Source organism: Esox lucius, chromosome 7 (genome assembly GCF_011004845.1).
Source record: "Esox lucius isolate fEsoLuc1 chromosome 7, fEsoLuc1.pri, whole genome shotgun sequence".
Lineage (NCBI taxonomy): Eukaryota > Metazoa > Chordata > Actinopteri > Esociformes > Esocidae > Esox > Esox lucius.
In genome coordinates, this window is record NC_047575.1 from 19921172 (window position 1) to 20168212 (window position 247041).

The 247041-nt window shown below is 41.4% G+C and overlaps 14 protein-coding genes across 26 annotated transcripts; 6 read left to right on the plus strand and 8 right to left on the minus strand.

The window, feature by feature from the left end:
- The first annotated feature begins 12137 nt into the window (after window positions 1–12137).
- On the plus strand, window positions 12138–13289 carry LOC105026009 (prolactin-releasing peptide receptor-like). Its single transcript, XM_010897146.2, has one exon. It carries the CDS (start codon window positions 12138–12140, stop codon window positions 13287–13289), a length of 1152 nt encoding a protein of 383 aa, XP_010895448.2.
- Window positions 13290–25408: 12119 nt separating this feature from the next.
- On the minus strand, window positions 25409–41577 carry arhgap35b (Rho GTPase activating protein 35b). Its single transcript, XM_034293265.1, has 7 exons — window positions 40950–41577; window positions 35125–39052; window positions 34657–34798; window positions 31183–31260; window positions 30710–30841; window positions 30339–30444; window positions 25409–30220 (listed from the first exon to the last, which is right to left on the minus strand). The coding sequence occupies exons 2-7, from the start codon at window positions 38845–38847 to the stop codon at window positions 29821–29823; spliced, it is 4581 nt and encodes a 1526-aa protein (XP_034149156.1). The 5' UTR covers window positions 38848–39052; window positions 40950–41577; the 3' UTR covers window positions 25409–29820.
- A 668-nt stretch (window positions 41578–42245) lies between these two features.
- myo1ca (myosin Ic, paralog a) lies at window positions 42246–74821 on the plus strand. 3 transcript variants are annotated; one of them, XM_020048534.3, is made up of 31 exons: window positions 42246–42543; window positions 57043–57201; window positions 57331–57446; window positions 57629–57827; window positions 58214–58294; window positions 59391–59570; window positions 59663–59761; window positions 59873–59986; window positions 60904–60975; window positions 61282–61401; window positions 63523–63608; window positions 63764–63869; window positions 63967–64047; window positions 64173–64264; window positions 64395–64489; window positions 64582–64628; window positions 64801–64881; window positions 64970–65075; window positions 65159–65276; window positions 66346–66459; window positions 66560–66636; window positions 66740–66808; window positions 67002–67246; window positions 67381–67464; window positions 67879–67972; window positions 68064–68119; window positions 69058–69193; window positions 69280–69350; window positions 69446–69543; window positions 71215–71314; window positions 74470–74821. In XM_020048534.3, exons 2-31 carry the CDS (start codon window positions 57076–57078, stop codon window positions 74494–74496), a joined length of 3090 nt encoding a protein of 1029 aa, XP_019904093.2. In that variant the 5' UTR covers window positions 42246–42543; window positions 57043–57075; the 3' UTR covers window positions 74497–74821. The 3 variants fall into 3 exon arrangements, with proteins under 3 accessions (XP_019904093.2, XP_012989964.2, XP_012989965.2); XM_013134510.4 differs by lacking the exon at window positions 42246–42543 and adding an exon at window positions 50868–51516; XM_013134511.4 differs by lacking the exon at window positions 42246–42543 and adding an exon at window positions 53989–54073.
- A 359-nt stretch (window positions 74822–75180) lies between these two features.
- LOC109615981 lies at window positions 75181–77132 on the minus strand. The gene is made up of 5 exons (XM_020048535.3): window positions 77103–77132; window positions 76523–76693; window positions 76295–76396; window positions 75988–76191; window positions 75181–75795 (listed from the first exon to the last, which is right to left on the minus strand). Exons 1-5 carry the CDS (start codon window positions 77130–77132, stop codon window positions 75562–75564), a joined length of 741 nt encoding a protein of 246 aa, XP_019904094.2. The 3' UTR covers window positions 75181–75561.
- A 12311-nt stretch (window positions 77133–89443) lies between these two features.
- On the plus strand, window positions 89444–91962 carry epd (ependymin). The gene is given in 6 exon segments (NM_001311009.1): window positions 89444–89617; window positions 89782–89813; window positions 90047–90187; window positions 90350–90536; window positions 90678–90762; window positions 91478–91962. Coding segments are annotated over 6 exon segments (654 nt in total). The 5' UTR covers window positions 89444–89529; the 3' UTR covers window positions 91599–91962.
- Window positions 91963–95559: 3597 nt separating this feature from the next.
- panx1b (pannexin 1b) lies at window positions 95560–102329 on the plus strand. The gene is made up of 6 exons (XM_010897121.3): window positions 95560–95967; window positions 98111–98250; window positions 98742–98944; window positions 99876–100377; window positions 100900–101077; window positions 101172–102329. The coding sequence occupies exons 1-6, from the start codon at window positions 95787–95789 to the stop codon at window positions 101264–101266; spliced, it is 1299 nt and encodes a 432-aa protein (XP_010895423.2). The 5' UTR covers window positions 95560–95786; the 3' UTR covers window positions 101267–102329.
- Window positions 102330–103723: 1394 nt separating this feature from the next.
- Window positions 103724–108922, minus strand: cwc15 (CWC15 spliceosome associated protein homolog). Of its 3 annotated transcripts, none has more exons than XM_010897118.5 (7): window positions 108706–108821; window positions 107498–107639; window positions 107248–107360; window positions 106996–107093; window positions 106800–106913; window positions 104433–104575; window positions 103724–104207 (listed from the first exon to the last, which is right to left on the minus strand). In XM_010897118.5, the coding sequence occupies exons 2-7, from the start codon at window positions 107626–107628 to the stop codon at window positions 104078–104080; spliced, it is 729 nt and encodes a 242-aa protein (XP_010895420.1). In that variant the 5' UTR covers window positions 107629–107639; window positions 108706–108821; the 3' UTR covers window positions 103724–104077. The 3 variants fall into 3 exon arrangements, with proteins under 3 accessions (XP_010895420.1, XP_010895422.1, XP_010895419.1); XM_010897120.5 differs by lacking the exon at window positions 108706–108821 and adding an exon at window positions 108412–108432; XM_010897117.5 differs by lacking the exon at window positions 108706–108821 and adding an exon at window positions 108859–108922 and having other exon boundaries at window positions 103725–104207.
- A 1291-nt stretch (window positions 108923–110213) lies between these two features.
- Window positions 110214–126606, minus strand: sesn3 (sestrin 3). Its single transcript, XM_013134516.4, has 10 exons — window positions 126288–126606; window positions 121057–121122; window positions 118462–118662; window positions 115366–115548; window positions 114186–114425; window positions 113898–114045; window positions 113470–113588; window positions 113180–113370; window positions 112938–113082; window positions 110214–112233 (listed from the first exon to the last, which is right to left on the minus strand). The coding sequence occupies exons 1-10, from the start codon at window positions 126360–126362 to the stop codon at window positions 112147–112149; spliced, it is 1455 nt and encodes a 484-aa protein (XP_012989970.1). The 5' UTR covers window positions 126363–126606; the 3' UTR covers window positions 110214–112146.
- An 18699-nt stretch (window positions 126607–145305) lies between these two features.
- fam76b (family with sequence similarity 76 member B) lies at window positions 145306–151998 on the minus strand. Of its 3 annotated transcripts, none has more exons than XM_020047813.3 (10): window positions 151533–151998; window positions 150674–150738; window positions 150507–150561; window positions 150204–150359; window positions 149924–150111; window positions 147980–148030; window positions 147739–147843; window positions 147421–147553; window positions 147194–147295; window positions 145306–147078 (listed from the first exon to the last, which is right to left on the minus strand). In XM_020047813.3, the coding sequence occupies exons 1-10, from the start codon at window positions 151617–151619 to the stop codon at window positions 146989–146991; spliced, it is 1032 nt and encodes a 343-aa protein (XP_019903372.1). In that variant the 5' UTR covers window positions 151620–151998; the 3' UTR covers window positions 145306–146988. The 3 variants fall into 3 exon arrangements, with proteins under 3 accessions (XP_019903372.1, XP_010895417.1, XP_010895416.1); XM_010897115.5 differs by having other exon boundaries at window positions 147766–147843; window positions 151533–151997; XM_010897114.5 differs by having other exon boundaries at window positions 147421–147556; window positions 147766–147843; window positions 151533–151996.
- Window positions 151999–152189: 191 nt separating this feature from the next.
- Window positions 152190–159951, minus strand: mtmr2 (myotubularin related protein 2). Its single transcript, XM_010897113.4, has 16 exons — window positions 159668–159951; window positions 158435–158540; window positions 158301–158324; window positions 158130–158193; window positions 157944–158038; window positions 157749–157853; window positions 157452–157556; window positions 157255–157338; window positions 157004–157153; window positions 156442–156630; window positions 155966–156151; window positions 155614–155820; window positions 155279–155371; window positions 155022–155135; window positions 154647–154823; window positions 152190–154526 (listed from the first exon to the last, which is right to left on the minus strand). The coding sequence occupies exons 1-16, from the start codon at window positions 159745–159747 to the stop codon at window positions 154368–154370; spliced, it is 1938 nt and encodes a 645-aa protein (XP_010895415.1). The 5' UTR covers window positions 159748–159951; the 3' UTR covers window positions 152190–154367.
- A 264-nt stretch (window positions 159952–160215) lies between these two features.
- Window positions 160216–182342, minus strand: LOC105025987 (cGMP-dependent 3',5'-cyclic phosphodiesterase). The gene is made up of 30 exons (XM_010897111.4): window positions 182215–182342; window positions 178958–179021; window positions 172171–172260; window positions 171898–171989; window positions 171497–171606; window positions 170355–170410; window positions 167469–167528; window positions 167233–167344; window positions 166684–166736; window positions 166516–166590; window positions 166356–166397; window positions 165238–165306; window positions 164994–165124; window positions 164765–164876; window positions 164591–164630; window positions 164448–164511; window positions 164281–164362; window positions 163633–163807; window positions 163398–163510; window positions 163153–163230; window positions 162784–162906; window positions 162500–162693; window positions 162313–162400; window positions 162175–162222; window positions 161956–162030; window positions 161762–161861; window positions 161538–161650; window positions 161364–161402; window positions 161124–161230; window positions 160216–161004 (listed from the first exon to the last, which is right to left on the minus strand). The coding sequence occupies exons 1-30, from the start codon at window positions 182283–182285 to the stop codon at window positions 160794–160796; spliced, it is 2787 nt and encodes a 928-aa protein (XP_010895413.2). The 5' UTR covers window positions 182286–182342; the 3' UTR covers window positions 160216–160793.
- Window positions 182343–184786: 2444 nt separating this feature from the next.
- On the minus strand, window positions 184787–205761 carry arap1a (ArfGAP with RhoGAP domain, ankyrin repeat and PH domain 1a). Its single transcript, XM_010897110.4, has 29 exons — window positions 205706–205761; window positions 204717–204787; window positions 204454–204548; window positions 201310–201435; window positions 200889–200958; window positions 200669–200789; window positions 200372–200586; window positions 199409–199515; window positions 199135–199334; window positions 198856–198941; window positions 198492–198674; window positions 197529–197703; window positions 194476–194601; window positions 194228–194363; window positions 194022–194124; window positions 193743–193938; window positions 192448–192657; window positions 192039–192254; window positions 191370–191472; window positions 189210–189357; window positions 189013–189090; window positions 187393–187458; window positions 187191–187308; window positions 186859–186972; window positions 186567–186700; window positions 186143–186225; window positions 185982–186032; window positions 185801–185864; window positions 184787–185709 (listed from the first exon to the last, which is right to left on the minus strand). The coding sequence occupies exons 2-29, from the start codon at window positions 204741–204743 to the stop codon at window positions 185665–185667; spliced, it is 3396 nt and encodes a 1131-aa protein (XP_010895412.1). The 5' UTR covers window positions 204744–204787; window positions 205706–205761; the 3' UTR covers window positions 184787–185664.
- Window positions 205762–207073: 1312 nt separating this feature from the next.
- ercc6l (excision repair cross-complementation group 6-like) lies at window positions 207074–222043 on the plus strand. Its single transcript, XM_010897109.2, has 3 exons — window positions 207074–207250; window positions 210312–210353; window positions 217770–222043. The coding sequence occupies exons 1-3, from the start codon at window positions 207231–207233 to the stop codon at window positions 221614–221616; spliced, it is 3909 nt and encodes a 1302-aa protein (XP_010895411.1). The 5' UTR covers window positions 207074–207230; the 3' UTR covers window positions 221617–222043.
- A 720-nt stretch (window positions 222044–222763) lies between these two features.
- Window positions 222764–244362, plus strand: acsl4b (acyl-CoA synthetase long chain family member 4b). 7 transcript variants are annotated; one of them, XR_004575977.1, is made up of 16 exons: window positions 222770–222842; window positions 227867–228406; window positions 228661–228838; window positions 228943–229052; window positions 229203–229341; window positions 229630–229780; window positions 231609–231732; window positions 231817–231888; window positions 231973–232112; window positions 234230–234402; window positions 236397–236471; window positions 237050–237238; window positions 240454–240568; window positions 240727–240884; window positions 241002–241871; window positions 241966–244362. XR_004575977.1 is itself a non-coding variant. In XM_010897105.5 (15 exons), the coding sequence occupies exons 2-15, from the start codon at window positions 228179–228181 to the stop codon at window positions 241157–241159; spliced, it is 2010 nt and encodes a 669-aa protein (XP_010895407.1). In that variant the 5' UTR covers window positions 222764–222842; window positions 228170–228178; the 3' UTR covers window positions 241160–244362. The 7 variants fall into 7 exon arrangements, 5 of the variants coding, with proteins under 5 accessions (XP_010895407.1, XP_019904073.1, XP_010895408.1 ...); XR_004575976.1 differs by having other exon boundaries at window positions 241002–241612; window positions 241707–244362; XM_010897105.5 differs by having other exon boundaries at window positions 222764–222842; window positions 228170–228406; window positions 241002–244362.
- The last annotated feature ends 2679 nt before the right edge of the window (window positions 244363–247041 follow it).

Genomic DNA, 247041 nt, shown 5'->3' on the forward strand with positions numbered 1-247041 from the left:
TGTTTATCGATTTTTTGATGAATGTAGTCATCTTGGAAGGGCAGCCCAGACTTAAGTCATCAATATAACACACATAAATAAGCATGTATCTTCATAGATTATGTTTGAATAGTGAAGTCAGATCATTTTATGATTTGTTTTTTAAAACATCCACTTCCTGTTGACACTTCCTGATGTTCCCGTTCTTACACTATTTATGCTCAAATCTGTGTTGGGTCAAAGAATTATAAAAAGGGCAGAGGGACCTCCTCTTTTGTTGTGGCTGAACAAATACAAAGGCATTTTTCAGAGAGCAAGATGACCACTGACTGTCAGCATGCATACATGGCATTCAACTTGTACGGCACTCCAATGACTGAAGACTTTACAAAATGAACAGTAATGAGATGATAGTTGGAGCTGTGTTGTTTCTGATGTGACTGAACTTAAAATATCTTGTTTTTAATTTTTTTTGTATTTTAATCTAAATTTACTTATTGAAAAAACTTGGTTGTGATGGGATTAGATCAGCTGCCATTAAATTATTTCTGATCCAATATAACTTAGAAATGGTTCTTTAATGGAAGCGTTTCTAATGACTCCTACATGGAGATATACATAAAGGCTGGAGTCCTACATGGAGATATACATAAAGGCTGGAGACCTACATGGAGATATACATAAAGGCTGGAATCCTGCATGGAGATATACATAAAGGCTGTAATCCTGCATGGAGATATACATAAAGGCTGGAATCCTGCATGGAGATATACATAAAGGCTAATGTTCTTCATGGAGATATACAGTTAGGTCCGGAAATATTTGGACACTGACATCATTTTCATAATTTTGGCTCTGTATGCCACCACAATGGATTTGAAATGAAACTACTGAGATGCAATTGAAGTGCAGACTTCAAGCTTCAATTCAAGGGTTTAAACAAAAATATTGTTTGAAACGTTTAGGAATTGCAACCATTTTCATACACAGTCCCCTTTTTTCAGGGGCTCAAATGTAATTGGACAAATTAACACAATCATGAATAAAATTTTAATTTTTAATACTTTGTAGAGAATCCTTTGCAGGAAATGTCTGCTTGAAGTCTGGAACACATGGACATCAGGAAACGTTGGGTTTCCTCCTTTGTGATGCTTTGCCAGGCCTTTACTGCAGCTGACTTAAGTTGTTGTTTGTTTGTGGGTCTTTCTGCCTTACGTTTTGTCTTCAGCTATTGAAATGCGTGCTTGATCGGGTTGAGATCAGGTGACAGACTCGGCCATTGCAGAATATTCCACTTCTTTGCCTTAAAAACTACTGGGTTGATTTACCAGTATGTTTTAGGTCTATCTGTAAAGTGAAGTGCCATCCAATCAACTTCGCTTAATTTGGGGGAATCTTAGCAGACAATATATCCCTATACTTCAGAATTCATCTGGCTGCTTCTGGCACATTATCAATAAACACTAGAGACCTAGTGCCATTGGAAGCCATGCCTGCTCATGCCATTACACTGCCTCCAGAGTTTTACAGGAGATATGGTATGCTTCAGTTCATGAGCCGTTCCAAGCCTTCTCCATAGTTTTTTCTTCCCATCATTCTGGTAAAGGTTGATCTTAGTTTCATCTGTCCAAAGAAGGCTGTTCCAGAACTGGCTGGGTTTTTTAGATGTTTTTGGCAAAGTCTAATCCGGCCTTTCTATTCTTGAGGCTTATGAATGATTTGCACCTTGTGGTGAACCCTCTGTATTTGCTCTTGTGAAGTATTTTCTTTATGGTTGACTTGGATAATGATATGCCTACCTCCTGGAGTGTTCTTCACTTGGCTGGATGTTGTGAAGGGGTTTTTCTTTACCATAGAAAGGATCCTATGATCATCAACCACTGTTGTCTTTCATGGACGTTCAGGCCTTTTTTTGTTGCAGAGCTCACCAGTGTGTTCTTTTTTTCTCAGAATGTACCAAACTGTTGATTTGGCCACTCCTAATGTTCCTGCTACAGTGGGGAGAACAAGTATTTGATGCACTGCCGATTTTGCAGGTTTTCCCACTTACAAAGCATGTGGAAGTATGTCATTTTTATCATAGGTACACTTCAACTGTGAGTGACGGATACTAAAACAAAAATCCAGAAAATCACATTGTATGGTTTTTAAGTAATTAATTTGCATTTTATTGCATGACATGAGTATTTGACTGGCTAGGCCACTCCAGGACCTTGAGATGCTTCTTACGGAGCCACTCCTTTGTTGCCCTGGCTGTGTGTTTTGGGTCGTGCTGGAAGATTCAGCCACGACCCGTCTTCAATGCTCTTACTGAGAGAAGGAGGTTGTTGGCCAAGATCTCACGATACATGGCCCCATCCATCCTCCCCTCAATACAGTGCAGTTGTCCTGTCCCCTTGGCAGAAAAGCACCCCCAAAGAATAATGTTTCCACCTCCATGCTTCACGGTTGGGATTGTGTTCTTGGGGTTGTACTCATCCTTCTTCTTCCTCCAAAGTGGAGTTTAGACCAAAAAGCTCTATTTTTGTCTCATCAGACCGCATTACCTTCTCCCATTCCTCCTCTGGATCATCCAGATGGTCATTGACAAACTTCAGACGGGCCTGGACATGCGCTGGCTTGAGCAGGGGGACATTGCGTGCGCTGCAGGATTTTAATCCATGACAGCGTAGTGTGTTACAAATTTTTTTTCTTTGAGACTGTGGTCCCAGCTCTCTTCAGGTCATTGACCAGGTCCTGCCATTTAGTTCTGGTCTGATCCCCTACCTTCCTCATGATAATTGATGCCCCACGAGGTGAGATCTTGCATGGAGCCCCAGTCTGAGGAAGATTGACGTCATCTTGAATCTCTTCCATTTTCTAATAATTGTGCCAACTGTTGTTGCCTTCTCAACAAGTTGCTTGCCTATTATCTTGTAGCCCATCCCAGCCTTCTGCAAGTCTACAATTATATCCCTGATTTCCTTACACAGCTCTCTGGTCTTGGCTATTGTGGAGAGGTTGGAGTCTGTTTGATTGAGTCTGTGGACAGGTGTCTTTTATACAGGTAACAAGTTCAAACAGGTGCAGTTATTACAGGTAATGAGCGGAGAACAGGAGGGCATCTTAAAGAAGAACTAACAGGTCTGTGAGAGCCAGAATCCTTACTGGTTGGTAGGTGATCAAATACTTATGTCATGCAATAAAATGCAAATTAATTATTTAAAAATGTGATTTTCTGGATTTTTGTCTCTCACAGTTGAAGTGTACCTATGATAAAAATTACAGACCTCTACATGCTTTGTAAGTAGGAAAACCTGCAAAATCGGCAGGGTATCAAATACTTGTTCTCCCCACTGTATATTTCTTGTGAAATAACAAGCCTTTCCATACATTCTAATAGGTACATCTACCCCAAAATATGTTTCCTTCTATGTTACCTTACCAACTATATAATCAGGGGCGGCTTTAGGCATAAGCAACCTAAGCGGTCACTTAGGACCACTAGGGGGCCCCGACAGCTAGAAAGACCCTGACTGCTATGAGAAGGGGCCCAAAATAAACATTTTCTTAGGGCCCTCAAAAGGCTAGAGTCAGCATTGCATATCATATTGTTTTTGATTTACTTTATTAATATATTGGATATTTAAACAATGTGTTTTACTGTAGTGTTACTTGTATGAGGCAATAACAACAAACAGGAGTCTGTGCGCTAAATGAGGGTGAGTGATTGTCGTTATTCCAATTGACAAGTTGAGACTTTATGTAAATTGCGCTTTTTCCTACATCTGACCATCATTTTTCTGCCAACTTATTTTAGCCTTACTGAAATCTATATTACTATTTCATCATTGTAGATCTATGTATTTATGTGTTTTGAACTGTGAGTTGGATTGTCTATTCAATCTCACATACTGACAGCCCTCCAGCAAAATAATTCTTAGCACCGCCCACTGGCGAAGTTCAGGTCACACGTCACTCTTGAGCCTATAATTCTGCAGTTTACCACCAGAGGGAGCCAAAACTATGCTTATTCAACAAAAAAGCTTCTGCTCTATCTGGTCCTCTGCACTTGTCAGCTAAACTACACACATTAAAATTGTGCATGTTTCTCTTAAACAGTAGCATACAAAGCCATGATCTTATGAAACTCATTTTCATTCTCAGTTACTCTTGCAAACAGCAAAATGTACCGTTAAAAGACAAATAAAACATGGCACTGTGAAGATAATAACATTATTTAACCAACACCCAGGCACTGACAAAAACCTCACAAATGTATTTGTTTGTATTGTTCCATTTTAATTTTGTGAGACCATTCAGGTCCGCAAATGTGTGGGGATTCAAATAAACAGTCATTAAACATAGCACTCTCGCTCAACAGAAGGTTTTACTGTGGCATGATGGGTCGTTAGGTTTTGCCAGAGAATTTATCTTTGATTGTATCTATCTCTAAAAGAAAAGCCTACATATAGAGAAGGGCAGTAGTGGGAGCAGTAGGGACTTCACCAAATTGTTCCTTCTTTTTTTGAGTTTAAAAGGGTAAAATATGTCTTGGCTATTGTGAATTGTGATCCATGTGAATGCATAGGAGTGTGTTCATGTGTGTGTGTTTGAAGAGAGGGTGCACTGAGGAAGATAGACAGAGAGAATGGTAGAGGGAGGGACCTCAGTTTACACCCACTCAGACTGGAAGGATGCTGCTGCTCCAAGATCGAGAACACTGTGCAGAACAGACCAAAGTATGAGAGAGTGATGAAGGAACAGGTTATATGGGCAGACACACACACAGAGACAGACACAGAGGAAGAATCAACGAGAGAGCTGTGAGATAAAAGAGAACTACCTGATCATCACCTCAGCACTGGTACAGTACACAATCTTCTTTTATGCAATATCTATAGAACTTCCTTCTTTTGTTTGTACATGAATACATCTTCCTGACGTGTTTTTGCTTGTTTCTGTATTCAGTGATGAAGATAATAATAATAATAATAATAATAAATGCAGCCATATGGAAAATAATTCCAGTCACACTAATGGAAACAGCCCACAATGGATCTATTTCCATGAATTATCTATCAAAATATAATCCTCTGAAATAGTTTGTTGAAAGTTCCTGTACCTGAATGTGTATAATCCCCAAAATACCAGCAGTGCTTTAGGTTTCATTGGACAAAACTGTTGCTCAACTTGTGATAATCAACAGAAATTCAAATTATGTATGTTATAAAGTATGAAGGATTATTGTGCCATAATATGAAATAAAAAATGTAATATATAAATAATAAAATAAATAATTAAATACTTAAATATATAAATAAATAAATAAATAAATAGACATTAATAAATAAATAAATAGACATTTCATTTGGATGGTGTGAAGTTGTGCGTCATCCAAATGCAATGAGGCGGGACCTCACCCATTTGATAGACCTGTCCACATTGGACTGTGAGTTTTATGCTTGGAACACTGTGATTGGACACTTGAGAAGAAACCATCAGATGAGGCTGTCAATCATGTAGCACGCGAACAAGTTTCAGTGCGCCCTTGTCATTATGGATACAGAAATGGGTCGCTTTGAGAACTATTTACCCAGAGAATTTATATTGTTAGTATGTGGACTGTTTTCAGTTAGGCTACTTTCATTGTGACAAGTGCGTAATCAGGTGGAGTTCTGGTAAAGTGGGTGTGCCATGTTTGTGCCAGGCTGCCAGCACTGATCTATAGCTCAATAGTAGGTTTAAGCCTTCAGAAGGTATGAAAATGACAGATTTCACATAGCAATGTTTTTCAGTTGCCGATAGAATAAATAGTAGCATGTTATTAAACATAGGGACCAGGTCCGGGCAGGCTGGGCAAAACAGACACAACTTAAGTCATGTTTTCCACTTCCCTGTTATGATCGGATTTAACAATCATAACAAAACGTTACTCCCAAAACCCATTCAAAAACTGAAAAGGCCTGAATGTAGACTACGCATAGACATAAGCACTCTTGCATGCCTTATTCAGAGCTGCCCTGATGAGATACTGAAATCACTTTTTCCTTTCTATTCTCCGTGAGTAGGCCTACTGGTATGTTCTGTTTGTTTCACCATTTATGCAGGGAACAGAAGCATGCAGGGTTGCCAAAATAAGTGCGACATGCAACTGAAAGTTCGTTAACATCGATTCCCTGGTTGCTACTGTTGGTCAGTGGTCAAAGTTGTCTTTCTCTAATTGTGTGGCCTCCTAGAAACTATACATTTGAATGGACTTAATACTGCAAATGTTTTTTTTCAAATACCAAAACTAGTCCAATTTAGAACATTCATTTGTTTAGCAAAAGAGCATGATGTGCTTTGTGATTTTGGAAAACTGCTTTGCACTTTTTACTGAGAACTTAATATCAATCAAATGGATTATGGCATAATATCGAGTAGGATGTAATTGAACAGTATTTAATATACATATAATATATAATTACATCATTAAAAATATAAATAATTATATACACATTGAATTTGCATTGTGTACACTTGTGCATCATCCAAATAACCCAAACATTTCATTTGGATGGTTTGAATTTAGACATCGTCCAAATGCACAGGGGCGACTGGTCATTAGGGGCAGGCACAGCCTCACCTGTTGTGAACAGAAAGAACTGCAGCAACATTTTTATTTCTTGAAGATTACTTCCTATAATTTATTATCTATGAATATAGCATCTTCCTAAATTGCATATCATTTGGGTTAGGATTTTATTTCATGCTCATTGGTCCCTGCCTTGCTGCTTCAGACTGCGTTCTGTCGATTCAAGTTCACAATAGTAGGCCATAGGCTAAGCATGAATAGGCTAAGCGTGAAAATATTAACACGCATGCTCAGAATATTAGTGTGATCAATGTAGATCACACGAATATGATGCCAAGTGGGGCTGACATCCAGTAGCCCCACTACAGCGTCATTTCGTAATTCAGACCTGATTGGCCGCCTGTCTGTCTGGCGCCAACATTAGTCGGCAAGAAGAGCAAGGAGGGTAGATTGTCTTAGCTAGCTTGTTAGCTTCACAAACGCCAGATAACTTGAGAAAATGAATAAAGTGGATTTCGAGCACCAGTTTGAAACTCTTCATTTGGAGGAGAAACTTGAAGTAAACCCATCAGCCACGGGATATTGTCATCACTCAAACTGCTGGTAAAAGTAACCGTAGGTTTAATGTTAGGTTTGAAACGTCTTTCTGAGAGGATTGCAAAACATGAGAGCAGCGAGAGTCATCTGGGCAATACTGTGTAGTTGGGCTTACTTGGAAGGGTAAATGTCGCAGCCCAAGTTGACAATGCATACAGGCGCTCCATTGAGCAGCATAACAAACAGGTGGAGGAAAACAGGTATGTTCTCAGTCGGATCATAACATGTATTAAACTGTGTGGAAAATGTGAAACCGCACTGCGGAGGCACGACGAGTTGGTGGACACCCTGAATCCTGGAATATTCAGATGCATTTTCGAGACTATGTGTGAGGGCGATTCGAGACAACACAGGGACATATTCCAAGGCCACCCGCTGTACGATGGAACTTTAAAAGTAGAACTGTCAATGCAGTTTGGGAAAACCGCGCTGCGCTGCTTCTGTGTATGGAGGACATACACACACAACCAGGATGGGATGAGGCCACCATAAGTGAGGCATACAGCCTGTCAAAGAAACTCTGGGACCGAGCCTCTCTGCAGCTGCTGGATTTTATTTTCTTCCTTATGCCAGAAATTGATGTTTTATACAACACTCTGCAAAAACCGAGCATTGATGCATCTGGGATTAGCAGTGCGCTCACCCGTTTCAAGGAGAATGTCTAGAATATGCGGAAAGCAAACTGATGAATGGGCTGCCACCGTTCACGATGAAACAGACGAGCCAGGCTGACGAGTAACCAACACAGTGCGGGTAATGAAGGAGGCATGCGACATAGTCATCTCCCAGGTGGAGCAGAGGTTTTCACAAAGTGACCACCTGATCGCTGCCAAGATGGTTGACAGCTCGCTCTTCCCACAATTTGTCCTGTCATTCCCTACATCTGAGCTTGACTGTCCAGTGAAACTAGTCTCCTGCTCCTCCGCCGGCTCTCCCACAGGCTCCTGACCCTCCGCCGGCTCCCCCGGCTCCTGCTCCTCCGCCGGCTCCTGCTCCTCCGCCGACTGTTGACCCTCCGCAGGCTCCCCCGGCTCCTGCTCCTCCCCCGGCTCCTGCTCCTCCGCCGGCTCCTGCTCCTCCGCCGGAACTGCTTCTCTGCTGAACTGCCGCCGGCTCTCCCGCCGGCTCTTGTCCCTCCGCCGGCTCTCCCGTCTCCTGGCCCTCCGCCTCCCCGATTTGTTCCGGCAGCTCCGGGCGCTGAGCCTCCGCCTATCCGGATATTGTCGTCCCGGTCTTGCGGTCGGGAGCCCGCGCCTTTGGGGGAGGGGTACTGTCACGTCCTGGCTGTACCCCTAGCCATCTCTGCGCTGGGCTCGGGGCATAGCCAGGACAGGACAGGAGGTGCTATCTAGCCACCTCTAATCCTTTTTGGTCTCCCCAATTGGAGGCAGGTGTTGGTCATTGCCTCCAATTGGGGACCCTATTTAAATTCATTGAGTTGGCCATGCTGATGTGGTTCATTTTGGTTTTGCCTGAGTTTCAGTAAGACCCATGTCACTGGTTGCTGCTTTTTGTTTGTTTGAGACTTTCTTTTATTAAAACATGAATTATTGGAACAACATCGACTCTGCGCCTGTGTCCTACCACAACCTCGTACGTGACACACACCCACTTTACCAGAACTCCACCTGATTACGCACTTGTCAAAATGAAAGTAGCCTAACTGAAAACAGTCCACATGCTAAAAATATAAATTCTCTGGGTAAATAGTTCTCAAAGCGACCCAATTCAGTATCCATAATGACAAGGGCGCACTGAAACCGGTTTGTGTGCTACATGATTGAAAGCCTCATCTGATGGTTTCTTCTCAAGTGTCCAATCACAGTGTTCCAAGCATAAAACTCACAGTCCAATGTGGACAGGTCTATCAAATGGGTGAGGTCCCGCCTCATTGCATTTGGATGACGCACAACTTCACACCATCCAAATGAAATGTATATTTCATTTGGACCATGCATAAATGTACACAATGCAAATGCAATGTGTTTTTATTTATTTATATATTCAAGTATTTCATTATTTATATCATTATTTCATATTATAGCACATTTAGTCCTCCATAGTAAAATACCATCAGAACACACAATATATTTGCTGACTACAAAAAACAACAACTTAACATTCTAATCTTATCTAAAGTATTAAAATAATTTGCAGGTAAAAAGATGCAGAAAGATATGTCTTCACCCCATATATTATTTAATTTCATGATCGGGCAAGCAATTAGTCTACAGCAAAATGTTGTTTGGCAAAAGGCATGATCCTGAACACAGACCCTCTAAATGCCTAGACAGGTCTTAACCACATCAAATGTTACAGCAATATGTCATTCAATGACATCACTGATGATATGGCACATAACCACTGGTTGATGCATACCGTACATTATCTGAGAATGGAAAGCCACCTGTCACTTGCAATTCTCCATGAGGAGGCAACTGCTGTTGATAATGCTGGTGGGTGGTAACATTTCAATATAACCAAGCCCCAAAATCAAACATTCACACTCTCATAGGAAAAGACATCTTCCATCTTCCTGGCAAAGTCAGAAGTTACAATGGTACTTTGAGTAAGATTATGACAAATTGGTACAAATTGCTTTGCAAAAAATAGTACCTGAAGAAATATCTTTAAAAAAATGCTAACGAGCAAGTAATTAAACACTACTGTTGTTTGCTCCTTGGGGTTTGAGGCCGGGTGTCTCTGTAAAGCACTTTGTGACAACTGCTGTTGTAAAAAGGGCTTTATAAATACATTTTATTGATTGATTGAAGGTCCCTCAACTCATTGGACTTCAAGGACAATTTCTACAATATGGTCCTTTATTATATAAATGCCATGTTATAAAAGGACAAAAACAAGTTTAAAAAGTGCCCTACATTGTCTTCCTCTGCATTGTTCTGGAGATCCAAAGTAAAACACACAAAAAGCTCCAAAAACACTGCAATGTGTCCTTTTACATGCATAAAAGCGTAGGCTATTATACTACAGGTCTGTAGATGTTGTAGAAACAAAATTGGGTCTTTCAGAACGTTATCTGCAACCTAAAACATTATCAGCAATATAAATATATCCTTTGCCTCCAAATTCTAACATGTCCTGCTTGTATTTCTAGTCAGATATGTTGTTAACACTTATGTATTATAAAATTATACACTGCTCAAAAAAGTGTGATCATGACAGAATAACACCAAGTCAGTTAAACCTCAGGGATATCAATCTGTCCAGTTAGAAAGCATAAGTGATTGTGAATCAATGTCACCTGTTTTGGTGCAAATGAAAGTGACAACAGGTATTTTATTTTATTATAATATCTTTTATTTTATTATAATATCTTTTGTCTGGCTATATTTTTGCCTATATATTATTTTTCTTAACCCTCACTACATAGTTGTCTGGTGCCATGTCACAAGAGTTTCATTGTGCAGGATGACCCTGTGTTGTTTGGTGCATTTGACAAATCAACCTTGAAACTTGAAAATGCACTCAAGAGGCAACAACAGGACAACCCCCAAAAAGGGAGTGGTTTTGCCGGTGGTCACGGACAACTGCTCTCTTTATCCTTCCTGACGGAAGTTTTGCGTTTTCCTAGTGTCCTTGTCACTACTGGTAGCATGAGGCGGTATCTGCAGCCTTTTTCAGGTTGCACAGGCAGTCCAGCTCCTCCAGGATGGCACATCCATACATGCCATCGCAAAAAGGTTTGCTGTGTCTTCCAGTACAGTCTCAAGAGCATTGATGAAATAACACGAGACAGCCTGTTACACGAGGAGAGCTGGACAGGGCAGTAGAAGGGCATCAACCCAGCAGCAGGATTGGTATTTACTCCTTTGTGCGAGGAGGAACAGGAGAAGCACTGGCAGAGCCATTCAAAATTTCCTCCAGTGGGCTACTGGTGTGCATGTTTCTGCAACATCATCCAACATGACCGGTTTGGAGGTAGGTCAGTGATGGTCTTTTAGAGGCATATACTTGGAGGGTTACACATACCTCCACGTGTTAGCCAACGGTACCCTGACTGCTGTTAGGTACCGGGATGAAATCCTGAGACCCAACATCAGACCTTAAGCTGGTGCTGTGGACCCTGGGCTCCTCCTGGTGCAGGACAATGCCCGGCCTCATGTGGCCAGAGTGTGTAGGCAGTTCCTGGAGTGAGAAGGCATTGATGCTATTAATTGGCCCTCACGTTCCCCAGACATGAATCCAATTCATAATGTCCTCTGGGACATTATGAATTGGTGCATCAGACGCCACCAAGTAGCGCCAGAGATTGTACAGGAGCTCACTGATGCCCTGATCCAGGTCTGGGAGGAGATCCCCCTGGACACTATCCGCCGTCTCATCCGGAGCATGCCCAGACGTTGTCGGCACGTGGGGGACATACACACTACTGAGTGACATTATGAGTTGCGATTGTTGTGATTTCAATTGTTTTACTTAGATTTTTAGTGTGAGTTTGAATCCAGCCCTCAATTGGTTAGTGGTTTGGGTTTCCATTGCCCATTGATATGTCATTTTGTTTTCAAAGAATTACACAATTGTACAAAAATATTTTGATCTTTAATATATTTAGTTCATCGAGACCTGATATACTCATATACTCAGTAGTAAGAGAAAGGAAGTTTGCGCCAATGCAGGAAAATATTTTGTTTTGAAAATATGTTGCAGATTGTGGTCCGAAGTAGCGAAACTGTCCTCTAAAGTAATTCTTTAAAATACATGAGTCTTTTCTCACAAGTATCAAAGTTGCCTGAAGAATCCCCAGGGTCTGCCATGACAGACTTTCTGGCGTTCACCTCTTCAAGAGCACATTAGAACAAGTTGATTTAATAAACATCCAGGTGGATCTGCTCTAGCACCGCCATTTCTGAACATCCAATATGTTTTAAAAATAATTTCAAAAAGCAAAACACACTTTAATTTTTTTGTACTCCAAAAAAACAATCTGCGATTGGCTTACAACGTTTTGTATATCTCTTCACATTCCAGCAGTTGGTGGTTAGAGATGGACCCTGTGTTGGCGAGGTCTGTGCATGCCTCCTCCAATGCCAGTCTAGACAGATCTCTTCTGAACCACAGTGACCCAGTGGAGTACTTCTCAGGTCTTCAGCTACTGTTGAGCTACCGCTCTTTGTTCATCCCTCTTTACTGCCTCCTGGTAGCCGTGGCTTGCGTGGGCAATGCCCTCCTACTAGCCTGCATCCTGATGGACCGGAAGCTCCACAACGCCACCAACTTCTTCATAGGGAACCTGGCCACAGGCGACCTGCTCATGTGTCTGTGCTGTGTCCCACTGACGGCCTCCTATGCCTTTGAGCCCCAGGGCTGGCTGTTCGGACAACCACTCTGCTCCCTGGTCCCCCTGCTGCAGACGGCCACAGTCTTCGTCTCTGTGCTGTCTCTCACAGCCATCGCTGTGGACCGCTACGTGGTGGTGGTTCACCCTGTACGGAAGAGGATCTCCCTGAGGGGTTGTGGCACCCTGGCAGTTGGGGGGTGGCTGCTGTCCCTGTTGCTGGCCACTCCGCCATCCCTCCACACGCAGTACGTGGACCTGCGTCTCAGCGGCGTGGAGCTGGTCGTGTGCGAGGAGTTTTGGCCAGACTCAGACCGCCTGCGGCTGCTGTACTCCTGCTTCGTTCTGCTCACCTCCTACCTGCTGCCCCTGCTGTCAGTCAGCGTGGCCTACTGCTGCATCACGGTCCAGCTCCGCCAGCGTTGTCTCCCGGGGGCTCCCTCCCACAGCCGGCAGCGCTGGAACAGGAAGAAGAAGAAGACCTTCTCCCTTCTGGTGCTGTCGGTGCTCTCCTTCGCTCTTTGCTGGCTGCCCTTGCAGGTGCTTAACCTGCTGTTAGACCTGGACCAGGAATTCCTGCTGGTGGACAAGCGCTACATCAACCTGCTACAGGTGTGCTGCCACCTGCTGGCCATGAGTTCCACCTGCTACAACCCCTTCATCTACGCTTCGCTCCACAGCAAGGTGCGTTTGCGCCTGCGGAACTACCTGAGGCCCCTTACTGGGCGGGGCCACCAGAGCAGTTTGCTCTACCAGCAGGCATTACAGCACAAAACTACCACCTGTCTCAGTATGGTGTCTGAGAAGCCGGTCAGAGAGGAGCAGGATGGGCCCCAGACCAGCGCTGACAACTCCTTCTGATTGATGAGATAACAGTCTACTCATAGGCATGTCACTAGAGATTAAAGTTGGTACTGCTGTTGCTTGACTTTGTGTTTTTCCATCTAATGTTCCTTTCCCTGGCTCTCTGCCTTGTTCTTCTTTTTAGGTCATCTCTTGACGAAACTGAACAACTGTCTTCACTTCTCAGTAATCCACATAGCTACTTTAGGAGTTCTGTGAAGTTGATAGGATCATGGCACTTAAAGTCCTACCTGAGGCCAGTGTTCTATTGAGGCTCCTTATAATTTCTTCCAGCTACCCTGAGGGCAAACACTGGCCTGGCTGACGCCGGATCTCTGTGTCCTATTGACTAGAGCTCTGCGCTCTGTAGTGGGTCGTATCAGTCAGGCTAGGCACACAACCAATGATCCCTCAAATCAGATTAGTGGATGAAGGAGAGGTCACGGAGGTCCTTCTGAACACCTCTCTGTTTCTATCTCTTTTGGTCACAGTCTCTTTAGATCTAGGACCTGTAGTTTTAACTATACTGTGTCGTTGCAAGAGTGAGCCAATACTCTTGCTAGGGCCTCCCAAAGGCATAATTGTCATTTGCGTAAAAGGGTGGTTCATATTCTCCCAGCACCTCCTGGAGTGTGGGCTGGGGGGCGGATGGCAGGAGTCTCCCAGACTCATAACCCTCCAGTGCCTCCTCACGCCTGCCAGCATAAATGGGATCATTAGATGACGAGATGTTTCCTTCCATGCGCTGATTTCAAAAACATCCTGCTTTGGCGAGCACTGTGAAAACAATGCTTGGCCGAGTGGTGCCTGGAATGGTAAACAGGCCGACAACTTAATAGAAAATAAAATACAATTTAATAACATCACAGAAAAAAGGGGTTAAAGGGGGAGGAAAATACATATACAACTTTGTGTAAAACAAGACACTAGCCCCCACCCATGTAACTGAAAGAAATATTCTTTAAAAATGTATTTAACCAAAATCCTATACCATTTTGATTACCAAACAACCTCTTTGTCCAATGGCATCTACACCCAATTCATCATAGAATTTGTTGTGAACACTGTCAAGTGTTGTGCCCTGACGCATTGGTGGTTTGGAATGAATATACTTATGGCCTGCTTTGAAGCATTTTGGGTTTGGCTCTTCTTTTATTCATGTGATTTAAAATCTGCAATCAGCCTTGCTCATGTTTTCACAGCCCACTTGACTTCTCGGTTGTATAGGTTGCAAAGGTGTTTAATATTCTATGTTATCCTTAGTTCTATTTGCCTTGTCTATCTTGTCTATAACTATGTCCGGAGGTTTGTTCTAATGTGCTGTTGATAATGTCTTAACAGATCATTCTAACTCTATGTTATAGTAACTGTGTAATGCCCTTAATATATTTTAAGATTTTCCCCTTTGATATATTTATGGTTGAATGAAGTAGAGGTTTTGTACATTACAAAAGTTCCGGTAATTTATCAAACAATCAGATAAAAGACAGACAACAAAAACAGCATGAAGAAACATACACAAAGGGAGGTCTTCCCTCTTCTGCCCCATGCAGCAACCCCTCCTCAAACGTTCTATACCTACTCCTCCAGGGACTCCACCCAGTGATTCATATTCACACTCTTCCCATTTTACATCCCTTTAAATATGTGCAGGAATAGCATATGAAGAAAGCAACAAATTCATGATTGTCAACCCTCCTGAGCTTTCTTGAATTTCCTGCAATAAAGCTAAGACATACGTGCGTGCATAAGTTCCCAAATAAAAAAAAAACGGGTTCAACATTCAACCAAATATCTCTCTCTATATATATATATTCAGTGGGGACAACAAGTATTTGATACACTGCCGATTTTGCCGGTTTTCCCACTTACAAAGCATGTAGAGGTCTGTCATTTTTATCATAGTTACACTTCAACTGTGAGAGACAGAATCAAAAATCCAGAAAATCACATTGTATGATTTTTTTATAATTAATTTGCATTTTATTGCATGACATAAGTATTTGATCACCTACCAACCAGTAAAAATTCCGGCTCTCACAGACCTGAAAGACACTCCATTCGCCGTGTTTGGATGAAGAAGAAGGATGAGTACAACCCCAAGAACACCATCTCAACCGTGAAGCATGGAGGTGGAAACATCATTATTTGGGAATGCTTTTCTACAAAGGGGACAGGACAACTCCACCGTATTGAGGGGAGGATGGATGGGGACATGTATCGCAACATCTTGGCCAACAACATCCTTCCCTCAGTAAGAGCATTGAAGATGGTTCGTGGCTGGGTCCTCCAGCATGACAAAGACCCGAAACACACAGCCAGGGCAACTAAGGAGTGGCTCCGTAAGAAGCATCTCAAGGTCCTGGAGTGGCCTAGCCAGTCTCCAGACCTGAACCCAATAGAAAATCTTTGGAGGGAGCCGAAAGTCCGTATTACCCAGCGACAGCCCCAAAACCTGAAGGATCTGGAGAAGGTCTGTATGGAGGAGTGGGCCAAAATCCCTGCTGCAGTGTGTGCAAACTTGGTCAAGAACAACAGGAAACGTATGATCTCTGTAATTGCAAACAAATGTTTCTGTACCAAATATTAAGTTCTGCTTTACTGCTTTATCAAATACTTATGTCATGCAATAAAATGCTAATTAATTACTTAAAAATCATACAATGTGATTTTCTGGATTTTTGTTTTAGATTTCGTCACTCACAGTTGAAGAGTACCTATGATAAAAATTACTTCAACAGGCTTTGTAAGTAGGAAAACCTGCAAAATCAGCAGTGTATCAATTACTTGTTCTCCCCACTGTATATATATATATATATATATATATATATATATATATATACTATATACTACCATTCAAAAGTTTGGGTCACTTAGAAATGTCCTTTTCCATGATAACATTGGGCCATTGTCCTATTGGAGGAAATTGGCTTCAATCAAACGCCATCCACAGGGTATGGTGTGGCGTTGGAAAATGGAGTGATAGCCTTCCTTCTTCAAGATTTACACTCCCTTTTACGCTGTACAAAGCACCCCCAAACCATCACATTGCCTCCACCATGCTTGACAGATGCTCTGGCATCTTTTCATTTGGTCTGCATTTCACGTTCTTACTGATCCGAATACGGATAGATTTATCTTTATATAACACTTCTTTCCAATCTTCTTCTGTCCAGTGTCTGTGTTTTTTTGCCCATCTTAATCTGTGATGTGTCTTTTTATTTCAACTCTGCCTAGAAGGCCAGCATACTGGAGTCGCCTCTGTAATGTTGATGTTGAGGCTGGTGTTTTGCAGTTGCTATTTAATGAAGCTGCTAGTTAAGGACTTGATGCGTCTGTTTCTCAGACTAGACACTCTAATGTATTTGTCCTCTGTGCACTGGGGCCTCCAAATCCTCTTTCTATTCTGGTTAGAGACAGTTTGCACTGTTCTGTGAGGGGAGTAGTACACAGAGTTATATGAGATCTTCAGTTTCTTGGGAATTTTCACACATAGAATAGCTCTGTATGCCTATTTAGATCTAGTCTTTAGTCTATTACAATTCAGCTGTTTCCAGCTGCAGTAGTCATTTACTACATTAACAATGTCTGCACTGTATTTCTGATCAATTTGATGTTGTTTTAATGGGAAAAATTTAAAAAGTGTGTGTGTGTGTGTGTGTATGAGTGTGTGTCAAAACATTGGCCATACCTACTTATTCCAGGCTACTTCTTTTCTTTTTTCCATGTGGTACACAGAGTGGTGTGGTAACCAAAAAAGTATTTCATATTCTTTAAAGTAGCCATACTTGCCTTGCCATGCACTGCTGGGCAGGATTCACAGACAAAGAAGTGATGACAAAAAAAATATTCACAGCAGGAATGCCTACACTCCATTGATATATTGTAAAATAAATATTAGCTGTAGCTAGTTGTCATACCAGCGGGTTTTACTAAACATATTTAACAATGTTGTGCATTACTGTGTGTCTCTAAGATTTTCACTACAGATTTGTCATGAATATGTGGTGATTTAGGTGGATGAGCTCGACATATGAAAATATGAATTAGAGTGAGGTGTTGTGCATCATGCCTGTACTGTCAACGTCAACACAATCATTTAAAGAACTTTGTTTGCAGTACTGCGTTAAGTTCAGGATTTCAGACACACTAAAACAAAACCACAGTCTCAGTTGAGTAATGGATTGCAATGTTCACAGAACTATGGGTTTCAAGTAAAACATGGAATTTATTACCATATTAACTGTGATTGTCTCTGCACTGAACTTGTCAATTAATATATGGTCATTTTAAATGTTGTGGTATTTATTAAAGTTGTTTTATTGTCTTTTTAGAGATAATATTTTGTCTATTAATGTATTGTCATTTTTATTCTACATAGTTCTGTCTTTGCACTGTACTTGTATGTTGTTGTTCTACTGTGTATTGTCATGTTTTATGTTTTGTGGACCCAGAAAGAGTAGCAGCTGCTTTTGGTAGTAGCTTATGTGGATCCTAATAAAATCCTATATCTGAGAGATATATATATATATATATTCTTTTCATATTTCCCACTTTACTTCTGATCCTTAGATTAACTTTCAATGGATTCTGATACTTTGATCCATAATCCATTGGATTCTTAGCAATAACATCTTTAAAAAAACACTTTGTCCATCTGCAGGAAAGTGTTGTTGTTTCCTCAGAATACAAACTACCATGTTTTTGATTCAGTCAATACAGGATTTCTTAGCGTAGCTACATTTTTATAACACATTGTTATATAATACCTGGCATTTAAATTTAATAAGTTAAATTAAACTTGTTCTTATACAAGAAATATTTTCTGCCCTATTTGCTATTAAGTTGTGAACATAATGTATGTATGCTGCCTTACCTATAAATGCGTGTATACTAATTTACAGAGTTGTGTTTTTCAATGTTATTCCACATCATCATATATCATTTGCAATTACATTTCCACTAGCTGTCACAAACGATTACATCAGGTAACATTCGTGTTAACTGAATAGTGTTTATCACAGCATATAGTTTTATCTCATACAGTACACCTGGAAGAATATTTGGAAAAGGGAGGTAATAGCAATCATTTGTTCAAACTTAGCTTCAAATCTCAACACTGTGAATAAAAATATTTCCTACCCAATAATCTGGATTCTTCCTGTTCCAGTGTATCTGGCCCGGGCAGAGACGCCTGAGTGGGTAGCAGAGACACCTGAGTGGGTAGAACTCTAGCCAGGGTTCTGAGTGTGTAGAACTCAATCCAGGGTTCTGAGTGGGTAGAACTCTAGCCTGGGTTCTGAGTGTGTAGAACTCTAGCCTGGGTTCTGAGTGTGTAGAACTCTAGCCAGGGTTCTGAGTGGGTAGAACTCTAGCCAGGGTTCTGTGGTAGTCTTTGTCCCTTTGAGGAACAGGTGAGCGAAGCGTGGCTGAGGGGTGCAAGAGGCCTTAAAAAGCCACTTTGTGTGATGTTGAGCACTAATGGTGCCAGGATCTTTTGATTGGGGGAGCTAAGACAGGACTAGGTCAAGGCCAAGGTGTGCTGATAATCGACAAGCGGTCACTTGACGCGTGGCCGTTGGCGCTAATGACGTGCGTCGATGTGTTCCTGAATCATTCCTGGGGGTACTAATGGGGTGCCAGGCTTATTCTTGCTTGGGCTTTAGCCCGTCTCACCCTGGCCCTGAAGCCATCGATGATATTTACTTAGCACCTGGATAACACTGGTGTTAAGATGTCTCTGATCTCTCTTCTAATGGTGCTGTCCTTCACCATACACCCGCACTGCAGGGTCATTTTATGCCTTCACTCGCTCAGAGTGGCACACCTTAGATTACCCATGCATCTTTATATCCGTAAGCCCTGTTTCCAGACTGGTATCAGTCTGTCTGTCCATTTTGCTGTATTCTCTTGCGATACTGTAGAAGGTTCTGATAGGGTCGTTGGTGTGCTCACCTCTGCATTCAGTAATCATCAGCGCTAACATCCCGCGGTCATGGCCCAGACTAACGGTGTGAACTTGTTACGTGACATGCCATATTCTCCCAGTTGTTTCTTTCTGAATTAAGCCTGACAGGGCCGCCTAATGCACCAGTCTCCCCTCAGAGTGGTGAGAAAAGGCCCTCTAAAGAGCATTCTCATGTCAGAAGCTGTGAAATATTCTCAAAGACCTACAGGTCACGGCATGACCAAAGCCACAGCAAAGGTACATATTCTGTAATGCTCTCTACTCCCTGTTGTAAGGCTCCTACTGCCAACTACCAGAGCAACTTAGAGCATCGTTATCATTAACGGATTACTGACAGGCTTGAATATGGAAACATGTACACAAATACATACTTAGTTTTTGGCTACCCCACATGTCTTTTATCAACTCACACCTATCATATTTTGCATGTCTTCCACAGACATATGTGGGGTAGCCAAAAACTAAGTATGTATTTGTGCACATGTTTCCATTGCTGTGGATGATATTTTGGGGGAATTTGGTTGCATTTTTCATGACTGTGATACTGAGACATTAACTATAAAGCACCACCAGGGATTTGTTTAATGACGCCCTCTGTCAGCATGAAATATATATGTAACTTACACACTTTAAGATCTATTCTGTACAAATTAAATACTAATAATCGATAAATTAATTTGCCTCTTCGGCATGTCATGAATTAATTCATTACTATTCATAAGAAACGTCCAGGACACAGACGTTAATAAAAAAAAAAAGTTTTTAATATCTACGAGGAGTGGAGTTTTACATGGATAATGACACAATTTGAACATAGAGGTGATTGATTTATCAGATAACTCTTTGAATCAAAGACAGTCAGTTACAAAGGCAGACTTCTGGACTTTCATAAGAAATACTGTAAACAAGATCTCTCACATCAGTGTTTCTCACATCTAAACCACAGAGATGAGTTGTGGTATAAACATTGATTCATCGGGCCTATATACTGACTGGTCAAGCTTGTTGGATATATACCTTGACTGATACACAATGAGACATGGGTAATGTTTTCATGCTTCACCTTTCTTACCCCCCTTTCTGGAAGTACGCCGATATTACATCTATTCATTTTTGTGAAAGGGTTAGCGTTGACATTTCATGCCTTTTCTTAACACATTCCTCATTAAACTGATTTGAACACACATACAACGTGTCTGTATATCACTGTAAGCATATATAAAGGAAACTCTTTTCTTTAATGTCATTCCTGCTTGTCTGTGTCACTTACAGTACAACAAGACCTCTTTTGTTTCTTTACTGTTAAAAAAATCCGGATAGACTGCCAGACCTAGGCTGTGTTTTCTATCCTTTACGCTGTTTTATCAATCTTTAAGTTCCTCCAGCCTTTAGACATAATCACCCATCCAGGGTGGTCCGTTGGACATCTCTGTGTTGCTGGAACGACTGTGCTGTTTCTCCTCAGGTGGACACCACAGTGTTGTAGGAGTCCCCACTGAGAGGCTCACTGTGCCAGAGTTGCTGTGCCGGGGTTAGGCTTGGTCCTTTCCCTGTCCTCTCGTTGAAGGGAATTGAGATCCAGCCATTCTGGTCTGAGTTTTGACTTTGCTTACAGGTAAGGGTGTCCTTATATTTTTCCCCATCAAAACCTGAGGTGGAGAGGATCCCTGAGCCAAGACAGTGACTGCCATTAGCGCTTTCATTTTTCTCTGTGCTCGATCTGCCTGTCCATTACTTTGGGGGTCGCACAGGCTGCTCGTCACATACAGAAGGTAGGGGTCCTTTGCAAAGTCAGCGAACAGTTTTAACAACTGACGTTGTTTGTAATGTTGTGGAAATTTCTATGCACAATGTATTCTCTCTGAGTAAAGGACTGAGTCCCACTGTTAAGATAGGTACAGGAATGTGTGGGACCTGGTATTTGCATAGGGGACATCTATTGTCTGTCCAGATGCAGATCAATGGGTTTTAGGACAGGATAGGAGAAGATACAGCAAGGGGGCAGTAAGGCCAGTTGGCCCCTTTGGGTAAACATTATTGCAGGAAGGATAAGGTGGGGGAAGATAGCATTTGACGTGTGTGATAGAACAAAGGGAAAGGTGTTTGATTGACATGAAACAGATGGCAGCATCTTACCACACCCCTTCTTCCTATGTAATAAATACTGTCGAAATGATGTTTTTATTTAGAAACTATCCACCGTTACTTTGTAACCTGTATACTTTCTCCTTGCAAGCAAGATTAAAACCGTTTATTGCGCAATTGATTTCTCCTGTCTTACCTACCATTTTCATAGAACTTTGGAATTTAGAAATTGCCATCACAGTAACTAATGTGCTCTCTAAAGACTGGCTTCAGTTTCTCCATGACCCCAGTCGTAGTGCTTTGTGGTCTGTGTGGCTTCTTCAATGTAGCATGAAAAGTAGGCCACTACCACTATGTACATGCCCTTGAACCACTTAAATAGGCCTGCTGTAACCTGTTGCCAGAGCCGTTACCATTGAGCTGGTAATCAGAGGCCCTGGAACATTGTTTCTTTCATTAGCACAGATCTCATAATGGCTCTCTAATGTTTTTATATTTCCTCCTTTCCTCTATTGTCAGTGCTAAACTGCAGACAGCATCGTCAGCCCTACGCTGGAGATCACTCTTTACACTTATGACCTTTCTGTAAGGCCAGCTGCCGTATGACAACTTTCAAATTTGCAAATCCAATCAAAGTTCTCAGAGGGGTTGATTAAAATAATAAAAAGAAAATCTAATTTTTGCTGGTGAAATGTGAATTTCACCTGGGTTAGCTAGGCTCCAAACGTTATCCCGTCTCATGCTCCCCTGCTCTGATGCAGGCTGCGTGTGAGTTGCCTAGCACTAGCCCTCTCAAAGCTAAGCTAATGTCTCATCCTCAACTGACAATTAGCTAGCCAACGTTTTGATCATGATAGACCTTATTACATCAACATTTCAAGATTATATTAATGTTCTCAGTCGACTCTGACAGTTATCCAATATCATTTAAGACGGGATTTGTGTTCTTCTGAGACCATGTTATTACTTAGGTTAAGGTATAGCGACAACGAGGGTCAAGTGTTTAACGTTTAACTCATGCTTTACTTTCCCGACCCCCCAACCCCTAGAAGTACACCTGTATTACAGTAAATCTCTTTAAAATCACTGACACCAGATCTGAAGTCTGCCTTGGCAGGATCTATCTCAAGAACAGTTAAAAATCTCATGTAATATGTTCAAGTTCAAAAGGTTTATTTGTCATTTACAACAAGTTACGGCAATGAAATGCTTTGTTTTCCTACTCCCGACAGTGCAGTTAAAAGTTAAAAAGTAAGAGTAATTATAATTAAAAAAAAATAAGAACACAATCAATCAGTATTAACACTGTACAAAAACACACATCAACAATAATAACTATACAACTGTAGTGGAATGTAAAAGTGAAAGGTGTACATGGACTATGGATGGAAGGGAAGAGGGGTTCCCGAGTTGAGCAGCTTTACAGCCTGTGGAAAGAAGCTGTCCCGTAGCCTGTTTGTTTCGGAGGGTATACTCCTGTTCCTTCTCCCTGACGGCAGCTTGGTAAACAGTCTGTGGCATGGGTGGCTGGGATCTGTAATGATCCGTTTGCTCCTCCTCCTACACCTCTCTGTGTAGAGATCTTGCAGGGATGGCAGGTCAGACCTTGTGATGGGCTCTGCTGTTTTGCGGTCCAGGGTGATGCAGCTGCCATACCAGGCGGTGACACAGCCGGTCAGGATACTCTCGATAGTGCATCTGTAGAAGTTGGAGAGTATCCTGGAATCCATGCCAAATCTCCTTAATTGGCATAAGAAGAAGAGCCGTTTCCTGACTGCCTTCACCACAACGTTAGAGTGATGAGACCAGGTCAAGTCAACACTGATGTTTCTTGTGATCAACAATCATCTCCTTCGTTTTGCTGATATTGAGCTGGAGGTTGTTATCCTGACACCACAAAGTCAGTGACCTTACTTCATTTCTATAGGCTGACTCGTCGTTGTCAGAGATCAGGCTTATGATGGTGGTGTCGTCAGCAATCTTAACGATGGTGTTGGAAACTTGAGTTGCCAGGCAGTCCTGGGTGGCATTGCCAATCCGCACCACCTGTGGTCTGTCCGTCAGAATGTTCAGGATCCATCTGCATATAGTGGGGTCCAGACCCAGATCCCTGGTCTTAACTGTCAGCTTGTGGGGTACAATGGTGTTGAAGGCTTAGCTGTAGTCAATGAACAAAATTCTCACGTGTTCCTTTTGTCCAGATGAGAGAGTGCAGAGTGGAGGGTCAGAGTGATGGCGTCCTTTGTGGATCTGTTTTGTCTGTAGGCAAACTGCAGCGGGTCAAGTGTTGCATGCATGGAGTCTGATAGACAGGCTGATGGACAGGAACGAAATCCAGATATCTTTGTGTGAGAATAAAGAATGGTACTGCAATTCAGTGCAAACACTTCTTTCTCATGCCAAGTGCATGGCTCCATCTGTAATGAGTAATTAGCAGGGAAGGAAAAAGCAACAAGAGGATGCAGAAAAACAGAGACAGTTCCTCTAAATCACTTCAACCTCATCTCACCATAGAGGAGAACCAGACTCATCAGACCTTAAGGATCCCTTAAGTGCCAGGGCAATGGCAAACACATAAACAGTGGTGTCTATGCACAAGTACACATTGCACATCCATCGCTGCAACAGACACACTCCGTGTGTACACACGTATATGGTCCCTTGGCAAAAGTGGAAATGTGCATGACATTCTGATCAGGGCCTTAGGTCTTGGCTAAAGTGGAAATGTGCATGACATTCTGATCAGGGCCTTATGTCTTGGCTAAAGTGGAAATGTGCATGACATTCTGATCAGGGCCTTAGGTCTGGACTGAGGACCTTTTTAGTTGATAATGCATGTGGTTAACATGCACAAGCCATCCCTTCTATCAGCAATCATCACACACCATTCCAGTTAGAGACAGGATCCATTATATGTCTGGAACTCATTTTAAATAATACAACTTGATGTAGCAGTTATAATTGTTTGTAAAATGTATTTGCATAATCCTACAGTTGCCAATTATACAGCCAACAGCAGAAGACCCCACCGGGTACCACTCATCTCCACTACAAATAGGAAAAAGAGGCTACAATTTGCACGAGCTCACCAAAATTGGACAGTTGAAGACTGGAAGAATGTTGCCTGGTCTGATGAGTCTCGATTTCTGTTGAGACATTCAGATGGTAGAGTCAGAATTTGGCATAAACAGAATGAGAACATGGATCCATCGTGCCTTGTTACCACTGTGCAGGCTGGTGGTGGTGGTGTAATGGTGTGGGGGATGTTTTCTTGGCACACTTTAGGCCCCTTAGTGCCCATTGGGCATCGTTTAAATGCCACGGCCTACTTGTTTCTGACCATGTCCATCCCTTTATGACCACCATGTACCCATCCTCTGATGGCTACTTCCAGCAAGATAATGCATCATGTCACAAAGCTTGAATCATTTCAAATTGGTTTCTTGAACATGACAATGAGTTCACTGTACTGAAATGGCCCCCACAGTCACCAGATCTCAACCCAATAGAGCATCTTTGGGATGTGGTGGAACGGGAGCTTCGTGCCCTGGATGTGCACCCCACAAATCTCCATCAACTGCAAGATGCTATCCTATCAATATGGGCCAACATTTCTAAAGAATGCTTTCAGCACCTTGTTGAATCAATGCCACGTAGAATTAAGGCAGTTCTGAAGGCGAAAGGGGGTCAAACACAGTATTAGTGTGGTGTTCCTAATAATCCTTTAGGTGAGTGTATTTCTGCAGTCTGAGTTTTAGTCACCAAAGTTAGAGTCATATTTCCAGTCACTATATTTCTACAGCCATAGTTTGAGTCAGTATAGTTCTAATTCCAGTAGTTTCACATCCACCAGGGGGCACATGATTCCATTAGCAATCAGTGAAACTTGATGAGAGTAGTAGTTCCTCACAGCAGTCATGCCTGACAGGTTGAATAAGTAGACCATAAATGTTTTATGTATTTAAATAGATCCTAATTAGTTAACCCAAACATTCAGTGCGGGCAAAGTTGGTCACCTCACCTTAGTAACTGACACGGTGCTGATCAGTGCTGATCACTAAACAAAAACACAGAGTAAGGCTGATGCATTTCATGAGTGTTTACACATATATACTTAACAAAAAGAGGATTACAACAATTTTAAATACAATTTACATTAGGAAAACTGTCAATTAAAAGAAATAAGGCCTTAATCACTGAATTTCACATGACAGGGAACCCATATGTGCATCTGTTGGTCATGGATACCTTACAAAAAGGTGGTAAAAAGGCCAAAGGTATATTGTGTGACCACCATATGCCTCAAGCTGTGCTACACATCTTTTTCAAAGAGCACTGATCATGCAAAAAACATCTTCAACATGAAGTTTTTGGATGTTGGCAGAACTGAAACATGTTGCTGTACATGTTGATCCAGAGCATCTCAAACATGTTCAAAGAAAGACATGGTGAGTATGCAGGCCATGAAAGAACTGAAACATTTTTAGCATCCAGGAATAGTATAGAGATCCATGTGACAATACCTTGTTGGAACGGCAGGTGATGGCCGAAGATGAATGACATGGCAATGGAACTCAGAATACAGTCTTGTCTCTGTTCATTCAAATTGTCATAGATAAATGTGTCCATTGTTCATAGCTTATGCCCATACTCACTGCCACCAGGGGACACTGTTCACAACATTGACTTCAGCAAACCACCCATCCCAAATGACACTACGTATAGTCTGATATCCGCTTGGTACAGTGGAATGACAACAAACTAGTCAGGTCAAGACCGTGGTGAGGACAACATGCACAAAGATGGGTTTCCATGACATGGTTTCTGATAGTTCGTGCAAAAATGTCTTCTGTTGTGCAAACGCAGAGTTTCAGCAGCACTCAAGGTGGCTGGTCTCGGACAATCCGCAGGTGAAACAGCCAGATGTGGGCTGGTGTGGTTACATGGCCTGTGGTTTTTCTGACAGATCCAGATAAATTAAGTTGTAGGTAACTTACTGTAGAGAGATTTGTACTAACTTCTCCGACTACCGGTCTGGTGGACATTTCTGCTGTCAGCAGGCCAACTGGATATTCTCTCAAAACAAGGTCCACCTGTGTAACGATCACACCATTTAATCCACGTTTTGATATGCTACACCTGTCAGGTGGACGGATTACCTTGGCAATGGAGAAATGCTCAATAACAGGATTTAAACGCATCAGTGCACACATGTTGAAATTAGCTTCCTGGGCATAAAGAGAAAAGATGTATGTATCAGCACATCAATAGTACAGCAAGCTGCTAATGTTGATGCCACTGCACGGTAAAAGACAGGAGTGTCACCAAAGCACACAGGGAATCACAGGAGGTCACTGGACAATTTTACAAGATTTAATTTATTAACTATGATACAGATCACATAAGGCCTTCATCTTCATACACCATTTTCAGTCAGACAAATTCCACGGTTTGCTGTTGATGCACAGTACTTCATCTTTCACTTGTTTTAAGCTATTTTACTTTTGTATTGTTTTGTTCTCACACTAATTTCATGTTTTAAAAAAAAAAAAAGAGAGTGGCTGAACCTTCTCCCCTGGTGTGTTCTTAAATCATGCACTAAACTGAAGTGGCCTTAAACCATTCACAAAATCGTAAAAATGTACTTTCAAATCATTGAAATACACACTAAAAATGTTTTCTACCATTGACTAAAGGGCAAAGTGTTAGACCCCCTAACATACAAATAAACAACTATTTTTAGTATAGGTTGCGCTCACTTTTTCCACCACTGAAGAGCAGATCTGTCCAAGTTCGCAGCGTTTTCACAGGCAACCCAATTCTGATCTGGTTATTGGGCTACCTGTGAAAAGGCAGTCCGTGTCAGAAATGAAGGGAAGCAACCACAAGTTCTTTAAGTCAAAGTCCCATTCTCCCGTCTTATGGGTTTAGTGCGGTAATACTGTTCCGGACTGGACGAGTCACTGTAGCATTAGTCTACTGATCATAGACGACTGCCTTCCACAGACGGAGAGGAAAATCCCAAAGATAAGTACCAGTGAGTGATCCCAAGTAATGCATAGAGCTGACCTTCAATACAACAGTATGAGAAACATCTAACAGGGTGGACATCGAGTACAGCCATGCATCCTGGCCAGTCCCCAGAACATGCCTGTGGCACTCTTACCGAGAAAGGCTTTCACCTTAAATTGAGACGAATACCGGACATACTAGGAGTATAGAGAGACAAAAGATTTCTTGCCACTAATTGCTCTTTTGACCAATGATATCAACTCTTTTGCCAATAACTGGGCACAGGAACAGAATTGGTCTGCCCGTGTAAAAGCAGCCGTCGACATTCCTGAGCATGAATCCCTTCAGGGGCTCCTTCTCAGTCAGACATACCATACACTTATTACTGTACTGGGGTTTGCAGTGGAAGGGTTTTCTGTATGCACAACCTGGCTCAGTTTAAGGTCCTTAATATTAGATGAGTACAAAGAGCTCAATTGGCTGAAACCCCACAGCAACATATCGGGGCAACGTATCAATTTGCATTAGGACAGTGGTTTCCATGGCCACCAGATAGCACAGAGGAAGAGTGTACACGGTAGAAGTCTCCATCAGGCCTACACACATTTCCCTCATCAATCTTCAACGTGGCTAATTCAGTCATAGACCATAACTGGAGGAGTGGCTCTGAGCATTCCTCTCCTGGACCTTAAAATGTCTGATTAACTGACCCTGGTTAAAACTCCAATTGCTACAAAAAACACCTCCCCCATCCAGCCAAACTCATATTCAAAACAGAATGGTAACGTCGGGCTATTCAAACCTGCACACCCTGAACAAACCATTTCTGACACGGCGAAGATAAAGGTAAACTAGAACCAGTATTACGACTGGGTACTCCATTGGGGTTGTCAAGTGAGACCGGAATCCTCTAAAAATGTTTACAAGTTTCTGTCTACTACTGTCTACTGTCACCAGGCCATTAAAACAAGTTACAAGTCAATTGATCAAGGTTGCATTTCATGGAACTTAACACTAGAATTCAAAAGTGCTTCAGATAAGTACATGTATACAAAATCAAGGGTTTGGATGTAAACGTATTGATCTGCCAAGGCCTTCACTGGGACCATGGGTATGGCTGCTGGAGCTGTGAACTCAACACACTAAAACATTCTGGTCAACAACCCCCTTTCAAAAACAAACAAACAAAAAAAAAGTTAACCAAAACATTCTGACCATTAAAGTGCATCCCTGGATGTCCCCTGCTCTCCCATAATGCCTTGCCCCTCCTGCATCAAAACCCCATAGCAGGGGGCCTCCAGGCAGACAGGGAGTCTCCCAACTTGGCTGTGTGGTACAGTACTGACCACGGCCCTGAGAGGGGCGAAGTCCTTACATCCAGTGGCTACCTTCATTAACAAATAAATGCACAGAAAACTATTATACTCAAATTAACAAGGTGATGGGCACAAACCACATCTTTCAGCTAGACATGGAGGCTTGGACCTTTTTTTCATAGAGTATCACTAAAGTAAAAACAGTTGGTTAGCAGAGATGCTTACTGTAACATGGAAACCCATTCTGTTCTAGCTCATCGCCTTTCAGTGGGTGAGGCCCAGAGTCAAAGTCCCAGGTTGTCTGGGGTTACAGGGGTGGAGGGGAATAGGCTGTCAGGGGTTACAGGGGTGGTGGGGAACAGGTTGTCAGGGGTTACAGGGTTGTGGGGAACAGGTTGTCAGGGGTTACTGGAGTAGAAGGGAACAGGCTGTCAGGGGTTACAGGGGTGGTGGGGAACAGGCTGTCAGGGGTTACAGGGGTGGTGGGGAACAGGCTGTCAGGGGTTACAGGGGTGGTGGGGAACAGGTTGTCAGGCGTTACTGGAGTAGAAGGGAACAGGCTGTCAGGGGTTACTGGAGTAGAAGGGAACAGGTTGTCAGGGGTTACAGGGGTGGTGGGGAACAGGTTGTCAGGGGTTACAGGGGTGGAGGGGAACAGGTTGTCCGGGGTTACAGGGCAACAGGCTGTCAGGGGTTACAGGGGAACAAGTTGTCAGGGGTTACAGGGTTCGGGGGGGGGGGGGGCAGGTTGTCAGGAGTTACAGGGGTCAGGGGAACAGGTTGTCAGGGGTTACGGGGGGAAACAGGCTGTCAGGGGTTACAGGGTTCGGGGGGGGGGGGGCAGGTTGTCAGGGGTTACAGGGGTCAGGGGAACAGGTTGTCAGGGGTTACGGGGGTCGGGGGGAACAGTCAACATGATCTGCATTGGCACACGTGTGGCTGGGCCCGGGCAGCGAGACGCTGGTCACAAGTGGTAAGTTTATATGTCAAACGCTCCACATTTCTTCTCTGTATTTACCCATGTTATTATCAATGACCTAACAATGTAGTGTCAGTGTGTGTGTGTGTGTGTGTGTGTGTGTGTGTGTGTGTGTGTGTGTGTATGTGTGTGTGCGCGCACGCCTAAAGGTCCAGCATCATCAGATCAGGGATGCAGCGTGTGGTCCTCTCACAGTGTCTCTTGCTCGGGTGGGGCATGGTGGGGGTGGAGGGGGGGCAGGAGGGACTGCAGGGGTGACTGTGGGGTGGTGGGGGGTGACTGCTGCAGGGGGCTGAAGTGCGCAGCACCGGGGGGAGGGGAGGAGCGGTAGCAGGAGTAGGCAGAGCCCCCGGTCAGGGTGGTGGTGGGGGAGGAGGGCAGACCCGCCAGGCCAGTGGGGGAGTCCAGCAGGGGCTGGTGGTAGAAGAAGAAAGCACACTGGTGGATGAACGTCTCAATGATTGTCTGGTAGGTGCGCGTGGCCGTCAGGGCGTCCATGGTGGTGAAGTCGGGCCGCATCAGCGTGGGCCAGAAACAGATGGACAGGTTCTCACTGGTCATCAGGTTCTGCCGGCTCAGCTGGCTCACCCTGGGACAACAGCATATCAGACACGTTGTCAGTACAAAATGACTACCAGCGGAATAACAGCAACACCGGTAAAGGAGCTGCTGGTCACTATACATCTCCAGGGCTGATCGGCACTCACTTGTGTAAGTGGCTCATGACAAATCTGAAGACGTCATAGTTCTCCCTGGGGAACTTCCTCAGCACATCCTTCATGGTGTACAGCCTCTGTTCCCGGTCGTTGATCTCTGTGTACACAGAGTGAGGGAGGGGATGACACTTGCCTCCATTAAATAAAGTTCACGTGCAGCACTTACAGAAGTCCATTAAGTTAATCCATGTTACAGTTACAGAATAGTAACATGTGAATGTATCCAGAACAAAATCCCAGGAATATACAGACGGACATACAGGACCCTCAGCCTGACACCTGATACTGTTATATTGACAAGCATACATCCATGAACATACTCCAGAACCCCCCGGTACCCCCGCCTAGAACCCCAGCCTTACTGAAAGCCTCAAGCAGCTCCACCTGCAGGACGCAGGGCACTAGAGGCTCCGGCAATTCAGAGAAGAAGGCCTTCAGTGCCCCAGCCACGGTGTTAATGGCAAAGTCCTTCTCCACCAGGTCTAGCCCATGGTCTAAATGGAATGGAACGGGAAGAGATGGGTAAAGAAAAAGAGGAGAGGAAAAGCGCAGGGTGAGATCAAGGAACAAAACGAGGAGCACAAAGAGGGAGGTGAGGAATGGATGAAGATAAAGTGAAACAGGAAAGGGTGTCAGAGGCAGGTTTAGCACTTTTCAAACTAGCTATTGTTGACATCATCATTTACACAGCAGATCAAGTGTCAATATTGTATACTGAAAAGCCACAAAGTTAATGACGTTTGGTCCAGGCAGTGGGGAATATTACATTGAAACCCTCAAAAGATCTGATACATTGGTTTACAGAAGACAGACAGGACTATGTATAGTACCACACCCTGGTCAAACTGCTTCTGCATGCTCTCCATCTCACACTTGTTCCCACTGACCCTGTACAGCCCCTCTGTGTTGAGACCTGCAAAGAGACAGAGATGGAAACCAGGAAACACGCTTCATTAGCTCAGTTCCATCTGTATCAAGTTATCATCAATTTCCTGACTAATCAATGAAGACCGTGCAGCAGAACAGCATTTGACTCTACACTCGCTGTATTATCATTAGTTGGAAATAGTACTATGGTTTATTTATATTATAGTTTAGGAATAAAAATAATTCACAATACATGTTATTCAAGTTATTCAGCAGGTGCCCTCATCCAGAATAATTCACACTAAGCACTTAGAATAAACAGTGCAACAATAACATGTGTTATTGGTTCATACCTTAGAAACATCAATTAACCTAGGCACAAATTACAATTCTACATTTTCTGTGATTTGATCCTGTGATTTTAGAACTATTAGATGTTCCAAACATATTGCAAGAGGCGGTCACTTCTGAAAATCTGGCAACTTAGATTGTAATTTACCCAAGGTACTACTCATAAGAAACGACTCAAATCAAATATATATTAAAAAAAAAAAGCTCTCTCTGGAGTACTAGTAACAAATGTAGTTTGGTCATTTTGTATACCTTTCGGTAAAGTGTCACAAAAAAAATACAAGAATAAAAATTTTATTCTTGTGCAATGATTCCACTTCAAAATGTGCATATAAGAACACTCACATAATTTTGGTGTACAGTACTATTCTTGGAAAGAGGAACACTCCCATAAGTAGGGAAAACAGTAGTACTCCCATTACTATTAAAGTGACCAGACCAGAAAGTCTGTTGTCAATATGTACACTAGCTAAGTTTCCATTGATGATAACATTTTACATTTTAGTTCACAGTACCCGGCCCGCCTGTCAAACTTCCCGGCTGTCACAGCCTAGGTCCACTACCGCTCCGCTGTATGCTGCCCTCCTAGTTAGGTCGAAAAAATGCTGATCACCAAATGAGTGAATCAAGCTAGTGTGCATTAAATGGACTTTCGTACATACTATCCAAAAGCAGCATACTGAACTATTAACGGTAGTAACCGCAAACACGTTTACAACATGGTCTCCTGCAGGAAAGAAGCAATACAGTTCCATAAACACAGCCAAGAAAAAGAACTGTGTCTGCTCCCCTTGAAGTGCATCCAATCCTTTGGATCCCTTACAGACTCAGATGCTTCAATGTGCCATGGTTCACAGTGCAGTGACAGCACTGGGACGAGTAAGACACAGCCAACCAAAATCAACTCGATTAATCCTAATAGTATATACACAACTATTTTATGTAACAGAAACACATTATAACAGGGTAAAATGTTACTTCCTTCAGAAATAACTTGAGTAACAGTACACTTCTCAAAAAAACTAAGGGAACACATTATTATCACAGTATAACACAAAGTCAATTAAACTTCAAGGATATCAATCTGTCCAGTTAGGAAGCATAAGCGATTGTGAATCAATGTCACATGTTTTGGAGCAAATGCAAGTGACAGCAGGTGCACTGTAGAGGCAACAGCAAGATGAACCCCAAAAAGGGAATGGTTTTGCAGGTGGTGGCCACAGACAATTGCTCTCTTTATCCTTCCTGACTGATTCTTCTCTAGTTTTTACTAGTGTCCTTGTCACTACTGGTAGTATCAGGCGGTACCTGCAGTCCATTCAGGTTGCACAGCTTGTCCAGCTCCTCCAGGATGACACATCCATATTTGCCATTGCAAAAATAATTGCTATGTCTCCCTGCACAGGCTCAAGAGCATGGAGGAGATACCAGGAGACGGGCCATTACACAAGGAGAGCTGGACAGGGCCATAGAAGGGCATCAACCCAGCAGCAGGACCGGTATCTGCTCTGTGCGAAGAGGAACAGGAGGAACACTGCCAGCGTCCAACAAAATGACCTCCAACAGGCTACTGGTGTACATGTTTCTGACCATACAGTTTCTAACCAAAGTGTCAGAAACAGATTCCATGAGGGTGGCATGAGGGCCCAACGTCCTCTAGTGGGACCTGAGCACACAGCCCAGCACTGTGCAACTCGATTGGCATTCACCAAATAACACCAGAATTGGCAGGTCCGCCATTGGCGCCCTGTTCTCTTCACAGATGAGAGCAGGTTCACACTAAGCACATGTGACAGACGTGAAAGAGTCTGGAGACACAGTGTTGAACATTATGATGCCTGCAACATCATCCAGCATGACCAGTTTGGCGGTGGGTCAGTGATGGTCTGGGGAGGCATATACTTGGAAGGGCACACAGACCTCCACATGCTAGCCAACAGCTAGCCTGACTGCTGTTAGGTACCGGGATGAAATCCTGAGACCAATCATCAGACCTTACGCTGGTGCAGTGGGCCCTCCTGGTGCAGGACAATGCCCAGTATTGATGCCATTGAGTAGCCCTCACGTTCCCCAGACCTGAATACAATTGAGAACCCCCGGGGGACATTATGGATCAGTGCATCTGACGCCACAGACTGTCCAGGAGCTCACCGATGCCCTGATGCAGGTCTGGGAGGAGATCCCCCAGGACATCATCCACTGTGTCATCAGGAACATGCCCAGGCGTTGTTGGGAGTGCATACAGGCACATGGGCCACACACTACTGAGTCACATTATGAGTTGCCTTGGTGAAGTTCACGCAAGGTGGAACGTGATTTCAGTTATTTACTTAGATTTTCAGTGAGTGTTTGAATCCAGCGGTGGAATCAATCGGGTGATGATTTGGGTTTCCATTGACCAATGTAACGTCATTTTGTTCTCAACGAATTACACAATGAATAGTAAAGATTTTGATCTTCATTGAGATGTGTGATTTAAGTGTTCCCTTAATTTTTTGTGCAGTGTATTAGATCCTCCAAAACTGTACTTCAAGCACATTACTATATTACTTGTAGCACGTTACTACTCAGCCCTGCATATTGAGAGCAATAAAAAGCAAGGATCAGAACAAATAGGCTCTCTTTTAAAAAAAATTAAATAAAATAAAAGACTGAGAACAAGCTATGAAGGCAAAATATTATTAATATACTGTCAAACAGAATATCATTATATGAAATTGTATTGCTTTTCTTTTCGCAATCATGATTCAGTTTCGAAGACTGAATTCAGTGAACATATGTCAGCATTTTTTTCGTAGTTCTGTGTGTTACACCACAAACAACAAGTCAAATAGCATCGTTAACCATACAGCTCCGGAAAAAATTAAGAGACCACTGCAACATTTTCTTTCCTTTCCAAAAAAGTCGAAAAGGAAGGTTTTGAGTGAGGAACAGAAGGGTTAAAATTAAGAGACCACTGCAAACTGAACGCTTCTGTTCCAAACTCACAACTTTCCTTTTCAACATTTTCGGAAAGGAAAGAAAATTATGCAGTGGTCTCTTAATTTTTTTCCGGAGCTGTACATGAGAAGAGGATGAAATAGTGACCTACCTGTGGTCTCAATAAAGCGGACACACTTGTCAATGAAGAGTGGGATAGGTCTGTCCGGGGACACCACATTGATCAGGGGCACCCCAAAGTAGCTGCTTTCCAGGGGCTTGGGAATAGAAGGCCGAGGCTTTGTTCGGGTTTTCTGCAAAGAAACAAGTGTTGACATGGTTTATATTTGATTTCTGTTCATATGTCAACAATAATGTTACATTCAGCACCAACAGTAAATTGGCAAACTACATTTGTCTTTGTATACAGTGTATTATTAAGGAATATTGAGTAAAACGTAATAAAGCCCATAATAAAGCTCCCATAAAACAGTATAGAGATTACATGAAAAATCAGGTTGTCATTAAATTAACCACATTTATCCCATCAAAGCTTTCCATCTATCTACGTAAAACTGAAAGAATATTCTTTCAACCCTGAAAATAATGGCGTTTACTCAATAACTACATCTATGCCTACCTTGGCAGTTCGCCGTAGGCTCTTCAAAATGTTCCTCTTTTTGGGGTCTTCTCCCTCCTCGTTGATTATGTCTCCTTTCAGGGTTCCAAACTCATCATCCTTGGTTTTTGGCAGAGCCCCCAACTCGTCGTCACTACCGATAAAGCTGGTTCGAAAGCTGCTGAACTTGCCCAGGCGCTTGGAGCGGTCGCGGTACAACCGCGGTTTTACCCCCGCAGCGGAGAACTTCCTGCGACGTTCCAGGGAGCTGCTGTCCGCTTCACTGTCGGACCCATTGCCATTTGAGTGCATTCGGTTGGCGTTTCGGATTGTTATAATCTTGCCCTGTGTGCTGTCATGAGGCACAGAATAGATTATCTCCTCATTGCTGGGCCGGGGCTTGGACACCGCGTCCATAGGTTCAGCATAGTCTGAGGGGTCGTAACCGCCATCTCCACCGGGCACCCATGTCACAGCAGAGGGCAGGGAGCGACGATGGCCTGTGGTGTCAGCGTTGTAGGGGTTGCGGCCCACCTTCCGGAAGTCAAAGCTCACTGTAGGCTTGGGCCTCACTTGAGGAGGGACCTTGCTGTTGAGTTTGTTCTCAAAAGAGCCGATGTCAGAGATGAGGGAGATATCGCTGGAGTCCAGGTCAGGCAGGCTGAAGCCCCCGCCGTGCGACGAGAGGGTGCCATCGTAGTAGGGTGGGGAGGGATCCACGTCATCCACGTCAGAGTCCAGGAACATGGTGCCAGGGCTGGGAGAGCTACAGCGAGGGGAGTAGGCCGTCTCGTTGGTGCAGGCCTCAGCCACGTTATCGTACATGTGAGTGGCCTCCACAATGTTGCGTTTCTCCACCACTTCCATGAGGAAAGACTGAAACATCTCGATCCTGTGCAGGCCACCCACCACCCCTCCCGACCCACACACCACGCTGTTGAACCTACCCTCGATCTCCTGAGCAAGCTCCTCTCCTTGGATCAGCTGCTCTCGCGCAGACTCACTCTCAGCGAGCTCTATCTGGCTCTCCCCTACGGCCAGCAGCTGAACTGGGATGATGTCCTGGACCTCGCACAGGAAGGCACACAGGGTCTCCAGGGAGGCCTTGCGGCGGGCTGAGTACACAGCGATGTATCCGTGCACTAATCTGCTCTTCCTCAGGGAGAAGGAGGCATGGTAGGAGAGCAGGGAGAGCTCAATCACCTGTTTGTGAGGACCCACCATCTGCTCCAGTATCACTGAGGTCCCACTGTTGGATGTCGGCCTGCAATGCTGAGGCAGTAGAAAGGGAGAGAGGAGCTGTTCCACGTCATAGTTGTCCCCACACATCAAGCACATGACAATGCGGATATCAGCCTCTGGGCTGGGCTGGTGAGAGGAGTCTTTGGGACCAGGAGGTTGAGGGGGAAGAGGCGGGGAGCTGCTACTGAAAGATGAACTCCGTCTAGAATCTAGAAGACCCCTCAACACTTGGTTGATCTGACTCTCATTAACATTGTGCCCATAGCCTACACCGGGAGAGGCTGGGTCTAGGAAGCTACACTGCAGCCTCCTTGCTACTTGCTGTCCCTGCGTTATTAGGCCTAAAGCAGTTTCTCCCCCAATATCTGCATACGTTCCAACACCCCTTTTAGTAACCAAGAGCAGAGAAGTTAAAAGCTGAGCTATATGGCTGTCCCGTCTACCGATTGTTGACTCCCGCAACCTCTCAATGCTTTCTATGATGTAGGTTAGTGACTCTTTTGAGTTGTACAAACACAGACAACCATGGGGTGTGAAGGTGGGAGTGTGGAAGGAGTTTACAGGGAGTCGTACATTTCCCTCGATTGGCCGCAGGGTCAGTTCATACATCTTCCCATCCAGCACATATCGGTCATCATTGGTACAAAGAGCTCTGATCTCATTGGCAAACTCCCTAGCCAGTCCATCTTTGCCCAATATCACAAGGTTGATTCGGTCAGCTTTAATATCCCCAAAATGAGATTTCACATCAAAGAAGGGGTAGCATGTTGGGAAGCGTGAGGCCAGGAGCTGCTCAATCTTGAAGTCTACACACTGTGGACTGCTGGGGCAGGTTTCCTTGGTGGGGTGGTAGACAAAGTGAATATGCTTCAACACTAATGCATCTCTTTCAGCTGGAAGCTTCTGTAGGACTTTAAACCTCTGTTCCTCCCCTAAAACCTCTTGGATGGCCCCCATTTTTTCCTTACTGGGCTTAGCATCCACCTCTAGCTCATAAAAGAGCTCAGAGTACTCCAACAGCAACTCCTGGAAGTCCTCTTTAGCACGATCAATTATCTCCTTCTGGTGGCGGTTGTAGAGGTCTAGGTACTCTGATTCCTCCAACCACTGATAGAAGTCTTCATTCATGATGAAACTGCGGGCCTCTTCCCAGGGCTTGCCAGGCGTGACGAAGGGAGAACAGGCCAGTTTGTGCTTAAACTCCTGCCTCATCTCAGCCCGCTTACACTCATTCCTCAGGTGCTCCAAATGGGCATCAAAAATGTTCTGGGCCGGGGTGGTTTCTAGCAAGTCTGAAGGGATACGCTCATCCTCCATGTTGTCTATGTGAGATGTGTCCTCCCAAGGAGAATCTTCCAAAACCACAAACCAGTGGGCAAAGTGCTGCTTGGACTCTAGGACCTTCTGAACCCCAGACCAGCTCAGCTGGTCGATCTCATCTAGGTCAGGCACCAAGGAGCTAAGTGCTAGAGGAAGAGTGCTCAGGTAGATTTTACGACGCCTCTCAATGTGCTCCTGTTTCAAACGGTACACATGCTGCTGGAAGAGTTTTTTGCATTTGGCTGTGCCCTCCAGAAAGACATATTCCTTGAACTCCGAAGAGGTGTGCATGCGTCGACTGGTGTTAAGCCAAGTCTCGTTGTGGTTCTTCACAATGCGGTTAACCAGCCATTCATATCGATCTTTGGCCAGAGCTATTTGTTGACTCTGGAGCTTGAGAGCCTCAAAGTAAGGAATAATCTTGGGCTTGCCCCTGCTCTTATCAATGAGTTGCACCAAAGTAAGGAAGGCTAGGTCAACATTGATATTAGAGCGCGCAGACGTCTCCACCACTGGAAGACTCTTTTTAGTGATGGCAAAGGTGTGAGAATCTTTGATGTAGCGTTCAACTCCCTCATCGCATTTGGTTAAGACCAGCACAATGGGCTTTTTTGTTTTGCTCAGCTGACCATAAAGGTTGGTGACAAACTTCAATTGGTCATCAAAGTTGCGATTCATCCCCCTACTGACATCCACACAGAGCATAAACCCATCAGCCTGTATCTTGCCCTCGGGCATCTGCTTCTGCTCAAAGTCCTGCTCCAGCCCCAGCTGGTCCGTGCAGAAGTACATAAGCTTCTCTGCCGAGGCCAGCTTGGTGGAGGCCGCCCTCTTGATGTAAGGCTGCATGGCAGTGCTGCGGTGTGGCTGAAATGTCTGGTCATCAATGAACTCCGTCTGCTCCACCACATGCATCCTGCACTCTGGCCCCTCCTCCACCACCCGCCCCACCTCACCCCAAAACAGGAAGTGGTCATTGTTAACCACTCTGCCCCCAAAGTCACTGGTGCTCAACACTGACGTGTGGTCCAGATGGAAGTCATCGGCACTTGGGCGCACAAAGCGGTTGCACAGGCAGGACTTGCCCACCCCACACTGGCCCTTCTCTTTCTCAGTCCCTGACAAACCCACCACAATAAGATTGTACGTGGGCGACTTAGCATCTTGCTTCTTCGCCATCATTATCGTATGCTGACACTCATCCTGCCATAATCAGGAACTCGGTAGGAGACTACACCCGGATGTGTGTCCATAAAGTGGCAGATGTATTGTGGAGGTGAAGTTTAGCTGGCGTTTCCTCTAGTATGCTCCATGGTTTATCAACGGCATTGTGGGAGTGTAACAAATGCAGTGGCTTCGCTCAGTCATTCCTAATGTAGATATAGCCCTGTCAGAATAAAAAAAATTAAAAAAGAGCATAAATCAAATAGTTAGCATAACAACATTTTTACTTATATTTAAACGGAATTTTCAGCCAAGATAACCTAATTTCTGTTCTTATTAAGTAGGGGTAAAGATGGCCAATCCTTTGTCAATCTGGGCTGGCCTGTTAGTAGAATATCATGTCATATCCAAAGACAAACTGAAGATAGTGAGTTCAATGTATATGCTTTCCTCATGAGACGATCAACCCTGAACAGAGCCAGATATAGTTTGTATATAAGTTTGGTCATGATTCTGACCTTTTACTTATCAGCTAACGGTACTTTCTGCCATTGGCCTACAATGACAAGCTTATCGCATTATTGAGAAGCCCCAAAAAAGATCACACCAACTGCAGTTCATCTTGTGACATGTAAAGTGGATCAATCATGGATATAATCACACCAAATCCAACCTGTGGTCAGACCATTAACTTGTTAGTTAGGTTCCCTAGCCACAAAGCTGCACTGTAATTCTGCCCAATGCCATCTTCATTAAGGCTCTTTTTTTCCTACCCATGACTTGGCAGGTTTTGTAGAGTGAACAGGGAGTGTAGTGGAGAGGAAGAAGAGGGGACATACTCTTCACACTAATTGGAATCCTGTCCTACCTATCGCTAGCCAAGAGCATTGAGGTGATGGATTGTATCTGTGTCTCATAACTATGCAAGATACATCCTCCATCAAGGCTGGCCAGTGACCTCTTCACACAAAGGGCTGTGCAGTGATCTTGGTTTCCTTGCCAACTAGGACTTTTAATGTTACTATTAAAAATCTATGACCTCAAATATAATCATCATTGTGAATATCATGATTATGGATGAAAAACTACAAATTTAGGTAGACATTGACTTCAGAATAAAATATCCAAAAGCAGCCAGATAACTTAACTTCTCCCATTGTAACTGTCACCCCCTTCCTGTGTTTCTAATGCTGAAAATACATACAACCAAAGTTCTGTCCATCATACTATCACTAATGGGCAAACCAAGGCTACCTCATGACAGGCAACTACATAGCACATTATTATCAGGTATAAAGGTTTGATGTACTCTTGTATGTCAAGTTGCCAAGAAGTATATTTAACCATGCTGTAGATGCTTCACTGCCAATAGATAAATAGAACAAGTCAAGTATGACAAAAGGATTATCAAGGGATCATATATATATATATATATATACACACACACATACATACATACATACATACATACATATATCTATAAAACAATAATTGAGGTATTGTTTCAATATTCAAATTAAAATGTGGATACAAATATATACTCCCACATTTCAGTTAAATTAACACTGTTTACAGAATAAGACATCTCATATTCTAAAATAAATGCTAAAATTAAAAACATCTAAATATCCCTGAAAGGCACCGTAGGCAAACTACTGCGCTCAGCTGAGCTAGGCCTGACAGACAACCAGATAGAACAGGCAAGATCTTTGGAAATGAAAACAAGCAAGTCACTATGCTACCCTCTGATTGTATAGCAATATCGCTTCAGACATTTAGAAGGATAAACATAATTACGCGAAATTATCCCAAATCTATTTAAACAATAGCAGGTTACGACTAATCATGCTGTATGGATTAACAAAGGCTTTGGAGAGAATTTTCATGGAAATAACTGGCCACGCCAGGCCTCTTGTTCATAGAATGGAATTGCCGTCCCTTAACTAAACCGATTTCCCTCATATTTCTAAATCCACTTGAACCCTGCCTTTTCCCTCAAAGATACATTCGTAACAGACAACACATTCCTTCTGTGAGGAATCTGATCATGGGAATATCTAGTTGGACCAATGGTTTCGGCTCGTGTTTCAGATTAAAATGGGGAGAAAGTGAATACATACCATCGCATTCTGGTTGCATCTGTCAGGCCAGCGCTTGCCGCCGCACTGGGTTGCCTGATATGCATGGGCATACGTTTGAAACAAAATAATGTGGCTCTGTTGATTCTCATCCAACTGCGTAGGTTATTGTTAGCTTGACATCAATTATAAGTCTATATCCGCATTTCGATGGGTTTCGGTTCGATTTATCTGTTCGTTTTCTTTGTGATAATAGAACTACAAAAGCTGATAATGGGGATCTTCCAGTTTCCCTTTTCCCTCCTCGTGAAAAAATAAAGGCGTATAAAAACTTGTTTCAGCGTCTTCTTGCTTCACCACGTTGCTTTTCACCAAATATTATGTCCATTGTTTGTGCCAACATTATGCTGGATCGATCATGCACCCGACACCGGTCGAGTATAATGCACTTGCCGTAGGCCTAAAATGTTTCTTCTAAACATGACTAATGCAACAAATTGCAAACGTCCTTATCAATTTAACAAGAGATTGGTTGTGTGAAAGAGGTTTTTTTCCCTGCTTCCCAATAATGGCGTCGGCCCTCCTCCCGGAGCTAATTCTCCTCTCCTTTTCTCTGTAAAAACCGGAGCTACGGAGACAGACGCGGCGGAGACTCGCCCAGCGGCGCACACACACAACTGCAGCACGTATTTATAAAAGCGAGACGCTGCTGTCATGCCGACAGGCGCAGTCACCATCACTGCAACAAAAACGACTTTAGCCAGCGCATGTCAAGATCGCATTAATAATAGCCTACTGTATTTGTCTGTGATATATATCTGTGTCGGGAGGACCATAACCATCTACACTAAATAGATTTTTGTGTTTTATATTTTAGAATTTGCTATATGTGTCGAAAAAATGACATCATGCTTTAAGGCGCCTAGTCTTTTTCTTATTCTATATTACTATAGTGGCCTGCTCCCAATTCATCCAATTCAACATCATCATGTTTTTCAAGAAGGCTCATTCCTTACTTGGATCATATAAAAGCACTATATTTTCTGTAAAGAGATTACAATAGGCCTACATTCAATTCAAAGTGACACGAATAGGCACCCTACATTTTAACATTGTCTAAAAAATAATTCCTGTGTAAATTAAATTGTTCGGTTAATGTAGGCCAATTTTCAACAATACATCTCACAATGATGTACATTGTAGCTTTGTTATCGCTCAGTGGGAGCTTTATTTAATGAAATTGTAAAGACTATTTACGCCCCCTGGTGTGTCATATGCCTACTGTCGCGTTTGTGTACCCTACTCGTAATGAGAAAATTACATTTTACACGTCCATGCATGGGTCCAGTGCTAGGCTATAACGTTATCGCGTCGGGCAGAACAAAACCGTTAACCTGTGAATTATTATAAAGACAGTGTACTGCACTAGCTACTGTGACATAGTCGCTAATTATATTGGATAACTGATTACTTCCCAAAAATGCGCGCGAGGAAAGCCAAATAGAATCATTGGGAACTTAACCAACGGGACACCATGGTGACCGTTTCTCGGAAACTTTTTAATGCGGTTGAGCGAAAGAATTACGGAGCTCGACTGTAGGTCTATTAAGATAGTTGCTCTTTAAACAACATTAAGGTAAGCTTTAATTCCAACATTTAATTATTGTTTTATTGCATCATTGCACCAACTAGCTTAAATATGACATTTTGTTAAATGTGAATAGGTTTATAAAATTAGCAACTCGTTAGGCGTTGTATAGCTGTACTGTAGCCCAAGTGTCATGACAGCTGACAGAGTATTTCAGAAAATATTTATAGCAGTTTTCACTAATTCCGTTTTCTAAACATCCATGAGAAAAAACAGTTGCAGTCCATGACCAAATAAATCCAGTCAGAGCGAAACAGTAGCTACTGCCATTGCGCAAACGTTCTGTTATTTCCATGTTATTTCCTATCGCATAAGAACATAAACTGAATACAAACGATTATCGTAAATTACTGTGCATAGTTTAACATCTAATGGCAATGTAATTTTTGTAATACTGTAAAAAAAATCAACAAAAATCTCAGTTTAAAGTTCACCTACTGTAAATTTTGTTAATACAATTTTAGACAAAAAGCACACAAGAACAATTCAAAGCACACTCTTTAAGGCACACCTTTTATTATGCTTTGTTTGTGTCCGTGCTGCTAAATATTATACGGGGAAAGCCACAAAATATGAACTACATATGAACTACATAGCCTATTTGGAGGCCCCTTGTGGAAATGTGTCAAACTGCAACTGCTCTTGAATGACTTCACCCTGAATTCAAACTACTTTCCACAAATGATTGCTGTCATTTTGTACTGTTGTCTATGGTGTAAAATGCTATAAGCTATAGATTACCCCTGTCCTCTGTAGATGATCTACCATTTACACCCAACATTGAAAGTATGTAACAACACCTTTGTAACCCCGCCCCCAGGCATTATGAACATGGAGGAGGTATGTGTAACCAGCTGGGTGTAGACTGTCCTTAGTCTCCTCTGCTAGATCAGCTTGACCTCATAAGAATGCTCCTTCCTCAGTGGAGGTGATATGGTGTTTTTTTTGTGCATGCATAAGGGAGAACATCATTATCTGACCTATTTCAGTCAGTTGCGGAATGTCACCAAAAATTCAACTATAATGCCAGGGTAAAGTTCCCAACTGAATGATGCTTTTTCTTATTGACTTGTTCAGTGTGACCATGCCCTCTCTTGTGTAAATTAAGTTACTAAACTGCAGTTCAAGTATGCAAGGTCGCTCAGTTGCTTGTTTAATGTGGGTATTCATTGTATCTGTTGTATTGTTTGCTGCTTGTGTTTGCATGACCAATTTCCTATTTTTAGGCATGCGACACTATCCTGCATTTACACAGGGAGCCCAATTCTGATCTTTCTTTCACTAATTGGTCTTTTGACTAATCCGATCTGTATTGAAAAATATCAGCAAATTAACTGTTATATCAAAAGGTCAGAACTGGACAGCCGTAGTAGTGTCTGAACTCACAACTGCTCCTGTGTTTGCCACTTTCTGTTTTCAGGGAAACCATGACAGTTTCCTGAAACCACAACTTGACATTGTCTGTCCATGAGTGGGCACTGTGCATGGTTATGCTAAGTTTCTACATATGCTGGATGAAGGCACACATCAAGTGTTGGCCTGCTAGGATTTCTTTTAATGTTGATGAGTTATGATGATTTTGTCATGAAAAATGTGAGCATATTGATCAGCTGTAAAGGGCAGCTGCAGATGAGGACTGTGCATTTGAGGTAAGAAGAGAACCATTCACACACCTAAAGCATGGACCTGCCAGTACATTTGATGGCTGTGTGAAAGTGTAAAAATTGTAGTCTTGAAAAAGAGAAGTCTTCATACCGTACTAGTCAAAAGTTTAGACACACCTACTCATTTAAGGTTATTTCTTGATTTTTACTATTTTCCACATTGTAGAAAAGTGAAGACATCAAAACTGTGAAATAATGAGTATGAAATTATGTAGTAACCAAAAAGGTGTTAAGTGATCATATTTTAAATTCTTCAAAGTAGCCAACCATTCTCTCAACCAGCTTCATGAGGTAGTCACCTGGAATGCATTTCAATTAACAGGTGTGCCTTGTTTAAAGTTAATTTGTGGAATTTCTTCCCTTCTTACTGTGTTTGAGCCCATCAGTTTTGTTGTGACAAGTTAGGGTTGGGGCACAGAAGACCATTATTTTTTCTGTTTTGCAGTAGTCCATATTATGGCAAGAACAGCTCAAATAAGCAAAGAAAGAGTACATCATTACTTTAAGACATGAAGGTCAGTTAATCCAGAACATTTCAAGAATATTGAAAGTTTCTTTAAGTTCAGTCGCAAAAACCATCATGCGCTATAATGAAACTGTCTCTCTTGAGGACTGCCGCAGGAAAGGAAGACTCAGAGTTGCCTCTGCTGTAGAGCATAAATTCACTAAAGTGATCAGCCTCAGATATTGGCAATTAACTGCACCTCAGATTGCGAACCAAATAAATTCTTCACAAATAACAAACACATCTCAACAACAACTCTTCAGACAGGTCTTCGTGAATCAGGCCTTCATGGTCAAATTGCTGCAAAGAAACCACTACTGAAGGACACCAATAAGAAGAAGAGACTTGCTTGGGTCAAGACACACAAGAAATAGTCATTAGAAAGCTGGTAAAATGTCTCCTTTGTTCTGAAGACTCAAGATTATTTTTTAAACCGCCGTGTCGTTGTTATATGTTGAGTTTGTGAACAGATGATCTCTGCATGTCTGGTTCCCATTGTGGAGCATGGAGCAGATGAGGTGTGATGGCGTTGGAGTGCTTTGCTCCTGACACTGTCTGTGATTTATTTAGAATTCAAGGCATATTCAATCAGAATTCCTACCACAGCATTTTGCAGTGATACGTCATCCCATCCAATTTGTGCTTAGAGGAAGTATTATTGGTTTTTCAACAGGGCAATGACCTAAAAGAGGCTGTATAAGTGCTATTTGACCAGGAACAAGGGTGCTGGAGGGCTGTACGTGATGACCTGACCTCGACAATCACCCAACCTCAACCCAGTCGAGATGGTTTGGGATGAGTTGGACCCCAGAGTGAAGGAAAAGAAGCCAACAAGTACTCAGCATGTATGGGAAATCCTTAAAGACAGTTGGAAAATCATACAGGTGTCTACCTCATGAAGCTGGTTGAGAGAATGCCAAGGGTGTGCAAAGCAGGCAAAGGGAGGCTACTTTGCAGAATCTAAAATATAAATATATTTTGATTTGTTTAACACTTTTAACTTTTGGTTACTACATGATGACATAGATGTTATTCCATAGTTTGTTGTATTCCCTATTATTCCACAATGTGGACAATAGTAAAAATAAAGGTATACCCTTGAATGAGTAGGTGTCCACATTTTTGACTGGTACTGTATATAAGTTCAGCCTTCAATTTAATTCAGTAGAAACTATTCCCATTTGTCGGTGACAAATACATGTGTTTTAAGAAAATTGACAGAGGAAGACATTGGCACAGATTGCCAGTTCCCATAGGGTTTGGCTGTATTTGTGGGGTGCGGTCTACGGGCACTGTAATGTTGTCTGGTGTGTGAAGGGACTATAAAAATCAACCACAAATGAACAGAGTGGTGCGTTATACTGGGTTATACAGTTCACTTAAAGACTAGATAGAGACACAGACATAGCAACACGAGCCAAGGTTTTTTGCTGTTTACACAACTTCACAGTGACCTCCATTCTAGTGATAGAACTTAAAAGCCTTTCTGAACAAAGCATTTCTCTCACAGAACACTCTGTGTCACTGCTGTTTAGTAACTGCCTGGGTGAAAGGGAGCTGGAGTGGCAGCATGAAGAGGGTGGGGAATGGGAGAGTGAGAGAAAGAGAAAGAGATGTCTTGCAAGAGCTGGCATGAAGATGAGCTTACTGCTCAGTGCCAGGGATTATACCTGACACTGATTAGTCTGCCTGTGTGTGTGGCTGTTACTGATGTAGCACTGACATCCGTCTGGTCTTCCTATGAATATTTGATCTTGTGTGTGTGTCTTTGCGTGTGTATGTTTATGTGTTTGCATGTATATGTGCAGTGGGTCTCAAAGGTATTCACCCCCTTGGTCTTTTCCCACATTTTATTGTGTTACAACAATAAAAATTTAACCACTGAAGTGAAAAATAAAATATATATAGAAAGATGTTCTATATTAATTATAAATATAAATGTGAAAATAATTGATTGCTTAAGTATTCACGCCTTTATTATGACGCACTTTAATGAGCTGTGGTGCAACCAACTGTCCTTTAAGCCAAAGATGATTAAGCCAATTCCTGTAGCGCCAGGAAATTCTGAACTTATTGGCTAATGATGGCCAATCCTTGTGCACAGTACCAGCAGACCTTCCACAAATTAGGGTGATGTCTTGGAATTAGTTCACCATTTCACATTGGTCGTGCGCTTGTGTGTGTGTGTGCACTTGTGAACGTCCATGTGTTTGAATGACATCTAGTGTGGTAATCCACCCTGGCCTCGCTCAGTCTTCCCCATCCCAAAATGTTCATTATCATTCCAACATGATTCATTGGTGTGGTAATGGAAAACATGCCAGTGAGAACACAATGAGGGGAAAGAGCATGTCCTGCTTATTGGCCGTTGTTGTATTTAACATGCTGTTAGCCTAGACCACTCTTGCATTTAGCTTGAACTTTTATCAAATATGCAGGATCATGCATAATGTTGCTGTTGGATTGGTAATACATCTGTCATTTCATAACCTAGAGTGAAGTTATCTGTAGTTCATACTGCCTGAGGACTGAACATGATATGGAGGAGAGTGCTAAGTTATGATAATGAAGTTAGGCTATATTCCTTTAAAGATGCTTATCAAAACTGAATTAAATGCAATTGCAAAACACATATAAAAACGTAGTATTTTTGTTACTAAGTGAAAAGAGTGTAGCATGCACTGTGAGTCCCTTTTCTGGGCCTGGGTGGAGAGATATAACTGTTCCTCACATCGCCTTCACATAACCCTGTTCAGAGGGGAAGGGAGAGGCTCCGTCTGGAATACATTATTTAAATTCCAAGGTATATCTGATTATAGGAGTGTGGGGAGCATGAGTTGGATGCAAACTGACCAAAACCATAGACAGTGCCTTCAGAAAGTGGGATACTGTTTTTTTATTATAGACCTTATTTAGAATTGATGAAATAAATAAATGAATGCCGTCAGTCTACACACAATACCCCATAACAACAAAGTAAACACTTTTAGAAATGTTTCCAAAAATGTGGGCTAATTTATTGAAAGATAAACCCAGAAAAATGTACATATATATTCAGACCCTTTATGAAGTACTTTATAGAAGTGCCTTTGGCAGGGGTGACAGCGTGAAGTTGTCTTGGGTATGTTTCAATCAGCTTTGCAAAGCTGGATTCGGGCAGTTTCTGCCTTTCTTCCTGGTAGAAACTTTTAGGCTCTGTCAGATTGGATGTAGAGCGTCGGTGAACTGCATTCTTCAGGTCTCCCCACAGATTTTCAAAGTGGCTTAAGTCCAGGGTTTGGCTAGGACAGTTAATGACATTCCAAGTCTTTGGCATATTTGCTCTGGATCAGGTTTTCTTCAAGGACATCAGGTATTATCTCCCAGTTCCTGGCTCTGAGAAATCTATTCGTATAGCATGATGCTCCCACCACCATGCTTCACCCAACAAAAGTTTGGGGTCATATGCCTTTTAGTCAGAAGTGGCTTCTATCTAGGCCTGATTGAAGAGGTGATGCCAAGATGGTTATCCTTCGGGTAGGTTCTTGCATCTGCACAGAATCTTTAAAGCTCTGTTCGAGTGGCCATTAGGTCCAAGGGTCACATCCTTGACCAAGGCCTGTCTTGAATATTACTTAGTTTGGTCTAACAAGATTCTTGGTAGTTCCAGAAGTCTTCCATTCCACAATGATGGTGCCCATTATGGTCCTGGGAACTTTCAATGACTTCAAAAACGATGTACAACCTTCCCCAGATCTATGTCTCAACACAATCTCTGTAGTCTGACGAGAGTTCCTTGGACATCATGGGTGTTTTCTTTCACTGTTGCAAAATTATCAATTTCTTTGCAGTATTTGTGGCTGAAGCGACAGTGTAGCATGTAACTTCTTAGACCAGGTCATGCTGCGCTAAACCTGGTGGAATTCCATTTATTAAATTTTTTTAAAGAGTGGAACCCTATCAGTAACGTCTCGTACCCAACCCAATCAAATGTGCTGCCTGGACAGAGCAACACCAAAAGATTCATATGTTACACCATCACCGCCCCCATTCCTCTGAACACGCTGATGATAGCGTCGTTATCATTGCCCCACAAAAACCACAGCTCTTGGAAAACAAACTAATGTCTCAGAATGTGCGTAAAACTGCCTAGCGATTTCATTCCGACTACACACAGTATATTAAAACATAATAAATATAGCTAGCTAAACAAAACATGACCCATAAATCCACGACCACATTTACATCCTTTTTACATCAACATATTTACTTCCATTGTCTGCAGTGTTTACAATAGAAACTGTTGGAATGGTAGCCCGCACTCCATTTAAACCTTTTTTTGAAATAAAAAACTCAAAGGACGAGATATTTACTTATGGCCTCATTATTGTACAGGAGACTGCGATTGCCACTCCAGAACCTTCATCTTTTTCTGCTGTAAACACTGGAGTGTCAACTTGGCCTTGTGCTTAGGGTCATTGTCGTACTGGAAAGTCCAAGAGCGTCCCATGCGCAGCTTTCGTGCTGAAGAATGCAAATTGTCTGCCAGTATTTTCTGATAACATGCTGCATTCATCTTGCCATACATTTTCGCGAGACTCCCCTGCCTTTAGAGCTCACATCCCCCCAAAACATCAGTGAGCCACCACAATGCTTCACAGTGGGGATGGTATTCTGTTCACTATAGGCCTTTTTGACCAATCTCTAAACATACTGTAGCGCTTATGGTTGTGCCCATTTAGCTCTATTTTGGTCTCGTCACTCCAAATTACAGTGTGCCAAAAGCTGTGAGGTGTGTCAAGTTTGTAGGGCATATTGTAACCCGGCTTTTTTGTGGCATTGGCGCAGTAAAGGCTTCTTTCTGGCTACTCGACCATGCAGCTAATTTTTGTTCAAGTATCGTTGTATTGTGCTCCTTGAAACAACCACACTATCTTTTTCCAGAGCAGCCTGTATTTCTACTGAGGTTACCTGTGGGTTTTTCTTTGTGTCCCAAACAATTCTTCTGGCAGTTTTGGCTGAAATCTTTCTTGGTCTACCTTACCCTGGCTTGGTATCAAGAGATCTCTGAATTTTCCACTTCCACTTAACTATTTATACACAGACACTAATTGCAATTTAAAAAGCAAAAGTGTGGGAAATTCACCTTTAATTGCAATTTCAACCTATATGTGTCACCTTTTGTGTCTGTAACAAGGCCAAACATTCAAGGGTATCATCATTATGATTTAGTATATGTTTTAATATATTAAATATTAATATGTGATTTAATATGATTTAATAATTGGCTTCATATGATATCACACTATCACTTTTTTTATTTTGCTTGATCAGTCATATTTTCAAAATCAATGCCAAAATTTCACAGTTTCTGCCAGGGTATGCACACTTTTGAGCACAACTGTACTAACAGTCTGGAATCAAATCCAGTCAGATGAAGTTTTTGTTGAAATCACTGTATCTATTGTTCACATGACAGGAGGCAAGAATAGGAAGCAAACATTCATACGGATGGAGACAGATCCATACTCCCCTCTCAGATATCATTGTCCAGGCCAATCAGAAAACTACTGGATTCTGATCTCAATCTAAAACCAGTAACCTTGGCAGAGAAACTGATATATCCAACTCCTTCATTTGTTCCTGTTGGGTTGGGGCTGTTCTTATCCACTTATTGGCCCTGCCCTGCGAAGTGTTTGCCCCAGAGTGAGACATCTCACTGGCACATGTTTTCTGGCCCGGATCGGGTGGGAATAGTGGACAGGGGATAATCAGTAGAGGCCAGTCAGCTGTTCCCTCTCTAGCATGAGCATGATAGAAATTATGTAGTAACCAGGACCTCATGGGAGAATGTATGTATTACATACTGTACTGTAGAAAGAGGTTGTATAATTGTATAATCCTGAATCATATGTCAGTTCTGGAGTTGTTCTAAGAGAGTGAAGGACCCTGTTTGATGGACTGTTGGGTAAGGGAAGAGAGCTGAGAAGTTTGACCCTCACCTCGTTGGTGCGACAGTTCTATTGATATCAGCTGTATCTGTCTCAGCTTGTGGGAGAAGAAATGACGAAAAGGAGGGATGGAACAAGAGAGCAAGCAAGGGAGGGGGGGAGGGAAAGAATGCGCTGAGGCTTCGTCATGTGATTTTTTTGTTTTGATATATTTTAATAGTTTCAGAGCGATTAAATTCCCTTAACGTCCATGCAATGTTAACAGATTTTTCCAAACCTTTTGAACTTTTCTCTTCTCTTTCCCTTTTTTTCTTTGGTCCGTCTCTGCCAGCATACTTTTCCTCATCTTTTTTTTTCTCTGTTTCTTTTTCCTTTTTTTCAAACCTGCTCCGGTCTAAATGTGGGACGCGTGAGTAGAGTTACAGTCTGTGTTTCCCAGCGGTGATTTAAGGACTTAAGGACTAATGTCAAAGAGGAAGTTTATTTGTCCTGTCAATTGTAGCATGGGACTGACCGAAGGTGTAAACAAGTTGAACTACTGGTAGTAAGGCTTGAGGCTGTTTTTCTTTGCAGGGTGGCAGGACGGACAGAGAGAGACCAGAGACAGAGGGTTTGTGCATGTTTGTTTGGAAGAAAAGAACCGACCAACTAAAACAGAGGTGGTATGTAGTATGTGTGAGAGAGAAAAGGAGAAAAGTGGCACTGTATGCTGGGTCTATTGAAAATGGACAGAGAGATGAGCTACTAGAACACGTACGAGTCTTCCTGAGGTGGAGGGTGGACGAGTGATTCCAGAAGCACCAAGGACCAGAGAGGGAGATCAACAACACTGAGCTAGAACAGGATGAGGTACAGAGGCAGGGTAAGATTCTTATCTCCTCCTTACTTGTTGCTTGTCATAGGCGTTTGTGTGTCTGTGTGTCTGTCCGTACATTTTGCAGAACACAAAGCAAGCAGATGTTAGCGTACATACAGAACATACTTGTGGAACTAAATCTGAAAAATAAGGTTGTCTAAAGTCGTGTTGGTTCAGACTTTTGAACTATAACAGATAATGTGCTCAGCACTGTGTATGAGTCAGTTCTCCCACCATCTCATTATGAGTCATCTACATTGCCTGAGACTAGAGCTCTCCATGGACATATTGTAGCTCTGGTGGCTGGTGTTTTTCCACATTGTCCAGTGGTAGCACATCTATGGTGGGAAGCCATTTGAAGAGCTGGGGTGTGTGTAGGTTTGACTGGCGACTGAGCAGAGGGGCACCTTATAAGGAAAACACTGAGGGGAATCAACCCAGCAGAGCTGACTTAAGGGGCCCAGAGCCAAGTTGCACTGAAACCTCCCAGCTAGATCATCCACAACCATAAGGAATACTACACCCCCCAGCCCATCTTACCCTCTGCTCTATTCAACTACTGAGATTCCCTCACTTCTCAACAAGCATTAAGTCATAAACCTAAAGGCTGTTAAGTTTAGGAAATAATTCAGGTTTGTGCATTTCTGTATATGTGTCAATCTACAGCATTCATGTCATTTTCTAAGGTCCACATCACTACTTAAGAATGCACTGAAGAACGTTCACAAAGGCAGAAGAAGGGTGGGACAGACTTTTCATAGCCGAGTCCGAAATGTTGCTTGTATGTGAAATAAAGTAAAAAAAAAATGCTGGGAGCGCATTGTTTGGAATTCTCCCGGAGAATCTGGTGCATCTAGTCTGGCCTTGCTGGTTCAACATCCTGATTAAACATGCTCAACACGAACCATTCACTTGTGTGTTTACAACACATGGTCAAGATATGGGAAAACATGTTCTGCTGCGCACCACTAACTAACCCGAACCCTCTCACCAACTGCTGTTTATACGTCAGAATGTTGAAATAGCTGAAAGTATGTTTCAAACTATTTCAGTGTTGTCTGTATATGTACAGATGGGGTGGGAGATAGGCCTGTTGGTGGTGTGTATACAGCTCCGGAAAAAATTAAGAGACCACTGTACCTTTTTCTTTCCTTTCCAAAAAAGTTGAAAAGGAAAGTTTTGAGTGAGGGACAGAAGCGTTCAATTTGCAGTGGTCTCTTCATTTTAACCCTTTTATTACTCACTCAAAAACCTTCCTTTTCGACATTTTTGGAAAGAAAAGAAAAAGGTGCAGTGGTCTCTTAATTTTTTACGGAGCTGTATTAGGTTATAATTTTTTTTGCTAAAAGTGAATGTAGACAACCAACTGTACTATAGAGACCAATTTAAAACACAGAAATAAAAATAAATCTGCCTAAAGGTTACCGTGTTAGTGTATACATTTATACAGTGTTTGAATTTGTCAATTCGTACAGTTTCGTACAGTGTGCCTATACCCTGGCTACTCCTCACTTTCATTAGATTCATTAGAGGCTGCTTTGAAGCAGAAAGGCATGTTTCAAACCATTACATATAGTGTTGGCTGTTGAGTAGCATCCGATGTGTGTGCAGAATCAGGCAATTATAAAGGGCTGAGGTCAACCAAAAATCTCATATAGACATTTGAAAATGTCCTATCTACCAGCCCTGCCCATATATTCTCATGCTGTCAGGACCATATTGGAATGACAGAAAGTGCTAGTTGGGTCATGGGGTAAGGGTGGCGGCTTGGTGACGAGTTCTAGAGCTGTTAGAGCTGAATCTGATGACTGTCTGCACAGTATAATACATCTGCCTTAGGCAAAGCATTTCAGAGACATTTTACAGAGACAGGAGAACAGGCCAAACATTTTGGAGTGAAAAACAAAAAGCCACACACACACACAAAAGCCACATTCAGTGGAGTTCCTTGATGATAAGACCAAGCCTGCCTGTTTCTGTGTATGTGCATGTGTGTGTGTGTGTGTGTGTGTGTTTAGGGATTCCTCTATGTGTTATACTGGTTGCAGGAAGGCCACCTGCTGAAGTGAGTGGGAGAACAATACTCTGAGGTAGAGTGGAAGTGTCTCCTCGCTTTCCTCTGCTCACAGTACTTGGCTTCAGTCCACTGTTGTCCGTATGTTGTTTTAAGGATTTTCCACCATTACGTTTTCAGAGATAACGAACAGTTAATGACATTAACCAGGCTCTAACAACACCCCTGAGAGGGCTGTGTTCCCTAAGCCCATGGACCCATTGTTGCTTTCTCCAGTGTTGTGTGTGTGTGTGTGTGTGTGTGTACAATTACAACCATTTGGCTCTAGGTAACAACCTCAGTCTTTCACATTGTGGTCTTGAGGAGAAAAAATAATACAGTGTAAGTTCTGTTCTTCAGTGTTCCCCTGTAAACATTCAGAAACGGAAATCCCATCAAAGGCTCTCTTTCCATTTCCCCTTGCAGTGGGAGGGTTGTAGAAGGTAGCTTTGACATTTATTTTCTGCACTGGTGGATAATAGCTGTAGCTGGTGCACACACCAATTCCCAGTAAGTCTATTTTATTTGTGTGTCTGTTTTATTAGATTTGTAGGGAGAAACATGTTTGTGAACCTCTCCTGTCTGTTTTCTGTTGTCGACCTGGGTGTATATGTAGAACGTACTTTGTAGCAGATTGTCACTATGATCTGTATTTACAGTATAGCAATGTACTGATTTTGTGTATATGCTATATACACTACTGTTCAAATGTTTGGGGACACTTAGAAATGTCCTTTTGTTTTGTCCATTAAAATAACATCAAATTAATCAGAAATACAATGTAGACATTGTTCATGTTGTAAATGACTATTGTAGCTGGAAACAGCAGATTTTTTATGGAATATCTATATTGTATCTATACATGCGTACAGAGGCCCATTATCAGCAGCCATCAGTCCTGTGTTCCAATAGCACCTTGTGTTTGCTGATCCAAGGTAATCATTTTTAAAGGCTACGTGATCATTATAAATTATGTTAAATTATGTTGCAATTATGTTAGCACAGCTGAAAAGAAACTGAAGATCTTGTACAACATTGTTTACTACTCCCTCCACAGAACAGAGCAAACTGGCTCTAACCCGAATAAAAAGAATAGTGGGAGTCCCCAATGCACAGCTGAACAAGAGGACAAATATATTAGAGCGTCTTGTTTGAACAGATTTCACAGGTCCTCAACGCGCAGCTTCATTAAATAGTACCTGCACAGCATTAGTCTCAATGTCAACAGTCAAGAGGCAACTCCAGGATGCTGGCCTTTTTTCCAATCTTTCTCTGTCCAGTGTCTGTGTTCTTATGCCCATCTTAATTGTTTCTTATTTTTTTGTACAACAACTGCTTTTTTTTGTACAACTCTGCCTAGAAGGCCAGCATCCCATAGTCATTTTGAGCCTGTAACCAAATCCACAATTGCTGATACTTCAGATACTCAACTAGTCTAAATAAGGTCAGATTTATTGCTTTGTTAATCAGCACAACAGTGTTATGTTGAAACATAATCGTAAAAGGGATTGGTAATTATCACATAGCCTTTTAAAATGATAAACTTGGATTAGCAAACACAACGTGCCCATGGAACACTGGACTGATGGCTGCTGATAATGGGGCACTGTATGCCCAGGTACAACCCCATTTCCAAAAGGTTGGGATGCTGGGTAAAATGTAAATAAAAACAGAATCCAATGATTTAAACCCTATATTCAATAGAGAATTGTACACAGAACACATATCAAATGTTAAAACTGAGACTTTTTATTGTTTCTTGAAAAATATTTGCTCACTTATAATTTGATGCCTTTAACACGTTTCAGAAAATTTGGGACAGAGGTAACAAAAGACTGGAAAAGTTGGGTAATGCTAAAAAAAAAAACGAAACCAGGTAAAATATCACACAGCTAATTAGGTCAATTGGCAACAGGTTACAGTAACATGATTGGGTATAAAAAGAGCATTCCAGAGAGGAAGTGTCTGTCCGAAGTGAGGACGGGGAGGGGTTCATCAATCTATGAATGACTGCATGGTCAAATAATGAAACAATTTAAGAATTACGTTTTTCAACAAAAAATTGCTAAGAGTTTGGAGATTTCATCTTCTATGGTACATTATATCATTGAAAGATTCAGAGAATCTGGAAAATCTCTGTATGCAAGGGACAAGGCCGAAAACCAATAATGGATGGCCGTGATCTTTGGGCCCTCAGGCAGCACTGTCTGTATCAAAAACAGACAAAACTATGTAGTGAAAATCACTGCATGGGCTCAGGAACACTTCCGAAAACCATTGTATATGAACACAGTAAATCGCTGCATCCACAAATGCAAGTTAAAACTGTACCATGCAAAGAAGAATCCATATTTAAACAAGATCCAGAAACTCTGTTGCCTTCTCTGCACCCAAGCTCATTTAAGATGGACTGAGGTGAAGTGGAAAACAGTCCTGTGGTCTGACAAATCAAAATGTGAAATCTACGTCCTCCAGAGTAAAGAGGAGAGGGACCATACAGCTTCTAATCAGCACACAATTCAAAGGCCAGCATCCATGATGGTATGGGGGTGCATTAGTGCACATCTGTGAAGGCACCATTAATGCTGAAAAATATATACCGGTTTCGGAGAAACATATGCTGCCGTCCAGATGGCATCTTTTTCAGGGAAGGCCTTGCTTTTTTCAGCAAGACTGAGTAGTAAGAGTCTGGGTGCTAAACTGGCCTGCCTGCAGTCCAGACCTGTCATCCACTGAAACCCACTTTCACCCACAGCAATTGGTCTCCTTAGTTCTCAAATGCTTACAGAGTATTGTTAAAGAAGAGGTGATACAACAGTGTATAACATGCCCCTGTCAAAACTTTTTTTTAACTGTATCGCTGGCATCAAATTCTAAATGTATTTTTCCAAAAACTATACCATTTCTCAGTATCAACATTTGATATGTGGTCTTTGTACTATTTTCAATTAAAAATATATTTGTTTTGGACATAATTGCATTCTGTTTTTATCTGCATTTTTACATTCCATAAAAAATCTAAATCATAAAAATAATAGTAATTTACAACATGAACAATGTCTACACTGTACTTCTGATCAATTTAATGTTATCTTATTGGACAGAAAATGTGCTTTTCCTTCGAAAACAAGAACATTTCTACGTGACCCCAAACCTTTGAACAGTAGTGTATAGTATACATCCATTCAACACAGTACAGGAGCTGACAGGGATTTGTGTTCTACGTGTCTGAACGTCTTCTCTGGATCAGTGTGGTTCTCCTTGATGAGAGTCTGGTGGAGATGTTTATTTGCAGTACTGTGGTGTTGTCAGTATACGCCCAATCCCAACAATCTCCAGCCCTACCCTCCATGCCTCAGTGTAGATATATGTAAGCCATATGAGGGAAATTCCTCTCAGCCCATCAGGGAACAACATGAAGCTATTTAAATGCCAATTTGGGATTATACTGTATGTGTGAAATCTCTCTCCCTCTCTAGGAAGTGGGAGGTGAGGGCCGAGCTCATCTAGTCATGGAGGGTACTCTGACGGCGCGGGACAGGGTGGGGGTGCAAGACTTCGTTCTGCTGGAGAACTACACCAGCGAGGCGGCCTTCATTGAGAACCTGCGCCGACGCTTTAAAGAGAACCTAATCTATGTAAAGAATTGTATCATATGGCTATTTGGACATTTTGATCCTGTATAAATGATAGTTCCTGGCTTTATCACAAAATTCGTTGAAGGTTTGCTATTCATTTAAGAGGTTGGTCTTATCTCCCATTGGCAGACCTACATAGGGTCTGTGTTGGTGTCAGTGAACCCCTACAAGGAACTGGAGATCTACTCCAAGGCTCACATGGAGCGCTATCGAGGGGTCAGCTTCTATGAGATATCACCCCACATGTGAGTCACCTTCTGAGCCCTTTTCCTTTCTGTGACTCAACAGTAGTTTGTGCATGTGCACTGGGTACATGATCTTCAGAGTGCGTCATATGTGTTTGCCAAATGATGGTGATAAATATGTAACTGATCCATGAAGAACACCAACTGACACCATGTCTGTATCCTAACCGACTGTCCTGTAGCTACGCGGTGTCAGACAACACCTACCGGGCCCTGCGCACTGAGAGGAAGGACCAGTGTATCCTGATCTCAGGGGAGAGTGGAGCAGGGAAGACAGAGGCCTCCAAGAAGATCCTTCAGTACTACTCAGCTACCTGCCCCATCTCTGATAATATGAGCACGCTACGTGACCGGCTGCTGCAGTCCACCCCTGTTCTGGAGGCATGTTTGCTACAAACCTCGTCCGCGTTTCCCTTCCTACGATCTATCTTCCTGTGAGCGCCTCTGCAGGCTCAGGAGGAGTTCCATGCCTAGCTGCAGTACTGAGACTGGTGTCACATCAGTGAGAGTAATCGTGTTGATACTTGATACGTTGCCTATTTTGACACCATTTTCTGGCAAAGCCATTCCAATGGATGTGTGCTGCTGTGAACTTGCTGTTGCTGAACGTTTTGTGCTTGATATCTATCAGATCTTATCCCTCTGTTTTTTTCCTAAACACTGAGTCCAGCCCTGGGTATGTGTAGAATTACTTGGCAGATGAAGTGTTTTTTAATTCTGATTCTCATTAACATCCTGTCTCTGCTCTCCTGGCTGCCTCTTTACAGGCCTTTGGTAATGCCAAAACGTTGAGAAATGATAATTCCAGCCGCTTTGGAAAATACATGGATGTCCAGTTTGACTTTAGGGTAAGCCTATTGCTTTTTCTGGCCCCTGTGTCAAGGGATTGTGCAGGACAAATGCAAGTGTAATCCAGGGCTTAACATTTAGCATGCCCTACTACACATCAAAACATGTTTAACCCATACAAGTCTATCATCCCTCGGGCGTGATTACATTTGGTCATGTCATTATGTGTCGCCTGATTTCTCATGTTTGTGCTAGCCATACCATTTGTCCTTTACTGTTTTTAGCAGAATCTTCCAAACCAGATGATTTAAGCCATTACAGTAAATGTATTACCAAAATGCATAATTTGCAGTCTTTCTGCAGAGGCGCCCCAACAAGACAGACATCACTAATACATCTGTAAATACCAAACCATTTGAGACAGAAATGTGTGATATACATCAATCAAAAAGAGAAAACAAGTGGAATGCGCTGTTAATTTTCTGCTCAGACACACAGAGCCTTAGATATAGCCAAGTCCTTCTGGAGGTGGATGTTTGTCACATAGACAATCGCCATGTCCGAATGGTTGGAGTTACTCCATTTGAATCAGGAGAGTCTCTGGACGTGTTTAGTTTTGTTGTAAGATGCCCACAATCCATATGTTCAACCAAAAACTAAGCAAAGGAGTCAGTGGAAAATCACCCTCATCAGGTGCATTTACAAATACATTCCTTAAAAATGACCAGTTCAAGCTAAAGAAAATAATAAAAGTATTATCTACATTCAGTAGAATCTCTGGAACAAGGAGGTGCTTTTGGTTTTGCTTTAGGTCACCCACAGACTGATTTACAAAGGTAAGGGATAGCAGAGTACACTGTCTGTAAATGGACAATAGACCAAATTGTTTTTCCGGAACGTTATAAAAAAATAAAATAAAAAGGATACATTTTATGGAAAACTTGGTAAATTCGTTAGAATCTCTTTTTATGCACAATGACACAATGTGCAATAGCACTTTTCATCATATTAAATCACTTTCCATACTTTTTTTGGGGGATAGCTACATAGGTTGTACAACTCCATGTCGAAATACCAAACCATCCACACTAAATTCATCTTAAAACAATTGCAAATGTTAACCTTTCAGCCCTGCCTGTCCCTAACCGTCCCCAGGGGGCGCCAATAGGAGGCCACATTCTCAACTACCTGCTGGAGAACACCCGTGTTGTGCACCAGAATCATGGAGAGAGGAACTTCCACATCTTCTACCAGCTACTGGAGGGAGGAGATCAGGACCTGCTCAGCAAGCTGGGCCTGGAGAGAAATGCTCTGAAATACCACTACCTGGTCAAGGTGTGTGTTTGTGCGTGTGTGTATGTGTGCCGGCGCGTTGGTGTGTGTGTGCCGGCGCAGTGTGATGTGAACAGTCACGTCCTCTTCTTCAGGGTTGCTGTCCCAGGGTGAGCTCCATCAATGACAAGAATGACTGGAGAACGGTGACGAAAGCCCTAGCTGTCATTGGCTTCCGTGATGAGGAGGTGGAGGTCAGAAACACTTCAGTGTACTGTATGATAATGCAAATGCCCACCCAAAGTTTCACTGTGAAAAAATAGGTCATTTTCACTTCTCTCTCACTTCACTTCTCTCTCCGCTAGGATCTGTTTAATATAATTGCCAGTGTCCTCCATCTTGGAAACATTCAGTTTGGAGAAGGGCAAGATGAGCAAACAGAAATAACAACTGAGACCCAGCATAATTATCTGTCCAAGGTTAGAATGACAACCCCTCCCACACAAATATCTGTTTAACATTAGAACTACAACCCGTCCCCCACACATACCTGTCCAAGGCTAGAAATATAACCCTTCCCCAACACATACCTGTCCAAGGTTAGAAATATAACCCTTCCCCAACACATACCTGTCCAAGGCTAGAAATATAACCCATCCCCCACACATACCTGTCCAAGGTTAGAAATATAACCCTTCCCCAACACATACCTGTCCAAGGTTAGAAATATAACCCATCCCCAACACATACCTGTCCAAGGTTAGAAATATAACCCATCCCTCACACATACCTGTCCAAGGTTAGAAATATAACCCATCCCCCACACATACCTGTCCAAGGTTAGAAATATAACCCATCCCCCACACATACCTGTCCAAGGTTAGAAATATAACCCATCCCCCACACATACCTGTCCAAGGTTAGAAATATAACCCATCCCCCACACATACCTGTCCAAGGTTAGAAATATAACCCATCCCTCACACATACCTGTCCAAGGTTAGAAATATAACCCATCCCCCACACATACCTGTCCAAGGTTAGAAATATAACCCATCCCTCACACATACCTGTCCAAGGCTAGAAATATAACCCTTCCCCAACACATACCTGTCCAAGGTTAGAAATATAACCCATCCCCCACACATACCTGTCCAAGGCTAGAAATATAACCCATCCCCCACACATACCTGTCCAAGGTTAGAAATATAACCCTTACCCCACGAATAACTGTCCCAAGTTAGAACTACAACGCCTCCCCAACAAATGCATGTCCAAAGTTAGAACTACAACCCCTCTGCCACAAAATACAGTAAAAGGTTTGTACTATAACCCCTCACAACACACACATATTCCTGAACTCCCCATTCTAAAGGCAGATGTTGATGTTCCACAGCTGCTGGGTGTGGATGGGGTGGCTCTGAAAGACGCTCTCACTCATAAGAAACTCACTGCCAAAGGGGAGGAGGTGAGTGTCTTATACAGAACGATGCCTTCAGCCTGCTAATATAATTTTAAATAATGTAATTTATCATCCCACATACCAACAAGTAAAACAGTATGTGTGAGGTTTTTAAGGCATGCACATTTTGATGAATTTGATTAGATGTTTTTTTTTGGGGGTGGGGTTAAATGAGAGGAGTACGAGAAGTTCAGCTGAGTCCAGAAGATAACACATGGAAGTACTTTGCGTCTCTTATTTCCAATGTGTGTTTGTATGCATGCATGCGTGTGTGCATTTGTGTGTATTTGTATGTGCGTGTGAGTGTTTTAGATGATCAGCCCGTTGAGTTTCGAACAGGCTGTGGCAGCACGTGATGCCTTGGCCAAAGCAGTGTACGGCCGTACCTTCACCTGGCTGGTGGCACAGATCAACAAGTCCCTGGCTTTCAAGGTCTCTCACTCACATACTTATAACAGTTAGCCAGCAACAACATTGACCTACAGTGCCCTCCACATGTATTGACACCCCTAGAAAAGATGAGTGAAAAAGGGTTATAAACAAGAAACCAGGCAAGCCTAGTTCAGCCGGCCCGCAACGGAAAGTATTGCCCGGGTCGCCCACGTGAAAGGCTGCGTCGCTAACCACTACACCAAAGAGCTCTACGTTCAAGGGGCCTCTTGTATCTATCCTGAACAAATCCTCTTTGACCATTGGCCGTTTTAACAGCTAATTGGACATTCGTGAATGATATTGATACAGTTAAACTGACTAACATTTCTTAATAAGTTTACCTCCACCACAAATAGCATCTATGAACTGTTAGCTTTTGGCACTGGCCATTTGAACAGCGTATTAGCCAGTAATAAGCTTCACCAGTATCTACTAACTTACTGGACTAGTCTCAGGAATTGAGCAATTGCTAGCGAGTCTGCCAAAGCAATTTCATTTAATGGCATAAGAACGTTTTTTTTTTCTTTCATTCGTGAATGACATTGATACAATAACTATCAATAAAGGCGACGATAACTAACTTTTTAATCAAGTGAAACGATGAGAATCGTGGAAATAAAATAAATAAATGTTGTTGTTCATGTCAGTATGTCACTGTTGTTAATGTCACACTGAAAAAATTAGAAACATCCGACCTTTAATTTAGGTACATTTATTCAAAGAAAAAAAAAATCTGTCATCAAGAAATGATTTTTTCTAACAAAACCATTTGTGCCACAATTATTGGCACCCCTGCATTTATACTTTGTACACCCTCCCTTTGCCAATAAAACAGCACTGAGTCTTCTGTTACATCTAATAAGGTTGGAGAATAAAGAGCTAGGAATCTGAGACCATTCCACTTTACAGAGTCTCTCCAGATCATCCACGGTCCTTGGTCCTCTCTTATGCACTCTCCTTCCTGGCAGAACCAGCCAGATTCAGATTAAAAACCTAGTATTTCATGGAGTTCATGGTGCCATGTACCCTAACAAGGTTCCCAGGGCCTTTGGAGGAAAAACAACCCCACAACATCACAGAAGCTCCACCATACTTAACAGTGGGGATCAGATTATTTCCGGTATAGCCATCCTTCTGTTTACATCAAACCCACCTTGAGTACTTGTTGTCAAAAAGCTAAATTTTTGTTTAATCTGACCATAGCACTTGGTTCCAGTTAAAGTTCCAGTAGAGTTTAGCATACTCAGGCGCTTATGTTTGTGGTGTAATGACAGGAACAGCTTTTTTCTGACATGCCTTCCAAATTTTTTTGGTGTGCAGTAGGGTCTTTTGGTAGTTTTGGAGACTTCATGACATCAAGTTGCTCTTCTGTAAATCTCCATCAGTGATCTTTGGGGATTTTTTGCCTCTCTTACCATCCCCCTCACTGTGTGTGGGGGCAAAATAAACTTGGGTGCTTTTCTATGCAAGTTTGTAACAGTTCCAGTTGCTTTGATCTTGTTTAGTATTGCCCTAACGGTAGATATGGGCATTTTCAGATGACTAGCTATTTTGTATAGCCATTCCATGACTTATGAAGCTCAACACACTTTTCCCCTCATTCTGATTCACGTATTTTTCGAATCTTTCCCATGTTGATGTTTGAATAAGGGAATATAGCCTCTGTGTCACCTCGTAGTTATACCCCAGTGAAAAAGGAAGTCATGGATTACTGCTTGACAGTTCCTGAACACTATGATCAACTTCAATATGATCAAGTACAGTCTAAATGGAAAAAATCCTTCAGTAAAATTTTGTTCATAAGAATTTCTAGGAGTGACAATAATTGTAGCACACATGGTTTTGTTACAAATAATAATTTCTTGATAGCAGATTATTTTTTCTCCTAATACATTTACTTCAATTAAAGGTTGGATGATTCTCATGTTTTCAGTGTGACATTAAGGTAATTCACCAAAAGGTGAATTTTTTATAACCCTTTTATACTCATCTTTAGTAGGGGTGCCAATAATTGTGGAGGGCACTGTATTTACTTTTATCCTCTGCTGCTTCTTATGCCAACTCCCGTAATGCTGCTCGCCATTTCCACAACAGAGTGTCTTGTCTGCTATCTCTCTGCAGGATGATGTGTACAACAGCAGCAAGGGCTCATCATCAGTCATAGGGCTGCTGGATATCTATGGCTTTGAGGTCTTCCAACACAACAGGTACCTGAATGCATCCTAGCTGTTCATTTACTGTGGACGTGTGTGCGTGTGTGTATGTGTTTGTGTGTGTATGTGTTTGATAGCTAAGTGTTTGTACAGTATGTCACCGGTTGTAGCACAGTTGCTTCTTATTAACCCTAATTATCTCCCTGTAGTTTTGAACAGTTCTGCATCAATTACTGCAATGAGAAACTGCAGCAGCTGTTCATCGAGCTCACCCTCAAGTCTGAGCAGGAGGACTACGAGGCAGAGGGCATCTCGGTGAGTCAAACAGACCAATCAAGAATAATTGCAGAATGATAAAGACAGATTTGTCATGTAGCAATAATGGTGTTGCTAATAATACTGTGTATTTCAGTGGGAGCCTGTGAAGTACTTTGACAACAAGATCATCTGCGACCTGGTGGAGGAAAAACACAAAGGCTTTATCGCCATCCTGGTGGGAATGTCTTAATCACTTGAGTTTAGTTGTTCTTCTGACTGTCTTTTTTTCCATTTTCTCTGTGCATCTATCCTTTCTTAGTCTCTAATTTAATGTTTATTAATAAATGTGACGTGTTTAAGGATGAGGAGTGTTTGAGACCAGGGGAATCCAATGATATCTCCTTCCTGGAGAAGCTTGAGGACACTTTGGGAGGCCATGCCCATTTTGTAACGTCAGTTCAGTCTTTCTCTTACACAATGCATGCATTTAGTTTGTTTTGTATTTTCACAATTAACCAAATATGAATTGTCTGTCTATTCACAATTCTGTATCTATATATTTTGTCCCTCGATGTCTGATAGTCACAAATTGGCAAATGGAAAGACACGCAAAACAGTGGGAAGGGAGGAGTTCAGACTCATTCACTATGCAGGAGAGGTCAACTATTCAGTCAGTGGTAAGCTAGATAATAAGTCAACATTATGGTAACTACAGGACATATTTAAACGATTTCATCCTAGCATGATGTCTATTTCTTGTTTTTCTCAGGGTTTCTGGACAAAAACAATGACCTGCTCTATAGAAACCTCAAAGAGGTGAGATCAGAGCAACAATAGAGAAATGAAAACACAGACCACACTCTCACATTTACCATATTGCTATTCCAGGTTCTTTCATAACTCCCACACACACGTAAGTACCCAAACACAGTGTATGGATGTGTTGTGGAGTGTGGTGTTCATGGGGTTATGTGATTTCTCTGTACAGGTTTTATGCCAGTCAGACAGCCAGATCCTGAGGGAGTGCTTCCAGAGAGAGGAGGTGACTGACCAAAAACGTCCAGAGACGGTGAGATACACTCACACATAACACAAGCACATGTTTACACACACACACACACAAACACACACTCTTACCTCTCTGCTGCCCTCTGTAGGCTGCCACTCAGTTTAAGAACAGCCTGGCAAAATTAATGGAGATCCTGATGTGTAAGGAGCCCTCCTATGTTCGCTGCATCAAACCCAACGATGCCAAGCAGCCAGGTAAACATACATCTCATTGATTTAATGACTGTGAAATCAAGAAATTAATGACACAGATGGTTAAACATTGGATCTCTCTCCAGGGAGATTTGATGAAGCTCTGGTCCGACACCAGGTCAAGTATCTGGGTCTGATGGAGAACCTGAGGGTCAGGAGAGCTGGCTTTGCTTATCGTCGACACTACCAAGCATTCCTGCAGAGGTCTGTCTGTATCTATGCCACCGTTCAAATGTTTGGGGTCACACAGAAGTTTCCATGTTTACAATTTTTTGGTCCATTGAAATAATATAAAATTGTTCAGAAATACAGTGTAGACATTGTTAATGCTGTAAATGACTATTGTATCTGTAAATGGCAGATTTTTTATGGAATATCAACATATGTGTACAGAGGCCCATTGTCATCAACTATCACATAGTTCAGTATCTTCAGCATCCATGTTTGTGGGTTTGATTACAGACTCAAAATAGCCAGAACCAAAAAACCTTCTTCTGAAACTTGTCAGCCTACACTGTTGACGTTGAGACTGATGTTCAAGACTGGTGTCCAAAGCTGCCAGTTGAGGACCTGTGAGGCATCTGTTTCTCAAACTAGACACTCTAATGTATTTGTCCTCTTGCTCTGTTGTGCACTGGGGCCTCCCACTTCTCTTTCTATTCTGGTTAGAACCAGTTTCTGCAAAGAGTCACACATTGGTGTACAAATTCTTCAGTTTTGTCGCAATTTCTTCACTTCGAAGAAAAATTATAGACTGACCAATTTCAGAAGAAACAACTTCTTTGTTTCTGGCCATTTTAAGCCTGTAATCAAACCCACAACCGCTGATGATGAAGATACTGAACAAGTCTAAAGAAGGCACGTTTTACTGCTTCTTTAATAAGCACAACAGTTTTCAGTGGTGCTAACATAATCGCAAAAGGGTTTACTATTAAAATTATACATTTGAATTAGCAAAAGCAGGGTGCCATTGGAACACAGGTGTGATGGTTGCTGACAATGGGCCTCTGTATGCCTATGCAGATAATCTATAAAAAAATCAGTCGTTTCTAGATACAATAATAATTTACAGAATTAACGTCTACAGTGCATTTCTAATCAATTAGATTTGTTTGACAAAAAATGTGCTTCTCTTTCAAAAGACAAAGACATTTCTAAGTAACCACATACTTTTGAATGGTGGTGTAGATTATATTTCTATTTTATTAATATTATACTTCTATTATCCTATCCACAGTTTGCATATTAAGATCTGAAATATGTTTCTTCCTAGGTACAAGTGTCTGTGTCCAGGGACATGGCCTAATTGGCATGGGAAACTTGCAGATGGAGTTGCCACTCTTGTCCAACACCTGGGGTACAAACCAGAGGAGTACAAACTGGGCAAGTAGGTAGTTCACAGAAACACAGAGAGAGGGGACTTCCATTAAGACGTTATAAGCAAAAACCTGAGAAACCATATTGTTGATCAACAATTTGCTTTTCAGGACCAAAATCTTCATCCGCTTTCCGAAGACTCTGTTCACCACTGAGGATGCTCTAGATGCCAGGAGGCCCTCGATCGGTGAGATGACACAGAATGCTTATGTTAATGAGGCTGTATAGTTTGCCCCAAATAAAAGTAATTTGGCAAATTCAACAGATGATGATTTTTGGCTCTGTTGTAGCTCTCAGCCTTCAGACCTCATGGAGGGGCTACAGGGAGAGAAGCAAATACCAGCGCATCAGAAACGCAGGTAACGACATGGCTCAAACAACTCACACTTCCTCTGCTTTTCTGTTGCTTCCACAAGCTGTTACTTTTTCTGCCGAATCTTTGAATGCCCAGAATATTAGTTTGCATGGTCGGTTGTTGTGACCTCAGCAGCTTCCGTTTGTATCTGGTTGAGGTGTTTCTGTGACCTGTGGTTCCCACTCTCTGCTGCACAGTTCTTGTGATCCAGTCTGCGTGGAGAGGAATGAAATCCCGCCGTAGGGCGAGGTGTCGCAGACACGCTGCCAACGTCGTACGCAAATTCATCAAGGGCTTCATCTACCGCCACTATGAACGATGCCCAGAGAACGAGTACTTCCTAGACCATCAGCGTTTCTCCTTCTTGATGACGTTGGTTAGGAACATGCCCAAGACTGTCCTGGACAAGAGCTGGCCAGTCCCTCCACCTAGCCTCATAGAGGTACTGCTGACAGCCTGACAGTAAACTCATACACACGGTACACACACACAATGTAATGATGTAATGATGGTATACAATAGCCTGTTGTAAATTCAGCGAGTCCGTGTTTATTTTCTGTTTTCATGTCTGCATAGGCCTCAGAACATCTGCGCAGGATGTGTATGCAGAACTTGATGCGGGCCTACTGCAGGAGGATCCAGCCAGAGTGGAAGAAACAGGTAGAGACTGTCACTTACCTGATGGGAACACCTAAAAAACATATTTCTGCCCTATTTCTATTGATTTATTTCACCATCTTTACACACACACACACACATGCACAGACACATGTACAATTGCAACCTACCCCTTAGACCAAATTATGAAAGTATTGTATCTACAGTAGCAGCTTGCATCTCATGCTTAAAATACCCACCTTAACCTTAACATTCAAGTAACAGTAACACATTATTTATGTTGCTATAACTGTTATTTGTGGTTGTTTATATTTACATATTTACTTTCTCTGTTCCTTCTCTTTGTCTCTGTCTGCCCCATTCCTATTCTCTGTCTGTCTGTCCCCATTTCTTCTCCTCTGTCCTCTTTCTATGATTCTCCAACTGGACACTATCTGTAATGTCCTCTGTCTGTAGATGGAGCAGAAGGTGGTAGCCAGTCACATCTTCAAGGACCAGAAGGAAAGCTACCCCCACAGTGTCCCTAGGCTGTTTGTGGCCTCCAGACTAAGTAGGTCACAAACTCACAGACCTGATACACACTTCCCAGACCTTCACTGACCTCAAACACACCACTAACAGATGCTTTCTCCTGGGTTTAGACAGTGAGGACTTTAACCTCAAAGTGATACAGACTCTGGGCAATGACAAAGTCAAGGTGAGTCATTTGATATTGTAGTACTATAATTTTCCACTTTCCAATCCTCATATAGTGTGTATCACTTTGGACTGGAGTGTGCGACAACCCCAGTCTCCCTGTTGTCTCTCTGCTGTCTCCCTATTGTCTCCCTCCTGTCTCCCTATTGTCTCTCTGTTGTCTTGCTGTTGTCTCCCTGCTGTCTCCCTGTTGTCTCCCTGCTGTCTCCCTATTGTCTCCCTGTTGTCTCCCTGGTGTCTCCCTGTTGTCTCTCTGCTGTCTCGCTGTTGTCTCCCTATTGTCTCCCTGTTGTCTCCCTATTGTCTCCCTGTTGTCTCTCTGCTGTCTCCCTATTTGCTTGTAGCAATAATTTTGCTACAAGCAAAACTTGAACCCTGTAACTACGTAGCTGAAGTGAAAGAACAACATGTAGCTACTGTAGATAGATAGTTGCCAGTTTTAGAAATAACTGCTAACAAGATACTTTGAGAACTAACAGTGTTGCTAACTTCCAAAAGTCAGCAAACTTGATAGCTGGATAACTATCCATTTGAATAATGACATTATCAATAACGAAAATGTATACAAACATGTGCTTTGCTTTTATTTATTGTTACTAGTTTTCAGTTACTGTTTAATAAAACACAAGAAGGAGAGCTGTTTTAGCCAGCTGTTGTTTTTAAGAGGTGGTTTTAGTGAGAGCTTTGTCTGAAGGGCAAATACAGTCAGTTTTCGGTATTGCTTGTGGTCAATTTGCATTGGTCAAATTGCTGTAAATTGTCCCGTGGCTGAATCTAAATGTACTGGCCTGCCCCTTCTTTGTATCTTTAGAAATCAAATGTCTAGCTTGAATCAGTATCAACAGTTTGTGTTGAACAAACACTCTCCGTAACAAGCCTTTCTTAACTGTCTGTCTGTGTTTGTGTCTCTCTCCATCCCCCTTTTCTTCCTTGAGACAGTACGGAGTTCCAGTCACTAAGTATGATAGGAGGGGTTACAAGGCACGGCCTCGCCAGCTGCTCCTCACCTCCTCCTTCGCCGTGCTGGTGGCCGAGGCCAAGCTGAAGCAGAGAATTGACTATACAGCTCTGAGAAGTGAGTTACAGCCGGGCCCTAGTGGCTGTGTGAGGGTGTAGGGTATGTGTGAACTGTATAACAGTGTTACGTGCCTCTATTTCCAGGCATCTCTGTGAGTTCTCTCAGTGATGGGTTCATGGTTCTGCATGTGCCCAGTGAGGACAACAAACAGAAGGTAAAGGATGACCTCATCCTGGTTATTTTATCTAGCAGTGGTCATGGTGTCACAAATTACAGTTGTTCACATGTTGTCCCTGGTCTGTCCTTTAGAGTGATGTGGTTCTCCAGTGTGACCATGTGATTGAGGCGGTGACCAAGCTGGCCTGCATGGCTGAAAAGATTAACATGGTCAATGTCAGCCAAGAGAGGTGAGTCTGGCTGCCTGGTCACCTGGTCCCAGTTTTCAAAAGTTATTTAACTGGATTTTTTTAATCGGAATGGATGAAATGTTAAAATAAATCATTCACTTCACTGGGCTCTCCCTTTGTTTGGCTTCCATTTGTATGCATTTAAATCATGTCCAACAACCACCATCCTGAAAACTGGGCAACCGATAGCTTTGTTGCCTTTTTCAGAGTATCTTTGAAAGCTTGCTGACATTTTGTCTATTCCTGAGGTCATACATTGTACACCACTAATGTTGACACCATTGGTAAATATGAGCAAAACTGGCTGGATTTTTTTTTTTATCCTCTTGGTCTTTCATTCAAAAAAATTATTTTATGTTAAACAATTTAAATGAAAAAAAAATTCATGAAACAAATATATATGAAGGGATGCCACAATTATTGGCACGCCTTCATTTAATCTCCCTTTGCCAAGATAACAGCTTCTCCTATAATGCATAATGAGGTTGGACAACACATGGAAAGGGATCTGATACCATTCTATCATACAGAATCTCTGCACATCCTTCAGATTCCGAGGTCCACGGTTGTGGACTCTCCTATTAAGCTCATCCCACAGGTGAGCTTAATAGGAGAGGTTTAGGTCAGGGGACTATGGGGTTTAGGTCAGGGGACTGGGATGGCCATGGCAAAACCTTGATTATGTGGTCAGTGAACCATTTTTATGTTGATTTTGAGGTGTGCTTTGGATCATTGTCCTACTGGAATATCCAACTACATCCCAGTTTAGGCTTTAAGCAGTCAGGTTTTTATTTAATATATACTGGTACTTGATGGAGTCCATGGTATCATGTCTCCAAACAAGTTGTCCAGGGCCTTTGGAAGAAAAACAGTTCCAAAACATAAAATATCCACCAGTGGGGATGAGGTACTTTTCTGCATGGTTTCTGTCTGGTGTTTGTTTCCAAAAGGGCTCTATTTTGGTCTTATCTGACCACAGAACCCGGTACCATTTCAATAATGTTTGGCAAACTTTAGGCAATTGAGTTTGATGACGGTGATGGATGACTATGAGAATTTGGCCTGCGTGTCACCTCATATTTATACCCCAGTGAAACAGTTCACATACAAGCCATGGTTTACCATTTAAGTGTTCCTTCTCACTCAAGTGAACTTATAAACTTAAAATATGAATGGGAATATCCTTCAGTTAAATTCTACTCAGAATATTTCTAGGGGTGCCAATAATTGTGGCACGCATGTTTTCTTTTATTAAAAGAAAATATTTTCAATTAAAAGGTTAGATTTTTCTGAATACTTTGAATGAAATACCAAGAAGGATAAGCAGCAGAATTCTTTTCACAGTATGTTTTGCTCATTAGTGGAGGGCTCTGTATGTGCTGACACCTTTTTTTGTTTTTTATCTCCTTCAATCATTCATTGTGTCTCACCCCACTCCTCTTCACATTCATCAATGTTCACCCCTTCAATCATTCATTGTGTCTCACCCCACTCCTCTTCACATTCATCAATGTTCACCCCTTCAATCATTCATTGTGTCTCACCCCACTCCTCTTCACATTCATCAATGTTCACCCCTTCAATCATTCATTGTGTCTCACCCCTACTCCTCTTCTCATTCATGCTTTCTCACCCCTTTCTGCCACACATTCATCATGTTCATGGGTGCAGTATCAGGTTTGCTGTGGCTCGAGGGAAGGAGGGCGTCATTGATTTCACCAGTGGACAAGAGCTGAAGGTGTCCAAAGGCAAGAAAGGACACCTGCTGGTGGTGAGTCAAAGGATGGACAAAGAAGAACCAGTGTTATGAAGACAGTATGAATACGGAAGAGAAAGGGTTATGGGCACTGTATGGTGTAGGAGGAGACAGTATGAATGAGGAATAGGCAGTATCATGAGAAATAGATGTCTGTAGAAGGGACAGTATTTTGAGGACAGTATGAACGAGGAATAGGCAGTTTCATGAGGAACATATGTCTGTTGTTTTTAACCCTTTGACGCATACGATCCCACTGATCAGACTAGAGTGGTCCCTGAAGCGTAGGATCACTGATCAGGCTAGAGTGGTCCCTGAAGCGTAGGATCACTGATCAGACTAGAGTGGTCCCTGAAGCGTAGGATCACTGATCAGACTAGAGTGGTCCCTGAAGCGTAGGATCACTGATCAGGCTAGAGTGGTCCCTGAAGCGTAAGATCACTGATCAGGCTAGAGTGGTCCCTGAAGCGTAAGATCACTGATCAGACTAGAGTGGTCCCTGAAGCGTAGGATCACTGATCAGACTAGAGTGGTCCTTGAAGCGTAGGATCACTGATCAGGCTAGAGTGGTCCCTGAAGCGTAGGATCACTGATCAGACTAGAGTGGTCCCTGAAGCGTAAGATCACTGATCAGGCTAGAGTGGTCCCTGAAGCGTAAGATTACTGATCAGGCTAGAGTGGTCCCTGAAGCGTAAGATCACTGATCAGGCTAGAGTGGTCCCTGAAGCGTACGATCACTGATCAGGCTAGAGTGGTCCCTGAAGCGTAAGATCACTGATCAGGCTAGAGTGGTCCCTGAAGCGTACGATCACTGATCAGGCTAGAGTGGTCCCTGAAGCGTACGATCACTGATCAGGCTAGAGTGGTCCCTGAAGCGTACGATCACTGATCAGGCTAGAGTGGTCCCTGAAGCGTACGATCACTGATCAGGCTAGAGTGGTCCCTGAAGCGTACGATCACTGATCAGGCTAGAGTGGTCCCTGAAGCGTACGATCACTGGTCAAACTTTAAGTGATATTTAAGTGATATTTGAAACTTAAGCATGAAATGGTTAAAACTTAAACTAGAAAATACAACTGAGGGGCTAAAAGCCCCCTCTTGCCCCCTCATGGCGCCAGGCCTGATTGGCACCCCTGGAAGATATTATGATCATAACCAAATTGATGTATATACTGATTAAGATTTGACTTTTAGTTGATCTTTGTTATCTCTGAAGTGGCCATCCATGACATCATGTTTCACTTGTGTACAAATATTAGGTGACACAGGCTAAATTACCTTAGTCATCCATTAACATGGGTTAGGGCACGCAAATCCACTGAGACAATAGCTATAAAAAAAACATATCAGGCAATGGCTATAAAAACATAGTTAAATGGTTGAAAATACCAATCTCCACTACTAGGGCAATAAGTCAGAAATGTAAAATAACTGGAGCTGTGATGAACCTGTTTGGAAGAGGACACTTGTGTTTCACCCACTCGCCAAGTCTCCAAAACAACGATTAGACGTCGAAGGGTTGGCAAAAGAAAGTCTCTACTGTCATCAAACTGATTGGAAACAGACTACTATTTAGCTTTTTGGCAACAAACAGCTGCGGTTGGTTTGGCTTAAAAAAGCTATGGTCATATAGAAACTAACCAAATCCCCACTGTGAATTATGGTGGTGGATGTGTGATGTTGTGGGGATGTTTAACTTCCAAAGGTCAAGGGATCCTTGTTAGGATACATGGCATCATGGACTCCATAAAGTACCAGGAGATTTTAGGCCAGAATCAGCCTTCCTTCTGCCATTAGGCTAAAACTGGGTCATCACTTGATCCTTCAGCAGGCCCCCAATAGTTCACTGACCATAGAATCAAGCTTTGGTTTCCAATGACCGTTGTTACATCATTTTGTTTGCAAGGAATTACACAATGTACAGTAAAGATTTTGACCTTCAATATATTTTGTTAATCAAAATCCGATGTATGTATGTATGACTGCAGAATGAGGACTTTAAGATGGAGGACAGGGAGGACTATTAAATGCAGTGGGATTCAAAGATAGTTTAGTAATTTACAGTGTCTCTCAAAGGTATGTATTCCCCTTTGACTTTTCCTAATTTTATTGTGTTTATTGTGTCAAAATTGATTTTATTTGGAAATTAATCATAGTGTCAAAGTGAAAAATATAAAACTATGGAGCTTTAAGGCCTCAATGCTAAACATTATGTTTGGCACGAGAGTGGAAAAGGATTTATGTTTCAGCAATTGACTGCAAACATACTGCCAATGCCTCACTGGAGTGTGTCACAGCTTCGGGGGGTGGAACAAGGAGGAGCAGGAGAACGGCGTGATCGTTGTATGTTTTTTAATGCTACAACGTATAAAGTATATATATGTGTCGACACGAAGCGTACACAGCTCTTTCGTCTATACAGAGACAATTACACACAAAGACAGGGGGAGCAGAGGGAACATATATACTGGGGGGAATGATGAGGATGAGGAACAGGTGCGCTAAACAAGACACAGGTGAAATGCATGATGAGATGGACGGTGGTGTCAGAAGGCCGGTGACGTCGAACGCTGGAGCCCGTCCGCTGCAGGGGGAGGTGAAGCAGCAGAGGGCGCAGTTATCACAGAGTGGCCTAACAACAAAAAGGACAATGTCCTGGAGTGGCCTAGACAAAGCCCAGACCTCAATTCATTTGAGAATATGTGAAAAGACTTGAAATTTCATTTTCACCAAAGGTCCCCATGCACCTTGACTGAGCTTATGCAATTCTGCAAAGCAGAATGGAGAAAATATTTTGTATATAGAAATGCTTAGTTGGTAGCGTTTTATCCAAATCCAGCTGTAATTGCTGCCAAAGGTGCCACTACCAAATATTGCCTAAAGGGGGTGAATAAGTATGCAATCATTACTTTCTGTTTTGTATTTGGTATAAATTCAGAACATATTGTGAATTCCATTTTTCACTTTGACTTTCACTTTATTAACCTTTTTGTTTTGATCAGAGGCATTAACTCTTAATTTAAAAATTTGATTTTATGTTGTAACACAATATGATCTGGAAGAGTCCAAGATGGAATACTTTTCAGATCCACTGTTTATCTATATGTGTAGGGGAGGGTATTTCTAATAATCCACTTTAGAGAATAACAACGTAGTTTTTTTTTTTGCAGATGGCCCCTCATCTCAATCCAAGATGACGACGGAAAGTAATGACAGCCTTGGTATAATCCATAGCAAACTAATTATTCCACAGGATCATTTCCTAATTCAGACAGCCAACCAGATTAAAGCCACAAATAAGTAATTTCACTGCTTTAAATTTGAGATCATAGCAATGCACTACCTAAAATATAAGGATTATTTTAACACCATTGCACTTGTTAATCTTCATTTACATAGTTATTGATAAAAATGGCACATTATCTTACGATGGATAATACATGTGTAGAAATGCATAATACTTTGCTATCTATTAACTATAATCGTATTAAATGAAACAACACATTTTGAATGTTATGTTTGATATTTATTTTTTACTTCATTATAATGTTTTTGCTATGTATAAAAAATAAATAATTGTATTTCCTTAATTTACATTTAAAAATAAATATTAATAAATAAGCAAATAAATAGACAAATAGGCATCTTTGGAAAGTACAGTGAAGTGAGAGCTGGAAAAAGAGGATGTTGGGTAGTGTTTCTCAACACTCTTCCAGCTCTTGGCTGTTAGAGTCAGAGAGAGTGAGAGATAATACAGAAACTCAGGGAGAAACCCAGGTTTCAGTTTGTATAAGTCAACAAAGTCACTGAAACCCATGAAAAACTATTATATTGGGATAATGTGCAAATTGAAACCCCAAGCTGGGCTGGTAGAGGTTGCAGACAAGGTTCAAATCCTGGTCCTGCTCTTGTAAATGACTCTATATTAGTTTCCTAAAATGTAATGTAAATGTCACAAATTCAATTGAAAAATGAGGTATTGACATTTCTTTTTCCATAGTAATACTGAATAAAATGTTTCTTAGTTATCTCCTACTAATACTTATTATCATTATTATTATATTCTTCATAAAAATACTAATATCATTATTAGTTTGTTTTACAGCTCAAATAAACTGTGTATTGGCAATATGAAATACTGTTGGATGATTTAACATTTCCATTCATTATACTATACATTCTCACACCCACAATTGCCTCCTGTCCATGAAATAAGTTGAAGCCACTTTGGCCAAAGAGGTGCAAATCTGAATTATTGCACACTATCTGCCCCTGTGTGGGGTTCCTGGAGGGAGGCTGTGTCTGGTCCTTAGGAGGGTGAAGTCTCTTGTCAGCTTGCTGAGGTAGCTCTCCAGGTCCCTGAGGATGATGTAACCCTCCAGGCGGCTGGCCCACAGGGATGTGGATTTGGCCCAGCTGCTGGTGGAAAGGCCAACCTGCCAGGTCATCGTATTGGGAGAGGTGGGACTCACACTAGAGCTATTCATACTCTTCAACTGCAAAGACAACATCACAGAAAGGTTGATCAGAATACTCCTAGTGGATATATGTTACCTACTGATTTAGCACCTATATGAACACCTCATTTATTATAAAACAAAATACATTCACTGAATGTGTGAACCGTTTAAATGTGTGTGTGCGTGTTTATGTATTAATCTACTGAATTTGCTACACATTGTCTGCACCTGAAAGTTGACTTTAGTCATGAGATCCCGCAGGTCTTTCTGAATACACTGAATACTCTCAGGTATGCTGAGTTTAGCCTTCCTCCTGTTGCTCATCCCCTGGGATGCCCTATCTCCCTCCTCCTCCATCTCCCTTCTCTTCCTGTCCAGATGAGCCCAGAAGGTGTGCAGGTCATGAGAGGCAGTACTCAGTCGCTCCCAGTCCTGTACAGGACAGATAAGAATATTATTCACTCTGTCACTCCTACTCCATGATACCTTTATTGTAGAAATAATGAACAGGCACACAATCAGGTGTCACACATACCTTCATCTGAAGCCACTGGTTGAAGTCCGTAGAGAGGGAAGGTAGTGTCTTTAACTCCAGATTCCTGTCCTCAAACTGCACGTCATCCAACTGTTCCTCCTTCTAACAAGACAAATCCATGTAATATAACAGCCTCTGCCATGTGGGAGGATAGCTTTAAGCTTCAGGCATAAAGAGGAAGTAAAAGACCAGCCCCTTATAACAGGACTAACAGAGGTATCAACTTACATATCTCCTGAGAAGCTGCTTCACCCGGGCGTGGGTACATCTCGTGGATTTCAGGGAGTATGAGAAGGCCTTGCTAAGGCCTCCAGGGTGAGCACAACTTGGAGACATGCAGCTCAGGTGGAACATGAACAGAGAAAATAGCCACCAAACTGCCATCTGAAAGACACAGAGACACCATCACTGACTGCTACTAAATCAAGTCAGTATTAATCAACGAATGACAGGTTGAATGCAGAAAGATTTTTGCCAGCCTATATGAATGATAACAGATGTAGATCTGTGACAGCAGCCTACTATTGAAAGCTGGATAACTGATCAAGCACCACAACTTGGCTTTCAGTGTTACATTATCTTCAAATTGTAAAGGCAACATTTCCATGTGAGTGGTTACAGAATTCATGGTAAACACTACATAATTTGGCCCAAACAGAAAACACTTACACATACAGATCTAATCTTTCTCCTATCACAACAGCACAGATGTACCAGTATACATAGATATATACAGCAGGTGGTCCAGCCTGAAAAAAACTCTTGACTATCTCAGAAAATCAGATAGATCAAGACAGAGCAGACTTACCTTGTAGAGATAAAGATCTGTGATTGACATGCTCTTAGGGACATCTTAGATATTTATATCAACAGCAGTTTCTGTTGTGGTTTGGAGTTTTTTTGGCATTTTGTCTGTTCATGCATGATGATTCATCTCTTTTTCATCTAATAAGTTCTCTGTTGTTTAATAACAACATTATTACATGCATATATTTACTTATTAATCAAATGTTTTTTTTACTACATTTTCACCTTTTTTGTCAAACTGTAACTGTTTCTTACAGTGTAATTTAACCAAATAAGTCATTACGTATGATATTCTGCTGAATTTAGTAAGAAAACAACATCAGTCATTATATACAGTATAATATACTGCTGACTTACCAAACAAGTATCAAAACAATTTGGCTGACTACTTGGGTGAAGTTTATAGAGGGGCAATAAAATGTATTTTTCTCTTAGCTGGGTACCAGATACTGGTATATAAACTTACCATAGTTGTAGAAAAATAGCAAACACACAAATGTTTACCATTATATTACAACTTATTTATTACTTATATATAACAACAATCAACTCTCACTATTTACCTAAGTTTATAGAGTTAACGTTTTTCTTTTTGATGATGGATGCCAATGATTTAGGGGAATGCTTATCGGAAAAGGAATGAATGCACATTATCTGGATCACTGTATTTTGTTCCAGAAATAGAGAAATGCTGCCCTAAAAATATCCTGTAAATGAAAGCATTATTCATTTAAAAATAAAGCAATCTTTTTTTTTTACAGTATCTTTGTTTCATGACATTCTTGGTGGTGTTCTGGGGGAAGTACTTGTGAAATCCTTGTGAAATCTTCCACACATTTTCAATTTTCATTCCTTATTTTTTTAGATTGCGTATTTCTTAAAGTGAAAGACTGCAAGCTTATTTGTTATTGCACTACCCAGACAGTATCTACTTGTTAACCACAAATGAGGGAGAAATATTTAAATTTTTGGTTTAGAAAAGTAATTACGGAAGTCCTCTTCTCATGAAGGATGCTGTGAGTCATTGCATTGTCACTGCAAGGAGGTCTTGATACAGCCGTTTACCGTACATGACTTAAAACCAAGTCAGACTGTATGATGTTGTTTCTTATTAAACTGGCTGACTCTGGGTTTTGCTGACTGCTATTAAAATAATATTAAATTCATCATAAATACCCATTAACAGAAACCTGTGTTCCAATGGCACATTGTGTTTGCTAATCCAAATGTATAATTTTAAAAGGCTAATTGATCATTACATTTTTATGTTAGCACCGCTAAAAACTGTTGTGCGGATTTAAGGAGCAACAAAACTGTTCTTCTTTAGACTTGTTCAGTATCTTCAGCATCATCGTTTGTGGGTTCGATTACAGGCTCAAAATGGCCAGAAACAAAAAACTGAAACTCGTCAACCTATTCTTCTTCTGAGAAATGAAGGCTATTACATGTAAGAAATTGCCAAGAAAGACATCATACAATGATGTGTACTACTCCCTTCACAGAACTGTGCAAACTGTCTCTAACTAGAATAGAAAGAGGAGTGGGAGGCCCCAGTGAACAGTTGGGCAAGAGGACAAATACATTAGACATTGAAGTGTCTCATTTGAAAAACAGACACCTCACAAGAGGTAGTTTCATTAAATAGTACCCCGGCAAAATACCAGTCTCAACAACAACAGTGAAGAGGCAACTCCAGGATGCTGGCCTTCTAGACAGAGTTCTTCCTCGGTCCAGTGTCTGTGTTCTTTTGCCCATCTTAATCTTTTATTTTTATTGGCCAGTCTGAGATATGGCTTCTTCTTTACAACTCCAGCAAACACAGCGTGCCATTGGAACAGGACTGATGGTTGCTGATAATGGACCTCTGTACACCTATATTGATATTCCATAAAAAATCTGCCGTTTCCAGCTGCAATTGTCATTTACAACATGAACAATGTCTACACTCTATTTCTGATCAATTTCATGTTATTTTAATGGACAAGAAGTTGACTTCTTTCCAAATCAAGGCCAATTCTAAATGTCCACAAACATATTAGCTGTAGTGTGTGTTACTTCAATTGCTGAATGGTTGTCAATTCAACCAAGCAAGCACTTTTCTTTGCAAAAAAACTCATAGACACAAATGAGTTTAAGTTTTTAAAGTAATTTAATGATTATCAAAGGGAATATAATATAAAAAATACCAGATACAGAGGATAATAAAGTATTGAACTTTACAGAATGGAAAAGGAAACACATTGGCTCTTCATAGTGGTGTAATTACAATAGCACACTGCAGTATTTTCTTTGGCCCTTTACTATATTAGTTTGTGGTAACATAAAATTATCTGAGATAGATTGCGTGAAGCCATAGCTGTGGGAAAGCTTACATTTCCATTGCTCTTCATAGAAGAAATCAAAATAGAACTTGTAATCAATATAACTTAGCTTTCTAAATGTAGTTGTCTGTTCATTTGGAGAAGGCTGAGAGCTGTGTTTGCTCTGTCCAAGTCCACTCAATCCCAAAGAAGAATTTCCAGGATAACATGATTTTACATTGTGTCTTCAATTATTTTGCTTGAGTGCCCGGTGACACCTTTATGACTGAGAATGGCTTGCTACTGGCGCCACCCAGTTAATCCCCCATCTATTGTCTCTCTCACTCTTTCTTGCCACAACTTGAGATAAAAGGCTGATGCAGACAATGCAGATGATAGTTCAAGCATCTCCACCATAGTTCTTGATGTTGTCCTTCTTAATGGACATACACTCTACCGTACCATGCTACTAGTGACTAGCTGTCCTGGGTCATTTGCGCAGGGAAACTTCATTGTTGTTCATTTGTTTCTTCATATGGGTTTTTGAGGTTTGACAAGAGTGCGAAATGTCAGTATTAGTCACAGGAATTTCATTCTATAGCAACACATGGCTAGAGTAGTTGTAGCTTTAGGATGTGGTTGTACACATTAAGCAGTTGTCTATCTTGGAGATTTGTCTTATTTCCTTCTTTGCTGGGTACATATTATGTGAGACAATATGAAGCAAAGTACATAATGCAATAAATACAACCAGAAAAACATACAGATCTTTGGTGTAAGTACAATCCGGGGTACTCTAGGGTACCAAAGAATCTACAGTAGAGTCATTATTAAGGGGGCTTGTCTGTCCCTTTTTAACATGGGTGAGAGTACCCTTTATTTTGGTTACTATTGACTCACTTGAATGTTGGGTTTTGCCTTTTGGGGAGGTTTGGGTTACCTTAACTGGATGTTACAAGGATAAGGGACAACATTGTTTTGCCATATAAGTGTCGGATGTATTTTTTACACCGCTGTTGTTAGGCTTATCATGGTCATGGGCTAAAACTTTCATTTTGAAGAGTGCGTCACAACGATCAATGTTGTCATCATGCAGTGTAAAAGCACAGGATTGATAGAAGGATTGACAAAGTTATTATTTATTTATTTATTACTTCTTCTCTGAGGCCTGTACTGTCAACCACGCACACAAAGCCGGAAGTCTGGACCTGTCTGCTCTTTGTAGCTCAGCCATGTGTTGAATGGCTGCATGAGGTCTGGGCGTTTGCCCTGTCCTGTAGTTTAACTCTATATGAGTTTTATTTAGGAATGATTCTTTAAGGCTTTCGCCTAAAGGAGCTTGCTCTTCAGTACCTTTTAGAAACATGCTAAGCTTTTCAATGTTGTTCTCTTTACTTACTTGATAAATGATAACAAACATTCAATAGCAGCTTCATCTGCCCAAGTAATAGTTTATTGAATCTATGGGGAACACATCAAATCAGATTCTAGAACAATCCTTCTGGGATAATAGGCTTTTTAGAAGGATGTGAGAAATACCATCCTTCAATTATTCAGATAAGCTTATGTTTTTAACATCATATCAAATCCTTCAGTGTCACTTTGAAAAGAAAAGCAGATTTAGAAGCACAAAGTTTGCTAAAAGGCATCAATCCTTATATCCAATGTACTGAGAAAAACACATACCACAAGGCCCTGAAATGGATGGATAAATTGATTAACAACTTAATAGACAAGCACTTTTCTAGGTGTACTCTTTTACATTAGTTGCTGTAGGTGATGCAGTTCTTTGCAAATTGAAACACTTTGGAGTATTTTAACCCTTCAATGCCAGTTGGTGTGTTTAAAGTTTCCCGACTTGGAGAGCAATCTAGACAGGTCCCTGCATATTGTACATTGCACTTTGCTGCTGTTCCTTTTTCCTTAGGCCATATTAGTTTGTGGTAGGCCGAAGTGTTTCTTCTGTTGGATTGTGTTTAAATGGAGGAAATAAAAATGTGATTAACATAACTCCCCACTGGGTGTCATCTCTTTTGGTCTTGGTAGAGGTTGAGATAATGGGCCCAGGACCCTGATAGTTTCAACATAAGTCATATTAGGGGTCTGCCTGGTAAAATTCCCAATAACGGTTGTCAACTCATGTCAAGGTGCTGGATGAAATGAAAGAGGGGAAATTTTTGTATAAATCAGGGGCATATGTAATTAATTTACCATTTGCAGTGTTTATAGGGAAACAAAACTCAGGTTTTTGTTTCCCCATAAAGATTCTATCTGGATGGCTATGTTCCTTTTTGCCCCCCCCCCCACCACACCCCCGTGGAACCAGGCCTTTGTCAACTTCCAGATATTTTCCCAAAATAAAACCAAATAACCAGGTGAGAACATAGCAAGCAAGTTTATTTATATAGCACAATTCATACATCAAAGCAATTCAATGTGCTTTACAAAGAAAAATTATAAAATATATAAAAATACAATAACATAAAAACAAATGAAAACATGAAAACAAATGAAAACATCATAATAAGAAAAATATAATAAATAAACTTATAAAGATTAAAAATGGGATAAAAGCATAGGAAGCTATAAGGTTAAACAGTGTGGTTAAGTATAAGTGCTCAGTCATAGGCATGTGAGAAGAGAAGTGTTTTTAACCTGGCCTTCAAAATTGATACGTTTGGGCCACGTCTAAGATCTTCTGGTAGTTTATTCCAGTTGTGTACAGCATAAGTGATAAACGCAGCTTCTCCATGTTTAGTTTGGATTCTGGTAATAGTAAATAGTAATTCATCTTCATAGTTTGTAGCTGCTGAAATAAAAGCTAATGACTGGAAACGTCCACGCAATAATAGTGAAATCATAGATGATACTGCCTTCCCCAAGTGATTTTAGTATGCACAATTATACAATACTATAATAACACAGGTGCAAATCTGAAGTAAGCAACAGAAAGCTATACAGAAACTAATGAAGGACACAACTGTAAAAACTGAGGGAAGAATTTAAAACAACAGTGTTCTTTGTGTAGTCACTTTGACTAAAACACACAGCCACACCAAAACATCCACCTTGAGACTCTTGGTTTGAAAAACTCCTTAAATATTAACATCTATTTTTATTTACATTACATCATGTGTCTTTATCTGACATGACATGAAAGAAAACCACAGATTTTATTTGCACACAAAGACTGTTTTTGTATTGTTTGACAAATAATCCAACCCCAAGTATAACAGTTTACAGTATACAGTATATGCTTTCATGCTGTTATCATAATAACATACTTTGGTTAACCAGAGAAAATGTCTCATTCCATAGGTGTGTAATATGATGCCAATCTACAATAAACCTACCCTGCGCTTAACTCACAATTCACATTCACAATAAAAGTCCCTGAGAAATACAGAGCTAAAGGGATCTGTCACCCTTTTACTCACTTTTTTGTTGAAGCAACCTTGGCAGCAATTGCATCCTCGTCTTCTTGGGTAGGACGTTACAAGCCAGGCACACCTCTGTTGGGCTGTTTCTCCCATTATTCTCTGCAGATCCTGTCATGCTCTGTTAGGTTGTGGAACAGCACTGCATAGACATTTTCAGGTCCCTACAGAGATGTTCAGTCCTGGGTCTGGCTGGGCCATTCAATGATATTAACAAACTTGTCCCATAGCCGCTCCTGTGTTGTCTTAGCTATCTGCTGATGCTAGCACCACCAAACTTCTTTGTAAGGATGATATTGGTCAGGTGATGAGCTAGTTTCCTTCAGAAGTGACATCTGGCTGTCATGAGCTTTTTACTGATGAGAGGCTTCTGTCTGGCCACTCTACCATAAAAGGGTTATGGGTGGGGTGCTGCAGAGATGGTTGTCCTTCCGGGAGGTTCTCCCATCTCCACACATGAACTCTGGAGCTCTGTCAGAGTGACCATTGGGTTCTTGGTAATCTCCTTGACCAAGGCCCTTCTCCCTCAAATTTGGTTGGACGCCCAGCTCTAGGAAGAGTGTTGGTGGTTCCAAACTTCCAAACAACACAATCTTGTTTTTGATTCCTATGACCTCAAGGCTTGGTTTGTGCTCTGACATGACCTATCAACTGTTGGACCTCATATAGGCAGGTGTGTGCCTTTCCAAATTGTGTCCAATCAATTGAATTTACCGTAGATTGATTCCAACCAAGTTGTAGAAACATCTCAAGGAAGATCAATGGAAACAGGATGCACCTGAGCACAATTTCTGGTATCCTAGCAAAGGGTATGTACATGTGAGTATTTATGAGTTATTTATACATTGATAAAATCTGCAATGGTGCTGTGTGTTTATGTGGTATTATAAGGGTGTGTAGACTGTGAAGGGGAATCTATGTGGCCTTAAGGTATCACCACACTTTAGGTTTTACTTTGTTTCTCGTATTCCTTAAAGAAGCATTCAGGAAGAGTTATTGTGTTTTAGGGAGGGGCGATTATGCACATCTAGAAGTTTATTTCATTATTAAGTGTCTGCTTTAGATATGTATATAAGGATTCAAAAAACATATAGAATGTCCTTACAAGTGTCATGTTTTGGTTTATAGGACACCAGGCGCAGAGTTAATGAACAACAAAAAGGGTTTAATAAGGAAAGTGAGGCAGGAAAAAAAATAAGAAAATGGCAGGAACCCAGGAACAAGGCAGGCAGGCAAAAACAGAGACTGATGGAAAAGCAAGACATACACAAAAAGACTCAAAGGGCTGACAGAACTATGCAAACTAATGAATAGGGTGCTAGCGAGGGCTGATAAGAAACTGGTGATAACAATCAGAATAAAAAGACGTGTTTAGGAATAAAGGGGAAAAAAACAGAACCAGCTACATTCAAGAACAAACGTAAACCCAAAACCGGTTTTGACTGGCTGGATGACATGCATTCTACTTAGGATGACAAGTCTGTCTATAAATATTCAATCCAAAAATATTCCTTTGAATTAATCAATAAACACAACAGCTGCCCTTTTAATTAGGCCTATAGTTGAATAGGGCAGAAATATACAATGCAACGTATAAAACGTGTATAAAACAAGCTCAACCTGAGATGGATTAAAGTTTTTCTTTTAGGAATATTCACTGGCCCAGGAGTTGTTTTCGCCAAACCACTGGGACACGGGTTGCCAGCTCTGACAAGAAGCGAAATATTAATTGGTATATTGGTGGGTAATTACCGTGTTCTTGCCCAGGTATTTCTGTCTTATTTCACTTTTGATTCCTGTAATTTTCCAGTCTTTAGCTTTTAAATTCAACTACTAACTACTAGTTATTGCCATATCTTACCTGATTGTGAACAGACTATGTTGCAGTTGTTCTCTGAAATTCTCCATGAAGTTGTCTTCATTTAAGGTTATTATATTTCAGCCAACCTGTTTCTGCGGAGTCTGAGATGATGAATCACAATGAAGGATTTCACATATAGAGCCAGCATTATTGCACGCACCCAGACAGTTTAACACACCATGATGCCTATAATGACCTTTGCACCATATAAATGAGGTACAGTAGGTCCAACAAAGTCCATCTTTTCATTTTACTATTCTGTTCTTTTAGGAAAAAATGCATAGCCTAATAAAATGCAAACTAGTAAAGGTTTACATTTCCATGGAAAATGTTGCAAAATATGAAATGAATTATAATCCATAGATTTATTAAAATGTCTGTGGCTGCAGAATTATTTTCTAGTCGTATGAAAATGGAGATGCATGAGTAGATCTGCAGGTAACTGATGGTAATTAGGAATCAAGGGTCTTTAATAAACATCTCTTTTTTTTATGAATGTAGGTTTTTTGATTATGGCGTCATTCTGTTTGAGTAATAGTGGTTTCTTGTCTTTCTTACTCTCTGTTTCTTTTCTCACGATTACGAGCAGGCGGGGGAAAGGGCTGAGTCATTTTCTGGATTGCGGAAGCAGGTTGTTTCATTACAGTCTTGTGTAGCGAGGGGGCAGGGGGCTGGCACTTTCACACATTTCACCATGAAGAAAGAGCAGAGAGAGGAGTTTCTTTCGTGCCAATCTCCCGGTGATCCCCCTAAAAGAAGTCAGGCCCCTGGGAATATCTCAGAAAGCTTCACTATCTCATCTTGATCATCATGACTATCCACTCGATGAGATATTATGTGGAATTCCACCTTTACCCCACAGCTATTATCGAGCTTCAAATTAGAGGCAACAGATACAATTGAGATAACAACAGGGAGAGCAATCCAAACCAGCTAGGTAGAATACGAGTACTGCCTCTGTGGTTCATAGCAGCCAAGTGTGGATCTGTTCTCTAAGTGTTGTGGCCTCACTGGCCTGACCTGGAGAGAGGAAGTGGTAGTGAACTACAGGTCACTGGCCAAAACAGAAATGCTAATGGGGAGATATTGTATTTCCTCTCAGTGGAGTGTTTATTTGGAGTGTCAGGGTGTTTTTCTGCATCTTGTGGGGGAGCACTGTAAAAACCACACATACGACTTTCGAGAAGGGCTTCCCTCACTCCCGTGACCATCCTACTTCCGACTCTGAGAGATTCTCCCTCTGTCATTTTAGTTTCATTATCTTTCTTCTCAGCTTTGGTAAATAAGAGAGTGCTGAATACGTTGGGGAGAACAAGTATTTGATACACTGCCGATTTTGCAGGTTTTCCCACTTACAAAGCATGTAGAAGTCTGTAATTTTTATCATAGGTACTCTTCAACTGTGAGTGACAGAATCTAAAACAAAAATCCAGAAAATCACATTGTATGATTTTTAAGTAATTAAATCATACAATGTGATTTTCTGGATTTTTATTTTTGATTCCGTCACTCACAGTTGAAGAGTACCTATGATAAAAATTACAGACTTCTACATGCTTTGTAAGTGGGAAAACCTGCAAAATCGGCAGTGTATCAAATACTTGTTCTCCCCACTGTACAGGATGGAACACTGAAATGTTTGCTCTGCTCAGCTCACACTACTGAAGTGTGTTTTTAATTGTTTGTTTTTTACTTTGAAATAAGTGGTACATAATAGTACACAGATTAAATGAATTTTCAGTATTTTTTATATGACAGAAATAGATATATATATACACAATCATTTGTTTTTTTCTCAGAGTACATATTGTGTAATTATTTCTAAATGTAAGGGTGTTTGCAAATTTGCTGAGTCATAGATTTAGTTGAGTCTCCTTCTTCTGACACATTGTTCTATTTGCCAAAATGAAAGTTAATAAATTAGATGTTGTTTGGCCTTCTGCCCAGAGTAGCTTAGAATATTCAACCTCCCAGAGGGTTCCAGAGCCGCATAGACTGCTAAAATAATGAATGTCCCAGAGGATCCCAGAGGTGCACTGCCAGCAGCAGTGGTATCAGGGATGAGCCTATGCAGCCCAGGTCTTTGGGAAGTCCAGTCTTTGTAACATTTTCCATTTCATAAGACGATGCCTGGAGGTGATTAAGCAGGTAGGAATGTTCTCCAAGCTACTAGATCTTTCTGGTCAGGTCCGGTCATGTCAGCGTCCAGACTTTCCTCCTATTTCACTGGCTCTCGGGTTCGCAGGCGGAAAGGAGTCATACATACCAGATGTATTTGACATATACTGATGCCCTTGTCAAACAAGAAAGGCATTCCCCAAACCTAACAGCCTGTCATTTGTAGGTATCAATGGAGCTTCCCCTCAGTTGATCGAAGAAGGCAGAAGTCCCTGCTATGTATTAATTGTCTATGGTGTGGCTCCCCAACTCTCAGTCAAAGTCATTGTAAAGCTTGACAGGTACCAAGGATGGGTTGGTAGCAGGAATGACATCAGCCTATGGCCAGGGTGAATCTTTACGAGTGTCTAGATATGGATTCTGTATTTTATACTGGGATTATGGTTTGATAGTTCTCCATGCTGGCAGCGTACCACATCACGGTGCCGATGGAGAAATGATGGCAATCCTCATGCTCCATTCTGAGCCAGCTAGACGACAATGCTATGGAGACGACAATGCTATGGAGATGACAATGCTATGGAGACTACAATGCTATGGAGACAACGCCTGGCAACTTAGATTTACACTGTTAATAATAGTCCAGTTGACAGTTGATTGTAAAACTTCTATTGGCCTATTGTTTTGTAAATTCAATCCCAAGATCATTCTATGTCCATAAAATGTACAAAACAGATTAATGACTTTGCAAGAAGTGCTAGATTGAAAGTCAGTTAGATTAAGAGTTAGATTAGATGGATGGATAGAGTTTAAGACATTTTTGTTTTAAGTGTCATTATTGTTTAATGTAATCGTATCATTTCGTCTTGAGGTTTGATGGCTAAAGCAATAATGAATGGCTACAATGCACATGCACATGCTATTACAATGCACATGCACATGCTATTACAATGCACATGCACATGCTATTACAATGCACATGCACATGCTAATACAATGCACATGCACATGCTATTACAATGCACATGCACATGCTATTACAATGCACATGCACATGCTATTACAATGCACATGCACATGCTATTACAATGCACATGCACATGCTAATACAATGCACATGTCTGTACCCTCTATGTAGGTTCAGTTGAGTTGACACTGATTGGTTGGTGAGTATTCGAGCACAAGGGTTCTTACGTAAATGCAATCCATTTCCTTTATGCCCATCTACCACTTGCTCTGCCATGTCATTTGCAATAGATTTGTCCTAAAGACAGTAAAACGCATTGACTGTCAATATCCATTTGAATACTTGTTTTGTTTTCTCTGTTTATTATGAGAAATGCATCTGGAAAAAGAGAACAAATCAAATTTGATTTATTGCTGTCAATTTAGGGTCAAAGTGCTGATAAACAATTCAGTGTAAATCCACCAGAGGGAGTACTTAAACCATTTCAGTCTGCTGCGTACTCAAGCCTCACTTAGCAAAACTGTCTGTTTGAAGAGATCTCTTATTTTTTAGACATAATGCAGTCACTCTGTATGCCATGGTCAGCATACTATTTTATTTGCATTGGGAAATCTTGTGTAAACATTGTAGATGTACACATGTTACTAACCTTTTACAGTTTAGATCATGTCTATTAGGCCTCTATGCAATTTGGAATCTAGAGGTATTTCAATTTCAGATGATCTTTCATAGACCAGTTAAAATACCTTTTTGTCCAAGGACTGATGCAGTGATATGTACGTTAGACCAAAGTCAAATCTCATTATTATACAAATTTAAGTTTAAGATTTAACCGAAAGCAACCTCTTCAGCAACGTGAACTTGATCATCCTCTCAATGGAAAAACAAATACAATGTCTTAATATATTTTGCTGTAGTCAAGGGCAACAGAGGACAGACAGCAGGATGACAGTGCTGACCTCATTTGAACAGGGCCGTTAGTGTTTGGATTGGATGCCCTCCTTCGTTCTCCAGAGGGCGGCTAGATCTTCTTTTACAGCTATGTGGACACAAACTGCACAGTAAGCACTGTTAATATGACAGTATAAATATATGGTTATCAATAAACGCCAACACATAGATAAGGTTTTAGAAAAACAAAGATACATGTTTTACACAGTTGATATTCTAGTTTGAAAAGTTACCCGCGTTCTACAATACCACACAGTTTATTGGTGAGGCTATCAACTCAAATACATTTCGATATAGATAACAGTTCATTGTTAACAATCGGAGCAATCAGCATTCATATAATTTGGTCTCTGTCAAACATGGTTTTCATTATTAGCTGAAAATCCGCTCAAACTCAGTGGGTTGACCATAACCAGTATAGCATAGGTCCTCTGTCACAACATTCTGACAGGAGAGGGGATATTCAAGGACAAGTGACAAGATGGTCCATTGCTCCATATTGACTCCATGTGGCTTGTCCCTGAGTCCCTGTTGATGCAGATGTTGTTTGTCGGGGCCCAGGTGGAAGGGTCAGCTAGTTTAAACCACCCACCTCTTTCCACAACACTGTCCCATAAAAACACACTGGGTGATGGACCCATGGAGAGGCTCTTTTTCTTGTCCAGTGGTTGGACCATATAAAAGGACCCGTGTGTTTCTCCATCCTGTCACAGTTCTTCACCCACTTGGAGTCGTGATCATCCTCTTTGGGTTGTGCAGTTTGAGTGTCAATCTCAATCTCCCTCCACAAGAAGATGCAGGCCTTCGCTGTGGCTGCGCTCTCCATCTGGCTGTGCTTGGGTGCCACTACCCTGGCAGAGTCCCACGGCCCACAGCACTGCAGTAAGGACCCTTTAATAGATATATCCTCATACAAGTTCATGTTTTCAAATACCATGTGTAAAACTCTATAATAGTGTTGTATTTTATCGATTCAATACTGTCTTCTGATTTTAACACATTATCTCAGAGTCAGGACATCTGTAACTGTTGTCTTTGTCCTGCAGCATCACCGAACATGACTGGCGTCCTGACAGTGGTGAGTTGCTCTCTCGTCCCTACAATCATTGTCAGTGTCCAGGGTTACGTAAGGAAACTCTGAGGCTTTTCTGTAATACTTCCAAGTCCAAACCTGAGATGTACGAAATAGCTCCACCGATCTTTCCTTCTAAATGAACTCCATTGGCCAAATGTTTTGCCGGTACTGAACTGGCTCATATCCGAATCGGTATCACTTTGACACTGCCTCGCTTTCTGCCTTGATTTAAACAGATGGCCCTCAACGGAGGAGAAATCAAGGCAACTGGACATTACCACTACGACACAACGGACAAGAAGCTACGTTTCACTGAAAGTGAGATGCACCTCAACAAGAGCGAGCATCTGGAGGACTATCTGATGCTGTTTGAAGAGGTAACTCAGATATTTACACATTTGACAAGATTTCAGAGCCCACCCAAAGGCAGCGCAGAAAAAGGTTTTCGTAAGGTCATATCGATTGCATTACTGTTACATAACACCCTGTGGCGGCCTCTTGATAACCGAGTCGTCCTGCCTCTCCGCCGTCCGTCTCAGGGGGTCTTCTATGACATTGACCTGAAGAACCAGTCCTGTAGGAAGATGTCTCTGCAGTCTCACGCTCATGCTCTAGAGCTCCCCGCTGGCGCAGTACATCAGGTTGAGCTGTTCTTGGGGAGCGACACTGTTCAGGAGGAGAACATTAAAGTAAACATATGGATGGGATCCGTGCCAGAGACCAAGGGTGTGTATAAAGAGCATTAGGAGTCAGACTGTCAGTGGGGTATTTGTGTCAATGGAACATAATGCTGCAGGTGACCACTGAGTGTAACACAGTGGTTCTTATAGTGAAAGTGGCATTCACATCTGTCTGTCTGATCTCCAGGCCAATATTCTGTGTCCACTACTGTGGGAGACTGTCTGCCACTCAGCACCTTCTACTCAACTGACTCCATTACACTCCTCTTCAGGTGAGTAATGTTCACTTTACATTACTTTATTGTATTCTTTACATTTCTTTATTGTAGCAGTAAGATCGATGAAACCTCCCTGAGCAAGGCCAATAATCTTAATTAGTAATACTTTTACTAATAGATTATGCATGCATAAACAAAATATCACATATCCAGCCTGAACGGGGGGGTTGAAAAAGTAGTTTGTGATTGATAAAAGACCCTTTAACAGCTTAAAAAAGAAAAGTGCGATAGCCAGTAACTTTGTATTTTTATTGTAGTTCATGGAATAGAGGATTTACAAAGATGTGGTTCTGCATTTCAGAGTCCAATTTCATTGTATGTTCTTTAGTCACTGAAGAGATCTGAATCCTGATCTCTGGAGAAATAAATGTCTGGAACCTTTTTATTATTATTATATTTCATTTTTGGAAGAGACTCTTCTAAATTAGATTTCAATTGTTTTTTGCAAGGCTTTTATAGACAGTTTGAATCAGTGGGAGACAGGTGGTGACAGATGTTAGGGGGAGAGATGGGTTTTGAACCCTGTTCTCCAGTGGGGAGGTGAATATGTGCGTGGAGTTGGGGGTTTTACCACTGGAACACAGCATGTCATTTTGGGCACAACATTACTCGCATGAAGTTGCATGAAGACCAGCATCACAAATCAGTGGGTCTAACTGATGTGTACTACAAGCCTTAAACATTAATGTAACTTCTCTTCTTCACACAGTAATTCTCAAGTGGTCACTGAGGTGAAAGAACCTGAGGTGTTCTCTCTGCCTTCCTTCTGTGAGGGTTTGGAGCTGGAGGACACTCACAATGACTTCTTCAGTATATTCAACACTGTCTAAGACAGTGGCAACAGGACCTCCAGCCCCAAACAAACCAGCAGCGTGGCCAGCTAATCCACCTAGATGTTTCCCTCACTCTGATAATTTCATTTGGGTGTTTCATTAGAATCTTTTCTCTGCTGATAGACAAGAACTATATCATAATATACTTTCTTTGATGATTCCCGCTTCGAGACATTGCGCGAAGTTTGATACAATGAAAAATGGAAAAGTTAACATGTCATGTTAATGTAAACTGTGCGTTTGAAACAGGGCCGGTAGAAGGGGATATCATGTTTGTACTTTAAACTATTAATCTGTTAATGTAAGTTGCTAATGCATAGGAGGTCTGCATAGGCAAATGAGATAATAAAAACTCAACATCATTTCTAGTCTCCAATTATTTATTTTTTATTATACAAGTCATGCACAAAGAAAGAATCTCTGATACTCTCTCCCTCTGTCTTCCACCGAGAGCCACTGTAGCCCACTGGTTGTTAGCTGGCCTCCTGTCTCATGGATTAGCCATGCCCTTGATCCACAACAATAGTCTCAGTGTATTTGTGTCTCGCAGAATTTCTGAGGCTAGGAATTCACAAAACGCATTCCACATTCGTACACACGGTCATTCATGGGCCACTCATGGTTTAAAGAAACTTTTAGGTAATACTGTAAAATGCAATACACTCATGAAATCCAAACATGCAGGCAAACAGCGAGAAACCTGTCCGGGGGTGGGTTGCTGAGGGAGACCAGACGGTGTTACCAAGACTGGGATAGTGTGACTGACTGGAATGATGGGAAATAAGTGTCAAAATAAGATCATGTACCATGATCTCTAACTACACTGCAGCATCTCACAAATATCTAACATGACCCAGAAAGAAAACAAACTAGCATCATGATGTATGGATAAAAGCAAACCTTAGTAAAACCTACAATATATTGTGGGTAGAACAATCATATGAATACAATACGTTTGTGTTAGAAATGTTGAATCTTCATCTATGGATCTGTTTTCATTTGTGTACAGTGGCACAAATGTAACTTTGTGTACAGTGGCACTAATATTCCTAATTTCTGTGAATATTCCCAAATGTAACTTCATCATCTCAGTTTTTCATTTACAACCCTGTTTTCAAAACAGTTCTGTGGAAAAGGTAAATAAAAACAGAATTCAATGTGCAAATCATTTAAACCCTATATTAAATTGAAAATAGTAGAGAGACAACATAATACATTCTGAAACTGAGACATTTTATTGTTTCTTCTGACATTTTATTGTTGCCTCTGTTCCAAACCAATATTGGATGGCCGTGATCTTCAGGGCCTCAGGCAGCACTGCATTAAAAACAGACACAATTCTGTAGTGGAAATCACTGCATGGGCTCAGGAACACTTCCGAAACCCATTGTCTGTGAACACAGTACATCGCTTCATCCACAAATGCAAGTTAAATCATTCTCTACCATGCAAAGAAGAAACCATAAATAAACAAAATCCAGAACCGCTGTCACCTTCTCTGGGCCTGGGCTCATTTAAGATGGTCTGAGACGAAATGGAAAACTGTCCTGTGGTCTGACAAATCAAAATATGGAAGTATTTTTGGGAATCATGGACGCAGGGTCTTCCAAGACAAAAGAGGAGAGGGACTATCCGGCTTGTTATCAGTGTACAGTTCAAAAGCCAGCATCTGTGATGGTATGGGGGTGCATTAGTGCACATGACATGGGTGACTTTCACATCTGTGAAGGCACCATTAACATTGAACAATATATACAGGTTTTGGAGCAACATACACTGCCATCCAGACTATGTCTTTTTCAGGGAATGCCTTGCATTTTTCAGCAAGACTCTCTAGTGCTAAACTATCCTGCCAGGAGTCCAGACCTGTCAACAATTGAAAATATTTGGCACATTATTAAATGAAAAATATGACAAAGGAGACCTCAGACTGTTGAGCAGCTGCAATCCTCTGTCAAGCAAGAATGGGAAAACATTTCACTTTTCAAAACTACAGCAATTGGTCTCCTCCTCAGACGCTAACAGAGAACTGTTAACAGAAGAGGTGATGCAACACAGTGGTAAATATGCCCCTGTCACATCCCACCATCTTCTTCCGCTTATCCGGGGCCGGGTCGCGGGGGCAGCAGTCTAAGCAGGGATGCCCAGACTTCCCTCTCCCCAGACACTTCCTCTAGCTCTTCCGGGGGGACACCGAGGCGTTCCCAGGCCCGCCGGGAGACATAGTCCCTCCAGCGTGTCCTAGGCCCCTGTCACATCTTATTTTTAAATGTGTTGCTGGCATCAAATTCAAAATGCCCATATATATTTTGGGCATGTAAGAGTACAAAGACAACATTTAACAACATTCAATTAAATATATGGATAAATGATTTGCACATTATTGCATTCTTTTTATTTGCATTTTACACAGTGTCCCAACTTTTTTGGAAACAGGGTTCTACATTTAATTAAAAATATATATTTTAGCCCAATGTATAATGCAGTTTCATAAACATACCATCTCAGTACTATGTGTGTGTCAGTTTATTGACACCACGACGTGAAAAATAGCTAGTCTGTGCTAATTTCAAAACAACAGGTGGAAGTGTTTACTATACTATATTTTCACTTATTATTATTCAAAGCGATCAGTTAACTAGGTGACAGTGGTAAAAAATACTATGTGGCCTACTTTTAAAAATCCTCTGTAGGTAGGAAGTAAACCCTAAAACTGTAAACTATCAGAAATCTGGGTAGTGTAATTGAACACTTAGATATGGCAAATATGGCAGTAATATACATAACAGTGTGAACTAGCAGCAATTGGTATATTATTTTGAATATTATAGATACATTAGTGCAATAAGCTTATGAATGGCGACATAGCACACTACAACTACATTGTGAGAATTTAAGAAAAGAAATGTATACACAGCAAAAATATAGCAAGAAGACAAAGCAATAATGTACATAACACTGTACATAGCAGCAGTTGAAAAAGAGTAGTGTAAACTAGCAGCAATATTGGTAGTAGTACAGTATTGAATATTATAGATAAGGGAAAGGTTAATATTACTGAACAGTGTTACTAAGATTTGACATAGGCTCACAAACATTATTCATGAAAAGAATGCCACCCTTTATGGGCCCCATTACTGTATAAAGATGATGAATCAAAACTACAAGAAAAACACAGGTTAGCATTTATGATCCAGAATGTGGGAAAGAGGCTGGACAAGGGGTTGAGACTGGATACAGATCAAAGACATTGTGTTTGAGGGGTGTCAAGGCTCTTGTTATTCATTATTGCTACAGAATCTCACATAAGGTCTTATCAGTTTTAAGGCAGGCCAGTATAATGTATTATGAGAAGAATGCAGTTTTTGTGCCTTGGCAAAAAGTGTCCCTGGAAATTGAGTACAATGTAATGTATGTGCTAATTTGTGCCCCACGTCATCAGTCTATATCAGTGTCTCCCAACCTTTTTCAGTTACTGTACCCCCAAAATGTTTTTGCACTACTTGGAGTACCCCCTCATGTTCATTTCACTAGTAAGCCTATGTTGTCATGAGTGTTTTCAAGTTCCCCCTGTGGAGAGGCCAAGTACCCCCAGGGGTCCTAGGAACCACTGGTCTATATCACTGAGTTAATCTCCATTGACTGGGATTTTCCAAAACTACTGTAATGTTCACTGGTATCTAACCATTTAATTGGCACCACGCAGTGACTGAATTCATGGTATTGGCTACACTTGAATCAGTGGGGGAAAACACCATTCACTATTCAGTATTAAACGCGAGGCCATTCATTATTTTCGTAAGCATTATGCATTATTTTCATCATCTTGTTTCTGTAACTCAGTTGGTGGCCTTGGGTGCCACCAGGCATTGGCCGTAGTAGACAATGGTCTGTAAACGCTCTTCCATTGTTATGTGTCATAGCTGTGCGTTACGAACGGTCACGTGTCGATGGATTATTTGCCTGCAGGACATTATGCCACTATGTGGACGTCTAGACTACAGGCGTTATGCAATTTCAGCTAAGAAATATTTGTGTTAATTACAAGACAGCGTAGTCGCTCGAGATCGTTCATAAAGCAAAAAATTAAGAACTTCGAAACCGGTTTGTTTTTTGTATGATTCATCCATTTTAACCTGACATCCCCTTTAAATTGGTTGGACACAGCTCCTTTTACGTTGAATCATGGCGATTGCACACGTTGCGACAGAATACGTTTTTTCTGACTTTTTATTGAAGGATCCAACCGAATCTAAGTACAAAGGGTTGCGTCTGGAGCTGGCCGTAGACAAAATAGTTACCTTTATCGCGGTTGGTCTTCCTTTGTTACTCATCTCCCTCGCGTTCGCCCAGGAGGTGTCAGTAGGTGAGTTGAATGTATGGTAGACTCTCAGAAACAAAAATGCAACACGCAATTTTAAAAAAATATATCAAATTTAATCTACATTGTCTGAAACAGAATATATAATATAATAATAACATGCGTATACTGAATAGAAGAGCAGACTAGCGGTTTCTAATGGTGCACAAACGCTATCTTTATATTTTTAATTACGAAAGGTCCATTACAGTGAAAAATTATAAATTAGTTTTAAAAATGCTACATATTTTTAAGTACTAAGACAAAACACAAATGTATTCTTGAATTCTCATTAAATAAACATGTGAACATGTCCCTGGTTTGTTCTTTGTCTGCTTTATTACCCTTAACTTCCGTTAAGACCACGTCTGTCAAAGAAACATTGTTTGTGTTTCGCGCCGGAATGCTCAGCACAGTATTGGATTATTCCGTCATGCCATTAAGACTAAATGAGTTGCTTGACTCTAAAATATGCGGTTGTAAATTATGATCGTGTATTGTCTGGTGTGTTGGGAGCTGGCCCTACGGCGCCGCCTGCCCAAGCAACAGTTGCATTGTTGTTCTCATAATAATGACTCAACAATCTCGCCGAGCTCTGCTTCTGTCTTTTACTCGTTCACGATAGGGTAACTATGTTTATACTGAATAAAGTAACTGAATATAACTTTAATAGATAGGAAACGTTTAATGGTATAAATACATTATAGAATTATAAAATTACATGGGCATTTTTGACAGCTTAGCGGCCTAGGTTGGTCCAGTAACTGCTGGTGCACATGCACTACTGCAGCGTGGCTTTTATTTTGGCAAAAACACTTTCCCACTTTACGGTTCAATAATACATCACATCCCTGGGAAAAAAAATACATATAAAGTTAAATGCTAAGTTATGTTTCTCAATTGGCAGTGTGGTTTCACCCTTTCTTTATTCCTGAAGCAGACAAATCATGTGTGTGTGTGTGTTTTAAAAGGCCATCTCAGCAACATATTTCATCTAATTGATTTACACTTGTGGATGTGTAATCCAAATATAGTGTGTATGTGTAATAACCTGTATAATATACGTATTAACTAGAATGAAAACATTTCAGTTATATGAATTACTTGTTTAAACTGGTGTTATCATATACCAGCATTATTATTCTAGTTACACTGGTGTGATGGTCAAAGCCCAGCATTACTATTCTAGTTATACTGGTGTTATGGTCAAAGCCCAGCATTACTATTCTAGTTACACTAAGGACATGGCCAAAGAGCAGCATACAGGTACTGGTCATAAAATTAGAATATCATCAAAAAGTTGCTTTATTTCAGTAATTCCATTAAAAAAGTGAAACTTGTATTCTACACAGACTGATATATTTCAAATGTATATTTCTTTTAATTGTGATGATTTTCAAGAACCACCACTGTGTTTTCTGAGGTCCAAGGTCAACGCAGCCGTCTACCAGGACGTTTTAGAGCACTTCATGCTTCCTGCTGCTGACAAACTTTATGGAGATGCAGATTTCATTTTCCAACAGGACTTGGCACCTGCACACAGTGCCAAAGACACCAGTACCTGGTTTAAGGACCATGGTATCCCTGTTCTTAATTGGCCAGCAAACTCGCCTGACCTTAACCCTATAGAAAATCTATGGGATTATGTGAAGAGGAAGATGCGATACGCCAGACCCAACAATTTAGAAGAGCTGAAGGCCACTATCAGAGCAACCTGGGCTCTCATAACACCTGAGCAGTGCCACAGACTGATCGACTCCATGCCACGCCGCATTGCTGCAGTAATTCAGGCAAAAGGAGCCCCAACTAAGTATTGAGTGCTGTACATGCTCATACTTTTCATGTTCATACTTTTCAGTTGGGCAACATTTCTAAAATAATTTTTTTGTATTGGTCTTAAGTAATATTCAAATTTTCTGAGATATTGAATTTGGGATTTTCATTAGTTGTCAGTTAAAATCATCACAATTAAAAGAAATATACATTTGAAATATATGTGTAGAATGAATGTATACATTATACAAGTTTCACTTTTTGAATGGAATTACTGAAATAAAGCAACTTTTTGATGATATTCAAATTTTATGACCATCACCTGTAAAGACTCTTTCCACTCTGAATTCACCAATCCTTTTTTGTCTAAATGCAGGTACTCAGATCAGCTGTTTTGCCCCTACAAATTTCTCGTGGCGACAGGCAGCTTATGTTGACTCCTTCTGCTGGGCGGCAGTACAAGAGCAACAACCCAGTGTTGATGGAGTCGAGGGGGCCCCCTTATGGCTGCACAAGGTATATGCCCTCCTTTCCCCATGCAAAAGTGCTCACTTATGGCAGACTGGTATAAATATGGGACACAGAGGTGGACTGTGTGGATTCAGTGTGTACTGTCATGATGTAGTATAATAATGTGAGACAGTGTTCAGAGACCAAGGCAGAGCCAATCACTGTGAGACTGATCTCTTACTATTATTATTCTGGATGATCTTATTATTATTCTGGAGAGATGTAACAATCTCTCCCTGCTGTCAAGAAATTATAATCATCGCCAGGGAAAAAGAGAATTAGCATCTAAATTCGGGTGAGAGTTTCCTGAAAGGTTATGTATGGGTCCAGGTGTTTTAGCTTGCTTTACTTGTTTTTTCACTGGAGCTCCCACGTGCCTTATGTGGGTCACACCAATGTGCCCTACTGTACCCAGCCTTCTGTGTTTTCTATGGCCAGTTTATGTGGACGGGTCACACATTTATTTTCCTCTCTCACCCTCCTTTCCTCTCCTCCAGTTCTTCCCCTACATACTCCTGCTGGTGGCCATCCTCATGTACATCCCTGCTCTATTTTGGCGTTTCACAGCCGCGCCCCACCTCTCCTCTGACCTGAACTTCATCATGGAAGAGCTGGACCGCTCCTATAACAGAGCCATCAGACTGACCAAGAACCTGGCATCATCTATAGGCACCAAAGATGTCTCTGACCAGTCCCCCAGGTACACACTGCAATAGGACATGATCGCACCTAGCTGCACTCCTCTTCACAGCTACTAGAGATTTCAATTATATAACACAACAAGGTAATGTAGATTACCTTGTCAATTCATATAGCGACAGGGATTCGCATGAGCCGAAATGGGCTCAGCTGATGTTCTTTGTGTGTGATATTCTGTGAGAATATATAATGAGATTAAACGCTCAAAATTCCACATAATTGGGAATGGCGGCGAGAGAGCACAAAAGAAAAACATGGGAGACCATGGTGAATTCAAATGAGTTATCTCCATCTGAACTGTGATTACGGACAGAGCTAATCCATTAAAATCTCTTTTATATTTGTACATATATGGTATGTACCACCACCCTGAAATTATGTTCATGATTGTCAGCTGAGAGATATTGCCTAAAATACAAAAAATATATTGAACTCAACTGCATCATGTGAGTGCCGACCCCATCATCTCTACTATCTGAACTTAAACTCCCTGTGGTGTGTTTTCAATACATCTCTACTATCTGAACCTAAACTCTGCATGGTGTTTTCTATACATCTCTACTATCTGAACCTAGACTCCCTGTGGTGTTTTCTATACATCTCTACTATCTGAACCTAGACTCCCTGGGGTGTTTTCTATACATCTCTACTGTCTGAACCTAGACTCCCTGGGGTGTTTTCTATACATCTCTACTGTCTGAACCTAGACTCCCTGGGTGTGTTTTCTATACATCTCTACTATCTGAACCTAGACTCCCTGGGGTGTTTTCTATACATCTCTACTATCTGAACCTAGACTCCCTGGGTGTGTTTTCTATACATATCTACTATCGGAACCTAGACTCCCCGTGGTGTTTTCTATACATCTCTACTATCTGAACTTAGACTCCCTGGGTGTGTTTTCTATACATCTCTATCTGGTGTGTTGTCAGTGTCCTGGACCTGACGGAAGGCTGCTTTAAATACCCCCTGGTGGAGCAGTACCTGAAGACCAAACGGTTCTCCCGCTGGCTGGTGGTGAAGTACCTGGCATGTCGGGTGTTGACTCTGCTCACCCTGCTGCTGGCTTGCCTCTACCTGGGCTACTACATCCGCTTGGCCTCCATCACAGATGAGTTTGTCTGTGCCGTGCGGACCGGGGTTCTGAGGAACGACAGCGCGGTGCCGGCTGAGGTGCAGTGTAAGCTGGTGGCAGTGGGGGTGTTCAGGCTGCTCAGTTACATCAACCTGGGGGTGTACATCCTGCTGGTTCCCCTGGTGGTGTTCACTTCCCTGGGCCCCGCCCGCCAGAGCTCCCGCTTCCTCCGGCCCTACGAGATGCTGCCAGCCTTCGGAGCTCTGGAACTGCACACCCCCTTTTACAACGACCTCAGCGTGTACCTGCTCTTCTTGGAGGAGAACCTCAGTGAGCTTAAGTCCTATAAGTGTCTGCAGGTGAGCAACAGCGCTAGAATAATTACACATATGATACTGTTCTGTTCATTACCTGTTCAGTCAAATTATATTGTCATATACAATGCCTGTTGTAATCCAGCAAGACTTACCATACGTTGTCTGTCTTTTTTTCTCCAACTAATTGAATCAATGCAACAACAATGGACTAGAATATATTGCACTGTCAGCTTTGGCTAGTCATGCTCACAACCTGAAAAGCAAGAATTGTTGGGACCTGGTGTCAAAGTACACATAGTTGTGTGTGAAAAGCACAAACATGGTTACAATGTTAGCATTGTCATGAAAACAGGGAATCCCTAAATATGTGTTTACATTTAGTTGCGTAATTGACTAATCAGAGAATTGTATTTGAAAGAGGTCATGTTCATACTGTAAACCACTGGAGTAACCAAGGGTTGTTTTCCCCTCAACCTGCTGTTAGGTATCAGCATGTCTGTTGAATACACCCTGACAGGATTACCGGTAGATATAAGCAAGTCTGTGGGACGTGTATTGCTACAGGTGTTGGAGCTGCTGAGAGAGGCAGGAGGAGAGGCCTTTGACACCATGTGCCTGCTGCAGACTCTGGGCCAGGTAAAAACAGACATGGTGGATGGGAAAAAATGCTCCAACAAGGACATGAAAGACAGCACCATGGCTGGAGACAAGGAGGAAGACAGCAACTCTTCTGAGCTGAGAGGTGAGGGTCACATGAATTATGTACATCTTCACTCTATATGACGTTCAGTCACAATGATGACATGGAGTTAACCTAGCCAGATATAATCTTTCAGATATGTCTACAATGTTGCTGGTTGATGGACCCACGAAAGACAACAAAGACAAGACCTGCTGCAGTGGGAAAGATGTACGCCAGAGAGTGGTGTAAAGTGTGTCTGTGTGTGTGGTAGTGCATATGTGACCACCATGGCTCTTTAGGTTTAGGGCTTCTTGTGCTTCATCAATAACTTTGTTTTCTGTAAACAAAAGGTCTCTATTTCTGTCGCCATACTGTATCTTTGTATTTGTACGTCTACAATGGCACCTGCTGTTCTTCTCAGGATCAAGTCAAGCGCCTATTCATTTATTCTCTGGAATTCAAGCCATTTATTTTTCTAGAACCTAATGCTGTTTACAGAATTGTCCCTATTCCCCTTAGAGAAGTTCTCTTTCTTTGCTGTTGTTTAGGGATAGAAGGTGTTTACTGCCAGAGATACAAGGTGTTTGTCTGACTCAGTCGATCAAGAGTCAATATTAATTAGAAAAACTGTGAAGAACAATCTAGTTAGAATTGTGTTTTAATATACAGTTTACATGAACAAGGCCATGTCTGAAGTTGAATCAGTAACCATCAACTTTGCAAGTGAGCGAAGTGCTGTACTCAGTGTAAAAAAAATATTTTTAGGGTTTTCAGATTCTTTAAGAGTTCTTCATTTAATAATCTCTTAATCTCTGATTAACTCAATATGTTTACGTATCAGTGTACACAGTGAGTGAGTGAGTGTGTGTGTGTGTGTGTGTGCATGCGGCAGGTTGCAAGGCCACTAATATTGTTAAGGTGCAGGATATTTGAACAACTGTAGATGCAATACTGGTGATAATGTTATTTAGCAATACTTCAAAATGAGGGGGATATATTGCTATTGTTTTTACACACAGTATTAGTTGCTATTTATTTTAATTGTGGATAGTCATCTGTTTTCTTAATGTATATTACATACAACAGAGAGAATTGTGCACTGACATGACCCATATTGTTGGTAAACTAACATCACCAGGCACTTCTAATAGGTATGTAATAGGCAGTTTACTGGGAGACAGGATATTCAAGGTTGTTTTTAAGTATGTTGCTTTACATTGAAATAAATAGAACTGTTTTTCCATTTGTTTATTCTGAATACTAAATGCATGACTATGATAAGCATCAACAACTTATTAAAAGGATATTTTAATGCAGACCATGCGTACATAATTCTAGAAACTTCCATCCTACATAGTAAGATGGAGAAAAGGTACTGACTCCTTTGGCTGGCAGTACAGTCAGTCCGTGATTGACATGAATCAGCCTGCCAGCTATAACATCCTATTGTATCAGAGACATGAGGGTAAGTAATACACTTTTCACTGCAGTACATGTACAGTGGAAAGGCTTGCTCCAGACAGATCTCACTGATTATTTTGCTCTAGGAGATTCAGATACGTTTTTAGTAGTGCTCATTAGAAATGAATGGAAATAATTAAAGGCCAAAATGAGTAATGAAAAGGGCACAAACCTAAATCTTTTCTCAATTTGACAGTAGACAGCAGTTCTGTTTTTGGTGGTCGATTAATAAATCATGGATTTTCTTTGCAGATTTCAACCCATGCTGCAGTGCATTTTGATTGGGTGTAATTACGTTTACAAGTTCTCGCTGTCCCATCGTTCTCGCGGTCAACACATTGTCTAGCCAACACTGAAAAAAAAAAAAGCACAATAAATTCAGAATAATTATTTTCTTTGAGGATTAGGGAGGAATAAAGGGGAGTTTAGGTTGTTTTAGTAAAGAATGATCTATTGCGAACAACCTTACATGACATGCCACTGGAATTTCCCCTCTAAGCGTCAGAGGCCAGCCAGAAGTGGGGCGCAGGGTGCTATGCTGCGGTTACTCCAGACCATGTATTGCCGGTTTTGCCGACAGACCAGGCCTAGTTGTGGACTACATAAGCTAATCAAGCTCAGTGGAGATGCTATGCTATGCTTCTTTTCGTCCAGGGGCTAGGTTTAATCTGTGCCCGTATAAATCATCCCGTTGGGTTCCAAATCATGTCAGGGCGATGCGTTTCAATACTCCAGCAAAGCTCTTTTAATTTAATGGCAGCTCAGGTTACACTAGTTTCAAAGCCCGTTTGTTTACTGTTAAAAAAAAAACATCTTATGAAAAGTACAGTTCAACTGGGACTCACTGTTTGGATTGTTTTTTAATGTAAAACATATCAAATGTTTCAATGCACAGAACGTTTTAAAACATTGTAATCTAACTGAAAATTGGGGCTATGAAAATCACTGCAAAAACACCTTTGGTGCAGATACAAATCTGATATTTTCCTGTGACTGTTGAAACTATTAGTAGTGGACATTTTAGCAAACATTTCAAGCTGACAAAAATCATATTGGTAGAAAGAGTTCAGCCAATGAATCGAGGAACGTAGTGCTCCACCCAGCAGACCACGTCAAAACAAGGCCACATAAACCACATAACTGGGAAAAATTATAATATTAATTCAAGTAAAGTCCTAGTGCTTGATTTTCTATGGGTGTCATTATAGAACTATCACTCGCAGAGAAAGCTAAAAGAAGACAGCATTAAAAATACTTAATTCTCAATTTTTATTTAATTAGACATTTGGACATCACTAAAAAAAATGTAAAAGTAAAAACAAACAAAGAAAGATGTTGCCGTTGTAACCAATCCGTTTATAGGAGGAAAATGCTTTACACAGAACAATTTAAAACCAGTTCAGGTCGGGCATTGGATTCATTTATATACAAAGGATCCTGTCCAAGGGGGTAATAAAGTCAGAGGATAGCACTCCCTTTTTCAGGGTCATTCAATGTTGCCAGACCAACCACTATCACTTGGTTACGAATGAAATGTCTTCTACCTTTTAACTGGAAACAGCAGAGAAAAATGAAACATTTACAGCAGAGCTTCAACTTCTACTTCACATATTTCTCCATGAATTTCTTGTGGAACTCGGAGCGCAGAGTGTCGTTGACAAATCGTTTCTCTTTCCGCGCCTCATCCACTCCCTTGGCACAGTTCTTAAACACCACATCATCGTCCCACCTTAGAGAGAAGACACAAATAAAGCGTGGCTCTCATCTGTGCCCCAGGTAGGTGTGCGTTTGCCTCAGACCGTATCGGTTCCACTCAACCTACAAACCCCCTTGACTAATCACCCACAAAGTAATGTTTCCCATCTCCCCACCAAAGTAGGGGTGCCACTGTAGCTAGGGACACTACTGCTCTGTCACAGATTGACATGTCACTGGCTAACCAGCAGCTACTCACCTCCGCTTGACACTGAAGGCGGTCGGGGTGGGGACGATCTGTTGGGGCTGCTGCTGCTGCTGCCCAGCCAGGTTGAGCAGAGGATTCCCACTCAGGATGTTCTCCATGCGAATCCTCTCCTCCTCTGCTTTCTGCTCCCGCTCCTGGAAAAAGAGGAACACGTGTTGCTCTCAGCGATGCTTTCTAACGGCCTTCATTACAGGCTCAGATGACTGCTCACAAGCACGTTTCAATGAATTCCAACCCCAAAAAAAAGCAATAGAAAGGCAGGTTTCCATATTCCACCAATCTCTGTAAACGCTTTAAAGGGCAACTCTTCAGTTTCGGCCATTGCCTGAAAGATTGAACGTATACACTCGGAATAAAGGTTTATTTTGGTGGGTAAATGCTAGAAAGTCCACCCATTCTGTCTTGCACTAAAGACCAAATAAAGAACATGCATGGCCCACGCCATGTACAGGCTTCCCAATGGGGGTCTGTGTTGCTACGTACAGGGAGTCACATTGACACGGTAAGGTACAAGACAACTACTAGTTGAGCTCCAGGGTGAGACAGCTCTCTAAAGCCTTCAGCTCTGGGCTGCTGTGTGACACCCATGACTGTGCCCTCCCCTCTCACTCCAGCCTGGGCCCCACTACGACAGACAGGGAGATGAATGTGAACAAGCAGTGTTCTTGAGAGCAAACCCCAATTTACAGTATGAGTGAGAGACATTCTCCCTGGAAGCTGCCAGCAGCCTATGTTTCACCCCCCTCAATCACTGACCATTAAAAGAAACTGTGGCCACTCCTACTCATGCCATCCCACCAGACCTTCATTCACAATAATTATGACCCATATAACTCGCTATCAGCAAGCGAGGGCCCTGCCTTACGGGAGAGTGCAAAAGTGCATTTGTTGGTCATTTTAAAAATGAATTAAAGAAAAACAAAATCGGTATATACACTATATGCCCGAAAGTATGTGGATACCCAACCATCACTCTTATATGAGCTTGTTGGACATCCCATTCCAAAACCACAAACATTAATATGGAGTCCCCCCCCCCCCCCCCTTCGTAGTTATAACAGCCGCCACTCTTCTGGGAAGGCCTTCCACCAGATTTCTAAGTGTCTCCATGAGAATTTGTGCCAATTCAGCCAAAAGAGCATTTAGGAGGTCAGACACTGATGTTGGACAGGAAAACCTGACTTGCAATTGCCGTTCCAGTATCTTCCAAAGTTGTTTAATGGAGTTGAGGTCAGGGCTCAGTGAAGGCCGCTCGAGTTACTCCACACCAACCTCGTCGAACCATGTCTTCATTGAACCAGCTTTGTGCACAGGGGCGCAGTCATACTGGAAAAGTAAAGTGTCTTCCAAAAACTGTTGGAAGCACCCAATTGTCTAAAATGTATTTATATCTTGCAGCATTAAGATGACCCTTCACCGGAACTAAAGGGCCTAGCCCAAAGCCCGAAACATAGCCCCAGACCAATACCCCTCCTACACTATAGTTTACAGTAAATAATATGCATTCCGATACTGTTCTCCTGGCATCCGCCACACCCAGATACATCCATGCCAGATAGTGAAGTGTGATTCGTCTCTCCAGCGAACATATTTCCACTGCTCCAGAGTCCAGTGGCAGCATGCTTTAAAACACTCCAGTCGACATTGCACATGTTGATGTGAGGCTTGCATACAGCTGATTGGTCACAGAAACCCATTCCGTGTAGCTCCCTAGGCACAGTTCATGTGCTGATGTTGCTTCCAGAAGCAGTTTGGAACACTGTGGTGACTGAGCTGAGAACAGATGACAGGCGGTTTTTATGTAGTAAGCGCTTCAGCACTCAGTGGCCCCACTCTGTGAGTTTGCATGGTCTACCACTTCGTGGTTGAGTTGCTGTTGCTTCTACATGCTTCCACTTCACAATTACAGCACTTACAGTTGACCTGGGCAGATCTAGTAGGGCAGAAATTTCACAAACCAACTTTTGGCAAAGACGGCATCCAATGCAGTGCCACATTTAAAGTCACTGAGCTCTTCAGTACAACCCACTGTACTTCTACTATTTGTCTATGGAGTTTTTATGGCTACCTGCTGGATTTTATGCACCTGTGATTGGTGGATGTGGCTGAAACACCTGAACTCACACCTAGGGGTGTCCACACAGATTTGTGCATATTTATCCAACTTGACTAGAATATGTAACTTGCTTACAACTATCCTTTCCAACTCCGACAGACTCAGTGCCTAGGCCCAATTTAGCAGGTTGATAACAGTCATATTCTCTGCCTCCAGGCATCAAATCACGTGTGAAATCTGGGCGTAATGTGGCCAGACAGACGCGGACTATGTTGAAGCGGCTTGGGCACTGGCAGCCTTACCTTGCGTTCCTGCTCTTCGGCCCGCTCCTTTTTTATTTTCTCCAATTCAGCCAGCAGAGCCGCAGTGTCATCATCATCAGTGTCCTCGGAGTCGTCGTCCTCCTCATCATCATCCTAGACCAACGACAACGAAGGTTAAAGGCTGAGCTTTCAAAAGGAGACGAATGTGACAGGTGGAGGAACCAGTGACACCCACGTCTGTGAGAGGGTCGTCTGCGTCCAGGTTGGCAGCAGGAATCTGGTCTAGTCTGGGCCTCTTTGAGGACGACGATGAGGAGGAGGATGTAGTGTGTTCTTAAAATCAGAGACAAACAGCCATTTGAGTTTTGCTGGTAACATGATGGGTGCTGCAGATAACCAGCAATGTCAACGAAACAAAAGAATAACCATTTTGGAAACGTTTATTGTATCCCCTAAATTCACTAGGTATCTATGCCTGTAGACACACCTCTAGGTCCCCTCTCTCTGTTCTTCTCCCGGACAGCAACACGCTCCCTCTCCTCCAGCTCCCTGCGGAAGTCCCGGGCACGCACCTCCTCTGGGGCATCCTGGGTGGGCTGTCTGAGAGGAGGACACAGAGACACGCAGATTAAGAGATCGCTTCACCTACACGAGTAAACTGCTCCAACTACTGGTTCAGTACCAAGTCATATAGAGAAAGACTGATGACACGACACCATCTTCCTACAATCTCTCACCTGTATTTGATCTTGGTGTGACCGGGCAGGTCTCGGCTGGAGTACTGTTTGGACAACGCACTAAGATCCCCCTCTCCCTTCCCCCTCCCTCCTCTCGCCGGCTCAAATGTCGGTCTTGCGGCTGTTGTCATTTTTGGCGAATCTGAAAAAATGCAAAACCCAAGCAGATATAGGTTAAACTAGAATGAACCACAAACTGGGCATGAATGTGAGGATATCCTCTGACACACTGGAAGGTTCAAATTAAATTCCAATTACCCTGGTAAAACGAATAGTCTGCCAACCTGGGGCAGCAATTAACTTATAAATTTTTTTGGAGGGGCCGAAGGGTGTCACAAACAAAAAACATTTTGATGTCTTTTTTTTGAAGTACACACTGGATGTAAAATGTGACAATAGATAGTAAGTTGACATAGCGTTTAACCTAATAAATAACCTAAAACATGCGGGATCGAATTCCAGAGACAAAATGTGTCGATCTGCCCTAGAGCAGGTTACTAAATTCTTCATAAATTCTTCCAAGGCTGCCCTCAACAATGGCTGATCCCTAGCTTTGACGCTCTCCGAGAGTGTCTCGGGGCTGGGATAAGGAAAAAGAACAAGTACACTTCAAACCTACAAAGCCGCGTGTGTGTGTGTGTGTGTGTGTGTGTGTGTGTGTGTGTGTGTGTGAAAATTAACACCCTGTAACGATGGGAATTTCATCTGAATATCCTAAACTTCAGAGAACCCATCTTAAAACATCCTACCGTCCTTAGTTCAGTGATCAGATTTAGGATCATAAAACATTTCGGTCTAACACAATCAAATCCATATATCAACATCAGTAAATCAATACACAAATCATGCACTTCAAATGAATATAACTAACTGTATCCATATGTTGCTAACTACTGAAAAGTTCGTTAACTTGCCTACTTGACGAAAACAAACAGTGCCATGAACGGCTGCGATATTTCGCTAGTTAGCTAGTTGTAGCCAATTAAACCAATCTCCAGGAATACAGTCGAGTTTTAGATAGCCTAAAATATGATTCGATATTTATATCAACTAAGGTTAGCTATCTAGGTAATCAAGCGGCCAATAAAGTACTGTAACGTAAAGATTTCATTATTGGTTTGATATTGCTGGGAATGTCTAGTAAGAATGTACACCACCATGCACGTTAGCCAGTTGACGCGTTAACTAAGATTGCTGAAACACACTACCTCTTGCTCTGTGACAAACTTTACATAAAGAAAAACAATGTAACGCAAAATACAAGTGTTTTCTAAAATAATACTATTACGGTTTTTCTTTATTTAAAAAACAATCGTCAAATATGGAACAATTTGCAGAGATACAAAGCTACTTTTACTCACCTAATCAGGAAGTGAAGGGGTGACGTCACATCACGGTTTATACGGAACCTCGGTAAGATCAAACACAAGTTAGAAACGCGATTTCTATTGTCCTATTTAAAGTATTTAATATCTTTACAGTATTTCATGTCCTATTTTAAATCCTATTATTTATTTATTGTAATTTTTTAACTGCACAAAAACACATTTTCATATAGGAAGTATACAAATGTACAGGGGAAAACTTGCAAGGAGGTACAATCGAACAGATGTACAAAGACCTCATAAGAAACACATATATTTATTTAAATCTTTCTTGTTTGAGTAGGAATTATATGAATGTTGTAATCCCTTAGAGAACAATGGAGGGGGACGTTGACTTATATTGTATACTTGTAATTATGAACATCATATATAATATACATTATGATGTAAATACATTTCTATATAATATATCCTTGTTCCAAATGAAATACAGCACATGGGATGGGAGATGGGAGAAGTACTGAAGTTGAAGTTGGATTCTTTAACAAATATTTGGCCCAAATCTTCTTTAAAAAATTGATGCATATTCATATTAAGAGTTGACATTTCTCAAAGCTATGAGAAGTATTGTTGTTGTCTATTATATCAAAGGCTTCACCGAAGTCTATGAGAAAGAAGTGTTCATAGATTGTATCTGAATAGTCAGTAAGATCAAAAACCATTAAGCATTAAGGAACAGACATATCATTTCACTTTGATACTATGGTATTTCTATGTTGATCAGTTGAAAAACTCTGGATAATGGATTTCAAATGGATAATTAAATCCATTTTGATTTCATGTAACAAAATAAAATGTGGAGAAGTCCAAGGGAGTGAATACTTGAGAGCAACTGTACAGTAAAGAGCTGGTAATATGTAACTAATGGTTAATAGTTGTTTCCAGGTGAAAGAAATCAGTATTTTTATGATGTTTGTTAACAAACAAGTAAACACACGAGCATTGTCCTAAACACTGCCTCACCAGGAGATAACAAATCAGAATAAAAAGTAGATTTGTATTCTGTTATCAACAAAGGCTCAAGACGTTCATCTCAAAATGAATGACAACTCACTAAAACCTTTAGGGATGCACTTTAATACTGGATTACACAGGACAATCTATTTATATCTAATACAACCTCAAATTCTTTCAGGTTTCATGAAAAATATTTTATATAAGGACTAAAATGCAGAATTGTTGAATTATTTTATTCAAATTCCACAGACTCTTTAAAACAAGGGCTCTTGTTAAGAAGACATGCCTTTTTTCAATTGTATACTTTTTAAATATATAGCAATAGTGTATACAGAGTTGATAAATCAAAATAACAGAACACATACGTAGGTATATGAATTTCTTAACTTCTTTATTGTTTTTAAAATTTTCCACAAAAACAGGTGAAAAACAGTACAGAAATTTACTTTTTTGTTGACAAATGGAAAGATGTCTTTGATAAAGAAGGCATAACCTCCTAAAACTATTCTAACATTCCTGAAGCACAATCAGGGGAAAAAAGTGCATCTTTAACTTGCAGACCAGAAATACCTTTTAGTTTAGTTGGGCAACTGAGTGTGCATGACTACCAGTTATGAACTGGACAATGCATGATGTAATTGTTGATGTTTACACAAGACGTTTACATAGGGAAATGAAGAAATAAAAACACAACACACACTTTAGGTAGTTTGTCAAATAGTCATTAGTAATTCTGTGAATGCCTTAGAGTCCTCAGAGGGATTGATCGAACTCTTCAAAAATATGTCTTAACTACTTGGACTTACACTCAATTTTCAAAGTCTTGACATTCAAGAAAGATTCAAGAGGATGTTTTTTTTGTGCATATTTCCAACTTGGTATTTTTTTCTTCAATAAATACTTGCATAAAGCAAAGGACACTGCCATCAGTAGGTCCTACATTTGCAGATACAAATGTGCAAAGAGCAATAATGATTCACAAAAGCACCATGGTTTTCCCAACCCTACACTGATGAAGAAACTACCATCAAAAGAATGCTGGTGAGACTAACAATGTTAACAGTGCAGATTTCAGGGTCAGGCATTTGCTCATGTGGTGAAATTCTGTAATAGAAAACGAAGAGAGTAAATTGCACTGCAAAGCGGATCCGAGTGTTGAAATGCATAGCCGTGTGATGTAGGGCCCCCTCTTGGCGCAGCCTCAGCACCCCCAGGATGAGACTCCGAAATTTGCTTCAAACTCCTATGACCTCACAAATGCTGTGCATACGATTACCACGTCACCACGGCGGACGGTCAGCTGTCTGTCATGGGTTCAATACCGCCACGCTCATCCCTTATCGGCCCCCTGATGATAAACACCTTCCCGTGGCTATGCTGACATGCACTTCACAAATGGGATATCCAAAACGTTTGGAGACGTCTGTTTCTCATGTACACTACAACACCGGTGAATATACAGACCAGTAGTGTAAGGTCTAACAGAGCCAGTCCCACAGAGAAAATATTGGCGCAGAAACACGCTGCAAGCAGGATGAGTCGGGGAAAGCAAGAGCTAAAGAAAAAAAGGGGGTCCTAACATTCCAGATAATGTTGCTGAAAAACTTGGCGCACTAGCTGTTGTTATACATATTATATATTAGGACAAAATATTGTACAAAATACTTGTGTCATTGCCTTTCAAGTTGCTAAAAATATAAAACAAAAAGTTAAGTAGACATATTGCACTTCTACAAAATATCAGAGAGCCACAAGAGTGCTAGGGCTGTCACGAGTCAAATAACATCTGGCTTCTGATATTGGTGGGTCTGTACCAAATTCAGGCATTACATTCAGAGGTACATTCTACAGGTAACACTGTCTCATGCTATTTAGTATCCTCCTTAGAGTTCGTTCCTTTATGAGGTTGTCAGAATAAACATTTCACAAGTATCTCATGAGCTCCAACCACTTTACTGCATTACACCAAACCCAATTTGGCATTATGATTTTGCAAAGGAGGATGAGAATAGTCAAATTTTATACACTCACAGTAGGATTTCCTTCATCTTCACATACTTTACAATGGCGTTAAGATAAAAAAAAAAAAAAAAAAACATAAAAGTTCCCCTTCTAGCCACACAAGATCAAGGCCAGTGTTAGAGACATGTGCCGGGTGAAGAGACAGTTTCCTGGTTCGGTGAGGCCTCATTCCTGCGTTTCACTGAGAGGGAAAGGCCAGTGGTGGGGTTGGGGGGAGGCGGAGTGACAAAAATGGGGTTTCTATTGGTCACTTGGAGACAGACTGCCCCCTGTAGTTGGTGAGGGTCAGGTCATGTAGCGTGTGATGGCACGAAGAGCATATAGCAGTTCCGCCTGCATCCTGGCCTCCATAAGCAGTAGATTCACATGGACCTGGAGGGGGAAAGAGGCCAGCGGATTAACATACCATACATTCTATAGAGCTACTTTTCATAACTGCCAAGGTGTGGACTGCAGTGTAGATAGCCACTGAGCAGGAAACTGGATATGCATTCGCAGGCTACCAAAGACACGTCACTTGAGTCTGCTAAAACCTAGTAAGATCCTTTTTCTGGGACTTTTTAATGGGACTAAAGAAAAATCTATTGATAGACATCATGATTTGAAAATACACTCAATTCTGATAACTTCTTCGTGTCAGAGATGAGACATGTGTTCCAGGTTGACTTGCCCTGAGCTTTGAGATCAAGACAAAGACCCACTTCAACCCTGCTGCTACTTCTGAAAAAGACTAACTCGGGTGTCTTTCATCTCTGTGAGAACCATCAGATTCCAACAGGCGACCTCCGCAAAATAACAACAAAAAGAAAAGAAATGAACAGCATGTTACTTCCGCCAAGTGTTTCATTGGCTGCCGCTCTGCTCAATAGTCCCAGTGTACTCACGATCCAAGCCTCCTGCACAAACACAATCTAACAGCATGAACGACGCTGCCACTGAGCCCAGGCCTGGTTACAAAGGCATATCAGGATTCACAGGAATCTCTTTGTGGCTGTGAATGCTTCAGCAAAGTAAAGCAAATCCCACACACACACACACACACACAAACACACACACGCACGCACGCATTTTCAAACCTTCTCAGAGTGGTGGAACTGGCGCCAGTAGCTGTCATACATGCGTCGGGTGGTCCTCTCTGGATAACACGTCACCGTTTTAATGTAGACCTTCAGACTGCGCTCCAACAGCTGATTCACCTCCCCGTAGTCATAGTCGTCATACCTGCCGACGTCACACCAACAGACCGGAGTGGCTACCAGGCCGAGACCAGGCGGCGGGCGCATGTGAAGGGCATGTGTGTGAGGTGGCGCCGTCTAACCTGATGCCATACATGCAGTGCACATAGTTGAAAAGAGCCCGTCGCAGCATGGTGGTGTCTACGTCCTCGTGACTGGCTAGGCTGTAGTAGGTCAGGTCGCACGCCGTCCGGAACTTGTCGTCCAGAAGGAGGCCGATGTCCGAGTACAGCCTGTTGACCAGGGAGAAGCCGTGGTCCTCCCAGGAGTAGTCCTGAAGCAGAAGGACACAGGTCCGTTCGGTCTCTACAGGTGCTTCCCTAGCGGCAGGATAGGGGAACCAAAGGGATTTTTATTTCTGAGTGTTGCGCACCTGTGCTCTGAATGTGGGTGGGTTGTCCTCCCCGTGTCGAGCAAAGTCCTGGTACCCAAAGGTGGCGTCCTCCACAAACCGAGATCCTCTGGAGGTGGGCATCACCTCGTCCTCGAAATCTGCAGTCACAATCAAGTTGGATGATACATAGTCGTCACTTCGTTCACAGCCAAAGGTGGCCCATATCTGTGACTTCTGATGCTTTCTCAGCAGGAGCCACAAGTCTATGGAGATGACATGTCCACATCCATACATTAAAAAAAAGTGTCAGATTCGGTTTTTGCTGGGCCGACATCCATGCAATTCATAGATCACACAATCCACATGCAAAAACACACAGAGCTAAAGGAATAAGTTCTAAACTGGCCAACGTCACAGGGATCCCAGCAGAAATTAAGAGACAATAGAAACAGGCACAGCTGCAGTACCTCCCGAGCCCACCAGGAGGCTCTCTTTCTTCTCTTTCTCAAAGCGTGTGGCCATCTCCTCTTGCGAGGCCTCATCTTCCTCTCTGTCCTCTTGCAGCCTCTTCATCCTGTCCATCAATGCCTCCAACTCACTGACTGAGTCAGTGGCCTAACACACACACACACGAAACCAAAACTTTATTAATGTACCAATTGAGTCACACACACAGACACATTTCCAACCCAATCCCTCCACAGCACAGAGGCATAAAGGATGAATGGACAATGAGTCCAATGGTGTCTCCTCACCCCAGGGCTGGTGCTGCTGGGACAGCCGTCTCGTTCAACGTGATGGTCACTGGCCAGGTCACATGTACAGCAGTTGCTGATGTAGACAGGCTGGAAGGCGTTAGCGTTCTGTGCGTCCACCTGGGGGTTGATGCCACTGCCAAATACAAAGCTGGCCAGGGCATGGAAATGGGCCAGCAGGACCACAGCATGGACCAACTCCGCCAAAGACCAACTGTGTTCCCCCGTCTTCACCAAGTTCTGAGGTAGAGGGGATTGATAGAGGTCCAGTGTGTTAATCTAGGTATGTATGTATATTTGTATGCATGTTGTTAAAAGACATGCATGTTTGTTTGTGAATAGAAGTTATGTATATCTTATGTGCACATGGATAAGGTACTTAACGTGCCTCTCAGATGTTCTATTACAATTTTCAAATGTGGTTGCATTACAAAGTGGGATTAAAATCTATTTAACAATGATTTTCTATCACTGATCTACATCTGACAAAATAAAAAGTGTAATAACTATAATATAGATCTTCAAACCTTTTGTTTACGCAAGCCTAAATGACTTCAGAACCAACATTTGACTTAACACACCATCATGAGTTACATGACCATTGCATTACACCACCTGGAAGTACTGAATCTGGAAGTACTTTAATCATACATGGGAACCACAAAGTTGTCCAACAACTTCTAATTTAATTTGCACGTTACCATAGTATCTGCGGGACGTTTAACAGCCAATGTCCACTATGTAGCTAGCTAAGTTACATAGCTTGGTACTAGTTAGCTATCTACCTCGTGAACAACAGTGCAGTGAGAAAACAAGCACTGGACAGCACAGGAACTCATGCGCCATCTAATGCCCTTTTTGTTTTAAATATCCCAAAATATTGTTATATTATTTGGGAAGTTAGTGGCCCAAAAGTGAAAGAAAAACTTGAGGAGAGTGGAAGAGTTTTTGAATGTCCTGTTGCTATAATTCCTACAACTCCACAAGGTGGGAACAAATCAGGGATATGTATTAATTACTTCTTTTTTTTTTACACATTATCTTGTTACTTTTCTTTATGTCTGTTTATACCACATCCTAAGCCCTAATTAAAAGCAACCATATGTAAAAACTGGGAGAGGCTGTGAATTTGCCAGGTACTGTGTATCAATATGAGTATGCGATCTGCAAGTGTTCTAACCTGAATATGCTCCTTGGTGATGAGCCAAGGTCTATGTGCTAGGATCTTGTTGATCTCATTCAGGTTCCTCAGTCTCTGAGGGGCATACTGCAGGCCCTTCAGCCAGTCTAGACACACCCCCATCCTGTAGAACTCACGAACATGCAGAGACACCAGGAAGGAACACTGGTGACGCGCTGCAGCCTGGAGAAAGAGAAGGCTTTTATATTTCCCTGATTAGCTGCTGTACCCTACTGTCTAATCATACAGGTGAATACTGGAAAGCCGTGGTATGAGAGAGAGCATACCAAAAGAAGGAACAAATGTTCGTAATCAGTTTATAAAAACAATAAACTACCTCAGGGTTGAGTGATAAATTGCCAATATAGCAAGGCTGAGAGCAGTATTCAGGCATTCTTTGTTGCCCTGTGCCTAAAAACAGTAATACGCCACACCCCCATTCGCTTAATTAGAAACTGGGTGGTTTGAATCCTGACTGGCTGATATCGTCATATATAAGACCGTATACCCTGGACATGACATCACATTTTACTGCTCTAATTACGTTGATAACCAGTTCATAACAGCAATAATGGATCTTCGGGGGTTTTGGTTTATTGCCAATATACCACAGCTTAGCTCTAAATACAGCTCTTAGCTGTGGTATACTGGCATTATGCCAAACTTCCCCTCAGCCTACCATATTGCTTAAATACCATATATACCACATCTTACAGCCAATCAGCATTCTGGATTCAAACCACATGGTCTATAATATAGTTCACCATCTTCTGTTTAGCACTATATTTGACAGTTCTACTATTGACTACTATTTAGCTTCTTGCTTGTTTCAAAGAAATATATCAAATACTATATTTTCACAAGTAAATTCAAAAACTAAAATCTGTAAAACATGACCTAAACTAAATGATTTGTATACATGTTCTAAAATCTAAACATTGCATGTTATTCTGTACATGAAATGTCTCCACGTAGTTCTTCAACACTATATTGCATTCAGCTGTTCCTGCTGACATTACTTGTTGTAACATTAAGAATGAGATGGCTCACTTTGACCTAGTTCTGGAGGAGCCACATCAGGAAGAGGCTGAGTTGGAGGTGGCCGGAGCCAGAGCTGGGGTCATGGTGATTGGCTGCATACCAAAGCTTGACTGACGGAGGTGTTGAGTGACCAGTGTGCCAGAGACCTGGACAAATACTGCCCTGCTAAATATCTCTCTCTCCCTCTTTCACTGTGAGCTACAGAAGCCTCCTCAGTCCTGCACCACCCCAGGGGAATCTCAGCATTGAGTGGAAAGTTTTAAAGGGATAGGTCAACCTAAAATAATCTTTGGATGAAATTCCCCTTAACAAGGGTGGTATCTGAAGGTCGATGGTGAAACTGTGCCACCCATTTAGCAATCTAGCAAAAGCTGCATTGCAAGCAAAAACTAACAGAATCCGTCACTCCAAGAAAGAGAGCCATTGGTTGCTAATGAAATGGGTCAATAGGGAGATATGAATACAGGTCAATAGGAGATTTGGGTTTGGTAGGTCTCCTGAGCAGAGAGAGGGAGGCTCTAAGGGATTTTAGTTCAACCTTTGACCTATCCTGTACCAAGCAGCTGCATGTAGATCAGGCTGCCCGAATGATCAGCTTACCACACCCACATCCTAACCTCAATATTACCACTCTATATGCAGGACAGCCTTCCATTATACCACTCTATATGCAGGACAGTCTTCCATTATACCCCTCTATATGCAGGACAGTCTTCCATTATACCCCTCTATATGCAGGACAGTCTTCCATTATACCACTCTATATGCAGGACAGTCTTCCATTATACCACTCTATATGCAGGACAGTCTTCCATTATACCACTCTATATGCAGGACAGTCTTCCATTATACCACTCTATATGCAGGACAGTCTTCCATTATACCACTCTATATGCAGGACAGTCTTCCATTATACCACTCTATATGCAGGACAGTCTTCCATTATACCACTCTATATGCAGGACAGTCTTCCATTATACCACTCTATATGCAGGACAGTCTTCCATTATACCACTCTATATGCAGGACAGTCTTCCATTATACCACTCTATATCGAGGACAATCTTCTATTATACCACTCTATATGCAGGACAGTCTTCCATTATACCACTCTATATGCAGGACAGTCTTCCATTATACCACTCTATATCGAGGACAATCTTCTATTATACCACTCTATATGCAGGACAGTCTTCCATTATACCACTCTATATGCAGGACATACTTCAACAATAACACTTTATGTGCAGGGCAGTCTTCAACAATACCAGTCTATAAGTAGGACAGTCATCACCAATACCAGTCTACATGTAGGACAGTCATCACCAATACCATTCTATAAATAGGACAGTCATCACCAATACCAGTCTATAAGTAGGACAGTCATCACCAATACCAGTCTACATGTAGGACAGTCATCACCAATACCATTCTATAAATAGGACAGTCATCACCAATACCAGTCTATAAGTAGGACAGTCATCACCAATACCAGTCTATAAGTAGGACAGTCATCACCAATACCAGTCTATAAGTAGGACAGTCATCACCAATACCAGTCTATAAGTAGGACAGTCATCACCAATACTAGTCTACATGTAGGACAGTCATCACCAATACCAGTCTATAAATAGGACAGTCATCACCAATACCAGTCTATAAGTAGGACAGTCATCACCAATACCAGTCTATAAGTAGGACAGTCATCACCAATACCAGTCTATAAGTAGGACAGTCATCACCAATATCAGTCTATAAGTAGGACAGTCATCACCAATACCAGTCTATAAGTAGGACAGTCATCACCAATACCAGTCTATAAGTAGGACAGTCATCACCAATACCAGTCTATAAGTAGGACAGTCATCACCAATACTAGTCTATAAGTAGGACAGTCATCACCAATACCAGTCTATAAGTAGGACAGTCATCACCAATACCAGTCTATAAGTAGGACAGTCCTCGGACAAGCTCACCAGGGTTCTAGTAATAAGTATTGGGGTCCCATTTCAGACACAACGACTTCCAATCTCTGGTTCATCCTACAGTGGTTACCATGATGGCGATGTAGTGTCGGCAGTGGAGAGGCAGGGGGCCGTCCATCCTCAGCAGGTAGAACTGACTACGCAGGAAGGACTCCAGGTAGTGAGGGTGCAGTCCCATCACCTGGGTCAGGTGGTCCACACAGCCCGATGGGGAATAGGCTTCAGCCAGAAGCTGCTCAGTTTGGGGGTCCACCTGGGAGGCCTCCACAACCTTAACTCACGGAAGAGTGATGAGATGTGAGGCAGAATAGGGAAGAGTGATGAGATGTGAGGCAGAATAGGGAAGAGTGATGAGATGTGAGGCAGAATAGGGAAGAGTGATGAGATGTGAGGCAGAATAGGGAAGAGTGATGAGATGTGAGGCAGAATAGGGAAGAGTGATGAGATGTGAGGCAGAATAGGGAAGAGTGATGAGATGTGAGGCAGAATAGGGAAGAGGGATGGGAGGTGAGGCAGAATAAGGAAGAGGGATGGGAGGTGAGGCAGAATAGGGAAGAGGGATGGGAGGTGAGGCAGAATAGGGAAGAGGGATGGGTGGTGAGGCAGAATAGGGAAGAGGGATGGGTGGTGAGGCAGAATAGGGAAGAGTGATGAGATGTGAGGCAGAATAGGGAAGAGGGACGGGGGTGAGGCAGAATAGGGAAGAGGGACGGGGGTGAGGCAGAATAGGGAAGAGGGACGGGGGTGAGGCAGAATAGGGAAGAGGAATGGGAGGTGAGGCAGAATAGGGAAGAGGGATGGGAGGTGAGGCAGAATAGGGAAGAGGGATGGGAGGTGAGGCAGAATAGGGAAGAGGGATGGGAGGTGAGGCAGAATAGGGAAGAGGGATGGGAGGTGAGGCAGAATAGGGAAGAGGGATGGGAGGTGAGGCAGAATAGGGAAGAGGGATGGGAGGTGAGGCAGAATAGGGAAGAGGGATGGGAGGTGAGGCAAAATAGGGAAGAGGGATGGGAGGTGAGGCAAAATAGGGAAGAGGGATGGGAGGTGAGGCAAAATAGGGAAGAGGGATGGGAGGTGAGGCAGAATAGGGAAGAGGGATGGGAGGTGAGGCAGAATAGGGAAGAGGGATGGGAGGTGAGGCAGAATAGGGAAGAGGGATGGGAGGTGAGGCAGAATAGGGAAGAGGGATGGGTGGTGAGGCAGAATAGGGAAGAGGGATGGGTGGTGAGGCAGAATAGGGAAGAGGGATGGGTGGTGAGGCAGAATAGGGAAGAGGGATGGGTGGTGAGGCAGAATAGGGAAGAGGGATGGGTGGTGAGGCAGAATAGGGAAGAGGGATGGGAGGTGAGGCAGAATAAGGAAGAGGGATGGGGGTGAGGCAGAATAGGGAAGAGGGTTGGGGGGTGAGGCAGAATAGGGAAGAGGGTTGGGGGGTGAGGCAGAATAGGGAAGGGAAGGAGGAGTATTAGATTGTGTTACAGTCAAGCTGAAACCTGATTTAGGGCTTGTTTAAATGACGAGCCAGAGAATAAAATGTAACATAGACCTATCCCAGAGAATAAAATGTAACATAGACCTATCTCAGAGAATAAAATGTAACATAGACCTATCTCAGAGAATAAAATGTAACATAGACCTATCCCAGAGAATAAAATGTAACATAGACCTATCCCAGAGAATAAAATGTAACATAGACCTATCTCAGAGAATAAAATGTAACATAGACCTATCATAGCCTGCATCATTATTTCCAAAATGATTGAATCTACACTGGCATGTTTCAGACGACTGTCAGTCCCGGGAAAATGGAGGGATATGCATGTGCACTGCACAAAAACTGGATGAAGTTCTGACAGTATTATAATACAGGCAAACCACCAGGATGGCTCCACTGAAAATATGGGGCACGCTACCTTGGAAGGTGGGTTCTAGCGCTATCGATATCTGCAAGTTTACACAACTGAATAATCAATTATCTTGGATATCTAATTCGAAATGATAGCCTTGTATTAGCAACTAATCCATAGAAAGAGCAGGAGAGTCAAAGCCAATCTTCCTAAGCCGTTCTGTATCTTCTCCGCTGCGTAAACCAGGATGTTTTTAGGCCAGCACACAGGAGCTGAATTATTCCCCGGCCAACAACCACATTTGAGCTCACAGACACCCTGCCTACCTCAAGGAGATGCTGGACCAGGACAAGACAAAAGTGTGAAATATCCACATTGGGCCAGCGCTGAGCTGTAACGTGAAGCTGTGGCCTCTTCACCACTCACTCTAGCAAGCCTTTATTTTGTTGAGAGAGATGAGTCACTCTCCTTAATTATATCGTTTTCTCAATGTCTTCTATTGACTGAATTATTTGGAGAAAGACGATGAGAAGCCGAGGTGACAGGTTCAGAATCCGGGTCGCCAGCTGGACATTGGACCGTGGATCTGCGCGGCTCTGTCATTTCTAACACGTTGTCCCACTTTTCTCTTTATGATCCAGACAATTTTCTACTTAAGGACCCAGTTATTAGAGAGATAATTATAATTCAGCTAAAAACAATATATAATTACACAGGCCCTAGGCATGAATTGGACCAGCTCATCAGGCATTTGCCCACAATGCTAGTTGGCCAGCCCACCCATGGGCTCAAAGCTGAAAAGTGAAGCATTTTCTCACCTCGTCTTCTGGAATGAAGGCACTGGGTCCACTCGAGAAAGGTCGCTGCACGCTTACTCCTTTCTCCTGAGATGAGACAAGAGCGGCAAAGAGGGAAACCGGGTTAGCTGAGCAAACAAAGACAACCACACTACACTTAGGTTGGGGTTAGTGGGGTTATTCATCTAAGTGGACTTTCAGCCATGTCGGCAGACATTAAATTAAGAGATCCAGTTAAAGAGGGCATAAAGAAATGAGGTTTGAAATGTAACAGTCAGGCCTTTCTGCACCGGGTCCGTTTGCTAAGAGCTAAAGTAACCCACTCTGCCTGTAACCTTTTGAGGTGAGCAAACAGCCAGTATGCACACACATTAGCTAGGAACACTGGAAACAGAACCTGGACGGAGGAAAGAACAGCAGCTTGGTTCACATTGTCTATTGTGTGTGTGCGTTTTACAGTGTACATTACGTTAGGCCGAGTATGTCAGTTAATGTACTGACTGACAGACTCAAACTGACATATGAAGTGATCACAGCTGGGCTAGAAGAGTCAGTCTGTCCTCACTTCATCTGACCTAAATCTCGGAGTAGAGAGAAAACACAGCTGCGTCTACAGGACAGTGGGAAACATATCCCAAGTTGGCAACTGAGACAAATGAAGGAAAATATATTGGTCAGCCTTCTCTTGTTTCAGAATTTGAACACACAGACATTTATAATCTTGAGGGCTCGAGCCATCCTGTATACCAACAACTTCTCTGCGTACAAGTTCTCTCAGGGACATTGCATGTGTCTCTGTAATTTCATTCCCATTTTGAAAAACAATGGGTGAATTATTTGTTACCCCGCATTTATAACAGTATTGCCCATATGGTGGCACTATAACATGCAACTGAAGATACTTATTTTGAAAGGTCAAGTCATGATGTTACATCAAAACATAGTTCCTTCTCACAAGTCCTTCTCACATGTAAATGCAAAAATAGCCACATTGTTTTTTATTACAAATGTTTTTGCTTACAGCTCATTTATTTATTTTATGAAAATTCAGCACCTACATTTATTTATTTTGCCCATCCTGTCCCAACTTTCCAAACCTGGAGAAACCCCCAAAACAACCAAATATCTACCTGTCATATGAATGGAATGCTGGATGATATCTCCAGCCATCCATCATTCCTGGTACAATGTCCGTTGATAACCTCATTGAACACAAACTCTAAAATGTCCACAGATCTGGAATGCATTGCTCCATTCTACCATGGTGTCTTATAAGGGCTTTGAGATTAGCCAGTCAAGACTATAAAAGGTACAGAAAAACAAATGAGATGCTTATGTTCCAAACACTCTCAAGACTTAACATATGCTAAAACATTCTTCTTGACCACACTGTAGTGTTAGAACAGGTTTACAGTAGATCTAGACTGAAAGAGATTAAACTTGGCACACAAGCTCAGGGATAGGAGTCTTGCTAACACATGCATCTCAAACACCCCTAGAATTATACTATTTATTTAAAAAAATAATTCTTACTTAATCAATATATACGTAGCTAATCAGTTATTAAAGAATAGAATGGTGCAGTCTTTTGTAATTAGATGTCTCCCAGTACATCTCCATGGTGATAAATGTATATAATTGTTGAGGGCCTCAAGTTCAAAGCTGGATAGGTTTACAGTAGAATTGGATAACATGCATGTAAGCGCCATTAAACCCAAAAATACACAGTAAAACAATGTAGTTATCAGTGTGTGTGAAAGTGTGTGTGTCAGAGACCACTCACTGTTCCAGTGGCATATGTCTTGTTATATAACAGACCTTTGAATGTGCACTCTGTCAACAGACAGGCAATGTCCTGCGAATTTAGCTAATTGAGTTGAAGCCCTGTGTCTCCCACGGACAGACAGACAGACTTGCCCAGGGCTGCATACAGGTGCACCCTGGTAGAAGCACCTCCCTCTTTCCCTTCCTCATTCACTCTCGCTCCCTTTATCCATCCCTCGCTCCCCTTCCGTCTTCCCTCTCCTTCTCCTCCTCTGCCCTCTACCTGTCTGGCCAGTTGTGTGTGGTGGGAGATGAGTGCCTGTTGCTGGAGCAACGTGGCTGTGATGACACACAGAGAGGTTGCTGCAGTGTACTCTCTCCCTGGGAGAAACAAAATCCTGGACCACTTAGAACTGATTAATAAGTAAATGACATAAAAGAGCAAAAAGAAGGTTACAAAAATAATTATAATAAATAGCCAAATATCTGACCAGAAACGCATGAACATTTTCAGTTTATTATTATTATTAAATATTCAAGTAACAATTAAATACAAATATAGCAAAAAGTCTACAAATATACCAAAGACTGTCCAACATATACCCTACTTCACTGGGCCCTAATCTACTGCATCATACTTTACCCAACTCCACCTTACTATAACCTACTCCACACTGTAGCCTACTATACTGTACCCTACTATAACCTACTCCACACTGTAGCCTACTATACTGTACCCTACTATAACCTACTCCACATTGTAGCCTACTATACTGGACTCTACTATAACCTACTCCACACTGTAGCTTACTATACTGGACTCTACTATAACCTACTCCACACTGTAGCCTACTATACAGTACCCTACTATAACCTACTCCACACTGTAGCCTACTATACTGTACCCTACTATAACCTACTCCACACTGTAGCCTACTATACTGTACCCTACTATAACCTACTCCACACTGTAGCCTACTATACTGTACCCTACTATAACCTACTCCAGACTGCAGCCTACTATACTGTACCCTACTATAACATCCTCCAATCAGTAGCCCACTATACTGTACCCTACTATAACCTACTCCACACTGTAGCCTACTATAACCTACTCCACAATGTAGCCTACTATACTGTACCCTACTATAACCTACTCCAGACTGCAGCCTACTATACTGTACCCTACTATAACCTACTCCAGACTGCAGCCTACTATACTGTACCCTACTATAACATCCTCCAATCAGTAGCCCACTATACTGTACCCTACTATAACCTACTCCACACTGTAGCCTACTATACTGTACCCTACTATAACTTACTCCACAATGTAGCCTACTATACTGTACCCTACTATAACATCCTCCAATCAGTAGCCCACTATACTGTACCCTACTATAACCTACTCCACACTGTAGCCTACTATACTGTACCCTACTATAACTTACTCCACAATGTAGCCTACTATACTGTACCCTACTATAACCTACTCCACACTGTAGCCTACTATACTGTACCCTACTATAACCTACTCCACAATGTAGCCTACTATACTGTACCCTACTATAACCTACTCCACACTGTAGCCTACTATACTGTACCCTACTATAACTTACTCCACAATGTAGCCTACTATACTGTGCCCTACTATAACCTACTCCAGACTGCAGCCTACTATACTGTACCCTACTATAACCTACTTCACTCTGTAGCCTACTATACTGTACCCTACTATAACATCCTCCAATCAGTAGCCTACTATACTGTAACCTACTATAACCTACTCCACTCTGTAGCCTACTATACTGTACCCTACTATAACCTACTTCACTCTGTAGCCTACTATACTGTACCCTACTATAACCTACTTCACTCTGTAGCCTACTATACTGTACCCTACTATAACATCCTCCAATCAGTAGCCTACTATACTGTACCCTACTATAACCTACTTCACTCTGTAGCCAACTATACTGTACCCTACTATAACATCCTCCAATCAGTAGCCTACTATACTGTACCCTACTATAACCTACTTCACTCTGTAGCCTACTATACTGTACCCTACTATAACATCCTCCAATCAGTAGCCTACTATACTGTACCCTACTATAACCTACTCCACTCTGTAGCCTACTATACTGTACCCTACTATAACCTACTTCACTCTGTAGCCTACTATACTGTACCCTACTATAACCTACTCCACACTGTAGCCTACTATACTGTACCCTACTATAACATCCTCCAATCAGTAGCCTACTATACTGTACCCTACTATAACCTACTCCACACTGTAGCCTACTATACTGTACCCTACTATAACCTACTCCACTGTATACTACTGTATTTTACTGTAGGCTACCCTAATCTACTGTATGTTACTGCACTGTACTTTCCACAAGTGTTTTAAAACCATATACATTCTGTTGAACTTTTCATGGTCACAGTTCACTGGGTATGGAACTTGGGAACAATGTCCTAGTATATATAATCCTGAGTATTAATCTTACAAACCATAAACAATCCACTTTGAAAAAAGTAGAACATAATTCTCTCTAAATCACTTAGTTGACTACTTTTATGAGAGACCTCAATGGTAAAGGGACCATGCAAAAGCTAACAACAAAATCATATATCTATCCTAATCAGCAATCATCTGACTCATGCAATCAACACTGAACCTCTCACAAATAACAACATTCCTCAAAACTCAATTTAAAGGTTTGTTTTTTTCCCCCTTCTATTAAATGTGACAAATAATTGATGTGACAAATAATTGAGTTACAAAAAAAATTGACAATAAACATGTCTCAGGGTATATTAGTATGGAATGTTTATAAATGAGGCACTGGTAGATTACATAAAGTGCCCCAGTCTCTTGTCTTCCCCCAGTGATGCCTCCTTCAACGTGGGTCAGATGTACCTTGACTTGAGTACTGGCTACTAAGAACAGCTGTCAGACTCAAGACAGCAAGGCACCAGACACACAGAGAGAGAAGTGGGAGGAGAGATACATGTTTCTAACAATCATCAATCCACTGTATCTCCAACTCCATCTCTACCATACTGTTTGACGACCATCCCTGGAGAGAACACATTTCAGTGGAAAAATATGTTGCCAATAGTTGCCTGAAAAGTTGGAAAAGACAGGGGCCTGACTGTCATGGGATATGTGGTAAATGGAATAAAAAAAAAAGTTTTTTTTAAAAATAGAAGGGATGTATATACTAGACCGAATAAGAATATATTATATTGAAAAACAGAAAGTAGTGAATTAAAAAATATAAGTGAGGCGAAAAGATGCAATATTTCTGCAGTCCGACTCAATCAAATGAAAGACTAAATAACGTTACTCCAGCAAGATGGGTTTCATTTAAAAGGGTTTGATTTGTCAGCTGGCCTGCCTGATCACCTTGATAAACCCTGCTATCGTTCGACTACAAAAAGTAACAATAGGAGAAATCAATCAGAAAACAACATACCTTTTTCCTTATGACCTTCTGACAGATGTTACAAAAGTGAAATGGCTTGGGGGAGAAGTCCGCAGTGACGCTCATGCTGGCCGCCACTGTAAAACCGTGCTAGACAAGTCAAAAGAAAGTTTTCACTGCAGCTCTAAGCTTTTCGTTAAATTGGACGACTGCAGCTTATATCCCTTATTTGCTCTTGTGCCGACGGTAGTGGTGGGCTGGAGATGGGGAGACCGAAGAGTTGTTCAATAACGAAGCCGTTTCTCGATTGGTATGCGAGGCTTCGTCCTCCCCAGTCTCATCACTCACCACGCACAACGCTAGAAAGTTTGGTGATTGAACTTCCAGTTTGCTCTGCCAGAGGTAGCCTCACCCACCAGCCCACCAGCCAATGGCGACGCACAGCGGACAGATGGGTGTGTTTGCTGAACAACACCCTCCGCAACGTTCCTAACAAGGGGAAGTTCCGTTTTTTCAGGAGAAATAGAAAGAGCCCGTGACATCCTTAATAATATAACCTTATGTGTGACAGTTTTTTACTGGACTTAACAATGCAGAGATACTGAGAAACGAAAATATACTGTATAAATCTTGGGTACATGAATGGAGGAACATATAACGCTCCTACCTAGCAAACAGATGAAGAAATTACTTTTATGCTGCGCAGTTGCTAAACTCATAAAATTCCTTCTAAAAAGCTAGATAGCAAAAAAAAGTATGTCTAACATAAGCACAATTTAAACATAATACATCAGGAAGATGTAGTATGGAGAGTGTTTTTACATTGTTAAGACATTTTGCAAGTGTCTACTACATTCAGCCCAGGTATCGATATTGTTTTTTGTCTATGCAACCTCTTCAATGTGGAAACTTCTCCAAACTCCACATTCCCTACAGCACATAACATATGCCAGCCAAAGACATCCTGGCTTACAGGGTCTGGAAAAGTTGAGCTGAGAAAATACAATGTTTCTTCAAAAGTTGTATTACAATTTTAAAAAAGCAATAATCTAACAATAATCTCAGATCTTGTAAAGTTTTTATTCATTTTACTTGTTTATTCATGTGATGTTGGATTTCTTAACTAGCACTCAGGGCACTCTATTGTTCTAGAATGATTCTATTTGCTCAGGGTACTCTATTGTTCTAGAATGATTATTTTTGCTCCGGGCACTTGTTCTAGAATAGTCCATAAAGCATGGTTTACATAATCATTAGAAGCATTCAAAAACTCACCAAAAGTATCTCTTGAACTGGCAACACTTCAATTTCTCCTATAAAGGGTTTACAGTGGAGAACAGAAACTCTGCGATATATTTTATCTCCTCTACAAGACAATTATGTGAGTAATCTAGTTCCTGGTGTGTCTTTGCTTGGAATTAGGTTAGTTGAAAAACAAATGTCCACAGCAAGCAGCTTTAATTTGGTAAAAACCTTTAATATCTACAAAAGCATGTAGGATCTTAGCAACACAAGACAGTTTGCCTAGCTGTGTGTGTAAATGTCTTTGTGTCCCCCAGTTTGACTAATTGAGTATACTCAACTCAATCCTTTTTGATCTTGAGTTGAGGAATGATTAATCTTTTTCCCAGATAGCCTGGGTATTCTATGCTAGCAACAACATAGTCACCAACATTTGATACTTGAATTTAAAAATAAAATAAAATGTATATATACATTTGTCCTCTACAACCGTGTGCTTCAGGGTCCGGTAATTCATTCAATATAAATTAAACAAACTACTACTAAATACAACCACCAACCTATCTTATTTTGTTGCTCAGCTAAGCCTGTCCACCGATAAAGACCTATGCAATTTGAGTGTCTGACAAAACCGTGTCTTAAAGTATGTGATTGTGTTGGTGAAGTAATTGGAGCAGTATATGTAAACTGAGGAAAAAGTTTGTGGAAGTATTCAAACGGTTATTTGGATCTTTTTATTAACAGTATGAATTGCAAGGCATCCCAAAAATACTGTGGGTGTACAATTCTATAGTATTAACACGTTTTGTCTCGTTGTTGTTCCTAGCCGATTCCCTAATTCTCAAATTAAGATCAGATGAGAACAGGTTTAATATACTCAGTTACAGATTGGGTGACCCTGCTATAAACGCATACATTGAGGAAGGCTCCTGCTTTTGTTTTGGGTAAATACATGGTAGTTATACTGGTAGGTCAGCTATACACGTTCTCTTTCATTTCAAATGCATATTTATCTAGTTCAGAGGAAGCAAACCAATATAAACACTGAGTCAGCAAACTGAAAGAGAGCAGTGGTGGTGTTAACAAGCACACTCAGCACAAAGTCCGACCAAACAACCCCCAACTGACATGCCAAGACATGTCACCTCATCTTCCACCTCATCGCTTTGCTTCCTTTCATGTCTCCCACCCAGCAACAACTACATCATTGTATCAGCTGATACGTATTGTGTGTAATTTGACCAATTACAGTGCTGGCTGGCTGGCTGGGCAGGGTTAAAGCAAATTGTTTTTCCCCAAGTTATGGCAGATAGACTGTCCTATCACTTCCCCTTCACTAACCACAGACATTTGGTCTGTTCAAGAGTCATGGCCTTTTTGGTTTGAGCTGACAAAAATCTTATTTAGTTTAAATGCAATAAGTTATAACATTTCTAAATTATAATATTTCCAAAATCTTCTTTGACAAGGGTGTTCAGTTGTTGTTGATTTAACAAGCAATACACAAATAAGATCATTAATTGCAAGGTAATCACATAATCAGCTTGACAAAAAGCCATAAAGTTGTGTAACAGAGATGAGAGGGGAATGTCCAAGTTTAATCTGCTAAAACTCAAGCAAAGGGAGAACAACAATACTTATTAACAGAGCTCTGACAGAAAGAAGGGCTGCCCACTGGACCTTTTAAAAAAGGAAGTTCTGTAAACTCTTCTGCCACAAAAACCTAGATTGGCACAAAAAACGAATGTAATGTTCAATAAAAAAAACACTGACCCCTGGAAGCAACTTTCTCATTGTCACTGTGAAAAAAACACACTAGTAAGGCATCCTTTAATCCATACTGTGTTTTGCTGTGTTTTTCCCTGGCAGAATCAATCAGGATTTATTCTGTTGTGGAGCCTCTGTCTCCATATTATTTTTTCTGCTGTTGCTGCTAGTCTTATGTAAAAGCAGCTACAAAGAAACCATAAAAATGGTGCATAGTCAATACCTAACTATTTAAACCCAACAGCAGACCTTACTGAATCTTGGACACATCTTGGACTCAAACAGGTTTTGAGTATTGAGGACGTTCTTTGCCATTTTGTGTTTGTTTATAATTGGGAAACAGGTTGACTATAAGCAACTTGGAACTGGCTCACTCCACATTCCACATTCCATACTGTGAAAACACTGTTCATTCGTTCATACTGGAAGAACTATTTGTTTTGCCTAGAAATTATACAGAACAGTGGATGTTCAAAATCTTACCACTCTTATTGAAAAAGCAGTAAAAGCTGATGTCAAGACAGATCATGTCTTACCTTTTCTTAGTATTAATAAGATATTGTAACCAAGTTGTAATCAAGTTATAAGGGAAAAACAAATAATAACAATGTGATACTTTCTCTAAAAAATAAGTTCAGATTTAACCAATCTACATTCCAGATCATGTGCAAAGGTAATCTGTTGTCACCTGATATCAACTGAAGTGATTGTAACTAGCTCTGAATAAAATTAGCTGTTTATAAATGATTTCTTTAAGATTTCTTGGTTGCATAATGAAAAGATAGCAATGTTCCACAAAGGTGCCAACAAAAGATCTGCGGGGATCTTATTTTTGAAAGCTGCAGATCAGCAGAGGGATTTACAAGAATTTAGGAAGCATTCGTTTATCATGGAACAATGTGAAGACCATCATTTAGAAGTTGAGGAAATATGTCTCACCAGGACATTGCAAAAATCATACACCCAAAGTTGATGATAGGCCAAGGAGCCTCAGCAGGGAGGCTATCAAGAGGATGTAACCTTAAAAGAGCCGCAGGAATTTCTGTCCCAGCATTTTACAACCATTTTGCATACTCTCCACAAGTCCAAGCTGTGAGGTAAGGTGAAAAAATTGAAGCCATTTCTTACAAAAAACAACATCCAAGCTTGAATACATTTTGTAAAAAGACACATTCAATTTCCGAATACCAAGGAAGGTCGTTTTTTGCTTCGATTGAAAAAAAGATAATCCATCACACACAGCATACAATACCAACTGTTAAGCATGATGGCAGCAACTGTGGGGATGCTTCTCTTCAGTGGGGACAGGGGCTCTGGTCAGCATAGGAATTACAATGAATAGCTCCAAGTATCAAGATATTTTGGAAGGAAGATCAATGTTCCAGTCAGAGCCTGGACATCAATCATATAAATAAATCTGTAGGCTGATCAAAAGAGGGCTATGCACAAGAGACCTCAATTAACATTAATTTGACTGAGCTCGAACTCTTCTGCAAGGGTATGCTAGGTTGCTGGAGATCTATTGAAACATACATATTGCTTTAATTCAAGCAAGCTGGTTACTGTTGGGTTGCGCACACTTACTGTAAATTCTGTATGAAATCTTTTTTGAGAAATTATTCATATGTTTTTCATAAAAATATGGTTGGTCACAAGATCTTAGGGAAAAGGGAAAAAGGTCTGATGATTTGTCTGGATTTCAGCTTTTACATTAACAAACTCATTAACAAATGTAATTTCAATAAGGGTGGGTAGGCTTGACATCCAGTGTATGTGGAGTAAGGAATTATTCGTAATTCAATGTACTCCTGACCCTTTTTCTACTGTGGTTATCAGCTGGAAAGTTTTCTAATTTACAGCATTGTAAATGTCAGCTATCTAAGAAATCTAAGGTCAAACAGTGTGCTTGTCTGAAGCAAGCTCTCATAAGGCAGACATGGGAAGGGTTCAAACACAGGTTAAGATCCAGATTACTGTCAAATTCCATAATACAAGTTGGACTACAGTTGAATGAACAGTGTTGACAAGTTTCTAATACTGATGGTATAAGATGACATTCAAATCTCTATTTGTATAGGAGGAACCGACAATCAACAACACAGCCAATGACAATATGAAATGAAGGCTTGGGTATTTTACTACCTAGTCTTACAGTTATACAAACCCGATTCCAAAAAAGTTGGGACACTGTACACATTTTGAGTAAAAAAGGAATGGAATAATTTACAAATCTCATAAACTTATATTTAATTCACAATGGAATATAGATAACATATCGAATGTTGAAAGTGAGACATTTTGTAATGTCATGCCAAATATTGGCTCATTTTGGATTTCATGAGAGCTACACATTCCAAAAAAGTTGGGACAGATAGCAATAAGAGGCCAGAAAAGTTAAATGTACAGATAAGGAACAGCTGGAGGACCAATTTGCAACTTATTATGTCAATTGGCAACATGATTGGGATAACCAATTCCCCCAATGCTGCAGCAAAAAATAGTGGAGTAATATCATAAAGGAGTTTCTCAGAGAACAATTGTGAAGAGTTTGAAGTTATCATCATCTACAGTGCATAATATCATCCAAAGATTCAGAGAATCTGGAACAATCTCTGTGCGTAAGGGTCAAGGCCGGAAAACCATACTGGATGCCCATGATCTTCGGGCCCTCAGACGGCACTGCATCACATACAGGAATGATACTGAAATGGAAATCACAACATGGGCTCAGGAATACTTCCAGAAAACATTGTCGGTGAACACAATCCACCGTGCCATTTGCCGCTGCCGGCTTAAACTCTATAGGTCAAAAAAGAAGCCGTATCTAAACAGGATCCAGAAGCGCAGGCATTTTCTCTGGGCCAAGGATCGTTTAAAATGGACTGTCATCTCCACTACAAATAGGGAAAAGAGGCTACAATTTGCACGAGCTCACCAAAATTAGACAGTTGAAGACTGGAAAGATGTTGCCTGGTCTGATGAGTCTCGATTTCTGTTGAGACATTCAGATGGTAGAGTCAGAATTTGGCATAGACTGAATGAGAACATGGATCCATCATGCCTTGTTACCACTGTGCAGGCTGGTGGTGGTAGTGTAATGGTGTGGGGATATTTTCTTGGCACACTTTAGGCCCCTTAGTGCCAATTAGGCATCGTTTAAATGCCACGGCCTACCTGAGCATTGTTTCTGACCATGTCCATCCCTTTATGACCACCATGTACCCATCCTCTGATGGTTACTTCCAGCAGGATAATGCACCATGTCACAAAGCTCGAATCATTTCAAATTGATTTCTTGAACATGACAATGAGTTCACTGTACTGAAATGGCCCCCACAGTCACCAGATCTCAACCCAATAAAGCATCTTTGGGATGTGGTGGAACGGGAGCTTCGTGCCCTGGATGTGCATCCCACAAATCTCCAATTCAATATGGGCAAACATTTCTAAAGAATACTTTCAGCACCTTGTTAAATCAATGCCACGTAGAATTAAGGCAGTTCTGAAGGCAAAAGGGGGTCAAACACAGTATTAGTATGGTGTTCATAATAATCCTTTTGGTGAGTGTATTTTTCCCTTCAAGTGATGCATTTTCTCAGTATAAACATTTGATATGTCATCTATGTTGTATTCTGAATAAAATATTGAAATTTGAAACTTCCACATCATTGCATTCGGTTTTTATTCACAATTGTACAGTGTCCCAACTTTTTTGGAATGGGGTTTGTATATTCTATAGGCTTATTAATGTGCTCACTTTATTGCCAGTTATGTGCTCACTTCATTGCCAACATAACATTACACAGAGAAAACAATAATACAAACTCCACAAAAAATCAACAAAAGCAACAACCAACAATAGGGATTATAAACTCAGCATTTCAAAGACCAGCATTTCAAGATTATTGGCATACTTAATGAAGCACATGTTGGTTTAATTGCTAATAATATAAGTAGATTTTTTGATGGGGCAATTTAAAATATTAATTTTATTTTACATTTAACTTTTAAGGTGAAAAGTTGTTTTATTCCAACTTCCATCCATCCATCCATCTTCTTCCGCTTATCCGGGGCCGGGTCGCGGGGGCAGCAGTCTAAGCAGGGATGCCCAGACTTCCCTCTCCCCAGACACTTCCTCTAGCTCTTCCGGGGGGACAGCCGGGAGACATAGTCCCTCCAGCATGTCCTAGGTCTTCCCCGGGGTCTCCTCCCGGTGGGACGGGACCGGAACACCTTCCCAGGAAGGCGTTCCGGAGGCATCCGAAACAGATGCCCAAGTCACCTCAGCTGACCCCTCTCGATGTGGAGGAGCAGCGGCTCTACTCTGAGCTCCTCCCGGGTGACCGAGCTTCTCACCCTATCTCTAAGGGATCGCCCAGCCACCCTGCAGAGAAAGCTCATTTCGGCCGCCTGTATCCGGGATCTTGTCCTTTCGGTCATGACCCAAAGCTCATGACCATAGGTGAGAGTAGGAACGTAGATTGACCAGTAAATCGAGAGCTTCGCCTTGCGGCTCAGCTCTTTCTTCACCACGACAGACCGATACATCGACTGCATTACTGCAGAAGCTGCACCGATCCATCTGTCAATCTCCCGTTCCATCCTTCCCTCACTCACAAGACCCCTAGATACTTAAACTCCTCCACTTGAGGCAGGCACTCTCCACCAACCTGAAGTGGGCAAGCCACCCTTTTCCGACTGAGGACCATGGCCTCGGATTTGGAGGTACTGATTTTCATCCCCACCGCTTCACACTCGGCCGCAAACCGTCCCAGTGCATGCTGAAGGTCCTGGTTAGAAGGGGCCAACACGACAACATCATCTGCAAAGAGCAGAGACGAAATTGTGTGGTCCCCAAACCTGACACCCTCCGGCCCCTGGCTGCGCCTAGAAATTCTGTCCATAAAAATTACGAACAGAACCGGTGACAAAGGGCAGCCCTGCCGGAGTCCAACATGCACTGGGAACAAGTCTGACTTACTGCCGGCAATGCAGACCAAGCTCCTGCTTCGGTTGTACAGGGACCTGACAGCCCTTAGCAAAGGACCCAGGACCCCATATTCCCCAAGCACCCTCCACAAGATGCCGCGAGGGACACAGTCGAATGCCTTCTTCAAATCCACAAAACACATGTGGATTGGTTGGGCAAACTCCCATGAACCCTCCAACACCCCGTAGAGGGTATAGAGCTGGTCCAGTGTTCCACGGCCCGGACGAAAACCACACTGTTCCTCCTGAATCCGAGGTTCTACTATCGGCCGTATTCTCCTCTCCAGAACCCTGGCATAGACTTTCCCGGGGAGGCTGAGAAGTGTGATCCCCCTATAGTTGGAACACACCCTCCGGTCCCCCTTCTTAAAAAGAGGGACCACCACCCCGGTCTGCCATCCCAGAGGCACTGTCCCCGACCGCCACGCGATGTTGCACAGGCGTGTCAACCAAGACAGCCCCACAACATCCAGAGACTTGAGGTACTCAGGGCGGATCTCATCCACCCCCGGTGCCTTGCCACCGAGGAGTTTCTTGACCACCTCTGTGACTTCAGCCCGGGTGATGGACGAGTCCACCTCTGAGCCCTCATCCTCTGCTTCCTCAATGGAAGACGTGACAGCGGGATTGAGGAGATCCTCGAAGTACTCCTTCTACCGCCCAACGACATCCTCAGTTGAGGTCAACAGCTGCCCACCTCTACTGTAAACAGCGTTGGTAGGGCACTGTTTCCCTCTCCTGAGGCGCCGGATGGTTTGCCAGAATCTCTTCGAGGCCAGCCGATAGTCCTTCTCCATGGCCTCACCGAACTCCTCCCAGGCCTCCATAACCACCCGGGCTGCAGCCTGCTTGGCCTGTCGGTACCCGTCAGCTGCCTCAGGAGTCCCACAAGCCAACCAGGCCTGATAGGACTCCTTCTTCAGCTTGACGGCATCTCTTACTTCCGGTGTCCACCACCGGGTTCGGGGATTGCCGCCTCGAGGCACCGGAGACCTTACGGCCACAGCTCCGAGCGGCCGCTTCGACAATGGCGGTGGAGAACATGGTCCACTCGGACTCAATATCTCCAGCCTCCCTCGGGATCCAGTCGAAGCTCTGTCGGAGGTGGGAGTTAAAGATCTCTCTGACAAACAACAGTGAGAGACCTATCCCCAACCCATAGGCGCAACTTCAATACATAATATGTTGCAGAGGGATAAAGAGTTGTAGAATACTGTGCTGGTATCATCTCCTTGAAACTTGGGTATATGGACTTGGTAGATGGACCCATGTTACTCTTTGAGTCTAAACCAATTGAAATACTTCCAAAAGACAGTGTGAGGGAGAAGATGATTGCATCATAACACTCATTATAAATAAAGACAAACATGTTAGCAATGACCTGGGAGCCATTACAGTTTACTTAACCTTGCTCAGGAACACAACCACAGACTTTTTACACCTGGGATTTGATCTAGAAACCTTTCCATTACTGGTCAAATTGCTCTAACCACTAGCTTCCTATCAGCTACCCCCTTCAAGTTGACTGTCTCATGGGTGAGATGACTTAACATCATAACACTCTGGTATAATTTGCTCTATGTGTGTTTGTGGTAGAAACCTTTTGTTGTGTGAGTCAGTCTGACTTATTTTAATGCACCTATATAAAGCATTTGTGTTTTTTGCATGGAACCGAATGCAGTGTTTCAGTGTTTGCAGTGTTTGCGTAACCAAAATATATGGTATTCTACCACTGTTTAGCTACAAATTAATAAGTTATGACTGAAAAGAAAATCCTAAGGGAAGCCGCTAGTCATTGTGGTTGTTGTTGGATCTACACAAATGTATGTAATCACTAACCACCTCAAACACAGTCCCACCGTCCATGGGACCCCTGGGCTACTAAACAAAATGGATTTGAACACTGATCTTGCAATGATGAAGCTAACTGCAAGACAGTAACTTAACCACTGATACATTCAGAGGCTTTGTCAGGCTGGTGTCAAACATATTAAGGCTATGACCTAACTTTTAAAGCTAAAATCTCATAAATGTACACTTCACTGGAACAAAGATGGATGTGGCTGTATTACCAATTGACAATATTACCATGGAAGCCCATTACTCCAATATCTCAGGCAAAACAAAACAAAACAAAAAAAGAATTCCTCAAAAAATGTGTAGGACCAGCTGTTGGACATATTGTTGTTGGTATTTTAGAATTTATTTGATGCGCAATAAGAGCAAAGGACAATTTCACTGTCATTTCATATACTTTTGTTATAATTTTTGGGATATCTACAAATCCGAATGGTATCTCCATCTAAAAACAATGTCATATGTTAACTTAATACATGCCAGATTCCAGAAGCTACTTGCTGGCTCAGCCCCGCCCCTACACTCTGCCTCCTCTTGGGCCCTCATCAGAGGAGGCATTTAAGGACTCCCAGGGAGCAGTTCAGGGTAGAGGCCAGCAGAAGAAATGTGAAACCAAGCAAGGCTGCAGGATGAGGGAGGAGGGTGATGGCCAGGAGATGGAGGGTGCCAAAATCAGGACTGCCAGCACCCATTCCTCCCAAACCACCACTGGGAGACCGCCCCAGAGACCAAGCCACTTCCCACTTACAGGGATTTGTCCACCACCCACCCAATTTCACACACACACACACACACACACAAACACACAGGGAATTTATACTTTCAACCATCTTTATTTAACAATAAATCTCCTATTAACCTGGTCTCCTTAAAATATCCTTGATAGGATTCATTCGTCCATATTTTACAGTAACTTCTAATTATTTACCTTTAAATGATTTGTTTGCTTAGGAAATATTTACATGGTTGGAAGGTGGTGAAGTTACTATAGTTAAATCTATAGCTAACTTGGAAACATATTTTTCAAGATGCAACATTATTCACCTAAAATAAATAGCGGAAACCTTTTGTAATACAATCCACCTCAACATGAATCCAATGGGAGAAGTTGCAGAACCATACTTTATTTTTTCTTATTTCAACATGGCTAAACACAACAAACACAAATAGGATATTAGCCAATCAGAGTTGTGCATGACATGTTAGTTAGGACTTTCGAATGGATGGATTTACAACAGAGAAAACAACACAGCAATCATTTTAACAACAGTGAAATCACAGCAATACTTTTAACAACATAGAAATACTTTTAACAACAGATAAAACAACACAACAATACTTTTTACAAAAGAGAAAACAACACAGTAATTATTTTTCATAAAATGTAATAAAATCCCACTTGAAGGTGACTGGTATCTACTGATCAATGATAAATGTACTTCTCTACACACTCAAAATATTTTGACTTTATAGTTTACCTATATAAGTTTAAAATATAAGCATTTTCAATGTAGGTCAATTTAGTAAACCATGACACCCACTACCACCTGTTTCTTTAGTTAGAATCTGAGGTGATACATAAATGAAATTGAAAAATTAAGCTAATTTATTAAACCCAAATCTGGCTATTTAATGGGATTCACATAAGATTAAGTAAATATAGTACCCAACCTTTGATTTAGACAAGCCTTCTTCCTAGAACTGAGTAAGACATGAAGATTCCAATAAAATAGTTAAACATGGCCCACAAACCAGCCACACCCCACCCCAAGCCCACTCCAATGGCCAACATAAATGACCACTTCTCTGTGTTTAACCAGTAGTACCGAGCTGCAGCATGTCAACTGAACCTCTCTAATGTGTTGTCTAGGGTGGTCCAGAAGTCGAAACTGCTTCCTCCAGTTCACATGAACTGCTGGGTCCCAGGCAGATTTACTGCTCTTTCTCGAAAAAAGTATTTTCCTTTGTTTTCTTTACCACTTTCCTGTCAAAAAAAGAATAAAATATATGAAAATATATGTTCAAAAAATCTCTTTACTCCCCATTATACATCCAATTCTCAAGTTCTGACCATTAGTCATATTGGCAACCAGTTGAAGTGGTTCTGCAGAGGATACTTGTTTTTGGTAAATAACCTGTCTTTCCTGTTTGACCAAGAAAAGGACCTTGGATGGATGGATTTCCATTTAACGTCCATGTTTGGTTTTCATCTTCCAAAGAATGTGTAATTCCAATTCAGTACTCATCAACATAGCAGCAAACAAGAAAATCAGATGCTCTCCGCATTCAAGCGGTGTATGCTCTACAGATTTCTCAATTACTATGTCAAACTTAAAGGCATAACCTCTGTCATTAGAAATAAAATAAATGTGCTTCTATGACGCTTCAGCAGCGTGGTTCCATACCCTGTTGTTCAATTACAATAAATGTGGTTCCATTCATTTCCTGTATACAAAACTCATACACTTGAAGTAAGAATTAGATTTTTCCAGAAGTCACTGGAGGTTTCCAAGTTAAATGGATCTGCCCACATCACTTGCATCCTTGATGAGCTGCATTGGCCCCCTCTTCCTCAGAAAAATTTACTTTACAATGTTCTTCCTGTTCTGCAAAGCCCTAAACGGCATTGAACCTGCCTAACATTCAGATACTCCTATGACTCTCAATGACCCCTATGGTCAAGCCACCACAAACTGCTCAACCAAGGACCCCACTCGAAACAATGGGAGACTGTGCTTGTTTCTCCCATGGACCTCGCCTTAGAAACGCCCTTCCTGTCTCAGGGAAGTTTAGACTGTTTTTTCAGTCAACCATTTCTCCTAAACTTTTACAACAATATACATTTTGTTATTATTTACTTATTTGGAAACACTTGAAGATTATTGTCTTATTATGGTCTTTAAAAATATATTATTAAAAAAATATTGTAAAAGAAACATTAATTGCTTTTCTTTCTAACTTTTTTTTAATTGCTGCCATTTTGACCTGCCTCACAAGCTTAATAAAAACCTAGAGAGTACACATTCTTCCTCTACTTTTCTGCTGTTTAAATCCAAATCAGAGTACTTCTACCACTACCACTACTAAATGAAGTCTGAACACTTCTACCACTACCACTACTAAATGAAGTCTGAACACTTCTACCACTACTAAATGAAGTCTGAACACTTCTATCACTACCACTACTAAATGAAGTCTGAACACTTCTACCACTACTAAATGAAGTCTGAACACTTCTATCACTACTACTACTAAATGAAGTCTGAACATTTCTACCACTACTAAATGAAGTCTGAACACTTCTATCACTACCACTACTAAATGAAGTCTGAACATTTCTACCACTACTAAATGAAGTCTGAACACTTCTATCACTACTACTACTAAATGAAGTCTGAACATTTCTACCACCACTAAATGTAGTTTGAACACCTCTACCACTTCCACAAACCTACTTTTAAACAGCACAAGCAAGCTCCGTGACTACATATTAAGTACATTGTTTGTAATGCTTTGTCAGGTCCTGGCTGGGGGCTGCTCTAGACATCTCCTGGGGGCCACAGTCAGGGTATGATCGCAGAGGTGTCTCTAGGCATCTCTGTGTTGCAAAACAAGGGCAACTTAAAGAGGGCCCCAATTAGAGGCAACACAGCACAGCTGCCTCTAATTGGGGCCCTATTGAAGTTGCCCTTGTTTTGCTTTCTGTTCTGGATCATTGTTTGCATTGTTTGCCTCAGTTCACAGTTTACTGCTCCTTTTGTTTGTTGTTTTGAGTGAAGTCGACAAAATAAAAAGGATGTATTACAGCTCTGCACCTCATGCCCTGCCTCTCAACTGTGACATGCTTACATAATTAGATGACTTCCAAGAAATTTGTGTAAGATCCAATCAACATTAAATTACGTAAGCACCAGTGCAAAATGACATTTGTTTCAAATTATTTCAAGCATGGATTTCTGATTTTAAAGAGCATAATAAACGTAGCATCTTAGACAATTTACACTTCTAAATTGACTAATAGATTAGATTGGATTCAACATTGTTGTCATTGAACAAGTACAAGCACAATATAACGAAATGTATAGGCAAATCAAACAAATGGCAATACTAAATGTGCAATTAAGGCAAATAGAGGGCAGAAAATGTATTAAGTATAAATATAAATGTATATAAATGCAGGAATATATATTAGCTTACAGACTTTAAATATTGGTTTTCCATTCTGATAATATTGTGCAATCAGCAGGAGAAATAACACCAATTAAAATCGAAGGTCATCAACCCTTTATCTATATGCTTATAATTACAGGACTTGTGCTTTCCAGGAGTAATACATATATTTTTGACTTAAATAATTGTCTAGTATTTCTGTATTTTGCTTGTTAGGACCATCCACTTTTACCATTGTCTATCTGCCAAATGGCTTACTTGAATTGTGAACTGCTAACTGTTCCTAATTTGTTGATTGTTGACAGATCAACTTTCCAGGGAAGGGCAATTAACTACTTATTTTGTTAATCGATGTTTGATTTGAAGTCTGAATTGTTTCTCCTCTGGTTGGCATCATGTGTTTTTTATTCACTAAAGATATATTAATCTTTCAACTTACAAATGCATTTCCATTCATAAAAATGTACACAATGTGCATCTTTGGATTTAGACACACCTAAATCCACATGAAAAACATAGCTATTACATACTGAAAGGGTGTGATTAGTAAATGTCTTGAGTTTGTCTGCTGGAATGCATCTCGGATGTGTGTGTTCTGGTACCTTTTTAATAGTTGAGCGACCAGTGTAATAACAACAGCTTTGTGAGATGTATTAGAGGACACATCTCAAACACGAACTCTTCAGGTGGGGTGAAGGTGAGAAAAAACACTAACAAAAATATCAATCCCCAAAATGTGTTACAACCGATGTACAAATCACCATTGAAACATGTCAAAATGTTACCCATACGTAGTTTCTACAGGGGTACTTTTTTTTTTTTAAATGACATTTGCATTACATATCATTTTCATCTGTTCTATTTTTAAATAACAGGTTTTTAAGTGCTAAAGGAAAAACTGCATTTACCACTGTAACACGAGAATTACTCAATTCAAATCAAGGACTGGTCTACAGAGCCAAAACAACAACAAAATCACTATCCAAATACTTTTGGACCTGATTGTATATGTCTGAAATGTTCAGTATACACAATTGGGAAAAAAAAGATTTCCCAAGACTGAAAAAGGAAGAAAGATAAACTAACCACCTAACAGCTCTCTGAATGTACAGACATGATGACATTATCACGTTTGTCACAACATATGCCATCAGTATCACCAATACAGGTTAGCAGCAAAGACGGAAGGAGAAAAGATATCCCCCCCCTTAGGGAAAAAAAGTCAGTCAAGAGTAGCCAAGTGTGAACCCTGTTGAATTGATTCACATTCATACTTGCATTGACTCACATTCTGAACAGCTGACCCTTAATTCAGCCAGCTGATCTGACTTAACCCTGGTGTCCTTTAACAGGACTACCGCACCACTGAGAGAAAATAAATGTGGTGTTTGTTTGCATATACCATTTTGAATGACTAACAAATAACATACAAAAATAACTCAGAGAAAACAGGTTACAAAACAACGTGATGACAGGTCCTCCAAATATCGACGTGCCCTCTTTCTACACTTGGGAAAAAACTATTCCTATTATTCTTCCGTGCTGATTAAACAGAGATCGCAATATAATGCTGAGATGGGAAACTCTTGGTCCTAACAATTGGGACTATTGTCTTCAAACAGAACTCTGAGCTGTTATGCTCCTCCATATATCTTTTCTTGTGACCTGCATAAAATGGGAAGTGAGATGCTATGCTAGCCTGGTGAACAAGCATAGACCTCTTATATTTGAACACTGAAAATTCTAATGTAATAATACAAAATATTTTCTTCTCTAAATGATATGAGTCCACTTGAGACAACCTAAGCATTACTACAATTGTATTCACATGAACCTCACACTCTTCCTCCATATAAAACCTCCACACTTGACACACAAAATGTTCCCCTGCTGGAGAGGATTTTCTGCTGAGATCGTCCTTTCACTTGTATCATTCAATTTGGTGTTAGTGATTTTCCTCTTAGGTAACAGAAGAAACCACAACAGGAAAAGCCCATAGACTTGTATAGATTTTGCATCTCTCTGTCTGTCTCACTACAGCACAGATTTTGGTGGATTGAGCATATTCCTATTAAGGTTGGTTCTGGGTATGATGAGAAGAGCATCTGTGAAAAATTACCAAACACTTTAGGGCACGTGCAGCAATACAGTCTGTTTCAGGCCACGTTTACAGTTTAGTGAAAGCAGCACAAATGTCCATTGACATTGTCATTTGTCAACCAGCAGCAGCACTTTGTACAGCCCTGTTTCCAGAAATGTTGGGACTGAATGCAATGATGTGAAAATAATGTATCCCTATATATTACATTAAATAGTACAAAGACAACATATCAAATGTTGAAACCGAGAAATTGTATTGTTTCTGGAGCCATGCCATGCAGAATATGGTTTGGCATTGTCTTTCTGAAATAAGCAAGGCCTTCCCTAAAAAAGATGTCTGGATAGCAGCATTTGTTCTTCCAAAACCTGTATATATTGTTCAGCATTAATGGTGCCTTCACATATGCACAAGTCACTCATGCCATGTGCACTAATACACCCCCATACCATCACGGATGCTGGCTTTTGAACAGTACGCTGATAACTAGCCAGATAGTCTCTCTCCTCTTTAGTCTGGAGGACACAGTGTCCATGATTCGCAAAAATAATTTCATATTTTGATAGTTTTGTACTTCACCATCTTAAATTAACTCGGGCCCAGAGAAGGCGGCGCCGGTTCTGGATCTTGTTTATATATGGTTTCTTCTTTGCATGGTAGAGTTTTAACATGCATTTGTGGCGCACTGTGTTTACAGACAATGGTTTTTGGAAGTATTCCTGTGCCCATGCAATGATTTCCAACTTTTTATTGTAGTGCTGCCTGAGGGCCCGAAGATCACAGCCATCCAAAATTGTTTTTGGCGTTGTCCCTTACAGAGATTTCTCTGGATTCTCTGAATCTTTTAATGATATTGTGTACTGTAGATGATGAGATCCCCAAACTATTTCCAATTTTACATTGAGAAACTTTATTCTTATATTGTTGCACTATATGCCTGTGCAGTCTTTCACTGAGTAAACCCCTTCCCATCTTCTGAAAGACTCATCCTCTCTGGGATGCTCTTTTAATAACCAATCATGTTACTGACCTGTTGCCAATTAACCTAATTCATTGTGAGATGTTTCACCAGGTAATTTTGCATTACACAACTTTTCCAGTGTTTTCCTGTAACAGCTTTATTGAAATGTGTTTCTGGCATCAAATTCAAAGTAGGCATATATAATTCAAGAAACAATAGCATTTCTCAGTTTCAACATTTAATATGTTGTCTTTGTACAATTGACTATTGAATATAGAGTTTAAATTATGTGCACATCATGCATTCTGTTTTTCTTTAGATTTTATACAGGGTCACAACTTCTTTGGAAATGGTGTATAAAAATGCAAGATAATCTACAATGAAAATTGAGGTTATGTTTAAACTGCTAAATGTTTAGCTAACGTATAGATGTTGCAAGGTTAACCATTTGTTCGGATGTTGTTTGAGAAACTGGTACATTTGTCTCATCAAAATGCCAATATTGGATACCCAGTACAAATTAGACTCTATATAGGCTACTTTATTTTATAATAATTCTAAGAAAAATGACATTTGTACTGTATAATGGCTTTGGACCTGCATACATAACCAACCAACTCTCCCCCATGAACCTCCACATCTCTTAATGTCCAACCAGGACACTTTTTGAATGAACCAGGGACCCAGGGAGAAGTTTGTTAAAACATTAATTAAAATATGACAAAGCATTATTTATTTTTTACATTTACAAAGATTTTCTCCCCAATTAAAAAATAAGTATTAACGCCTTTGCAGCAATTTCCAGCTCAGGGAGGTTGATGTTGATGCCATTCTAGTTAACAGTACTTGCTCAAGTCGAAAGTCTAAGCCAGAATCCTTAGATGGTGGGAAAAAAGCCCTCTTCAGACTTTTATCACCAAAAGGAGAAACTAGAGCTTGATGAGGCAATGCAATCCAATTTAATTATTAACTCCCTTAAACCTGGACAGTGCTAGCCAATTGCACCACCCTCCGTGGTAAGATAACCACCAGAGCAATTATATCCCATACTTCAGGATAACCACCAGAGCAACGATTTAACAAAGGAGAATATGAATAAAATGAAATTAATATCGAACATTCAGGCAAGGTAACAGACGGAAAAATGTTTTCTGGTGATCCGTGTTTGTTTTGAAATCAAATGTATCATGTACATTTTAAACCGATTTATTTTATCAAACACTAACAAAGCGTATATGATACATCGATTATCTACACACATTAAAATATTATGGAATTAATGATTAGCACACGGATCCTTCTCAATCAAAACTAATTTGATAATTAAATCTGTTACTTAGCAATTCAATTTGTACACGTCTGGACAGCGCACAAGCATACTTTGTTGAAAACATTTACGAGAGTTTATATTAACTAAAAGGTTTGAGAAGCGAGCCCCTAACCTCATTGTTCCTGTCCATTCTCGTGATGAGCAGTTAAACAGTTTATAGTACGAGAAATAAACGACTGGCGCCTAGCGGTCAAACGTTGAGTAGCTCCTAACGCGCACGCTGTTATTCAGGTATTTCCCTCTCCGTACAGTCCAGTTTATATTTCTCCAATATAAATGCTCGATAAAACGTTTCAGATAAAACCTTCAGTTGGCCTAAATAAATACACCATTCCGATGAAAGAAAAAACACAACACATGGTGCTTGTATGGATCTTGAAGCAATGCTACGGAGCAAGATGATAGTCACTACTTGCTGAGACAGTGGTAATCACTGCCGTAGCGACAGTGACTATCATTTAGCTCTGAAGAAAAATTAAGAAGCAGAACAACGATCCTGCCGTAGTCAGACCTACAAGCTGATGTCTTACTGTGAAAACATAATAGAATCACAAGACATAAAATAAAAAAATGTAAAAAATGTAGGCCAAGCACAGGCCCCACACCTCTTGCACTCCGATAGTTACGCCACTGGTGGTAATAAAACAAAAACACAACATGTTTAACCAGATTTAATATATTTGAAACATTGGGTTTGGAAAAAAGTACAAAAGTGATCTGTACGCCACAGTATGAAACCAGCTCAGTTTGGTCCTCAGAGCTGTAAAGTGAAAGGTGTGTTCATTTAAAAAGCGTATTCTACATGTATTTATAATTAACCAGCCTTACCATACACATACTCACTAAAACTGATACAAGTTACACATTTTAAATACATAGGCTGACCCCTGTAATACCTTTACATGATTTTTTTTTTTTAATTATTATTAAAAGGAAAAAGTCTAAAAGTACATTACAGTACATGAGACCACAATGCCAATCTGTATATGGCAGTAAGTCATGCAGTATTACAATCGTTCCACTACAGAGAAACAGAGAAGCACTACAGCCGTCACACAGTGAGACAGAGGGCCGCTGGGAAGTGTCTCTAAAAAACACCGTTAAAAAATCTCTCCAACAGTTCATGGTTTTTGGACTTTGATGTCAAGAGAAGTGTCAGTTACTGGCCAGCAACGCTGTGGTCGGTCATCCTTTCGACATTTGCATACATAATAAAGTTGAAAAGGGTCCTCCAACAAGGAGAAAAGTTCCTCTTCCATAATCATGTCCATTTAGAAAAATATAACTAATATGTTACGAGAAAATTGCTGTTCAAGAAAAAAAAAAATTCCCCCAAACTTGGGAAATGCTCTGAGTATGTGGTAAGGAGAAGGAAAAAAAAAAAGCTAGGTACTTTTGAATAAATAAAATTGCATGATATCCATACAACCAAAGTGGAATCTGATGTTAACGAAATGGTATCCACCGTGTCAAACCATGCTACTGGACCCAGGCAGTGTTAACGAGGACATCTCCCCTCTTCTCCCTCCATCTGTGGTCACATTCTATCCAGTGGCAGAGTATGGGCGAGTTGCATCAACAGATTATATTTAAACCGGGTTAAAAGGTGTATTGACTTATTGATCAATCGTTACATCAACCTTTCAACCTACTTTTAATCAATTCTAGTTAAAATGTAATCCTTCAGCCAAAGATGGAGTTTTTTTTGTAATTAAAACCACATTTAGCGTATGGATTCAGTTTAGAACTGTAAAACATTTAAATGCATGAAATATGTGGCTCCTGTCTTATCGTGTCTGTACAACTGAACTAGATAAGCAATTAAACTAAGTGTGCAATTATTTCCTGAACTCACGTTGCTAGCTAGCCATAATCAGAGCAGACTGGTTTCCAGAGAAATACAAAATAACATTTCTATGGTGAATCCACAATGACCTGTGACTAATGATAGTTCAGTGATTTAATCTTATTTTAACTCATGGCAGGTTTAAAACTAAGTGGGGATGTAGAACACATCCAGGATAAATTATAAACCTAGATTTAAAATCTAGATTAGGCCTGATCTAAAACCAATGGAATCCATTTTGGTGCAACCCACCCTAAAACTCTAGGTTAAAACATGTATACGGTGTTGACCTCTGAAGGATGTATCCTCACGGTCTTGTCAACATGACGATTTTCATGTACAGCTTTGAGTTTTCAAGCTGAGAACAAAATGAACTGATCAAAATGATTGCGAAAACCCATACAGGAGGGAGGGAAAAGTAGAATGGCGCAAGGCTTTCACAGTGTTAAAACAATGAAGCCACTCCAAGCCAGGTTTGGATGGGGCTTGTCGTTACGGTAAGAGCAGTGAACTCCCTGTCCTGTCAAACTTCTTTCCCTTTGAGAGGGCGGCCACTTGTTTCATCAGCTCCCGGTTTTTGGCCTGTGGTAGAAGGGGAAAAAGTAGTGTGAGATTATCTAATTTTAAGGAAACCCTTTTTACATCCATGTGCTTGAGAGGCTATAGAGCTTGAATGGGTATGGTGATTTAAGTCTACCTGTTGCTGTTCCATGGACTCTTTGTGTGCCTTCTCCATGTTGTTCATCTTTACCCTCATGTTGGATTCCTGATACTGGAAGTCTGCTTTAAGCTCGGTGAGCTGGAAGTACAAATCAAAGACTGCTTGGTGAATACAACAAGACCCAGAGGTCACGTGTGTCTTAGGAAAACAGATGGTTTGTCATTGGTAGTTTAAGTGTATGTATTTCTGTTACAGTTCTGTACCTTTCGGTCTTTTTCCAGAATAGTTTGATCCCTCTGCTGAAGCATTCTCTTTAATGACATCACTTCCTCTTTCAGCTGGCTGATCAGTATGAAGTTGTCGGTTCCCCCAGAATCCATAGATTGGGTGATAGAACTACTGACAAGAGAACATGAGAAAAGTTAGGGTGGCAGAAATTAAGAAAGTTATCAGAATTATTTTTTCACACTGGTCTGCTTCGTCCCATTACCTGTTTCCAACAACACCAAAGAGTGCGGGGTTGGAACCATAACAACCAAAAAATGTGGCACTGTTAACATAAGTTAGAAGCGGTCCTTAACCTGACATAATTGAAACTCCTCTTGTACCTGTCCCCATTGGATGGCTTCATCTCCAATTTTGGTTTCTTCTTTGGGGTCTCCTTCTGGATCGAAGACGATTTATGGCTGAGGGGAGAAGAAACAAACAACTTTAGCCAGTGGGCCCAGCACGGAGTACCTATAGTTCATCATAACTAGGTAAATAAGCATCATCCTAAATAGACAGGGAAGTGATTCAGAGAGATGGAAATATATGTCTCACCTCTGCTTCCACAGTCCCTGCTCCTGCTCTGGACTTAGGCTACCACTGAGTCTAGGGATAAAGAAAAACACATTTGCATTGTAAAGTTTGTATTGATATCTGTGTAGTTTCTATCTGACACTTTCATCATTAGTCAGTGACTACTACATCCACTCTAAAATTGTGAACCACAATACATTAACACAGCAGGGTAATTCACCCCCGCTCCTGGAGGGCTGAGACACTCTTTATGCTCACCCAATAAGAGCAGAGTACAATAACAACCAGGTACGAACAAAAGCCATGTGTTTGGGCCCTCCAGGAGAGAACAGTCCTCATATAGAGTGGGGAGGACGAGTATTTGATAACCTGCACAATCAGCAGTGTTTCCTACTTACAAAGCATGTAGAGGTCTGTAATGTTTATCATAGGTACACTTCAACAGTGGGAGACAGAATCCATAACAAAAATCCAGAAAATCTCATTGTATGATTTTTAAATAATTACATTTGCATTTTATTGCATGACATAAGTATTTGATCACCTACCAACCAGTAAGAATTCCAGCTCTCACAGACCTGTTCGTTTTTATTTAAGAAGGCCTCCTGTTCTCCACTCATTACCTGTATTAACTGCACCTGTTTGAACTCGTTACCTGTATAAAAGACATCTGTCCACATAATCAAACAGACGCCAACCACTCCACAATGGCCAAGACCAATGAGCTGTGTAAGGACATCAGGGATAAAACTGTAGACAAGGCTGGAATGGGCTACAGCACAATAGGCAAGTAGCTTGGTGAGAAGGCAACAACTGTTGGTGCAATTATTAGAAAAAGAAAAAAGTTCAAGATGATGGTCAATCTCCCTTGGTCTGGGGCTCCATGCAAGATCTCACCTCATGGGGCATCAATGATCACGAGTAAGGTGAGGGATCAGCCCAGAACTACACGGCAGGACCTGGTCAATGACCTGAAGAGAGCTGGGACCACAGTCTCAAAGAAAACCATTAGTAACACACTACGCCGTCATGGATTAAAATCCTGCAGCACACGCAAGGTCCCCCTGATCAAGCCAGCGCATGTCCAGGCCCATCTGAAGTTGGCCAATGACTATCTGGATGATCCAGAGGAGGAATGGGAGAAGGTCATGTGGTCTGAAGAGACAAAAATAGAGCTTTTTGGTCTAAACTCCACTCGCCATGTTTGGAGGAAGAAGGATGAGTACAACCCCAAGAACACCATCCCAACAGTGAAGCATGGAGATGGAAACCAATCTTTGGGGATGCTTTTCTGCCAAGGGGACAGGACGACTGCAGCGTATTGAGGGGAGGATGGATGGGGCCATGTATCGTGAGATCTTGGCCAACAACCTCCTTCCCTCAGTAAGAGCATTGAAGACGGTTTGTGGATGGGTCTTCCAGCATGACAACGACCCGAAACACACAGCCAGGGCAACTAAGGAGTGGCTCCGTAAGAAGCATCTCAAGGTCCTGGAGTGGCCTAGCCAGTCTCCAGACCTGAACCCAATAGAAAATCTTTGGAGGGAGCTGAAAGTCCCTATTGCCCAGCGACAGCCCCGAAACCTGAAGGATCTGGAGAAGGTCTGTATGGAGGAGTGGGCCAAAATCCCTGCTGCAGTGTGTTCAAACCTGGTCAAGAACTACAGGAAATGTATGATCTCTGTAATTGCAAACAAAGGTTTCTGTACCAAATATTAAGTTCTGCTTTTCTGTTGTATCAAATACTTATGTCATGCAATAAAATGCAAATAAATTACTTAATCATACAATGATTTTCTGGATTTTTGTTTTAGATTCCATCACTCACAGATGAATAGTACCTATGATTAAAAAAACTACAGACTTTTACATGCTTTGTAAGTGGGAAAACCAGCAAAATCATACTTGCTCTCCCCACTGTATATTTAAATGTAAAGAGAAGTGGGCTGTGGGTTCTGGGCCTACTTGTGTGAGCTGCTGTGTCTGTGCTGCTGGTGGTGTTGATGGTGGTGCTGTCTGGAGTGGTGGTCTTTCTCGTTGAGCGAGGATGAGTTGGAGTGAGAGGAGCTGAACCCTTTTCTCTGCTCCTTGGTCTTCTGCAGCACACGGCGGTAGGACAGAGTGCACAGCCAGCAAAGCAGCTTTCCATCCACCTGAGAGTGGACACACACAGCACACTGAGAACAGGAAACACAAAGCGTGTTGGGCCACAACGTGTCTGGATATCCCTGTAGGTTGGGCTAACCTTTCTCCTGCCTTCCTCCTTGCGATCAAATGCACACTGTTGTTTGCACTGCTCACAGGTCTGCGGAGGGCCATACTTCTTCTCTGAGTTGGTACAACGTTGACACTTTGTTCCAATAAAAGCAGCGATGATGTTACAGTACTGGCATGGTTTAGGCTGCAGGGGGTAAATACAGAAGATTAGATGCTATAGCTTTGAAGATAGTATATCTCAGCAGTCCCCCCCGGACCCAAATGTGCCAAGCAGTCACAACCAAGTTACATACTGTACAATTTGAACGTCTTAATTTCACATCAAACATACCGTTCCAAACTGCTTTACATTCTGGGCACACTTCTTGCAAATGGTGTTTGTTTTGCTGGAACAGAGAGTAGAAAAAGAAAAAATCACTTTCTGTACCCAATGTTTCCATTACATAGCACGCTGAGACTGTTAGAATAATATTACAGTAAAGGTGCTGTAGGACTTGCCTTTCCTGCTGAAACTCTGATCTGCAATACGTACACTTCACAATGGGATGAGCAATGCGACACTCCTTATGGCATAAGAAAAAGGGTTAAATGTGTTAATGTAGTTCATTCAGCCTTTTTCAGGACAATTGCTTTAAAAATTAACTAAATCCTAAAAAAAAATAAAACAAAGGCATTTTGTATGACTTTTTAAGCATTTGTTTACAATTGCGTATTATTTTCCATGAATGGGATAGTACATCTACAATTACTGTACACCTTTTCAAAAAGCTTGAAAACCTGTATGAGTGTGGTGTACTTATGGTAATAAGTATCTATATCGCATATCCATTAATAACTAAAATATGTATTACAAAATGTTGCCACTACAATCACAAAAGTCGATCTTTCCCAATTGAAAAATATATTTTTTCGAGCATAAAAAACTGTCTGTAAAGTGTTTCAATTTGGTAGCAGCCGTTAAGAAACTGACGCTATTGCTAAATGATGACTAAAACTGATTGCATCTATCTACTGCGAGAAAGAAAAAAACTTCGCGGTATAACATTAGCAAGGTAGCTTCTTGTATCGTTCTGTGACATTATCCAACAATTATGCCATCAACGTCCAAGTCAGATTGCGATGATACTCAGACGCTAGCTACATAAAGCAATGCAACAATAACTTGCCGGGCTTTGTGACCAGGGAGCTTAATTCCACACATCTAGCTAGCTAGGGAGTAGTCGAAACACGCGTGAAACACGTATACGCCTGTAACGTTAGCTAGACAGAAGTAGCTCCAGAAGCTAGTCAATTCATATTGCCAGACTCTGGGATAACAGCTAGCAGGTAGCTAGCACCCACACACTCCAATCCAAACCTTGCACAGTTGCTGTCCCTGCGACAGTTCTTCGAACGGATACCGCTGATTACACTTCGTACACGCGTACAGGGCAGATGTTGCCATTCTCACCCAATACAAAAAAATCCACAAATATAAAACAGTGAAATAACTAGTCACCTAGCTAATGTGCATTAGGCAATGTGTCTATTTCCCTGGTATCTAGTTAACGTTATCAAGCCTGTGAGCTAATACTAGCTAACGTTAGGTTAATGCTACCGTAAATAAACAGCTAGCTATATGTTGTCAAATATCACCTCTTCCGTTGGCTAGCTAACATAGCGAAGTTACTTCACATCGGTAATCAAAAATACTGATATAGGATTCATAAAATATCTAAAGAGTAAAATGTAAATAGTTTTCCGCTGTTCTTAGCTAACTAGCCATTCTCCAATTTTCCCTTTCTCTTTTTTGTATCCGCGGCGTCGTCATTCAGACCGGATGCGGCCAAACTACAAAAGAAAGATAGAAGCCAATCATGGCCGCGCGGGACTTAACATTTTGAAACCTATAAACCAATCACAGACCAAAACAAGAGAGCGATTTTAAAGGTATTCACTTACCTTAATTTGTATCACTCTGTGATAAGAGAAATGTGGATAAAAAGTAACAAGAATATACATCATACAAAATACATTGTGTTACTATTAGGATGTTTTAATTATACAAGATTACTAAATGCAATTAAGTCACTATCCGGTGGTTTGGTTGAAATGACAAGTCAGTCATAGCGTTTGCACATTTGCCAGTAATTCTCAAAATAATAAGCAATGAATGCAATGGTGCTATGTTGAAAGAGCAAGTAAATCCAGTCTGGACAACCTACTGACATGATTGGCCATATGCAGCAGACAATATTAAGCACCTTGTCATGTAACTGTATTTATCTACTAAAAGTATTTTGGTGCTCATAATATAGAAGGACAAGAAATAGCTGTATCTATTTCCCATTTTGCAAATACTGAAACAAAGACAATTAAAACATCTTAAGTGTATGGGTTACTTCAGTTCAAGGAGGACGGTCATCTTGCTCTTGTTGACCGGCAATTGAATAAAACGTATCATTATAACAATTAATAATTCTACACACAATTTAAACAACTATTGATTAATTGTGAATATTAGTTTGTCTACGAGTCCATAAATAAGCCACTTAATCATTGCAGTAATAGAATATGAGCCAGACTACCCTTCGTCTGGTTAGTTTTCACAACTGTTCAAAGACAAATCTGGTCATTACTAGTTTAAACACCAGAGCACAGCTCTACATCACTGTGCCTGAGACACATGATGTTGGTTGTGACTCTTCCATGGAGGAATAGTAAATGCTGTCTCTGGCAACTTTGTTCTTGTTTCTGCAGAACTAATTATTGTATACATATGCAGCATTCTTAATGGGTAATGACGTTTCATGTAGAACAATATATTTTCTTGTAAACACTAACTAAAATAGGTAATGCACATTGTCAATCCCACACATTCGTTTTTTGGTCTATAAAATGTTATTCTAGACATCTTAACCATATACAAACACAGAAGGAACAAGGCAAAGACTCCAGCAAACAGCGCATTCAAATTACTACTATCTTAGCACTGTCCCTCAGAACTTGGGAATCATGACAAAACCCTACACCGGTAATGCACAGAATCATGCTAGCATTAGGATTTCCACCAATATACTGTGTTGTAGAAGTCTGAGATGGTATATGTAGTAAACAGGTAAATTGTGTTTATGGTTAATAGTATTTAACATAGTCAGGCAACAATTGCATGTATTAGATTGACTGGTCTTTAGTCTATCAATTGTTAAAAACCATCCATCAAATTATTATAACTGACAATCAGAGCTCAGTGTAAGCCTATAGATCTATAGTGTAAACTAGCCCTGTGAGTAAGTTTTATTAAATAGGTGTTTTGTTTTTTAGTTGGTTGGGGTCTGAAAAGAAACACTCAGACATAACAAGACATAATCATCTAAAACTAGATTTAAAAAAGGACTGTGTCTAAATGATAATGACTCTACATACATTTTTCAATAACTGGACTTCTGGCCCACAACTTGCTTTTCAAAGAAACCTACTCATCAGGTGGAATGTTAAAGTGAACTATACTTTCACATTCATTCATTCACACCTCTAATAGAGTATCTGTGCATTAGGTAACAAGAAACTATTCCAAACATCAGAAACATCTGTGTCCTTCAAACCCATTTGGAATTTGTCAAGTAGTAATAAACATAATTGCTATAAATAGCATGGCTTCTGAACAATTCTCCATCCTGCTATCAAAAACGGGAAAAAATTAGTGTTTACGTTTAGTGTGCAACCTTTTTATCCTAAAAATCATTTAGTGTACTTATCACTTTATAATAAACAAATGCATTCATACTAGATTTAGTTAAGCAAATATGCTATAGGACATTTGTGAATGCAAAGCCGATGATGACATGATGTTTGACCCTGAAAGCAGTGGTCAGTGAAGTATAACATGGCTGCATTTAGAAGGCCTGAAACAGAGGCAACAAAGGGATTTGACCAAAGAGATAGACATTCATGTTCTTATTCTATGGTTCTGAAGATGTGGGTCCTCAGCTGTTGGGGCAGCGGCAAGGTGGAGTAGACAAAGGCCAATACATGGTTTCAACTGACACTTGGTGTTTGTTCTTCTTCCTCCGAGGGTATGTCATGCCAAGTAGGGGTGTGTGACTTAACAGGTCTCCTGCAGAGCTCTATTACTTGTGGGCATGGCACCTTATTAGCATCTCTTGTCTCTGTCCTCTGCATTTCTCTATTAGCATCTCTTGAGTATTGTCTATCAAACAAAGGTCTGAACAGGAGTGATAGAGCGGGTGGGAGAGCCTGCCCTCTCAGAGGAGGCAGAGCGATTGGTCACCTCTCGCTGCAGCTCCTCCACCCTCTTCTGAAGCTCAGCCCGCTTTGCCAGCAGCTCCTTGTAACGCTGGTGAACAGGCTCCTGAGAATAAAGTAGAAAAACAGCAGTGGTAAACACTAAAATGCCATTTACGTCAACACATTTACACATGCTAACTACACAAGATATAACAAACGTGACTTGTATCAAGGTTTCCCCCACCTGTGGCCTCATGCGAGGGTTCCAGCGAATGTAGTAGCCCACCCAAAGCTCCAGGTGGCGCATGCTGACCACTGGGAACAGCACGTGGTTGGAGTAATTCACATAGAGCGGGTTGGTGAACTCCTCCAGTTGGCTGTTGATATAGGCCCACAGCGAAACAGTCTTCTTGGGCACCTCCTGCAGGACAGTTAGATGAAACATGAGAGGTTCCTGGGCGAATCAGACGCGTTCCGAGTAGCACTATTATGCCAATTGTGTACAAATTATCATCCATGAGAGACAACCTGAAACTGTGAAATTCTGTTAATTATGCTTTCTGATACGCACTTCGCAGCAGTGGTGTTAAACAGGTGACATTCGGTCAGCAGCTCTCACCTCCTTCACCCTCTGCTGTTCACTGTTACACAGGAATGTCCCAAACAGGCAGCTGTACAGGTGGTCCAGGGTGGTTACCAGGAAGTACTCATTAAACTCAAAGGCTGCAGGGAACTAGACAACAAGCATTAAATAGTGACCCATACAGGACCAGTTGTATGCAGAGGGCTTATGGACAACAGTAAAGCCATATCCCCAGGGGTTCTCCTCACCAGGTCACATGACTATCCCACGGACACTCCCAAAATGTCACTCACCTGTCGTGTCATCTGCCACACACAGTCTATAAACTGCAGAAAGACGGGGGAGCGGTCTGCGTCTGTGTGGTTCTTATCCCCATGGCCAATCCTCTGGAAATTGGGGGCGGGGTGGGGATGGGTTGACAGGGAGAACAAAGGAAACAGGAAGTCTGTAACTCTGCTATGAGCTGTCGAGGACCCATAACTATCCATAGTTTCAAAGCTTCTCATACCACATGAGAACATTCTTAGCATTTCTAAAATGTTAAGGAACTGTTCAAATATAAAGGAGCAAGTGGTCACAATGTTGTGGCCGGTTAGGAGGGAACAACCCGGAGTACAGGCCTGTTTACCAGCTGGAAGCGGTGGCCGAAGCTCAGCCACTCCTTCTCCAGCAGGACCTGGAATCCGCGGATGGTGCGGTAGTGTCCGTCCAGCATCAACATGGCGAGGGAGGTGAGCTGGGCCGTGCGGTCCCACCCGTCACTGCAGTGAACCACTACTGACGTCTTCCCGGACTCCACTTTGTCGGCGATCCGCAACGCCCCGGCCAGGATCAGCTTAACACCACAGAGACAGACCAGCTAACATGGGCCGAAACAGCAACCAGGACACCATCTCACCATTTTCTGCCCTCTTTCACTCCCTCTGACGGGACGTAAACGCTGCATAACCTGAACCTGGATGTTGTTCTCCTGTGTTCACCTTGATGTGCTCCAGCCAGTGAGTTGACTCCAGGTTAGAGAGCCAGTGGGACTCCTCAATGTTGGGGTACACCACCTCCTTCAGCTTACGCAGTGACTCCCTCATCACATGGATGTTGTGTATGTCCAAGAACACCAGCTCTGCATTCTGATAGGCATCCTCACTCTCATAGCCCCCCCCTTTCATCTGAAATCAACAAACACAACGTAGTATTGGCTTCCATCTGAACACACTGAATGACGCTGAACGAACACAATGACGCTGAACACACTCAATGACGCTGAACACACTGAATGACGCTGAACACACTCAATGACGCTGAACACACTCAATGACGCTGAACACACTCAATGACGCTGAACAGTTTCATCACGTACAGAACACTTCGGGTTGAGCACTCAGCTGTGGGTCTTGAGGGTGTTAAATGCACCTGACTCTTGGCTCCATCATTATTATTATTCTTAAAGGTAGCGAACCTTGTTGGCAGCGGCGTTCACGCTTGGCCTGGCGTCGAAGATGAAGAGCTTGTGGGACTGAGCATTGGCATCCATGATGGCTTGGAGGTACTTCTCATCGTCCTTGCTGCGCTTGCCGTTGACCCCGACCATGGGCTGACTACAGCGGGTCACTGTGGCCTGGCTCTCCGGGTGGATCCAGGACAGGACCTGGGTAGCATGAAGCACAGCAGGGCACCGATACAGACTGTAACACAGGGACTGCATCCAGGACCTCCTACAGAGGCACCACACACAGTTGAAAAGTGGACATGGTGGCTGGGTCCTAAATCTGGTTTACCTACTAAAAACGGATATTTGGAAGCGGGCAGTCTAATAGTCAGGTGATATGTATCCCACTTCAATGTGCATTTCACAGTGCTTTAAAGCCAGCTTGAAAATGACTGAAGTATACGTGACATTTTACAACTGAATTATCGACCACGCAAAAACCTGAAATTAGTATAACATTTTAAACCTTTCTTCCCCATACAAAACACAGGTAAACAGAAATGGAGGCCACTGTAGGAGTCTGTCAACTTACAGGTATCCTGCCCTTGGCTCTGAAGGCAGCCACTCTCTTCAGCTCTTCGTCTGAGATGTTTACAGGCACAACCAGCGTTGATGGGTAGGTGTCACACAGCTCATAGTGATCATTCACTTTAGTTATCCTCCAGCTCTCATTAGGCAAGCCCTACCACACACACACACACACACACACACACACACACGACTTGAAAACAAACTTCCAAACAGATGATAACCAGAGCCCGGATTTTCGGAATCTTTCAATACCTGTCTTTTGTATTCTGCTTGAGCATCATACACTTTCCAGCCATTTTCAGGGTAGACCTGCCCGTATTCAAAGGCAAATATTGGCTGTAGATGACAACAGGAAAATAAGTAAGACATAACTTACGTAGGCCCTGAGCTTGTACATACAGAACACTATGACCCTAACCTGGGCAGCAGAGATATAGAGGAACACTCACCAGACCATTGGAAACAGGAAAGGCAAATTTCATCAGGACCTCAAAAATTGACTTCCTGAGTGAGTCCTCCATCTGCTTATGTGCAAACCGCAAATTGCGGATATCCTGAGGAGATAGAGTGAGAGATCACTATAACTAGTGTCATTCACACACCGAGGAAGAAGTAGTTCACTGGAGTGCAGAGATTTATCATTTCAACGGCGCACAAGACCATAAGAAAAACTGTTGTTTTCTATGAGTGCAACCAAGAGATGCTATATTCCACCAGGTGACATTACAGACCAGGTCACTGCTCACCTTGCAGACCAGCCCGTAGGAAACCTCCCCGCGGCTAGACGCACCTCCTATCTTCTCCACGCGGCTCACCACCCCCAGGGGCAAGTCCAGCACAAACACTGGCTCCTAGGAGACGGCAGGGAAATGATCCTCACTCTGATATGAAAGCCGGATGGGTGGAGCGGAGACAGATCCAATGATTAAAAGCCTACATACCCTGTCAGTGCATTTGAAGAAGAGTCTGTAGTTGGTGACAGTCAAAGTCCCCCTCAGTGCACCGATGTAGGGACAGATATAAGTCACATCTTTGGCTGTTAGGGGGGGGGAAAAACGTTTATTAAGGTCATCCCATTGGTCAGAATAGCCCACCGTCGGCCACAGATAAGACAGGGAGGGGCATACCCATGTCTTGAACGTGTTCTTTTGGTAGTAACTGTGGCTCTTCTTTGTTTGCATCCCTGAGTACCTGTGTAGGAAATAAATAGCAGCCAAAAGCACACCACAAGTAGACATCTGATTTTAAAGTAAAACACCTGCCCAAGTATTTGAGGGAAGAGGGATTGATGACTATACCTTCACAACTGCTTTAGTTCTGCCCTGAAATCAATACATTAAAAGAAAGAGGGTTAGAAATCTTTTTTTTAATTTATTTAGATGCTATTGCTACATTAGTACAGCTACATTTACAGGTTAAGTCATGTACCTACCCGTAGCTCAGGGGAGAACTCTGTTGAGGTGGACACATTGTCAGAAAACACTGCTAAGGGGGGCTTTGCAGCGTGAGAGGACCGGTCAGAACGAGATGTGGAGGTACTGTTAAAAGAATGGCAGAATACATGTACTTTAAGGGCATTGAGCAGTGAGCAATACCATACCAAAATTGCTGACTCGTTTGAGAACTGTGTTAGCTACCTGACGCAGAAAGAAAGGGTGTGTTCACACATTGCTACTGGGCCATTTGTATTATCAGATTATGTTTGTCAATTTGTCAGTCAAGTAGCCAAGCTTACTAGCTAGCTTGTGAGCTATAGGACACAAATGATAGAACACCTCACTCTAACCATTTTACTTTGTAGGAAAACTGGTAATTGTGTATTTTGTAGGGTTGATATATCTAATGTGTTACATGCAACTATTGAATACAGTTGTTTAGCTGATCTTTACTGGCACCTGTCATAACAACTGAATATAAGACCATTGGTAATTTATTCTGCACTCAGCCACTCTCAAACCAGAGTGCTCTGGACACTGGGCAGATTGCCAAAGTGAGCATTTAAACATTTGTAGGAGATTGACCACTGTCATATTTAACATATGCACTTCTGTATTATACAGTTTTCAACACCCAACTTCCCTAAAGAGTGCCTTTACAAAGGAATTAAACGGCAGTAAGTTACACTAAAATGACTATGCAACATATTTCTGTTACAGACTGTAGCTGCTATGCTTTAGAAGGATGGGGTCCAACGGATCAGCGATTGAGAGAGCAGAGATTGTTCTAGGCAACCTTGTAGTTGCTGGCCAGTGTTCTGTAAGACAGTTAATCTGCTGCCCCAGAGTAAAAGACCATCTCCAGTCCTTTGGCCTGGGCTGCTTGTACACGGACTGTGGAATCCTCTCTAATTTGCCAAATAACGTTAACTTGTATAAGGCTGCATTCTCAGGCAAACTGTTTACCTTCTCGGTTTACCTGCTATAATAATAGCGTAAAGCGTTAGCGACTTTCGTAAAACTAACCCCAGTGAGTACTACAGACTGTAACTAGCTAGCTAATACTAACATATGTAATTGGATTAGCTAACAAGTTCGCTAATAAAACATAAGAAACATAACGTTACTTTAGATAACTTTTCGGCGCATTTAACATTAGCGAATGCAAGCCAGTTCTATAAATATCCAGCTCCTGTCAAACTAGCTAGCTAGCCACACAGTTCAGCCACCTGGACAATGAATCAACACTCGGCTGCCGTGATGAGGATTGCTTCGAGCCCAGACTGTCGATGCTCCCGCTTTTCTCCATAGTCGTAGTCGTACTGTAGTTAAATGTTCACAAAGTTTTCAAGTGTGTATTAACAAGGCTTAAAAGCGACAGGACATCTATATACAGCCAATTGTTTTGATTCCGTAGCTACTGACTGAAAAGTAAATCCGAGGTAAATACAGGAAGCTGCCATCTTTTCCAAGAGTTCACCAGCTATCCATGATAATAAGGGAGTGGTTTTTTTGCATAGGGATAGCGCCGCATGGCGTCATTACCGGTTATTACATATAGCCTACTATTCAAGAAAATGATGCTACATCGCGGGTAGGACTTCTAGTTGTACAGATATTTGGCTAGACATTTTCCAGGAATAGAGCTTTCTAAAGAAATGCAGAGGGACATGTTGATAAGGAAAGAAAATACACGTACTGAAGAGAATGTGTGCAAAATATTTTATTTCTGCACAGATATTAGAAATAAATATAAATATCTAGTACATGATGTTAACATGTAGATTAAGTAATTCACAGAATTATCTTTATTTTTGGGAAATAGGAAAATGCAAGCATACATCAACATAACTGCATATAGCTGTTTCAAAATCAAAATTAATATGTATCCCGTGCAAGTCACATTTAAAAACAATGTCCAAAAGGGGAAGGGATTAGACAGTTTTGGAGTTAGGCAAACATTTAAAAATTCTGTTGATAATGTACACGATTCTACCTAGTAGTCTTCAATACATACCTTTAACGATTTACACAAAGTTATCATGGTGAGAACCCCAAGGAAAATAAACACATTTGAAAACAGAATTGAAAGCCAATGTTTTCTTCTCTCCACTGATGTGAAATCAGTCCTGCTGTCTGCACGGTTGTCCAATACCCATTACAATGTGACCATTAAGACCATTTGGATTTCGGTACACCGGTCATTCACAACACCACACCACAACCTGTAAAATAGGTGCATTGGCAGGGGGAGGAAATACAATAATATTGATAGAGCCCCTCTCCATTTTAGGTGTGGTGTAATACAAAACATAAAATCTAGTTGTCAGTTACTCTTGTTCGTCATGCTGTGTGCTACGGCTGGGCCAGAGCACTACTGTTAGTGTCATTGTCCTTTGTCTGTCCGTTCTGTAATTGCTCAAACTCTGCATCTAGGTAGTCCAGAGAAATGTTGTCTGGCAGCCCCTTAACGTCAAGCTTGTGAGAGACCCTACCCCACTGTTCTCTGTTGCTTGTCACACTGTCATACAACTCTGCTGACCTAGGGAACAGGTCCTTGAGGAGTCTGCAGAAGGATGGAGAGGAAGGCCGTGAGCAAAGTAGTCAGACAGAAGCTGTACTACAAGACCTATAATCAGCCCTTATCTACCAGATTTTGGGGTTAGTGGTCTGTCAATGGCTCACTTGTAGATGGGCATGGCAATTTGCTCCATGAATCCTGTCTGGAGCTCTGGGATGTAGGCCTTTTCCCTGTCCATCATCTCACTTGGACGGTTCCCCATAGCCTTCTCCTGCATCCACGAAAACACAAAGACACACACACACACACGTACACATACACACACAACTGTACGTGTACCAGATGGAGACAGGACAATATGATGCATGCAATGTTTAACAATTAATAAAACATTTTATAAATACCAGATCTCCCTGAGAAAAGAATTCTTTGTAAATGAGTCCCTGTAACAAAAACAGATTTGAGTTTATTGTAAAACAAAATACAGCATGGAGACAGAAGCCATCTTAGGAAACGATAAAATGGCCAATAAAGGTGACAGCAAAGTTGGCTTAATAGAGGATAGACTGGGTTCTTACAGCGATCTTCCAGGTGGTCTTCCAGTCTTTGGTCTGGTCAGAGAGGTCACAGGAGGTCATGATCAAGCTCAGTAGTAGGTTATGGTGTTGAGGGTCTTTGGTGTTGTAGCCCACTGGAAGACACAACATACTGTATCATTCTAGTAAGAAATGGAAGAGGCAGAAGCAAAGCAAATGGTCACCAGTCATCAGACCCGGGCCCAGGATACACTGGGCTGCCTTACCATCTGCCATATTCTGCAGATCCTTCAGGATCCGGAGGTGATGAGCCAAGTCTGTGGCCAGGATGATATCTCTCATCAGGTCAAGGATCCTCTGGTAGTCCTAAAAACGACAAAAAAAGACAACACAGAAACCGAGTGAAGACACGACAACGCAAACTAGGAACAGAGGTGTCCTTGCATTGCCTTTGTTTTACCTTTCTGGAAAACTTCTCAAATATGTTGCATCCCTGGGTGTTGAGGATGGCGATCGCCTGAGCAAAGTGGTGTCTCTGGAAATGAAAGCCAATAAGCTCTGCTGATGCTGCAATTAAACTTTATATCCACTAGAGGTCAACAAATACCTAGCATGAAATCAAGTTCTGACCGTTTCCCGAAACATATAATTAACAAACCATTCAGACTTTGTGTTTTACCTCCAGCACAGATCCTTCAGAACTATACAGGCCAGCCAACACAGATTTCTGGAGAAGAGGACACAAAAGATACAATTTGTGCAATAAAAGCTAAATACAGTTTAGGATTCTGTATGTTGGTGGAATCTGGGATCTTACCGATGTCACCTGAAAGGAGTTGTTGGTCCCTCTGTGGTCTAGGTCATGACACATACAGGACACAAAGAGAGCAAGCAGCTCCATGTCACTGAAAATAGAGGACACTGCAGTGTAAGTTGAGGTGTTACTGAGTTCCACTTAACTGTAATAACCATGTTCTGAAAGGCTCATCTCTTGGTGTTCTTACTCTAGGTACTTGGAAAGCTCCAGATTCCTGCAGAGAAGGTAGCAGAAATGAGACACTGAGAATGCGTGCATCCAGTTGTGGTAAGGAGGATCTCTGTAACCTCTCTTCACCATCAGACAAAACCTGGCCAGCGTGTTCATGTTGATTTTGTAGGTGTTTATGAAGCCCATATCCTCAAACATACTGATAACGGCCTGGAAACAGGTGCGTAATGGAGAGACATGAGAAAACAGACATGATCCGCATTACAAGTGTCTTTCTCCAGGAGTGTGTGTTGTTCTCACAGAGGGTGTGCTGTCATCTGCCAGGGAGCGAGGTGTGTAGGTGAAGCTGGAGAAGCTGGGGTGGATTTCCCCTACACACTGTATCCCCACAGTCAGTAGCCGTGTCACTTCCTCATCCGACACCTGAGAGACAGAGTCAAAGGTCAGGACATTATCTGGCAAATATAACAAACAGACATCCCATATGAAAAATGTAAAGTATTAGAATTGGCCAAATAATATATTTCATGATAAATGTACTATGTTTTACAAGTATCAAAATAAATAGTATCCTAAAATGCATCGTATTTAAGGATACAATTGTATTACATTCTGTATGGGATGATCGGTGGTCACATGTTAAAGGAGAGCTCTGATTGGATGCATTACCATCATGTGATACTTCATCATCTCATTTGCCAGCTGACTTCTAAACTGGGCTTCAGCAACCCTCTTATACAAGAGTGACTAGGTGGGGAACAGAAAGCACAGGAGCCATTTACCATGTCAGTAGTGTTGATGACAAATTCATCTTAAAGCATCAATATATGTACTCTATAAAAAAGAGCATGTTGTATGGTAATAATCAGTTCTAAGGTCTATAGGATTAGCAGAGGGGATGACTATGAACATACATGAGCAATGCTGATACCACAGTATATGGAGAAAGCTGTGGCCAAGTTTTCATCCAGGCGGGTGAACCAGGGTCCATTAGTCTTGTTGACCAGCTCAGCCACGCCAATCACTTCTGAACAGCAGAGCAACCAGGATGAGAGAGAGTTGATGTGGACCGTACAATTATCAATAGACTGACAAGAAAAAGGGAGATGAGGAAATGAAAAACAGACAGGAAGTAAGACTGTGACAGACCTCCGTGTCCGTCCTTTATGGGGAAGCAGAGGATGTTGCGCGTTTTGAAGCCTGTGCTGTCGTCCACTGCACGGTAGAACAGTGGGTGAGAGTAGGCATCTGTGATGTTGAGTATCTCCCCTGTGGTGGCTACATGGCCTGCTATGCCCTGGTCTGCAGGGATACGCAGCTCTGTCTGAGACCACAGCAATGAGGCCATCACACAGTGGAAATAAGACCCATATACAGGAAAATTGTCAAGACTCCACCATGTACAAAAGTGATGTCATCATTAACGCTGACTTTTTTTAATTTAGGGTTCAATCATTTCTTTTTTACAGTATATCAGTCAGAAGGAAATTTGCTTTAAGTGAATAAATTGCATCAGACTGGTTTGTAAGGTTCAGATGATCATCAGGCAACAATGTTGTATGATCACATGTACAGAAATATGTTCTTTTTGCCTCTGTCCCTTTAGTGCTTTAGTTATATGATTCCTGTACAACCTGTAGGCCTTGTAGAGGAAGGGAAAAAAACGTGTTCTTTAGAGGTTCTCTCACAACTCGATTTTTAAATCATGGAGTAGCAACTCTTAGTTTGGGAAGACCTGATCAATCTTGTACTGTGAAGTAGGGTGTTGGTGGGAGTGAGTTTAGGACCACGCCTCACCTCGTCATCGATAACCACTCCTCCATCAAACACCTTGGCAACCAATTCATGACTGACGACGTCCAACAGGAACACAGAACAACTGAAGAAGAGATGAATGTGTAATATTCATTATTTTATCTATTACCTTTCTCAGGATCCTTGTGATAATTTTATATAGCACTTACATTTCTGCACTGGTGAGGCTCCTGGCTTCTGCAATGATCTCTTTCAGCAGGACCGAAACATCATCTGGAGATGGGGGGTAACGGTTGTTATAACAACAGAGGGTGATGCTCCACCGTGCCACAAAGCAAGGCCTGACACTTACCCAGGTGTGTGAAGAGATTTGTGGCGACCTGAAGCAGGGCCTGTATGACAACAAACAGACGGTTCGCAGGTGAGGTGATGACAAGTGTATTTATGGGATGTTTAAAGACTCTCACTAGGTCAGGGGTTGAGTTTAAAGGGGACCACAGTGAGATGTGGTCAGTGAGCCCCTTACCTGGCATTCAAACTTGAGTCTCTGTTCTTTCTGAAAGGCTAGTGTGCTGGTCAGTACTGAGGACGTGTAGCGGAAGCAGTGCTGCACTGTGTGTTCATCTGCTTCAGTGTGTCTGAAGGTTGACAAATGAATACGCACTTTACTGTGTGACACACACATGCAGCTACCTATGTACACACTCATACACACACAGAAGTATGCACACTTAACAACCTACATTCACCTATACCTGTCAGCGTCTATTTTGTTGAAGGCACAGGCTAGTGCCACCACTTTTGAGGTGGCTCGACATTCAACAGGGACGCACAGCATGGAGAGAACTTCAAATCCCAGAGTGCTGTTCAGCTGCTTGTGTTCCTCCTAGAGTATGGACCCAGAAAAGAGAGAGGTGTAGGGTACAGCATCAAACACATCCAAACCTGACACGGTAAGACTGCAACACTATCGACCAGGGAACATTTCAGTGGTCTTACTTCAGTGACATCTTGCAGGGAGATGCTCTGTCTCTTCTCCACAGCCTGACCAAACTGGCCGAACGTCAGCTGGAGCCCAGGCAGACAGAAAAATGCAGGCAGATATTCAGTCAAACCGTGGGTCAGACACAGTAAGAAGTGGTTGTAGGCAGAGCATGTGAGTTGAGCGGGAGCGAGCGGGGCGTGTTTTGGACGGGGGCGTGTTTTGGACAGAGCGCAGAGCGGCATTTTTAAAAGGACGGAGCGAGCGCCCTATTTCCCGCTCCGCTCAAACGCGAGTCTAAGCATGCTCAGTCGGGCCTGACCCAGAATCCATCTGTGTCTTGCAAAGTCATCAACACACAGTACAACAGACAGTAGACATAATGGAGTTCAAAAAGTACTTTAAAAAAGAAAATGAAAAGTCATACAGGTGTAGTATTAAAATAAAACGAACCAACAATGATAATGTGGTACAAGAAAACGAATGTGGAGACATCGTTTTTGTAAGTAAAGATTCATTTTGGAATCTGAAAAGACACATCTCTCGAAAACACGAAAGTGTGCTACGTGAACACGCTGGGAAGACAGCAAAAGGTTAGCAAATTGAATACTTAACTTGTAACAAAGTTTAAATATAGTGTAATATTCAAACAAATTTGTTTTGTCATTCAAGTAGGCCTAACGGTTCGTTTTATTTAATTTGTGTCGTCCGTGAATTTGTATTTAATTGAGCGAGAGGAGGAGCAGCAGAAACAAAAGAAAACAGTTGAGGAATTCAAAAGTTTCTTCACTGTGCGCAAAGGCCCAACAATAACAAAGGAGGAAAAAGAGAGCTGGAAGTAGCATTTTTTAAAATTTTGTGGACTGAGCTAAAAGTGAAATCTATATGTAGATTATTTTCCTTTTTTGGTGCGAGTGGGGTGCGATTTGAGTGGAGCGCGAAGCAAATGCGTTGAGCGCTGAGCGATAATGAACGGAGTGGCCTGATGTGGCTTTGAGTTGGGGAGCGGAGGGGTGAACAGTTCGGTGAGCGATGAGCTGAGATTCCCACCGCTCCACTCCGCTCATGTGCTCTGGCTATAGGAGAGCAGCTGGTAATATCAGAGGCATAGAAGAGTTGTGCTTTGGTAACTCACAGGGAAACTGATCTCCGTCTTCAGAACCTTGTGTCCGACTACCTGAGGAATAACAAAGTCATCCAACAAAGTTAATTTTGTTTCTTTGTTTTTGCCACAACTATTGCAACTTTATATTAGGATATTTCATATTGTTTGTGTGTTTACTGCATACATGTACCTGACAGGACAACTGTTGGTTATCCTCCGATACTAGAAGTAAACAGCAGCACAACGACTGAGTCTGCTTCTCCAACTGTGAAAACAGCCACACCATTGGTTCAGTCACTAACTACTATGTATCAATTGAATGTTGCAACAGGCTGTTTATGTTGGTTTCTACACTCACATAACGGATGACTTTGAGTTGGAGGGAAGCAGCGTCCAGGTCATACAGCTCTCCTACAGTAAATAGTACAAGAATCAACTTGAACCGTTCGGACCTTCATTCACTCAATACATTCTAAATCGATGTGTCTACACTGCCTTCAGAAACCTCCTTTCAATTCTATGCATTTTGTTGTGTCATAGGTTTGATTAAAAACAACATTTCAATCAATCTACAAACAATACCCCATATTAACAAAGCCATATTTGTGTCAATTCGTGGATCGGACTTGTTGATCCAGCACATCCCACAGATGCTCGTTAGGATTGAGATCTGGGGAATTTGGAGGCCAGGGCAACATCTTGAACTATTCATAATGTTCCTCCAACCATTCCTGAACAATGTGTGCAGTGTGGCAGGGCGCATTATCCTACTGTAAGAGACCTTGACATGTGCCCTTGTTAGGAGATGATCAACGTTAGTCGCTTCACCTGTGAGTGGTCATAAAGTTTTGGCTCATCAGTGTATACAACATAACACAGGTGAAATTCTCTTATCAGACTATCATACCACAAAGCCTCAGGATCTCATGGTCCAGTGATATAGGTGTCCTGTTGACTTCTGACCTCCGAGTGTGCCTTTGACCAAGCAAGTTCTGGACTCTCTTACAGGCTACAGTGACCTGTGATGGGCAATCAGAGTTGTACCAGCAAATTTCAGCTGCATTTAAAGCACAGTGCTCCTCGTCTCAGAATGTGAGCTCATTAAAGGGCTGATGGATCTGGAGAAAGAACATACAGACTCACATGTTTCTCAAGGACATCCAGGATTTGCTCCTGAGCTTTAGTAGGCTGTGCACAGCAAACCTTTTAGAATAGAAAATACACATTTGTAGTCATAATAATTAGACCATTGTCTAAAGTAAATTAATGTATTATCTTTTATACTGTACTTTCAGAAAAAAGCCCATGGTTACCGTGGTGCTCATAAGTTTGCATACCCTGGCAGAAATTGGGAAGTGTTGACATTGATTTAGAAAATATGACTGATTATGGGGAACATTTTTTTTTAAATTTAAGGATAGTGATCATATGAAGCCATTTACTATCACATAGTTGTTTGGTTCCTTTTTAAAACAAAATGATGACAGAAATCACCCAAATGGCCCTGATCAAAAGTTTACATACCCTTGAATGTTTGGCCTTGTTACAGACACAAAAGGTGACACACACAGGTGAAAATTGCAATTAAAGGTGAATATCCCACACTGTTGATTTTTAAATTGAAATTAGTGTCTGTGTATGAATAGGTAATAAGTTTGTTAGCTCTCACATGGATGCACTGAGCAGGGGAGCAGAAGAGAACTGTCAAAAGACCTGCGTAACAAGGTAATGGAACTTTATAAAGATGGAAAATTATATAAAAAGACATCCAAAGCCTTGCAAATGTTGATCAGTACTGTTCAATCACTTATTAAAAAGTGGAAAATTCTCTTGATTCCAAGCCAAGGTCAGGTAGACCAAGAAAGATTTCAGCCAAAACTGCCAGAAGAATTGTTCAGGATACAAAGAAAAACCCACAGGTAACCTCAGGAGAAATACAGGCTGCTCTGGAAAAAGACAGTGTGGTTGTTTCAAGGAGCACAATACGACGATGCTTGAACAAAAATGATGGTCGAGTTGCCAAAAAGAAGCCTTTACTGCGCCAGTGCCACATAAAAGCCTGGTTACAATATGCCCGACAACACCTTGGTCCGGTGATATAGGTGTCCTGTTGACTTCTGACCTCCGAGTGTGCCTTTGACCAAGCAAGTTCTGGACTCTCTTACAGGCTACAGTGACCTGTGATGGGCAATTAGAGTTGTACCAGCAAATTTCAGCTGCATTTAAAGCACAGTGCTCCTCGTCTCAGAATGTGAGCTCATTAAAGGGCTGATGGATCTGGAGAAAGAACATACAGACTCACATGTTTCTCAAGGACATCCAGGATTTGCTCCTGAGCTTTAGTAGGCTCACAGCTTCTGTTCTAAAGACATGGGGAATCTTGTGAAAATTGATGGCAAGATGAATGCAGCATTTTATCAGAAAGTACTGGCAGACAATTTGCATTCTTCTGCATGGGAAGCTCTTGGACTTTCCAGCACGACAATGACCCTAAGCACAAGGCCAAGTTGACTCTCCAGTGGTTACAGCAGAAAAAGGTGAAGGTTCTAGAGTGGCCATCAGTCTCCTAACCTTAATATCATCGAGCCACTCTGGGGAGATCTCAGGGGGCAATACACAGTATTAAGAACTAAGATTTGAGTGGAGCGTGAAGCAAATGCATTGAGCGCTGAGCGATAATGAGCGGAGTGGCTTGATGTGGCTTTGAGCGTGGGAGCGGAGGGGTGAACAGTTCCGTGAGTGATGAGCTGAGATTCCCACCGCTCCACTCCGCTCATGTGCTCTGAAGGGTATGCAAACTTTTGAGCACAACCATACATTACATTGTGGCCTGCGGTAAGATTTGGATATCAGCCTTAACTGGTTCCTTTCCCAGGAATGATGTTTGTGTGTGTGTGTGTGTGTGTGGGGGGGGGGTGACGGTGACTCTTTTGCATCTGTTCTGGATCAAGATTCTTTTCAAGATTTTGTTAGCAGCCTTAAATGGTTTGCTTTCTGGGAATGTCGAGGGGGGAGAACTGTGTTGCGTCCCATTGAGTATCAAGCTGTAGTGTGAATTGATGGATGTGTCAGGAAGATTATCTCTGCAAAGCCTGAAAACAGGCCTTTTCTCCTCCCAGATGCATTTCTCAGCTCTCTCTATAAAAGACTGGTGTGACCCTCTCTTGTGCTAGTGTCCAGGGGAAGCTGGTTCCCAGGGCCGGCCCTAGGCATAAGCCACATAGGTGGTTGCTTAGGGCCCCGGACCTCTAGAGGGTCCCAGTCCGCCAGTGATCCCAGGACCAATAGGGAAGAGGGGGCCCCCAAACCAAAAGACTAGGGCCAGCCCTGCTGGTTCCAGTATAGGGTTGCAAGGACAGAAAACATTTTTGGCTGGGCTGAGCGGAAACAGGCTTCTCATAGAGGTGGGATGGCCAACAGACTAAAGCTGGCAGGACTAACAAAGAGGAATAGAATGTAAAAAGGAAATACGTTTTCCAAAATATTAACTTTCACTAAATCACAGTAGCCAATCTGTCTGGGAGGAAAGGGGAGTGAGAGTAATGGGATGTAGAGAGGTAGGGCCAAAAAGAGGTAGGGCCCAAAAGAGGTGTCCTGTGTTTTAATCTGAATGGCTGCTGGACTGAAATCTTTGGGATGCTGTTGGACATCCTTGAGACTCTGAGCAATACCTGCTGTCGATTGCCCTAAACAACCAGTCTTGTACAGTTTCAAGGGGGGTCATGTCTGGGAGACAGGAATGGGGTAATTGAAGGTATTTTGTTGCTCTGTTTTTCATAAATATATGTTCCTTTCCACAAATCAAATGGACCCTTCACTTATGTTTCGTTATCCCTCACACCTGTCACTAATCAGCATATAATCACAGGTGTGTATAAGGCTTCCTTTTCTCTTTGTCTCTTGTCGAATATTCAACCTGCTACTGTTTGAGTGCATGAGAGTTACATGTATTCATGCCTCTTTACCGTCTGTGTGTTTTGTTTGAGTGTGTAAGACCGAGGTGAGAGGCGTTATGTGGAGCATGCTCACCACGATGAGGGCAGTAGCTCCACCCTGGTCCTGCTCCAGGATTGGAATGATCAGCACTTTGGTGGGTGGAGGCGGAGACAAGGGAGAGGGGGGAAAGGAGGAAGGTGTTAGACTGGAGTGACAACTGAGACTGTTTGTGTCTCTAGGACGATCCCTGAGCAGGTGAGACTTGGGTGTGACCTCACTCTCAGGAGTCTCAGGGGGATATAAAGAAAGACGTTTCAAATGCACATACTGTAGAGATATTTTCAGAAAATGTTGTTATTTCACATTAACCTGATGAAGAGTAGATAGAACGTCACATGTGATCATTTGTATATTAATTGAGTGTTAATTGATAAAGAAATTAACCAGCTCATATTATTTTCTTATTATTATCTTAGATTTTTCCACATTTAATTGTTAAGATAGAGTAATGAAATGTGCTTTTGCCCTGGCTCGACTACTGTTCTCATTGTCAGTGCAATGAGTGGTTATCTCATATTGAGGACAGAAGGACCTGTGGCTTGTCCTTCACTCTCTTGGGAGAATCTTGGGAATCTTGGGAGAATGAGAGAAATCAATATTCCTGAGTTGTTTGAAAATGTTTGCGGGGAAAAAGGGGAACAATTATCCACAACAATACCTGTGTTATTTACACATGTACATACCCGTGTTATTTATGCACGTACATACCCGTGCTATTTACACACGTACATAGCTGTGTTATTTACACACGTACATACCTGTGCTACTTACAAACGTACATACCTGTGCTACTTACACACGTACATACCCGTGTTATCTACACACGTACATACCCGTGTTATTTACACACGTACATACCTGTGTTATTTACACACGTACATACCCGTGTTATCTACACACGTACATACCCGTGTTATTTACACACGTACATACCCGTGTTATTTACACACGTACATACCTGTGTTATCTACACACGTACATGCCTGTGTTATTTACACATGTACATACCCGTGTTATTTACACACGTACATACCTGTGTTATTTACACACGTACATACCTGTGCTACTTACACACGTACATACCTGTGTTATTTATGCACGAACATACCTGTGTTATTTGGCCAAAAAACACAGACCAAATGATGCTATAAAAACACAGATAAAGACCAACAGACCTCTCTTGTCCTGATGCAGGTGCCCTGTAAGTCTCTCTCTCTGTTGCTCCAGCAGGTCTGAGGAAGGGAATTCCTCACACAGTACTCTTCTCTGCTGGAAAATAATATCCCTTGGAGGGAAAGAGTTTTGATTTATTTATGAGCATTACAAACCATGTACTTTAAGGGAAAATAAATACAAAATTACTATTTGAAAATTGAATTCCAAGTTTGAAGACACTGGGAAAAGGCAGGAAAAAGATCACCTAATTTTACATTTACTTTTTGGCCATGCGGGCTAATGTGTTTAGGTGAAAATTACAGGTGCCAACGCTTGTGTGATGGTGGTGCGTACTGGTGAAAAAAACGGTGCATAATGCAAAATGATAATTGTCTGAAGTACAGGTAAACTAGACCATTACCTGATTCTCCCCTCCTTCTGCAGCTCATGAGGTGGGTCTTCACACCAGAAGTGTCCTGTATCTTCATCCAATAGATATACATATGTACTGTCCTATGAGAGGAGGGTGGGCCAGGTTCAAAACAACGTACATATGCATATGCCAAGCAGGTACAATAGACAGTTAAACATGTTCAATGTGGATGTTTCTTTTGTGTGATTCACTCTGATTTCAGTTTGTCGGTCAGTCATACCCTAGGGAGAAAACAGTATGGTGAAGACAGTAGATACACACCACGTCAGAGCAGACAGCATGGAACGCCTCTCTGATGGCATCTCTCAAGGAAGAGGAGTCAGTGACTGAAGCCAGTCGGAGCAATACACCCTGGGAAATTAAGGAAGAATGGAAAATAATAAATATGATGTTATCTCTGATGCACTGAAACAAAGATACAGATACAAAGGGAGTAGGAACAGGCTTGGGATGTTGTTCACACAGAGCTGCCTCTCCAGTAGCTCATATTCACTGGAGACACATGCAATGCAGAATACAGCCAGACCAACTGGTGACACAACACGCAAGATCACAGCAATCGGTGCTCAATATTAGTCCCAGTCTAATAGGACGTGTGCTTTCATAGCTTTGCATTAAATAACGTCCACATACACATTGCTGCCCTGGAGAGGTTGTCGGTTTTTTATTGAATTATAATTGTTTGATGCAGCTCATGAACTCTAATGATAATGCTGGCTTACATTATGCTCTCAAAAATGTTCAGCATCCCTGGAAATTGTTCTGCGTTACAACATGAACATGCACTGACTCTGGGACCTCTAGGGAGACGTACACTGCGTGCGCAATTATTAGGCAAGTGAGTATTCCGATCGTATTATTATTTCTATGCAAATTTTCCAACTCCATTTTCCAACTCCACTATCTATATGTGATACATATAGATAGTGAACTCGGATTCCTGTGTATACAGAGCATGACTTGAGACCTTTCTTTTGCGGACCTATGTAGGAGAAGCAATTCTTTGATGACATAGTCAAACGGCCTTAAGCCACTCGGCTGTGGCTCACAGAGGCAGTAGACGTACACAGCGGTTGCAAATATCGATAGCAGGTTAGAAGAAAATACGGTTGTGTTGTTTGAAAGAAACATTTGCCAAAACAGTCGCTCAAATAGTGACGGAAAAAATTCAGCCACACAACTACTCACATTGCTTCAAGACCACGAACAGTACTGTCAGAGAGAAAAAAGTTGCGCTTTATGCGATGTCTAGTGTGCAACAATAAAAAATAAACCACAACAAGAAATGTCAGGTACCCAGTACCTCAAATTGCAACCTCGGGCATTACCTTTTGTTTTTACCAACCAGTGAACAAAGTGATCAAAGTTGAAATAGTATTTTACACTTTGTATTCAAAATGAGATAGCAACAAAAAGCAAGCTGTCGATGAAAACAAAGTCCACTCACCATTATGATCATCATTCTTTATTAAATGGATAATGGAAACTTGTCTTTTAAATTATAATCCAAAATAAATTATTTTTCGATTGAGATCAAAACCAGGGCTGACAGCCGGGACATCGCCATCCATTTAACAAACTTGCGATTGGTTAAATCTACTGTCATTCAAAAATGCTGCTCTAATTGAAGTCAGTGTAAATAACTTCGGCTGGTGCCTGCTATTCCAAGCTCGAGGGCCTAGCCAATGAATGTTGACCACAGCTAGATCATTTCTACCAAGATACTACCAACAAAAGATTCTGATTGGATATTTTTTTCTCTTGGATATTCTTCCAACACAAACTGAAAACATGCAAAAGGATGATCATTACAATTAAGACAAAAAATATTAAACCAATGAAACAAAATATAATATATAAAAATGAATGTAGATTTGTATCTATCCTTAGGCCCTCTGGGGGTGTAGACGGCCCTGACAGTTCCCCAGTGCCGCCAGGCTTGTAGGTGTGTGGTTTAGTGCTCCCTACTTGGTGATAATAGCAACCTTAGTGTGCTGGTCAGTGTGCTGCATTAGGGCTTGTCTGATCTACTGTAATCAGAAGTGCCCTTTTAATGCTTGGTTGCCTTTGTCTTCCTAGTAAGGTTTGGCCCTCCCTTGTCTGCTTTCAAGTGGTGTGAGTATTTACGTTTCTTCATTCCCTGAGCTTGTAGCTGCATCTTGTCTAGCGGCAGAGTAGTCACTTGCACCAAAGACTGTTGCTTAAACAGAGACAGTTCTGCCAAGTTTTTCTGCGTAGTTACCTGGAGTTGTTCTGCAGAGTTCTTATAGATGATAAGAGAGAAATATTGTAATGTTGTACCTATCTGTTGTCCCATGTTCATCTTTTTTTTTATTCCTGCTTTTTCTGTAATGTTTCAGTTTCCCATCCCATTATTTCCCCAATCCCATCACTGCAACCTTTCTTATTTTGTGTTCCAAGCAGAGCATGTGAGAGGAGTTGAGCGGGATCGAGCGGGGAGCGGGAGCGGGCGGATTTTGGACAGAGCGCAGAGCGGAATTTTTAAAAGGACGGAGCGAGCCATAGACTTAATAAAGAGTAGACGCTGCATTGGCTGCTGGGGCGCGAGAAATACGCCCGCCATCTTTGACCGGTCATACTCCTATTTGTGTAGCAGCAGAAGCAACGATGCCAGAGCACTGTGCAGCATACTCCTGCACCAGCCGGTGTTCACCCAGCGAACTGAGACTTGATTAGTCATATTCTATAACACTGACTTAGATTACAACTGACTCAAGAATGCTGTTGTAGAAATAAAGCAAATATTACTGGTATAACATTGGCCAGCTATTTATATATTTATATAAATAAAAGACGGTATTATCATTGTGTGTGTCTCCAGGAATCCAAATGTTGGTCTCCTTTGCCTTACACTGGGTGTGTGAGCTTGTGTATAATGAAGTTTATCTTTACATTATGTCCTTATGTTTGTGATTGTCTTAGCCCTGATCTCTTTCCCTCTGTGTTCTGAAAAGCACTTGTAACTGTGTTTTGAAAAATGCTACATTAATTAAGTTTTCAAGACTTTTAAGACTTTTCAAGGGAGTTTCAACAAAGTAAATGTGCAGTTTAAATAAAAAATGTCACTTTTCATTTCATTCTGCTATTTTAGACTGGGACCCATGTGTGTATGTTGGGATGGGGGCTGTGAAATGAGAGAGAGAGAAATATATATTTCTGACTTTACTGCCACTATTTACACATTAGGTGTTTCAATCAGAATGATAGTCAAACTGGAAATGTTCCTGTTTTTCTCCCTTTTTGGGGATTATGCTCACAGTTTTGATGAATATAAAACTATGAATATTAAAATACGCCGAACCATGTGTCCTGTATCATTGCTACATGTATGACCTTTGCAGCAAAAAAACCAGCGTGAAAATCACTAAGGTATTCACTGAGGTATGATTAATTAAATGCGCTGACAGCTCGTTTCACCTGCCAAAACAGATTACATTGAGTGGAGTGGCGGACCGGTCCAAGATGGCGGTCCCACGGCTCGTTAGCTCCAGTAGGCAGTAGAGGTCGATGCGGCGTCTACTCTTTATTATGTCTATGGAGTGAGCGCCCTATTTCCCGCTCCGCTCAAACGCGAGTCTAAGCATGCTCAGTCGGGCCTGACCCAGAATCCATCTGTGTCTTGCAAAGTCATCAACACACAGTACAACAGACAGTAGACATAATGGAGTTCAAAAAGTACTTTAAAAAAGAAAATGAAAAGTCATACAGGTGTAGTATTAAAATAAAACGAACCAACAATGATAATGTGGTACAAGAAAACGAATGTGGAGACATCGTTTTTGTAAGTAAAGATTCATTTTGGAATCTGAAAAGACACATCTCTCGAAAACACGAAAGTGTGCTACGTGAACACGCTGGGAAGACAGCAAAAGGTTAGCAAATTGAATACTTAACTTGTAACAAAGTTTAAATTAAATATAGTGTAATATTCAAACAAATTCGTTTTGTCATTCAACGGTTTGTTTTATTTAATTTGTGTCGTCCGTGAATTTGTATTTAATAGAGCGAGAGGAGGAGCAGCAGAAACAAAAGAAAACGGTTGAGGAATTCAAAAGTTTCTTCACTGTGCGCAAAGGCCCAACAATAACAAAGGAGAGAAAAAGAGAGCTGGAAGTAGCATTTTTTTTAAAGTTTGTGGTCTGAGTTAAAAGGGAAATCTATATGTAGATTTTTTTCCTTTTTTGGTGCGAGCGGGGTGCGATTTGAGTGGAGCGCGAAGCAAATGCGTTGAGCGCTGAGCGATAATGAACGGAGTGGCCTGATGTGGCTTTGAGTTGGGGAGCGGAGGGGTGAACAGTTCTGTGATGAGTGATGAGCTGAGATTCCCAGCGCTCCACTCCGCTCATGTGCTCTGGTTCAAAGCCCATGTGGCATCCTTGCTATCTGCCTGTATTTGGATCTGTCGATCTGCTGGCAACAATGCCAAACTCAAATCAGCCTATGCTGCCCTCCAGACTCTTGACTTCCTGGCACCTATAGAAACATGGATATCCCAAGAAAGAAATACTGCTATAAAATATACAGAAAATATACTGCTATATTTAATTCGCCTTAGTATGCATTTTCCCATAGTCCAAGAGCATCTGGTTGACAAGGTGGCAGCACAGGGCAACTTGTTTCTTCAGATTCTGTCTCTTCCCTCTTGCTCACCTACCCACTTCCTCTGAATTCCATGCCGACAGTGAGTACTGTCCTCTTTCCACAAAACCTATTTTCCAACTTCTCTTCACTCCTTAACCTTCCACCACTTCCCCGCCATTTCCTTCTCTGCAGATTACTTTGTAATCCAATTTCAAAAGAAGGTTGACAATATCCATACCTCATTCAGTCAGCCTTTCAGGCCTACTGGTCGCTAACATGTTGATCTTGGCGAGTCATTTGCAGTTTCTCTGCTCTAACCAGATGATATCCTTCAGCTAGTGATGGCTGGCCGCCTAAAATGATGCCCTCTTGACCCTATCCCCTCCTCCCTCCTCCAGACCATCGTAGGATTTCGTCTCCCAATCCTCATCAAGTCTTCGGTAAGCATTGGCTGTGTACCAGTGGAATTCAGGATGGTCAGGGTAGCTCCCCTCTTACAGAAACCAAAACTTGACCCCTCTGAGGTCAAAAACTACAGGCCTGTATCCCTCCTGTTTTTCCTTTCTCAGACACTTGAGTGCACTTTTTCCACCTAATTCCCTTCTTACCACTCTCAGAACAATCTCCTCCACCCTGACGAGTCAGGCCACTTCTATGTAACAGAAGCTCTTCACACTGTCAAAGCTAACTGTCTCCTCTGTTCTCATCCTCCTTGATCTATCAGCTGCCTTCGACTCTGTCAACCATAGCATCCTACTTTCTACCCTCTTTGAATTGGGCATCTCAGACTGCTCACTCTTGGATTATTTCCTACCAGGCAGGCCACTCCTACCAGGTGACGTGGAATGGATTGGTGACAGCCATCCAGCCTCCTACCTCTGGTGTTCCCCAAGGTTCACCTCTTGGCCCTCTTCTCTCTATACACCAAGTCTCTGGGCACTGTCATATCCATCCAAAAGCCATCCAGAACATATCTGGGCACTGTCATATCCATCCAACACTTATCTCTGTGTGCCCGGCCATCGTATCTCGGTGCCCAACCACGTATCTCTGTGTTGGATCCAGCTACTGTGGCACAGAACGTACAGGTTCAGTTCATGAATTTGGATGATGCTAATAATGCTAATTCCAGGCCGGGACAATGGTAAACAATGGCTTTTTGTGAAAAATTACTCCAAAGGCCATCAGGAACAACTGACTAGGTCTAGGTCGAACTAAATCACTAACTAGGTCTAACTATGCCTTTAAGGAAAGTTCAAAGTTTGAAAAAAACATAAAGCCTCAAAACATGGTTAAATGTATATAAAGAAAACGTGATTATGTTTTACAATGATATTAAGGATGGAATAGAACTTTTTATAAAATTTTATGAAAATTCTGATTATGCCATTTCGGTAAGAATTGGTATTTACAATTATATACCACTAATATATATTGGGTGTGATGTTGATCCCACAGTACATTGTTAATATAATGAGCACTTTAATTATATAAAATTATGTTTGTGGAACAACCCTGCTACTTTTCAGCCAGTCAGTGTTTACCATGAATTATCCTAGAATACACACAAAATATGCCCATGCATTCACACAATGACACTCTCACAGCTGTGAATGTCCACTAGCCAAACAAGTCCCCTGAGCACAGCAACAAGGGCCAGGCTTATGATGCTGACATTCTGGAAGGAGGGGAGGCTTCACTCAATCAGGGAAGGAAGATGACAACACTGGCTTTACAAAGTTTTAACACAAAAGCTCTCATTTATTTAAATATATAGAATTATCACCACTAAAATGTAAGTAGACATTTCATGATCTTGTCATTTGCAGTTCTGGAGCCTGGGTTTTGTGTGTGTAACGAGAGTTCCTCATGAACCCTCCTGAAACACAAATGGCGTCAGAGGGACAGAAGAGGAAACTTGACAGGGGATTCCAAAAGGAACATCCCTACTCGGTCTGTCCTAAAATATTTCCACTTCATAATATTCCGCTTATAATTAATGTAAAAGGAACAGGTGGCTAGTGTGCTCTGCCTCTGTCTACTCCCTCCATCACACACAGTCAAACACACACACACTCCACATAAAAAAATCAGTAGAACATGAATCATTTAGAAAGTCCATTAGACAAGTCTAAACAATACAGACTCACCAGAAAGCCTCCACCAATCAGCTGCACATGAAAAATGTAAATATTTGAGCATGTCTGTCACAGTGATGTACTACGTGTTGAATTGCAGCTGATGTCAGATTAAATCTGGCTGACAGTTGTCACCAAAGTGACAGACCGTGTCTCTTTTAGATATAGACATAAGTTCAATAACTTTTAGTTTGTTCAATGCAGACATGTGGCTGGGGACAGAGAGGTTTAAAGGCTGGGCTCTGTTCACTGCTGTGTGACCAGGTGGTTCATGAGTGCATATGAGGGAAAGCCGAGCAGAGTCTTACCTGTAGGCAGTGTGAGTACGCCCCACTCTCCTCCACTGGTGGAAACACCTTCCTTTCTCCACCCCTGAAGAAGCGAAAGAGCGAAACAACAATCTGCTGCAGCATACTCTGTCTCTCTTTTTATTGTAATTATTGTCTCTGTTTGAGCCCCTAATACTATATCAATCTCTCTGAGACTCTTCCTCTGTTGTACTTCTGGTTTTCCAATGAAGACAGAGTCTCATGACATAAACACGCTTTCTCTCTCTCTCTCCCTCTCCCTCTCTCTCTCTCTGTCTCTCTCTATCCACTTTCTCTTTCTGACTTTCTCACAAGGATCTCTTTAAATCTCCTCCCCTTCAACTCTGTCCATTTGGCCCTGCCCCCTCGTCTCTCAAAATACTGAGTCGTTGAATAGTCATTGTTAGGTTGTCTGTGTGTGTGTGTGTGCGCAGGGGGGTGGGGGGGTGGAAGGGTGTGGGGGGGCCACCATCTGACCAATGGTGGTCTGTCTGTGAATCTCCCCAATGTCATCCCCACCTGCTTTACAACAACTGCAGGTTTCCAAAAACAGATACAGAAGCAGGAGTATATGCCCACCCACAACCTACGTACGCACACACACTCAGACACACAAACACACACACACACTTATACACACATACACACACACACTCTCTCTCATATTGATCTTTAAGTGCCAGTGAGTGAGAGATAGTGTTTCAGTTGTTGGCTCAGTGGGGGCGGGGTCCCCTCAGTGAAAGCTCCTGTAACTCATGCAGCTACATTCTATCACACACGTCTATCAGTTTAGCACTACCAGGTTGATATTACCGTACTGTTCCAGTAATATGGTTGATTATATGAGTTTATTACAAGGGGTTAGCATCTAATAACCCTAGAGGTTACATCAAAATGATGTTTAATCCCGTGAAAACATTTGGATCGATTTGACTTTGAGACACATTAGCAACAGTCATGAGGTGGTAGCATTATGTACATTTTCTGTAAAAAAAATTTTTTGTGAAAAATAAGCTAAAGTGGAATGCATACAGAATTTTAGGGGAACAATGTTGTATGTGTTAATGGGTGAAGACTATAGCTCTGTCTTGCCTGCCAGGTGTTATTCAGGCGTTGTTAAGACACGCCCTTAATTACAATAAGCTAAACCAGACAGGTGAGTCATCAATAGTCTCCACCATTAATGAAATTCTAACAGGCTTGTCCACTGTCAAGATTTCAAAGCTGCAGCACCTACTGATACAGAGTGAAGAACATAACCATAACATCAGCATGTACACTTAGTGTGACAGGGAAATTAGACATAGACAATATGACAAAAGATATGTCATAGGTTCATGTGATGCTGAAAATGAAGGGGGGAAAAATCTCTTCAAGAATAACATGGTTTTGCGATAGTGATGTGCATGGAAAAGACTCAACAATACTGAGTGGAAGATTATTGTTATAAATTCATATGAACTATTCAAGTCGAGGCAGATTACATATTTATTGAAATCAACTTGAATAAACAGTACAATATTGAAGAAGCTGAAAATTTTTTTTTAGACAAACGTTAATCTACCTGTTTAACATTTCAAATAATTGACATCCTTTCCAGAACTTTGTTATTACACTCAATGGAATTGAGTTACGTTTGCACTCCATTGGATAAACACCTCTCTAATCCTTTAAAGATTCATGACACCAGAACAGCACAGAGAATATATTTCCGTTCCTTCTTTGGTTTCTAATCAAACTCCATGATGGAGCACTGAAAATACATATGTTTTTAATTACATAATTTTTTTAATAAATATAATAATTTTTTTCCACATAATTTATTGTGAGAACCACTTCCATTACAAAGATAGACATTATTTTATGACAAACCAGTTAACGTCTAAAGGACTGTAGGATGGGGACGTGAGGAAAAACAACTCAAGTCCAAGAATCCATACTGAAAACAAAATGTCTCGATTTGGGTATAGCAGGACGCCAGGCGCAAAGTTAACAGAAAATTATGGATTTAATGACAACACTAGGGCAGGTGAGAAAACAACAAAACAGCAGGAATATAAGGAAGGCAGGCTGGGACACATACACAAACCACACTCAATGACTCAACAAGGGCTGAACAGAACCGGCAGGCTAAATACGGACTAAAACAATAATGACAGACGGACAAGCTACATTCAAGAACAAAGGACAAAAACCAAACAGAACAGGCTACATTCAAGGACAACGGCTAGAACGAAACAGAACCTCACACAACAGAGGTTGGGGTGATATGTGAGGCTTAATGGGGATACTAATGTAAGAACTAGGAATGGGTTGGACTGCGTGGTTGTTACCAGGGTGACAGATCCACTCCACCAGCCTTACATTCCTAATGTAAAGCCATTACCCACACAGCTCACAGCTAATGACAGACAGCTGAAGAATAAAAGGATATTAGAAAGCCCTTTTATAGAGCGAGAGGCACTTAGCCCCACAAGAGCACAAATAAAACTTTATGGGAGATTGAAAATGGCAGAGGGTCTAATGTACTGTAGCCACACACAACATGCCAGCATTTAAATTGCATTAACATTATAACATTACCTAAGAGAATGAAACTAGAATTCTGATGTTAGAAATCATTGAAGCTGGAAATAGCAGGTGTGCTCAATCTGCTAGGTATACCTAGCCTATGCTTTAAAAACAAAATGAAAAGCTGAGCTAAGCTTTTCATTTTGATCGCATGATGGTGAGTGGATGTGACGCTGTGTGAACATCCTCATGTTGGTGCTTGTTCTCACCTATCCCCCAGACACAGATTGAAGTGTTTTGAAGTGAGATCAAAACGGCACTATGGTTGCTATTGAAATAGTATAGACTCTATACAGCGGCAGTGAACAGAAAGCACCTTGTAGAGTATGTTTGGGAGAGCCATTTGCACACATCCGTATAGTACAGAAGTTTAAAATATACCGTTAGCCAACTATTCCATTATTTGCAAATTGTTTTATTTCTAAGGTGATTCAGCTCTGACAGCACTTATTTTGAGTACACATGGTACTACATTAAATAGTCCTTTGCTCATTGAAAAGTTCCACAACGTCCTGAACTCAGACGTCAAAAGTGTAGATCTGAAGAAATACAAAAGCTATAGGCCTACACTATTCCAAAGACAAAGTAATCAATGTACTGCATGTCATACACTGACATGAAAATGACTCAACCCCAGTACAGGTTTCAGATTCACCCAGACAGAGCATCAACATTCACACACTTACATCTCGGCTGGCGTCGACGGCCTGAACTGCTGAGTACGGCACAAAAGGGAGTTTCCACATGCCTGGCCCATCTCCGTCACCTGTCACTCACAGATCCGACCAGCTGGATCTGTGATCACGACTAACTCCAGTCCACCCTCTCAGACCAGTGACATGCTGTTATGGCGTCTGTCTCTGCAGCGGTACAGGAGATGCAAACGGAGAGAGAACAAAACCTCTGGGGCTTCAACCAACCGGGCACTGGATCAATGCTGAGGCTGCAACAGCAACCGGATCAGTCTCCCTTCCCCGTTCTGGCTGGTCTCAGGGCGCTGTCTACCTAGGCTTCTACATCACACTCATTTTCATGTTAAGCTGCTGGTTGGTTGATGATGAGTGAATTAATGAATGTGATATAAACTGCACCAAGCTGTGGTCCGGAGTAAAAACAGGGCGGAAATCATTCCATCCTGTTACTGCTGACCACTGTTACCATGATGACATGAACAGAAAGCTCAGTGTCTAATCTTAGAAGGTTTTACGACTGAAGTTCTCCAACCTTGTCATTATGTTCCAACCAAACAGAACCTCAAAGTCAACATGGCGCTTTGAGTCTATTTCTCAAATGCCTCTTAGTGTTATTAATATATTTAATGAGACTGTTGATGTAATTTAGTTCTGTATTGTCACCTCTAAGTGTTATATACAGCTCCAGAAAAAATTAAGAGATCACTGCACCCTTTTCTTTCCTTTCCAAAAAAGTTGAAAAGGAAAGTTTTTAGTGAGGAACAGAAGGGTTAAAATTAAGAGACCACTGCAAATTGTTTCTCACTCAAAACTTTCCTTTTCAACGTTTTTGGAAAGGAAAGAAAAAGGTGCAGTGGTCTCTTTTCCGGAGCTGTATCTATATATACACTCACCTAAAGGATTATTAGGAACACCTGTTCAATTTCTCATTAATGCAATTATCTAATCAACCAATCACATGGCAATTGCTTCAATGCATTTAGGGGTGTGGTCCTGGTCAAGACAATCTCCTGAACTCCAAACTGAATGTCAGAATGGGACAGAAAGGTGATTTAAGCAATTTTGAGCATGGCATGGTTGTTGGTGCCAGACGGGCCGGTCTGAGTATTTCACAATCTGCTCAGTTATTGGGATTTTCACACACAATCATTTCTAGGGTTTACAAAGAATGCCGCATACATCCAGTATGCGGCAGCCCTGTGGGCGAAAATGCCTTGTTGATGCTAGAGGTCAGAGGAGAATGGGCCGACTGATTCAAGCTGATAGAAGAGCAACTTTGACTGAAATAACCACTCGTTACAACCGAGGTATGCAGCAAAGCATTTGTGAAGCCACAACACGTACAACCTTGAGGGGGATGGGCTACAACAGCAGAAGACCCCACCGGGTACCACTCATCTCCACTACAAATAGGAAAAAGAGGCTACAATTTGCACGAGCTCACCAAAATTGGACAGTTGAATACTGGAAGAATGTTGCCTGGTCTGATTAGTCTCGATTTCTGTTGAGACATTCAGATGGTAGAGTCAGAATTTGGCGTAAACAGAATGAGAACATGGATCCATCATGCCTTGTTACCACTATGCAGGCTGGTGGTGGTGGTGTAATGGTGTGGGGGATGTTTTCTTGGCACACTTTAGGCCCCTTAGTGCCAATTGGGCATTGTTTAAATGCCACGGCCTACCTGAGCATTGTTTCTGACCATGTCCATCCCTTTATGACCAACATGTACCCATCCTCTGATGGTTACATCCAGCAGGATAATGCACCATGTCACAAAGCTTGAATCATTTCAAATTGGTTTCTTGAACATGACAATGAGTTCACTGTACTGAAATGGCCCCCACAGTCACCAGATCTCAACCCAATAGAGCATCTTTGGGATGTGGTGGAACGGGAGCTTCGTGCCCTGGATGTGCATCCCACAAATCTCCATCAACTGCAAGATGCTATCCAAACAATATGGCTCAATATTTCTAAAGAATGCTTTCAGCACCTTGTTGAATCAATGCCACATAGAATTAAGGCAGTTCTGAAGGCAAAAGGGGGTCAAACACAGTATTAGTATGGTGTTCCTAATAATCCTTTAGGTGAGTGTATATACATATGTATATATAATGAGACTGTGTTGTCGTAATATAGTTCTATATTGTCTCCTCTTAGTGTTATAACTATATATGATGAGACTGTGTTGATGTAGTGTAGTTTTATACTGTATCCTCTTAGTGTTAATGCAATTTGTAAAAGGACTGTGTTGATGTAGTGTAGTTTTATACTGTATCCTCTTAGTGTTAATGCAATTTTTGAAAGGACTGTGTTGATGTAGTGTAGTTTTATACTGCATCCTCGTAATGTTAATAACATTTGTAATGGGACAGTGTTGATGTAGTGTAGTTATATACTGTCTTCTATTACTGCTATTAATACCTTCAGGTCTGGATATTCTCCTTTTAAGACAAACTGAAACAGACTCTGGCTCTTACCAGAAAATCTGTTTTTTAAGTAAGGGCTACGATGGAGTTGTTGAATCTGAACAGATTCCAGAGAAAAATATAACAGAGGAAAATAACAGTTGTGACATGATTATTTATTGAAAATAAAAGCACTTTTACTAAAATGTTCAATTAAAAAAGAAGATACTAGAGAACTGTCTCACGTTATGACAGTTTGTAATATAGTTGGTAATTAACAATGGAATACAGTAGACTTTGCATTGATTCATAGGTTCCCTGGTACAGACGTACACTACTCTAAGGCCGTCTGGAGGCCGCAAGGACTCTTGTTTAGGAATAGATCGATATGTTCATCGTAAAATTGTTCATCGTAAAAAAAGCATACAGGATTAATGGATGCTGAGCCATCATCAGGGCTCTACGATCCACTACTACATAATGATACAGAATATGACAATGAGATTCCAATACCTTCTCACTGAAAGAGAAGTTATTCACAACGGGGAGAATAAACAGTAGACATTTCTACAGCACAGCACAATCATAGCATGCCTCGATACATGTATTTCCAGCCAGCTTAGTTCTGTATGCAAGTATTTATCAAAAAACTATGTTATTTATGTTTGAAAAGGGTTGTTCATCACTTGTTCCCTCTTGGAGACTGGACTGTGTATAACAGCAAGCCAAGCTATTTGGCAGGTCCCCCCATTACCAAGATGCTGTTCTGTCTTTGATATCTTGCTTGAAGTGGATGTTCTGGTCGACTAATGGCCTTCTGGAGTAGTACCTAGTAATCCAGGGCGAGGAAATGGTTGGTTGGTGTCACATCTTTCCATCTCTGCTGTTGTAATGCTGATAGGCCAGGAAGATGTGTAAGGGGTATGGTGGGCCATTTGCCAGACATTTGGTTTGGGACAGGTGATCCGACAGTCCCTTCATACTTTTGGAGGGGAAGCCAGGATTATGTTATTTCTCTTTCTGCCGCAGAGGATTAGGAAACTGGCTTGGTGGCTCCAGGCCACAGGTCACCCTTGCACTATAAAAATAAAATAAAAAACATCAAAAGTGCTAAGGAAAGCAGCATTGAACAAGTGGAACATTTTGCAGTGCACGCAGAAGGACATTACCTGGAGCCTCATAAAGGTGGCCAGCCACTCAATCAATTCATTCTTAGATTCACAACACAGATACCTGAGAAGATTGCAGAAGAAAGGCAAGTGTGTTAAGAGAGTGCAAGTACTCCATTACCACACTCCTCAGCGCTCTAGCCATAGGATTCACCGTTGAGGTACTACTGGAGATACTCACCACCGCTGTTGGTCTCGTTCTACCTGCTCACACACCACAGTCATCCCCCAGCTGGAAGAACAGACAACTCTCAGTACATAATATGCACAGTTGATATGGAACAAGATATAGCCAAACGGCCGACAAAACAGATCAGTAATCATGGTAGGGTTGACTGTCACCATGACGGTGGCTGTAGCTTCTTCTTGATGCCATAGTAGACACGTAGAGCATGGACCGGACACTCCCTCTCAGGCTGAGTATTCTGGTGAAGAGCAGAAACGGAACACTGTAACTGTAGTGTCATGATCGGCAGGTCATTCACACAGCCACAGCTAATTCCGCCTAAAGACCCTGGACACCTGTACTTATTGACCCACAGGTCATCTGAACATGCAAAGAAGAGTACTGGCTACGCCCCCTCTCAAAGTTTCTTCCTAGGTTTTGACCCTATCAGGCTTCCTAGCCACTGTGCATGAATTTCTTGTTGTTTACATGCTTAGATGGGGGCATCTGTTTAAGCACTTTGTGACAACTGCCGATGTAAAGAAGGGCTTAAATTTGATTAAGTATTGCTCTGTAAATTATCCCACCATCCTCTCTTACCTTCACATCTTTGTAGAGCCTTAACGAGGTGCTACTGAGCACACAGAGGCGTCTGCTAAAGGTCCTCTTCCCCCTTTGACCCTTTTCTTCCCTGAAATGAATCAGCCCATTTCTTGACACCTCTATTCTACCTGCTATGAGAGAGGACATCCAATCATTCAATATCATGAATAAACATGTCACCTCCTACTTCTTTCCCTTTGGATTTGTTTTATTTCTGCAGTATGTATTCACAAGTGTTCTTTACTAGGCTGGAATGTTCATCTATAATGTTAAACTAGTATCTATATACCTATGTAGATGAGCATGGCCTCCATGAAACCATTCCTCTTCACCATCAGGTAATCGTCTTTACCCAGAGAGATGTAGATGGCAAAAACCTGCTCCTGATAATGCATAGGACGCTCTGTTGGGGAACCAGAGAAAAATGCAGCAATGTTTGCAAACTGAGCACCAAAGTTCAACATGCAATATAACGACATATAAAAAAGATATGAAACTGTCCAAAGATATTTGTGAAAGAGTGGGACTGCATTCCAGTATCCCAATAAAACCTGGATCTGGATGTTGATACCCTGCAGTACTGTAGACCTGAGTTTGAGAACCATTGTGGTAAACTATTACCCATCTCCTGATTGTCATCAACCAGAAAGCAGCTCCAGTAGTCCCCCTGCCGTGTAGGGATGTTCCTGCGTCTCAGTGCTTCACACACCAGCTCCTCGGCAGTCATTGCCTGGGAGATCTGAGGGAGAAATGCAGGAAATAAGACACTTTGGCCTATAGATTTTAAAGTCCAAGGTGAAAGGTGAGTTAACATAGAGCTGACCTGCACCAGAACCTCAGAGCCCTGCTCCTTCCTCTCCACGTAGACTCCACATATGGTGAGGGTTGTCTACAGAACAGGAGAGACACGGCAGGCCAACAGCCAGGCCAACAGCCAGTGTCAGTCCATTACACAGGAAGAGACAGATAATAGGACAATAAACTGGACACAATATGGATATTTATATATTAATAACATACAGTAAAATAAGAGAAAGTTGTATTTTGCAATTATGTTTTCATTGATTTAATCTTTTTTGTCTTAACTGTAATGGTTTCCCTATTGAATTTCTTCAGGTTGTTTTGGAAAAAGAAGGGTTAATATCCAAAAGGAAAAAATATCCAATCAGAATTTTTCATTGGTAGTATCTTGGTAGAAATAATCTATCTGGGATCAACACTCATTGGCTAGACCCTCAGGCTGTGAATAGAAGGTACCAACCAATGTCATTGACATTAACTTCAATTAGACCAGCATTTTGGAATGACAATAGAATCAACTGATCACAAAATGTCCTGTAATAGGTGGGACATTTGCATGACGCCTCAAGGCCCTTTAGAGTGCGTAAGTATACATCACAAACTCCGAGCCAATTAGCGAGCCTCATCTTGTTTTCTCACGCTTGAGCCTAGCTAGCTCATAGACATAATATGAGCTTTATTATGTCTATGAGCTAGCTGGCTAGCTTTTTGCACTGAGTGTATGTAAGTATGGCGATGGCCTGGCTGTGAGTCCTGGCTTTGATAAAAATGATTTATGTAGGATTATAAATCAGGAGAATGGACTTTGTTTTTAAATGATAATCATAATGGTCAGTGGACTTGTTGTTTTCATCTACAGCTTTTTTTTAATGCCATCTCATTCCTATCATTTTGAATCCAAAGTGTAAAATGTTATTTCAACTGGTTGTTTGGCAAAAACAACCGTAATGACGTTGCAATTGGAAGTATGGGGTACATGACATTGTACTTGTTGTGGTGGATTTTTTGTTGCATGCTGGACATCGAATATAGTGCAACTTTTTTCTCTCTGACAGCATATACTGTCCGTGGTCTTGTAACACTGAGTAGCTTTGTGTTTGAATTTATTCTGCCAATATTGGAGTGACTGTTTCGGCAAATGTTTCACTAACAACACAACCGTATTTAATTTTAACATGGTTCCTGCTATCTGTATTTGCAACCGTGTAGGATTGCTGCTTCTGAGCAGGCGTGGCTTAGCACCATTTGCCTCTGTCATCATCAGATAATTGCTTCTACATAGGTCTGCAAAAGAAAGGTCTCAAGTCATGCTCTGTATACACAGGCATCCGAGTTCACTATCTGTATGTATGACGTCAGATCTTTTTCCGCAACAATAGTCACGGTTCGCCGCTGAATGTAGGTCATTAGATCAGAAGAATAATAACACTCAAGAGATAGATAGTATTGTTAATTAAATATATATAGTATAGTTAATTAAACAGATAACATAGGTAATGAAATAGGAAGAGATAATATAAGACTCTGGATAAGAAGGGATAAAATAGGTCAGTCAATTCAACACAGATGTTAACACACTGCATGTATAAACAGGTTGTTGTACATACAGCTTCCTATTTATAAATAAAGATAATTTTTTTACCTCAATGCAGTGTTCCTCCTGTGCTTTGATGACATGAGAGATCATGTCCAGCTTAATCTGAAGCTTCTCTGCATCCACCTGCCAAACAGAAAGAGAACACGTCCATCCACCTGATAGGATCATTTCATTCCTGGTGACAATACAGCACATTTCCCTCACTTGGTCTTCTATTAATAATCAGTTAGAGATCAACTCACGTTGAAGATGTCCTGGTAGTTCTGAATGAGCTCCTCTATCACCTGTGATGCGTTGTTATCAGAGCCATCAGTCTGGAAGAGTGTGGGGCCAAACACGATGGCCAGGTTGTGCTTGTTCATATGATTCTCATCTGCAAAGCACTGGATGCTTTGGAGGGAATGTCAGATATGTACAATACATTTTTGGTGTGTCAACTAGCACGCTTTGAGCTTTCAAAGAAAAACAAGAATAATGTGTAATTCCCCAGGAATGGTATATTCAGTCAAGTGTACCGACCTTGATCCCATCTGTAATTTTACAATGCATGACCTCTAAATCGGGCCAGAGGTCTCAGATACCATTGGAGTTAAATGAGACCAAACTAGGCCCCTTCTTGGGACCCCCTAAGCATGCATTTTTATCAAAGGCTGCGTTGTTTGCGTTATATTAAGGACATGTAATTAGACAGTAGAAGTGTTAACTTTTAATGTGTCTTGAACACTACCAATCATGTTTTCATCTGATTGCCAAACAAATCAGTTGAAAAAAGTAGGCTGTCCTTCACAGGTTCGTCCCAAACAGTGCAAAGTGTATATCCCTGTCACCAGGGCTGCGCACAGACTTTTCAAGAGACGTGGTGAAACTGGAAAAACGGGCAAAACTGTTGGCACACACAGACATGCGATGTGTCGGAGTGTGTGACGGGCGTAACAAAGACGGACAAACCATGCCGTTGTAGTGCGTGATCCGCATAACGAAAGACTGTCTCTGACAGTCAATATTATAAAGGTATATTACCATTTAATGGACAAAAATCATGTCAATGCAAAAAGCTTTGTGGTGCTTTAAAATGCACTAAATGATGAAATACCACAAATGACTTCTGGAGAGTCATGTTATTTCATTATTATATTGGCCGTAGTGCTATGCTCCTGAAGATGTTGTGTATGTCCTACACGAATGCACACATACAAACACAGAAAGACACACATGCACACACACACACACCACATCTGTTCCATTATAGCCTGTGACTACAGTCAATTTACAGTCAACCCAGGAAGTATACATCAGTATCAGGTGCAATTTCTGGGTTTGCCTCAGGAAGACCTTCTTTCATACAACCCTTTCTAAGAGCTTGCTGACAGGAATGTGGCGTCTAACAGTTGATTTTGAAATTATTTTCCTAATCTGAGTGGATCAACAACATTTTGGCTCAGTTTAGCTTACATCTGTTTGGTTTTACTCCTGGTATTGAATGACAAAGTACAGATATGTGCACCCTCATACAGGAACAGGTGAAAGATATCAACACAGTTCCTGGTGACTGAGAAGCACAGGAAAAAAAACAAAGAATTTCATTACAGACACCACTTGGTTGTTTTTTTCTTTTAAATATTCTCGAGGAATGCCAATACAGTCACCAACCTGTTTGGCAGGATAAAAGAAGTAAGGGTGCCAGTACTTTTCAAGTACTCAGTATGTAACTTTACACTAATGCTTATTTGTCAATTTCAGCCATTTTGTTTTAGTTACTAATCTGAAAAATACTCTGATTTTGCAGACCTGAAGGTCAGCCAATCATTTCCACAAGAAATGTTTTTCCAACAAAACTCAAAATCCATCCATCCATCCATCCATCTTCTTCCGCTTATCCGGGGCCGGGTCGCGGGGGCAGCAGTCTAAGCAGGGATGCCCAGACTTCCTTCTCCCCAGACACTTCCTCTAGCTCTTCCGGGGGGACACCGAGGCGTTCCCAGGCCAGCCGGGAGACATAGTCCCTCCAGCGTGTCCTAGGTCTTCCCCGGGAAGGCGTTCCGGAGGCATCCAAAAAAGATGCCCAAGCCACCTCAGCTGACCCCTCTCGATGTGGAGGAGCAGTGGCTCTACTCTGAGCTCCTCCCGGGTGACCGAGCTTCTCACCCTATCTCTAAGGGATCGCCCAGCCACCCTGCGGAGAAAACTCATTTCGGCCGCCTGTATCCGGGATCTTGTCCTTTCGGTCATGACCCAAAGCTCATGACCATAGGTGAGAGTAGGAACGTAGATTGACTGGTAAATCGAGAGCTTCGCCTTGCGGCTCAGCTCTTTCTTCACCACGACAGACCGATACATCGACTGCATTACTGCAGAAGTTTTTCCAACAAAACTCAAAATGAAACAGAAAATAATGTACTCACCAGTGTAAGTGGTTGATGACAGCCCCCAAAGTAGCTCTGTTGACTGGGGGAAGGCTGTTGAGGAGGGCCTTGTACTGGGTCACTCTCTTACTCTCACTGACACCTGGTGGACAAAAAAGAAAAAACGCGTAATACTCACATTACAGCATACTTATTTGATTGTTTTCTCCCCCAATTTAGTGATATCAACATTGAAGCCCTGCCTCATCACACCCACTCCCTGCGGACTCTGGAAAGTGAAAAGAAAAATATCCAATACCATACTCGTGCTTATCACGCTGCTTGCTCAACCAGGAAGTCTAAACCGATATCCTTACACGCTGGATGAAGCACAATTGAGCTTGATTGAGCTTAACGGAACCAAAGCCAACATAGTGAATTCTGAGTGTGACGAGGCAATACAATGGCAATTGATTACTAACACGCAAACCCTACAGGACGCAGGCCAATTGCACCTCTGTCTGCGTGACCCCTGGGCTAATCCACAAGCAGGATTCAAACCCTGCTCCAAATTTCCCAGCTAACTGCAAGTTAGTGCTTTTTCCGCTTCAGGGGCCCGCAGCCCACAACTGTTCAAAATGTAGCTATCAACTGTAAGACTGCCAAGTTGATCAGGGATAAGCAGTGGTGTGGTCCATCAATATTAGAATGAGGTCAGGCCAAACTCACTAGTGGTGTGGAGCCATGGCAGAGAGGCCTGGTGGCCATTGAAAACCCCACCGTCCACCTCCCTGAGGAACCTCTTCAAGACGTTGGCGATGTCATCCACCTGGTGCTGCTCTTCCTTCAGACGGACCCGGCGGGCATCAGAACGGAAAGACAATAGCAGGGAGGCAATCTTGGAGTTCACGCCACACTTCCGATAGATGCCCTCTGCCTTCAAACCTGGGAAAATCCCATAGGGGAACGAACAGACATTGAACCATTAACAATGACTAACAGACACGCTGAGTGAGTCACACACACACGGTGGTAAGGCTGTGGTAAGGCTGTGGTAAGGCTGTGGTAAGGCTGTGGTAAGGCTGTGGTAAGGCTGTAATCTTTCCCCCCCAACAGATCCCATGCTAGGTCCACCCACCGTACTGTGTAATGTAACTCATGCAGAGGTCCACGATGACAGGGACGTCGGAGTTAGTTAGCTGCTGCTGTTCCAAGGGGCCGTCTCCTCTCCCCGAGCCCTGCAGGAAGCCACTCAGCCAGCCCCGGAAGTCAGGCCTCCTGTCCCCCTCAACACGCAGGCTCCTACCTCTGCACACCAACACCACAACACCAGCCTCCTGGTGCACAGCTGGGACAGCATCAACTGTCTAAATGACCATGCCAATCACAGACACTCCAGTACACTGTGCTCCGACAACACAATGTCGGACCATGCCAATCACACAATGTCTATTATTACTGCTTAGTAAGAGTGATGGTCTCTTATTGAGTGAGTGAGGGCCTGACTGACTGTTCCCTTGTTAAATAGCATTGTGGTTAGAGAAGCAGACTCCCACGCAGGGGGACCAGTGTTCGAGTCTCTCTGCAGTCAAAGCAATTTATGCATTAGGATTTGTTCAGGACAGACAAAAACGTCACTGGCCACAACCTTGAGAAGCTATGTTAAGCCTAAAATAAAACTGTTTACGGTTACATTTACGACTACTTCTTGTGGATTTTCAAAGCACGCATCCGTGCATGCTTTTTGGGGTAATATCCAGTCGATCACAACCCCTTGCACAGTAAAAGAGGAGGCATTTCCACGATTCTCTCATCTTTTCACTTGACGAAAAAGTCAGTTATAGTTAGTTATTGTATCAATGTCATTCACGAATGAAAGAAAAAGGAACGTTCTTGTGCCATGAAATGAAATAGCTTTGGCAGTGTAAAGTTCATATTCATTCTCACTAGCATTTGCTCAGTTCTTATGACTATTCCAAGTAGTAAGAAGATACTAGTAGGCTTATTACTGGCTAATAAGCTGTTAAAACGGCCAGTGGCAAAAGCCATAGAGTTCATAGATGCGATTAGTGATGGAAGTAAACTTAATAAGAAATGTGAGTCAATTTAACCACAATGCTTAATGGTCTAGCAAAATATTCAAACTTGATGTAATGTTAATGTGTGAAAATGATTTACTTTCAAGATACTATACTGACACTTGGCATATACATTCCTTAACCACTACAGCACAAAGCTATATATGGTTAAGGACACAGCCTGTTACATGGGAGACCCAGGTTGGGAGACCCAGAGAGGCAAACAACATTCATCCCTTCTAATCATGGGCCAGTTGAACTAGGCTTGCCCGGTTATTTTTCTTGTTATTATCGATTCTATTATCCACAGAGGGACAAAGAGCGCCCCACGGTGGCAGATTCAGGAGGGACTCACAGAGTTCTTGTAGTTTTCTCAGGTCAATGGTCTGCACTTGGTCTGCTTCATGATGGAGGAAAAGCAGCTTAGAGCCACCCAGAGAGAACCAGCCTAGGTAAGGGCGGTGGAGGTGCTGCCCCTCAGTGTAGCGCAGCCTGCCCACGCGCTCAAAGGACCAGCACACCAGGACCTCTGCTTTGGGGGGCACCAGGGCCTGACACACACACAGTAAGACCAAGGGATGTATTACACTAACAAAACCCATTCCTTGTCAGTCACAATAAGAGCTGTGGATACCTTGGTAATGGCCTTGGTCCACCCCCTCACCGTCTCAGGGCAATCTTCCCCGAACAGGTAGACTCTCCCAGTGTCATGGTACAGCTCAAACGAATGAGCATAGCTACATCATGACAGGAAACAAATATTCATCATACAATATGGAGTACTGTATAACGTGGACCTAAAACCCTTATTCTGAAGTGTTATCTATTGTGTTGTTTTACCCATGTTTCCCTGGTGGATTTATCACCAAACACAGGACGTCGCCAATCTTCATCCCTCCACTCCGGCTGGAGCTCTTCTCATTCTCATAGTAGCTAAAGTTATCCTGATCCAGAGAGCACCAGCGACGACTAAAATCTACAAAAAACTTGCTCATTGTAAACACTGGCACTTTACGATGAACATTGTCACTTTACGATGAACACTGTCACTTCACGATGAACACTCAACAAAATATAGAATGACCCACCTCCTTTTGCTTTTGACTCTGTAACTGCTCTTGTTGTGGACGCAGTTTTGAACAGATATCCAGTGTGTGAGACAGGGAGAGCAGCCTTTATTACTGGTTGATCTCCAGCCCTTGACCCTGGGATCTCTATTGATAGGAAATACACTGATCAGCCATAACATTATGACCCCCTGCCATATATTGTGTAGGTCCCCCTTTTGCCGCCAAAACAGCCCTGACCCATCGAGGCATGGACTCCACTAGACCTCTGAAGGTGTGCTGTGGTATCTGTCACCAAGACGATAGCAGCAGATCCTTTAAAACCTGTAAGTTGTTAGGTGTGACCTCCATGGATCGGACATGTTTGTCCAGCACATCCCACAGATGCTCGATTGGATTGAGATCTGAGGAATTTGGAGACCTTTTGAACTTGTGTTCCTCAAACCATTCCTGAACCATTTTTGCTTTGTGGCAGGGCGAATTATCCTGCTGAAAGAGGCTAATGCCATCAGGGAATACCGTCACCATGAAAGTGTGCACATGGTCTGCAAAAACACCCAGGTAGGTGGTACGGGTCAAAGTAAAATCCACATAAATGGCAGGACCCAAGGTTTCCCAGCAGAACATTGCCCAAAGCATCACACTGCCTCTGCTGGCTCGCTTCCTTCCCATAGTGCATCCTGGTGCCATGTGTTCTCCAGGTAAGTGACGCACACACACCCGTTCATCCACGTGATGTACAGTGGGGAGAAAAAGTATTTGATACCCTGCCAATTCTTTCGGTTTTCCTACTTACAAAGCATGTAGAGGTCTGTAATTTTCATAGGTACACTTCAACTGTGAGAGAAAAAAATCCAGAAAATCACATTGTATGATTTTTAAATAATTAATTTGCATTTTATTACATGACATAAGTATTTGATCGCCTACCAACCAGTAAGAATTCCGGCTCTCACAGAGAAGCCCTCCTGTTCTCCACTCATTACCTGTATTAACTGCACCTGTTTGAACTCGTTACCTGTATAAAAGACACCTGTCCACACACTCAAACAAACAGACTCCAACCTCTCCACAATGGCCAAGACCAGAGAGCTGTGTAAGGAAATCAGGGATAACATTGTAGACCTGCACAAGGCTGGGATGGGCTACAGGACAATAAGCAAGCAGCTTGGTGAGAAGGCAACAACTGTTGGCGCAAAATGGAAGAAGTTCAAGATGACGGTCAATCTCCCTCGGTCTGGGACTGCATGCAAGATCTCACCTTGTGGGGCATCAATGATCACAAGTAAGGTGAGGGATCAGCCCAGAACTACACAGGAGGACCTGGTCAATGACCTGAAGAGAGCTGGGACCACCGTCTCAAAGAAAACCATTAGTAACACACTACACTGTCATGGATTTAAATCTTGCAGCGCACGCAAGGTCCCCCTGCTCAAGCCAGCGCATGTCCAGGCCCGTCTTAAGTTTGCCAATGACCATCTGGATGATCCAGAGGAGGAATGGGAGAAGGTCATGTGGTCTGAAGAGACAAAATAGAGCTTTTTGGTCTAAACTCCACTCGCCGTATTTGGAGGAAGAAGAAGGATGAGTACAACCCCAAGAACACCATCCCAACCGTGAAACATGGAGGTGGAAACATCATTCTTTGGGGATGCTTTTCTGCAAAAGACAACTGCACCGTATTGAGGGGAGGATGGATGGGTCCATGTATCGCGAGATCTTGGCCAACAACCTCCTTCCCTTAGTAAGAGCATTGAAGATGGGTTGTGGCTGGGTCTTCCAGCATGACAATAACCCAAAACACACAGCCAGGGCAACTAAGGAGTGGCTCCGTAAGAAGCATCTCAAGGTCCTGGAGTGGCCTAGCCAGTCTCCAGACCTGAACCCAATAGAACATCTTTGGAGGGAGCTGAAAGTCTGTATTGCCCAGCAACAGCCCCGAAACCTGAAGGATCTGGAGAAGGTCTGTATGGAGGAGTGGGCCAAACTCTCTGTTGCAGTGTGTGCAAACCTGGTCAAGAACTACAGGAAACGTATGATCTCTGTAATTGCAAACAAAGGTTTCTGTACCAAATATTAAGTTCTGCTTTTCTGATGTATCAAATACTTATGTCATGCAATAAAATGCAAATTAATTACTTATTCATCAGACCAGACCACCTTCTTCCATTGTGCCATGGTCCAGCTCTGATGCACACGTTCCCATTGCAGGTGCTTTCAGAAGTGGACAGGGGTCAGCATGGGCACCTTGACTGGTCGGCGGCTACACAGCCCCATACGCAACAAACTGTGATGCACTGTGTGTTCTGACATCTTTCTATCAGAACCAGCATTCACTTTTTCAGCTATTTGAGCCACAGTAACTTGTCTGTTGGATCGGACCACACTGGCCAGACTTTGCTCCCCACGTGCATCAATAAGCCTCGGCCGCCCCACGACCCTGTTGCTGGTTCCCCGCTTTTCCTTCCTTGGACCACTTTTGATGGGTACTGACCACTGCAGACCGGGAACACCCCACAAGGGGCTGCAGTTTTAGAGATGCTCTGATCCAGTTGTCCAGCCATCACAATTTGACCCTTGTCAAAGTCGCTCAGATCCTTACGCTTCCCTGTTTTTCCTGCTTCTAACACATTAACTTTGAGGACAGAATGTTTACCTGCTGCCTAATATATCCCACCCACTGATAGGTGCCATGATAATGAGATTATCAGTGTTATTCACTTCACCGGTCAGTGGTCATAATGTTATGGCAGATCGGTGTAGATAGGATGATGTAATTTTGTTTTTAATTCAGAAAATCAAACTGAGAACTAGGTATATTTTACAGTTGAGCCCAAAATTATCCCCATATTCAAAACCCATACAAATACATTGATATGAAATACATACTGTTAGAAAACCAATCAAAATGAACAACAAATAAGTTATAAATCAACAATTTCAACTGGCTTACAGGTGCCAGAACCAGAGGTTAACTGTGCTAGACAATCCAAGATGCAAGACAATCAGTGATGTCACCTCTCCAGACCAATGAAGTACAAATTGAGGAATGAGGCTGTGTTCCCTGATCCTACCTGTGCTGTGGTTCCGAGTGAGGAACTCCACTTGTAGTGTCTGTCCATAGTGTTGTGCCATGGACACAGGACTAGGCAGCTCAGGATCACCTGTATAAGAGTTCACATCTGCTCCGCAGAACACCAGAGCCAGTGTCTCCAATACATCACTTGTCTTAATGTTATTGCACAGAGCCTGAGAGAGTGGGGGGGATTTATATTGTTCTCAACAAGTGTTAAGCCCCATTAGACTTTTCCACGTTTAATTGCTTTACAGCATAAAATCAAAATGGATTTAATTGCCACTGATCTACACAAAAAAGTCCATAATGTGAAAGTGAAATAGAATCTACAAATTAAGTACAAATACAACAAAGAAAATCATTGATTACACAAGTATTCATCCCTTTTAGTCAGCGAGGCATTTTTAGCAGCAATTACAATTGTGCGTATATTTCGATAAGTCTCTACCAGCTTTGCACATCTGGACACAGACATTTTGACCCATTCTTCTTAGCAAAATTGCTCAAGCTCTATCAGGTTTCATGGTAAACATCTGTGAACAACAATTTTCAATTCTCCACGTTTTCAATTGGATTGATGTCCAGGCTTCGACTGGGCCATGCTAGGACATTGACCTTTTGGTTTTAAGCCACTCGAAATCAAAGGGAGGGAATACCAGCGCAATCAATAATTATTTTAGTATGTAATAAATTCAGAAGAATTTGCTGGTTTTATTTTTCAGTTAGACATTATGGACTTTTTGTAATGATCAGTCACACAAACTCCTAATAAATCAATTTTGATTTCATGTTGTAACAAAATAAAATGTGGAATGTTCAAGGGGGTAAATATTTTTGAGAGCGACTGCATATGTAAATACATATAATTTAAAAAAATGTATGTAAAGTCTAAATTATATGTACAGTCTGAACTTGAGAGAGTAGATAAGAGTGATTTTTTTTTTACAGTAGAGAGCCTCACTTTGTTGAGTTCTTCCTGTTTGGCAAACAGTGCATGATAGTTGCGGTATTTCCCCTGACAGTACTTTGCAGTAACAAACTGTAGCCGCTCCTCACTGTCACTTGATGGGCAGAGTGCCTCGCTTGGTGGCAGGTTAGCTGCCCAGAAAAGGTTTACCCTGTCGTTACCAAGTAACCGGAACACCTGTTAAACAGGGAGTGACATTAGATCTTTGACCTGAAAGATAAATTATTTAGATGTACATGTAATATAATACCACTATACAAATAAGGTAGGAAGCATTGTGTGAGGAACACTAATAGAGGTTGCCAGTCATACGGTTGGAGAGTTTGAGGTTACTAAGACATTAAGTTGCCATGCCTACCTGAATGAGGCTATCAGTCCATAGATGTTCATCCGTTCTCAGACTGCAGACTTTGGACACACTTTGTCCCAGACCCCTGTGCACTCCTAAAGCACAGATAGAGACTGGATTGCAATATACTCTAACAGGCATTGTTATAATCCAATGGACGTATGGTTTTTTATCCGTGCTGTATCATTATAGTGCAACTGTTAAACAGTTTCAGTCTGATTATTAGAGAGTATTATCGCGATCCAATATATCGGATTCGGGATTTTCTCATTTGGCACGTCTCTGTACCTGCACAGCACTTGCAGAGGACAACACAAAGGTTGACAGAGGCCCAGTCTGGGTTGGGGGCACCACAGTCTGCACATCGCTGGTTGGCCTCCTCAGCCCAGATCTTCTGGGCCACCCTGTTGCTGGAGAGAGACCGACCGACACAGGCCTTCAGGGCCTCCACCCACTGCTCCCTCTGCTGCTCAGACTCAGCCATGAAACTGAGAACACAGAACAGGGTGTAGGTTCACTGTTGGACGTGGTTAAGGGCTCGTAGAGTTCAGAGGTCACTCACCTGAATGTCCTGCAGAAGGTGGTGATGTTAAAGGACCGTTTGTCTGTGCTCGTTACAGTAACCATATTCATCTCAATGGAGGTGATGCCAACACCCTGGTTGTGCTCCTGATGACACAGAACATCAAAGGTGGTTGGTTTCTAGTCAACTTGGCTAACTTGTCTTAGCTCCACTTACATTGGTCATAAATTGAGTTGATAAAGCTACTGTAACAGGTTGGAATTCACCATCCCCAACAAAAACTAAAAACAGAGACCTATCTGAAGTTCAGAGTTATGTTTTCTTTTCTTTTTTCAATACCTGTATCTCACAAAATGAAAGAAACAGGTAGTGCATAGATAGGAGAAGAAAACCTTCTGGTCCTGGATGATGTTAAAACAATCAGAACAAAGTAATTAAAGACAATTCTGACTAGTTCTATATGTTACAATGGGGAAGATAAAGCAGATTAAAGCCATCAACGATGAAGATAGAATAATTCAGAAAAGGTCAGAGTTAAGACAGTTGGTTGTCTTCATACACTGTTGCGACTGCTCTCCTTGTTATGAGACAATAAGATCAAAGCTGCCGGATTCCTGACAGAATTTTTTTTTTACATTTAAAATATATCCCAAAATATCAATTTTAAAGCAAAACTGAAAGTAAATTTTGCCAATTAGAAGGGAGAGATTGTTATAATGCCTGTTACTGAAATTCATCTCATGTCTTAACAATGTACTCAATATGCATAACAAACTAATTATGTATTTATTTATGTTTTTACATTTTCTGAAATGTATGTACATTTTCTAAAGTTGAAATGAAACTACTCTGCATAAAGCCTTAAATCGTGGTCTTTTTGGTCCTAGTTTCATATGGAATTACTCCTTTGAGGACACATATGATTCCAAAGGACTTTCATGCCTGATTTATTTTAATCTTTTGGGTTGAAAATGCATGCACGCATGCACCATGGACACAAACCTCAGTGCTCCTGTAGAGGAAGACCCTGTCAGCACAGATGACTACATAGACTTTAGAGCGCAGTCCATCCACCTCCAGGTATCCTTGCTTACTAATAGAGACTCCACCATTATGCTGTCCACTCATATCACTGACGTTCATAAAGGACATCTCCACTCTTTTACGATGCTGCTGAACCGTTGCTTGTAGTACTGACACCCATTCCTCTCTGACAGCTGAAAACAAACGCACTGATAAAACCGACACAGTACAATATTTGAACCGTTCCTCATTTTGATTATTGTTATGGATACCTACTATTGTTCTCAGAACGAAACAAGAATGTCCGGTTCCTTGTCACCACTGCAAACTTCTGCCCTCCAACATTAAGCACGTGAGTGATAGATGCTATAGCAATGATCCGCTTTGAGTAGACCTCCTGTTGAAAAGGGAATGTAGGAGTGAGTAGGCTGGGTTCGCGGGTATAAGAATAGGAGGCAGTATTCATTGTCATCGTGTCAGTCTACAGAATCTTAACCTTCTCGTTGTCAAAGTATCGTAGGTACTGTTCATCCAACATCACCCAACGCTTCTGGAACACAAGGCTCCTGTAGATAAATCAGTGATCACTTACACTCTGTTCCATGTGCGAGCACATTCACACATTTACAGTGTGTAGGCTCGAACAAACCCATATTCAAGCACTCACACACACACACACTTGTTTTACTAAACTTGTGAGGACTTTGTGGGATTACAACATATTTAAATCTAACGTTTTATTTTTTCTAACCCCTGACCAAAACCATAACCCCTAACATCCCATTAGAATCTTAACCCTGAGCCTATAAAATATGTTTATATAAGTGAGGTCTTACTAGTCATGACATCTGGCCCTCATTACTATAGTAGCACACATACAATACATACAAACATACGCATGTACCCTCCTCTCTTACCCCTTAGGTGGGCTCTTGTCCAACCAGCCCATTTTGATAACAGGAGAGTGGTGAAGATCTTCAGTCTGGTATGATCGTGACAGTGTGCTACCAAGATAGATGCTGTCTTCATCAACAGATCTCCTCCTGAAAAAAAGGGAGGCAAAATCAGTAAGGACCTGATATCACAAATCTTACGTACAAAACGTAATCTTAATTACAAACTAAAGAGATCAACAAATATAGTTGCTAGACTCTTTTATGGATAATACAGATATTAATATTAATGTATTTTCTGTGAACACATTAAAACAATGTGCAGTTTAGAATTTCAATAGCTGTCTGATTATATGACCTAGTTGCTTCAAATCAATGTTGCATACTTCAGAGGGGTCACACATTTCACAGCTTTTGGTTTCCCAGTTAAGCGCCCACACAATTCTAGAGGAGTATTTAGAAATTTACATTTTCAATAGCTTTCTCAAGTTACAGAGACATAATTTTACTGCTAAATTATTTCCTACAGAGAGCAGCATGTTGCACAGCTTTTGGATTTCCCCAAAAACCTTTCCAGATTTTTCTAGAAATACGATCTTTATTCGATATGGCAAAATTGCTTGGAAATTCAAAAGCTCCCTGATCACATGATTTCAGTTTGTTTTTCAATTGAATTGTTCACATTATAGGTCACATTAAAAGTGGAAAAAGTTTGGACATTATTTATCTTTGTCTCATTCTTTTACATCACAAAAACCTGGCATTTTCACAGGGGTGTGTGGACTTTTTATATCCACTGTAGATGCCACAAATCCCTGTTTTGAAGCATCAATATGATATGTCTCAGTCACATGCTGAGAAAGCTATTGAACATTTTTTGTTTCAAATAATTCTCTAAAATTGTGAAGGTGCTTAACTGGGAAACCTAATGCTGTGCAATGTGTGACCCTGCCCTCTGAAAATCAGAACAGCGATTTGAGGCATGTAGGTCATCTGATCAAGGAGATATTACATTTCAAAGTGATTTTGTCTTATATATGTACTTTTAGAAAAATCTGGATTCATTATTTGGAATAATGAAAACTAAAGGTTGTGCAACATGCTGCTCAATGTACGGAATAATGTAGCATCAAAATGATATGTCTGTCACATGCAAAGAAAGCTATTGACATTTTTAGTTTCAAATACAGGTGCAGGTCATATAATTAGAATATCATCAAAAAGTTGATTTATGTCACTAATTCCATTCAAAAAGTGAAACTTGTATATTATATTTATTCATTATGTTTCAAATGTTTATTTCTTTTAATTGTGATGATTATAACTGACAACTAATGAAAATCCCAAATTCAGTATCTCCGAAAATAAGAATATTACTTAAGACCAATACAAAAAAAGGATTTTTAGAAATGTTGGCCAACTGAAAAGTATGAACATGAAAAGTATGAGCATGTACAGCACTCAATGCTTAGTTGGGGCTCCTTTTGCCTGAATTACTGTAGCAATGTGGCATGGCATGGAGTCGATCAGTCTGTGGCACTGCTCAGGTGTTATGAGAGCCCAGGTTGCTCTGATAGTGGCCTTCAGCTCTTCTGCATTGTTGGGTCTGGCGTATCACATCTTCCTCTTCACAATACCCCATAGATTTTCTATAGGGTTAAGGTCAGGCTAGTTTGCTGGCCAAATAAGAACAGGGATACCATGGTCCTTAAACCAGGTACTGGTATCTTTGGCACTGTGTGCAGGTGTCAAGTCCTGTTGGAAAATGAAATCTGCATCTCCATAAAGTTGGTAAGCAGCAGGAAGTATGAAGTGCTCTAAAACTTCCTGGTAGACGGCTGCGTTGACCTTGGACCTCAGAAAACACAGTGGATCAACACCAGCTGATGACATGGCAACCCAAACCATCACTGACTGTGGAAACTTTACACTGGACTTCAAGCAACGTGGATTCTGTGCCTCTCCTCTCTTCCTCCAGACTCTGGGACCTTGATTTCCAAAGGAAATGCTAAATTTACTTTCATCAGAGAACATCACTTTGGACCACTCAGCAGCAGTCCAGTCCTTTTTGTCTTTAGCCAACTTTTTTGTTGTCCAACTTTTTTCTTTTATAACGAGACAAACCCGTGGTATCTAGCTTAAATTGTTTGCGAGTTATTGAGCTTTAAATGTCTGAATATCTGTCAGATGTCGAACGTCAAACTATCTTTACCACGGTGCAAAACCACAGCACGTACTTAAAAATCTAACAAATTGTTGAGTTGCAGAACTGGTAGGTGGAACACCATCACGACATACAGAAATAAAATCACATAAGAAACTAAAACAAAACACCAATTAAACAATTACACTTGCGTGTATTCAATTAAATTCCCGAATGTAATTGAAAATGGGAAGTAGCCTACAGTATGTTGTGAAACTATTGTGACACAACACTGAAATGTTGCAAGAAGGCTACTTACATATTTGGCCTTATGATAGCCTAGGTAGTCATTAGATCTCTTTCGCTTTACATGCATTAGTACGCTGTAGGGATGCTGGAATTAGAGAAGTGCTGAAACATGCGCCGGGAGCCAACCTGAGCCTTTTATTAAGTAATTGTAATTCAGATGCCCACTTAATCACTGTTTGAGTTTCTAATATGTGAGAGGTTCTATGAGAAATATTTAGGCGACTTGGATGGCAGAGATAATAACCTAGGCTACTAAATTAATAGGGATCTTGTAAACCTTATTGCTTCCAACCTGAAATACTGAGAACAGACATGTTTTCAAATCAGTTCCACTGTGTTTATTTAGACTCACCTATTTCCTCTTTGGGTTATGTCCTAGAGCAGAGTTTCCCAAACTAGGGGTCGCAACCCCATGTGGGGTGACCTGATATTGAAATGGGGTCGGGGGAGAATCTTTTACAATTGACTCTCATTGCCGCAAATAAAAAAATAACAATTCTATAATTGTTCTTCACCTGGTTGGGGTCGCAAGAACTTTTAGATATCAAAATGGGGTCGTTGGCCAAAAACTTTTGGGAACCCCTGTCCTAGAGCCTCCCTATTGTTTTTTTCAAAAGGCTACATTTACACTGGCTACCACATTCTGATCTATTGATTCTTAGTAAAAAATAAAAGGCATTCCATACAAACATGTAAAGCAATTAAGAATAAAACACCTGTTTTCCTCAAGATCCTGGTTGATGTCCTCATTCTCAGCCTCATCCCCACTTAACTGACAGAAACCCTTCTGGAAGGTCAGCAATGCATCCTCCTATGGCGCAACATGCAACAATCTATCAAAAACGTAATACTTCACACTTCAATAATGTGTGTGGAATAATAACTTGGCCATCACTGATAAAAACCCCCATCACTCTAAACATGTGCCATCACATAAAAGAAGAGGCAAATGTAGTGTCTCCCAAAAAAGCACACTTACCTGTACATAACTATTATTATCGGCCATGACGTCTGTTCCTGGTCTCTTAACTGCAGATCAGTTCAGTTTAGCTGTGACAAGGAAGTGAAAACAAACTACAGAAGTCAAATGGTTACAGAGAAATGGTTATAGCTTTCCAACCACGTCGAGAAATGTATTGCTACAATTAACATGGCAATGTAAAAATGTGCCCAGTGTGGTTTACCACTGAATAGTTCTGAACACCTGGTATTACACACCTCTCATGTATTGTCATGTCATTTCATATGTCATTAAATCCCAAGGCAAGTTAACATTAATGGTTTTATGGGGTTCAAGTAGGGATGGGAACCATCGGGTTGGGATAGTGAGCCTTATTCCCATAAGAATGATACACTCATCACAGCACTAAAGAATGTTGGCTTTTAAGAAGCTATTTCAGGCTGATGTTCCTCATGAAACTGCAATCACTGAACAAACAGTCTTTATTTGACATTTACAGCAGCTTCTCCATGACAACTAACATGTCATGGCACAGGGCCACAGGCTCATAAGTAACATTTAAATTAATATTTTGATCCCGATTAGCTCCCGCCAAAGCAACCGCTACTTCTCCTGGGTTCCACAGAAAACACAAAACATGACAAATAATGAACATATAGACTGATAAACCAGAACAGAAACATTTAAGGTAACTTAACATAACTTGATCAATGTGTGTATGGCATGAGAATTATTAGTACAGCCTACCTGTACTTATTTTTCTCTAAATTCTACACCACAAGGAATACAAATCTGGGAAGAACACCACTATTCTGAGTTTATTTAAAACATAGATCACTGCAAAAAACTGTTATCCTTTGGACATAAGATGCTGCTGATATGTGAGATATGCTAAATCAAGGAGTATATCCCACATTTTGGTGTGTGATATACTCAAAATCAATGTACTATAGTAAGAAAATATCATTGAAAATATAATATTTTCCACTGCAGTATTTTAAACTTACCCCTTCAATAGTCTTGTTTGCCTGTCTCTAGAGAGTGACATATGAGTGGTGAGAACATTCTTTTATGTTTAAATGAGGAAATGAGTGTAATGTTTTGGGACAGAGCCAGAGAGACCGCGAGATAGTGAGAAAGCTAAAGAGACTGGAGGGCAGCTACAAATGTAATAATCTACGAGGGTTAAGCATACCCAAACCACTGGAGAAAGACTTTCACCCCTCCAACCACATTCACTGATAAAGGAAACCAAAGTTAACTAATCACTCATAGGACTAGTTAATCCCTACCATTAGCATCACATAAAATGGCTACATTTAGAATCAGGTGCACCAAAACAGGTGTAAATTATAAAAAATAAAAAAATTGAGAGGGTCCAGCATTCTAAAAAGAGTATAAACCTAGTCTGGATTGGTCTTAACCTTATGGGTATGTGGGATAACACATGCCAAGACCAAATGACCTATATGACGTCCCAGAAGAAAGTGCCCATGAGTCTGGGAAGGGTTACAAAGCCATTTTCATCAGAGAATTCATCAGGAGATTGTCTTCATCTGTCTAAAAGGTAAACTGGATATGGATCTTGCAACAGGACAATGATCTGGCAACAGAACAAACACATAAGCAAAGCTACAACAGAGAATGTCTAAAATGAGAATGGTCAGATCCCCATTGAAATGCTGTGGGGGTTCTTGACGTGGGTTTACTGCCTTCTGATTACATTAGTGTAAGCTTCTTTACTGGCACATTTTAGGGCACATTTGTCCTTTATGGTATTTTCTTTTAAATTATTAATGTTGGGTCTCTGACTGGGCCTATCAGGGATATTTACTTTTTTATACTTAAGCTTTTGTTCTGCGCTTCCACAATGAAATGTGTGTGTTTGTGGAGGGGTGTTCCAAGGGTTTGTGCTGCATCATTGTTTCCCAAAACATCTTTGCAGTCAGGCCCCCTGTCTTGGCAGTATAAGTTCCTGCATATAAAAATTCTTCAGATTCTACTGAATATTTCCTAGAATACTTTTACTGTGATGCCTTACAATGTTTTTGTGCTGTGTGACAGTATGTATTTCATATACAGTGATCTCTTCAATTGTGTAAGCTCATTTAAAGGCCAGCAATATTTGCCATTACTGATTGCTCCATGATTTCATTTCATATGTTGACTGTACACACTCTCCAGAGCATTTCCTTGAAAACAGTTTCTGTCGCATGTGTAACAGTTTTTGCGCAATATGCAATATGAATATCAGTAATTTTATTTGACATTGGTACACGTTTTTAATCCCACTTTTATTTTTAAATATTCCAAAATACCAAGACCCGGAAATACTTTTTCAACGGCTCTGGCGCAATCAACCAATAGGTGTTCTAAAAATCTACACACACAGCGCATGTCCGAAATTAGAAAAATCAGGCGGGTAACGTTAAACGCTGGAAGACTCTAAAACATCCATCAATACAGAAATAAAATAATAAGCCCAGCAAAACATCAATCTGGAACCTTAAAGGCGAATAACAGATTCAGGTGATGTCGGAAATATCGGAGAAGTAAGTTATTGAGAAACAAATTGCTGAGCCATGTAGTTTTCTCTAGCTAGAGGTTAGTTTGAGCTGCATCCTGTACACCTAATATTAGCTGCTAAGCTACCTAGCTACCGATATTATTGAGAACAGTAAGTATGTTGCTTTTAAACGTTAGTTACAGTATTGTATTATTACATTTTAGCTAACGAAAGTTAATCGCATGAATTCAATCGGTAACCTAAAGGTAAGGCCAAATGGTTTTAATTAACTAGTGTAAAACTGAAAATTTAAATTAAAAAATGTTGTAATTAATCTCAGTGTCCTTAACCTTAAAATACAAGTAATATTGATGTAGAAAGGATAGTCTTTGTCACTGGATTATTTAGTTCAATATGAGACATGAAAAAAAAAAAATACCAGTTGTTTCAACAACCAGTTATCATTTCCACCAACGACCTGGGAGTAACGGGGGGGGGCGCTAAATCGGGCCAGGTTCTGAGTGTCCCCCCTAGAATTTTCACACAATCTGATATCGCTGTGTTGGTGTTGTTCCTACAACATCATAGTTTATGTTGCTCTAGGACTATCATTGCAACTGACCTGTAGTTAGTTGGTTACCCTAGTCCAAAGAATATTCTCCACCCTTTGACCTAACCCTAACCTCAGTGGTACCTGTGCCCTAAATCTAACCTCAGTGGTACCTGTGCCCTAAATCTAACCTCAGTGGTACCTGTGCCCTAAATCTAACCTCAGTGGTACCTGTGCCCTAAATCTAACCTCAGTGGTACCTGTGCCCTAAATCTAACCTCAGTGGTACCTGTGCCCTAAATCTAACCTCAGTGGTACCTGTGCCCTAAATCTAACCTCAGTGGTACCTGTGCCCTAAATCTAACCTCAGTGGTACCTGTGCCCTAAATCTAACCTCAGTGGTACCTGTGCCCTAAATCTAACCTCAGTGGTACCTGTGCCCTAAATCTAACCTCAGTGGTACCTGTGCCCTAAATCTAACCTCAGTGGTACCTGTGCCCTAAATCTAACCTCAGTGGTACCTGTGCCCTAAATCTAACCTCAGTGGTACCTGTGCCCTAAATCTAACCTCAGTGGTACCTGTGCCCTAAATCTAACCTCAGTGGTACCTGTGCCCTAAATCTAACCTCAGTGGTACCTGTGCCCTAAATCTAACCTCAGTGGTACCTGTGCCCTAAATCTAACCTCAGTGGTACCTGTGCCCTAAATCTAACCTCAGTGGTACCTGTGCCCTAAATCTAACCTCAGTGGTACCTGTGCCCTAAATCTAACCTCAGTGGTACCTGTGCCCTAAATCTAACCTCAGTGGTACCTGTGCCCTAAATTAGCAGTTGAAACATCAAACAGCATTTATTTTGTTATACAGTAGCTAAAACCTGAGGTAGGTCGACTTATTGTCAGTTTAAGCTAACCCAGCCATCATGTGGAGGTTTACTGCGGGAGTGGAGCCCCAACAAAGAAAAAACAAACCGTTCAGGCCGAGGAGACCACTCCTACCATGGCTTATGCAAGTGCCCCCTCGTTATCTAATCCACTGAAAATAATGAGGAATTTCTGATGGCGATACAATGGTGTTCCAAGGATATGGCTAGAGTTCAAGGAGGGGGTTGTGTTTTGCAGTGTGTCAACGCAAAGGAGAAGCGCAGAGGCATTTCTTTCGTTGTTGGCACTATAACCATGAAACTGGAGAATGTATTATTTCACGAGAGCTCACCATGTCACTGTGATTAAGTCAGTAATGAATGATCCTTCTTGCACTTGAACGTGAATACCCCTGAGTTCATTCATTCTAATGTGTTACACATTAGTGTTGAAACAGTTGAATTCATATTTCTCAATACAGTTAATGTTACTACCATTATTACTGCCCACTACTATACTATTGATTAAGAATTGCATACGTGACCAAGATGACGTGCTAAACACTACTAATAGCAAATTGCAATAGTAAAAAGAAATTTATATTTTCTGGCTGGTAAATCGCCATGACCTACGGGCACGCCATGACCATGACTGGTAAGCCAAAAAGTAAATTTTGCACCCTGCCTGTGCCTAACCTCAGTTGTGCCAACATTCATTATGCACCAACACGTCAATATCAGATCAGTCATCTATATTTTCTCCTTTTCTCACTCACCTCCACCTGCTCTCCCTACCCTGTGGGCAATCTTTCTCTCCCTCTCTGTACTCTGAATGCCTCTGGGTGAACATGAAAGAAATATCAGTAAACAAGGGTTTTTTGCCATGATGTTCAGAAATTGATTAATAACCATTTTTGATCTGGGTGGCAGTGATTAAAATCAAGAAACATTGACCCCACCTTTTGTGCTACTGTATAGACTACTTCGATCATCTGACTGGTGCTCATTTTCTCACTGCTCTCTGCTTCCTTTCTTTCTTTTCTGAGGCTGCCCAAAAACTGACGAATGTCACTGCCACCCTTCCTCTTGCTCATAATGACACTCTCTGTGAATGGAAGCTGACTGTTATCGATCTGCTTGCACTTTAATCAAACACTAATAATGCTATTTATCATAAGCAAGTAGGGCTATACAGTATACTATACGAATATGCAATGTCACTTTACTCACATTTCACGTGGGCTTTCTGAAAAATCGAATGAAATGGACATTAACGCTAGTTGAATACGCCCATGAGCACTTTTGTTGGTCACTGGGTGAATGTGTGGATAATTAACTTTACAGGTAACTTAGCTATGATAACTAACATTACTAGTGTTGCTTGTTTTATTAACCCTTGCTAATCAACCCGTTTTCACCAAAGATGTTTGTTTCCACTCCATGCAGTTACTGCCACTTTTTTTAGCAATGTATTGTTTATTTCCACAATTTCCATGAATTGCCGTTAAAATGCTGTTATAATTCACTCTGACTGCCATCTATGTTGTATTTTGTTAGCCATGCTACAGCTGTATGCTTTGCTGTCCAGCTCAACACTCATCATGACTTGCTTACTCAAGTTAAATTCTCAAAGCAGTCACCCAAAGCTAATGTCACAGCTGTTACTAATAACAGTGCTTATGTTTCTGTTCTTTAAGGTCATTATCAATGGACAACGAGGGGATGGAGACCTACCAGAGGTACTGTATTGTGTGAATGACAGCAACACTCCCCCCAATATAACGCACTTTATATACACTGAGACAAAACATTATGACCACTCACGGGTGAAGTGAATAATGTTGATCATCTCCTAAGAAGGTTTGTCAAGGTCAAGGTTTAAGCGTACATTCAGTTCTCGAAGTCAACGTGTTGGATGCAGGAGAAATGTACAGGAGTAAAGACCTGAGCGACTTTGACAAGGGTAACATTTTCATGGCCAGAAAACTGTGTCTGAGCATCTTTGAAACGGCAAGGCTTGTGAGGTGCTCCCGGTCAGCAGTGGTGAATACCTACTAACAGTGGTCCAAGGAGGGACCAACCACAAAACAGTAACAGGGTGTTGGGTGCCCAAGGCTCATCGATTTCAGCAGGATAATGAGTCCTGTCACCAGGGTTGCCATATTTGCAGTTTTCATGCTATTGGGCTACTTTTCCCACACAGGTAAAATAGTCAGTATTGTGCATCAACAATAGTTGGGCTAGTTTTTAGGCATTTGAAGATGGTTTTGAGTAGTTTAGAATTTTTTTGCTTAACCTGGCAACACTGCCTGTCACACTGCACACATTTTTCGGGAAGGGGTTGTTGCCCTGGTCTCCAGATTCCCCAGATCTCAATCCTATTGAGCATCTGTGGGATGAGCTGGACCAACATGTATGATCCATGGCGGCTCCACCTCACAGCTTATGGGACTTGAAGGATCTACTACTAATGTCTTGGTGCCAGATACCACAGGACACCACAAGTGCCTTGTAGCATCCATGCCTTGGCTGGTCTGCGCTGTTTTGGTCCAACAGCATATTAGGCTGGTGGTCATAATGTTTTGGCTCATCAGTGTACTCTTTCACCTCTGGTCGAACAGCTGACGAAAGCTGTCTTAGATTTTATTTCATCATTATATCACCTAATGTGGTGTAGTTGTGATAAAATAAACCCATTGTCTCTTATTGTCCATTTTGAAATTAGTAGGGCGGGAAAATCAAATATATTTATATACAACCCCGTTTCCAAAAACGATGGGACGCTGCATAGAATGCAAATAAAAACAGAATGTAATGGTATGCCAATCATTTATCCCTATATATATATATACCCATTTTTTATTTGATGCCAGCAACACATTTAAAAAAAAAGCAGCATATGTTGTTCCAAAACCTGTATATATTGTTCAGCATTATTGGTGCCTTACCAGATGTGCAAGTCACCCATGCCATCACAGATGCTGGCTTTTGAACTATGTGCTGATAAGAAGCTGGATGGTCCTTCTCTTTATTCCGAAGGAATCCATAATTTGTCAGATCACAGGACAATTCTCCACTTTGCATCAGTCCATCTTAAATGAGTTCGGGCCCAGAGAAGATGGTAGAGTTTCTGGATCTTGTTTATGTTTTTACTTTGCATGGTAGAGATCAGGTTTGGGATTTCAAGAATGATTTTGTCTATCAAAGATCTTGGAATGTTGTTCTGCTTCATATCACGCTGCAATAACCATGTTGATGTTTCTCCTAAATAAGTTCCATGATGTTCCTATACCTAGTTTCTATCCATTTGCGTCCATTGGGTCAGAACTATTGAATACATGTTGTCATTAAAGGCACTTTGTGAATTGAATAAAACCCCATTCCTATGTTGGCTGTGCAATGGGCCTACCTATTGCCTTGACAGTTAATATCATTAGTATTAGTGCTCTGTATAATATTTTATACCAAGAAGAGCGAATGTCTCTTAATGAGTGCCTGACTGACTGACTACCCATTGTTAAATAGCGTAGTGGTTGGAGACGCGGACTGCCATGCAGTGGACCGGGGTTTGATCCTCGCATGGCCCAAACAAAGTAGTCATTAGGATTTGTCCAAAATAGTCTTTGCTGGCTACACGCTTGTTTATATTGTGACTATTTCTGGTGAAGTACGCATCCGTGCATGCTTTTTGGGGTCTTATAGGCTACAACCCCTTGAGCAGTAAAAGAGGGGTTTCCACGATTCTCTCGTGTATTAACTTGATGAAAAGTCACTTATCGTCGCCTATATTGATAGTTAATGTATCAATGTCATTCATGAATGAAAGAAAAAAGAACGTTGTTGTGCCATGAAATGAAATGGCTTTGGCAGTGTAAAGTTTATCTTCAGTCTCACTAGCAACTGTTCAATTCTTATGACTCTTCCAAGTAGTAAGTAGACACTAGTAGGCCAATTACAGGCTAATCAAATATTAAAACGGCCAGTGGCAAAAGCCATACAGTCCATTGATGCTATTTGTGGTGGAAGTTAACTTAATAAGAAACGTGAGCCAGTTTAACACAATGCTTAATGGTGTATAGTCAAAAAAATAAATTATGCTGTTGACAGCCTTCTTTTAAATTACTGTAGCAGCCGCTGAACAGGCGTGTTTCTTTAACAATAATATTTGTGTAAATATCACAAAATCTAACTGATAAAAGCCTATTACTGTATTCCCATAGATGTTGTCATTAATAAGAAACCAGAGAAGGGTATGCTGTCATTAGACTTTTGTTTCATTAATTTCTTAACTCAAAATGCTAGCACAATCAGCCACAACTTTTTACGTTAGAAGAGATGGTTTCTGTGTTGTTCGGTGATACGAGTTTAGGAACGTCGAAGCCACATGATCGCTTAGTGGCGTAGTGGTTAAAGACACAGCCTGTTACATAGACCCTGGTTCGAATCCATCGTGGGCAACAACATTCATCTTTTCTAATCGTCCGCCAGCGGAACTAGGCTTGCCTGGTTCCTTTTCTTGTTATTGAGCAAATAAAGAAATGCAGTTTTCAAGTACTACAGATATAAACTTTTAACCCCTAAAAACATTATTGTTATTATAATAGTATTAGTGATTATCCATGTGTTTAGGATCATTTGTTAATTTTATCATGCTACTTCCCTTATGAATGTCTTCCAATCTGGCTTTTGCGACAGCAACACTATATTATTTTAGATAAATCACAAAGCAATACACAGTTTCTATAATCTGAGTTTGCATAGTCATTGAAACCACATTGGACATGTACGTGTTGAGTTAGTTGACAGGTAAGTGATTGACTGTGTATAAATTATAATGTTCAAAAATTATTATTATTATTCAGAATGATCTATTCAAGATGGATCGATTTGTAATACTCAATGAAGACTTCGATGTAAATTGAATTTTCTGCGAGGGGACAGGCCATTGTGACGGAATAGAATCTATTTACTTGGATAAGATCCACTTAACCTAGATGGTAGCCGGTTTGTTTCAGAGCATTTGTTGCCATGGATTTGAATCAGACTACACTTCATTCTCTCGTTTTTTAGCTGAACACTTTTTGCTCATGTTCTGGTTTGAGCTTGTAATTAATACATTCATAATCCAACTTTCTGGAGTGTCCCTCTGGTGAGAGCCAGTAGTACAGAGCAAAACACACAATTACGTAATTTTGACAAGGTGAGATCACTTTATAGGAACATTGTTTTTGGAGGTGCTTGGGCATTTGCATATAGTGGTAATGTAGCTGTTAGAAATGTAAAGATTGACTGAATGCACCATTTCTGCATGGGTGTTCTGTTGCACACAAAAAAAAGCAAGATTCAGTCTAGGCCAGTGGTGTTCTAAGTTCAGGCTTCCTAAATGCTACATTATATATATTGATATCCGGTTGTTGAATTATTAATTTCAGCTGGAAATGATGGCAGAATAAACTACCAATGGTTACCTTAATTCCCTGTTTATAACCGGCACCGTGCATAAACCGCACCATTAATTATAGCTTTGTGTGTATACAAACCCTAGTATTAACCACACCAAAATACACCAACCAGCCATAACATTATGACCACATGCCTAAGTCCTGTAAGTTGCAAGGTGTGGCCTCCATGGATCTGACTTTTTTTTTTGTCCAGCACATCCCACAGATGCTTAATTGGATTGATAATTGGGAATTTGGAGGCCAAGTCAACACCTTGAACTTGTTGTGTTTCTCAAACAATTGCTGAACCATTTTTTGCTTTGTGGCAAGGCAAATTATCCTGCTGAAAGAGGCCCATGTCATCAGGGAATATTGTTGCCATGAAAGGGTGCACATGGTCTGCAACAATGCTTAGGTAGGTGGCACATGTCAAGGTAACATCCACATGAATGACAGGACCCAAGGTTTCCAAGCAGAACATTGACCAAAGCATCACACTGCCTCAGTCAGTTTGCCTCCTTCCCATATTGCATCCTGGTGCCATGTGTTCTCCAGGTAAGCGACGCGCACACACACCCGGCCATCAAAGGAAACGTGATTCATCAGACCAGGCCACCACCTTCCATTGCTTCCTGTTCCTGCTCTGATGCTCATGTGCCCACTGTAGGCACTACGCGGCCCCATACGCAACAAACTGCAATGCACTTTGTATTCTGACACCTTTCTATCAGTACCAGCATTAACTTTTTCAATAATTTGAGCAATAGTTGCTCGTCCGTTAGATCGGACCATACGGGCCAGCCTTCGCTCCCCATGTGCATCAGTGAGACCATGTCACCGGTTCAGTGCTTTTCCTTCCTTGGGCCACTTTTGATGGGTACTGACCACTGCAAACCGGGAACACACCACAAGGGCTACAGTTTTGGAGATGCTCTGATCCTTTCGTCTAGCCATCACAATTTGCCCTTGTCAAAGTCACTCCGATTCTTGCCCATTTTTCCTGCTTCTAACACATCAACATTTGAGGACAGAATGTTCACTTGCTGCCTAATATACCCCACCCAGTGACAGGTGCCATGATAACGAGATGATCAGTGTTTTTCACTTCACCTGTCAGTAGTCATGTTTTAGCTGATCGGTGTATAAACTAGTGATGGCCATTTGAGGCTCCATTACCATTCTTCTAGCAGCAGGATATTATGCTAGCAGTGCTAACTCAGATTTTCTTTTTCAAAATAAAAGCCATGATTGAAATATAAGATACTCTAGTTAACAATCTAGTCCAGTGGCTCCCAACCTTTTTCAGTTACTGTACCCCCAAAAAGAATTTGCACTGCTTGGAGTACCCCTGAAGTACCCCCTCATGTTCATTACACTAGTAAGTCTATGGTGTCATGAGTGTTTTCAAGTACCCCCTGTGGAAAGGCCAAGTACCCCCAGGGGTCCTAGTAACCCTGGTTGGGAACCACTGATCTAGTCTGTACATTTTGTTTAATGTCTTTTCCAATGTTATTCTTGTCTGTTCTTTTTCACAGACTAGATTAACTATATTGCCTTATTCATTTCAATGAAGGCTTTTATTGTGATAAAGAAAATCTGAGTGCTGCCAGCATAATATCCTGCTGCTGAAATAACTCTAATGAAGCCTCGAATGACCATCACTAGTACAAACAGCATTTGCCTGGAGAATTGACCTTTCGCAAAACCCCTCCCAAAAACTAACCTTGTCCAAGCCTACCTTAGCAACCGATCACTACTTGAAAAATGTCCGTCAAGCTTTTGTCGTTTAGGCTCAAAATAGTGAAACGGTGTGCATTCGCTAAGGCACCTGCAGCTGGTACCTGAAAGGTTTAGAGGGGGGAGTCATTTACAGTGAATTATCTTGGGTGGTGAAATGCTTTAGTGAATATTTATACATTACATTGTTGTCTAGTGAATAATTATGTAACGCTAACGTGACCATACGACTTATTTGCTATTGCTACATTAGCTACATAGCTAGCTACCTCTTATATTAGCTTATGTCGGGGCACTCGTAGGCTTAACTTTAACAGGTGACTTTCTGCTGAAGTTGATAGGATGATGTTGACCGATTAAGTGTTCAATAATAGCTATTTATACAGAACTTACCTGGCAGTGCAAGAGCATGACTGGTGCACAAGGCTGTGCTGGTCGCATTTTAGTTCATGGGGCTTCTCATTCCTTGATTGACGTATTGTTTCAATTACTGGGTCCCCTTCCTTGTTTATCTGAATATTGTGAACATATCCTTCCGCTGCATGTTGCAATGCCTCGATCTGGAGGATATCGCAGAGGTATTTCCCCCCCCCCCAAAAATTACACTGACCCGTTATATGCTACTTTTGCCCTCTGTATTTGGCAGTTTACAGTAGTTGCCGCTTACAAAGGACAGCTTGACAGGTGAAACAACAGTAACTAAGATAAGAGGGGCTTAGGCGAAAGGTCATTTTTGACTTGCGCATTTATTGTACATACATTATTATTAAATAGCTGTCTTTGGCCGTTACCAAAATTAATTTGTTGAATAAAAGAGTTTTGAAAGCCCTGTAACACCAATTGTATCATATTTGCTACATGAGTTTCTGAGACCTCTACGGGGTCAAGCAATCATCTGTGAAAAAGTTTGCCAGTGGAAACAGTTTTAAAAATGTAAACTTGTGTATTAACCGCACCCATGTAATAACGCTGTGGTTGAAAATGTTTTCAAAATCCTTGTATTAGCTGCGCCGTGGTTTATAAACAGGAAATGATGGTATAGGGGTGTCCCTTCTGGAAAATAGCCAAAATGTATCCTAGAAATTAGGCTTTATTTTTTGATATAGCTAGGTTGTTTGGTACAGTATTTAGTGCTAATGTAAATAATGTCACTAGCTAGGCTGGTGTAATGATGACAATCTTGCAATTGATGCAAGAAAAAATCAATTAAGGAGCCATTGGCTCCTATAGGGGGGAAAAACAGATGCCAAATAAGTTTTTTAAGAGCCACATAACAATGCACTTACTTTTATTCACCTTGTTGTGTGCATGTCTCTCCTCTTCCAACTTATGAACTATATACAGTCAAATGACATTTTTTTACGCAGAATCTGAGCCAGTGTCACTGCCACTGACCATGATTATATAGCCTAATCCGTAGGAAATGTGCATTTCTCTCTTGCACGTTCACTAGCCTACTTCAAAGATCGCAAGTCAGTAGGCTATCGTCAACCTAATCTTTGCAGCCGACAGAAAACACTTGTTTATTAATAAACAATTAAAATGTCTCATTGCAAACCATAGACAATAGCATATAAGAGGCGCAAACAGAGCGGAAATTGCAGGTGCGGCTCGAAATGGCTGTTATTTCAAATAGAGCATATTTTAAACTAATCAGTTAACCGGTTTCAACCGGCTAATGAGGCTTGGTGGTCGGTCAAGAACATTTTTAGTTTTCGCCATAGTAGAAGGGGGCCAGACTATGTACAAATGAATGACGTTAACAAAAGAAATGAAGCGATAGGCTACTGGTTATAAAACATGCACGTAGGATGCAAATTTTACAATCAAAGGGAGTAAATTTGTATTGTTGCCAATGGCGACCTTGGCAGAAATTTCACTCGCAAATAAATATATTTGGTTGCAAATGCGACCATTTTAGTCGCAGTTTGGAGCCCTGGAATGCAATATATTAACAAAGTTTCTGTCTTTTTAAAGGTACATCAGTGAGGGAAAAGATGCTGCCAGACAAGGAAATATACCGAAGTCTTTGGAATTGTTCAAGCTGGCACATGACATCCACCCTAGTGATAAACTTATGGGCCGGATAAAGAAACTTCATGAGGCTATAAAGGAGATGGCGCAGCAAGGCTCAGAGAGTGAGGAAGAAGACTTTGTCAATGTCAACAACAGTGGTCTAATGCTTTTCAAAGAACTTTATGACAAACTGTATGATCACCAGGTAGAAGGAGTTGCTTTTTTGTATGGTCTTCATAGAGATGGTCGTACAGGAGGAATCCTAGCTGATGACATGGGCTTAGGAAAGACCATCCAGGTGATATCCTTTCTTTCTGGCATGTATGATGCTGACTTGGTTAAGCATACCCTGCTTGTAATGCCAACTTCACTAATCAAGAACTGGATCAAGGAATTTTCCAAATGGACTCCGGGAATGAGAGTCAAAGAGTTTCATGGCACAAGCAAAGTGGAACGCAACAGGAATTTAGAGAAGATTCAAAGAAGAGGTGGTGTCATCATTACTACATACCAAATGCTGATCACAAACTGGGAGCTTCTCTCATCATACAATGGCAGAGAATTCAAATGGGACTATGTAATCCTGGATGAGGCACACAAGATCAAAACCTCTTCAACCAAGACAGCCAAAAGTGCACATGCTATTCCTGCCAGGAATCGTTTACTTCTTACTGGCACTCCTGTACAGAATAACCTGAGGGAAATGTGGGCTCTTTTTGATTTTGCTTGTCAAGGGGCACTCCTTGGTACGTCTAAAACCTTCAAAGCAGAGTATGAAAATCCCATCACCCGTGCAAGAGAAAAGGATGCCACCCCAGGTGAGAAAGCCCTTGGGCTTAAAATGTCAGAGAACCTCATGACCATCATAAATCCCTTCTTTCTAAGGAGGACAAAGGCAGATGTACAGAGCAAAACACGAAATCATATAAAAAATGCAGAAAAAGACATTCAGTCAGAAGACAAAGAAAATAAATGTGTGAATGGTGGTGGTGGTGGTGGTGCAGAAATGCCAAACCTTACTAGGAAGAATGACCTTATCATTTGGACATACTTGAGCTCAATTCAGGAAGACATCTACAAGCAGTTTATCTCCCTTGATCACATCAAGGAGCTGCTCATGACCACAAAGTCACCATTGGCAGAACTGAATATTCTGAAAAAGTTGTGTGACCATCCACGACTTCTTTCTGCCAGGGCTATTGCTCAGTTAGGCCTGGAAGAAGGAATAAGCACAAACCTTCAACCAGATGAAAATGAGTCTGCTGCCCAGAGAATTGACAACATATCTGATGAAACACTGATATCAGAATCTGGAAAGCTGATGTTTCTCATTGCACTTTTGGAAAAACTTAAGGAAGAAGGCCACCGCACACTTGTTTTCTCACAGTCAAGAAAGATGTTAGACATCATTCAACGGGTTCTAGTTAACAGGCGTTTTAAGATTGTCAGAGTTGATGGCACAGTAACTCACCTTACAGAAAGAGAGAGGCGCATTGAACTGTTTCAGACCAACAAGCAATACTCAGTCTTTCTTCTAACCACTCAAGTGGGAGGTGTTGGTCTCACATTGACGGCAGCAAACCGAGTAGTTATTTTTGATCCCAGCTGGAATCCAGCCACTGATGCCCAGGCTGTTGACCGGGCCTACCGCATTGGGCAAACTGAAAATGTTGTCATCTACAGATTGATCACATGTGGCACAGTGGAGGAGAAGATCTACCGACGACAAGTTTTCAAAGACTCCTTAATCAGACAGACCACCGGGGACAAGAAAAATCCGTTCCGGTACTTCAGCAAACAAGAGCTGAAAGAACTCTTCATGCTACAAGACACTCGATCCTCATCAACTCAGCTGCAGCTGCAGTCACTGCACTCAAGACAAAGACGCACAGATCCAACATTAGATGAACACATTGCTCATCTTTACTCTATGGAGATGTTTGGAATCTCTGATCATGACCTCATGTTCTCACACGAAGTAGAAAACAATGATGATAACCCTGAAGATCAGGAATCTCACCAGTACATAGAGAACCGGGTGCAGAAAGCTCAGGAGCTAATGAAGGCTGAGTCTAAGTTGCACCAGCAGCTTGCTGAGAGTATTGAGTCAAGCACAGAGCCGGCATGGCTACGGAAACCCCCTCAGTACAACACTGTAGGGTTGTCTGAGAAGCTAAATGATGAAAAGCCCAGTTCCTACTACCCTAGCCATAACTGCTCCCCAGAGATGGTGGATCTTACACAGTTTGTTTCTGGTGGTGAGGAAGATATCCAGAATCTGAGTAACAAATTAATTGATCTTGCTGTAGATGAAAGCATTGAGATTGAAGGACCCACTGTGACAACTGCAATTGAGGAAAAGTTGTTAAAAAGCAATCCTTCTCTCATAGACCATTCTCTTGAAGAGGTTTTATCAAATATTGAGGAAAGTGACACTTCTGTTCAGGAGGTTTTCAGTGTGTCATCAGAAGAGAACAATGATATTGTTGCTGGGGAGCATAGTTCAAGTTTAGTTACCTCTGAAGTTCAAGACAAACCATACAATGGAAATTCTTCCTCAAAATTGCAGAACTTGTCATATCACCAAGACTCCATACCGGACCAAAATCTTACACCTTTCAAATCCCTGAAAAATCCAAGACTTTCTATATTGCTGCAGATGTCCAACACAAGCTTAGAAAGTCATGCAGAAACATCCACAAAGGGGGATTTGGAACTTGATTCTTTTCAAGGAAATTTCAATCTACAGTTAGAAGACAGTGCTGGTGATATGTTTGCAGAGGAGGAATCAGAGTCTCCGGGAAATCCAGGAGTTCATCTAGGGATGGATGAAAGCCTAAATGGAGATGACAATACTTCTGTTCCTGCCAATAATGCCTTTGAACAGGATGGGGGCGATGTCCATGATTTTAACTCCCATGTCTCTGAAGCAGACACTTCTGTAGAGAATTCGTTCATTGCTTCAAGGAAAAAGAAAAGAGCTGCTGTGATTTATGATAGTGAGGAGGATGACATTGAGGAGAACAAGGAAGATGAGAGGCATTATTCCTTGACCAATGAATTAGAGATGCAAGGAATGGGATCTTCCACACCAAAATCAGTTAGGTCTGGATTGATTTCCTTTAATGCCAGGAAAAGCTTGGGTGGGAACACCTCTGTGGCCTCAAAGCGGTCTTTTGTAAATTCTTTGATTGAAGATGTGGAGGACCTCGATGAAGATATGGAAGCTGAGGTGTCAGAGGTGCACGCTGATACTGCAAAGGATGAAAGCGAGGTGACTGGATCTTGTGTGGAAAGTGAGGTGACTGGATCTTGTGAAGAAAGTGAGGTGACTGGATCTTGTGAGGAAAGTGAGGTGACTGGATCTTGTGAGGTGTCTCTGATGGAAGAAGAGGAACCAATTGGAGAAACCTTGAACACTGAGAATGAAGAGGACCGTGAGGATGGTGGAAGTGAGTCAATGAATGTTGCTGAAGAATCTGAAATGGGAGAGGAAGAAGAAAGTTCATTGGAAGAATCTACTGGTGATGCTGAACTTGCTTCTACTGAAAGAATGGACCAATGTGCAAGTGGCAAAGAAGCCTCATTTCAAACTACAGAAGTGGTTAACAACAGCAACATCCTGGCTGTGACAGAGAAAAGGTATGAAAACCTTGTAAAAAAGGGAAAACAGTCTTATTCTGAGGGGAAACTTGATGATGCCCTTAGTTTCTTTTTGAAAGCAATTGACATTAGAAGTGGTGATCCTGAAATTCAGTTAATGACAATTCAACTGTACCGTCAACTTAGTAATAAAATTAAGAGGTGAAATATTAATTTCTGTTAAACTTATTTGAAATATAAATCACTTTTAGTGGTGTCTTTTTTAAAAGGGTTCTCTTGTTAAACCATGTTGAAGCAAATGGCTAAAATAAATATTTTCTGTATTGTGTATTTGTCCCATGGCTTTGGAAGCTGAATGTAATATATGCAATTCATAAATGCATGTACAAATTGTTCATCTGTTATCTGTTTTTGTTCAGTTTGCTGTAACAATTTTAGTAGAGCAGTTCTTCTGTGGAGTGCTTGACAGTATCTAAAAAATATATCAGTGATTGGCAGTTGTTGATAGTGTTACAGAAGATGACCATTTGGTGGGGCTCTAATTACTGGAAACCAGAATGTCTGTTTTGCCAGATGTATTTGTCCTTGTAAGTGTAAAATAATTAAAGTCTTTATTAAACTAATTAAAATCACTATCTTTCACAAATTGCACAAATATTCACAAAATTAAAAGGACTGACATTGCATTTAGTGCTTGCTATTTTGGTTTGATTTGGATGTTTTATGAAGCTGTGTAATTTTTTTGCCTTGGGTCATATTTTACTCAGTGTCTATAGTAATGGCTGGATGCCATTAAATGCCATGCTCTTGTCTTCAAACTTCAACACACAACAATGCAAAGGTACAACTGAAAATTTACTATAATGATTAAACTTCACTCTTCTACCAGGTGTATTTATATATTGGAGTAATTTAGTAGACTCTTATGTAGAGCAACTTCTAGTAGTACTTTTTGGTGTTGACCTCTGTGGAATGGAACTCACAACCTCGAGAAAACTGGACTGATACAAAGATAAATTATTATAAATTTATATAACTATACATGTATTACTTTAGTCTTCAATCTGTGTTTACTATTTCTTATGCTAAGCAATTTAGGCACTCAACACAGAAATGGGCAGTATTTCCACTTACAGTGCATTACGTCATTCTCATTTGGAGTTTGTATTCTTAGAAAATTTCACACTGTACACTGTGTTGCCTTGTTGGGCATGGATCTTAGCGACAGGTGAGGTGAAATACTCGAGGTTGATATGCATATGGAGTATGGCATTTTTAAATTCAAACATGAATTACGCATGGCTTTCAGAACCATTCTTATTGGCCACGAGAGATGGACTCATATGACGTAAAGTTTCCGGGTTGTATCTGCGTTGGAGGTTACTATCGGTCAAGCATCCTGGTGAGGTTGCGCTCGCGTGTCGGTTGAAGGTAAGAACGGATGACGAACACAGCATAATTTAGGAAATATCAAAGCTGTATATATATATATTTCATGTTACTGACAGAAATTCTGCAGTATTGCATTTTCTGGATATCTGGTGTGGTTTAAGAATGGGCTAGCCTTGATAACTTTACATCTTTATGATGCTCTTGCTATCTGACCATGTAGTGCCGCGCGTTGCCATGTGAAGTATATTTTGTGTGTGACGGTGTTTGAACTATTATTCGTCACTGCTTTCAGTATGATGTTTTATTTGATAAGCATCCGATAAAACTTCATCACTTATATTGTTAATACAGGATTTATTCTTAGTCACCAAATCTATTAATGTCAAATTCATGTATTTGGTCTGGACTGGAGATTGAGAACAGGGTTATACTAAAGCAATAAGGAAGTGTGGTATACGGCCAACATTCCAGAGCTAAGAGCTGTTCTTTAATTAAGCACAACGCAGTGGGGAGTGCCTAGACTGCGTAGCCTCCTACGGTGTATTAGCTGTATTTCAAACAGCTGAGATACCTTATTGCTCTTATTAGCAGGATACCAACGCACTTAGAGCTGTAAAAATTGATGTGGTCATCATACCGGTGGTATATGATGTCATATACCAAAACAGTCAGCAAATCGTCATGCAGGAATCGGACAGTTTAGAATGTGATGTTTACTACAACACTATCAATGATTTGGCAAGCTAACTAACAAGCCAAATATTTTGTGAAGATCCGAAATTATTATTTGAACCAGCATGGTCTGATTGACTCAAGAACCTGAAACATATTGCTAAACTGAATTGTCTTTTATTAATCACAAAGCGTTGACGTTGTTCCTGGGTTGCATTTAAAGTTAACTGCCTAAAACATTGTCCTTGTACCGTAACAAAAACAACCCTGCAGCCAGAATGCAGTAGATTTAAGTAAAATTGCAGTGAAGGCAGATGTCAATTACTGCAGCCACAATTTCACTTTCAGTCACCAAATTCTGTCCCTCCATTCTTCTACTGTGCAGCTAAGACTCTTGATGTCAAGGTTGTTGGGCCATTCAAAATAAAGTTGCTTCAATTAAACACACAGATGACCATTAAAAGATCAAATAATTTCATGTCCCCTGGAGTAAGGCAGTTAACCCTAATTTCTCCAGTGAATTGCTCTTGTCTGGAAATGATATGACTGTGATAGCTACTACTCGTAATGATATGCTAGATTACTTGTACTTTTATATTTATTAACTGTTAGATATGGGTGAGTTGACAGATGCAATGGTTTACTTTGTCAGACAAGGAGATTACTTCACTGACTGGACCTCACAAGACTCACAAGTCTATTTTGTAGGTGTGTATAATATTACAGCCATTGTGCAATGGTAAAAAGTTGTAACAAAGGATTTGATACCTATATGGGTTAAACAGGAGTTTGTGAGTAAGCAAAACCACAGATAGAACAATAATCAAATGGATTCTACACCAAACAGAAGTCTAGTATAATATTATATAACTATGTGTTTTATATCAATAAATGAATGTGCAATACCAGCCCTAATAAACACATGAAGTGGTCGACATGCCCTCATCCGGTTCTATTTAGCTAGGATGCTTGTCTTATATTTTATGCCTAGTAGTTCAAGGCTTTAGCTACAGTGAATGGCTTGTATTTCTGGTTTGTATAGTTTTTCTGCCCTCTTGTTTATAGTGTTAGCATTAACTTTGTCATCTTACAACACAGCCACGAATCTTTGTTTCATGAATCACCACATATTTGTTAATGTTTTAAAGGTCATTCACCCCAAACCCAAGGCGAAGATGTTGACATGCTTTTACGTAATAGTATCCTGTTTGGTGATGAGGCATCGGGAATGTTTCCCTTAAAACGTCTGAAAGGAATTCACTGATTTGAAAGCCAGAGAGCACATCAAGAAAAATAACCTGGAGGCTTGGATACACATTTTCTACTTATTTCTTTTAATACAGTCTGTAGCTAAATGTGTAAAACATTTCTATTGTCTTATTTCTTGGAATACAGTCTGTAACTAAATGTGTAAAAAAATCCCCCTAGTCATTATAATGTAATGTGTAACACTATTAGCAGACAGATGTGGTTGCGTCATGAGTTTTCAATAGATCTGGGCTCTGGAAATGATGCAAATGGAGTTGGTCAGACTGGTTGTACTGGCAAGTACCAAGCCCTAAGAGAAACCTCCCTACTGTATGATACGCCCTTTCCTATTGGATGAGAGCTTTTGTGGTCAGTATCGGGAGAATATATATTAACTCATGTAGTTATCCAGATTGTTGAGACGGAGTGAAGAAGAAACATCTTGTATACACTAAAGAAATATCTTGAAAGCTAGGTATGTTAAACAGTTCCTTTTCTATTCTGAAAGGTTTGTACTATTTCAGTCTATGCTGTACTAGTGAAGTATTTTTTTAGAAGTGCTTAGTTTGGTAATTATCTAAAGCTCGTCAGACCATTTATTTTTTAGGGTTATGTGTCTTATCTACCAAATGGTTGAGGGTTTCCTAAAATTCAGATTCTGTTTTACATGATAACTGAAATAATTTCAGTTTAGAGCAATGAAAGCGGAAGGAAGATTTTATTGGGGGGGGGGGGCATCATCATCCAGTGTAGAAATATACTTTGAATTTAGAATATTACATTTTTTCTCCCAGAAGAAACTCTAGATGGGGTAAATCGTGTTTTTCCCCTAGCAGATTCTTGTTGGGATTGTAATGCCTGGACTTGGTTTGACTACGCAGTAGGCTGAATGGAATTAGGTAGATCAGTGTATTTAAACCGCTCAGGCGCAGCATCCAGTTTACTAAATGTCTTGACCCTTCATTAAAAAGGTACTGTCTGGATGACAAGTGACACCAGCCTTTCACATTTTAATCAGGGCAACATCAACTGGGATGCAAGCATGAAAATATGTTGCCTTCCTTTTTTACCATTTTACAGATCAGGTCCTGTGTTGAGCCTAGCCCAATTGTTTGTTAGGAGACCGCAGTAACATGAAGTCAGTAAGATCTGATTTTGATGGGCGCTTGACCTGAACAGTGCTCCTATAATGTCAAGCCGCCCTACATAGATACATTGTAGTTCTCATTGTACTGAGTGGATCTGCTTGGGACAAAACATTGTATTGGGTAGTGGATACAAAAAAGAACAATTTACTTGAGGACATGGTTGAAAATAGCATTTTGGTGTGGGTTTTTGTTAACTTTTGGTTCACATTTCATACTCTCCAGTGTCCTGGTTTTTGTTAACGTTTGCTTCACATTTCATACTCTCCAGTGTCCTGGTTTTTGTTAACATTTGGTTCACATTTCATACTCACCAGTGTCCTGGTTTTTGTTAACGTTTGGTTCACATTTCATACTCTCCAGTGTCCTGGTTTTTGTTAACATTTGGTTCCCTTTTCGTGCTCTCCAGTGTCCTGGTATTGCTCTTGCCGGTCACCAACTTTGATACTTGTCTGCCCCCGTGAGTCATGTTATTCTTGAGTTGTTTTCACCTCAGTCATTTGTGGTTGCAAAACCATCAGCCGTCTGCATATGTCATGGAAAAAGAGTGGGTGATACCATGGCTGTGGTTAAGATACAATGTAGGCCAATTGTGTCTACCAGTCACATTAAATCTTTAAGTAAATGTAGGCCTATTGTGTGTACCAGTCACATTTAATCACTATGGAAATGTAGGCCTACTGTGTGTACCGGTCACATTTAATCACTATGGAAATGTAGGCCTATTGTGTGTACCGGTCACATTTAATCACTATGGAAATGTAGGCCTATTGTGTGTACCAGTCACATTTAATCACTATGGAAATGTAGGCCTATTGTGTGTACCAGTCACATTTAATCACTATGGAAATGTAGGCCTATTGTGTGTACCAGTCACATTTAATCACTATGGAAATGTAGGCCTATTGTGTGTACCAGTCACATTTAATCACTATGGAAATGTAGGCCTGCACATACTCAGAATTTCACATATTGTAATGGTGTTGCTAGTGGTCAACAGAATACACATTTGTCTAAACAAAGTTGACATACAGTTAGTGAGCATATAAGATAATTGGATAGGAGTGGCATTAAGTATATAATATACGTACATGGATTTACAGTTTAGGTACACATTAACAGCATTAGTACAGTATATCTACTGGCAGTGAGATGAGGAAAGCTTTGAGTGCAGTACGTTGCCACTGTAATGTAGATTAGTTTGGAGGTGGCTTGATTTGGTGACTATAATCTGATTAGTCTCTGAGGAGCAGATGCTGAGGGTCAAACTAAAGTGAAAGGAGCAGTTTAAGTGGCTTGATTTGCTTTTTGGTGATGATTGACTTGTACTACATGTCTACCCTCTGCCTGCTAGAGGATACTGTTGGGAACAGTGACCAGGATAAGAGGGGTCAGCATTGGTTTTGCCTGATTGCTTCCTTGTCCCAGTTGCATCTGACTTGCCAATATTAAGAAAGTAAAATATAAACAAATTGATGTGTTGCTGGTACTACCTTAACATTTATCCTCCTTCATCAAAACCACTCTCTTTCAAACATTATTTTGTTAATGTCAAAAGTCCCAGACTGCACCTTCACATTTTTTAAATATTTGATTAGTAAAAAAGGTTAGAATCCGGTGTGCTGTAGGCTGTCTGTCTGCCATATAATCTAAACCCAAAACTAACCTCTTTGGCTTCATACATGCTCTGCTCTGTTGTCTTTGTATTCCATTTATTCATTTATATTATTCTCAAGGAGTATTTTCTTTTTTTATTTATTCTTTTAATAACTTTTTAACAACTATTCTTCCTCATACATTTGTCTCAGTGTAGCAGTCAATGAAATGAAGTTTCTGCAAAAGCAGACACTTCAAATCTTCAAATAATTATTATTTGGATGCTACACAGTGCATTCATGGGGCCTGCTGATTAGCCCCTGCATATAGTGCTTCAATATGACTAACATTCTTCTTTCCTCTGTCTTTCTTATTGTTTTCTCTTCCCCCTGTGCTCAACAGTTCTTGTCCAATCACCCTGCTGCCTGAGCTAGCTTCATAGACCTCTTGTGTCAAGCCTTTCTATCTTTCCAAACTGCAATTACTGGCACCTTGGTAACCTTCCTACAACCTGAGAGCTAAACATTCTGCATTGTCCCTGAAACGGATACTTTTGGCTCAAGCGTCTCTTTCTTTGCCTCAACTTCAGACATGAGGTTCAAAGAAAACATAGATTCCGTTGTCTTTTGGCCTGTTTATCTGTTGATGTGGCTCTATACGCTCATCACCTTTATCCCGTGGTATTTCCTCACTGGTGCCGGGAAGAAGAAAACCATGGCCAAGAGAGAGAAAGCTCGATCCACCACAGGCAAAGCCGAGGGGCCTTATCGTTCTGTGGAGCACTTTGACGACCTGGCCCGGGAGGACTTTGAGGGAAAGGACACTCTAGACAAGCTGTTTGATCATGCAGTGCATCGCTTCGGCAAGGCGGACTGCCTGGGCACCAGGGAGGTCCTGAAGGAGGAGAACGAGACTCAACCCAGCGGCAAGGTCTTTAAGAAGGTAAAAGGAGCTCACACACACTGTCTAACCGGGCCCTGTTAATGGTGCAGTCACGTTTCTGTCTAGTTTTGGAGTAATAATATTTTACAACATAGAGACAGAACACACAAAATCCACGGAGCTGACATATAATTATGCACAATTGTGAGATGAAATCCTCCCGTGAGTCTAACGGGGTATCCTTTCCACCGTGAAATGAAGGCCCTCAGAACCAACCTTAACCGTCTGCTCCTGTGCCCTCTCCTCTGCTGCAGCTGATCCTGGGGGAGTACAGGTGGCTCTCCTATGAAGAGGTGGACCAGATCATCAACCATTTAGGTAGCGGACTGGCAGCTTTGGGCCAGCAGCCTAAGAGGACCATCGCCATATTCTGTGAGACGCGGGCCGAGTGGATGATCACCGCTCAGGCCTGCTTCAGACGCAACTTTCCATGTAGGCACTGACCGCAACACGCGCTTTCCTGCTGAGAAGGGTAATGGGTGTGGCAGCGTTGTGTTTGTGTTAGCGTGTGAACACCCTGGTTGTTTGTGCTGCAGTGGTCACTCTGTATGCCACCCTGGGGGAGGAGGCAGTGGCCTATGGGCTGAATGAGTGTGGGGCCAGTCACCTGATCACCAGCACAGAGCTCCTGGAGACTAAACTCAAGGTGGGTGTTATTGGAGGAAATGCATTGTCCCCCATCCATCCTAACGACACACCACTGCTCTGTGGAAATTTAACCAAGGTGCACAGTATATTCAGGCAGAATGGGGTGTTTGTCTGTTAACTGAGGTATGTCGTCCTTTGTCTGTGACAGTGTGTTTTGCCGGAAATGCGTCACCTGAAGCATATTATCTGCGTGGACAACAAGACCCTCATCAAGACAGGCTACCCAGAGGGAATTCAGATCCACAGCATGAATGCAGTACAGGAGCTGGGAGCCAAACCGGACAACTGTATGTGGAAACACACCGTCAGCACCTTACATTTCCAAAACACACAGAGGTCCTCCGGTTGGGTACTGTTGGGTCATCCTGGTTTACACGCCACAGATCTGGGGAGGGCGTATAACAATATGCACACAAACCGGGGTTTAATTCTCCCCAAGGTGTAGTGAAGCATATATTGGCTCTAACATCACCGTTGAATGTTGGAGGTGTCCTCATGTGACCTGTGTCCTCATGTGACCTGTGTGCTCATGTGACCTGTGTCCTCATGTGACCTGTGTCCTCTGCTACTGGCAGTGTGTGCTCCGTGGAAGCGTCCCCAGCCTACGGACCTGGCAGTGGTCATGTACACCAGCGGCTCCACTGGACGACCCAAAGGAGTCATGATTGTCCACAGCAACCTGATCGCTGGCATGACGGGCCAGTGTGAGAGGATCCCAGGGCTTGGGTGAGCACAGAGGACCATAACCCCCACTCTAACAGGTTTAAGTTGGGTTTGTGTGCAATGTTAGATGGCACAGTTGTAACACAAATTAAAGATGTTTATTGCAAAGGAGCGCAAATAAGAATAAATGAAACCGCCCAATCTTTGCTAAACATAAAAGGAATGAAAAGTTAAATAAATAAATGGTTAAATCACATATAGAAAATGTATAAGAATGCTACCATGTTGCAAGTGCAAATAAGGCCTGCTGATAAGGCATAGGCTACAGGATCTCATAAATGTTCCGTGCGATGAATACGTTGGTTTTCACTTTCAGTGAGGATGTTAGTGGCATCGCCATGTTCTCCATTCTCGTTTGGGCAGAAAGACAAAATGGGGCCCAAATGGGTGAAGTAACATTGGGTTTAGCAACTAATGCTGTATCTTGTTGTTTTTCATCTTCTTCAGCAATAAGCAACTAAGAGATGTGATATTGTACCTTATAGAGTGACATCTTCACTCAGCTTACAATTAAATAATCAGTACATATGATCTAATGTTGTTTATAGTTTAAAAGTGGGTAATAAAATGACTTTAGAATAAATAGGTAGGCTCTGTCCAAATTATAGGTCTAGTCTTTCCCAACTTCCCCTCAGAGAGTGTGAATCTGTCTTAATCTGCCTATAGTGGAGCTGTGAAACCAGAGAGCAAGTCAGAGCTGTTAAAGATTTGTTTGAATTTATTTTATTTTTTACATTAGACAACATCGGCCTTAGTTATATATTTCACTTAACAATGAAGTGGAAAACGTACATACAAGTATACAAGTAAATGTGGATTCCCTCCCCACAGTCACCTGAAGGCATTGTGACACCGTGGCATTTCTGCAGTGGTGTGGTTATTGAGACAGCCATAGCCCTAACATGTAGATACATACTGTACTGTTATACTGCAGTGGTGTGGTTATTGAGACAGCCATAGTCCTAACATGTAGATACATACTGTACTGTTATACTGCAGTGGTGTGGTTATTGAGACAGCCATAGTCCTAACATGTAGATACATACTGTACTGTTATACTGCAGTGGTGTGGTTATTGAGACAGCCATAGTCCTAACATGTAGATACATACTGTACTGTTATACTGCAGTGGTGTGGTTATTGAGACAGCCATAGTCCTAACATGTAGATACATACTGTACTGTTATACTGCAGTGGTGTGGTTATTGAGACAGCCATAGTCCTAACATGTAGATACATACTGTACTGTTATACTGCAGTGGTGTGGTTATTGAGACAGCCCTAGTCCTAACATGTAGATACATACTGTACTGTTATACTGCAGTGGTGTGGTTATTGAGACAGCCATAGTCCTAACATGTAGATACATACTGTACTGTTATACTGCAGTGGTGTGGTTATTGAGACAGCCCTAGTCCTAACATGTAGATACATACTGTACTGTTATACTGCAGTGGTGTGGTTATTGAGACAGCCCTAGTCCTAACATGTGGATACATACTGTACTGTTATACTGCAGTGGTGTGGTTATTGAGACAGCCATAGTCCTAACATGTAGATACATACTGTACTGTTATACTGCAGTGGTGTGGTTATTGAGACAGCCATAGTCCTAACATGTAGATACATACTGTACTGTTATACTGCAGTGGTGTGGTTATTGAGACAGCCCTAGTCCTAACATGTGGATACATACTGTACTGTTGAAGTGATCACAAGATCCAGATGTAGGATTTTGGACTCGCATAAAGGTCATTATAGTTCTGTTGTCGGGAGGACATACAGATATTGATGCTGTAGTGTTGCTAATGTTGTGTGTGTCCATTTGCAGGTCAAAGGACACTTACATTGGCTACCTGCCCCTAGCTCATGTACTGGAGATGACTGCTGAGATCTCATGTATGACGTACGGCTGCAGAATTGGCTACTCATCCCCACAAACACTCTCTGACCAGGTCTGACCACAGTTTTTGTCATGGATTTATTTTTATTTGCGAAATGGGTAACACTAATGTTATTTTAATACTTCTCTTTTGCAGTCTACAAAAATCAAGAAAGGCAGTAAAGGAGACTGCTCGGTGTTGAGGCCTACTCTGATGGCAGCTGTACCGGTAACAACTCTTCCTGCTTGTCAGACCTGGTGCATTAAAAAGACTTCTCAAACTAATGAGTGCTGTTTATCTGTTATCTGACAGGAAATAATGGACCGCATCTACAAGAATGTAATGAATAAGGTGCAGGAGATGAACTATGTGCAAAGGACTCTCTTTAAACTGGGTTACAACTACAAACTGGAACAAATCAAAATGGGCTACGATGCTCCACTCTGCAACATGTGAGTATGCAAGGACAATCACACTGCAACATGTTTGTTTGCTGGACACAAACCTGTCACACACATACTGCCTGCCTATACCGGTTCAAGGTCTGTGTACGAAAACAGTGATAAATGTCTGTACATAAAGAGATTAACAACATACCACTGCATGAAGGACCACATAAGGAGTCAATGCTGTGTATGTGTAATTTAGAATTTGGCCATTTTAAGTGTATAATAACTAGTTGTTGATCTCCTTTATTCCTGTCATGTTTCCATAATTCCTGTTATCATTGGGACAGAGACATGTAACGTCACCAGACCGCCAGTCTCTTAGCCGTTTCCCTTTATAGGGTTCTAATGAATAGGCTAAATAGTGGGCCGTTTGACATGATTGACGTCTTTATGCATCATCAGTGATCATCAAGCTGCATCATTGCATGCTGACATGCATGATTTATCATTCATCAGGGTTTCCTTCTCAATGTTGAGGGTTTGGTACTAAAATGATGAGACAGTGAAACTGCACTTGTAAACTTGGACTAATATCTGGCAATATATGATCAAGCCTGTTACTCACCACTCCTGCAGTGGGATAAGAGAGAGCCATGACAAAACGAGTTCTGGTGCAGGGGCAGCAAACTAATGCAAAAATTATGTGGAACATTATGATAACCCTAACTTTGATTTCCAATGGGGGGGCCGGTGTGATTTTATTATTTTTTGCAGTCAGTCCTTTTAGTCACTCTGGGTAAGTCATAGTGATGAAATGATTCAATACTGGCATCGGACATTTGTCTGATACTTGCCAAAAATACAGGATCTGGTATCGGCGAGTCTGTGTAATGATCTGATACCATGAAACAGAGTGTAAAAAGTAAGTTGTTGATGATGGGCAGAAACATGCCTGCTATGCTCAGTGGAGTCAATAACAAAATCATGTCTGCGGTCTGGAATTACTTCACACATGAAACAGCCACTAGTATAACACCAAACACAACACCACAGCAATACTTACAGGACAAAATGTGATGTATGTGCTAAACTAAGTGACATATGAATGAACAAAGTGTCTGTCTATCAAAAAGGGTGTGTATCTCAAGTATCAATGTCCATGTGGGGTAAAGCAAAAGTCTCTCTGGGAACTGACTGGGTTTTTAAACCAGGGGATGTGTGATGCGATTGGATAATGGAAAAAGGAATAGGTGGTGCAATTAGGAGTGGTGTCCACTGACTGGTCCACCTCAGCAATCAGGCGATGCACTCATGACTGACAGGTGGGAAACACCAACTAGCACAATAAGGAACATAAAGGACACCTGGGGAAACAGCAGGAGGGGAAAAACAAAAACGCACATACAGGGCACATGCATGTGTAACAAAATCCATTCAGATTGATAGCTAAATAGCAAGCCTACCTGTTTGCTGTTGTACAGCCTTTTCTTTGACTTTCATTTTAAATCGCTTAGCCAGATAGGGTGTCTCCTAAAGAGCCAAACAGTATTATTGTGCCACTTTGATCAAGTTGTGATTGAATGACAACAAGCTACATTTTATGATTTTAACCAAAAACTGATTAGAAAATGCTTGTATAAACTTTAAGGTCAATTGTCAGTTTGTCACATGTCTAGTTTTCCCCTGCAGTGATTATTTATTCAATACATATCCACTTTTCCATTCTACATTGCTATAGAATTTACTCAAATTACTTGCTCTACCTTGAAGTGTCTTTTAACATATTTTAATAAGATTTAATGTTGTTAAAATGTTATTAGTTCCTTAATTTTAAATATTGAGAAAGTTGTTAATAAAATGTTGTGACATTATTCAGTCATGTAAAGAAATTATGGCAAACAAAATAAAAATGTCAGTTTTGGATCGGTACTCTGTATTGGCAGATACTCAGTACTCACAATAAGTTGTCGGTGCATCCCTTATGAGTTGGCTAAATGACAAATGTAAAAATGAAAACCCTTTGCTTTCTGCAAATTAACACTCTCCACGTGACTTTTCCCCCTCAAGCGCTGTTTTTGCTGAAAGCTACCTTGACAAAAGTGTCATGTATTTGAATATGCTCTAATTTTGCAAGAGTATGAACTGAGTTCCACCTGGATTTCCATTTTCTGTTGCATCAGGCTGCTGTTTAAGAAGGTGAAGGCTTTGCTGGGAGGGAACATTAGGATGATGCTGTCAGGAGGGGCGCCCCTCTCCCCAGCCACGCAGCGCTTCATGAACATCTGCTTCTGTTGTCCTGTGGGACAGGGCTATGGCCTGACGGAGACCTGCGGAGCGGGCACCATCACAGAGGGTGAGTCAGAGCTGGCACCACTATGGACCACTACTGGGGTCCTTCACTAACGATAAACATTCTGGACATTTTGTAAGATCATCACAAGGGCACTCTTGGCTCAGTAGTAGCAGTAGCACTACTATGGACATTTGCTAAGGAAATTTGAGGCAGGCTTTTGGATTTGATTCCCATAGTAAATTGGGTAAATGTCTGCTAAATTACTTCAATACAACATTGTGTGCAGGAGAACGGTGGGCTGTCTGTTGTTTCAGATTTTTCATCTCTGTGTTTTGTGTTAGAAGATTGACCATGGCATGGTTGTGGGGCTCTTATTGAGGTCAAACGGCATCATGGACTTATGCTTGTGCGATGCTACACAGCAGTATTTAAATGGAAACCTGTTGACTCCAAATAAACATTATTACACTGCCTGGCCAAAAGAAAAAGTGGCACACCAATATTTCCTTGGACTGCCTTAAGCTTTGATTACAGCACACGTTGGCAATGGCATTGTTTGGACAACATTATGCAACGTCACAACATTTCCGTCCAGAGTTGCACAGATTTTTGGCCGAGATCTTGTATTGACAAATCATGTTTTGAAATGATTCCTCATGGTCCCTGAACCAATCTTGGAAAATTTGAGTCTGATGAATCCTAGCATTGTCGTCCTGGAAGATGCCTGTGCCATCAGGGAAGACTAAATCCATTGATGGGATAACCTGGTCATTCAGTACATTCGGGTACTTACCTGAGTTCATTTCATTGCCATGTAACGTTGCCTAGACTAGACCTGACCAACGGAAGGAACCCCAGATCATGACACTGTCTCCAGAGGCTTGTACAGTGGGTACTATACATGATGGGTGCATTGCTTCATGTGCTTCACTTCTTACCCTGATGTGCTCATTTGGGATAGGTCATGTGGTTTACCCTTTCTCCATTGCTCCAGAGTCCAATCTTTATGGTGTCTAGCAAATTTAAGCCTTTTTCCCCTAATTAGTTTCCCCCAACTGTTCAACCACAATCCTGTGAGTTTTCATCACATTGTTTTTTTTTAGTGGAAATGCTCTTTCTTGCTCTATTAGACATGGCCATGAGTTCCTGTCAAAATATTTTTATTTATTATAATAATTTTTTTACTATTTGACTTCACCAAGCGTTTAAAGGGATCTCTGATCATGGTAATTCAAGATTTTTATTTATTCTGCGAAGTTGATGGTTCACCACTATCCTTGCAGGTTTTAATAACGCAATGGACAGTTCTTAACCCAATTCCAAACATCTCCTTAGTTGTTTTCTTTGCTTGATGCAGGCCAATAATGTCACCCTTCTGAAACACAGTAACATCTTTGCCACGACCACAGGATACATCTTCCAACATGGCTGTTTAAGAAATGAGGAGCTACTCTCTGCATCAGCTAGGGTTGAAAGGATAGTTGCCATCTGAAACATGTTAACCATTGTAGTAATTATTCAGTCACAGGCTCTTAAGTATTTGCTCATTTAAATCCAAATGATCACTGTTTTTGGCCAGGCAGTATAAGGCCATATAATTAAGGAGGTCAGGACAGTGTTCTCGGTTTCTCAGAACTTGAAAGGCTGGGGACAGTACAATTTATTTAGTTTTTAAAAACAAGCAGTTCTTTAGTTTTTAGAAACAAAGTTATATTTCATTACAAATCAGTTATGTATGCAGTGATTATATTTTCTTCAGAGTGTAGCTCAAAGCAGTTTCTGAAATTGTCACGACTGAGTGGTAATTGCCAGCCACACACTACTATCCTGTTTTGTCGCTTCTCAATTTGTAGAAGTGTTTCTTGTTTGGTACCCAGATGGGCAAAAGCAAAAACGCTTCTATTAGAAAACACAAAAGTGAATATAGAAGACATATTGTATTGGCCAGATTAGAGACTAATGTTGGTATTAGATATGAAATTAAAGGTTATATTTATTAGAAACATTTTTATCATATGGTATTTAAAATGTGTCTGGGTATTTTCTGTCTCCAGTGGCAGACTACAGCACTGGGAGAGTAGGAGCCCCTCTCATCTGCTGTGAGATCAAACTACGAGACTGGGTTGAGGGTAAGAAATTAAGCTTACAGATTCACACACAAGCACACATTCAAAAGTTTGGGGTCACTTAGAAATGTCCTTGTTTTTGAAAGAAAAGCTTGTTTTTTTTGTTCATCACGATAACAACATCCAATTGATCACAAATATTGTGTAGACATTGTTAATGTTGTAAATTACATGTAGCTGGAAACGGCAGATTTTTTATTGAATATCTACATAAGCATATAGAGGCCCATTATCAGCAACCATCACTCCTGTGTTCCTCAAAAAACCAGTCTCAATGTCAACAGTGACAAGGTGATTCTGGGATGCTGGCGTTATAGGCAGAGTTACAAAGAAAAATACATATCTCAGACTGACCAATAAAAAGAAAAGATTAAGATACACGAATCACGGATAACTTGGACATGCTCATTCAGAAGCTGTCCTATTTTATTCCCATGGTAATTGTTTTACAGTTTTGCATGTTTCTCATTAGGTGCCAGGAATAATTTCCATGTCATTAGTTAATCTTCCTTTTCCAAACAATCCGACACAGTAACTCTCTACCACCATGCCTCACCCTTATCTTCCCACTGTGTCCCAAGGTGGATATACCAGCCAGGACCAGCCCCACCCCCGTGGAGAGATCATGATTGGTGGGCCCAGTGTTACCATGGGTTACTATCAGAGTGAGCATCTGAACGATGACTTCTGGGTAGATGAGCAGGGCCAGAGGTGGTTCTGCACTGGGGATGTGGGGGAGATCCACCCTGATGGCTGTCTGCAGATAGTGGGTAAGTGGCTGACAGTTGGAGAACATCTAAATAATAATACCAGTGTACACTGTACAACATCTGCCTCTTAACCCTTTATTACATGGTGGTAATGTGGCCATAAAAACCTTTCAGTAGATGGTGTCAACAGCCCTATACTACCAAAAAAAACTCTCAGTAGACGGTGTCAACAGCCCTATACCACCAAAAAAAACTCTCACCCGGCACAGCCAGAAGAGGACTGGTCACCCCTCTGAGCCTGGGTCCTCTCTAGGTTTCTTCCTAAAATTCGGCCTCCTTAGGGAGTTTTTCATAGCCTCTGAAATCCAACACTACTGTTGTTTGCTCCTTGGGGTTTAAGGCTGGGTGTCTCTGTAAAGCACTTTGTGATAACTGCTGTTTTAAAAAGGGCTTTATAAATAAATTTGATTCAGTAATAAATTAGCATTTTATTGCATAAGTATTTGATCACCTACCAACCAGTAAGAATTCCGGCCCTCACAGACCTGTTAGTTTTTCGTTAAGAAGCCCTCCTGTTCTCCACTCATTACCTGTATTAACTGCGCCTGTTTGAACTCGTTATCTGTATAAAAGACACCTGTCCACACACTCAATCAAACAGACTCCAACCTCTCCACAATGGCCAAGACCAGAGAGCTGTGTAAGGACATCAGGGATAGAATTGTAGACCTACAAAAGGCTGGGATGGGCTACAGGACAATAGGCAAGCAGCTTGGTGAGAAGGCAACAACTGTTGGCGCAATTATTCGAAAATGGAAGAAGTTTAAGATTACGGTCAATCTCCCTCGGTCTGGGGCTCCATGCAAGATCTCACCTCGTGGGGCATCAATGATCATGAGGAAGGTGAGGGATCAGCCCAGAACTACACGGCAGGACCTGGTCAATGACCTGAAGAGAGCTGGGACCACAGTCTCAAAGAAAACCATTAGTAACACACTATGCCGTCAAGGATTAAAATCCTGCAGAGCACGCAAGGTCCCCCTGCTCAAACCAGCGCATGTCCAGGTCCGTCTGAAGTTTGACAATGACCATCTGGATGATCCAGAGGAGGAATGGGAGAAGGTCATGTGGTCTGATGAGACACAAATAGAGCCTTTTGGTCTAAATCCACTCGCCGTGTTTGGAGGAAGAAGGATGAGTACAACCCTGAGAACACCATCGCAACCGTGAAGCATGGAGGCGGAAACATCATTCTTTGGGGATGCTTTTCTGCAAAGGGGACAGGACGACTGCACCGTATTGAGGGGAGGCCTAGCCAGTCTCCAGACCTGAACCCAATAGAAAATCTTTGGAGGGAGCTGAAAGTCTGTATTGCCCAGCGACAGCCCCGACACCTGAAGGATCGGGAGAAGGTCTGTATGGAGGAGTGGGCCAAAATCCCTGCTGCAGTGTGTGCAAACCTGGTCAAGAACTACAAGAAACGTATGATCTCTGTAATTGCTTTTCTGATGTATTAAATTCTTATGTCATGCAATAAAATGCTAATTAATTACTTGAAAATCATACAATGTGATTTTCTGGATTTTTGTTTTAGATTCCATCACTCACAGTTGAAGAGTACCTATAATAAAAATTACAGACATGCTTTGTAAGTGGGGAAACCTGCAAAATCGGCAGTGTATCAAATATTTGTTCTCCCCACTGTATCTAAATCATTCTATAATGCAAGACTTAATGCAAGGCCTACTCCTGTTTAATTTATTTCAAATGTATATAACAAGTAGGAAATATCACCTATTTATACTTTTGTGTTTTAATAAATAGTGTGATTTCTGCAAATGTTATACTCTTGCACAGCGTATGCCTCTTCCATGGAGAAAAAGACAGTTACATCCTGTAAATTCAGTGTGTTGGACACATTTTAAGATTACTTTTGTTTATATACACTCACCTAAAGGATTATTAGGAACACCTGTTCAATTTCTCATTAATGCAATTATCTAATCAACCAATCACATGGCAGTTGCTTCAATGCATTTAGGGGTGTGGTCCTGGTCAAGACAATCTCCCGAACTCCAAACTGAATGTCAGAATGGGAAAGAAAGGTGATTTAAGCAATTTTTAGCATGGCATGGTTGTTGGTGCCAGACAGGCCGGTCTGAGTATTTCACAATCTGCTCAGTTACTGGGATTTTCACACACAACCATTTCTAGGGTTTACAAAGAATGGTGTGAAAAGGGATAAACATCCAGTATGCGGCAGTCCTGTGGGCGAAAATGCCTTGTTGATGCCAGAGGTCAGAGGAGAATGGGCTGACTGATTCAAGCTGATAGAAGAGCAACTTTGACTGGAATAACCACTCGTTACAACTGAGGTATGCAGCAAAGCATGCCACAACACGCACAACCTTGAGGCGGATGGGCTACAACAGCAGAAGACCCCACCGAGTACCACTCATCTGCACTACAAATAGGAAAAAGAGGCTACAATTTGCACAAGCTCACCAAAATTTGCTCACCAAAATTGAAGACTGGAAGAATGTTGCCTGGTCTGATGAGTCTCGATTTCTGTTGAGACATTCAGATGGTAGAGTCAGAATTTGGCGTAAACAGAATGAGAACATGGATCCATCATGCCTTATTACCACTGTGCAGGCTGGTGGTGGTGGTGTAATGGTGTGGGGGATGTTTTCTTGGCACACTTTAGGCCCCTTAGTGCCAATTGGGCATCATTTAAATGCCACGGCCTACCTGAGCATTGTTTCTGACCATGTCCATCCCTTTATGACCACCATGTACCCATCCTCTGATGGCTACTTCCAGCAGGATAATGCACCATGTCACAAAGCTTGAATCATTTCAAATTGGTTTCTTGAACATGACAATGAGTTCACTGTACTGAAATGGCCCCCACAGTCACCAGATCTCAACTCAATAGAGCATCTTTGGGATGGGGTGGAACGGGAGCTTCGTGCCCTGGATGTGCATCCCACAAATCTCAATCAACTGCAAGATGCTATCCTATCAATATGGGCCACCATTTCTAAAGAGTGCTTTCAGCACCTTGTTGAATCAATGCCACGTAGAATTAAGGCAGTTCTGAAGGCGAAAGGGGGTCAAACACAGTATTAGTATGGTGTTCCTAATAATCCTTTAGGTGAGTGTACATAGATGCTAATAAATATTGGTCATGGAAATTTAATTTAGTCATGAAGGTGCCAGGTGCCAGCATTTGATTGTTCACTGACCACATCTTTTCTGTTGGTTCTGTTTAGACCGTAAGAAGGACCTGGTCAAATTGCAGGCTGGAGAATACGTGTCCTTGGGGAAAGTGGAGTCTGCTCTTAAAAACTGCACCCTTATTGACAACATCTGTGCATATGCAAACAGGTAGAAATCGGTTACCGGATGAACTTCTTTACATAAGACCAATGGATTTTCCACAGATTGCAATACTTTTGTGGTCATGTTGTGGTTGTTTATGTATCACCAGCAGAACTTATTAGATGTGGAGTTTAACCTATAATTTTGTAATATATTTATTTCAGTGACCAGAACTATGTTATAAGCTTTGTGGTACCGAACCAGAAGCAGCTTACATCTTTGGCCAGTAAGAACGGCATCAATGTTTCCTGGGAGGAGATCTGTAATCACCCTGCCATGGAGAAAGAGGTCCTGAAAGCCATCAAAGATTTGGCCTCCTCAAGTAAGGCCTGCTATATGACACCCATCCTTATGACATAGAATAACAGCCACATTCTGCCAATAGAATGCCACATTCTGCCATACAGATGCGTTTCATATTAGCTATTGTTTCCCCCAGTCAAACTGCAGCGTTTTGAGATCCCAGTGAAAGTGCATCTGAGCCCAGAGCCCTGGACCCCTGAGACTGGCCTGGTCACGGATGCATTCAAACTGAAGCGCAAGGAGCTGAAGAACCACTTCCAGACAGATATCGAGAGAATGTATGGAGGGAAGTAGAGCCACAAGTCACAATACTCAACATTTTCCCTTCAACTCTCACTGGTGATTTGGGCATGTGTTTGTGTGTATGCTTGTGGATGTGTGCATATTTATTTGTCTTATTTGCCATTTATTTTACCATTTACCAGACTAACCTGGTAGTCTAAACCTGTCCAAAAATGACAACTAAGGATCTGTCATTCATAACTTTAAAATTGAAGCACCACATAACAGCATCTTGGTTTTGAGGAGTTCTAACTAGGGGTTAAAATGTTAACAGACAGCTACATAATTTTACACAACGGAGTTTACTTTAGCTTTCCAATTGTTAATAATAAAAAATACCTTATTTCAGTAGAAAATATCCTGTTGTTTTACGTCCCTTTGTTGCTACATCCAAGAAGAGTACAGGCCTTAGGCAGTAGAAAGGAGACACTTCATCTTAAGCACTGTAGTTGAGACAGTGAACAGGTGTGAGGCACTGTAAAGAACACACTGTACGGATGTTAGGCACTGTAAAAGAGGCCTTCTACAGGTCATAGGTAATGGAAAGGACAGTGAACAGGTGTGAGGCACTGTAAAGAACACACTGTACGGATGTTAGGCACTGTAAAAGAGGCCTTCTACAGGTCATAGGTAATGGAAAGGACAGTGAACAGGTGTGAGGCACTGTAAAGAACACACTGTACGGATGTTAGGCACTGTAAAAGAGGCCTTCTACAGGTCATAGGTAATGGAAAGGACAGTGAACAGGTGTGAGGCACTGTAAAGAACACACTGTACGGATGTTAGGCACTGTAAAAGAGGCCTTCTACAGGTCATAGGTAATGGAAAGGAGACTGTACAAGACTTATGCACTGTCGAGCTGACTAGCATTTCCCACATTTTGAACTTAAGTATTAATAGTGTGTGGACCAGGGCTATTCAGCTGTTACCCAGCAGCTACTGCACCTCCCACCACATGGCTTGGTCATAACAAGACTAAAGAACCAGTTGCTGAGGATGCCACTTTTCTTTGACCTATTTTTATTTAAACTGAAACTCCCAAAGATTCTGCAAATGTCTTTACATAAACATTTTTGTGAATGATAAAAACTACATTTTTACCTGTAAATCTGTCCATACAAAATGTGCATGCTAACCATTTTGAGCTCAATTAATTTAGCAGGTTCAAGCATGTGGACCTTGATTTTTATTTATTTTTTCCAAAGTAGCGTGAATGTTTAGAGGAGATAATGTAAACTGTAGCATTGCCTACTTGTGTATGTTGTGGTTGTCGGGTATGTAAAATATCTTATCACATTTGGTACTCGAGGACTGGAGACACTGGAGGCACGGGCACAGCTTCGTGCAAAACTGCCATTTAAATGCAAGTCTAATGTTTGCATATTGTAATTTGCCTTTGAAATATATTATGTAAATACTATTTTGTGTCCGTGTTGAGGGGTATACATGTCATAATGTCTTGTGAAATGTCCATAGTCTATTTGATGAATTCCCGGTAACTGTAACACTGGTAGTTGGATGCAAAGAAAATGTTTTGCTGCCCCCTAGTGATCCGGCCGCTGCTGTGTATACGCTGAAGTGCATACACTGAAGTCGATGAGCAGATTATTATCCAGAGAAACTCACAGTAGAGCCACACAAAAGCTGTTGTGCCCCCACATGTTATCAGGCTGAACATGGATCAATCCAGAGTCTAATTACAGTTTTTATCTTTTGAACCTGTTCATAGTGACACAACCCAACCATTGTCACATGTTTTAGAAAGTTTGAGGACTGTCTTTTGTATTTTGTTTTCTATGCAAACATGCATAATGGTCTTTCAGGTTTTTTGTTTCCTGCTTGATGTGTTTCATACAACTCTGTTGTATATTGTACAATATTCAGATCTGTTAGCTCTCCAGGAACGTTATTGGCACCCTGACTTAATGTGATGTTTTAGTTGTATTTATAATGTACTGGTTCGACATTTGGATCTGCCAACTTAATTGTCTCTATGCTCTTAAATAATTTGATATTTTCTCACACAAATGTTATGAAATATTCTATGTAATTTAATGCAGCTTTTTTATGATAGTGTAAAAAATTCAAGTGAATGGTATGTGTAAATAACTTGAATGTAAAGATTTTTTATGGATGTACCTTTGTACATTGAGGTCAAGTTAAATGTTGAGCTATTTGATGTTTTTAGATGAATTTGATATTTTTGAACTGTCTAATGGTCACAGTTGTGCTTCTTTAAATGTTGCGTGGAACCTAAATGAAAATGCTGTACTTCAGTGAGTTTGATTCAGCCGCTAGTCGGTTACAGACTTTTGAAGCTGTTTAAAATGTGGCATATAGTGCAGCAAGAGGGAATTCAACAATTGAACAATTTATATTCCAGGTAAGGCTGTCTGTTAACTCAAAAGATTATCTCAAAGTGAACAGTAATAAAACATTCATTAAAACAATTTTACAAGAACAAAAACAATTATAAGACTGTGCTGTGAATAAAAAACATAAGTAAAATGAGGTTAATTGAGAACACACTATTTAACCAGCTCAATGTGATTTTGTCCACCGTAAAGATGAAGCACCGGTCTAGGACTAAACAAAAAACTCAATGGAGTTTTCTATTGAACTCGATTTTTTTAGACTAGGCTTAGTCCATGTCTGTGAAACCGGCCCTATATGTTTGGGTTGTTAATGGTGCATTTAACACTTTTTCAGACAATGCACATAATTATTTTTAGTAATAATGTACACTAAAATGACAAAAAGATAATTTGAGTTAAATGATTAACTCTTGACAGCCCTAATTCCAGGATACTTTGTATTGATAATACAATTGAACTATTTTGCACATCTTTAATGGCCAACAAAGACACTTCCAATTTGACATGATATAACTTGAATCAATTCAATCTAATTCAGTGAGTCCTACTACATTCCAATTCCTGTGAGAAAGGTCAGGGCCACTCCATGTTTTATTTTTTATACTCAGGGTAAACTATACATCCCCCAAGAATGTGTCTGCAGTATAAATTATTTATTACATTGTTCATTGTGAAAGATTTATAATGGTTTATATTGAAGAGAAGTTTTGTCAGCTCATTTGTATTATTTATTCAAATCTGATCATATGTGTATGAAATATGTGATACTGTAAGGGCAGTGTGTATTTATGGTTATTTAATTTGCTCTACATATTATTTTACTTTATTAAAACTTCTTGCCCACTTGAAAATGTTAGTCGATTCTTTTTTGAAGAATTGCTAGTCGATGGCACCGCTGGCTGACCTGTGGGTAAAAGCTCCATAGGGTGATATATATTGGCCGGCAAAAGCTTCATTCTTTAATCGAGTGCGTGCGTTCCCACACTTGCTGATTTTTCTGACTTCCTAGTTGGATTATTTTTAAACTAATTCTGAAATTTAAAGTTGGTTTGCAGGGCAGGAGTTTCTTATCCTGACAATACAGGAGTGTAAATACAACTGCATGTCACAAGATATCAAATAATTGGCAGGGGAATATCGATGTACATTATTCTTCAATGATTTACAGCATTCTTTAACAGAAAACAAAACATTCTCCCTATACTTGCTTCATGCATTGCAAATATTTCAATCAAGGAGAATGTATTTAAGCCCAAAAAGGGAGGTAATGAATTATTCTGTTGCCTTTTCAAAAGTATAGTACTTCAGGACTAACAGTCATTGATACACAGTCAGCGGTTTCGTTCAGGGTTTTTAATGACACTGGAAGTTATGGCAGGTAACCGAAATTAAGAAAAACATAATTTACATGCTGATCTCTAATACTGACCTACACTTTGGTTTTTAATTCAGTCTCATCTGACATGATGATTGCATTGTTGGTGAGAATAGGTCAATAAGAGAATTGTGTTTGTGGAAACTGGTATAGCGCTTGAGAGACTCTTTAAATTATAACTGATGATCTGTGGAATAGATTGTCCTTTTTATATTTAACATTTTAAATGGTAAACAAACTAGTCGATTTTATTTTATTTCCCAAAAATATTAACCTAATTTTGTCCAATTTGCGGTTATTAGCAATGTCATCAGAGCCGAATATCAATGCGGGTCCTCTGATGCACATCTGAGAGGGCTGGCACACGTTGGAGGAGAATGCATTCCCTGGCCAACAACCATGATTGAGCTTACCACAAGAAATTGATACAGCTCAACAAGACAACGATATCCAAGGCACTTCTATCCGACATCCATTCTAGGCGGTGCTGAGACAATTTCGGCACACCTCTTCTAGACCCCAGGACACTCAAAATTCAAACACTGGGCCACAATGACACATCTGTACTTCCAGGCAGTGACTTAGAACGCTGATCCATTTTGGGAATCATACAAATATTTATTAAGGTAACAAAATGTATTGTTTTGTCTAAATGCATGAAATTTGGTTTCAACATACAGTGGGGAGAACAAGAATTTGATACACTGCCAATTTTGCAGGTTTTCCCACTTACAAAGCATATGGAGGTCTGTCATTTTTATCATAGGTACACTTCATCTGTGGGAGATGGAATCTAAAATAAAAATCCAGAAAATCACATTGTATGATTATTAATCAGAGGTATTTGATCACCTACCAACCAGTAAGAATTCCAGCTCTCACAGACCTGTTAGTTTTTCTTTAAGAAGCCCCCCTGTTCTCCAATCATTACCTGTATTAACTGCACCTGTTTGAACTCGTTACCTGTATAAAAGACACCTGTCCACATACTCAATCAAACAGACGCCAACCTCTCCACAATGGCCAAGACAAGAGAGCTGTGTAAGAACATCAGGGATACATTTGTAGACCTGCACAAGGCTGGGATGGGCTACAGGACAATAGGCAAGCAGCTTGGTGAGAAGGCAACAACTGTTGGCGCAATTATTCGAAAATGGAAGTTCAAGATGACGGAAACGTGGAAACATCATTCTTTGGGGACAGGACGACTGCACGTATTGAAGGGAGGATGGATGGGGCCATGTATCGCAAGATCTTGGCCAACAACCTCCTTCCCTCAGTAAGAGCATTGAAGATGGGTCGTGGCTGGGTCATCCAGCATGACAACGACCCGAAACACACAGCCAGGGCAACTAAGGAGTGGCTCCGTAAGAAGCATCTCAAGGTCCTGGAGTGGCCTAACCAGTCTCCCGACCTGAACCCAATAGAAAATCTTTGGAGGGAGCTGAAAGTCCGTATTGCAAAAAAGGCAGATCATTATCTATCATGCTTGTAGTGTCAAAGTTAGGATTTTGAGAAAATTATGATGTGGATGACTTCAGCATATTTATTTTGGTATTAAATTATCTAAAATCATATAGTGTTGTTATTTGAGTTTATGAGTGGACTTTTTTCAGCCAAGAGGTTTGTCAAAGTTTTTGATACAGTACTATATTTGGTCTTGGGACACAAATACTGTTGTATTTCTGTTTTACACATTTCATGAATCAACAGATGGAAGTAATTTTTACATCTGCAACTGTCACCAAGTGCTTACATGGATATCCAGCCTAAAAATCCAAATAGCAAGCAATAATAGATGTGGATACTGTGGAATGATTTGCCAATTAAGGTTAAAAATGCAAACTTAGTGCAAACATTCAAATGTCTACTAAAGACTCATCTCTACAGCATGGTCTATGATTAAGTGTAATCTGGCCCAGGGGCTTGAAGGTGACCAGAAAGGCTTGATACTGTCCACCCTCGCTGTCTTGCCAGGTGGGCTCTGATCACCACTGGGATGTCCTCCCTCCAATGCCATTTGGGGGCGGAGTCACCCTCTTTCAGGGAGGTTGGTGGGGGTCCCTTTGGTTGATGCTTGGCAATGTGGTTGAATTGATTTCCTGCCTCCCCCAGATAGGGCCACAGTGTCACTGGACCCCCCT

Coding starts and splice junctions, on each gene's coding strand:
- LOC105026009 (XM_010897146.2), top strand. CDS start 12,138: ATGGACCCTGTGTTGGCGAGGTCTGTGCATGCCTCCTCCAATGCCAGT.
- cwc15 (XM_010897118.5), bottom strand. CDS start 107,628: ATGACAACAGCCGCAAGACCGACATTTGAGCCGGCGAGAGGAGGGAGG. Junction 104,576..106,799: donor CCGAAGAGCAGGAACGCAAG/GTAAGGCTGCCA, acceptor CTCTTTTTCCAG/GAGCGGGAGCAGAAAGCAGA. Junction 104,208..104,432: donor GCCTTCAGTGTCAAGCGGAG/GTGAGTAGCTGC, acceptor CTTCTCTCTAAG/GTGGGACGATGATGTGGTGT.
- myo1ca (XM_013134510.4), top strand. Junction 64,048..64,172: donor AAGGCTTTATCGCCATCCTG/GTGGGAATGTCT, acceptor GACGTGTTTAAG/GATGAGGAGTGTTTGAGACC. Junction 67,247..67,380: donor CTCCACCTAGCCTCATAGAG/GTACTGCTGACA, acceptor ATGTCTGCATAG/GCCTCAGAACATCTGCGCAG.
- LOC109615981 (XM_020048535.3), bottom strand. CDS start 77,132: ATGTCAATCACAGATCTTTATCTCTACAAG. Junction 76,397..76,522: donor AGCAGCTTCTCAGGAGATAT/GTAAGTTGATAC, acceptor TTGTCTTGTTAG/AAGGAGGAACAGTTGGATGA. Junction 76,192..76,294: donor ACCAGTGGCTTCAGATGAAG/GTATGTGTGACA, acceptor TGTCCTGTACAG/GACTGGGAGCGACTGAGTAC.
- mtmr2 (XM_010897113.4), bottom strand. CDS start 159,747: ATGGAGAAAAGCGGGAGCATCGACAGTCTGGGCTCGAAGCAATCCTCA. Junction 158,541..159,667: donor AGTGTTGATTCATTGTCCAG/GTGGCTGAACTG, acceptor TTCTTTTAACAG/TACCTCCACATCTCGTTCTG. Junction 156,631..157,003: donor GAGCCAAGGGCAGGATACCT/GTAAGTTGACAG, acceptor CATGCTACCCAG/GTCCTGTCCTGGATCCACCC.
- LOC105025987 (XM_010897111.4), bottom strand. CDS start 182,285: ATGGGCCAGGCATGTGGAAACTCCCTTTTGTGCCGTACTCAGCAGTTC. Junction 163,231..163,397: donor GTGGTATCAGCATTGCTCAT/GTATGTTCATAG, acceptor TTCCCCACCTAG/TCACTCTTGTATAAGAGGGT. Junction 162,031..162,174: donor CTGAAGGATCTGTGCTGGAG/GTAAAACACAAA, acceptor TTTCATTTCCAG/AGACACCACTTTGCTCAGGC.
- arap1a (XM_010897110.4), bottom strand. CDS start 204,743: ATGGCCGATAATAATAGTTATGTACAG. Junction 189,358..191,369: donor GTCATCAACCACTTACACTG/GTGAGTACATTA, acceptor TTCCCTCCAAAG/CATCCAGTGCTTTGCAGATG. Junction 186,226..186,566: donor GGCTCTACAAAGATGTGAAG/GTAAGAGAGGAT, acceptor GCTCTTCACCAG/AATACTCAGCCTGAGAGGGA.
- ercc6l (XM_010897109.2), top strand. CDS start 207,231: ATGTCGGAAATATCGGAGAA. Junction 207,251..210,311: donor ATGTCGGAAATATCGGAGAA/GTAAGTTATTGA, acceptor CTGTTCTTTAAG/GTCATTATCAATGGACAACG. Junction 210,354..217,769: donor GGGATGGAGACCTACCAGAG/GTACTGTATTGT, acceptor GTCTTTTTAAAG/GTACATCAGTGAGGGAAAAG.
- acsl4b (XM_020048514.3), top strand. CDS start 228,056: ATGAGGTTCAAAGAAAACATAGATTCCGTTGTCTTTTGGCCTGTTTAT. Junction 229,781..231,608: donor GAGAGGATCCCAGGGCTTGG/GTGAGCACAGAG, acceptor GTCCATTTGCAG/GTCAAAGGACACTTACATTG. Junction 231,889..231,972: donor CTCTGATGGCAGCTGTACCG/GTAACAACTCTT, acceptor GTTATCTGACAG/GAAATAATGGACCGCATCTA.
- fam76b (XM_020047813.3), bottom strand. CDS start 151,619: ATGGCAACATCTGCCCTGTACGCGTGTACGAAGTGTAATCAGCGGTAT. Junction 150,360..150,506: donor ATGTAAAGCAGTTTGGAACG/GTATGTTTGATG, acceptor TACCCCCTGCAG/CCTAAACCATGCCAGTACTG. Junction 148,031..149,923: donor AGACACAGCAGCTCACACAA/GTAGGCCCAGAA, acceptor CTTTATCCCTAG/ACTCAGTGGTAGCCTAAGTC.
- arhgap35b (XM_034293265.1), bottom strand. CDS start 38,847: ATGATGGCGAAGAAGCAAGATGCTAAGTCGCCCACGTACAATCTTATT. Junction 30,445..30,709: donor GGAGCTGCTTGAGGCTTTCA/GTAAGGCTGGGG, acceptor CTGTGTACACAG/AGATCAACGACCGGGAACAG. Junction 30,221..30,338: donor GTCATGAGCCACTTACACAA/GTGAGTGCCGAT, acceptor CTGTTGTCCCAG/GGTGAGCCAGCTGAGCCGGC.
- sesn3 (XM_013134516.4), bottom strand. CDS start 126,362: ATGAGCGTCACTGCGGACTTCTCCCCCAAGCCATTTCACTTTTGTAAC. Junction 113,589..113,897: donor CCTCCTGGTGGGCTCGGGAG/GTACTGCAGCTG, acceptor TTGTGACTGCAG/ATTTCGAGGACGAGGTGATG. Junction 113,371..113,469: donor CACCCACATTCAGAGCACAG/GTGCGCAACACT, acceptor CTTCTGCTTCAG/GACTACTCCTGGGAGGACCA.
- panx1b (XM_010897121.3), top strand. CDS start 95,787: ATGGCGATTGCACACGTTGCGACAGAATACGTTTTTTCTGACTTTTTA. Junction 95,968..98,110: donor CGCCCAGGAGGTGTCAGTAG/GTGAGTTGAATG, acceptor GTCTAAATGCAG/GTACTCAGATCAGCTGTTTT. Junction 98,251..98,741: donor CCCCCTTATGGCTGCACAAG/GTATATGCCCTC, acceptor CCTCTCCTCCAG/TTCTTCCCCTACATACTCCT.